Raw genomic sequence first — 288358 nt, 5'->3', positions numbered from 1 at the left:
AATGCTTCACAGGAATGTAGGATGAGGTAACGCAATCTATATACAGAATGGGAAGGGAGGGAGATTGATTAAACTCGCTGCAAGAAAAGAAACAGATTTTTCATTCTAGATGGAGTGACTTTAGGGGGCTCACTTGTCAGGTCGGGGGCGACGTTGTCGATGGTGACATCAAGGTTTCCGAGGATTACCGGCAACTTGGCCATCTTCTCTGGTCTGGGGGTATTAAAAGAAACTCCAGCTTATCTTTTGGTTCACCAAAACCAGACGGGCTGCTTAAAATGATGAAATTATTGGTATGAAATCTTATTTATGGAACATAATCAACATTTACTTTTAATTTGAAACCAGTGTTTTCTAAACCAAAACCTGCGGCTGCATATTTTTCATAGCCGTGGTTTGAAATTCCAAGACAGAAAGGGTTCAAAATAAATGGATTGCTCTGTGTTACTTGAATCTACAGCACATAAAATACCGCAATCCTTACATACAGAATTTATTTAATCCATATACAGACTTGGTGAGGCCATTGCACCAATGCAAACCAGTTTGGTTACACATTTAAAGTTTTTTTGACATTTAAAATGCAATGCTACTGACTTTCTAAAATCAGCCAGCAGTTTCAGCATGTCGTCATTGGAAAGCTTATTGTTGTCCTGTCGGTACAAAGGGGAAAAACGAGCGCTTTTGTCGAGCGTCCCTGAAGCATCTTTAAACAATGTCCTGCAAGAGAGAAAAGTCAGAATCAATTGCCATACTGTTCATAAGAAGCAAAATAACTCGGAATGACATCCGAGGGATACACCACATACATCTTTTCTACTTGTATTAGAAAATGCATCAAAAATATAAGTGTGTGCCTGAGACTTACCGTGCTGCCCAGGCAAAGGGCATCCTGTACTGACCCAACCGACTGCATGCCTGCTTGGCATTTTTCAGGACCTTCTGCGCCACCTAGTTGAAAACAAGGTAGTGTTGGATAAGGAAAAATATTCAGCACGCTGCTAAGTGTGAGGCGATTACACATAGAAGATGCTGACGGACAAACACAAAATGAAACACAAATGCATTCCCTGCCTGCCGTGATCCCATTCAATAATCAATAATGTGAACAATCCGGTGAAAGTACCTTGGTGGAGTCAGAGCTCTTCATATATGGTTCGGCACAGTGGTTGATCCCCCCCTGGAGCACCTTCTCGATGCGAGCAACCAAGAAGATGTCTGGATGGGGGCATGTTACTGAGAACACTCCCTGTGGAGATATTATACAATTTTATTCTTTAAAAAATCTTCACCCTATTTTCAGTTGCATTAGCTCTGAAGGATAATTGTGGCATGCTGTCGACTAACACTATTTTACACAATTAAAAGACACCATGTAAAATATAAGACAAATAATGTGTACTTGAAATCATAATGAATAAAGAAATATATATCAGGGATATTCAATTAAAATTCAGAAGGTCCAGTGACAACCTTCAGCAAAGGGCTGAAACATGGAAATACGCTTTTTTTTTAAAATTGAATATAACATACACCACATTGCAATAGTATTTATGTCAACAAATTGCTGTCATAATAAGCTGGAAAATTAAAATGCAATCCTAAAATGAGGATATAAATTGTTCTCATTAATGATAGGAAATAAAAATATTGCCGTGAGTAGCATGTGCGGTATTTTTCTTAATCTTTACTAAATCTTTACTTTACTTTTTTTTATTTTTTTTTATTTATTTTAGATGAATCAAATGTTATTTTCACCAGTCTGGGATACTGCATAGCTGTTTCTGGTACTCCGTGCACCAACTGTTGCACCTCGGGGTGGCCGTCCCCTCCCCCATTGATATAGTGCGTGCTGTTTGCGGGCCACGGGTTCATGGCTCTGACGGACGGGTGATTCAGGTCTACGTGGAAGTCGGAAGAGATTTTTCTACCATTCTGGATGTCGAACAGCGACAGTGTCACATAAAATGGCTCCACCTATACAAAACAAAAAAAAAAAAAAAAAAAAGAATGCTTATGGTTGATTAGGACATGGTTATAATAAATTCTGTCCGCCAGTCTGATGAATCTGATGAACTATAATAGCTGTGCGGTAACTCGACACATATTTAGTACTGCAGTGAGATTTCATGGGAGGTTGTTGGATGAACACTGGATGTTCTCGGGAGACACTTTCTGCTGGGAGGGACAGCGGGACATCAGACTCCATTACACAGATTGTTTGCCATTACTAAGCCCGGAGCCTCGTTGCTATGCCAACAGGAGTCCTTCACAGCTAAAATAATGAGGGGAGGCCATCCGACTGCAAGAACAACCCATCTCAGCTGTACTTAGTCATGCAGATAATTATATTTCTGTGATTAATAGGCGCTTGTGGTCAGAAAATATCCGCCTTACATTCGTCGTTGGCCCCTCTTCGTTTTCGGCCACACAGCTTTGCAGATTAAACGCAAGGTCGTTGCAGTTCACAAGGACGCGCTTGCCAAACTTCTCCTCGAACTGCTTCACATCCGGTTCTATTCCTGAGAAATCAAGCTTCTAAAGAAAGTACAGGAGACGCACTTATATATGATTCACATCCGATCCAATGGATGTTATTACCATGTGGGAAGGTGAACTTTACGGCGTATTGTGTTTAACTACCTGTGTGTCAGGATCCAGGGTGAAGAGCTTCAATCTGGTTTCGCTCCTTATTCTAGATTCTATATCCCTTGTGCTCTGAGGAGGAAAAAAACATTTTAAGTCATTTAAGATTTTCAGCGGTCTGACGTGCATATGGTGGGAGTCAGGTGGCACAATTTTTTTTTTTTCCACCAGCTCCCATGAAGAAATGGCTTAACTGATGGCTAACAGTAGTGAAGTCTTAACTACTGCCAGCAGTTAGCATCATGAGCATGATGGGTTTTATTAGAAAACAACAAAAATCCAGCTAGATAAAAAAAAAATATACCATGTAAGTAATTGGTCTACATGTCATGTCAGAACACAGATGTTTTAATCCCTAGAAATCCACAACATTCTTCCAATGTTATGTGGATATAATTCTGTATAATAAAGGGGTCTATTGAACTAAACATTAAGGTTTAAGGGAACGTGAGTTATAATTTGCAATGAAGACAAACAGCCCATAAATCCCATTCATGATGGAAAAGTCCACCACCATAAACGATCCTGAGATGCTAATCTCATGATACCAGGTTCAGTTTAAATTGTCTGAGTGGAGACAAAAGCTGCTAAATAATGAAAAACAATCATCATCTTTAGAAGGATGGGGAACACAGTTGTGGTTTGATCAAAAACAGTTCCTCTTGTTCACTCCATCGTCTGTTATTCACCTTGAGCAACAAGCCACAATATATATATATATATGTATATGTATATATATATATTACATTCTAGATATATATAAATATACATGTATATATGTATACATGTATACATATACACATACATGCACATACACATACACACACATATCTATACACACACACACACACACACACACACACACACACACACACACACACACACACATATTTTCCAGTGTACTACTTTTGCTAGTGCAACTCAGTGTGATGATGTGACAGTAAGAATATTTTCCAAAGAAAGTACAATCTACCTGAAAGCTATCCATACTGCCAGAGGAGCTGTCTGACTTTCCAAGATCATCATCTGGGAAAGAAAATAAAACAATACAAACTTAAAACGAAAAAAAAAAAAAAAGCACAAGAAATCACAGGATGCAGAATAACAATGCAAAGGAATAATATCTTCCAGTGCCATTGTGATGATAAACTTCCTTAACACCATGTTGAGTTTGGATGGGAGACATACACTTGAATGGGTCAGGATTAAGATGGAAATATTGCAAGTCTCGACGGCATATTTAAAGGAAAGCTGAGCAATCTCTGGCCGAATATTCGTTTCCCTTACAGATGGCATGATTAATACAAGCTGAGGACTTAGGAAGATTAGTGGAGCGTTGTGTGCAGAAGCATTCACCGTCTTTCCTCCATAACTAAGCCTCCAGTGAGACAGGAGGTGAGTATTAAAAGTCTGGGTGGTCCTGTATCACACCGCCACAGAATACACGCATAATAGTGAGCCGGGAAGAAGTGGCGACTGGTGGGTGGTGCTGTGAATAAATAAAGTCTTACCTAAAAACACATATACATGTCACTGCAAATAAACTCAAAATAATGAATTGATATACCTGATCCTCAGGAGCAGATAATTATTATTATTATGTATACAATATCTGAAGGTGATTAATCTACACTAGGCATACTGAAGACTGAAAATACCTTAACCTATTAAAAAAAAGAAAATGTTGCACCATCATGAGTGTCTCCATTCCTCTTCTCCTGCATGGCGATCTCAAAGCTGCTGTGCAGGATCTTGTTGAGTGTGTTGATCCACTCCTCCATCTCCAGTTCGCTGTCGGCGGCCAGCAGGTAGGTGCTCTTATCCTGCATTTTCAGCTCGAAAGCAAACCTTCGAACCTTGTTGTTCTGGGATAAAGAGATGGAAATGATGAAAACAGGTTTTATGTTTTTTAAAACGTTGCGGTTTTAATGAGGAATCTTAAAATTTCACTACTAAGTACTAAAAAGTGGACATTATGCGCATTGTGGATCAGTTTTCAGGACTTTTCCCAGGAACATTTCAACAATTCAAACAGTCAAACTGGTTTTACAGACCACGATGTTGGTCCAACACTAATATGATTCTGAGAGAGGAAGGAATTATTTTCGAATCTGTTGCACTATTCATTTGATAAATTAATGAGGAAAAATAAGTCATTTATTTAAAAAACAGGAAAATAATTCTCATAGATGAAACAGTATAGAATAATGGAATGATGTTTTCATAATTTTCCAGCACAACACAGGATTTTCCAGGGCACCTTTTCTTCCCCTTCAATTTCCATGTGTTTTTTTTTTAAGTGGAAAACTGTTAAACTGTTTTCCAGATTTTCCAGAATATGTGAGAGCCCTGCCTACCGGCTAAGCAGAGGAAGATGACTGCAGGTTTATATATTTACATTTAAAAAAATAAAAAATAAAAAATACATCAATAAATCCAGCCCCTAAATAAAAACAAAATCTCTGTTGCTAAATTGGTTTCTTGAACTTACTACACCCCATATATCAATATTAGATTTCCCATGACTAATCAGTGGATTATCTTGAGAATACAGGCCATGATTCCAGATGCAGAAGCATCTAGAGTTTTACATGGGAAATAAGACTAAAATTATTAAGATGGATATATTTCACTATGCAAGAAAAACATACAGACACACACACACACACATACATATCACATATATATGTATGTCTAAATATGTGTTTTGTTACACTTTTCCTTTAATTCTAACTCCATGTTCAAGCGAACTTATTTTTGTTCTGATAATAAGCTCCGTACAATAGCGTGTGATAAACGATCAAATTACATTATTTCACAACAAAAAAAAAAATCATAAAGTGGGAGTCACTGATTTTCAATGTAGGGGGTCGGCTAATCCAGAAATAAAGTGACTGTCACAGAAAGCAGATGGACAGTCTGCTGTTTAGGGACGTAGTATTCCCACGTGTGTGACAAAAAAGTGACACAATGCAGTTAAGTGGTTCACCAGAGTGAAAGTATAACCTCACAACAGCCATAAAGAGTGATGTCACTGCCTCACTCGGGATTTTGCATCACCGGCTTCACCGCTTATTCTAAATAAGCTATACTGTACGTGCTTATTCAGCTGTAGCTCCTCCACAAAACAGAGCTGCCATTGTGACCGTGCCTGGGATTGTCACATAAACAGCTCCATGAAAATACACAAGCTTTTTTTTTTTTTTCTATAAAATTATGTCTTTATTCGAAATTGAGCTGGCTGCTATGTTGGCTTCACCGTAGCTTTCCTAACACAGTACAGCAACATAGTGGGAGTGACTGCAAGGACAGAAGTTATCTTCATGGTAACGCTGAGTAAACACACGCCGGGAGATGTTTAGGGCAGGAATGAAACCGGTCTTGACTTAATCAGTTGATAGGTAGCAGAACTTGAAGGCGCAGCATTACTCAGTCTCTCATTAAAACCAGGTTCAAAGTAATAACAGTATTGTACATTAAAATCGTATGCTGATATGTGAGAAATTCTTGGTCGGTCAGAAATATATGTTGGCATCTTAACAAAGTGCAACGGCAACTTGAGGCCCAGTATGACGTCACTCCAGATGCCTTTGCAGCTACATAGTTAAACATCTGCAGTTGCGCACACAGACTGCTGGTTGAATTATAAGCCATATTATCTTTGTAAGCTGAGTAGAAAACACACAACTATATATGGTACACAAAGGACCAATGACCTGTGGTCTATTTAGCAACAAATCATGAGATGTGTATAATTAAGCACATCCGAACATAATTCGAGATATCTAATTTGTCTGATGTATTTCTAGTTCATGTAGAATGGCAGCATCAGAAATAAACTATGATATCCAAGATATACCAAGAAAAGCGGTATTATTGCATGTCTGAGTGGAAATGAAATCTACTCGTGCTCATCTAAAACACGGGGTTTCTCTCTATAAAACTGTCCAATTGCAGTTAAGGGCGTTAAAATTATGGCCAAAGGACGAAATTAAATGCTCATGCGTTAAAAAAAAAAAAAAAAAAAAAAAATTAAAATACTGATCCGTATAGAAGATGACAAATAAATCATTTTTTGTAAAGCTGGTTTCCAAAGAAAAGTTCAGTTGATTTTATCCGATAAACAGAAATTAAGTTCTTTTCAAGCCAGCTTCAAAATTTTTGACTTTAGGACAACTCCGTTGAGCCAAAATAGTAGTATATAGGGCATTTTATATTTTATTTCTTATTTTCCCCACTCCAATCCAACTTTCCCTCCACCTAAAATGCAACCAAATCCTGCTCCTCTTTCCTCGATAAATATTAAGACTGAAACTAGCAGGGTGCCTCACCCGTGAAAATATCTGCTGAGATGATAAAAACATGATATTGCCCCTTGGGGTTCCTGCTCGCATTCAGATGCCAACAGGTCGCATCAATTGTGAATCCGTGTATAGAAGCGAAACCTCGGCATTCACCTTGTTCATGCCGACACAAAGTCAGCAGTAAAACATGACCTTGGGGGAAAGCTCCTGTTTCAGGGAGATGGGCAAGGCAGCTTTCAGCAGCTCCATCATTGTTAGAGCAATAACGTATTGGCTGCTTTATTTTAAGGTATACCAAGCAAGATTGAAAATACATCCGAACCGTAGAAAGGAACTTACGCTGGATGTATTCTCAGGTTATTTCTGGTAAATGTCATATTAATGTTCAGTGGGGACCTGGTTGCATCCTTTAATACCACAGTGCCAGGAGAGACATCCTGTTTGGCAAAGCACCTGCAGCACACGGAGTTCCTGCACTTTCATAATCACCGCCTTTTGTGCCAGAAGTGAGAAGTTGAATACCTGCACAACGCCCATACAGGAGTCCAAAAATATGGTCCCTTTGGGCTCTTTGGAGATCTTTTCATCTTTGTAGAAGTTTAAATTGTAGGAGCCGTCCCCCAGCTGGGTGAGGTGAAAATATCGTCTCTTAAATGACTGCAAAATTAGAACACATAACAATTTTAGATGCGGGTCAAGAAAATGTTAAATTATGATGACTTTACCTAAACTATGAACAAAAATATTTCTTCCGAGATAAAAAAATATTCAATTTTAATCTGGATAATGCATAACTTGATCACTATGTAACAAAACTTTACAACATCTAATAACATTTCATTTACATTGTAACTCACTTTTCTTTAATAATCTGTGTTACTACTTTTGCATGTAATTCCATCCAATGTAATTGCATGAAAGCTGTAGTAGGATTTTATATATTTGATTACATAAAGTGAATGTCTTTTCATAACAAAGAGAAATTGTGCAACATTTGGCAAATTTTCATGCAAATGCACAGTTTAATCCTTTTTTCTAACCCCCTTTTTTTTTTCTAAAAGATTTTTCGAAGCAATTGGGAATTTTCTGTCAGCTCATCACGACCACCATGAAAGATTGCATTTAAGCGAAGCTGCAAAGACACAAATTGCAGCTAGTATACATCGAAAGGTTTTGGTAGCGTGTCGTATTAAGTGTATCCCACCCTCATTGTAACGCTGATGGCACTGTTCATGTTGCCTTTATAAAGCCAACCGTGTTTGGTGATGCCATCTTTCTGGGATCCCAGGGAGGCTGTATCCTGCAGAAGACAAAGAAGCAGAATGGGGACATTTGTACCCTTTGCAAATAAAATTTGTGATAAATCATAACACTGGCAATTTGTTGCTAAAACGTCATGTTCAACCCAGGTAAAAGGCGGAAAATGTTCATCATTTATCAAATGACAACTGTTGAAAGAGGAGTAAAATATAGAGGAAAAAAAATCCAATCATTTTGGTCGAAGAAACATGCTTTTCTCATAAGAGGAAAAAAAAATACTTTCAATCATGTCACAATTTTATAACATCGAGGCTCTGACACGCCTTCTGAAAGAATTGTCTCACTGTGTACGAAATGCCTGATCTTGACACGAGTCCAACCTGATGTAGGTCTATCTCAGTGAAAACAAGCAGAAAGAAGAACATTCAACAAACTACGACTGTGAACCCAAATAAATATCAAGATCTGTGCGGGAGATCCGAAACACATGCACCTGATCATCTCACACTTCGGCGGTGGGTCGCACGAGGTCATGTCCTTCACTGAGAGAGATCGTGCGTGACAAAACAAAGCAACCGAGATCAACCCGATGCGAAGATCTTTCCAAATAAACCAATTTCAGGAGGATTGAAAGGGTAGAGGAGACGGGTACGGTCCAGACGGCTCTTCCCGGGTTCCCATCATCCTTGCACGGAAAACCCGATACCTTCCATGCCTTAATGTGGAAAGGTAGCGGTGAAGATCTGTACACCTGACTCTCACACACTCGAAAGACCGAACGGCCGTTCAAGATGTCTTCATCCATGTCTTGTAGCACCTCTGCTTTTTCCTTTCTCGATCTCATAAAGGAAAAAAAAAAAAAAACGTTTTTTTTTTTTTAAATCCTGGCAGGAATTTGAATATTTTAAAGTTCCTTGTGGAGAGATCTGAAAAGCATCTGGAAAGGTTCAGTGCCTGCTTCTCCAAGCTAATGTCTAGACAACATTTAGAAGTCTCTCTCTAGAGAGCAACAAATCACTGGGTTCATTCAGTCTGACCTCCAGTTTACTTGAGAAGATTCAAAGACAAATGAAGACAGCAAAATATATATCAATAAATAAACACTACTCACTCAAGGAAGATGAATAATCTAACTGACGTGTTGTCCTGAAATGTTTTTTGATTAAAACCAAATTCATTAGGGGAACAAAAACAAATGGTCCTCTGCTTTTGTTTAATCTACCCAAGCAACCTCTCTAACAAACACAAATCTTGGCACAACTGTTGAGAAGCAAGAGACAGAGCAGCCACGAGGCTTATTTTTTTGGAGCTTGTCATCCAGATGAGGCTGAGCAGGACGTGCTGCGACCCTGACCCATGTAAACCCAAAGCGCGCGGCTCACCCATCTGCAAGAATCAACACAGGATGAAAAGAAACATCAACGATTCCTAGTTCCATAACTCGACAAATTGCGAGTATATTTTCCTGCCTTGTTGAGACGTACTTCGACGTGAGATGTCAAAAACATCCAACATTAGGTGAAGACCCCTTCGTGTGACGAATAACTGGGTCTCAGTCACAGTTGTGCCAACCTGAACTAGTCAAATGAATCCAAATATTTGCTTTGAAAACAAAAGATCTCTTTTCTATAGGTAGAAAAACAAAAATACTTTGTACTTTGTATTACTATGTAATGCAATGTCATATTTCAGCCATGTGCTGTGCAATGTAATCCACAATGTAAATGTCACGGCCAATAATCTTTGAAGATTATCAAATGTAATTATCTCTATTTGCTTAGACAGAAAGTGGATTTGTTAGCCAAACTCAATGACAGTAATGATACACGTTAAATTTAGCACAGGTTTTCCAGACAGTGGAAACATTCAACGGCCAATACAACTCACACGCTTTTCTGGTAAATCGTACCAGGGATGTCGGTAAAAGGGTCCGTATACTGTAAATGACTAATAAGGATGGAAAGACAGGAACTCACCTCGTCTTTATCAACATCCTCGTCCACTTCATACACATGGGCCGCCAGTTTGTCAGGCCTGGACACTTTACTGTCAAGTGTAATATCAACATTCGTTAACAAGGAGATAAGACAAACATTGCATAGATAAATAACGAAATATCAAAACGCTCTGAGTGACTGAAATCTCTCTCCTCTGTATTTATATGATAAATAAATTACACGTAACTGATACACTTAGTTTATATGATGTCAAACAATTGCATTTATCACAATTGCCGTCCATATTTACCTGCTATCTCAAGTTGAACGATGTCACCAAATGGCTTATGTTACTTTTGCATGTAATTTCTAAAGAGTTATAAAATGCTGCTCTTGATTACTTTTCATTTTAATAATATGCACCGTACTCAAAATAGCCAAAAAGGCAAACCGTTCTGGGGACGATATTGCAGGAGGGTTTAAAACACACACAGGGCAGTATTTTGTCTGCTACAGACCGATGGTAAGACTTTGAAAAGAAGGTTTTGATCAGTTGATGCACGTCATGACGCATTGTTTTCACTTCCCCCAGATTCTGTGAAGTGGCAAAGTGTTTGGCAGCAGTGACAATGTCAAGGTCAGCATCAGCCCATATTCTGACGTACCGACAGCAAAAGTAATATTCTTCAGGGAAGGGGCAGGACATGATGACCATCCCCTGATTTTTTTTTTTTTTTTCCGCTCAAGGGAAAAATGACTTCTCAAAAACACAGTCACAGCTGCGGGAAAATTACAAAAGTGCACCGGCTAAACTGACAGCCCTAAAAAACACCATGTGAATGAGTGCTTTTGTTTAAAATCTCAGGTATTCATGTAATATTCAGAGTAACTGCTCTTACTTGCCCATCTCAAGAATGTCTTGGCATATTTCCACATTGCCTCTGTGAGAATAGCAAGGTGAAGAGTTGGGGTTTGTGACTAACCACTTACTTTGGTAGCTGTCGAAAATCTCCGGAATAGTCCTCGTATTTGTAGTTGACAACATGCCAGTCGGTCTTGTAGGTCTTGATGCACTAAACACAAAGAATGAAAACACCAAAATATGGCAAACAATGTTTTTTTTTTTTTTTTTTTATGATGATGAAATACAGCTTGCCACTTTATGGCTACAGTTGTTGTTAAAAGTGGAAGCATTTAAATGTGGGGTTAAGTCGCCACCGGTAATGGGGATGGATGAGATGCGGCGGTTCCATATGGAAATAATGGTGTTGATTGAGTTTCACTTAATAATGAATGAAAAAAAGTGATCAAAATAGTTCTGTGGGGTTTTTATAATTGAACCTGTGGGATAATGGCATGACCCTATTAACTTTTTTCTCCCCACACCCTCTCCATTTGCTGCACCAAAATCAGTCTAAGTCCAAGAAACGCCGAAATAATTGGCTCGCATACCCATCATTTCTCAATATTAAGAGCCTCCTAACTCCGGCAGCAACTCCGCCTTGATTCGACAGACAAGAGTTGAGCATTAACATTCCGCCTCGTTTTAAAATACACCAACACCACCTCAGAGGGAGTGTATCTTCTACTCCCTTTCTTGGAAAAGGCATTATCATGGGATGGGACAGGGCCCACAGCAGCAGGCCACTTGTACTGCTACATAAATTCTCCAGTGCTGCCCCACCAAGCCCACAAAATGCAACCTGATCAGATACAAGGAGACTCTTGCTGGGTTGGGATTTGCAGCTGTGCTGGTAATGTCTCACAACACTCCACCAGGTATTTTTTTTGTCTTACAGACATTAAACAAAGGGGTTGAGGGAACTTTGACTTGGGAGGATAAAGCTTGGCGTGTGGTAGGTTTTGGCTTTTAAGACAAAAACAAAGTGAAAGCCCAAAATTTCACATTGTAAACCAAATCAGGGTCATTCTTGGCAATGAACAGTTGTTTTATCAGCACCAACTGGAAATAATTAGCGACTAAATTTGGGCTTACTTTCACACAGTGGAAAATAAGAGGACCTTACGAAACAAGTTACAATGGCCACAAGGTAGTGCAGGTACATTTGTTATGATTGTTCCCTTTTACAATTGTTCAAAAATTGTATAATTGTTTTTCATTATTTTCTTTTTTCTTTTGGGGTGTCATTTTGGCTGATTATCAATAAGACACCCCCTTGCCAATAAAGAAAACAGTCCGTCATTATGTCGACCAACTTCAGCGTTTATTGAATTTGACGATAACATTAAGCCGTGGGTTGGACAAGACCCAAACAACTTCCATAAATTTGTAAATACTTGGCGAAAGGAAAGATCAAGAAAACCCTGTGGCGGAATTAAAGGAAATTCTATGCTCAAGAATGTCTTTTTTTTTTTTTAGGAAAATACAAATTAACCTGGAAAACATATCATCATCAATCTTACTTAGACTACTACAGCCGAGCCGAATCTACCGGAGGCATTACATTTCATCTACAGTCCAGATCTTAACAATCTTGACCCGAAGCAGCTCTCGCACATCAGTTGAACCTCAAACACCTGGGTGATGACATGTGTGAAGACATTCGGAGGCGTGTTTTAACCTGCAGGCGAGTGAGCAACAGCTGAGGCAGACCGTTACTCACGAGAAGGTGAGTACGGGTACGCGTCATTCCTGATTTTGAATCCTTTACATTTGATTCACACTGACTAATTGTGATGGAATCCCCAGACCGAGGGTTTTACGTTCCCTAAAGGCTGCCACAGATTTGACTTTTTTTTTTACAAATAATAAAATCACTCTTTTGGAACAGGAGCAAATGGATTGAATGGGTGGTCGATTGAACGGGTGGGCGATCACCTGAAAACTGCAGAGCTTGCTAAGCAGGATAAAAATTTGAATACAGAAGTTTTAAACATTTCCGGTGCACGTGTAAGAATCACGTATGATCACAGTTGCATTGCGACACTACAAAAATACTAGTATCACCTCTGAGATTTTTCTATGATTCCACTTGATTAAGTATTAGAGCTATTTGACAGAGCCACCAAAGTAAAGCAGGAACACAATTAATGTCATCTTGCAGACGAGTGTTTCCCCTGCAAGGACGTGTCAAGATCATCTGCTGGGGGAAAAAGGCCCATCATCTAATGCCAAAACATGGTTTCCATTTGGATTTTACCGCAGGCGTCGGTGGTATGAAGACCAATTGAAAATGACCAGACGTGTGATAAATATGAAAATAACTTCTCTTTGTAATGATTTCCCTGGCTTAAATATACAGCGCTGAGGTTATACCACACCCTTCTGAGGAACGATCAGTTCACACCATTTAAAGTTTTATGGCGGCTCAGTACAAGAAGAGACCTGTAAAACAAGTGAAGCACTACTTACATCAGCTCTACGTAACAAATATGGTAATTACACTAATAATTTTGCACGGATGTGTTTGTGTAGTGCATTAAAGTGATCCATACCAACTATTTGACCTCTTGTGCTAGACTTTCCACGATCTGTCACTATCAGTCACTCTCACATTACGAGGCATTTTCTTTATCTGGCAGTGCCTTTTAAAGTGCTGATAAAGATGTTACAATAATTTTGGATTGTGTTTTCAGTAACTGTACAGACTTACCTCCTGGACGAAAAGACTCTGGGCCTCCCTTTCTGCATTTTCAGGCACTGTGGGATACAGACTCCTCCCTTGCCGCCTCAAAGTTAAAATCTGTGAGATAGTGCAGGACTGTGATTAGGACAGATACAGTACAAACACGATCAAAGTAATTACTGTGTTAAGGAAATCCAGTCAGCCGGACACTTTTCCAAGTTGTCCGAGTGTGATAGATACTGTATTCCCCGCGATATTTACTGCTATGGAAAGGTCTAACATCCATGTGAGGTTAAAAACTACAACTCTAAATAAGGCTGGCATCCTGAGAAATGCGCTGGATCTGGCTCATTTTCAGCTTTGTACAGATGGTCGATGAGTAATCAACCTTCTTTACATCTCTAATACCTCCTTAAAATCTTCAATCACGACCAAAAGGTTTGCTCTGTCCTGGAACTCAGGAACCAAACTCAATCCCTCCTCTAATATTTACCAGGTAAAATCTGGCATTGTCATTTATTCATAGGACACACTCACACACAGAAACTCTTTTTAAAGAATTGTCTTTGCACAAAAACAAATATTAAGTTCCCTCTGGTATTCTTCCACTGTATCATAATAAAACTTATCAGAACATTGCCTATTCAGATATAATAATATGCCTCGATGAGACACCGGATATGAAAAAAAAAAGAGACAAAACAAACTCAAACACCACAAGGCGAACACAACCGAAATTGTTTGCTATGACTGTGTGTTATACAAATAATAACCATATTAGATAAATTTAGACTTCAATTCATGGCAGAGGTATTATTCGCTAAATTATTCTATTTTCATAGCTCAAAGCCACAATATTGCCTTTGGCAGAGAGTATGAACATCATATTACGAAGACTACTCAGACAAATTCTATTTGGATGTGGAAAGGCTTCGGCCATCTATTAATCCACTCCTACGTTTATCTATTGAAAAACAAACAGCCAACTGCTGACTGAAAACAACGATTGGCAAAATATCCTATGATGTGACATTTAAACACAAATTAAAGGGACTCAGAAGATGAAGAAAACAAAAACAAATATGGGAAGCAAAAACAAGTAGCAAGTCCGTTAATGATCTCCCTGTTCTTTTGAATGACTTTTGGACTTAATGTCTTACGGTGTTAGTCCAGGCATTAGTCTGTTATGACAAATTCCATACTGGGCTTGTATCTAAGAACCCCTAGTTCTCTCTTCCTCTCTGCAGGCAGGTTTCCTGCAGGGGAGATGGTAATCTTCAAAATCCGTGCGGCAAAAAATAAAGAGGCGTAGAGGTGAGCCTGGAAGTGGGCAACAGGAAGCATTTAATTGGGCGACGAGTTGTCAAAGAAAGGCACGTTATTCTTTGGGGAAATAAAAGCAAAACTAGCAGGGAATGCTCCGGTGCGCAGCAGGATGCCACAAATATTTCTTTTGTTAAACCTTCCCTTATCAGAAGTCCAATTCAGCAGAGTGAAGCTTCAGCACTTTTCGGAACAATCCTGGTTGGAGCTTCACATGACAATGGAGGACAGACAGCAAAAACACCCACTAGGGCACTTTAATCGGAGAAGCTGTGAAATATCCCACCTGCTTTTGATGGATGGTCTTGAGCATGCCTTACAAAGAATAAGTGAGACTCGCAAAGACAAAATTCCCCAGAAATCTCCCATAGAGGGCACAGACTTGCAGAAAAAATACACCCTTCCAACAACTTCCTGATGAAAACCAGATGGAGATGATATAAACAATTTGTCTTACAGACAAAAAAAAAAAAAAAATACCAACACAACTGGACTTCTCAGCAGGAATAAGATAGTGTCAAGGATTGATAAAGGTTCCTACTCAGGAAGAGGAGTCCAAAATTGGATTCATGCTAAAAAAACAAAACAAAAACTGACTGCGAAGGACTTCTTACTGCTTCTTTTGGCTTGGATTTGTCCTCGCCTAGCACTGGATATTTGGCCCGGTCTCTTTGGTGATCCAGACCTCCCTAACAATACACACTCACCGTGCCTCCTTTCAACCAACCACCGATTCGTCCTTGACACAGAGGCTGACCAAAAACCTGACTGAAAGAGGCTCGGAGGCCCGTACAGATGTTACACTCAATCATTGTGCCTCTGGTGTTTCAACCCCCCGAATCCGAATCACCTGTCAGCCCCTCACAATGCACTGCTTGTATGTAAGTCTCTGTTCTGTTCTTAGCAGGAGGCTTGAAGAGCATGACACAGGAGAAGAAAGTCAAGGCTGCCTTGTGTCACTGTACACCCGGCTGCCAGCCCTCGGCAAACCTTTTCACCTTGAGTCTATTCGATACGCTCCTGCCGCGTCGAGATTTTTCGCAGCGCAATGAGTGGTGACTGGAAATAAACCGGACTTTGCACTACGATACTCCACACAATATCTCACATCAATGTCTTTCTCAGATTATTTCAGATCTCTCGGGAACAGTGCCAACATCGACAAACCCTCCGATGGATAATTTTCCTGAAGGAACTACCGAGTGTAACAGAGTGCACGATGTTGCACTTTCAGTCAGTAGATGACATGATATTTATCTTATTCTTACAGAAGCAGAGAAAAAAAAAAAACGTATTTCTTTGAAACTAAAGACTCACTGTTGTCTCCGTTCACTATTTAGAGTGAAAAAAACAGATGATTAAATACTAAAATTCCTGTTGGACCTTGCTGTCCCTCTGTATCGGCAAGTCCTCTTATCAAACCCACAAGAATATGAGCATAAAGAAATATGATCCGGTTACGGTTATTTTGTGTGGTTAATATGCAATGATACGGAAAAAAGCTGAAAACTAGAAAAACAAAGAAGACAAAATAAAATAAAAACGAACAGAGTCATAAAAGGCATAAAAGCCCATTTGCTGCCTTCGAGGGGTATCATGTTTTGTAATAGAGCTGTTATGACGCTCCAAAAAAACAGAATGATACAAACCCGTAGTACTTCAGATTGAACTTGATCCTACAAATCAGGTGCTGGAGCTTTCAAACAGTACAAGTAAGTCCTGATTCTCTGACTGCTTTCGAAGAATTTCTCTCATGCAAAACGTTCACTCATCTTTGAAAACTTCTTGTATGTGCAGCGTCCTATGAAGAATCTCTCTTTTATAGGGACAGAACAGTTTGGATCTATGACAACTATGACAAAAAAATGCAGCTCTATAAAAATGCTGCTCAATAATACTATAAGAGACAGGTTGCACGGTCAATTTTCAGGTAATGTGATATATTGTTATGGTTGTTGAGAGACTTCTTTTAATGAAAAAATTCCTTTGGTGATGCCATCAGTGTCGCCGGGTGCCATTGGGCCACTTTTCCATTTTAAATGTTTCCAACCTGGATGTGGAAAGTGTGAGGGGAAAATACGTCCTGTAGAATGTGGCTGGAGATAACACTTACTCTGTCACAACATTGCAGCCAGAATGAGCCAATTAAACAGATGGCCCCTGACCCCTCTCTTGCTATAGCATGGAAGGATGTAAACAAAGGAAACCCGCTGTGAATGACCGCACCCAGCACTCACAACACTGGAAACTTCTGGACCAAAGGAAAAGACTGCAAAGCCAAACAAATAAAACAAAAGAAAACACGCAAGAGGGAGGCTGGCCCATGATGGTGGTCAGATAATACAAAATAGTGTAACCTTGTATGATCTTAGATCAGATTCTCAAAACACAATTATGTTTAAGTAGAACCCTGAAAGACATTATTCAAATCGCTTTCTATCCGGACTGAAAGTATTGTTCACAGCAGTCACACGAGAAGCCAAAGTGCAAATCCAAACCTGCCAGTGTTGTTACTTTTCCCTTGGCTACACACAATTGCATGACAGACTTAACAGCCACTATACATCCTACAAATACCACTGACCTACAGAGCATATAACTGTCATTCTTGAGTGCTTTGGCTGTTCGTCACTGCAGAATGATGCATTCAGTCCAAAAAAAAAAAACAAAAAAACTCCTCAGTTGAAAAGGGACAAAACTTACCTCAAAGTCCTCCAGCGGGAACTGCAGCATGTCTCGGAGGACATCGCTGAGGATCTGGGTCTTCCTTTGCACCAGCACATTTTCATAATCCAACGGCTCGATCACTTTGGGTTTCACCTGGACAAAAACACACAGATCAATGTGTTACAGAGGTTTTATCTTGAAGTTCCTTGGGTGCTGTGTCATGCATTCAAGGAATAAAACGCTCAACCCAAACACAAACTATAAAGGCCATTGGGTCACCATTATATAGAAGACTGACATAGAAAATAGAAATTATCTTTAAATCAGTGAAGACAAGAACACTCAACAGTGCGGTTATGTCATCATCTGCACAATACAAGTCAAATACACACTAGACATATCACTTTTGCAGTTACGGGCAGAGTGCTGGGGAAGAGAATAATTGTAGTCTTGGACCAAGAATGCACAGTTGAGTATTTAAATCCAAGAATCACTTAAGTATTTATTTGAACATGGATGGTCTGTCTGCACTGAGCCTGATTTATCTACTGTAGCTGCATGGACTGTACCAGTGCGTGCTATCTGTGAGATACACAACGATAAGTCTATCAGGGCTCCATCTGCCGAGAAAATGCATCCACCTCGGTAATGGGAAGGTCTTCATGAGATTATCCCTGCCTGAGTCATGAGTGCTTGACAAGTAAAGTATCACATTCCACATACAAGACAATAATAATGAGACGGCATAAAACCGATATCCAATGCCGTCCGGTGCTCTGTTGGATTTCTACCAAGCGCTGAAGAGCAGATGTGGCCTTCTTACGGGAGGGATTAATGAGCCATAGTGACAAAATGTGTGCCTAATCTATAGATAAACTGTCCGAATGAGCTGCAGAGGCAAAGTAGACGTGAGATAGAGGGTAAGCTTTCAAAAGTTGATTAAACTATGTTTAAACCCTAAAGGGAAGATGATGATACACAGCGGGTACAAAGGAAAAGATATGCTCTTATACAGCCTCTACATGTGACATTTATGGTAACACAAAATATGACAAGTCGTAAAACGAGCACTTTGGAACAGAAACCTGAGGTATTAACATAAAACACGAAACAATCATAGCTAAGGTACAGGATATATCTATAATATATTTTGAATTTCTTTGAATAGGTGCAATAGGTGCAATAATTCTATCCATGCTTTTCCCCCTTCTTTTTATTTCTTAAATTATTAATCTTAATTAATAATGTTATGTATATGATGCGTCGTGCTTTTGCTTCTGGCTGATGGGATGGGACCAGCAGAGGACAATTTACCATTATGAGTGTATTCTTCTATGAAAAGCCCTGACCGCTGCTCGGTTAGGTTGCTATCAGTGGAAACGGAAAGCACTTTTCGCTAAATATTCTGTAGACAGGTGAGGACAAAGCGGATGACAGGGAGATGGCTGTTTCTGTCAAGCAGTTTTAGGCTCCATGTGGCATCAGTTCTGCTTCAGCAGAAATAAATATTACCATATAATCAATAATCACATTCTTAGCAGTGGCTGGAATACCAACATGAACGCATCATTAGTTACATGTGACTTTATCTGGCTTGGTGTATAATCCATTGCTAATCTAGTCTAACTGGACATTCTGCTCTTTTACAGTTTGCAGCATTATTTAAATAAAAAGAAAATCGACAATTTTCAGTTATTAAACTCAATGTTAATGCCAGCCACACACGCTGAAGATGTGAAGCACATAACCTTGAGAGCACTTTTAAGGATGAGGAGGCGGGTTAGACGAACCGAGATGGTGCCACCATGTCTGCAAGCTTCAGCAGAGCAGAGACAAAATCAGTCATTCGCAATCAGCATTTATATCTTAAAAGAAGACTAAGGTCGACTGTAGCAAATTTTTAGGAATTAGGTAATAGTTTGGTCTATTTATAACAGTTACATGAATTGAAGTGTGTGCGTGTATCAAATAACCTGGTGCTTGAGACCAAAGAGACCAGAAAAAGTATTGTAAACACATCTATATTTTCTGCAACTAATGTACAAAATGGCAAAATCACCCTCTACACCCTCTACATTGGACTTACTGGATGGTTTGTGACGGTTATGAAATGAGCAACTTTAGAATGTTAAAAGGAATTGTGCTATCTGGCTCTTTGCTACAGAGATAAAAAAAAACAAAACAAAACCCTGATTAAATTCAAACTGGAAAACGGTCAATTCAGATGATCGACTGACCCCATGATGGGGACGGAGCATTTCCTCTCAGCAGCAATGATTCCTCACTTTCGCTCTTGCTGACTACAGCCGGTATTAAGATGCAGGGTGGCATCGTTTGCTTTTGCTTTCCTAGGACAGGAATGACTGTACAGGAATGTGTGCGGTCAGGAGGTTTTCTATAAAAACAATGTGCATGCAACTTCAAACAGCAGAATCTGCATGCGATTCAACTGCTGCCACTTGCCGCTCTGGTGTCGCAGAGTGCAATTTTAAATAGATTCATTGAAATGTACAGTCATTGGTGTTACAAACAGATGCCTGTAAAATTTTCTTCTCATAAGTATCCACAAAAAAGGACATTGTGTTTTGATAACATCACATGAAGTACAAGTTCCAACAAGGCCTTACACTGGCATAATTTTTTTTTATTTAACCTTAATTTAACCAGGAAAGTCCCATTGAGATTAAAAACCTCTTTTTCAATGGAGCAAAAGAATACTGTTACATTTAAAATGAAAATAAAATTGCATACAAATCATATAAAACAAAACTATAAACGTGAAGTAAGTTCAAAAGAAACTCACAAAGGAGTCATGTAGGTTTGATAAAGCATTGCTGCAACGGCACCTTTTGTCTTTAATAATACTTCTTCATATACATTTAATGACTATTTTGTTTGTTTTGGAACTAAATATCTGGCCGCTGTTTCTTAAAATTGTTGAAATAAAACCCAATAAAACTTAAAAAGGGTTAAAAAAAATAAGAAAAAAAAATACGGAACCAGAATCACTCAGCAGTGCCAGAATCATAACGGGTAAAATCAAACAATAACCGACCCTTGCTGACTATTGTCTCTTTGCGTTCCACTCTGGACTTCCCACACTGCAGGCTCAGTGGGTCAAGGTGGTCAGCCACGCAGTACAAATAGTTCCATGTAAGAAAATGAACAGTCAAGCGAGAGCAGTCATCTCCTCAGCCCACAGCGCTGACCATCAATCCACCGAAATCCCAACTCAACAAATGAAACATTTCAGCATTAAAAAAAAAAAACAGACCACATCATGAGTGTCTACAATGGGCTACAATAAATAAACCACATCTGAGAAGAGCATGAAACCGAAATATATAAAGCCATCCCTTCCGTTCCCCTCTCAGCAGCTGTTTCACCGCAGCTCCCCCTCATCCCATCACTGCACCCACTGACAGCCCCAGACAATGGGGCTGTGTAATGCCTCCTCTCACTGATACACTGAATCTTTTGCTACTGACAGGTTGGGAGGAGGTCAAACCACTGGACATCTTCACATTTAAGAGCAAGGAATTATAACTGTATAACTATCTCTTGCTGCGTAAAGTGTCGGAGAAGCTGATACTGGTACATAAAATCATAAAATTAGCATTGCAGGATTTCAGATAGTGTCCAATGTTCAGTTTTCTAGCTGCGAACATTGCATTTTTTATACGCACGTCAGTGCTGTCGAGGGGGGATGGCATGAGTCAACGGATTCAGATGCTCATGTGACACCTGCTCTGAATCTTTATGACTGAGGTTAAACTTTACAATGCTTGTCACGGAAAGATGAAAAGATTCTGACCGGAGAACTTTTTGAAAATGAGCCCGAATGTTTTTTTTTCTTGAGATTTTTGAAGGACTTACCGCTACCTGTGGCACTGAGTCTACTTCGGTTTCTGCAGTAGACAGGGACCTATACCGCTGAGGACTCTCAATGACAATCTCCTTCTTGAGAACTTTGCTCCCCCTTCCTTGCATGGTCAGTGACTATGGTGAAATATCTCCGAGTATTGAGGCTGTGACAAAACAGCTAGCATATCCGAGGAAAAAAATCCTTGCTCTGGAAAAAAAAAAAAGGAATCTAAGTTTATATTTCTTCCTCACACCCTGCCTTCTCAAAGTGCTCTGTCTGAGAGCCCGGGACTCACACCCAGACAGAGGAGGCCCCTCCTACACTCAGCTGTGCTGCCTGGGGGAGTAAAACACCCACTCATCCACACACACACTCATCCACACACACACATACACACACACACAAATGCTATCTGACCCTGTACCATCCACCTGCACAATTACACAGACGCCAAACAATAGGCAGGCATTCTTCAAGTTGAACTGTCTGCTCGAGGACTGTCCACTCTTTAAGTGAGACAGCGTGTGTGTGTGTGTGCGTGCGTGTGTGTGTGTGTGAAATAAGAGCCGCTTGAATTTCATCAAGAGGAGCCGAGAGAGAGTGATGCAAAAAGCAGAGCAATCCCACCAAATTTCAGCAGCAGATATCGGAAGACAGCAGCCGAGCATCTGCAGACGCGCCGCGTTTAGGAGCAAATCGTCCACAGTGATTTTTCCGCACGGATAACGGGGATACATTGCCAAGTTGAGATCATCAGCTTGAGAAAAAAAAAAATGGACATAACTTCTTAAACTCAAGGTTGATATATAGGGAGCGAACTGTATACTTCCTCATCTGTCGGTGGAGAGGGGTATCGAATTGGTTGGAAATGTTGGAACATTAGTCACCTTGGTTTTTAAAATCGCTGGTCTGGTTCCACTGTATGACTTTAGCTAAGATAGCGACTGTTTGTAATCAAACATTTGAGATCAAGCCCAGCTTCTGTCTTACTGTTTGTTGACGCAACTGCTTGAGGGGCATTCCTACATGATTTAGCCATGGTCGACCCACCTTAGTGTAGGCCAGACCTTACAGATTCCTCAGTGGGCCACAGCAGGGGAGGGTGTTATCTTTTCAAGCCTGTGTCAGTTTAAAACAAGGAGTGATGCCAGGTCAGCTGTCACATGCTCCTGTGGGCCCCACACAGGGATCCTTAAGGTGGTAAAAATCTACAATATCAACCAAATCTTGCCAGTTTGAATAGGCAAATCATAAACAGAAAGAAGGTCTGGCGATACAAAAGAACAACATGTCAATTTTGCGATCATCACAAAGCAATTCCTCTTAAAATCTATCTGTTATCATAGTGAGTTTGAGTTGAGTCACGTTTAAAACAAGATAAACCGCCCCGCTTGCTTTACAAATCAAGGTTTCACGATCCATTTCATGTAGCCTGTAATTCTTTATCTGTTAGCCTGTGAATATACAAGTTACATCCAAATAATTGAAGAGTCTTACTGGTTAAACAACATTGGAATGTATACAATTCGTAAGTAATTCAGTTGTGTTTTCATTAAATGTGATGAATTTGGGCATTTTAAAAGGCAGTCTTGGGCCACATTTACGCATTTCATTCAAAATTAAAGATCACTGGGGCAAAGTAGACGAACAGATACTTCCACCTCTGACCCCGAGACAGACATCGTCACATTGTTCTATCACCATCTCCGTCAAAGGGAGACAACACAATGGTGGAACGTTACATTTCAAAGAAAGACCCTAAAATGGCTATAACTGTATTGTGGGACACTGGATGATCTCACACCTGGCCGACAGTACGCATGTGTAAACAATTGCACAATGTTGACATCGGTGTCCCAGTGTTTTGGCGGAATATGTTTATTGTGGTGATGAGAGTTTGTGTGTCTGAAACCGTTTCCAAAATATAAAGTAAGAACGAACAAATAAAGTGCTGTGTGTTTTCATTTTAAGACGCGCTTACATTACAGTTAAGCAAGCTCAAACAAGTTTGCCTCTAACTTTTTACTTTGCTTAAAATGTTCAGCTATGAGAGCAGTGTTAGTGCAAGGCATCAGTATTAACGATTGGGGAATAACATTTATACCAAGCGGCTGTACAAGGAAGTTTTATTGTTTATTTTACTTTTGAAAAATAAAAATGGCTGCAATGCCTCAGAAGTGCACTCTCCCTATAGGCCAGCGGGGGTGACTTTGCATATTGCAGACACCAACCCATGGAAAGGAGAGTTAGGAAAGTTACCATCATGGTTGAATTATTCTTGTTATTCTTGTTATTCTGTGTTAAAAATATGAAAACAATTTAGGAATGATTGTGATCATTTCATATATGTTAAAAGAAAGCTTTTGGACAGGTCTCTAGCAGGTAGTGTCACCATGATTTAACCCCATACCATCTTCGATTCTGATGTGTGTGGTATTTTTCCCAAATTTTCAATAACAGTTTCACCATGTGCATTATTGCTCTTTGGATTAAATAGGATTTTTCCCAAAAATAATTACTTTAGTTAAGGATTGGGGTGTAAAGACATTGGCGCTGTTTGAAAATAGAAAAGCAGAGGTAAATCAAAGGGTCATTGCAGACTATTCACAGAATATTTAATGTGCATCAACTTTTGCTCCTGCTATTTCTATTGAATTATTATTGGTATTGTAATGTTTAAATGGCTCATTCACATTTGTGACGCAAATAACTCACCTTTTCTCTCAGTCTGTCTCTGAAACAATGTAGCTGTCAGGACCATGCAACGTCACCCAGAGCTATCATACTGTAACTCTCATTCTGAATAGAACTACAGCTGCACTCGATTACGTAACAAGGACCTGATGCAAACGCCAGACCTTCCCAATACGAATCATAGCAAAACAGGGTGTAACCTGGAATGTAACAAAACACAGCCCACCCCGAACCGCCCCTCAGCAATCCCCAACCCATCAGGCTGTTTTCAAGTTTTCCAAAAATGAGTTTTTACTATGCACGCGACAATGACAACATGTCACGTCCTACTGTGTTAACAGAATCACTTGGGACGTAGAGACACAATGGCCACTAAAAATAACAGGATGTCACTGATTGCAAGATCTGCTTGTACTCAATTAGTACTATAAGTGGCAAATATTTACAGCAATAGCTCAAAGAAGACTTAAATGCACCCTCAGGGCGGCACGGGCCGGTGTCTCCTCGAGCCGGTCCCAAGCCCGGATAAATGCAGAGGGTTGGGTCAGGAAAGGCAAAAAGAAGAAGAAGCTCAAGAAAGACTTAATCAGATGAATATACATATTAAAGTATGTTAAGAGAAATTATTGATCCAAACTGGGTTTAAATGCACCAGCAAACGCAAATAATAAAACACTGCTGTTGCCAGATTGTCTTTTAATTATAGGAGTGCGGGAGATAATTGTCCTGTGTATTAGTTTGCAAGTGGATGCATGCACAGGCGCACACACACAGCCTTGATTTGAACTTAAGAGTAACTCCAGGATGGCTACAAACTCTCAAAAAAGTATCTAGCCGATCACAAGGCAGGGTTGACTGTAAATCTCGAATACTCCACACTGTGTGGATGGAAATGCACTGGTTGTCTGTGTGCCGGTAATCCCAATATGTGTGTAATGTTTGATAACTATGAACTACATCTATACATCTATGTGTACTCAATTTTTTTACCACGTTGCCATTTTTATTGTTATTTTGTTTCTAAATCTGTATTTTGTGTATATGTTTATGTCTGTATGGTGTCCTTGAGTGTCAAGTAAGGCTCCTTAAATGAAATGTATTATCATCATCATCATTATATTCGGTATGTCGGTCACAAACCTCAGCCTCTGCTGAAATGAATATGCACTTGTGAAAGTGTGACAGATCCACATTAACCATACTGATGCTGCTGACAAACAGGTCGCATTTTAAAAGTTACATTTAGTCTGACGTCTTAAACACTGAAATCGAGATCTTGCTCCCTCTCCTCCTCCTCAGACTTGGTATTACTGATATTTTATCTTTCACTATGATAAGGCCCAGGCGAAAAAAAAAATTGTGAAAATTATAATCTCAACAGCAATGACATGGTAAAATGCCAAACAAAACACAGGATGATTATCTTTTTTTATAGGCAGCTATTCTACCCTGGTGGCTGGGCTGGATGGTGGTGGTGTAGAAAATGAAAAAGCAGGAAAATCAATCTCACTTGAAAGTAAGGTTCAGCTATTTCATAGACAATGAGAGAGAAATAATTGGTGAAATAGGTCATTAAATTCTTTTAAGACATGAGATAAAGAGTAGTGTAAGAATTAACCAAAGATTTATAGAGCTCAAGATATAAATAAGCTACCAATACATGTGATTGTTTTGAATATTAATCAAATGAAATGTACAGTCCTGAGATAATTGAATACAAAAAGCTTTACCCGTTTTAAACATGGATGAAGAAAAAGCATTTTTTAGATTACTGAATGTAAAATGGATTTAATCTGTGCCTAATTTCTGGCTGATAACGCTCAGAGCTTTGCAGATATTTCATCCACTCCCTGACACGAAGAGCATAATCGATTAATTAGAAATGGTTCATTGGGACCAATGGAGGAGGAAATCATTCCTCCCAAAACACCAGATGAAAGCTGCTTTTATCTGCAATCAAGACGACGTCAACGCTTTCTTTCCCAGCGACAACATTCCTTGGACAGAACTAGCAGCGGCCCCAGTCTTTTCTTTTCAGTATTATTGTTTCTGGCCTTTCACTGAACTTCGGGAAGGAAGTTGATGGCCCACAAATGCTATCCATCATCTTGAAACGTTTTTGAATTACAACAGCATACTTTTTAGTATGCAAATCAGATCATTTTGGAAAGCGTGTCCGAGGGAGAACAAAACTCCACAAAGAGATGCAAGGGCAATCTGTTGTAAAATAGTGCAATAATATTAGCAAAGCATGCCTTATAGTTTCCGGAGATGATGTAAGATCAGCCTCCCACCAGACAACTCTGTATGTAAACTGTTTGAGTACTTTCTTTGTGTGTGTGTGTGTGTGTCTATGTGTACAAGCATGTGTGTCTTTTCAACACACCATTTCTGTTTTCCAGTTCCATGAATAATATTCCACTGCAATCAGAGGGAATTAAAGGGCAGGCCTAATGGTGTGCAGCTTCTTATAATCAAGACTAATGGATTGTAAAGGTGTAGAGTGATGAATATGAACGAAAAGCACATTATCCCCCGTACGGGAAGTGCAGATGCATTATGTGGCAGTCACACAGCCCAGTGATGAGACAATGCAAAAAAAAAAAAAAAAAAAAAAGTTACATCCCACTCACTTCCAACTATTGATTATTGAGACAGCCAAATGCTGACAGAGGATTAATTGACCCCATCCGGATAAGACCATCCCGTAGCTCAGAGACACCACTGTGCCCTTGACCTAATTCCTTGCTCTTAGCCACGGCCACAGTCACTCAGCTTTCTGCAGTGAATGTGATGAACCATCAAGGGAAAGGAGCACACAGAAAGGCGCGTGTGTGCGTGTAAGTGTGTGCACGCACACAAACACACACACACACACACGCACTAGTGAGTAAACAGAAACACTAAGGGCGAGACAAGCTGGTACGGAGCAGCAGAAGCACTGCCAAGCCCTCTGGTTCGCAGCTCAAGAGTGGTGATTGATTTCCAGCAGACACAGAGCTCACTGTCGTCCCCCACCACCACCATCACCCTCCTCGCCCACCCCCACACCATCCTCACAGTCATCCAGCCTACAGAGGCTCTAACCATGCAGTGCTTAGTGAGAGTAAAGATCCCAGCCCTTCTACTGCCCTACATTTTATGCACTCATGGATAAATATTAACATGGTGTTGTGGCTGCGTTTGCAAATTAGTTAGCACGTAGCAGTTATAATGAAGTTGAATTACAGCAGTACATGTAGTTTTGTGGCGTTAGTATTTCCTGTGTAAATCGTTGCACTCGGCAGATCTGCATGCACCCACGCTCGTGTTACTACAACCTAAATCATTCATCGTCTTCGTGCTCCGCATTTCCCGTTTCTTCACAGAAGAAATCGAGGATAGAATGCAGCATTGATGATTTGCATTGCAAATCCAATTAAGCAGCCCACTCTGATGCTACGAGGTTTAAAGACAAGCACACAAACATACTCGAGCCATAACTTTGGAATTAATAGCATGTTAATGAAGGGCTATCAATGGAATACATATATTTATCCCATTTTATTGGATTAAGCTTGATTTCTGGTGAGTTTTTTTTCTCTTGCATGGGAGAAATGGACAAATACTCGTTTGGACAAGATATATAAGGTTGCTTGAAATACATGCAGGTTTAAAAGGACATTTTGACAGTAAAGGTAATCTTCAAAAAATAATAATAATAAAAGTTTTCAGTGCGTAGAAAAGTATCACTTGAATGATAAACAATTGCTGTTCCTGCTGTAATGCTCTGTATGAGCACGTATGAAGTTCATGTTAAATTGTGGCACAATATGTAAACACACTGCATGCAAACATGTACACACAAATACAGAAACACACACACCTTAAGTACTCTCTGTGCTGGTAACACGCGGGACTCTCTCAAACTGAGTGCTCGCTCAATCTCAGACGGCCCAATAGGCTCAGCTGCTCCCTTACAGATGTAGCCACTACAGTTCCTCTCTAAGACAGTCCGCAGCCCGTCGTACACAACTGTGCTGGTGGTGCACCCCATTCCTCCAGGTCCAAACAGGCATCAAGTCAGGAGAGCCTGGAAGTGACCCACTTTGTTCGACCGTCTTCCTCTTTCTTTTCGGTCCATGATTTGACCCAAAAAAAAAATCCACCGCCTCTGACTTGAAGAGAGTGAGCGCTGTTGTCCTCGGAACTAGATCCAGAAAGGACAGCCAAAGCGGACAAGCGGCGCAAGACTTGAGCAGACAAAACGAGTCCCGGTGTAATGCCAAGCTGCCTCCGTCAGTGTACGCAGGAATGCCTCAGTCAGCAGACGAGATGCAGGGACTGAGCAACGTAGAGTGGAGAACCAGGGATGGGAGGGATGGAGGATGCTGTGCGAGCTCTGCTGCAGCTTCAACCAATACTAGGCTTTTGTGCAAATGTGCATCTGTCTCTCTTACTTAGTCACTTTTCATTCTGCCCTGTAGCAGCTCTCCGTATTTCTACTGATATTTTTTTTTTTTTTTTTTTGTAATTCCACATTTTCTTCTAATCTAACTGCTTTACACTATCAAAAGGGATTTCTCTTTAAGCCACATGACAAAATATGAAATAAATGGGTCAGAGAGAGAATTTGCTTCCATGAACAGCAATATGGCTGAATGCTTATTTAGTTCAGTGGAAAAACCAGAGCCAACAGCAGAACTGAATTGGAATCTCATTGAAGAGATACTATATATAAAACAGGAGTCACCAGTCCAAGTTTACTAATCCAGTATGAGCATGAATTAAATTTCAATCATAGAGTGAACAATCCACAGTTTAGATAAGAATTAACAAAATAATGTTGGGATTATTAAACATCCAACTCTCGTGGGAACCACATGACTTGCGTTAAAAAAAAATTGTTTATAAAACATACCAAAGACATGGGAGGGTTTTTATCTTTTCTGCCAAGACATCAAATAGGGAGTTTTCTTCTTACAAAAGATTAGCTGCTGCTTGATCACACAGCGGCCGTCCTGCCAAGTACACAGATATATCGAGAGGAACACAATTTGATCATACACAAGCTTTTGAAATGCCAGGGAATTATTCAGCGACCAGCATGACCTTTGATTAAAATGTCCCTGTGCAGTGCAGAGAGACAGAAATCAAAGCAGGGAAGTGGTAAATTTTTACAAAATTACAAAAAAAAAAAAAAAAAAAAGAAAATGAAATGTGAAACAGCTGGAAAAATCAATTCTCCTCCCTAAACAGGCTTTCATTGTTCTTATATGCTAGGTTTAAATTTGCAAAAAAACACCCACATTCAGGGTTGTGCTTATAATAACATACTACTTGAGGGTAAAAATACTGTTTCACATCCTGATTGTGAGGAAAGTGTTTGAGGGCAGTTTTCGTCGATGTTTATCTATCTCTGTGCCGTCCTGCCGTTCAGTGGCAAAACACACAGAACCAGAATAGGGAAAAAAAACAACAACAAATAACTGCTAAAAACAAAAAAGTAAACAGTCAATATGGAAATCAGGACGTCAGGTCTGATTAATCGATCATTAATTAACCGCTAACCAGTCCCATTGTCAAGTTGAATAACATGTGATAGCTGCTTTCCTTGCAGTCTGAGTCTGATGACGGGAGCCGATTGCCTTTGGGTGACAAAGATAAATAACAAGTCTAGCAGCCGCTCAGCGTCTGACTGCTTACGCCGATGGCTATTGGAGGGTTTGAATCCCAATGATAATTATTTATCTGGACTTATTTCAGTTTTTTCCTAAATGAATGAAAAATTTTTAAAAAAAGGCAAAATCAGCTGGTTATATTTAGACAACTCTCAGTCTGATTTGATTGGTGTAATGCAGCCGGTTATCTCACCTCTTAATTTTGCACACTCATGTAGAGCCATCTGAAGAGGTTGAAGTCCAACCTCACATCCGAACGGTGCATCAAGTCACCAATGCTTGTGCACATTTCTGCCTGCTGCTGAGTTAATATTTCAGTGGTGCTTGACACACTGAACTACATTCGACTGAACATCAACATAAGCTGCCTGGAGCGAAAGCAGCTGAGCCAGTAGACGAGCGGATCCTTTGAGAAAGATAGAGGGACTGGCGGAGGAAACCAACACTGTTTGTAAAAGTGATAGAAGTGTGTCTGTCTCTTTAGACAAGTGTCCACTTCCTCACTATGGCTCAGTTTGGATCGGATTTAAGAATGTGTAGTTGCTGATCTGATTAAGTGGCACACGAAAAAACAGAGGTGTGAACAGTAACTGAATTAACGCGACATAAAGTGTGAATACAAGATATGAATAGGGACAGCGGCATGGTACAATTGAACTTTGCACAAAACAATCGATACCTTTCTATACAGCAATAACAGCCTTGTTTTAAGAAGCATATTTCTCAGAAAATAATTTCAATGTTGTGCAAGTCTGATTGAAAATTCTCTTAAGACAAACAGTTCTCATATCTACTCCTACTGTAATACGTATTGTGCAAGTACAAGTTGAAGTTAGTGTGACACAACCGGACAATAGAACAGGCTTTACGCACACAGTGTTGACGTGTCACATGTGATGATTGAAAATCATTTGCCCCAAGGACACAGATGGTTCTTGTGCTGTAACAACATTTGTGCAACAATGTACTGTACTGAGGCAGTAACACAACACCACTGAGAGCACTGTAAAAAATAACCTAGTCCTTTTATATCACAATACTTACTATTAATACTACGAGCTGAGTTTTTAACTGGCTATACTGCTTGTAAAAGACCCCATTAGGATTTCTTGTAAGTTATATATAACGTGATGTGTTCATTATAATCAAAGCACCACAGACAATAAACATGGATGCAGTATGCGAAGCCTGCACTCACTCACTGGCCAGAGGGAGGTGATACCAACTGACACTACAACATAGACGCAAAACATATTTAAAAATAAAACCCTCTTGACACTAGTTGGAAATTTCACCATTTCCGTTTCTTTTTAGAGAAATAATATCAGTCTCAGATGAACACATGCTTTAAAATGTGGTGACTTTGTGACTTGCTACAAGGCACGATTGAATTATGGATGGAGGCACGGATACATCTGGTCTTAGAACGCCAATATGACACTTCTAAATGGAAAGATTAAAAATGGTTTGCATAACAATTGGGCAATATCTTGTGCCTATGCCTGCATTTTTGTAAAGTGTATCATAGTAATTGCTACTACTGCTGTGTCCCCGCCAAATCTTCTGTTCTTGTACACGGTTACACATCCCAACATCCTCTTAAGTGGATATATTATTAATGCCAGGACAGGAGACTGCTGATTCATTATGACTGACATGGTTCCTTTCAACAGCCTGCAGCCTCTTCTGAAGTAGTGATTGAAAGCGAGCTTTTTCTGTCCAAACCGTACTTTTCTACTCAATTGACCAATTACTACCATGCGGTTTCCGCCTGAAAAACATAACAAAGCACAGCAAAGCCCGAGGTGGTAAATGCTACACGTGTGTAGCCAACAAATGGAGTACTACGGTAGCCACTAGCAGGACATACTTGGACTGAGTCAGCCATTCTAAATCTAAAGCTTAAGCCCTTGGCAAAGCAAGAGCGAAGAATAGGTGAATTGGAGTGTGTTAAGACCCAGCACGGTGCTATCTGTGGACACTCCGGTGTGAACGTCTTCTGTGGGAAGCGTGAGCTGTGACTGTCCATATGGCACCGCTGTGCTCAAATGTGCAGCGGCTGTTGCAGAGATAAGGGCCGCGCTAAAATGCCGATGGCCGAATGGCGCTGGAACGGATTACTGCAACAAGGTTTATCCACTCAGTTTGCTCTGATAGGAGAAGAAACGTGGCTATTGAACCCACACATTTGAGGCTTTACGAGATGATATTTGGTATTTTGGCAAAGTATATCATTGTCTGGTAACAGGCGATTAATTGCTTTGGTTCAAATCTTATTTTATAAACCTCAGTCCATCTCTGAAAATTTATGATATGAGTTATCAGATAGGCATTTATCTTTTATAATTTTATATTTCAGTAAAAACATGCCACTATTGGATGACAGTGTGGTTTCCCATTGGTTAAGAATGTTTTGTTAGGGTTTGCCTATATTCTACTGGCCTATAAATAAGGGCTTAGTCAGGGGAAATAGCATGCGAAGGCGCCCCACCGTCGCTGCAGCATGAAAAACAGAAACATAAACAGGAAATTGAAACTGAAACTTCTGCATGAAAATAAACTATTACTTTTGAGAAAGTGTTATCGTACCAAAAGCAGTTGTGTCAAAATGCAGTAGGAACTGCGACAACAGTCTGAAGTCATGGAATAGACGACACAAATGGCGGCTGCTCTTGACCTGATTAGTGCCGAGTCTGTCGTATGTTTGCAATTGCTGAGCACTTCTGCACGTAAGAAATTGAAATGAAACAGTGGGACTTGAGAATCTTGTCAACGGGAAAGCTGTTTTTCCTCACCATATTCGGCTCTGGCTTCGAAAAAGACGATATTGGTTGGTGGTAACAGACACACTGTTCCACTAATCACCATTAAAAGAGTTGGATTTGTGGCTGACATTTTATGTAATTCTTACTTTAACTGTTTAACCTCCATACCTGTGACTTCAGGTACATATTTGAATGTATTGAATAAATGAGTAAGCAGGACGACAGCTGAGACTGATGGTTTAGAAAACAGTACGTTCTCATCTAAGTCTGCAATAATGTTAATCTCAGATACCTTTTTGTTGGCTAAACAGACACATTTCTCTCCCCGGATTTGACCACAGGCACGACATCTGCTTCACACAGTCTGGACAGCTGTAACCCCCTAAATAACATCTCTAGGTAGTCATACAGCAATTTCTGGCTGTTGCCGGCAAGTGAAGGGTGGAGCAGAAATTAATCATTAAATAGTCAGCCTTTGTAGAAAAGGGAATCCCCCCCCACACACACAGACACTCCTTCTGAAAACTTAGAGAGAGGAGAGGTCAAGAGGAGCTGGCATCTCATCTGATGATCCTCTCGGTTGAAGGTGGTCAGCCGCTGACTTTTTCTTTGCCAGGCTATCTGCTGGGAGATGTGTGTGTGTATGTGTGTGTGCATATGTGTCATGACAGAGGCCACAAAATGGAGGACCACAAAGGGCATCACCCACATTACCAACCGAACGGTGCAGATAAACCAGAGTGGCTCAAAGCTCAAACTCTCCGAGAACTCCAGAAAGGAAGTGGCTGTTTCCTGCTGATGTGTGCATGTGTGTGTGAGTGTGTGTATGTGTGCGTGTAAACCCTGTCATAACAAAGCGGCCTCTCTCTGCCCACTGTCCTTCAAACTTAGATGAAGGCTCGTGGACACTGAAGAGCTGTCGAGATATTATGTAATGCTGACTGCCAGTTCTCAATAACACATAAGGAAGGAAATACTATTTTATTGGAGCAAATCCAGGGGAGCAATTAACTCTCGAGAGGTATCGCAAAATGTGAAGGTTGTAAAATGTTTCTATAGGCAGGCACTTTCCTGCAAGTCCACCTGTGGGTGGCAAACAAAGATAGGCTTGGCCATATTTAGGCCAGCCATATTTAAGGAACGTGAAATTCCCAAGATGTTTTGACAGGACTTAGATTATTGAACCGGCGTGAGCATGCATTCTGATGGATAATCAGAAAACCTTTTTTCATGTCAGGCTATCTTGCCTCTTTAAAGTGGTGCAAAGCAAATGCAAGAAGCCTACATCCTCTTCCTTAAATGTGGTATTTTGGGACTGTTTATTTATTCCAGGAGAAGAAAATGACCCATTTTCCTGAGGGGTACTGTGCTTCCGTGACTTTGGAGGGGAGCCACCAAATGCAGAGTAAGTATATGTTTCGCAAAGACACGTGCACAAATTAAAAGCCTGTACAAAGACACAGACACACACGCAGACCATGCCTTCCTCAGTTCAATGCGGCTTCATGTTGCCTGAAATGGGTTCACGAGAAACAACATAAGGACAGATTAACATCTTGGCGATTCAAGAAATCTATTTATCAAACACTTAGGATGGGAGAGAACTTTATTGATCCTTTGGGAGACTCTCTCAGGGAGATCCCTTTGGGAACTCACTAAATATTTGAAATATTAAATTGAATTTTAAGACAGTTTTGATGATTGCTGCCCTTTTTTTTTTTTGAAACACATGAAGTATAAAATTCTGTAAAAGATGAGGAAACCTAGGGAGTGTTTTACTGCCACCTACAGGCACATTATTGTACTACATATCTCCACAAAACTATTTCTTTGCTATTAAAAAACAGACTAATCCCTGATTTTAAATGAAAGAAATAATAGGTTATTGTGTCAAAATTATGAGTCATGATTCTCTCTGAATTGGGTTTGCTTTTGGTTCAATAAAATCATTGTGTTAAACAAGAATGGGATTTCCTAGAAATCAGGATCAAAACAATAATTCACAATACACTAGAGACTATCTAGGACGGAAAGGACAGCACAGCACGAGGAAGCAACAGCAACAAGAGCCTTGCTGATGATATTATTTCAAAAACTTCAAAAACTAATTCATATTCCATGCAGAACATGAGGCTACAAATGACAACATCAACATAATAACACTGTAACAGCCAGAGTGATGAATACAACAAGGCAAATAAAGAAAATGTCCAGCCAATGGTGTTATGTTATATGTTGTGGTGTTCATCAGAGACACATAAACTCTTGATGACAAGTTGTTATCACTAACTCTGGCAATGCTGCGTTCAGAGGGCTGGTTGTTTTGGAGGACATGCCTCTTATCCAGATCAGGCTCTTACTTGCAGCAAACGGGGCTGAGAGCTGAGACATCCTGAAACAAGTCCATGCTGGCCTGCTGCCGAATTCTGTTACTCAACAATGACACACTGACTTAAAGGCATCTCCTCACTCAATGGTTGTCTGAATAGTAATACAAGTAAAAAAAAAAAAAAAAAAAAAACACTTCCTGTGTTGAGGTTGAAAATATTAGAGTTTAAGAAAAAAAAGTAAAAAAAGTATTCTGAAGCAATTTATTACTCATGACATTATTGTAATTAAGCACTGGATGAGTAAATAATTAGATTTCTCAATACAATGACTTTGTGTTACTCAGCAGCATTTGACGTGTACGGTCACAGCATTTTAAAAAAAGAGCAGCTTTGTGGTAAATTTCCAAATAAAAATGTAAAGACATGCACGCATTTTCATTAGTTAAGGGAAACATGCTTCCAGACTGTAAACACGACAATAAACACTTCAAGTCTTCAATTTTTTAACACACATTCCAATGAAGATGAGAAAAACACATGATATCCTCTTTGATTAAATCAGATAAAAAAATTAAAAAAATCTGACAGTAAAGTAAATATAAAAACTGACGGAGCTCACTTTGTTAGACATATAATCTTCAGAATCAAGGCGCTTTGATGGCCTCAGTTCAAAATGATGTCTATATGAAAATAAATGATTTATAAATGAGTGAATAAGATCCTTTTAGAGTGAATGGAATTGCACATATAATGAGTTCCCCTTGCTCATTACACGGGTTGTAACGAAGGTACGATAGGATTGTTTCAGTAATGTGCCACTACATTATAGCTGAACACTTCAACTCACAGCTCATTTTCAACAGCAGCTTAATGATTTATGTTATCTATTTATCTCCCATTTTAATGGAAGACAGAAACAGTTCAACATGAACTCCCAGGTTCTCTCTGGAGTAGAAGATGATTGATGATATCCTTACACAGACCCAGGAAGAATTGATGTACCTCTAAGTTTAACTCTAAAGAAATTTAAAAAAAGCATAGGTTTTACGTAAAAGCATTATCTTCCTATAGACATTTAAGGTGATGTAAGATGATATAGCTCGGAACAGCAGGAGGGAGGTTTAAACAGTCCAAGATAAAGTGGAAAAGGGCACTAATCTGTTTATCCATTGAACTTAAAGTAGCATGGGCCAGGAATTGATGTGAAAGTGGGAGGACAGATAAGAGAAGGAAGACCACACCAAAGAAATTTAAAATATAAAAATTAAAAAAATGAATATGAACTGATTTTGTTTTTGTTTGAGAGATAGTGACATTAAAAAAAAAACACAGGGGAGGGATGATGGGGAAGCTGGGGGGACGGTTGGACGTTCGGGAATCTTTAAAAGATCAGCTAATCTCAGATGGCTCTTTGTTTATAATCAGTGGAAATCCCCTTGAGCCTGATTCACTGGGCACTCCTGACAATCACGGGAAACAAAAGATGGAGAAGGAGACGAAGCCACGTCCGTACACCTGCGGCACTGAACCAACGCAGATAAGCGGTTGATTCATAAACGGGCACGACGTTAAATGAATACCGAGATGCATGATAGAATCACAAATAGGATGGGTACATTTCTCAGTAGTGTTGTGTTGTGTATTGTGTTTTGAAAAAATGTATTTGGAACACGGAAACATTGGTCTGCATGTGCACTCATGTGCTGCGAAGGCCTAGGATTAGCTTTGTTGCCCCCTTCCTGTCGTAGCTACAGTTTGTAAGCGACAACTGAGCAAACCAAGCAGTGCCCAAACAAACCTTTCCAGAGGCTCCCACCCTTCCTGACAGAGGAAACACATGTTATGGGATACATCCCTGTTTAAGAATGGGTTGACTGAGACAGTTAGCTCTGACCACATGTTTAGTCTCCAGGTCACTCCTGAATACATCCCATTTGTTGCAAGGAACAGCACAGATCCTCCAGGTGACATCTCTGTGCACAAATAAATAAATCATCTTATTTACTGCTGATCTGATCTCTGTTGCTGGCATTGAGTGAACGAGCCTCATGGATCAGGTTAATTTTCCTGGCTGCTATGGCAACAAAGACGGATTAGAATTTTTTTGCAAGCCTCAAAGGACTCGCATAAAGAGAGCAGGTCAAGAAAGAGAAAAAAAAAAAAAAAAAAAAGCCATCAGAGCTAAATCATCAAGACGCAACGTTAAGGGGTTTGTAAAGCACACTGCTTTTGGGAGGGTCTGGGCGGAAATATTGGCCCTGTGGAGTCTAACAGCAAATTAAGAAGAGTTGGGGAATCTGAGCTATTTTCTATGCAGCAGTGAAGATGACTAATGTAATTGGTCAAGTTAACAACGGTAAACACGAGCCGCTCTCTGTTTAAGGAGCATCCTAACAAGCAACACGTGCACAGATGTCAACAGTCACTTTCCACCACAAATAAGTGTGAGATAAAAAGCCGTACTGGAGACACACTGTGTGTCCTCCATAAACACAGCAGAGCTCACGTTATGTATCCACCCCAGAAGGGGACACGTTCTGCACACTCTGTACAACCCCGCTTCCTAATGCTGAGTCTCTGAAAAATAAACAACAGGCAAACAAAAACAGATCCTCATGAAGTGCCCTGTCTTTGCTTTATGCATGGCTTTAACTGAATAACTAAACAGATTACCGGAGCGCTAAGCACGCCAGACTTTCATTTCTGCCCTCAGGCTATTGTGCCATTTTCTTCCCTCCCGGTTTTCTGAATGTCAGCTATCTAAAGAGTGGAAGAAGGAATTTTATAAGCAAAACCTCCACATCTCTGTGAATCTTTAAACAAAACTCATCTGTGTACTGTGGGCAGCATTCACAATGGGCTCGCCTCAGCGTTCAAAGCAAAAAAAGAGGGGCTCAGTGTTTTATGCAAATTTGTGAAATGTTGAATGGGCAGCAACCGTGACTCATCAAAATTCATTCTGATAGAAAGCTTTTATTGCTTGTCCAAATTCTTGTCCTATTTGATTCAAAATGACAGATTGGTATTTGTTGGACAGTCAGATCAAGAAAAATACATTAATGAAATATTCCAAGATAATAAACACAGATATAACCCGTAAAAGAATCGGGGAAGCTCAGGATAATCGAACTGACCCAAAATGTATCAAGAGCGACATTTTGAAACTCTTAACATTTTAATCTTGCTAATACTGTGTTATGCCCTCCAGCACTCAAACTCCAAGTAAAGGAAAAGCTGTGAGGGCAAATTTCTCTAAATCCAGTACTTGTATTTCACATCTGACACTTTTAACATTATTTCAACAACATAGCATATAAAATGTTCGAATAAAAGCTTTGTTTACACATGTCACAGGACAACTCAAAATTGACCAACTCACAGATATGAAACATTTTAAAATTTTGAGCAAATTATAAAAGGTATTGGCTTGTATTCTGATGAAACTATAACTCGTGTTTTGTAATATGAACGTTATTATAAGGTTCCTGCTGACACGCAGTGTTGTTTCCAGTGTCAGTCTGTTTTCACTTAAACTAAGGCTGGTAGCAATAAAGTGCTGACAAATAAGCCCCAAATGAGCATGTTATACTGAAGAGGAATGTTTTGGTTGAAAAAAAAAGGGATATACACACAAAAAAAGAAAAATACAATATAAATCAATTGAACAGAAGACCTCGATAATAACTTATTCTCCATAATCACAATAAAGACTTGGAATTATTGATACTGAGTTGAAGGCATATTGCTCCAGCTCCTCTAAAACCGAATAGATAAAGCCCCGATAGGAGATGATATATAAACATCTGCTTTCTTACCAAATGATTTAAAAGCTACAGAAAATCTTGCATTGGGCGTTTATGAAGAAAGGAGGCAGACATCTTTAGGATGCATCGCAGAGGAATATGGATATTCTCTTCTTTGGACTTCCGGGTCTTTTGTGTTAGGCAAGATTATTAAAAAGACTTTTAGCCTGTTTTTGGACTTTGAATTGTCATGATTCCACAAAAACAGCCACTGCTGAGCTGATAACTGCTATTCATGAATTAAAGGCAATATCTAGCCTTGGTGTTATTCGCATGAATGTTAAAAATAGCTTCTCCAAATGGAGTCAGGCTTAAATATACATGAAATATAAATTTCAACATCCAACATTCCTGATCTAAATTTCCAAAGTATGTGCACAGTATTTATAAGCCCATCATCTTGTTGATAATACTGGTTAACTTTCTGTTCAGTAACTAAGAAATTAGAAATTAGAAATTGAACCTCTCACACAATATTTGTATTTTTGTTGGAATGTTTGTTTTGTTTCTTTTTAATCCGATCAAGGTGAAGATGTACTTTGTCTTTGGAAAAAAATCTTGCTTTTCATTCAATAGGAAATATGTCGCATCATTATCTTGTTTGTATTTGTTAGACGTGCTGTTTAGTAAATCCTATGGCTTCTCGCATTAGACCTTGTCACGGTGCGTGCCGTTTGTTATTTGTTCAGTTTCAATATCAGCACGCCATGATATCATGCATCGTGCTCCTGTGATAATTTCCTTTTTTTTTATCTTTTGTTTTCTATGCTGTCTTTACTGCCTCTTTTACCAATTGTTATCAACTGACTTGGACTGTACAAAAGAAACATAATAATAAAAATAAACTGGCGAACTCGGATCTCGAGCTGTGCGGTCACAGAGAACGCTTCCACCCCACACTCTAAAGGTGAGCTACAAATCCTGGCCCTGCCTTTTCCCCGCCCCCTGCAGGTTGCAGCCCCACCGCTTCCTTCACTCACTGACCTACATTGGAATGCCAGTTATGCAGCCGGCCTGGTGAAAAGTCATTAGAGTTGATCCCCTCTGGCTGCAGCAGGTCCCATCCACACGCGGCTCAGGTTCGAAACAGTTTAATTAAACTAACAGCATGCGATGTGGGAACAGGGGAATATCAAAGAGGGGCCTCTGACTTTTATCCAATTATCTAAATAATGATGCATTTTTCCGCCCCTGTTTAGTGCCGTGGGTTAATTCAAATTGGCACATAAAGGTGCAAAACAGTCATGGAAATCCCTGATGAGCGATAAAAACAAGTACTAACTTTCACTTTCATCTCTGCACTGTGACTGCAGTCGGTAGCCCAGAGCAGGAACGACGAGCAGTTCCCCAAACTCTTTACATCAACAAAGAACAAACACCATTACAATCATTTCCACACATCCTTCAACACATCAAACACTCGCCTCTCCGTAACCACCAGCGTAAATCTTAAAAGAGGAGTCAGTAATCTCTGTTTACACAACATTCATACATTTGAAGCTTGCCTCTAAAAATAAATGAAAGGCACTGGCGTCTGAATCGTCTGATTGTTTTGCGATCCATCCCGCTCTACGCCACTTCCCACAGCAGCTGATGCCGGAGTGAATGGAAGTGGAAGGCCAGTGAATGGGAGGGTCGGATCACCAAATGGGGCTGACAAGTTATGAGTTAAAAACGGCAAAACCTCCTATCTGAAGGCAGGGCACATCCTGTAACTAGCAGTTACTCAAAAACGGAGAAAATGCCATCTGTCAGGTGGGAAAATAATGACAAGGATAAGATACTTGGCTAACAGCCTACCCTTCAATCTCCTCTGTCACGGTAAGACAGTGATGCCCACAATTACAAGTTCATGGTGAGCTTCGGTGAAGGATGGAAGGGAAACATTACTTACAGGGAGTGAGTACAACCAAAAGGGAAATACGCAAGGCCTTAAAAGTAAAATGTGTTAACCGTTAGTCGTCTCTTTCGAGACATTGCTTCAGCCAACTATGAGGAGGTGCTGTTCAGTCTTAAGTCATGTTGTGGTCCCTCTCAGGGCTCTAATCCGATGAGCTTAATCTGCAACTAAGTGCACGTGAATAGCAGAACCATTTTGCCTCACAGAGCTTGACCAGTTTCACCTCTTGGATAAATGCCTGGTCTCCAGTAATTCTAATGAGGTCTAGATAGCAGATTGAAATTTACATCAGTTCATCGGCAAATGTGACGTAAAATCACGAGTCCAATTAAAATAACTGGAAACCGTTCACACAATGTGCAAATATGTTCGAAGAGACTTCCCACAGAATCCTTCTCGAGCAGTTCTTGGAAGGACAGGTTCGTGTAAAAAAAAAACGTTTTTGTTGTGATACTACTGATGTAACGTGTCAACATTCTAGGTCGAATGGAAAACTTGGTCACAGCTCTAACCAGATCTGATACAGATGTGAAAGGCTTCCACTGACATACATTGGCCGGTCAATAAACTCAGAAATCACTCTTTCATGGCGGTGTTAAGACATCTGGATGAACCGCCACTGAGTGGTTGAGCATTTCTATTATCCCAATATTTGTTTTTGTCTGTAAACTTAATAGCAAACATGATCTTAATGCTGTGTAAAATACTGGTTAGTAACGAAATTAGTTACTAAATAATTATCAAAGAAGGTTTTGGACCGTGAACTGTCGATGGGCTATAATCCCATTTGAATGGATGGGATTATTGGTCTTTTTCCTGCCAGCACTGATCCTCTGTGAATACAACACTACAGAACAACTGTTTGGCTTGTACACTCGGCACAATGTGCTTAACCACCGGGAAGGAGCTTCATTCCTTCCACAAGAAAACACAGTTGGGGTGTCGCTTAAACCATTTTTTCATGTTATCATGCATTGTTTGTAGATCTATTTTATTTTTTTAACGGGAAAAGCAACTTGCACATGTGCACAGCTCTGAGTAATCAAGAGCGAGTGGCACCACAAGGTGTGGCACTTCCTATGTCGATGCTGAGAAGTCGATTAAAAGTATGTTGCATGCTCTTTTTTTCAAAAAGTAACACAGCACAATATTGTTTTACACCAGGGGTGGGCAAACTTTTCGGCTCAGGGGCCGCATTGACTTAAAATCTGACAGACGGGCTAGGTCAACACAAGATACGATACATATATAAAAAAAATAAATTTGTTAACAGCGAATATCAGACTCGTCTGACATTTGCTTTGAAAAATAAAACCAGTTTGGTTTTGAAGGCTTTGATAGTTGCTTGCATTTCATGCACAAACCGGTTTTTCCCTTGTAGCCTCACATCTAGCTCATTCATGTGTGTCGGTATGTCCACAGTAAAGGCTAAATCACAAAGTCTATCTGTGTCATTCAGCTCAGGAAAATTCTCAAGTAGCTCAAAAAATGAATAATCTCCTATTCTAGCTTCCACATTCATTGATACAATCGTTCAGTCATTCACATCAAGTATGAATACTGTACCAATCTTTGGCTTAAAAAGACCAATGGGCCGGATGCGGCCCGCGGGCCGTAGTTTCGCCCACACCTGTTTTACAAAAACAATGCAGGGACCACAATATTGTTTGGATGACACCTGCTGCCCATCTGGTAGGTTTTTGTGATATCTCGCTGGCCTCTCAGTAAGAGGTGCTGTGTACATTTACAATTGTAACTTCTTTTAATGTTTGAAGCATAGCAGTTTTATTTATTTCTTCATTGCAGCAACCAGTTTGAGCTTCCATTGCTTTTCTTTTTTCGTGCTGGTAATTTCTCACACACAGTAATGCTTTATGAACAATTATATGAATTTGAACTGTTATCAATAAGGACATGACACCCTCTTTTTGTAGCATCATTGAGCATGCATGATAAGAAGAGCCTAAAATACCTTATATCTCAAAAGCTGTTGATGTTTGTTTGGCTGAACACACTTATGCTAAGACGTTCACTTTTGATGAGCAGCATTGTCTTTCCTTTATTAAATTGTAATTGTTTATTAGATCACTGACAAGGATGCCAGACGTGATTATCAAGTCACTGCAAACTGGATCACCGGTAAACACAAGAAGGATGAGAAGGCGAGGTTGTGACTCAAGTATTCCACAGCTGCACTTAGGGGTGTGTTCAATGAACTCAAAAATAGCAACCTTAATGGTATGGAGAACAGCAAAGCTTTCTCCGCTTGATTGCTGTAGCAGGAGATAACATGCAACAATTATGGCTCCAAAGCAGGATGTATGTTTACTGTGAAAGGAACTTGTCTCTCTTAATGTATTGAATGCGCACATGAACATGAAATGCAAGCACTTTTGCCTCTCTGACTCACAGACTGTAATTTCATTGTCTTGCTCAAGGACGTTCACACTTTTTAAAACCGGAATTGAACACTTAACCCCGAATTTAGTGGAAGGTCTCTACTCCCTGAACCTCAGCCAAATTCACAGAACATTAATACTCGGACAAAGTTAAGATGAATGTTTCCAAGCAACCAATGACAACTGTGTGTTCAAACTAAACAAACAGTAACACTCACATCGGGAGCATTCCAGCCTCCAATAAAACAACCCTCTTTAGTGTCGGTTAGCACATATTGGATTGTTTAAATAGAAACACCTTCTTTGTTCTCTGGTTGTTGTCTGGAAAGGTTATAGGTGGAGGCGAGTAAGGGGTTCATGCTTTATGATTATGATGTGAAATGAGCCCCAGAGTGGTTGCTAACAGGAAAACGCTGCTCAGGTACTTTTCGAAGGCCCCCTTTGTTATTGTGACCTCTGTACTCCAGAAACAACTGTTCTGCCAGGCGACACTGCGACAAGGCGGTATAACAGTGCGTAAAACTTCAGCCCAAACAAAACCATAGGAAGCTTGCACTATCTACAAGAAGACAAGCCACTATTCTGCCCACCAGAAGATGGAAGACAGGAAACCATGGTCTTTCCTTGTCTGACAGGATGGAAAGATTCTGGAGACTTAGCTTGTGGTGGCCCTGACATGTAGACTGTTACCTAAGCAACCATGTAATGGAAATGTAAATTCTAAAATTAGACAATTACGTAACAACTCCCTTCATTAGAACATACTGTATGCAGCCATAGTAATCATTCTATAATGTAGTCCTAAGGATTATTTGGGGGGCGTGACCAAATATTTTTTCTTCCTGCTCACTCTGGAGTTGTGGTGAAATTGCATAATGTGCAAAAGAAGTTTGGCAAAAAGAAGCAGAGTTTAAGAAAGTGACTATAGGTCAGGTTTCACGGATTAAGATGCTGGATTTGTTTCATTTGAACTGCTGTATGTCTGTCTATGTACAGGGTCAGTCTACACGATACGACAACACTTTGAATTTTTGAGATATTCAATGAACAGGAGGAATTGTCAGGCTTTCTTCTGATCATTGGTCCAACTGGTAAATCTGGTTAATCATGGTAATTACCACAATCATCAGGGCCCGTGGCCAATTCTCAGGCAGACATCTCACAGGTATTTTCTTTATCACATTCCTTGAAGCCCTTTATTTTTGTTTATTTATTTTCTTCTTGTCATTGCTATTGTGACTCTATTCATATTGGCGTTTAGTTCTGGTTGTGTTTTTCACCCTTTCTGTTCCTTTATGTTATCCATTAATATCCCTAATGGTGTTGTTGTTGCTGCTGTCTATTTATTTCGTGGAAGTCTTGCTATCTTCTGTCTCTATTTATATTTACAGTTATTTTTTGTTGACATTATAACTGTTAAGCTGCTGTGACAAAGGACAAACATTTTCTTAAGTCACTTGCATTGTCTATTGTTGACATTATAACTGTTAAGCTGCTGTGACAAAGGACAAATGTTTTGTTAAGTCACTTTAGCATTGTCAATTGATTTCCCCGCAAATACTTTACGGCTTACAGTATGATATAGGGCAACAGAGCTTGAGGCACTTAAAAGTGACATACTTAACAGGTGTACTGGTTATTAGATCAGTCTCATTCATTATTGACCTGAGAAGAGAACTCATCTGCTCTACCATCCTTAACTCCCTGGTTTCGTTCACCCAGAATACCATTCAGCATCAGGGTAACAGAAACACCTCGTGCAGCCTCTCAGTCCATGTGCTGACATCAACAGGCCTTCTGGTGAGACAGATAGAAATACAAAGGGAGGTCAAGCTGCTTAGGCCTCGCAAAACACTCACGGCCCTGTAATCTTCACACAGGCAACATATGTGGCAGGTGTCTACTGTATCTACGCAAGACCTGACAAAGTGACAAAGCGGTTACTTTCCTTCACATACGTTTGATTAGGACAGGTGTGCCCAATATGTCGATCACGATCGGCCCGTCGATCGCAAAGGTAGTGTGGGTAGATCGGATGGCATTAAAAGATAGACGTCCGCCTATCATTCTCACTGTGAAATTTGTCCATCCAAGCCGGCCTTTTCTGACACAGGTGTCACTGCGCATGTGCACATAATGGCGTGTTCTAGCAAGCTAGCGAGTTAGCCTCCAATTTATGTCTTCTAAACTTATGGGTATAAAAACGAATCGGGGAGCTGGAACAAGTAAAAAGACTAAATGTATCACTTCCATATGGAATCGGAGGTGGACTTTTTTTTACATGTCATATTCAAAGTGCGTTCGCCTCATCTGCCGGTCTGCCATTGCTATACCGAAAAAGAGAAATGTGGAGCGGCGTTTTCAGACCGTTCATAAAAACGACGACACCGACTTCCCTCCGAAAAGTGAGCTGAGAAGGAGAAAGGTGAGGCAACTAAAATCCCAGCTGTCAGGACAGCAGGCATTTTTCTCACAGCTAACTTCAACTAAGCTGCTGACTCCATTCAAGTCATCAGAATAAGGTATTTACCAAAAAAGTACTTTGTTGCAGTGTGCCATAAGGGTGATCCACAAACATTTATTGTGTTAAGTATACTCAGTAGGTATATTAATACATATATAATCAGCATTTTTAGTAGAGGTAGATCATTTTCACATGGTCATTTGAAAAGTCGCTCACAAGGCGACAAAGTGTGGGCACCCCTGGTTTAAGACATCTGTCACGCCTGAAAATTGCGTTCAACACACCGAGTCTCAAAGTTGTTCTCCGAATTTATGAGGGACATAACCGATAAATGGTTTGACCAACATATCTATCTTCTCGTTGCGATAATATATGGATTCACTCTGTGTAACTGATCACAGAAAAACAACTTCTGTCACGCTATGTGGTGGACAAAATGTGCCCGAATGTACTTTATGAGCTTGAAAAACACATACCTGCTGGAGGTATTTCCAGTATTTCAACACCTTTGGACAAATTCCAAAGACATAAAGAGAGTTAAACATCACAAACCTGAAGTGGCCGAAAGCAGAGCTTATTGACTTTGGGCATGTAAAAATGTCACGGCGGTAGTTTGGGAGTTGACATTAGCAGCACATATTCCTCTGCGGTAAAGGCTCATTATTGGATCTACTAACCTTGAGCATACAGCATAAAGTGCAGGCTGGTATATGGTGGGACGGCAAACAGAAATACGAACGCTATACTGAAATACTGACGTAGAAGGGTTACAATGCAGTAAATATGTGAGTCAGTTCAAAACAAGTTGAAAGGCTGGCATTTGATATAGTCACAATATATTGACCACAAAATATTTTTTTTTTAATTCAGTAATTTAATACCGTAATTCCCGGACTTAAAGCTGTTATTTTATCACATGCTTTGAACACTGAGGCTTAAACAACGATGCGGCTAATTTATGGATTTTTTTGGGGGGCTAACGAGCCTCATGCCGCCAAAACATTTGATGAAATTACCGTGAAATTCTGAGGCCGTTCAATTCCAACACCAAAGAAGACGACTTTCATGGTTTTAGTGCGCAGGAGAAAGATCAAGATAGTGATCAGCCAGAGTAGGACAAAGCGGGGACAGAAAAAGGATGGATGGATAGACTTTTCCTTGTGTTATTAATTATTAATCTTTGTCATCAGCCATGTTACAGACACTGTGCGGAAAAAAAGCATTTCCAGTACGTAATTGTGTATGTTTTTAATTAAAAGTATAAAAAAATGTTTATGTGTAAATATCTCATGTTGCAACGTGGACACCTGCAGCTTATAGAAAAGTGTGGCCTATATATGTACACATATATTTACAATAACAAGAAACAAGAAAGAAGCTACAATATCCACAAGCAATATGTATATCATGACATCTGTGTAGGTATGGAAATAACAAAATGCCAGATATACAACTCTAATCAATACTGCTACTACTAATAATTAATGTATTTCTCTTTTATTGAAATCCTTACGAAAGACCTTTTACAAGTAATAACATTATAAAGCACATTCAATCATAGTGGCATACATACTGTATGAGAAAGGTCATGAGTAGGATACAAAGGAACAAAGTATTCCTTTACAATAAATGTAGAACAGCAAGAATGTTACAATTGAATATGGAATTTTCAGTAACAAAAAAAAATCTATTTTTCAGAACCTTGTCAGGAATGCTAACAAATGAATTAATCTACTGATGTTAAAGTTCATATCTAATTACAACGGCAAAGTTTTTGCATAGAAGTAAAATTACATCTAGTTTTTGTCTTTTACTGCACAGCCAGCTGGATCAGTTAGACATGCGGATTAATTGACTTTGCATTGTGAGTAACTTTAAGCTTCCTAATGCACATTGTCAGAATAGCGAATAGTTTATCAGGCCAGAGAACAGTATCACACCTCTGATTTGAAATAGTCACCACGAGATCCGGTGAGGTGTATGAAATCTTTCAGAGGGTGTTGCTAAACAAATGGGCAGCAGTGCAGTATGCATGTGTTTGCTAGTGTTTCCACTTTCCCTTTTAGTAGCAACAGCGTGCATGTGCATGTGAGAGAGAGTGCCATAGGCAGCTAATGGCATCACTACTCGGAAATGACACCCATCTGGTGTACACCTCCCTCGGGTCAGACACGCTGGGATTCGGAGTATTTTTCATTTTGTGGCAGGCAGTTAGGACTATTGATTACAATTACACAACTGCCTCCCCCGATGTTCAATAAACTGTACACACTAATTAAAGATTTCATCCGCAATTCATTCCTTGTATGCACACACAGCCAACAGGTGATATATTTCATGACAGAAGCATGAGTGTGAGCAGTTAAAAAAACAAAAAAGCTACCCCTTGGTGTAAGTAATACCAACCCTTTTAGTAAAGCTGTTAGGTCCTGTGTATTTCCAAATGCATGAAATTTCAACTGATGACAGCCCCGGTGCAGCTAATAGCGATCTCAGCATGCAAAAAGTGTGAAAAAGCAGAGGGGACGGCTCAGCTGAGGGCTCTGGCCTATTACAAGTGTGCAGGCTCTCCCTTACAACAATAAACAAAGAGGTCTGCTCGGAGTGTGTCTTTCTGAAAATGCACAGATTGTTGGGAAACAGAACAACCGGCAAACTGCACTTGACTCCGAATGTTTGCGGTGACATTGGTCCAAGACAGGCGTACATGTGTGCGCGACAGTGTCCTCTATCAATCAAATTAGATAAACGTGTTCGAGAGCTTTCCGATAGGTCAGAGGGGACGAGGACGAACGCAGCATCACGGTGGGAATCAGGACGGGTGACGATCGGTCACAATCTCCCCATTATGTCAGTGAAACGGATCCCTGTGTTCCAGCGGTATTTACATGTTTCACGGAGGAATTAATTACAAGTTGCGTGGACGGCAGTCGTGTGCTTGGCTGCATTCTTGGCCCACTGAGAAACTGCGGCAAACACAGCCATACGTTCACTTCCGCGGCTTTCGCCGCCGTTCGCATGTTTATCAGCAAATGGCTCACCGGATTCCTGCTGATGGTAACACAAAACAACTCTCCACGCAGTTTCAACAAAGTTGGTTCAGTCCTTCCCAGCGCACTGATTTCCCAACATGCATACTTGTATCCGTTTTGCTCTTCTCTCGCAGGCGCCTCAGGCTCAGCGAGAATGAATAAATAATATGAAGGTGTGGTTGGATCTCTGGGATCCTGACTCAGGATTCCATTTCTCTGAGAGAGCCTGGAGGGTGTCCATTTCAGTTACCTAGCAACTTTCTTAAAGGAAAGATGGAGCACCAAACATAGATGCAACAAAGGGTATGACCCCCCTCCCCGTTCTCCCTTGGGAATATGATAACCTTGTGGACTTTGAGCTCCCGCCGGGCACACAAATGTATCCAAAGTGGATGACCACGCTGGGCATTATGTCACTGTCACCGGACACTTTCAAAGTATCCAAAGTACGAAATGGAAGACCGACGCTTTCCCTGATCTCCGCTTCTTATGTCATGTGCACGAAACCCGATGCAACTCATTGACAAGAAGTACAAAATACCTCACCAGGCACTGATTCCACATGGTCACAGTGTGATCAGTGTGTGTGTGTGTGTGTGTGTAGAGCAAGTGAGGCAAAATCTGAATTCTCAAGTCATTGAAGAAACTGATCCACAAAGCTCGTATTGCGATCAATTCAAACAGAGAACATGAAACTTCTCCATTCATTTCCCTCAGATGACGTTCTCCGGTAGTTTGGAGCTTCAAACCCTCTCACAACATGTGCTTCCAGCCCAGCTGGTCTGGGGTCAGCTGACAGTGCGCTGGAAGGTTAACCCAGGTAAGGCGGTGGTGACTTCAGTTGCACGGTAGATGGATTTAGGGATAGATCTTTTAGTTGTGTGTACTTACAACCAGCACGGATGTCCGGACCACCTCGGAGACACTTTGCCTGAGTTCGGCGGCCGTGCCCGGTTTACCCAGACCCCGCGTAAACCTCCGGGTCTCCGGGTGCGCAGGAGTCGCCATCGCCGCGCCGGGGCCGTCTGTAAAATCCACAAGTTGTATCAGCGAAGTTTAAAAATAATTCATCTCTAAATCTAATCCGATTCTCCGATCGCCGCCGCGGACTACGACTTTACGTCCGGCTCATGCGGCTGCGCGTCCGAACCCTCACTCACTCCCACTTTTCACTAATCTTTCATTTTCTCTCTTGTCGATCATCACTCCCCCGCCTCCCCCTTTATTGGCGTTATTCCGTCTCTTTTGGTTTTATTCTTGTCATGGTGAAGTGTCCCCGAGAGAATTGCCTCATTGGCCGAGCAGCCAGCGTCAGACAGGAGGTGTATAATCCCGTTTGTGTCGGCGTCGCACTCCGCCCCTCACCGGTGGAGAGGCCGGAGAGGCCGGGGAGTCCGGCCCCCCTGGCGGCCGCTGCGCCTGGACTTTGGACGGAAGGATCCCTCCTAATGGCACAGAAATGACAAATATGAAAGGGACAAAAGCATAATTAAAAAAAAAAAAAAAACAACAAAAAGAAAACAAAAAAAACAAACAAACTCGTGCTCTCGATTGGGGCTTTCCAATGACAATCCACACATTCAATAAACTGAAACATACTCTATTTTATATTTATTTTTTACACTAAAAATATTTGTCATAAATTAAAAAAAGAAAATGAAGAAATCACCCAGTTTTATGCTTATTAATAAATATCTAAAAATTAATTTAAGTTCATTTTGATGGCTTTCGTCATCACAGCAAAGCGCTGCGATATTGTAATGTGATGCTCTGTGTAGATGGTTTTTGTTTTGTAACCGGCATGGATTTTTACAATATTTCAAATAAACAAGATTAATGTAAAGAGACATCAATTTAGTCTCAAACTTTGAAAATAACGTCACTGCAGACAGAGATGAACCGATGTTAAGGTCAACGACGCCATCTAGAGATCGTGGCTGCATTTACACTAAGGGGCTGATAAGATGTTTCTGCTGAAGAAAAAAAAAAAAAGACCCAAACACAAATTTAAGTTTGAATAAGTCTTTTTTTATTGCTTTCATTTCCAAAGACCACTCGGTTGTCAGGGGAAAAAAAAAACCACTGTGTTTTGAAGTGAAACAGGTTTTTTTTTTTCCATCTCATACACTTAAACTGCAAAACCCTATCAAATGCATATTTCCATTCATTTGGACCCATAAAAAGATCTGTGGGAGGGAGGCAGCCGAGTCCAGTGAGGGGCAACACCGCTTGGAACTGAAAGTTTCAATTCAACTTCACACATAATCTTTAAAGCTCTCAAAAACACGTATGTTCGTAATGCGAGGTTTACGAACTAGTCTCACATTTTCCTCTTACAGAGTTCATTTCAAAATAAGCAAAACCGAGATGTGTTCATACAAGAAGTTCAGCAAATAGAATACATACTTTACTTGAAATGATGTTAGTGTTGATGGCCGCTATCCTGACCACTTAGTAATCAAGCCTAGGTTTTTCAAAAGTACAAGATGATTTTGTTTTCTTCACCACACTTGTTTTTTTTTAATAAGAACAGGTTGTGCAGGGCCAGGTGTGAGCAGAGCAATGTGTTTTAAAGGGTGGCTTGTTTTTAAATGTGATTTTAGACTTCATGGCATACAGTACAGAAGACACTCTTCATCCCGAATATAACAAAATAGCATCTAAAAGTCCAGGACGTTGATACAAATCATTTTGGCACTGGAATTGCGTTACGTTTTGAAAGCAGCCGTTTTCGATAAAATGAGCGAGTAGACAAAAATGTTATGACAAATGATAGTTGAACCGTATAAGAAAGAACGCTGAATTATCCGTGTCAGCATGCTCCTTCTTGGAAAATAACGAAAATGACAAAATGTAAAACCAGACAGATAGGAAGTGGTTCAGATCATTAGAAAACAGTATAAAATGACATCCTTAAAAAGAGGTTTCAGAGTTGAGTAAAAATGCCAAAAAATGCAGTCTTTGATGCAGTCTAAACCAGCGGACATGTCACCATTAAAGCATTAAAAAGCACCAAATGTGCATGGACGTGTGGACAAATGTCCGAGATATGTGTAGAAAGAAAAGCAAAGAGTCCAAGAACCGGAAGGGCAGATGCCGCCCGAAGCGAGACCACGTGTGGAAACAAGGTGAGTCGAGTCAGTGAGCGTGGGGCTCCTTGTTGTTCGAGACCCGAGAGCGACTGGACGGGACCGTGGCGCTGCGGATCACCTCCATCCACCTGCGAACAGAAAGGCCTACCGTCAGTCTTCTGACAGAGACGATGCAACCAACGGCTGTTTGGAATAAGGCGAAACTGACCGACTCCTTTACCTTTCAAAGGTGTATTCGCTCTCTGACCGGAAGTAGTAGACGTGAGACTTGAAATGGAGTTTGAAGACATAGTCCTTGTGGATGTTCTCAGACTCAGAGGGAACGGTGACCGAGTAGCCCAGCAGAGGAAGGCTGGCCAGGGGATAATCATCCTGAAACAAACATTCAAACTTTTTCTTCAATCGACGCGTGACATTTGCAATGACGACATATAAAGCCATATTCCGATACATGGTTACATTAGTAACCCGCACTGACACAGGACATGGCTGACTATCCCAGATAATGATAGCATTAGTCTTACTTTAACATGTTTTATGATATTAATTTTCATTCATTATCTAGACAGCTTATCCTGCACTAAGTGTCATGGGAAGAGGCGGCTGATCACAGAGATATCCAAACATTTCATTCTCTCATTCACACACCTGGGTCATTTTGAGTAACCAATGAACCTCCTGCATGTTTTTGGACTGTGGGAGGAAGCCGGAGAACCCGAACAATGCAGACAAGGGGAGAACATGGGCGCACGCACACACACACACGCACACACGCACACACACAGGCAACCCTTTTGGAATTGAACCAGGGACCTTCATGCTGCGTGATAGTCGTGTCGCTCAATATTGACTAATTCAATTTATATCAATCAATATTAAATCATTTTAATTACAAAGACTGTATATTCACTTGCTTTCAGCCTTGACTGTTTCATTTCCAAGTAGGAGACTTCCAATAGTTTCTTGTTTTTGACTCTTTACATAAGTATTGTTTGTGTTTTCTTATGCTTAGGCTGTGTGCTTTAGAGAATTTAATTTGCGCTGTGGATGCTGGCAATTCAGTATTAAAATGGGTTTCTTTCAATTTTGATTGCTGGAAAAAAAAAAAAAATCAACTTGGAGAAAAGCAAAACTCGCAGCCAGCAAACAAAAAACAAAACAAAAAAACAAAAAAAAAACGCATGGGAAACTGCTTTCACTTCTTATGTAACACATGGACTTGAATTTCTGCACGGAGGTGTGATCCTCTCACCGCAGAGACGAGTAAACACCGGCTCCATTAGGAAGGAAATGAGCGTGACGCTGTGGGGTGTGGATGGTGAATGTGCATCACCTGATGAGACTTGTAGAAAAACAGGCTGAAGTTGGTGAACACAACCCAGAGCTTCTGCCAGCCATTGCTGTTCTTGAACTTCCTCAGTAAGTTGCCCGACAGCTGGTTCTGAAAATATGAGACAGCGTGTTTCAAAATTGAAGACTCTGCATATTTGGTAATAACAAAAAAATGTATGTCTGAGAACATGGACGCTGGGTTTAAGAAATCTGAACAGAGGCCTAGTGGTATTCTACTACGTAATATAAAGTGCTTTTTTTTTTTAAGCAAAAAATACTATAACAAAGCAACATTTCTGTTGGATTCACTTGTATAAACACTTCAGTGCTGCAATGACTGCATGTATTTCCATTAGGACAGTTTATTTGGAGGGCCAAATAAACTGACACTATTATGCAGTTCTATTAACTATTAATCTATTAACACTGCACTGTTCCTAGAAATAATCTCAAAAACATGACATACATATGAACAGACATTACTTCCAAATACATTATAAACTCCGGTTTCTTAATAAATGATGGCAATTAAGCAATCTACGCTTATGTGTCACTTTTGATTAAATCAAGTGGTTTGCACACTATGAGGCACTTAGCAACTTTATTATTCCAATTTTTTTTTTATTTCTGTAAAGTTCTCTGGTGCCGTTCAAATCAACCCACAGGGCCTCTCCTGTCTGCCTGGCTCCTTTACCTCTAGGCTCCTGCAGGCTTCACTAAAGGAGAGGCTCTGAACACGGTACCAGCAGATTACACACAGAGGCACTGGTCCCTGGCCACTGGGGGGACCCACCTGGGGGGTCTTATTCTCACTGACTGGACTAGGTTCCTCTACCGCGGAGGAACACACAGATGCACAGGGAAAGGAGAGACAGGGAGGGAGGGAGGGAGGGAGAGAGAAAGGAAAAAAAACAGACAGAGAGGAAAGGACAGAAACACAGAGACTAAGTCGGTGAAGCACAAGCATGCAGGGATAAACATGGAGGCCAATGGCGTGTCCAGGCAAAGCTGTGAAGAGGATTTTGTTACGGCCAGAGAGGAAGAGCAGAACTAGATCGGGCGCAGCCGGGCTGTTGGGATGCTGCGTCCTGAGACAGGATCAGTTCTGGTGGCATTAAATGAGAAAGTTTAGCAAAGTGCTGCTCTCACTTTCTCTCTCTCTCTCTTTCTTTCTTTCTCTATTGGTGATTTCAAGTGGTGAGAGGAAGGGGGGAAAAAAGGGATAGAACAACACAGGAAGGCACAGTCGTGAGCAAAGATAAAGACATCGGGGCGGCTCGGGCCGGCCAGGAGTGGGAGAGGTGGGAACAGTATCCTCACAGTTTGCGATATCAATAAGAAATGCTGATAATCACTTAAATGGATTGCAAAGTTCATTTTAAAAGAACAAGATGCATGGAATCCATTTATTCAGTTAAGCGTGTTGATGTACTACCCATTTCAGCCACAAGGGTTCACTTTTTTGTCAAAAAGAAAAACACTATGCTTGAGCTTTGACGGAAATAGTAAAGGTGGCGGTACTGCGGAGCAGGATACTGTCCCGTCTGAAAAAGTCATCACAGTGATTTAACATCCAGCAAACACTTAGAAACAGAGAGGTGGTACGGCACAGGTGGGGAGGGGTATTTCCGAGGCTGAGGTTTGGCTGGTACCTCCACGGCTATGCTAAAGTCCACCATGGACACGCTGGTGTTCCTGTGCCAGCACACGTGCACCATGGTGTTACCGCGGTGAGCGGCGGGCTTCTCCAGAGAGGTGTGCGACGCGTTCAGGTCGTCCTCGGACTCCGCCTCCACCGAGGACTCCTCAGGCAATTCTGGGAAAGTCAGGAGGTTGTTACGACCGCACAATGAGTCGGGAAATGAGGGGAGAAAGGGCACTAAAAAAAGACACACATGTGAGATCATTCACACCCGAGTCTCGCAGCAGAAACTGTAAAATTAATCAGGGCGAGAAGAAGAAGCACTGCTTTCTTAAGACTGTCCGTATTATGTGGTTGTCATTTTCCTGTTGTGACTTTTTGTGACTCAAATTCGTCCGAAACCGAGGTCAGAGGATATCGGAATCGGGGGAAAATGTGCAAATTCATGGAGCTTCTCATTGGCCTGCCCGGGAGTTTCCGTCAACTCCACCGTTAACTTCCGATCTAGATCTGTCAAGCTTTCAGAGCACGTTGTTCAAAGCATGCGGCGCATCATATGTTCGGGTGCGATGGAGATGTCGGTGTGGAAGACCGGAATTGCTTGATGGTAATCCTCTTAGCGATCTCGGCCCTCTGTTATTCTGGATTACATTAATTGTCATGAAGTGAGCAGCCCATGCTGAGCTCTCCATCCATAGAATTCGCAGACAGGTTACGTCATGGATGAAAAGCGATTTCTGGTGCTGTCGTCATTTTCGGTCTCATTCCGTTTGATTATTCTGCTTTTATGGACGCGCATTGCAAGAGCTTGACAGACATAGCAACGGTAACCGAGGGGGGAAGGTACGAGGTTGTGGAGTGAATGTAAATGATGGTGGAGATCCTGTCTGGATCAAATCTGCCATCCTCGCTGTGTCGTAAATATCGTCGCTGTTTTATGCGGCAACTTACTGCCGTCAGTCAGACTGCCGGTCAGCAGGTCAGAGGAAGGCCCGTTGCTGGTTTTTGCCATCTCGATTGTTGTCTTTATGTCCTCTATCCACTTCCGCATCTCTGCCAAAGAACTGAAGGGAAGAAAAAAAAGAGAGGAAATAAATAGAATAGAACACCTTATGAATCAGACATGAGTCACCTGGTGGTTAGAAGCTATCTATTATCACATGTCTGATCAGTATTCGTCCAGGTGTCCTGCCAAAATACATTAAGAGGCCATCTGTTTGTTCATTTCAACTAGATCAGCAAATGCTTTTTCTTTGTGGATTTGGAAGATGAGGTCATATTTTAAGCACAGTGCAATTTTTGGGGTAGTTTGTGATAACAGTGTACCGTAATTTCCGGACTATTGAGCGCACCTCAATATAAGCCGCACTGGCTAGCCCAGGGGTCGGCAACCCGCGGCTCTTTCATCTTTAAACTGCGGCTCCGAGGGGCTTGGGAAAATAAATTATAAATATTTATTTGAAGTGTACTTCATCTGTGTTCATTCCTTTTTTTAACTTTTAGTTCTAAGTTGGAAGATTATTGTGATCTTAAAATATTAAATAAAATTACATTTATCATTTTTCGCCGCTCAAAATAACGTCACACTCGCGGAAGCCGGTATACCCGCCAGCCGGTAAAGTCCCGATTTGCAGATGCTGTGCGCAGAAGTTCAGGAGGAGAAGTCCCATAAACCAGGTAAAATAAATATTTATGAAGATATTTTGCAAATATTTATTTTTTATTGTTTACTGACACAGTGATTTTTTCCCGATTTATTTTTAAAATTCAGGTCAAGGCTCCGCTACGCGCTCTGAAAGCCCAAAGCTCAAAATGAGTTCATTACATAAATAAAATTTAATTTTCTCCGTAATACTTTGTGAATTTCAGAAGCAACACACTACACACTTGTTTATACAAAGTGTAAGGGTAATAAAAAGCTATATATACAGTGGTACCTTTCTTTTAGACATCAAAAAGTAATTGCGGCTCCCAGTGTTTTCTTTTCCGAGGAAACCGGGTTCAAATGGATCTTTTGGTGTTACGGGTTGCCGACCCCTGGGCGAGCCGATCGCTATCTTGGGCTTCCTCCCGCGCACTGAAACCGTCAAAGTCGTCTACTTCGGTGTCGGAGTTGAACGGACTCAGAATTTCCCGGTCATTGAACGGCATCAAGATTGTTAGCCCCCCTCCCCGAAAAAAAAAATCCATACATTAACCACATCGTTGTTTAAGTGACAAAAAGTCATGGCTTTTCGTCCGGAAAGTACGGAATATAGGACACCGCTTTTCCGATGCAGAATACATCAAGTCTTGACACATTTCTTGACACTCGGGACACTCAAACCAAACTCAGTTACCATCAGTTGATACAAGCTTCTGGTACAAGGTGTTTGAGAGCTGAAAAGCCCTATTTTTACCTCGCCGCCACCACCACTGACTGCCGCTGTCCAACCAGTGTGAAGGCATGAGGTACCCCCCACTCATCTTCACTCTCTCTGATCTGGAGGAAGAACACGGAGACACGGGGAAACATTAGAGAGCGGCTGTATCTAGGACAGCAAGGACTAAAATAGACAAAAAGGGAGAGAAGGAGGGAGGGAGGATTAAATGTGTAGTTGTCCTGGAAGCCTGCTTGTGTGTGGGTCGGGGGCAGATGTTGAAAGACTTATCGCAACTTCTCTACTTTGATGACAAATTGGTGACAGTCATTGGAGACACTTACTGTCATGCCATGGAGCTGCAGCTGCCCGTGCACTTTGAACTGGTTGGTTGGCGTCATCCCTCGACTTGTGTACAAAATTACATCGCTGAACTATTTCCAGAAAGGTGGCGAGCGGCGATCGGGAGAGGGAAACCAAAAAAATTGGTTACAAATCTTATACTGAATTTAATTTCCATGGATCCACGCAGTTCTGTCTGTATACAAACAATACAGAGCCTCATACGACATAAATAACTTAAAATGAACATTAAAAATAAGGACTACCTCTCAGCTGTCAATCACTGGGGCATTTTACTAATCTCATTTCTATTAGTAGCTTTGCAATTGTTCACATTGCACTTGTGTGCACTTTCTTCCTTCATGATAACTTCTAAATAATTCAGGCATAAAATAATACAATATTAATTCCCTGCTTGGATTCATTTCGCAAAGCTAGATCATTATTCACTCTACCGCACATATACTTACTCGTGTATCGTACAAGGGATGGACAAAAAAGTCAAATCATGAACAAAAACATGAATACATACTTGCTTATATCTTTTAATGTATATTGGCATTTGATAATAATATCAAAAGCAAAAGTAGATCCTCTAAGTTTTTCGGTATTCTAGACATGTAGGATGTTTTGGAACATTACGTTGCACTCCCCTCTTCGAAATGATCTGTGTGAAGATCATTTTAAATACTTCATATGTTGTTCTGAATTGCTATCCAGTCAGAGTAAACTCTCTTAATGGGAACAGACAAAAAAAGCCATTTTTACCTTTACAACAAGGCACTTTTCTGCTGATTCGGCTTGGCTTTTAAAAGGTTACTATTGAAAAAGCAAAGTCCACTTCCATCTTACAGGTAATCGCAAAGATTTAAAGTCAGCTCATCTGAAAAAAATATGGTTTGTGCTGGAAAGAGGAGCTTGGAAAAGCATGTTCTAAAAAGAAACTCGTAACTGCGGCGGTCAGACAAATGCGGAGGACTACAAACGGTAATTTCTTGCATTTGTGCTCATATTTGGCTACAACTACCTGATTCTTTTAACCTAAAAATGCTGGGAATGTTTCCACTATGAGGGGAATGAACACCTGGCTCCGGTGAGTGCTGGCATACATTTTGGCAATGTTTTTAGTTCACCATTCAGCCCGATCAGAGTAATGTAAACCTGTGGATCATGCAAGTGTACACATATTTCAAAAGATAGAGACTGGCTTAGTTGAAGATTCAGATAATTGATTTAACTTAATCCCAGAAAGTGAGACGTTACCAAGAAAAACATTCTTTGCTGTAGGCCTTTTCCTGACAGTTTGCTAAGGCAGCCAAACCTGATGAACTCCTAGGAAAACAGAAAACACGAATCGGGCATTAGACATATAATCCCCGGGAACAAAACATGATATCAAACCAATGTTAAAATAGACAATGTAACTAAATCGCAATCTTTAACGGCCTTCTTTCTCACGGGGGGTTAACTTACCCGACCAGGAACAACGAGATTGTCTACGCCAATCAAATCTTTCTTCAGCTCTAAGAGCTTCTGGAAGTTCTCAATCTTGAATATATTCCCCTGGAGCTGCTCCACCACCTCCGACACGTCCGCCAGGGCAGCTGTAGAGAAATGATTATATCACCTAATTGAAAACGCAGGAAACACTATTTTACCGTTATCATATATTCACCATAATTTAGCTGTCAACTACCTCTAATTTAGTCATTATCAAACACTTATAACGGCATTAGTTGTTATTAACAGCTGCCAGTAGAGGTAGATTTCCCTCAATAACCTCCTTACCAGTGTATATTTATGATTCAGAAGGAAGTTGTTGTCCATGAAGTGTGAATTAAAATGCTTTTCAAGTATGAGCCTTTTTTTCTCCCTAAAACTTAAGCGGTCATTGTTATCTATTGATGCTGTGGGTCACGAGATGAAAACATGAGATACACAGATTTAATTCTGACACTTGCACGTGAGGAAATAGACCCCTAGATAGAAATGCCGTAATTTCCCTCAAGAATCCTATTTCACGCACTATCTTTATTTTTGAGACTCGTTAAATAGAAGGTCAAACTGTAGCTTCCTGTCGACTAGCTTTAATATTTACGACATTATAATGTATTTCAAGTTTCTTTTACCGTGCGGCGTTAAAATTCCTACTATATTAGTGTTCAATAGAATGAAGTCATGCTGAGACACAATAGAAAAACAATTATAATTTTAATAGAGAAAAAAATATGAGAGAAGTACCTCTGCAGTCCCTGAAGTCCACATGAGTGGCCTGGTAGTGTTTGCACAGACGCTCTAGGATCTGCTTGTAGTGAATGAGTCGGTGGAGGGGCCGCAGAACAAACACATTGAGGGGGATGTAACAGACCTTTTGAAGCTCAAAGTCCCTGCAGAGTCCCTCCAGTCTGCGTGACGCCCTACATGCTTTCTCCAACTCCACCAGAACCTCAGACTGCTTATGCAGATTTGCAGTCAGTGGCTGGGAACACGTTTGATTGAGAGAATATCACGTCAGCATCGCCGTCATTATCGACGCGTAAGAGAATTCGACAGCAAGAACGATGCTCACTTTCAAGCTTTGGAGATTTTTCAGCAAGACATCTCCAATACGCTGGTAGTCTCCCTTGATGTGAGCGTTGGAACGACCTTCCCTAAAACAGATGAACGTCACGGTCATTCTAATATGTAGTGCAATTCCAGCATCATTGTGTTTTTTTAATTCGTTGACAAAAAAAGCATTTAAAGCTTGTTGATTGTTCTTCAACAAAGCATCTTGCACACAAAAAAAAACAGTAAACTTATGAAATCTCACTAAACTTTTTGCAGCGTATCTGCCAGCAGGTGTCACACTTGAGCACGACCGTCTGCATCCAGGGTGTAACAGTAATCACTGCTGGAGTCATCCAGAGCATTTTATGATTTGGCACAATATTCCTACGATCACTTAAAGAAACCTCTCTCATTATGTCTCCTTGTGTGTCGGAGACAGGCACCTTACTAATTACGGTCACGACAACAATGGCTTCAATTTAGCGATGGCGATGACTATTATGGTGTTCAATATGAAAAATCAAACAGAAAAAAAAAAAAAAACGTGCTATTGCATTATGTATTTGTAAGGTTATTAACACAGCGGAGACAGGAATAGCATGCTCAGCTCAAATTTGGAATCCATCTCAATATAAACCAGTGTAGTCTTTGTAATAGAAATAATATACGGCTGCAGTCAATGGCCGTAAATTCTGACAGGCTCACAGGGATTATGCGTCACTGTCTGCATGTCTGTATGTGTCTACATGAGTTAGTGTGTGTTATACACCACAACATTATTAAGGAGTTCAGACGGAAGAGACCCACAGGCAAGCAAGGCCTGCCTTGGTGCAGCATGACGGTTGCCATGGAGATGATAGCTCCTGAGGTCATCTGAAGGGACTGGGATTTACCAATAAAATTCATTAAAAAATAGAGAAGGGGTTCTTTTTTGAAAGATGGAAAAAAACGCCAAGTATCAGTGATTATAATTTACACCTGCATGGGTGTCTAGTGTGGATGTCAACTGAGCAGGGCTCTTACCACAGAGCCAGTCTCTGCTCCACCTCCTTCAGGAAACCCGTGTGGAACTTGTGCAGAGGCTCAAAAGTGGAGAACAGGGAATTCTTCAGAGATTCTGGAGTCTCGTCTTCCTGCCCTACAGCACTCTGGAAAGACTGGGATTACAACCGCAATATAGTGAGCACCTCCGAAATCTACAAAAGGTGCAAAAAGTATTGCATCGATTACGGCGGGGTGTTAAAAAGTTTAGCATTTTGTGCGCGGACTGAGCAGACAGAAAATAACTGTATCAAGAGTAAGTAAAAGGGAAGTGGCTTTTAAAGAAAAAAAGTGGCTGTTACTAAAAAAGGGCTTAAGAAGAAGGCCGCCGGGTGAACAGCTGTTCTTCAGATGACTTCACCAGCAGCAGCCTGCATATGGGAAGATGGGGAGTTACACAGTCAGCACACACAGCTGAAATAAGTATATTGGAATAAGCCAATCCAAATATTGGTGCGATGTGTGAAAGCCTTCCACAAAAATTAAAGATGAAAACACAGCAGCTCTTAAAAACCATCAGAGAACAGAGATGATGTTTTTCTCCACAGCGTGGTTTTGTAAGATCCTTCATCCATTGCAGCTGAAGTGTTACTGTTTTCGGCTGCATTTTCTTGGAGATAATATGAAAGGAACTGCATGGGGTTGGTGGGGAGCCTCTGTAAATCCATCAATCGCTTTAGAATGACACATAGTGTATTATTCAAAGCCCTGAGTGAGACGGATACATTTCAGAGCAAAATTGTGGTGAATGAAAACAAAATTTAATCGCATCTGCCAAAATAGCCCCCGTGTCACTGTCTGTCTCTGTGTTTTGGCGGGCGCTCTGGAATGGAGCAGCTAACTGGAATAATCAATGTTTTCTCCCCAGAGGACAGCGGAGGAGAAAACAAACAGTGGGGCCACATGTAAGCGGACCGACTCTACCCATCTTACCACGGTCACCACCTCTAGGTCCTTCACATACGTCCTCTCTGTGGTCAGCAGCTCCTTGGCAATGAAATAGGCTCGATCGGTTGGGAATCTCTACGTAGACGTGAAAAAAGAAACCGTCATTGGGGCTTCCATCGCAATAAACCCCAAATTTCACCCAATGAGGAAGATTCCTCATGAAAGCACAAACCTTCCTCCGAACCTCGTCTTCGTCATCGGTGCGAACGCTGCAGGCATCATTGAGCAGCGGACTGGTGAGGGGGGAAGGTTGCCGGCCATCGGGACTGTGACTGCCGAGATCCAGAGACTTCTGGCCGTTCACCATGCCATGAGGCCGACCCGGTGAGGCAGCCAGGTAAGGACTCTGAGATGCCGCTCCTGTCCGGGGGGAGGGAGATTTAGAAAATGAAGTTAGAAAAATTCACGCGATCCTGAACGAAGACATAATAAAATGTGGATGGATTATCTTGACAATCACGCAGCATTTTATACAGATCCTAACACGGCGCTCATCGGACGAAAAGACCGTTCACGGATACCATCTGACCGGAGACACGACACTATGACGACTAGCTAACCGTCTGCCTTCAGAAAGAGAAACGTCTGGATAACTTTGGCACTTCTGACCTGCGTGCGGTGTTGATCAATACAGAATCTCACACAAGTATCGTAAGGCTGAATGACCGAAAGAGATTCAGATTTGCGTTGTTTTGTATGAGCTTACTTACAATTGTTTAGGAGGAACTCGCCCGCATCGTTCTGCTGTAGTCTGGTGCATCAGCACAAACGCAATCACGATTACATGCACAAGGACAAAATACAAACACTCAGAGCTCAGTAGGGAATCTACTCTTATGGGAGGGAGAGGAGTGGAGGATACAAAGTCATTACAGAAATCTAAGGGGAAGACTAAAGAGTAACACTGGATGAGACAAAGAGAAAATTCTGAAATCATATCTAATAAAAGTACTTTTATTGTCTCTTTTGTGACATATTTACACTGATAAATATACATAGTATTAACATGAAATAATAGAATCATCTTTAATGTTTTTGGAGCAAGTAGGGAAAATTAGAGTAGATTCGATCTTTCGGTCTCTAAAACTAATTCAGGTTTTAGAAGTAAAAAGAAGAAAATGAGATTTCAATTTTTTTCAGCTTTATTTTTACTGGCTTTTAGGATGGTAAAATTATGTTTCACTTATAATGATATAATATATTTCTTATTCTGAAATAAATGGCTAGTGCGGCTGATTATTATGGATTATTTAAAACTATTAAGTGCTGTATCTCGCCATAGTATGACAGAATTTAAATGTACACCTCAAATACAAGCCAAATTAATATTATTAAAAAATATTACTTTTTTTAACCTTCAAATATAAGTATTGGTATCAGCGGGTCTATGGGAGACCGTCTACACCAGAGAGGGTTCCCTTAAACTGCAGCCATCCTGTAACTCCCATCCTTCTGATATGGCTGAAATAGTTTGACACTGATTTTGCGAAACATAACTTATTATGTTTATACTTAAAAAAGGGGTCAAAAACAACTAGCACAAAAAGGGATTGTTTATATGTAAAAATGAAAGAGTAGTCGATTTTTCTGACTCCGCTAATATTAACTCGGGGTTCTGAAAAAAGGTTTTTATGATGATTTCTGGAATCGATGTACAACCTGTCAGCTGTGATGGATGAGCCAAGTGACTCTTTGCTTTGAGAGGTTGCCCTTAAACTGCCGTTAACAGATTCAGATCAGACCCAAATACTGAAATCCCCCTCTATTTTTAGTCTTACCGAACTTGTATAACCCCTTTGTGCTTTCATTTAGATGAACTAACTGTTAGATGGATCTCTGCAGAGGTGGGAATCCAGTTGCTGGGGGATCTTGCTTTCCCAAACACAGATTGTGAGTGACAGATCATGTCTACATGCAGTCACAGCTTGGAAGAAAACAGAAGACAAACAACGGTTTCATGTCGACAGACAAGTGCAGACAAAGAAAAAGAAAGGAAAACAAACCAACAGAGATGTGAAATAAAGATTATAACTTTCTCAAACAGGTGAAAGAAAACACAAACAGGAGAACAAAAGTGCAAAGAACAGAAAAGACAGAGTAAAAGTGCGATGGCATTTTATAGGATAGATTGTAAAGCAAAAGAAAAAAAAACAATTTAGTCGATAAATAAATGCAGCAGTGCGACTCTTAAAGGGCTTTGCTTTGAGACATGCATGAGCCAAGCACAGAGAGAAGTCATCAAGAACAATGCTTAGTATTTTAGTTGTTGTGCCTGTTGAATATAAAATAAACTGAATAAATAAATATTTGATTCATATTAAGTGCTGTAGTTTTTGCAAATCATGTTTGTGAATCAAACAGAATGGGTTAAGAGTAGATGTTACTATTTCAAGGTACGAATCAGGGTACCATTGACAAACAATACTGAGTACAAATAAAAATAAATTGATATTTGCTTCCGAATAAACGTATTCTATTAAACACTTTGGACATGACTTATGCCTCAACAGCACTGCCTACACCAAAATCACTTGTCTAATCGAACATCATAGTTTCGAATGACCTAATCTAATTGTTTCCAAATCCTTGACTGCCACGATAATCCACAAAATTTACGGGACACCCGGTAAAAACCAAACCAACACTGTCAAATTGACAAAACAGAAACCGGAATCAGACAATTGTACATGTTCACGCTCCCGCTGAACATCATAAGGCATCTTAGATAAATACGACAAAGCGGTCAGTGACTGGGGAAGCACTGATGTTGTTGAATTCATCACGAAGTTGAAACCCAGGAAGCACAAGGTTGTGAGCAAAAAGTGCAACTTGAAAATAAAGTCGAACCCTGTCCGTCAAGCATAAAACTCACAAACGGAGCCACCAATTGCTAGGGATACTAGTTTAAATCACTATTGGCTATTTACAAGCTGACGACCTGCAGGTTAACAAGTGATGGTCAGTTATATAGCATTGAGGGTAATAGTGACATATGTAGAGTTCCCTGGTTAAGATTTACTTAACATCTAACTTTAAATTCTTACATGGCACCCGTGTTTTTCTTTTCCCAGGGAATCGAAATGCTAAAGAGGTTAACAGATAAAATGTTTGACAAGCAAGGAAACCTCCAACGGACTGAAAAGGCTACAAGGGAAGTGAGTAGTCCCTCGACAAAAATAGTTGTCGCCCAAATGGGCCAGGATTACACCGACTGCCATAAAGCTCTCTTTTTTTATTAACAGTTAAAAATCTGACCGCTATCCTCATCGCTGAAAGTATGTCCTTCGTCCTCAGTGGCATCCTCGTCCAACTGCAGGCTGCCAAAGGAAAACTTGTTCCTTGGAATGGGCGAAGAGGAGTTGGCCTCCATTGGATCGCCCAAAATGGGGTTACTGCTGCTGAAGTCCTCCCTAGTACGCTCCCCCTCGGACTCACTGGTTTCGGAACCACTCGTGGTTGAGCCATCGGTCATCTGAACACATCCCATATGTGTGGCCCCGGCCTGCCCCAGCCGTCTCATTCCCTTACCGGCCCTGGGCCTCCCAGGGGCCGAGAGGCCGTTCGCCATCATGCGGCGTTCAAGAGCAGCCATTCGTTCCGCCCGAGACAGAACGGGACGGGGTTCCGGTTCCTGTTCCCGAGAGGACGCGCCCTGGTTTTGGTCTGCGTTGGGGCGGTGTTGCGCTTTGTGGCGCTTCTGAAAGCGATGCGAGCGGCTGGGGACCGGGGAGAACCTACCCTCGTCAAAATGATGGGGGACGGTGCCGTAGCCGTTTTGCTCGGCGCGACTCGGGAAGCCCGCCGGTGGGAGGGTGCTCACCGTCGGAACGCTGGGGACATTCTGTGTATGCGGGACTGTAACAGGGCTACTGCAATGTGTCTCTCTGCCCTGAGCGCTGACCTCAACCACAATGTTACTGACAAGACTTGGCTTAGACCGATGAAATGACTGCTGGGCAGACTTGTCAAAATCATGAGGCGTGTTAAGTGGTTTAGTGGAATAAGAGGAGTCTTTTAGCCGCATCCTACCCAAAAAGTGCTCCTGCTGGGCCTGCGCGGCCTCGCTTTCAGAGACAGCTGGCTGCCGAAACAAAGCCTGGTCCCTGTAGCTCTGAATCGTCCAACTTCCGAGGTCCCTAACCGTGTTACATTCACTGCTTTTACCCCTGCAGTCAACGTATGGGATGACAGGACTGCCCCCCTTAGCTGCCCAGGATGGGAAACCTGTAGTCTGATGTTCGGCCTGGGTCGGTGGCGTGGAGCCTCTTGTCACGTCGCTCCTGGAAACAGAGCCGCTTCTCTCCTCGTGGCCGTTTCTGGCGGGTGATGGACTGGCCCTCCCTGACCGCGGCGTTGAGCGGTCTTCTGCACTCACCAGCGCCGACTCCTTCCAGCGAAGCACCGGAGAGTCAACTCTGTCCCCGTGAACGCCACTCTGAGGGAGGCCGGAGGAATAATTTCGGCTTGAAATCATTACAAACTTTATCTTCAAGCACTAAACTTTTTGTCATAATTACATTTATCTGACACAAGTGTACCCAGTTAAACCTTAACTGCCTGTGGAGCTAACAGTAACTATTTCGATAATGTGCTTTGTGTCTCATGTTTTTAAAATGTGCAATATGTAGTATCAAGAGTAACAGAATCTGACTGTAGGTTCATCTCAAAGCCGTGTGGAGACTCAACATGCATAATTTTCTTTCAGCATGCTGTTATACTATTGCAATAATATTATTTTCAAAGAAATGTGAAGTGGCGTAAAATAATTTTTGGTAAATGCAGGGCAATTGAAATTACCATAGTAATTATCATAAGGGGGGGGGCTGATCACAACTAGTGATATATCAATTGAAGTTACTCTGACAGACAAGAGCACTCACCACTGTTGGCACTTCATGGTGGCGTGGAGAAGGCAAAGGCGACAGGCGACTATTGTGTTGGACCCGACTGTGTTTCCTGCACAGACAGGATGTTAAAGGCCAACAGTATAAACTTGGCGCACTGTAACCTGGATCTCATCTGTTTGATAGAATGGAGTCCTTACCTTTCAAATGGGATCTTTTTAAACTCAGACTCTCTCACATAATCCATCACCTGCTTCTGTGTGCGACCGCTACAGAGAACAATAACCAGACACATAATATAAGCCACTTACGCAGCGCAATAGAAGTCAGTTTCTTGATGAGGCTTCATATGACACGCTCTCTACCTGAATCTGAAAGAGGAACCACGCGTGAACAGCACGGGCTTGGGTTTGGGTTTGGGTTCCTCAAAGAGACGGAAGAAGGCATGGTATTCGACGCAGATTTTCCAGAATACTTTACAGCAGTCCCTGCTGGCCATTAGAAACTCCAGAGTGTCTTGATATGAACTCTAGGTGACATACAGAGACAGCTTACAACACGTGCCTTCTTTATGTATGAAGTGGGCCATGGATGTCACACAGAACGTTTCGCTGAAGTAACTTACGTTTAAGTCCGGCCTCAGCTTAATGAGGAAACGCTTTCTCTTGAAGCTCAGCTTACGTACTTTTGACCAGTTAAAGGCGTTTATCCTTGTGTGTCCCTGCAGCAATAAGAAACAGAGTTCAGTCGAATGAATAAAAAAAGACGACGACAACACGGGGATACAGTGAGTCGTCGTGAAAATGAACATCACATCAAGTTCTGAGTGACAAAGCAGTTGAACTTGCCTGAAAGACCAGGACACCTGTGTGCGCCACAGCCAGGCTGAGCCTCGTTCCTTCGCGGTCCTTGGCGGGGTGCAGTCGGATGCCGTACATTTCCAGCCTGCGCGCCACTTCTAGTAACTGATAGTCTGATTCTGCTGGTGTTTGACCACTAAAGAACAGTAACAAGTCAAGTGATGAGTCGTGCGCTCTTTGTCCGTCCAATGAAGAAAAACATTAAAACCCTACAAATTTGTTTGTCGACAAATCGCGACACGGTTAATTTTTACCGCGCCTCAATTGAGCGAAAAGAACATTACTTAAAATGAGAAATATGTATTCTAAATTATATGAGCTATGTCTTATTCTTATTCTAGAACAAATATGCATTAACCCACAGTTTAGAATTAAAAACTCACAAAAAAAGCACTGCAATTTCCTTTTGGAACTATTTTCCAAAAACTACAGCGCTAGGTTGTTTCTGGGAAATTACTAAGCCTATTTAAAAGTGTCATATTTTTATGGGATGTCTTCGAGGGGACCTAATTCTTTCGGAGCCATGAACAAAGGAGGGACGTTGGAAGGTCTTGAGAGAAAAAAGATAATAAATAGGTGTGTTGGTGTTTTCATTGGATTCGCAGACAATAAGAAAAAAAGTACAACACCGACTTTGCTCTTAAATTCCTGTATGGACAACAAAGAGCCTTCCTCACTAGAGTGTATAATAATCTCATACACAGATGAGCAATTCATTACATAAACATAAACAAAAACCAATGAGGATGGTGGATGGGGAGGGGATTTGAGTGGCCTTCAGTAATCCGCTTTAAATAACATACAGCTCTAGAAATAAATATTTACGAACAAATACTTCAAAAAATGTTCACCTCCCGCACCTGTTTATGAGACACCTATGAATTGTTCCCGTGTCCTTTCTGAGGGTAAGTAAAGCTCTATATTTTGAGTTGCAAAAACCCATATCTACTACTGGAATGAACCCATTAAACAGCGCACAAAGACTTACACGTCCTTTCTGAGATATGATAAAGTACCAAACACGGCACTTTGAGTAGCTCATTTATTTAATGGCTGCTTTCCTGTATGTGTCACCAGAATAATAAAACTGTCCCAATGGGACAGGCACAAGGTCCTAAACAACTTTTCCTGTTCACGGGTGAAGAGCACAATTTGTGTTTGCGTCAAGGCTTCGGTAACCTCACGAACGGAGCCAAAACAATACCACCAGAGTATGCCAAGAATATCCTTCATTTTAAGATTAACACAGCATGCAGTATGGAATCTAGGGACTCCAGTGACTCACATATTTTTGGAGTGAAACTCCATGATCTTGTCAATCAGGGGCATTTGATCTGGGATGTAGTTATTATTGAGGAGGTGTGACCGGCACTGGCTCTCCTCAAAGTCCCCAATCTCAGCTGAAACAAGAGAAAGGAGCACATTATTGTAATAAAAGGACCGTATACCGTTTATCTAATAAAGACAGATAGGAAAAAAAAAATAGAACAAATTTCTTTGTAAATCTCAACGGCCTTTCATGACCATTGAGATGGCTACCATGGCAACTAACCCGAGCTCAGAAATGTTACGCTTGGGAAATGCTTAGTATTTCCTGGGAAAGTACCACGGTGTGTGTGTGTGTGTGTGTGTGTGTGTGTGTGTGGTTATTTGAAAGCGTGTACATGCCTCTGCCTGGATGGTAACCTTAGTTGTACCAAGGTAATCAATTTTCAATTCTGTATCATTTTACCATCATTGATGACCAGTTACTGGAAAAGCTTTGTACATCTCTTAAAAGAAATTTTGGGCAGCAAAGGGAGGAAGTGTGTGTGTCCCAACCCCCGGGAGACTTACACTGCATAATGTGAGAGACCATCAGTGCTGCGCTGCTGTCATTGCAGGTCAGTCGTCCACCTGAAAGATCCTGTTTGACCTGGAGGGCAAACAAGTACCTGGATACAAACACAGATTTTTTTTTTCACACAGTCAGAAACTGAGGTTGAAGGTGAGCTGTTGCTTTTGTCCTCTGGATTAAAGAGGAACAATGAAAACAAAATACAGTCTTAATAAAGAGATATAATATCTGAAAATGTGATATATTTAGCTTCCTAGTGCTAAATAATTAATATTGATATTGTATAAAAAATATGTATAGATTTACTATTAGTATTTTCATGTGTTTTATTTATCTATTAGATAATACATTAATGATTGTTATTCTTTACATCTGATATATAAAGGTATGCATACTACTGAGGACATTTGAGAAGATAGTGCAATCCTGTGCTTTATCCCAACCTGAGCCCAAAACCCAAATCTAACTGAAATGAAGTCTAAACCTTCAGACCCCCTATGAACAACGTGAAATTGGTTTTCACTTGCATAGCTGTGTGTACACACACACACACACATACACACACACACACACACCTCTGGGGAGCTAAATCAGAAACATGGCAGCCATGACATGTGAATTGCACAGCTGAGGAGGGGAAAAATCGTTATGGAAGTGGATGGTATGTTCTGCCCCCCCCCCCCGTCATTTCCAGTCACGGCTAAAGCTATTTCCATACACATTTTTATAAATACAGTAAATGTTAACTACAAAACATGCATCATGTAGAGATTTGGTTGTTGACTGAAGTGGAATAGGAGCTCACCTAGTCAGCTCCTCCAGAAGCTGAGCGTGGTCTGGAGGAAAGAATTTCACAGCAAACCTCAGGATTGTGTGCTTCGGCCCTGTGCGCGACGGAGGAATTTTGTGAGCACACACAATAAATTTACCGTACAAAAATGTTGCTTGGTTATAAAACACATTGCATGTTTTCTCTGAAGTTCAGTTCACTTGCAGCATATATTTTCCCCTGACTGATTATTCTTTTTTTTTCTCCAGGATAGAGAGTAAAACACAACAGACAGAGGCTTGGAAAAGAAAAAAAAGAAAACACTTACGTCTGAGTTGCTTAATAATAGGCTTGATATGATCTAGCCAAACCTGTACAAAAAGTCAAATAAACAAATCATGTATATAATATCAAGAAACAATTCTGGGATTTATTAGCTGGATCTTTGTGCTTCGCTTTCATCTTATTCCTCACCATCATCTTCTGATGGTTCTGAAACTCCAAGCCGAAGTAGTCACCCTCGATGAGATTCATGTGAGAGCACACCAGGTCAAACAGCACTTTCCCCGAGGCTCTTTGCTGTGAGTAAAAGAAAAGGAAAAGAAAACAATTCTGGTTATTCCCCCTCGGATTTTTCCAATTATGTGCGGTAACTATTAATATTTACAAAGCGAACACTTGTTCGGAGAACGTCAGTTCTACGGGACATTCTCCAGCTCTCTTTTTCGGAACAGTCTGTATAAACGTTCTTTTTATTTCAAATATTGGTAAACCAATCTAGAAGCTGTGTTTTTACCCGTAGTCCATCACACTCAACGCCACCAATCCAGCGGCAACAAATGTGCCATAAAATAGGGTTAGCAAGCAGTAGAAGCAGCACAGGAGCTGGGAGAGTTACACTTACAGTGGTTCACATTTGCAACCACTCTTACAACAACAACTTAACCATCTTACCAAAAATGGTAAACAAAGCCAGCAGAGATTCTGGATTTACCTTCTTCCTGCTATCCTGTCCAATGATCTACCCCGCATTTAACCAAGGTACATACAGTATGTAAAGAAACAGCGAACGGCCAGTAGATAAAGAGCAACAGTGGGAGGAACTCCAAAACTAAGGACCAAAGAAGTACATGTGACAACTGCTCTCAACGTCCTTGATATCAGAATGCACGGTCGCAGCAATGTATTACAATATGAAAATAAGAACAAGTGCCAAAAAATCTAGAGGGAAAATCTAAAATAATTGTATTGATAGGTGAAATGGGCAACGCCAATCTGACTGGCTTGTATTGTGAGCGAATCGAACCACAAGCATCATACCACTATCAAACCTAGTGAGTGAATGAATAGATACACCTCCATGAAGGACGATGAAAAACCATCGGTTACAAACAAGACGTTAGGGGTAATGACTGTTTTGATGATATTTCTTTTAATTAATTGAAAGGCGTTATTTTAGGGCACAGAAGCACATCAATGACAAGACACTTTGCAAGAACAGGCCAAAAAGATAAGTCAACTCCCCCAGGGAGAGAAGAAGCAGCCAGATAAATGGCACTCCAAATCCCCCACCCTCTCGCTTCTATTACGGACCACAAAAGCTCCACTGACTACTACACTTGATCACATTTTGAGCCGTGCTTTATGTTCAGTTTTGTCTTGGGAGTTGGACAGGTCGTCCTTGTGGCGGGGACAGCGTCCGCATGGCACGAGTCTCCTTGACCGCTTCTGTCCTCGATCAACCCACATAATGGATGTCCTGATGAAACGTCCGTTTTAACCCTTCCCCGCTCAGAATCATATGTGCCGTGATGACACACAACGTCATTTGGTAAACACAAAAATTTCCACCGAGGAGGTCAAGTAAAAGTCAAAGATTTCCACAGTAACGTTTCTTCAGCTATGGACGCCCTGAGGAGACACAGAGCTCTATTGGGTACACAACGGGAGAGTTTCTGCCTGACTGCTTCCTCGTGACTGGTTTGCACAAGTGTTTATAGTAGTGGTTCCCCCTGACTTCAGTAATGTTCCAGGCTTGTGTCTGAGATTGATTGGAGGAAACCAAATTTTCCTCTACTTTGACACAAAAGGACAGTGGGTTGCCAGGGTGGAATAAACCGGCAGAATCCTCCCCCTCTTACAGCTGAACTTAGTTAACATCATCGTTTAATCAGGAAAGGCAGGGGTGTACTTGCCTGTATCCAATATCTCTTTCTATTAAGGATTACAGAATTAAAACTGGAGCTCGAAAAGCTTAGCGAGAGGGTTTACACGTTCACTCCCGATTTCATGATCTGTCTCAAATGTGCCAATCCCCCCACTGCCAGTGTGTCTTCCCTTCCTGTGTGAAGTACCGCAGTCTCTCTCCAGGCTGCTTCTCGTACGGCACACAGAAGGCACCAGGACCAGCTGTTTCCATATGATCATGGAGGAAATCACTTAGCGGGCTCGACGGAGCCAAAAGCACTACCAAACCGGCGTATGGCTTCGGAAAACTGATGGCTCAAAGGCCCCTTAAAACAAATTGGCGCATCCTCAATAAACTATCACAAAAACAGGGACCAGTTAAAAAAAAAAAAAAAAAAAAAGGGTCTCTCCTTGCTGGGGCGCTCTGCTATCCAGCCTTTTTCAACCTGCTGTCACTGTAAAATAACCCCCGCTCCGAGCTGAGATGGGCAAGGCAGAGGCTGATTGGAGTTGGGCAGAGCATGATTAAGTGCAGCTGTTACAGATGGGTGTTATTTGACACTGCTGCAGCCGGCACAATGAGAACGCTGTCCTTAATGGGGCTCAGGATTGACCGCCGTCATGCAATATGCAACGCGGAATTCATTCAGTCCAATTGCGGCTATGTAGCCGAACGAGAAGAGCCCAGACGAGGTCTATTTAATTTGAGGAATTAATGAAAATGTCAGGAGATAGGACATTTTTTTTTTGTTTGTTTTTTTTACATTAAAATCCTTGAGATGCAGTACCGTTAACTGATCCAGCCAAAGCCATTCCTCAGCCACTGAGTCTTATCAGGACGTATATGTGATTGGCACCATAAATATGTTATGACATTTATATCGCAAAAAGGTAGAGCGCAGCCAAAATAGTGGTCATCTGATTTTGTCAGCCGATATCAGATAAGCATCAGGTGAGCGCTGAGGTGTGAACATAAGCAATTCAATCACCAAGAAAACTTTAAATAATGTAGGTTTTGCACGTGGCGACCAATATTCGAGGTAGGTCTGCGAATGGTATGTTGCGTTCTTTACCGAGAAATATCCTTGTTCTTCCTTTCTAAGCCACCAGAAATGTTGACAAAATATCTGCATAATCTCTTAAGAAGGTATTATGTTGTTAACGTGTTGGGTGAAGACAGTACAGTCAAAAGACCCAGAGGAAAAATGAAAATACCACCTAACTATTGCTGTTCATCTTCTGGAATGACATTAAAATCAAATACCAGGCAGTGCCTGGAAGCTTTATCTCAAGAAGGCAAAGAGTTAACTCTCCCTGTTATTATTCTACGGCGGTGGACCATTTATTTTAATCATTAGATGAGTGTCTTTGGTGCCAGCCCCGTTCAACCCATAACCAGATTTATATTTAGCCAAAACAATGCAAAACCCATGTTTGAAAAATATGAACCAAGCCTCCAATGGACCTGCCACTATTGCAAATTGCCTTCTTCAGAGAGAAGAAAGGTTACAGTCTTCAAGAAAACATCAAGCTCAGAGGCTAACATTTATTTAGCCATGCACAATGCCAAGAAAATGTCACCATTCTCCTATTTTTATGACTTCTATCCATAAAAACACTGGAGCTAGTTTAAATAAGAGCATGCAATCCCAGAATGAGACAATCTCCTCCTTCCATCCCCCCCGATTCAGCGGCCTCGGTTATATGCTGGATGCACAGGGAGGGTCTGTCTGGGCTCATTACGCATGAAGATAAGCTCACTGGATGCTGCTACTGTTTACATGTGTATCAAGTATGTTCTCATCGCTACGCTGACCTCCCACACCGCCCAGGATAACAGAGGAGGGCTAAATAAAGATGACAGCAATGTCTGTACACATGTCCACTCGGGTTCCCACTTCAGGATGAACCAAAGAACCCCGCCCCCCGAGCCCCCGACCTCTCAGTGGTAAATAAATAAAAGGAAGAAATGCAAAAGGTCAGGTTTGGACCGTAGTCTCTCTACTGATTCCCTCCAGGAGATGCTGGCAACCTGGAGGTTCCCTCACAATGAGCCAGACCAAAACCATGCTTGCCAAACCTCTCCTAGAGGCTGGAAGGGGGCAGGGGGGGGTTAAGGGTGGTGAACAGACTGCCAGAGCCTGTAGGCTTCAGCTATGCTGGGAGAACAAAGAGAATCCTGCCTGGTTGCATACAAGTCTTAGTCACGGAGCAATGGAGGAGTTAATGGCGGCATTCAGGCAAACTGCTCAGCCAATGTTGGACTAGATATCAGCAGGGATTTAAAGGTTTAACTATTTGATTAGATTATGTGTTTTCATGTGTCTTAGGTTCGGTGGCCTCTCTGGCTCGGTCCCCCCTTCATAAAAAATGGAGAAGTCACCTCACGTTGGGCGCCTTTCACCTGCGATGCTCAGCAACGTCACTGCAAGGTGACAGAGGTCAAATTTGAAAGTGGAGTCTTTTACAGACAGAAATATGCAAGCGGAGGAAAAATGTCGATTGCGGAGATTCACTTCATAGAGCGGCTTGATAGGCTCGCTGAAATATGTAACTGTTAAAATCTCAAATGTTGTAAAATAGTAAAAAGGAAATCCATTATTTAATGCCCGTTAGGACAGATGCCGCTAGACAAATGCAAAAAAAAAAAAAAAGCTGACTGAAGTGCAAACTAGGCATCTCTCTTCTAAGGGGTTCTACATTTCATTTTTTAGGCTGTATTAAAACAGAAAGAAACCCGCTTGAACCGTGCAAATGTGACGTCGCGGCGTAGGAGTGGAAAACACCGGGGAGTTCACAAAACCTGTGATATAACCTTGGCTTTACCCAAAAGGGCCACTCCGGGTCTGGCTAAGATTACAGAACTGCTTACAGTAGCAGGCAGTATATGTCCCCACTCAGTATTCTCCTGGTGCTCTTATTGAAAACATATGTGATAACTGCACCGACCGCCGGTCGTATAGTCCTTTGAGTCCAGTGGTTTGTGTTACAATAAAACACTATTACAGTAAAGCTATTTAAAGTACCCTACAGAACATGTACAAGGACAGGTCATGAGCGTACATGGGCAGGTATATGCACCGTAATGGAAGGGTAGGACAGAGAGGTCAGCGGCAGCTAAACCTCATTGAGATTCAGGTCATGTGCAGCAGAGGTTCCCTGGGTGGCTCGACTACAGCGGGAGGCTGACAAAGAAGGAACAGTGGAGGGAGGCGAACCAGCTGATAATCCAGACAAATTACCTGCGTACTCTCACGACACATACGGGTGCGTGATCACACATGTGTTTGAAGTATTGTGCACCCATTGGCAGGACAGCTTAACTGTCATTATACCCAAATGAAAACAAAATGAAGCGAGTGAAAGAGCATCTGAAGGTTAGGTTGCTGTTATGGGACACGGGCTGATAAAATCAGTAAGGTATCAAGACTTCTGCTTTCTGATGTGTTTTTTTTCCCCCCTCCCCAACTGCAGATGAAAGCGCTGCACAAAAATGAAAGCAATACTGATGATTTGGCTGCCACAGCTGTCAGAGTCATTCTGTCACAGCAGTCCAGCCTCAAGGCCCAACAGGACAACCATGAAAATAATGTCCCAAGATTCAATAAGAGCTTAGATGGAGGTAGTTACCCTGAAGAGCCACTATCAACGCTACCCTCTCCTCCTGCCTTTGACATTTTCTTTTCAGGACGCGGCTGCTGCAAGAAACATATTGATTTTGCATAAAGAAGAATTAGGTTTCCTCTGGTAACCATCATGCCGCTGAATAAATCACGGTCCACGGTTGGTGCAGTGACACCCACACGTCAGTCAAAACCCAAACACAGATTTAACAGTTGTGGGTTTTTTTTGCAGATTTGATGATGACGACAAACAAACAGTCTGCGACGGCAGAGATTCCGCTTCAAATGCTCACGTGCGCTGTGATGCCACACAAAGTCCTGGCATTATGTTTAACATATGCTGACGAGAGACACCGCTAAATGCTATCATCCGGGAGCTTTCCTTGGAGAATCATTAGAATAAGCGGAGGTTAGGAGGAGGCTTTAAGGCAGCAGGAATTACCAAAAAGATTGGCCTCTTCTTCCTTCATCTGCCTTGAATTCTTTTCAGAGGACTTCAAACTCGGGACCCCATGCTGGTTAGTCTCCAAAACCAGCACCTTCCTTAGGCAGAGATTAATGCCACTCATGGGGAGGAGGCATCACTTTGCATTTGGAGAGATTTCCACGTTACGTTATGCTAGATAAAAGCACACAGAGAAACTGAATAATACATGTTTGACTTCTGTACCATTACAACGATGTTCAAAAGTGGAGTGGAATTTTTTCTGAAATACTTGTGACCTATGTTGAATGAATTTTAAGTTGATTTTGAAGTAAGAGATAACAGCTTCAGGCGAAATGGAAAACTATATTTTTTTATCGGTCGGCATTTGTAACAGACAGGCGGCAATAAATGCTAAAAGAAAGAGGGAGAAAAAGCGATGTGTTTCATGAAGCCGAAACACAACAACTGGGAACGTGACGTCTATCAGTAACTTCATTAAGAAATAACCACGTTAACCTTAAACACACTACCAGAGGATCTAAATTGACATTGCACAGTGACGTACGTGGTTTATTTGAATTAACCGCTTGACACTCAGATACTGCAGTTGAGTTTTGCTGTTGGAAAAGAGTGGGCAGTGATGCCAGCTTGTGCAACAATCCCACCCCTTTTTTGTCCTCCTATTGGCTTTACAACCGGGAGCAACGTCCACATTCTGACCGGAATATAATTCATAAGAGCTTAATGCATTTTGTTTACTAGCATCGACGCTTACATTATTGGAGTGTCACCAACTGAGCAGACACTCTCACGCGTTGTGTTTGCCTCAGACCTGACGGCAGCTTCGGGCCGCAGCCCCGGTGAAGTGATAACCGGTTTTCCATCCTACCGCCTCGGATGTGGAAGATAAATAGACTTTTTGGGGAAACGGGAAAGCAAAATGTCTCATAGTGACAGGGGACAGGACATTACTGTGACTGGAGACAGCTACTTTGGACTTTGGAGGGGAAAAGTCCTCTGCCTCCAGAAAGAGGAAAAAATCAAAAAAAAAAAAGGAAAGTCAGTCACATCATAGCACTTAAATCCTCATACATATAAGCACCCCGTTTTTTTGTCACAGAACATTTTGTCTTAGACATAGAGGCTTTAGTTTCTTAAGATTAATTAGGTGCAATTCAGAGAAAACACACACAAAGTCAGACCAAGCAAGAATTTGGATGTATCTGATTGTCATGTTGCCAACGATGTATGAATTGGTTTGATTCAAGTGTCATTTGGCTAAAACCTGTCGAAATTTATCAGAGTGTGCAAAAAAAACCCCAAACACGACAGTTTAATGTGAATTTAACTCACATTTCTTGGCACTGTGCAACTGGAAAATAGGGAATGAGGAAAAAAAAAAAAAAGAGGCGTCCATAATGGCACACTCTCCTCATCAGTCTAGTGCTAAACTATAAACTTGAAACGCTACACGGTGCACATCTGTCGCGATTCACCAGAGCCAAAAACAAAAGGCACACAAACTTGAAGCTCCAGGCAGCACTTCACATTAAACAGAACCAGAACGGAACTTTGATGAATAGTGGGACGCGCAGCCAAAATGTATGAAAAGTAAGTTTAAATAATTACTAAAAACGGTATACAGTTTCACTGTAAACTGATATGTATTCAAACGGGCTCCACTCCAAGACGGTGTCTGATGTTTCCAGCAAAGATTAAGGATTAGTGAAGTGGCTGTTGGCTTAGATATCAGAAGTGATCTCTCTAAGCCAATGCTATTTTAACGAAAACAAGGCACTGTTCCCCTGATATTTAACATTCAGTCGATAAATTCCACCTAAATAACAATATACACTTACCAAATTAGTGAATGCACCTATGGTGCTACTGCAGATACACTATGACATATTCAATACATCCTCTGCAGTACACGTTCAAGAAGCACCGCTTATTATGACCCTCGGGGAGTATTTATCCCGGGCCTCTTGTATTATACTGCATGAGTTTCCCTAATTAAATGACACAATGGGCTAAAATTATTGGAAAAAATAAAAGCGAGCCCATCCGCTGCCATTTACGACACCGGGAGTCATATTCTACATCCTGGAAGCTACAAGCGAAACAACTTCACATGGGACGGAAACAATTAAAATAGCCAGAAGTTAATTTACTGCTGATCGACTAATGGATTAATCAACTACTTGGTTTGGCTCAAAAGCCCCAAGTAGCATGTAGATTCATCTATATCACACACTTCTAATCAGGGCTGCTCATTTTCATAATGCAATCATCATTTCTTAATTTCTATTGAGTTATTAGAATAATCACAGTCTGGTGCCAATTAAGAAATCTTTTTAGTGCAATACAGTCCTCGGCATTTCACGGGGCACGGAAGCCTTTTAGTGAATGGCAACATCGCTCCGCTCATGATTTAACACTGTGGCCGGCGAATACAATCTGGAGACTTCTGCACAGCCTGGATCAAAGGGTGAGCGAGCAGCTTTCAGCCTTGCCATCTTTCCTCGGACCGCCACCTGCTTTGCAGGAAGAAGATGAGTCCTCAAGTAAATACAGATTGCCTCTGTGACGGCAGCAGGACGGCCTCTTTAAGAATGTATTTGTTGTTGGGTGCCGCTGCGCCGCATGTTCCTTCTTTCTCCCCCGGTAATAAATAATGACAGCTGCACATGCTACTTCGCTGGTGAGGCCAATCAATTGGCTTCCTTCAGATTAGTCTTAAACTACTTAGCCCGCGGTGCAGCAAATCCACAGGCTCTACGTCCTGTGATGTAGAGTGATTTGCTGTAATGATTATAGCTGTTGTGACTCGACATCAAAAAAAAAAAAAAAACTAATCCAACAAATCCAACATTGGTGAATTGCTTTGCTCACACAAAGACCCGGCTACAGCTAATTGGGTGATACATATGTATATATACAGGATATACACACACACACCTATATACGTACATATAGTTATATGTATATGTGTGTGTGTGTGCGTGTGTGTTTTTTTCAAAACGGACATGACATACCAGAAGTGTAATTAGTAACATAATTAGGCTATTAATCATTAAGTCAGCATCAATAAGTCATTCCTATTTTAAGTATTTTATTCTATTTACCATCAGCTTTTATCACTTGGCCAGTGTAAAGGAGTGTCTGGGATTTCCTGATTAAAGTGGACTTTGACCAGAGGAAAAAAAAAAAAAGTGTGTTATGAAGAAACAAATTAGGCTCAAATGGCAAACCTGAAAGAACAGCCGAAGGCGTGCACAGCAAGATGTCCACTGCATTTACAGTCGATTAAAAATACGTTTAAAATTGTTGAGGTCTCTGAGAAAACTTTGATGGGGAAGAGTTATGTTGGAGCTGCATGTAAAACATGTTGGTTGAAGCCAGATTCTTATTCTAAAGGAGCGACATGTTCCCTTCAAATACAGTGTTAATAAAACTTGATCAAATGAAGACGTGTTTTTTTTTTTAAGAAACACAACTGTTGCTACTTTTATTTGAGAAGAAGTTGAGCTACCCGCAGCAGAGATGCACCTCGGCTGATTCCATTTTGACGCAATTTTGATTTGATTTTTCAAGTGGTACATATGACCGCACATACAACCATCTTTTAAAGCTCTGTAACTACAAAGTTTCCTGCTTCTCAAAACCTTGCTGATATTATCAGCCATTATTGGCCTATAAAATGCCAGTCAATGTTGAATCATATGAAGAGCTACACACTTGCCAATATCTGCCAACAAGGATTTTTTTTTTTTTTTTATTGACCATAACCATATAACGACGGCCATTATGCTTTAGGCGATTGACAAATGGTGCGATCACATTGTTTGTGACCAGTTTCTGGATAACATTAAATGAGACATCATTTTGAACTACATTGTTACCTCATGAGCGATGCTTCCTGTTTTTTTTTCTTGTTCCTGTCACTGGATGAAATAGATTGCACTGTTCTTGTGCTTTATAGAATTTTCAATATTATTATACAAATAATTAATCTAAAACAGCATAATATCGAATACAATGCACCTTTATTGGTCCCACAGAAGGGAAATAGTATGGCGTACTCATTTACAAAATCTCGAGACAAGCTATTGAAAGTATGCCTCTCCCATTATATAAACTGACACGTTTTTGATCGTTTTACAAATAAACTAAAGATGACAACCAGTATTTGTAACCCACTTTTTGTCATTGGACCAGAGCAGCAGCCGGCACCGGCTCCACTTGCTTGGCGGCTGATTCGGTATGTGGAAACTTAAGTGGAAAAGCTGGAAATTTTGAAATATCACAAATGGTTTACACCACTTGGCACATACGGATGAAGAAGTAGATATGATTAAGTGCAGTGGAAATGGAATCTTGCAAGTAACTGGTGATGTGCAGAGATCGTGTAACTTCAATTTACCGGCGACAACACAGGAGATAGCAATAGACAAAGAAGAGACTGCAACATTTCTTGAATAATTTAAGAAAACAAAAAGAAATGCTGTATGGGATAGGCAGCGATGAGATGGAACTCTCCTCTTCAGTGGAAGCAATGGCAACCACTGGAACACCAGAATTAGTGCCAACTACTGCTTATCTCGGTAAATGCAATCAAACTGTTGTATAGCGGATTCGCCACAGACTTTCCTTTTTGCAAAAAACCCCAAAGAGTCTGTCAAATCTAGTTAAAGCACCTGATTTCCGGCAAGACTTTGACACTTTCCTGGGGTGAAATTATTTGGGGTTGGAGCTGGAGAGCACAGGCGTGAAAGCGCAGCCTCCGTATCTGCAGGTCACCAGGCCTAGCGGTGATTTGGACCTCTGTGACAACAATTTTTCCTCAAGTGAAAGAGGAGGCAGTACCGGTAACCGTAACCATGGTGACATATAAAGTGTAATCCTAAATTCGTAAGAGGACAAGATAAAGTGGAATAATTGAGGGCAAGAGGAAAGCATGTGGTTAAGGCTAAAAAGTAAGTAATTATCTTCACATAAAATGAAGCCATTTTCGTTATTTAATGTGTGCTCTCCTTTTAGTACTCCTGTGTTTGGTACTCCTCCTTCATGTATAATTATGAGACCAAATCATGTTTTCTGAAAGATAACTATATAGGACGCTAACACCCCACCCTTTTCAAGGTTTCTCGGGCAGAAGCAAAATCACTGGCTGTGAGGTTCGAACCACTTAAACATAATGGTAAGAAGGTTACTACCCCACACACACACACACACACACACACACACACACACACACAGAAATCTGGCTTTGGAAACGGGTACGTTTGACTCACGCTTCACTGTGCCACAGTTTAAGGTTTCTCAGAGTGTAACAACCCACTAACTAATTCACAACACATGAACAATAGATGAGAATAAGAGTGGTTCTCCTACCAGGAGGATTACAGAAGCATACCTTTAAATGTTTTGGGTATGAATACAAGTCTTAGAGACTCGGTGTTGAGAGAGCAAGACAGGCTTTTAGAGCACATTTGCATTTGATGTTGAAATGTTATCTGTTCCGTCCTGATAATAAGCAATAAAGTCTTGCCTTTGGAAGGTGGGTTATGTTTAATGTATTTCTTATAATTGAGAATGGCTCTCTGTCATCCAGATCAAAACATCATAAGTGTGAGTCTCAATGTGTCCAAATCCCACCCGTAAGATTACAAAAGATGCTATTACTGCAATGCTTGAATTCAACCGTGTTATTTTTCGTCTTTTCTCTTCAGAAGCAAAAATAACAGATTGTCCCAGTAATGACATTTGCAGCCTCTGTAAATGGTACAATATCACTGTGGCTGAGAGAGTGGAGTAATGACTGGTGGGAACGTGCGGTGATGGCAAACTTCAGAATGGGCCAAAAAATGCCTGGATGCATTTGTGAGCACGTACATGCTGTGCTGTCAAGGAGAAGTATTCAGCTGTGGTTTTCTATGGAGAAAGGAGGAACACATGATAGTAGCAGCTGGGCTGACTTGACTGTTCATTCATTTCTTTTTACATACAGCGTGTTGTATGGATCGCGAGCATCGTCCGACAGCCCCCCCGCAATTTGTTGAAGCATAACATTCCCATGCATTTACACCTTACTTCAACATCTGCTTTTTCTTATGTGTGTGGACATAAGGATCCAACGTGGGTTTCAGTCTAACTCCACTGCCTTACTGCGATTGCCATGGTAACCTATAGAATGTGGTGTGGTTACCAAGCTCGCAAAAGAGGTCGAGTGGATTGGATCAAATATGTATGAGGGGTAGGCTTCTGACCGATCACCGCTATGGAATTGTGTGTCTTGGGTTCTGGCTTGGATACACAAATAATTGCAACGTTAAACCACTGACTAGCACTTGAAACATTGACATGCGAAAGCAAATGAAAATGCAATAGGGGAATGTCAAATTTCTATTGCTATTTGACATTCATTCTTTAAAAAAAATGTTTATTAATAATCACCTCTGACCTATGTTGAAAATATAAGTGCAAACAGGTATGCATTTTTCTTGTTTTGATTACCTATTAGGACAAATACATTTTCTCTTGGGACCAAGTTTTTTGTATTGTTAACCTTTGGTATAATCAACATTTGTAAAACTCATAAAAAAAACAATAAATAAAAAGGACATTACCTGCTAGACTGGAAGGACAGCGACGTTCCTTGCCAAAGCAAACAACTCACTACTTGAAAATACACAAATCAAAAACCACACCATCATAAAACCAAAAGAATATCCCATTTTCTAATATTAAAGAAAGCAAAAAAAATAGTAAAAATTCCTGTCTGTCTATGTATGTATGTCTATGTCAAACAGTTGATTGCTTCCTCTTTATCTCTGCACCATCCATCTACCGGGCCTAATGAAAATAAACCAGGTTGTTTTCGCAAACCCTGCCGACAAACAAAAACAACTAATTATAAGCGACAACAACTTAACCTCCTAGGTAGATGTAATAATCCAATTGAAAGCGCATGATTCTCATTAGGCGGTGGAGCGCAATCAATGCACTTACATCACCGCCATTCAAGTGTAATTCAACTAACTTCAAACATCTGAATTTAATCAAATGTTTCCAAGACATCACCGCTTGCTGAAAGAAGGTCACTTGGGCTGAATGACCACATTACAATGCATCAGATCAAATCAAATAAAGCAAGTGAGCGACAATAAAACCGCAGACCAGTGTCTCAAACAGAAACATCAAATTAGTACAATTAGAATAAATTTATAATTCAACTACGTAAACAGAGACCAAATATCTGCAGGGTAAAACACTACACTAAAGCAATATTCACTGCAAACGTGGCAACTGTTAAACTTCAGTGCCTCACAAAGACCATTTGTAATGTTAAAAAAAATAAAATAAATAAATTATGTTTCAGTTTGGACTACGTTGGTCATTTTAGGCTGAGAGGTAGAGGCTGGTTCTGGATTTTCTCTCATGACCGTGAAGAAGATAGCTACAAAAAGTTGGCGCTCCGTTACAAACAAGGCAGAGGTAGAAAACTAGACAATGGAAAACAATTTGAAACGCAAATCAGCCTCCATTTCATTGCTTAACACAGAAAGTGTAACTCCCGACGGGGCAGCCATTTCCAAAAATGCTCAACTGAACTTCATCTTAATGGGGGCAAGCAGTGGGACAACATCAGTGTTTGTGAATGCAGCGACATCTGAGGAACTGAAAGAAAATATCTATGCTAACATTCACTCGTAGTCCATAATACTCATCCTGTGCTCGTGAGGGCCGGGGTACACTCAATCAGATGACTAATGCAGATATGCAACCATTGACTCTCGTTCACAAATATGGACCTCTTCGGTTACCTTACAGCATGTTTACAGACCGTTGGAGGAAAATGACAATAACACATGCAGCAAATGGGAGAAAATGGAAACTGCACATAAAAAGGTCCCAGTTGGAATTGAACCAGGAACCTTTATGTTATGAGGCTCCATTGAAGTGACAGCTCTAGACATTTCTAAAGATGAGATAAAAAAAGACGGGAAATTCATTGTGACAATGTACGACATTAATACGATGGAAAAAAATATATATAACAACATTCATAACCAGAACACTGGTTACATAATGTCTGACTTCCCTTGTCCAGCTGTTCTTTCAATGACACAAACACCGGACCAGGGATTTTGCTGCCTTTTGAGAGACTCCAGGGAACTGAAATGACCAGGACAGGCCACTCCCCGATGTTTTTGTGAGGGCAGACAGACATCCCCAGGGACACGTCCACTGATGTCTATTACGGGGCATTCCAACACTTGGCCCATCATTGACAGCTTTGAATCTTGAAGTACCATACGTCCTTGTAAGACTTATTACCGGAAAACAGCTCAACAGTTGGATGCCTGGCCTGAATCCTGAAAGGAGGACAAAAATGTTTTGGCAGTTTTGTTGGGGAAAAAAAAAATACAGAGAGAACCTGCCATGTGAGCTTGGCTGTGCCGTTGCCCCAGGACAGATCCGTCTTTTTCGCAATTCTCGGAGGTAGATTATGCAACAGTTCCCCCTTCAATACAAGAGGCAATTCTTTTTTTTTTTTTTTCTTTCACACATAAAAGCCTTATATTCCAGTACCTGCCCGTATCTCAATCTCTGCTTCACTCATCCTCGCTCTCCCATCCGTAAGTCTCCTCAGTCTGCCCAGGAGACCAAAAATTCAATTACCTCAAGGCAGGAATGGGAAGCATAGGTACAGCTCAAGGAATTTCTGATACACAACAGGCCCAACTAAGTTATTGCGAGAACAGCTTCAAAGCAGGCACAAGTAACACCACTCACCTAAAAATTCATTTCTTTTAATCGGAGATGACACTAGGCGTAAAATAACATATTAGGTGCCCGGACAAGTGAGGACATTTCAGAGATGAGAGCAGGAAAATCAGTGCCCCTCGGTAGTACTGGCTCTGCAGGAGAAGGATAATCCCATGATAACACACTGCAAGTCAGCTTTGACATATTAATTAGCCCCCTGAATCTCAATGGGAAATTCATAATTCATTGAAGACAGGCATTGATGGTGTGATGTTTTGTGGTTATGGCTCATTCCCAAGGGAGTGCCATTATTTGACAGTGGGAGAACGTCAGAACTGAGCGCTGGCTTGCAAGAAACACTAGGTCGCTCGTGCACCGGGACATTATTCAGTCAAGTCAATAGGAAAGCGCGTCGTAGTTCAAGAGCTTAATGAACGGATCAAAATGCTGTCATCAAAGACAAACATTCAATGGAATAATTCATGTGCTCGGGCACAAGAGGGGAAAGTCAGGGGATCCACCTTCGCGCATCTGTCACAAAAGCCACCAAAGAGATCAGAGATCACGTCCGCGCACACATCTCGTCCTTTTTTTTTGTATGAACTGACACACGGGTAGATGGAGTCGACTGGTGGTTCACAGCTGTCTGTGCCAAACAAACGGTAGAATCCTCGACAAAGGTGCATCCATCTTGGTTACCATAGGAACAGGGACGACTTAGCATAAAGGAGCTGCTTTTCCCAAAGCAGTCAGGCACAGTATAGAAAGTGATGCATCACAATGCTGTCAGCCATAACCTGGCAATATCCGTAAAATCTTTATCAGGGTATTCTTTCAGTATTTCCTCCCGGTGACTGGGGAATGATTTTCTACAAGCAGTGCCAAAATACAGGTGAGACACACTCGATGCTTTGCTTATATCTTTCCATTGCGACCGTGCCCGAATCTTGGAAATTAATGGCTGTTGACAAACAGCCATTAGTTAACCCTGCTGAGACATGCCGACCGCTTGATGGTGACTTCTCTCTACACAAAAAGAAAAGGTGGGGTTACTTAAAACTCATGCAAAACCCTGGATAACTGACATAGTAAACATACAACACACCCACATGCAGAGGCCCCTGGAGTAGCTCTATATATTATATACTCCTGGGGTCTATGCATGTGTGTCTGTGCTTAAAAATTAATCCAGGTAATTTATTCAGCTTCACCTGTTTCTAAAGTGTGACACCTTGGAATCCCTGTCAATTTCACTACAATAACCAGTGTTACCTGCTAAATGTTTGGGGAAAACTGACATCCAAGGCCCATTGAAGCAAACCCATGGCTTAGTACACAATTGCTTTGCTTATAACGGCTTCTCATCTGCAATGCATACCTAGGATTCTCAGGATCAGATAAGAAAGGCGTTGGAATAATGTTTATGTCTGTCTTAAGGTAGCTTGAATTGGTGGGAACACCTTTACTGGACTATATAAGTTCCAATTTTGTCAGCAAAATATTGACTGTATTATTTCTTCATCCTGAATTTATCACTGTTTTAAATCACTCCAATTTCAGATGTGCTGTGAAATAGCTCAGTCATTTTCCACCCTCTCTCTTACAGCGGGAACCAAGGCATGGCAAAATTAGAAGGTTGGGAGTTGTTATGATTAAAATTGAATTTTTTTTTCCATTTTCATTGAAAACAAAAATAACTAAATGCACTACATGAATCTATCTAAAATTTTGATACCTATTTTGGTAATTAGATTAACTGCTTTTACATTTTCCATTTGCCTACATACTTATATCCTGGTTTTGAAAGACTGATGTGGTGTTTCAAAAATTTATTTTGATGAAAATACTGTACTGTTATATTAATGGCTCACACCTGACTGCAATTTCCAGCATTCCGATGCATTATAGTATTTTTCGCTTTTGGCCACCGTTTAATTCCCACAGTCGCTATCGCCCTGTGGTTCTCATCGTCCCTGGCCCAATTACATTTCAGGATGTGAGGGCGGGAAGATGACAGCACGTGGGAAAACAACCCCTCCGCCCCCCGACCCCTTCATCCCCGCACAGGATTTCAATTTCATGCCATGAGAGGAAGGCAACCGAGGGTTCAGAGTTCATGTGAAAAAAGAACGAGTGCATTTTCAAAACAGATAACGGACAGTTAGAGCAAGACAAATCAAGATACCTGAGAGCTACGTTCTCAACTTGGACTTTTCTTTTTTACATTACAAACTTTAATCAATGGAGTATCAATCAATGGAGTAACATTAAAAAACCTTTTTTACATGTGTCAGGTTATCACACGCCCAAAACAGATATGCGTTTATCCTCTAATGGTAACAAAAGGTATTTAACCCCCTCAAAGCTAAATCCATTGTTATCCCAGTTTCAATGGAATTTCTGAGGAATGCGGGGTCAGTTTGCAGCAATGAGGAGAAACAGGGGGGGTCGGAGCTATTAAGTCAAGTCAAATTTAACTTTTGAAGGGGGGAGGGGAAAAAAAATCAATGTCACAGTGATGCAAAATCAAACTGTAAAACAAATGTAATTCAATATATATCCTCCTGTTTGAAATGGGCCTTATAACACGTTAATTCTCCCAAACAGTGCACTATATTGGATCCGAAATACCAGAGCCATGGACTGTTCAGTTCAACTGATACATTCAGTAATATTAAAAAAACATTTATGCATCCTTTTCCTGTTTCACTAAGCATATACCAAACCGTGACCTTAAAAGCAGGACAAATGCCAAACCCAAATTTTTGTCTTCAGCTGCACCTCAAACCTACACTAAGAATAAAACCCTTATTTATCTTTTATTGGTTTGTTACAAGTGCCCCTCTGCTTAAAGCAACACAATTTAGCTCCTGCCTCTAAAAGGCCTTTTCCAGGAAAACAAACACCTCGAATAACTCTCACAGTTTTCAATAGCGGTGCTGAGATGTTAAAACAGCGTGTCCCTGCAATTCCCCGGCACGCTGTTGGTGATGAACTGAATTCAGACTAGAAAGTTGATATGAACACTGAAAATCAGATGTTCATGTCGATCTAAGGATATTTCTTTTACTTATTTGAGACTTGGGACACATTTTATGTGAATAAACTGAAATATATTTCCTATAGTTGACATCATGAGCGGTGTAAGGGTTCCCCTTTAAGTTACGTGTACTGGGGAGGGGGCGTCAATTTTGTCATGACATCATCGCTGACTTGAAAGCAGAGACTGCGATGAAAGGGATTCCTTATAGAGAGAATATGTCAGCTATAATTGGTGTGCAGCAGCGTATCCCCGTGCTAGTGCAGCGCCCTCACATTAATGCTCTGCATGGAGAACCCACCTCCATCCTCCACCCTCCACCCCTCCCTGGCATATCAGTGGAAGACAGAACTCTGCAGCACAGCAACCAGCTAAGACGCTCCTCACCCACCTCTGTGTAGCCATGGCAACCCCCACATAGGCTTGCATGATTGCATGTGGCCTTTTAAAGATGAGCTTGTATATGAAAACCACAGTGTTGTATATTCATCTCAGGTTTTGGGGGACTGATGCTTTCAATGTGACCATGTAAAGTTGGCTGCATTTTTTTTTTTTTTTTTAAATCAAAAAACAAAAGAAAAGGTTGGACTTTCTCAGGGCAAAACTATTTGGACTATTGTCTCAAGGGACAGAAACAAAAAAGGATTCTATAGACTCCCCAAAGTGAACAAATGTTATATGCAAGCAGAACAGGCAGTAATGACAAACATCACTTGCCAGAATGAATGTAATTCCAAGCCGCTCTGCTGCTATCAAGGCCTCTCTCTGACTGTCTCCCCAGTCAAGCTGCAAACACTTTCTCGGGTGACATGGGAGATAAAAATCAGAGAGGCACCATTTATCTTCACATTGTCGTTGACAATCCTTTCCCCACAACTCCCTGTAAAACAAGTTTTCTCCAGTAGTGGTGGGGGGCGTGGGGCCGGACAGGGTTTGCTGAAGTAGCCTTTCACTTGAAGATCATACTATTTGTTCCGACACCTTGATAAATTTAGCCTTTCGATTTTATTCACCGCAACTGTCACAAAAAGCTAAAACTGACCATCTATTAAGGGAACGCAACCCTTGAAGGACTTAATCTAAGCAGATCATACTGTTTTTAGTGGAAGACCAGTTAGAGAATGGAAAGTGACACTAAGGGGTTTAGAAACCTCACTGACATGGTGTAAAAGGTGGTTGGATTTGAGGCTACCATGTTGCTCAGCTACCACATTCTCACAAAACAGGCAGTAACAGCCAATCAAATCCATCTTGTATTCATATTTAACCAAAGAAAATGAAAAAAAATATTAGTCCTAAATCATATCCCCTGTGCTCGAATCACTCAACCACCAATTCTGCCAGTTCTCCCCCGGGCGCTGTAAGGGTGGGGAAGCAGACTGTGTCTCCAGTACGGCTCCTGAGTTTAACAGGATTTAGCACACCGCTTCAAAACTCGTCCCCCTCCCTCTGCCTTCCTTCCTTCACATGATGTGAGCTTGGCATGCATATCTATGATGACCGTAAAGCTTATCGTAATGCTTATTACGAGATGAATACGAGCTAATAACAAGGAAAATGCAGCAAGGCAAATGCGCGCAACCCCAAAGTTATTTTTTCACTCAGTCTTACATCTTGTGGCACATTTACTGCTTGTAAACAATTTATTTTTACATGTACCACATGTATGTACTGTGGTATTTAAGTGCCTTATATTTTATTTTTATATATTTACCTTTATTCATTTCTGTACTTTTAATGTTCCTATTGTGACAAAGAAGCGTTTTCACTACACACAGTCATACATACATATTATTTATATAATACCCACATATAGAAACAATGGTGGTATCTACACTCAAATCAGTGAAGCTAACTGAATATTGACAGGCGGATTTTTCTAATCGTCATCTTCAGGGCAAGAAAAACAGAAGCAGTAGGTCCAAAATCTCAGCGGTCCAGGATCAACTCAATTACTTGATGGTATCAGTGAGGTTCGAAAACTCCCTGCCCTCCTGATATATATTAAAAGGTTCAACTTCAAAAGAAATTCTTTCCTATAGGAGAAAAGTCAACGATGCACCAAATGCCAGTTAGTAGTGAAATAACAAAATCCGTTCACCCATTTCATTATGAAATTGCCAACCGAACTGGCAGTAAAAAATAATATCACTGCACCTCTACTTGCAGGCTCTGTGATGCATCTGGGTTTTGATTGACAGATGTGAACGGTGCAGCAAAAACATCTCGGTATCGCCAGTCATTGTGTTACCGGACGACCATACTGGAGCTGGCGGGCTGAAAGAGGCCCTTGATGATGTTTCTGCTCATTAAGTTCAGACCTCATTGCCATTCTGCTGACAACAAGGCACGCTGGAGCTGCTGTAATTGCTTCCCATCACTATGAATGGGTGACAGCATGGCAGGATGATAGTAAACGCTCTGGGTTGTCGTGAGGTTCTTCGTTTTGTAGTGAAATCCATAACCATAGAGTGGTCCCCATTTTCCGGACTTCTCTGCAAGGTGACTGTTTTTGCGATCACAGATGCCGGTCAATCGCCATGATTGGTGACTGTTCTCACGGTTTGATTGATTAACCTTGGAAATGGTAATGATAAACAACATGTTTTGAAATATTGGATTCAATTCAGGGACGGCACACTCTCAGACTGGGTGGAATTACAACTGGTTCATTTAAAGTCAGTATGTAATTGAATTAGGAGTCAACAGGTTGACCTACAACACGGTGCGCGGCAGGTAAGGGTGAGGGATTGACGCTAATTCTGTATGCTAGACGCTCCTTATTGAATAATGAGCATGGCAGTGTTTTTGAGCATCTGTTGACAGATCACAATGTCATCTTATAATGACGGATTATAAGATAACATAAACTGAATACAAACAAAAGCTGGGGAGGACAAGCAAGAACATCGTGATCCCATGATTTGTAATCTGAATTTACTGATCAAAAGCTTTGGTGCACACACACACACACACACACACACACACAACTTGCATTATTGTGTTCACAAATTATTATTAATAACAGTCCTTTGCTCAATGAGCTGTTGTGGATTCTCAGATTCTGTCATTTTTTTAATGAATGCTAAAAAAAATAAATAAAAAATTGATTGGGCTTTAAATTGCTGTTGACTTTATTGATAATTAGGAGAGAAAATGTAATGTTATGTCTAATGAGACTATGCTGGGGGAAAAGAAAAAAAATTCTTCACATCTCTTATGGAAAGCAAATGAAAATGCCAAGAGATGAAGGGGAGCGTAATTAAAGAGTTTTTTTTTTCTTTTTTTCTTTTCTGCATAGAAGTGTTTTATTTAGCCGTACAGAGGCTATAATGAACAAAGCACTTCCAGGGAGGCGAAAACTAACTGCTGTTCTCAATAGTTCATCACGGTTAGAGAGGAAGAACAGAAATGTTGTAACGCTGAGAGCCTGTCCTGTTAATGTCAGAGCTACACGAGTACTGGGACACCCCATGTTAAGTTGTATTCAACCAGTAACTAGTAAAGCTTAGCTAATGGAGCCTGACTGCTTTCATCTTTCACAGGAATGAGTACGACTCTGCCCCGCCTTCCCGGTCCCATCCCCCATCCCCTAAATCCTTGCCACTATCTACAGTCTCAACAGGCAACTTCTCCGGCGCTTCTATCAGCCATCAGCGAACATAAGCATTACAACACCAGCGCAGACAATGTCAGCCTGTGTTAGTTCGGGGAGGGGAGGCTGACATCTGGATTTTCCTGCTCGCTGAATTCAGCTTGATGAAGACTGACGACTGCCATTTTACAATCTTCAAATATTAATCCACAGAGATGAATAAAATGAAGTTCTGCATTTTTTAAATTTTTTTTTTTGGGTTGGGGGGGTTAAATTTGATCACGCTGGTCCAGGTCATTGCAGCCAAATGTTCATGAGCGTTTACAGGAGCGTGCTCACAGCCAGCCCGCTAAGGAGGCCACCTTATGGTATGTGACCCACGAGATGCCTACATGGCCCCTTTTTGTTTCTCGACCATCTGATACTCTGCCCAATGAGTTGGAAACTTTGAGCCAAATCAACCGGAACTGAAGCTTTCCGTATTATTCATGGGGGAAGTTGTTATTTTTGTGTTTTTTGTTTTTTTTTTGCTTCAAGAATTAACTAATTTAAAAAAAAAAAAATTTAAAAAGAAACACTGGGTTGTCTTATTTGATACAAAAGAACAGAATTACTTCGTAATTATGCTTTCGTGGCCCGGCATTTAAATCCGTTCAAAGCTGCGAGAGGAAAAGTCATAAAAAACTGCATCTGTGCGGTCAAGTCGGTGAATGTTTTTGTAGGTGACTGAAACAAATCATCTGAAAAGCTTCAGTTAAACCTGATTTATTATATTTACTAGACACTGCAATAAAAACAAATTAAAATACAAAAAAATTTTTGACTTTCCACAAGATACGATGACACACACTTTCCACCACGGATGAAAATGTACTTACGGGTCCAGACATAACAATGTCATGTGCCCTGTTTTTTTTTGGTTTTGTTTTTCTTCTTTTTATGAAACGGTGGATCCGATGTGTGTTAAATTTAGTGAATAATGTGATCTGTTGCGATGCATCATCTGTGACAAAAGCGTTATCCAGGTCATCAGCTACAGCTACACCATAACGGCCCTACTAATATAGCGGCCCGTGCAACATTTATTGGATTCCAACATATCCAACGTGTTTCTCGGTTTCCTTTGAAAATGTAGCGGTCTTAACCGGCATGTATATACAATCTGGCAGGAAGGTTACAGGGACAAAGCTGCTGTATACACCATTCTCCTGTGTTTTAAATAACAAAAGAAACCACCCTGTATATTCTTAGCAGGGAATAGCATCTTAAAAGTATAAAACAGACTTGAAAGCTACTACATGTAAACAGATTGCCGAGATTGGCATCTCCTCAGAGATAAGAGCTTTACTGCAACGGTCTATAAAATATGAGTTCCACATCGGGCTGGAAAGGATTCCAGCTTCACATGTTCTACTTTGGTATCTATTTTTCGAAAGTATTAGATTTGCAGAGGCCAGCCCTGGTCGGCTGATTTTTTTTTTTTTCCTTTTTTTTCTTTTTTTTTTCCTTCGGACCTGGGGAAAAGACAAGACGAAGTGGGATATGATACAGGATCCTGCTATTTTTATTTGATTCTAACAAGTAGTGTATTAACACCCCGGCGAACCCAAAGCAAATACCCAAAGAAGGGGTTATATTCGTGTGGTGCCCAGTGGCCAGCACTTGCGGTTTGATTGGCTGCTTGCATGGAAAGAAACAACAGGGAATTTGCTTTTACAACTTGTCAAAATGATTAAAAAATAACAATAGGGCACAGTTGGACTTTTAATCCACTACTCCCAACATGTTTTGGGCAAAGCAAAGCAAATCACGCCCTCCTAATACTGCCCCGCCAGGTGAGCATGAAGTAAGCGACTCTCGCTGATCTTGCCAATCTGGTTACAAGCTTTAAAAAAAGAAAAAAGAAAGAGAAAACAAATTTTAAAAAAAAATTGTTTTTTTTTTTTTTTTTGATACAGGTAGTCTCACTGTGAGAGTGTGGTGCAAGTTAAGTATTTTGCACTACGTGGTAGGACTGCAAAGATTAGCTGTCATGCACAGGCAGCTTAGCACGCTGGCAGCTTTAAGAACAACACTCACCCATATGCCCGGGGAAAAAGCCGGAGGGACACATCGCCACGCTGAACACTCCACGACTGTCAGCAAAGCTTCACGACACAAACCCAATTCATGCACATTAAACGCTACCCCTGTGCCCATGAATGTCTCTATTACTGTTTTCCTCTGCTTATCTATTCTTTGTCGTGGTCTGCTCAAGACAGGAAGAATTGCAGTCACATAGTCATGCCTCTTTTATCAGAAGACAAACCGAGCACTTAGTCAACGTGACGGCTTTTCCCATTGAACCTGAGGACGCCATCGCCAAAGGAACAAAAAAGTTGTGAAAGGAGAATGCCACATAAATCTCCACAGTTTGCCATCTGTTCTAACAGCTCAACTGTAAGTGTATATTTTTAGCCCGAACAATGTCGACGCCACTTCTGCATCACACTGCATCATTAGCTTTCTTTACATTTTGTTTTCCGGGACCAATATTAAACCGCAGTTTCGTCTGAAAATGGTGCAAAAAGGGCAAAAAGGATGGCAACGATGTTCCTTCTCTGGTCTGGCAGTGGAAGTGCTCGAACAAGAGAAACACCTAGATCGGCAGAACTGACGTTGTTGAGCTTGCAAGTCTGAAACATCGGGGCACTGAAATAAAACTTCCATGCTGCGCATACAAAGATTTAGTTTAGCAGGGTGACTTTGAGAGTGGAAAAGAAAATCGACGTACAAAAAGTAGGATTTTGGAAAAGTGCAAAAGAGTTGGCTACAACATTAACTTTGCGGTGTGTAGCTGGCAGCACCGACTGACATAAGTAGTGGTCGAAAGGTCATCAGCTTACGTCCTAACAATGAAGCCAATATCAAATATTTTTGGAAGAATTTCACTTCTACAGGGAACCCTTCAATCAATTTGGTCAAACACTGCAAACTATATTTAAGGAGGCTGTTCCTTTTTTTCCAGACGTTCATTTCACAAGGATTGGTTTGATAATTTTGTATCCCATCAACAACAGAAAATCTTATTAACAACAAAATGGTGTCAATAGATGCATTTGACTTAAGCGCCCTCTCTGTGGCTGCTCGGTCCCCCTCGGCCTCACACTTCACGATAAAGCAATCTGGGTCACACACAGTGTTCATATTATCTCAAATAAGCTCAGTAATTTCATTCAGCAGCTGGAGACTACAGTTGACAGGACTCTGGCATGGAGACTATTTTCAGCTTGATAAAAAAACAAGTCATATATATATATACACACACATACATACATATATATATATATATATATATATATATATATATATATATATATATATATATATACACACAACAAGTGGGGTTTGAGTAAAATAATGGAGGTCAGTTGCACAGATGACTGTGCTCTAAAAGGGAGTTCACAAGTAGTTTTGGTCTACTTGGAGAAACACGGGGATCTGTTATATGCCAGCCACAGGCAAAAACACCAGTGCAGCTTCTTTATGACAGGTAAACTGAATTATAACTGCAAATTCTGAGCAAACCGTTTATTTACTATGGAGGAGTACACAAAAAAAAAACAAAAGACAAACCTAGTTGCTAGATTTGGCAATAACCTAGAAGACTAAGAGCCTTCACAGACATGAGAAAGTAAAGCTTTATGGGAAAATTGTATGTAAATTTATAATAACACACATATCTATAAGCCATAGATTATTTATCTACATTGACAAGAAAAAGGACCGACAGTGATGTCCCATGTCAGGTATCTGGTATGTGTCCACCACTATTCACACATTAGGATCTCGCCCACCGCCAACACCACAGGAGACCAATGGCAAATCATCATGCCGTCCCTGATTTCAAAAGAATTTGAGCCACGTTGCCAGCAGGTCTTAGAGGTATTCAAACTGTGTTGTCATAGCAAACTGCAATGAAACATCTTTGAGGTGAGATGGAAGGACAGAACACTGGGGGGGGGGGGGGGGGGGGACGACCAAACTAAACATAAAAAAACTGATCAAATCTCTGTCAATGTCACATGAATTCAGCGATTAATACCATGCGGTTGCCATGCCAACCATTTATCAGACCGCTGTTGCGGTGATGACTCTTGGCCAGAGCGTAAATTCCCGCATCACTATTCCCGTCAAGAAAAGCTACTGGGCAAGGAGCCATTGAAAGACTTACCGAGACGTCAAAGAGCTCTTCTGTGTCGTCCAACATACGGACCCTGATGGTGACATGCCTTCCAGGCGGCATGGGAGGGGGTCTGTGCCCGGGGTCCAATGTACTGATGCCAACAGTCTCCGGGGCTCCCAGACGCTGTCCGGCTCTAGAGACTACTGGCTCGGGGTCCGATTGTTCAGCCATGTTGCGCTGAACCGCTCACTGCGAACCCTGCACACAAGCAAAGTCAGAGCAGTCAGGAAGACGGGCGTTTTTTCGGGTTACACTCTCATTCATACGGCAACATCTGCGTCTAATCCCTGTCTATTTATCATATTGAGCTGCTCTGAGTGTTCTAAAATTCTTCCTCCGTCCGTCACAAGTCCTCGTGTCAATGATGGTGATAGTAAAAAAAGAGCTTATCTTAAAGGAGTGGAAATCAGTTTCTTATCCTCGCTTTTTCAGCTGCATGATAACTCGCAGCAATTTGATATACCCTATCAAATGCTTATCCTAAACTTATTGATATCAGGGCGCCTTTAGCAATCATGTAAAGAAAAACTAACAAAATGGAGCAGAGCCAACAACTGGTGATTAAAGCGAAACTGGAAAAAAACGACTGGTTCTTCTGGCATCACGAGGGTCACAATCTGAGCCCATTTGTCACCTTCACATTTTACAGTGCCGTATTTTTGAGTTATGATACATCCTGGCAATTTCTAACAACCTAAAATGGTGCACTGCTTTTACATTTATGTTCTTTCATTCATCGGAATTTCATTTTTCCCAGCCTTGGGCTTCCCTCAGGAAGGTCGCTGGGTCATGTGGCGCGGCCTATACAGGTAAACTTGCGTGAAAATAAGATTCTTTAGGCAGTGCCTGGCTTGCAAAGTAATGCCACACAAATGTGAAAAAAAAACCAGATCCAAGACTCATTAAAACCACCTCTAGTTCAGAATTAGTGGGAATGACGGTCAGCAATGAATGAACTGAGCCCAGAGGATGCTACAAATACACATCGGGTTGCTGTGACTTTTTAACGGGAATTCCAAATGCAGTATTTGAACTTCCCGTTAATGGTTGATAATTATTACCGTAGGAGGACCAATTACTTAGAAAAAAAATAAAAGTCACCAGTGTTCTCCATTTCAAAGTACGACTCGGGAAGCTTTTACAGGATTTGACCACTGGATCACAAGAGAGGAGGGGGAGACGGGGGCTCAGTGCCATGAAGAAACCGCAGCTGCAAATACATTACAGAATCTATCCGGATCCAGCTGGTGCTGCAAAAAAATAACAAACCAGACTCGCATAGAATTATAAACCGTAATCCAAGGGGACGGGCGATGCATTCATACGCGGTTAAATTTTCCTTTAATTAATGACACAATTTTCTATATGTTAGCTCAAAAAGCTTACACATTACGAACGCTCAATTCTGCAATATGTGCAATTTCAGTGTAATTTCTCTGAGTTTTTTTTTCAGTTTATTTCATGCAAAAATGTATACTTGATTGCGGTTTCTCTTTGCATTGTTGTTGATTTCTACAAACTCTTGGTCATTTTTCAATCACTTTAGGGGAAGGCAGATTTTCAAGAAAATGCGGACATATACGGCTATTGAAAAAGGGCTTATTTGTATCCACAAGCTACTAGAATGAGCTGGAAAAACACAGTATGGAATCATGTGTGGACAGACTATGTCTATGTTTGTCCCAGGTGAATGACTGACTGTTTAGGCCAAATTGTGGACTCATGTTTCGACCCATGCTTCCACAGCCAGTCCCCCCCCCCCCCCCCAAGGCCCGGCTGCAGTGTCCTGTGTAATTCTCACTTCATTGCAAATTCCAGCCGGCTGATGTCATCGCAAGATCTCAGCAAGTGGTTCATCAGGGTGTTGAGGCAAGCGGGCAGTTGCTCGGGCGCCAGAGGTAAGTGACTGTTGCCAAGTTTGAAGTGCGAGCTGAATAAGGCATTTTTAAAAGAGGGTGGATAATGTGATCCATCAAAGTGCATCAACTGAACGAGGACCGGGGATACTCTAGCCGAGCCGGTCTGCTCCAAGGGATCGGCACGCAAGACTTCCAACGACACATTGAGATGATAAATAATCGGCAAAATTGTAATAATGTATCTGCTAGCTGGATTTCCAATTATTTGCTTAGTTTTGAGAAACCTGTAAGAATGCAACTGCAAATCCCCAGAAGCCTGACGTTAAATTACAACGCGGTTCATCTATTCGGATGTCCGTGTTTTCATGAACTTTAAATGACCAAATTAGAAAAAAAAAAAGGGGGGGGGGGACAGAGTCTGTTCAAGGTTGAAAAGTTTGGCGGTATTTTATTTTGATAGATTGAAATAGACACCGGTGCAGATGAGATGATACATCTCAAGAGATTCATCCCCTTAAATACATTTCCGGTTCTGGTTTGAAAACCTCCAAATTCATTAAGTTCAGACGACCTTATCTTCACTCGCGCCTTTTTATCAGAAATTCAAGCTTTGCCATTTAAAAAGGGTCCAGTGTGTAGGCCTTAGATTGGATTACAGCCGGGAATGGGATGTTATCGCTCAGCGTTTTCACTGGCATATAATCACCTGAAACTAAGAATCACTCTGTCCTTTGGGCGACAGTGAATCCAACGTGTTCCATCTGCATTCTCACAAAACAGACAAATCAGCACCTTTGACTTTTCAGCGCAATACTTTGCTGCAGCACATTTTCTTGTTACCTCTGTCACACTTGGAACTCAAATCTTCCATTTAGCTGCATTCCCTGACTATAAGAAAATGGGTATTACCAAAGAACCACTCATTCAATCGGCCATATTTATTGACGAAGGCCTTCATGCAGCAATGGAATTAATCGACCAAGTGCGGCGAACATCCCAACGGACAGACGCAGGTGAAAATACAAGCCTGAGGACAAATCGCCGTTTCTCCAAACATGAGCATTTCACCTGTCTATGCAGTGGCAACAACAGAGCGGTGCGCTTGAGATGTTGGCTTTTTCCATTGTCAGTGCAGGCAAACTGTCTTCTCGGCTCACAGAAAACAGACCTGATGCATACTTCAAACGAAACCCGTAGAAACATTTGATCCTTCCGCTGTCATCGCGCAGAAGGCCATGCCTCGATTATTAGCAAGCATCTGGAACTGGGTCTGTAAATGCGTGGCATTTATGACCTGCACATGCGTGCGCGTAATCGGACACTCTTCAAACAAAACACCGGAGAAACAAGAGGCCGGGCGAAAGCAACATGTACCCTCCCGGCAACAGGAACCATGAATCACCCGGTCAGGGTCCGGGCCTTTCCACACCTCTAAAAAAGGTAACACACATGTGGTCAAACACACGAAACAGTCACCAGTTATAGAGACTTGACCCCCAGACCTGGGTTTGACATGGTCTCAAAGTATACAAGCCATTAGGACATTTTCAGACCCCGGGGTGTTACCCTCGGGGTAAATTACACTGCCTTTGAATGTGTTTGCTTGAAATTCCTCACAAATGTGTAAAATGGAGGTGTAAAAAAAAAAAAAAAAGCTGGCATAGAGAGTCTACAGGTCTCTAACAGTAGTCCCTCTGTGTGCAGGGGCGCACAAGGGCCCCTCAGTGCGCTCCAGCACTGCACAGGCGGAATCCTTTAGTGACAGCTGAATGGCCAGAGGCTGGGGCCGACGCAACCAGCTGTCTACCTGTGCCAAACTGAGAGACACCATCAGAAGAGCTCAATTTCCTCCATGCAGGGCTACAAACCACTTCCAGACACGGATACCTGGGTGTGGCTGTCAATGCATGAGAAGTCCCAACTGTATCATTGGCCGATGCAACATCTGCTCATTGTGACAAGAATGTCAAGTAAGCACTGGAGGCATGAGTGGGTGTTGTAACCATACCTGGCTGCCATTTGAGCCTCTGCGAAAAAAAAAAAAAGGAATAAGGAAACTGGTGCAGAAAATGGTGTAAAGTGGCCTCCCGTGGGTCTGGCAGTTTACAACGTTACAGTAATGTAGGTTAATAGAGCACGCTGTTGTAATCCTCAGGACATTAGCGGCTCCTGCTTGCAAGAGCGTCCTAGACTCACCTGGCCGGCCCCTGCAGGCTTTGCCAGGTAGACACACACACACACACGCACACACATATCCATTCCCCCCATTCCCTTCATGCATTTGCAAGCACGGAGCATTGCAGCTAAAGGGCCATCGGCGACTGCAGGGGTCCCGAGCACGGAGGAACCACCGTCCACGCAGGACCGCGGGAATGAACGGGCTTCACCGGAAGGATTTCTCCCCACGAAGAGACCGCGGTGTCCCGCAAGGATCACACGACTAGTGGGGGCAGAAGCACTCGCAGGATTTAAACCCTGTTCTCCTCAAACAAGTTGAATCACTTCCCCGAAGCTCTCTCTCACACGCACACGCACGCATACACACGCACGTTTGCTGCACGTTTCTTACCCCCCTTGTAAAAAAAAAAAAAAAAAAAAAATAGCTCCAAAAGCGCGTCTATCCACACCTCCGTGTCTCCCAGCTGGAAATAAAACCTCACATCCACGTCCAGTCGAAGAGCTGGGAGGAGGGGAAAATTAAAAAAAAATGAAATAAAAAAAAAAGCACACCGGATGAGTTTCAGATGCCGCCACTACCGGAGAGGAGACTTTCTGCGGTCGCCATGGCGGTCGACTGACTGAGTGTGCCGGCGAGAAACGGGATTAAAGTGAACCGATCGGCGGATTCACTCCCGGTGCCTCCAGTCACACAATGAAGGAAGTGGAGCGCCTCCAATCCTCGGGCGCGGACGAGGAGCTGCAGCGCCATCTAGTGGACAAAGATGGTAATCGAGTGGAAAGACGTGTAAAAATAAATAGTCCAGTCATTTCGACTGTGACTGCATGTCTTATGTGTAAATGATCGGTTTTTATATGTCTTTGTAGACACAGGAAAAAAGTATATCAACATTTTTTGAAATGTATAGAATGGAGGGAAAAAAAAAGTCGGTGTAATAGCTGGCTCCTGAGGTAATTCCATTGCTGACCCTTTTTTTTTTCTGGAAATTTAGTGATCATGCATGCTCTTATTTGACGTTACAGCTACTAGTTATCATAGTTTTAGATAGCATTTCTAAATACTAACTAAATACTACTAATATAAATACTAATACTAAATACAAAACTAATATCAATACAATACTAATATAAATACTACTAAATACTAACTACTAAATACTACAAACTAACTCAGGGGTGAGCTAACTCATTTTGGCTGGCAGGCCAAATTTCTTGTTTAATTTTTCTGCGTGGGCCAACTAAGTATAATGAAATTGAACAAAATGAATATTGCAATTTAAATATTTTAATTTTTTGGCATTTTATTTCAACTGTAAAATCATTAATGATCATATAAATGTACCAACATTATTTTGTATGTCATCATCCATACAAAATTAAACGAAAGGAAAAATAAGGATTTTTTAAATTCAATATTGATTGAAAATACCTAAAAATTTAATTTAATTTAATTAAAATATTCAAAGAAAATAGTTTGGAGGGCTGGATAAAAAAGCAAAATGGGACAGATGTGGCCCACGGGCCGTAAAATGCCCAGGTCTGGACTGACTAATACGAGCAAGTAATACTAAATACTACTAATTAACTAAAGATTAATACAAATATCCTTTTCAACCGCCTGACAAAAGTTAAAAAAAAGGTTTTGCCAGGATGAGACCATTTTTTAGTTTCCCTGATCTCCTCTCTGTGGTAACAGAACTCCTGGTGGTCATAGTCTGTGGTCATGAGAGAATACTTTGGTTTTCTACAAGGAGTGAATTGGAAAATAAAGCTCCACTTGCCTGTAATAGCTTTCAAAAAACACGAAACTTGGGCACATGGCATAGTTTCCTTTTTTCAATCTCTTCCAATCATTGATTTAGGTTTCGTACAAGCTGTCCTAATTACTTTCGTCATGTTGGTCTCTGGTACTCGGGGTAAGAGTTGGGCAATAGCAGGAATTGTGTCACTTTGTTGAAGAATTCATTCAAATAAATCTGTATTAAAGAGCACGCTTACATGTCAATTACTAAAATGTCTTTCGGTTCAAATGCAATAACCACCCCAAAATTAAAAAGATTGATTTAATAACGAGAATAGCCACCAATAGCCTTGTAAACATTACACTTCCTCTTATACATGCAATCAATCAATTTTCTAATAAATTCTAGTGGCAAATTTTTCCACAATGACAAGATTTTCTCTTTTAAGTCTGCGATTATTTTTGAGTTTACTTTCATCAATTCTTTTTAGTAATGATTTTTAATATTAATTCATCATGTATTTTTTCAGTGAAACAGTTCATTACGTATAAAGATTTTTATAATTTACCTGTTTACCTCCGTTACACTAAAACAAAGGAAGAATTTGGACTTAGTGTTACTTCTAGGTAATGATTTTACTGGTCCGGCCCCCTTGACATCAAGTTAGGCCGTATGTGGCCCCCGGACCGAAATGAGTTTGACAGGCCTGCTTTAAATTATGTCATTTCCAATGTAGTCTTCAAACCTTGATTATTATTACAAATAATTTTCCTGCTTGGATTCTTTCATTGAATCCATGTGGTCACAACTGGACATGTTCCACGTAATGTTTCTCTATTCTCTATGTCTACAGATCTTTTCATTTTTTCAAAAATGAGTACAAGGTCCAGTGTTTTTGATAAAAAGTGATTTTAGAAATCTATGTTCAATCACACGTATACAAAATAAACAAGCGGTAACAGCGGCATGGTGATACAGCACATAAACAGTAGCATCAGCTCTGCAACCCTGATCCTGCCTGGTGAGAGACAAAGCACTGCTAACCTGTTGATAAATGTTTAGTGTTTTCAAACAAGCGTAGAATACGGCGAGCACAGACAAAGCCCGTTCTTTGTAATTTCCTTTGAAAATCCACCTGGCATGTAAATGTATCCTCTGCGATTCAAGAAGCGAACTGTGTGTGATGTTTTGTGGAAGAATGTGACATAGTGTGAATGGAAACAAATTTTCCTGTGACTGGGAGAGGGAAAAAAAAACACTTGTCATATTTCTAGGTCTGTGTAATATGTATAACAAAGGATCTGATGCAAAATGACACGTTTAACATTTCTGATGAAAAGGCCTCATGAAAAACAGCATAGATCAGAAATGACCGAGTATGAAATGAATAAAATCAAGAGGTTGTCAAAGTGACTGATCATTTTTCACACTTTCGGCGGGATTCAAGTCTCTTAGCAGAGACCGCGTGCTAACACATACTTTCCATTTCTTTGCTTGGCAGAAGCAAGCGTGTCAGTCATGAAGCTAAATATTTCTCACAAACAAATAAACTTTACAGTCTGTGAACATAACGCACACGCTCGATTTTGCAGAGGCCTCATTGAGAACCCGCCAGAGACGGAAAAATAGAAACACCTGCAGAAGCTGATACCTTCCTATAAAAGGCACCAGCCTGAATACATGGAAGCCAGTTAGAAAAAAAAAAAAAAATTGACGACAAATAAAGTGATACTGACCCATGGAAGCCAAATCAAATGCACAATGTCATCCTCTGGAGGCTGATTTTGCTCAATGACACCTCCGCACTCATTAGCAAGAACCTTCTGCACTGTGTAGCTGCGAAAGCAGGATAAATGTAATGTTGAAAGCAAATATGTTTCAGCAGTCAGAGCTACAATGAGTGGGATTATTTCTAATTGCTTTCAAGTCACTGAAGAGATGAAATGTTTATCATCTAAGGCGTGTCAGGCTCAAAATAATGTGCCAGGGGGGCTTTTGGAAGGCATATGGAACTGGTGTAAACAAGGCCCGAGTGAAAGGCAGTGGGATAACACAGGCAGCCTCTGTAACCTGTTTAAAAAACGTTTATGGTCTTTATCTGCTCTGAAAATACATTTTGTATTAGTTGCCTTTCAAGGCGGATTTTCCGTCCCAAGAATGGGGCCCGTGCAAAAAAAACATTAAGGCTTTTTCGTGTTGAGCATAAAAGATTTCTGCACTGTATTTAAATCAGTGCTGAAAGCATCCATCCATCCATTCCATCCATTCAAAGGCTACAAACTGAAGGAACCAGATAAATGCCTCGTCTTTAGACCAGTGGTTCTTAACCTGGTTGGAGGTACCGAACCCCACCAGTTCCATATGCGCATCAACCGAACCCTTTTCATTGGAAAAATATATATATATATTTTTTTTCAAATTCAAGAGAAAGGTCTGTGCTTTTGCTGGTGCACAAAATGAACCGTGCATCAATGTCACTGTGCTCAAAGAATAAAACCAGCAAAATATGATTTTCACACAAAAACAAAAATATAATAATGGGTAGGAAGAACTAAGGAAGTTTTCCCTTAGTTTTGCCGGTGCCAGACTAGAATTGCTCAACTCAGTATGGCATATCATGCAGTTAGGACGCCGACTCCATCACTTTCTGTTATACATGTGAATCCAAATTTTGCATATTCGTCTGATCACTTTCTGTTTTTGCTCGACATGATTAGTATGAAGGGATTTAAATTTTAAGAAAGAAATCACACGACGTACCATCACGACAGTCACAAGTTGACGGCTGAGCGCACCACAATCCCTGCAGGACAAGCTATGAAGCGACTGACTCACCAAAACCCTGGGGTTCGATTGAACCCAGGTTAAGAACCGTTGTTTTAGACACTCAAATATCAAAACAATCATCAAAAGTCCTTGGATACCAGAGGATAGAGTTAATGAAGAAATATCGGAGTCTTCATGGCCAACAAAGCTCTTAAATGGGATGCGGCGAAATTGTGGATGTTGCAAATCCCAAATGGTGGATCCCATCAGAGATGTTTCAGGATTGCAGGCAAATGATCCTGTTGGATTTTCTGTGCCAAATCCTCAAGCTGGTGACAAACATTGTTTTGATCATGCCTTGTTTTCCTGTAAAAATAAACAAATAAATAGATAAATACACTTCTATTCCGATCTTCATGTAAGGACTCCGTCACAACTCATGTTTCAGCTGACCAATAGTAGGCTTGCCTCACCCCGATGGTCTATATCCATCCGTCATCCGGCACTTATTCTGCGCTCAGGGTCGCAGGGGATGCTGGAGCCTTTCCTTGCTGTCATCGGGCGAGAGGCAGGGTACACCCTGGACAGGTCGCCAGCCAATCCCTGGGCCCAATGACCTATAGTTTATCTTTTAAATATTTATCCAATCAAGAGAGATCAAGAAACCTTTCCCAGCCGACAAAAAAAACATTTTTGCAATTGACAATAGGGAGGAGACAAGCAAAACGGCTCAAAGTATAAAACAACTCAAAAAGCATCATGCTGTTTGAGAGGAGTGCACAGTTTTAGGTTGAGGAGGTGGAGGATAATATGCACTTTGTCATATTCATCTAATTTAGACCTGGGCATTTTGCGGCCCGCGGGCCACATCCTGCCCATTTTCCTTTTTTTATCCAGGCTGCCAAACTATTTTCTTTGAATACTTTAATTTTATTTTATTTTATCTTGTTTTATTTTATTTTATTTTATTTTATTTTATTTTATTTTATTTTAGTCAATTTTATTTAATTTAATTTTAAAGTATTTTCAATCAATATTGAATTTAAAAGCTCCTTATTTTTTCCTTTTGTTTACTTTTGTATTGATGATGACATACAAAGTAATGGCAGTACATTTATATGATCATTAATGATTTTAAAGTTGAAATAAAATGCCAAAAAATCAAAATATTTTAACTGCAATTTTCATTTTGTTCAATTTACATAATACTTAGTTGGCCCGCGCATAAACGTTGAATAAGAAATGTGGCCCACCAGCCAAAATAATCGACCACCCCTGATCTAAATCATAGTCAGAGAGTGATGACTACAGTTCTCGCCTGAATTATCATATCCTATTTCTTACATCAAATATGATATCAAGTATCATATGTCACATGTCAGATATTACATATTGTGTCATATTTCATATATATCTATCGTTGCAGGCAAGTGCTTCACTGGTTTCCTCCTGTTTATGGCTGCCTGTCCAGGGCTTTGACTGGGACGAGTGTTTCTGCACCACCTACTCCTCCAAGGTGCTCCATGCAGGGACTGCTGATGGAACAGTGTTGCAATTTTTTTTCTCCCCCCCTCCCCCTTCTTTATTTCATTATTTTATGTCTTCTGCTCCTCGCCCACCTTCTCACTGGCAGGAAGAGATGTCTTCCCACGCCTGGCTGTGTGGGACTTCAATGTAAAAATCACACTTTGTGTCTTGGCAGCCTCAGAGGCCCTGTGAGATACTGACTTGGAACTGAGGCAAAGATGAGCATTTTAGCAAGAGCGTGAAAAGCATTGGGAGCTGGGAGATAAACAGGCAGGAGACAATGCTGTTTAGGATTAGTTATGTAAGCCGTCAAGATTTGGTGTATGTTCTTTGTGATTCCCTTTGCGGTTATGTAATAAGGAATGAAATCATCAGTAAACCTCAAACTGATCAACCGGGGGCAACGCAATTAACACTTTTAGTCCAGCTGTAACACTGAACAGCGTTTAAAAAAAAAAAATGTCATGCCATTTGTGATAAACTGACTTCCATGTGTAGAGTCGCAACAATCCTCACAACCCATCAGTCGGTCATATCCCGAACCCAATTCTTTAATGATAGAGCTTGGAGTTGTCATGGAGATGGATGAATCAGCCGTAGTGAATTATTTCATATTATATTCCATAACTTAATTATGGTTCCTAGGAATTTAAATGTTAAAATTAATGTATTTTTCTAACCACCAGTTTCAATTATTCCATGACAGATCTCAGTGGGAGTGTTTTAACATCCAGACAGGCGAGACAAAATTAAAACAAATTAAAAGTGTAGTTCTGACACTGCATCATAGATATAAAATATGTATCAGTGTGCTTTCTTGTGAAGCGAAGCACTCCCAGAGGACAGTTGGAAATATATAATCACAACAAACCTCTTCCCTCATTAAACCCATTAAACCGCTGTGGGAATGCCTTACACTAATTACAAGCAGAGAAAAACAAATGTATACTTTATGATTGAATATCTTAAACAACTCCATTGCAGGAACGCCCGGTAAGTGAACTTGTATTATGAGGAAATAATAAATTTGTGTTTTTTTTTTTTGTTCGTTTTCTGTCATAAGAAATCCTGATACTTTGATGATTTTATGCTTTTCTCATAACTTCATAAATTGTCCCTGTTATTATCATTATTGTTGTTTTTGTTGTTATCAAAGTAGCAGTAATATTGACCACTGTAACATAAAATAAAATAATATTTGCATGTTCAATTATTATTATTATTATTATGGTTGTTTTAAAAATAATAATAATAATGATCATAATAATAATCGTCATCATCATATTAATAATAATAACAATAATAATAATAATAATTATTATTATTATTATTATTAGTAGTAGTAGTAGTATTGTTGTTGTCTTTATCAGCAGTAGTAGTACTACTTGCTGTTGTCAGATTTGTTTTTAGTTCATCATACACCGTTGTATTTGTAACTTTAAATAATACAATTTCCAAACACTTGTTTGAATGAAATGAGGCTTAAGGCTGTTTCTGGTCTGTTTTTGTCTCTTGTCGTATTTCTTCTGATGAAATATAGGATTGTCTCTCACACGTCCCCATGTCGGTATTTTCTATATTTTTCTCAAATACCCGTAAGTTTACCCTAATCACCAATTCCGATGACAAAAATGACATGGCAGGAATGAGACTGACATGGTCTGTTTAATGTTTATCCATCCCTGAGAGTGTGATGAGAAATCAGCTGAATCTCCTGTCCTGTCACAATGGTCCACCATTATTGTATATCAAGTCATTTGAACTGGAATTATAATTTTCTCCACCACCCACTCCTGGGTGGCGTTTGGCCTCGCACGCCTCCGGCTGTCTACGCCACGCACTCGACACAGTTAACTGACTTTGCCGGTTCACTTGAAATCACTCACCTGCTCAATTTGTACGTGCTCAACAAGTAAAAACAAGAGTTTCTGACGGCTGGATCATACAGTAATTAGCTAGATTTACACATCATCACAACAGGAATCTAACAAAGGAAGTAATACTTGCACACTTCATCCGTGGATCTCGTCTAATTAGAATTTAATCAGAACTATTTGATCTCTGCCCTCGCGGCTCCCATTAGTCTATTGTTCAGTGTTTACAAAACAAGAGTGGAATAATGAGTTTGAAAACTTTGAGGGAAACCGCACTGCAAATCATATCATAGTGCTCTGAATAAACATGAATAATCCGCAGAAAGCAAGACATTTAAAAGGAATTACTCTTGGAGAGTGGGAAAATGATAGGATGTCCGATATGGAGTGAGATAAATTCAGCATCTTTCACGATAAAAAATATATTTTTACAACTTCAGGCAGCCAAGTTGAAATATTCCTGAATGTGAGCAAGTAGTCATATCGGGGCAGGAAGCCGTACAGCTCGGGTATCTGTTTTGTGCAAAAACCCCGGGTTTCGACACGGTGTCTCCCACTGAGCTCTCAACCTCCGCAAGTAAAGGGTATCAGCGGGAGGTGCCTCATCACATGCTCTGTTAGATAAACATCAAATGAAGAAAAAGATTAGAAAGATTAGAAAACAATCATTTGAACTGTATAGGCTGATTTTAATCTCATACTTGGCTGATTTTCCAGGTTTTTTGGGGGGGGGGGATTTCTTCTGCTGCCACATTTGGAAAACGAGCATTAATAACATGTGATGTTCAGAGACAAGACATGATCTGTGAAGCTGACACATAAGGGTTTGGAACTAACCTTTTTGTCATTTAAAGCTTTTTTTTTTTTTTTTGAATTGCCGAGCAATAAAGAAGTTATGACAGATGTTTTCCCATTGGCAATAACTCACTTATGATGTGAGTTTCTAATCACAGCAACTCTACTGGACATTTAGATCCATGTCCAGTGGAGGAGCTTTTTCATTGCAGTCTGGATTAACACCTCTGTCATCTGGACGGGCTGCAAATTGCACTGGCAAACAGACAACTGATGTGTTGCTACTATCTGGTTGCCATGACACCAAGTTATTAAGCCCACCTTGGGTTATTGTGTCTCATTTTTATTTTTCTTCCGGCACATCAACCATCTTTATGATATAAGAAGCCATGATACACAAACACGTGTGGTGTTGGGCTGAGGATGTGGGTGGATGAGAGTGAAGTGTCCTTGAGACAGGCGCTGTGGGAAAACATTACCAAATATTAAAGAAAAAAGGGAATATTTACAGACAAACAGTGTTTGAATCTTAGCTGTGGTTTAATATCCCCTTCATTTTGGTGAGAAGCTGGACGTCCAGAATTATTGGTCAGTCATCTATTTGATACAGTTGGAGTGGATGCAGTCAAAATTTTGAACACTTCTAAAGTTGTACATTTTCTTTTTTCAAGTTATGACTGATAGATACTTGAATTATTGTCAACCATTCTTTTTGCGGCTTTAACACAAAGTTGCGATTCTGTGTACTCAAAATAGTTATCGCTATGTTCTTAATCTTGATGCCACTCTTTCAATTTTACAGGATCCGTCCAAGACAAAGCTGTAAGATAGTTTTCATGTAAAATGTTTTTTTCTGTGTGTAACATTCAATGTGTATCAGAGCCGACGCATTGTGAAAAAAGCCTTACCAAAGAGGAAAAAAAAAAAAGAAAGGATATCCAAAAATGAAAAAAAAAACAAAATCTGTTTCTCTTCCATTCTCCATGGTCTAGTTACTACAAGTTTTCTACATGAAACTGCTCACAATAAATGCTGTGAACCGGATTATTCTCCGGTATTACCAGTGCTGCTCTGCCTCACCCAAAAAGAATGGTCTGGCTTTACATATTGGCTTTCTTACAGCCCTCCTTATTCAGGTTTTTTTTTCTTTTAATAATTCCTCGAGGCTGTACACCCACAAAAGGCCAATTTCCACACATTTCAGTCTGTCTGGACCACTTTGAGATTTGAATGCCCCAGCGATCAGTGAGAGGATTAAACCGATTTTAAGCCTTGAATTTTTTTTTTTTCATAACTCTACCTTTGAATTTCTTTTTACCTGCAAACCTGCCGTCCCTTTATTCCAACCGAACTCATCTGAACGGGGTTTCAGAGCCTACAGCTGATGGGACACTGCGGTGTGGGTCCAGAACGGTGACTCACACTGCGCTTCCCTTTCATCGTGACATTTGACATACCGATGCAGGGGGGCTCTCGGCTGGAGCGGACGTGACACGCTGTGTCACAGATGCAATTTAGGTTCCTCTGAGCCTCTGGATTACAGAGCTGAGAGCAGGTAACAATGAGTCAGCTCCTCTCCAATTCATACACCTACACTCTGACACCTTGGGGTTGTTTTGGAGACGATTTTATTCCTCTCTGCAAGTCTTTGCAACCCCCCTTGGGAGATAATTGTCTCACGATGCAGCACAGCGTTCCTTGAAAGTCATTCTAGCTTCAACACTGTGGGAACTTGAACAGAAGTGAGCGGCGGTGTTTTCGTACACGAGCTAGAAAGACAAACATCAGCGACTTTGCTGACTCCTGAATTCACTCTGTCATTTATTCTCATTAAACCTCTTCCAGAAGCTAACAAGGACAGCTTACCCTATTTTACTATGTATAACTGGAAACACAAATGTCGCTAGTAAAGATTGAACAATGCCAAACAGGGTTCCGGTCCCTAATGAACCCCGTCGGGACCTCACCTCCAGCTTCTTCGGCCCGCTGAAATGTCTCTAAACAAGCAAGACGGCACAATCAGACCACACAGGGGGTCAGGACTCTCCTTTACAACATCCCATAGAGGAAAGCCACTATCAGCAATGTTATGTTGCTGATGATGGATGTCAAAAAGCATCTCGGGGGAGCCGCTTCAAGTATGCGTTCCTGATTCGAAACAAGACCAAATGACAGAGGAGAGCTGATGCATTGAGGGGACGGTCTTTTTAATGGCTTTGAAATATCTTTAATTTCAATTTTTGGTTCCTTGTTATCTTTGACAGGAGGTATCAACATGCATGAGCATGTGTTCCCTCTCAAGGTTAAGCGAGTTGGACACCTTTAAAGGGCTCAAACAACTAATCAATATCAAACCCATTTAGATCCTTCCTATAACTCACATCGCCTGTGCTAGGACACTATCCCCCTCAATAATTACATGCTCTGTAAAAACTGGAGATGAATCACAATTAATTCCAACTCGCTTGCGGCCCGCGTTCAACTCCGTGGTGTCAAGGGAAAAACACTTTCTGAATACTTCCGTGCGCGGACTCAAAAAGACAACATTCGGGATCTCTAAAAGCGTTAAAGGTTTTGTAGTTCAAAATGCTGTGTGGCAAATGGACTGCCTGTCTTCTAATATTAACACTGGTGATATTTCATATCTTATGAACTGATTCTGAAAACTGACATCTCATCAAAATCACAGAGTGTATCTTATTATTTAAAATGCCATTGTCTAATTCATGTCGCTGAAGAAGCAGTTCTCAAGACTATATTCCACACTGCGCTGCAGTCTAGGTATATTCAATACTTATTTGCCATGACGAGTGATATATTTTTCCAAAAAAATCAATACGCTTTTCCATAAAGTTTTTTTTCAGGGGATGTGGGGTGTCATTACAACTCTCAAAGGTGCGTTTGCCCAAGACAATCACATTAGTGTGAATTACAACACTGTTATACTTCCAGTGTCCTACAACAAAAGCCTTTGGGAAATGTAAATGAGGATGTGTGTTAAAAATAATAAAGCACATAACACATATACAGAAACCAGTATCCCACAGTTTTTGATCATAAAATAGAGCAGAATGTCATTACAACAGAGAAGCCATCTGTTATTTTGCATCTCCCTTGAGTGTTTCGCAAGAGCGTTTTCCATGGGAGCTGGAGCCAGTGAATGTGGAAAAACAGTTGTTTTATATTTACTTGATGTCTCTGACAGGGCCTTACCCACTGAGATGCAAACAAAAATGAGATTTGAAGAAAATGTGGAACCCCGGTCTCCTCCAGATGTCTTCTTTCAAAGTAAGAAAATAAATAAAAATCAAATAAATGTAATATTTACATTTAGATAAGGACCATATCATTAATCAAAATAGTCACAGGATGACTACGTGACACAAATTTTACTGTATCAGTCAGTGAAACTGCACTGTTTGAAAAGTAAGGGTCTTGATTGATATGAATCCTGCGATAATGCTGTTAATTCCATGTTCTTTTATGACTTTTCTATTAAGCAGAATAAGACTATTATAACTGTGGATACAACATTTTCATGCGCATCACAAAACATCAGTAATAACAAAACAGCAGGGATAATATTACACTGGTAGACGATGTGGAATCTTCTCATTCCTTCCCATTGACTTCTCTGGGTACTCTGTTATTACAAAGAATCATAATCCAAAATGTAGGTGCTTTTTGGCTGTTTTTCCATCAGAAGTGCATTCTGTTTTTTTTTTTAATTGCTCCAGTGCAGCAGTGCAGTCATTTTCTTCTTGCCATATAACATCTGTATTTATGCTCATACATATCTTTGGATTGTTGACAAAAAACTCTCAACATGGGTGCATATTTGAGTTTCTTTACCTCCAGTGTAAGAATTATTACTTCATCTACTTCCTTCTATTTTCTTGAATCTCCTTGGCACTGCTGAAATCTCCCCTGCAATTGTGTTTTGGAGTATTAAAAATGTTTGATTTGGCTATTTTTATCAGCATATTGCATCATGGAAAACCGAGTGAACATGTCCAATTAATTCTGAGCCTCTGTTAAATGAGGGTCATATACAGTATAGAGACAAGAGCAAAGTTTAAATACTTGAATAATTGTGATTTGTTTTAAATTCATTGACCTGCAAACACCTATATAAATCATTGTATTTAAATTTGAAATGAACTACATTGCATTGAGAGCTGTCGCAGAAGATACTTCGCAGGTATGAGTGTTTTCTCATGGAGCCGGTAAATCATCATAGCAATCCTCTTCACAGGATGTTTCCCACCAGACAGGAAACAGTGGGCAACAGCCTCCAGTCATGTCTACCCAGAGACTGTGGCAGCAGCTTGATAAGCTCCCCAAGCAGATGGAACAAACCGAATGGGAAGAAGCCACCTGTAAGATTCAAAGCAAAGGAGGGCATTGCTGCTGTACATGTGGAGCCACCCCCTCTGCATAAATTCCATCTATCCATCTATCTATCCGTCTATCTATCCGTCTATCCATCCATCTATCTATCTATCTATCTATCTATCTATCTATCTATGCAACAAAATGCGTTTTGCTGCAATGACCTACTGAATTGTAAAAAAAAACATATTTCAATGGTATCACAAAATGCTGTAGATTTTTCATCGTGGATGATGTAGTTCTTTTTAAGTGTAACTAAGTGTTATTCAAGTAGTGAAATTAAATGGCAAATTATTTTATAATCCTTTCATGATGGAAAACGCTGCAGCTGTGAGAATTTAATGGAACAATAATACTGCAAAATATAGTACTGCTGTTTGATGTGGCCACTAAGCTGACTAATATAAGGTAAATGGTAATAGTATTATCATTACACATTTTTAGTCCTGTGTGTAGGATATATTCTACACATATATATTTTGATATAAATATATAAATTATTACCTGCCATACTATACTTCAAAGCAGTATAGTATGGCAACGATAATGCTTTTACAAAAAGCCTAGTTCCAACGTTAACATTTTCATAAGACAGTGCCAGTAGTAGAAAAGGCGCATAAGACACACTCACAAACACACACACATTGAACCTGAATGTGTTATGTTGCGGCAATCCGATCAATCACGTTCACACCAGCTCAGTAGCCGTAGAGGAGTGTTGAACGCACTTTTATTGTTTCGGTGTCAAATGTAACAGTGTCACCATCCAGAGAGGGAATAAAGAGTAAATGGTCACATAAAAAAATATAAAATCAACAATGAAAATGGCCACACGGGAAAATTCTGTTTCCCGTGGCAGAAAAGATGTACAGTTGAGACAGTGTCCAGATCCAGACCGGTATGTTTGCTTTGCACATTTCCACAGCCTATATTAATCTCAAACAATAGAAGTCCTTTTTTGTTCACTAGCCATGCAGTTGACAGTTACACGTGTTGAGTCAGTATCTCTGTAGGAGCTGGCACTTTCAATACAAAATATATACACCACCATTACTTGTTCTTATCATCACCGCCGTCATTATTTCTAATTGTTACTATGACTTTGAGCACAAAGAATGGGATCAGGATGGCGAAACTCTCAAGTATCCCATTTCATATCAATACCAGAGGATTAAAAAAAAAAATAATGGCATATGTTGGCATCTTCACTTATAAATGTCATCCATTCCAAAAAAAAGAACAGTTTTAAGGGAGATTGTCTGTAGTTATTCAAATGCTGAGAGATGAACTCGGTCCCATCAGAATCAGTTATTTTACTCGGTGAACTGCTATCAGTCTCCCAGAGTTGAAAACAAAACAATGCGCGATATGTGGAAGACTCTGTTGTATTCAGTATTTCAGAGTGGAAAAAATAGGAGAGCGATGATAACAATGGCACCGAATGTTTAAAAGACACAGACCTAACCATTTTCTCTCCATTTCCTGAACTGACTAAAAAAAATAAATGCAAAAATGGAGGTGTACTCAGATCACCTCTTTGGTTCAGCCCTGTGATGAGTAGAAAACTACCAAAACACCACTACACAAAATAAGTGGAGAGAGAAAAATAAAATGTACATATATCAAATCATTGTCAATGTCTGATACAACTAAATCCCAAGAAACTGCAGGTGGTTCTTTTTGTATCGTAGCTACTTGTGACTGAGACGCAGCAAGTTTAAAATGCCTCTTGATGCTTTGTGTGAAACCTGTTATTCAAACAAAACAGACAGAAATCATTTTTAAGGTTATCGAGTAAAAAGCAAAGATCCTGATCTGTAAAATTCCGTGCTGATGGCAACTCGAGACTTTTCCTCATGACCGAAAAAGACCGAAACAAACCCACACTGGCAAAAGGGGGTAACATAAGGCGAAGGCATGTTCTTTTTTTGTCATTTGTCAAATTCTCTTGCGGCAAAATTCCCGGCATTTTTCCATTAAAAATGCATTAATGACTCAGATGTCGTACTCAATTATGTCACTGCTGATTTAATGCTGCACAGAATTTAATTCATCGCGTTCAATCATCAATTAATTTTCCTTTGTTTTGGCGTGTGCATGTCCGTGTTTGTGTGTGTGTGTGTGTGTGTGCGTGAGTGTGTGTTTCTAAGTGTGTCTCTCTGAGGGCAAGTCAAAACAACCTCCGCTATGTAGACTTTTTGCTTGGCCTTTTCCTAGAGGCCGTGGGGCTATTGTATATTGCACGAAGAGCAGCAGGGGTCGTCCTTGTCTGGCTGGGCGGCGTAGTCCATCTGCCGAACAATCTCAGCGAACAGTTCGTCTACCATAGTTTTGCTCTTGGCCGAGGTCTCCATGAAAGGGCAGCCCCACTCCTCGGCCAACGCCTGGCCCTCGCTGGACGACACCTCTCTCTCGCTCTCCAGGTCCACCTTGTTTCCTACCAGGATCACGGGAACCTTCTCGTACCTGAGAGCAAAAACACAGATTTCAGACTGTCAGAGGAATAAAATGGGACTCTTTAAGCAGCTTAAAGAGGCAACTGGAGAAGTGTGGTCAAAAAGGGGGAAAAAAGCACACACGAACAATCAGCAAAACTAGTCACTTTTACATAAATGTTTTGATATTTTAATCATGCATGTTAGTCCAAATATTTTAACCTTGAAAGGTTTATAATTTGTTAATCACACCCTCTAGAGCTTAGTTTTTTTTTTTTACACTGCTGTCAAACATTAAAAAACTCAGACGACAGAAAGGTTCCTGTGTATTGTGGGTGAAAAGTCAAAAAGACAGTAAAAAAAAAATAGCTGCACATGATTTTGACTTGAGGAGAGGAGTCAGAATTTTATTTTTGGTTTGTTTTGTTTTGGGGCGGTTTTTAGGCAAAGAAGCTGGCCAGGACTCGCTGCTCTGAGGCGCTAACCAAGAGAACCTCAGCGCATAAACGTCAAATCTAATGTCTGAACCAGTAGAGATAAGGAAATAGGGAATAACGCCTCAACTCTGGAGGGGAGGAAATGGCCATAATCCTTTCAGCTATCAACTCCCTGTCATGTTGCTGAGAAACAACATGCCACTGTGGAACTGGACTAGTTAGTGGGCAGCCAGAGGAAAAGGTCGGTTACATTAAATGGGCTGTTGGACTATAATGAAAAGGAATGGTTCTGACCATTTCACCGGCTTAAGCCCCTCATTCTGTTTTTTTTTTATATATTTGCCCTTTTTATATAGGGTCTTCGAGGCATTTTGTACACATCAGACCAGAAACTTCACGGACAGAAGCTTATGTATATCCAACTGCACTGGTAAACAACAGGTGATCACTCTCATCCTTGTCTCTGAGTGATGCTGCAGGCGTTCCCCTTTCCTCCTGTTGAATCCATTGCAGCGACTGAGGCTAAATGTCTGCACCCTCATGCCACGTGAAGCAAAGCCATGGTGTCTCACTCTCATTAGCAGGTGCAAACATGTTCGATTAAATATACATGCTCTTAAATCTTTCACCCCTCCCCTGAAAAAATAATTAAGTGGGTAATACAAGGACACCGTACATGAGAGACAGACGGAATGCAAACGCCGCAGTTGTAATTCTTCTCAGTCGATCAGCCCGAGAATTTCTGGGAGGCTCGCGGAAACGGAGGAGGGGGGGCTGGTTTCAGCCTTAAAAAGCTCCAATTTGCTCACAGTGAGCAAACTTTGATCTGCTCATGAATACATTACCCATAGTTCAACTGTAATCACAACTTCCCCGTCCCAAAGATGAGAGGACGGAGCGCGGTGCGGGAGACGAGCACGCGTGGGGTGTGAGCTCCTCAAGCTCAAAGGGCGACTTTGCATGACAACCCACGGCTCACGCTCTCAAAATACAAAATTTTGTGCTTTGGTGTCCGGGATTGAAATTTTTAAACACCAAATCTAAAATTCACTTCATGCAGTCTTGTTGATGGGAGGCAAGAGAGATAAAACCTTTTCTTTCACAGCGCACAGACTAAAAGCCACAGGGGGGCCCCACTGTTTTGTCTGGTAATGGTGCGATTTGGGCGTTTTCCTTTTTCCGCCCCAGGCAGAGGTTTGGCCTCAAATCTCCAGTGTAGAAGTCCCCAGAGGCAGGCTATGGAGAGCAAAACCGCCTGGGTTACATCTAATGAACCATCAACAGCTGTGTGAGACTTTAGGCAGGTTATTACCTGAATAGTACACTGCTAATAAAAGAAGAAAGGATGTAAAAGCTAATTAATACTGCTACTATTAATAATATTATGCATTGATAACAACTTTTTTAGTTGTCAAATGGCTCTTATGTGTTCCATGACATTTGACAAAAGATCAGTGAAAGTCCCTGGATTTACAGTCGAAGCTGTTTTCCTTTTCAACACAAAAACATATATGAAGAGGAAAGCACATATAATCATAACGATAACATTGAGAATTTCTCTGAAGAGTTTTTTTTTTATGACACGAATGCTATTTTTGCGATTGTTCTGGTTCTTGTAAGCCCCGAGTGTGGTATCTGTTTATGTAAATATCTAAAGCAGCAATGTTACAAATAAAAGATGTTTCAAACTATGTTTCCCTCCTTCCTGTTTTGTTTGTCAGTGGAGCGAGAAAATTCTACACGGCCAATATGACAGAGCACGATACTTGAAGACAACTACACCAGACGCAAGCAAGAGAAGAAGACACTTAAGAGACGCTTGCAGCAAAAACAGGACAGATTAAAGAATGAACTAAAAACATATGTTGTCAAAGATTCTCTTAGTGGTACAACTGGGTCTTTTAGGAAACTGAGTGTTGGTGTGGTTTTCCAGATGAAGGAAACAGGGTATGGAGAGGGCATGAGGGTGGGACAGAAATTGTGGTGAATAAATAATTAAATGACCAAATGTTTAATACGCTTGAAGGGCAGCTGTGGTTGGACAAAAAGGACGGGTGTGGACAACTAGCGCAAGGGATCATCTTTTTGTTTGTTGCATATTTTATCCTGTACAAACACTTCTAGCTCCCCACCCGTAGTCGGCATTTCTGTTTTTACATCCAAAAAAAAAAAACATGACAAAGAGATTGACATTGACTGTTTTACCATCTGTACAGATGCCAGGTCAGAGCAATGTCTCCGGCACTTGGTCAGGAGCAGAACTTTCTTCAGAAAGGGGAGCACAAAAAAAAAAGCCCAGACGAGGGTTTCTTCTCATGTCTTCTGGCCGAAGTTATTCTGTTGAAAATGTTTTCCTTGTTGATGAGAGGATGAGCACAGCTGCTCACAACAACTCACAACCTCAGCCTGTCTTTGTCCCCTAAAGGGAGTCTACAAACTAAAAACTACTGCCAAGTGTGACAAGTCATTTGTTAACTCAGTTTTCTTGTGTCTTCCAGTTAGATACAAATTCTCCAGCTCCGTACTCCACTTGAGCAGCTCTCCGTAACACTTACGCATGCTTACACTCTTGCCTTCCTGTAACGATTCACCTCCCACAAGACGTGTCCACAGACATGGTTGACGCACACCTATCTCTGTGGAGATCTGTTCTGTGATGTTGCCAGACGTGAATAATAACAATCTGAGCCTGTCTGCTGTGAAAAAAGCACTCTGAGTGGACATACTTTGATACAGGCAAATGCACCCAGGGGACCTTGCATCCATTTCGTGGTCGGTGGTTTTAACGTTCAATATTGTACTGATTGCAGTGACATTTTCCCAATCATTTCGACTGAACCAGAGAGGAAAATAGGGGTTTGGGCTAAAATTCTCTTTTTTAAAGTCATATCAAACAGCTTAGTGTTCCTTCTTTTAACCATAATTGAGCAGCTTGGTCAGGCATATGCAAGTTGTGTTGCTCATTACTGGGACATGGCACAAAAAAACATCTGGTACAACAGGAGAGAGTCTATATATAGTCATAATAACAGGAGGAAACTCCTGAGCCAGGGAGGTGTGAAACATCGCTTATGATAGATACTGAAGTTCCCTGACTTCCAGTCAAAAATTGATGTGGGCCATGCTGTTTCTGGACCAGGCAACAGTTGATGCGAGGGAGCTGAACTTGACCATAACAATTAAAAAGTATGCAGTTTTGATGTTTTGGGGAAATAGCAAAGGTTGACTGCGCTCGTGCCGTGAGGAAAACGGCACAAACACCGTGTCATGCTTTAGCCTTCAGCTCCTGAGCCTGAAGGCGTCTGCGCTGGAGCACTCCGACTGCAAATACCCATTCCCAGACTCATATCATCTATAATGCATGATGCATCAGCTTGGCCTTGCTGACAGAGGGCGGAACCTGGTGGTGAAGACACTTGAATTTTGGCTCGAACCAACGTAGTCAAGACAAGGAGAAAGACGGGTGCATACGGGGAGTCCTTCAAATAGCAATTCAGCCTCAGAGAACAGTGATAAGCTTCTCTCTTTTGGCACAACATTAATCACAGATAAAGATCCCTTGATTGTCTTGTGTAAACACCCCATAACGAGCATTGCGGTGCATTCTGATTTTCAAAAGAATGCAAGGATTACAAAATCAAAACTATCCTGGGATAACACTTCACACAGTAACGGAGTCTCGAAGATTCTTCCAAGGATTTGAAAACCACAAGCATTCTCTCTTCCTTCAAAGTCTGCAGCTCAATATGAGAGAGAGTTTGGCCAAGAAATGGGTGAAATAGGCGAGCACTGTTCTTGACAGACAGTGTTGTCCTCTGATCTATTACACCAATGATAAGGCAAACGGCCTGCCTCCTGGGGATAATTATGCCATCTGAGACAAATTCCAGAGGAAAGGACTGACTGCAAAGAACCACTGCATTTTGTGTGTTTGAACAGGGAGCTTTTCTACAGTGTAGCCATTTGAAACAACAGATTAATTGGTACAAAGACTAATATGTATGTTCAGTAACCTTAATGCCTCGCTGAGACAGACAGCTTCTCCTTCCTGGTTCTTTCCTGCTGTGATTCTTTGTAAAAAAAAAAAAAAAAAACTCTTTCAATATAGGGATACTGATAAAGTCAGTCACAGCATGGAATTTCTTATACTCAGCATGATTTTAATAAAGAAAGAGATGTACGAATTTTGTATTAATTTAAAGGTAGATTGAAAGGCATTTATTATCCTTTTCTTTATTCTGCAAATTACATTCCAGGGCACAGAACTAAATAAGATATTTTAGTTACTTCCCTTTGCTGTATTTAAAAATTTGATCTTTTTTTCACCCTATTTGATGCACAAGCATGGACACAATTGGATCAATTCTCTGCTAATAGCTGTTCAGGTTCACAATCAATGTTGTTAACATCCCTGATATTCCAATGAGATGGTCAATGATGGTGCCTTGCAAATGCGTGTGATCCTTTAGATCCTGTTATTCTATAATTACCCATGCAGCAAATGATTCAAACGGCAAAGACAACATTAAAAAAAACAGACAAATATGTGTGTGTGTCTATATAACATGTATGAAAATATATTTACAAATATATATGTCCACACACACGCATGTACGCACACACAAACACACACACATACATACATACATACATACATATATTTATATACACGCATCCCCAACAATCAAAACCAAAAAGTACTTTTATGTTTTTTTTCTTGCTATATCCTGTCTTGTGCCTTTCTGTTTATATCTATACTCATATTTATATTCATATTTATTTCTTTTTTTTCTGACATAACTGTCACGCTGCTGTGAGAACGGAATTTCCCCTATGTGGGTCAATAAAGTTTATCCTATCTTATCTGTTAAAGTGTGAGCGCTAGTTTAACTTGTAAAAATAGCAAATGGAAAGCTCTCAAGATTATAATGCTTTTCAACCTATACCGCTTTATTTATGTACTTTACGTTGCATTGCTAGATAAGAATATGTACAACTCAATTTCTTGTTACATAATTGTAGAACTGTTATTCAAAACAATGCATGGATGTATATATCTTATATTTGATGCATAATTCAAACATAATTAACTACAAGAAAACCATTGTGGAAGCATCACTCTTCTGGAAGAACCAAAGATTATCACTCAGTTCACACTCACATAGCTTAGAACAACTTTACTGCAGGTTTGTTTTTAATCTCCAGCCTTGATTCTGCTTTGGTTCACAGCCACTGCTTTCTATTCACACCCTGACAGAAGCATCACTAATTGGCAGTATTCAAGTAGATCATTCTAATCGTCAACTATGAATAAAACACAATAGGGTACATCAGTAATATTCAGTTGTATTTCCTTTAATATTATCACATAAATCAATAAAAGAGTGGATCAAGGGTGTCCTTGGGTTACAGTACCTTGCATAGCATCAAAAACAGCGATCAATTTTGGTCAAGGTTTTGACCAGAGTGGTATGCATGTATCTTAGCCTTTTCTTTAGAATAATAATGAATATTATTTCTATTTCTATATTATTATTATGAATTATTTCTAGTGTTGCCGGTGGATGAGTAGTAAGTACCATTTAACATTCTGGCCTTTCTTTTGCATTCATGGGCCAAAGGCTAAGACATTGTCTTTGTATACCCGCATTCCTTGCTAATAAATAGATCCTAAATTACAGCGTTGCAAAATCTTGTGAGAAATGCTGGCATGCATAAAAAAAGTCATGGTGCGCCAAAGAGGACAATGTAGACATGCTTCTTTTGCATACTGTATCTATTTGTGCTGGACTGTAATCATAATTTTCATTTTGTCTGACTTTGCAGGGAAAGTGACCTTTAAAAAGACTTTTAAAAGCACTGTTTAGAAATGATCTAATGGCCGATGGACCCATGTGGGTATCTGGGTCACAGAGTAGCAGTTTTACATGTAAGGTATAACAGCTAAGCGTTTCCTTTGCTCAGTCTGTACTGAGGACAACGGCAGACATGATAGAGGAGACTTTAGCGGGAACAAGAACCCTGATTTCTGTCTCACCTCAGGACAGCAACACGATCAAGTCCTGCAAATACTGTACAATACTAAGAAATTACTGACTTTCTTGTGATTTTCATGTAAGTATCTATTGAATTCATATATCTAACATTTAGGTTTTCTTTTCTTATAGATTTATCATGAATACATAAGTGCTAAGTTGTTAAGTCTTCAATTAATTTTAGCAATGTTTTTGTCAATTGTTAAGTTTGTCAAATTTGATGTGGCCATTTCCCTGGATTTTGACAACTCAGGGGAAATTAAAACTATGCGTCTTAATTTTGGTTAATAAATATTTTGTAAGCCAAAGTTTGATGTAAATTAAATTATCAGCAGGTCCCAGGTCTGAAACCCTAAAACAAATAAAAAATTCTTAATGAGAATAGAATATGAAAGAGCAGAGCAAACGTTTATCATCCTTTCTTCATTCTCCTCTGATCATGGTAGCGCTATCTAAATACACGTTACAACAGGAATCACTGTCCCTCCCTGGGGTGAGAAGTGATGAGGTCCCTGATGTGCACAAACGAAGCGGGGAGTAATCATGTGCACCCATGGCCTCTGTACTACACCCTGCCTCTGCCAATAACAGCAGGCGCTGATAGATGTTGACAGGGTTCAGAGGGAGAGCGACACACAGCAGCGCCCCTGACCTGTGCCAATGCAGATAGGGGGTTGATGTGTTACCGATTTTCGGCAGCAAAGAGGGACGAAGACAACGAATACGATCCAGGAATAATCACCTGCGAGGTAACGTCTACCTGCTACTGAACCTGTCAGGCATTTTTTTCTATTTTTCCGCTTTATATTTCATTTACTGACATTTTATTTTTGACTAGTTTGTTTCACTATCTCAGCCTGAAAATAAACTGTTTTTTTTTTTTTTTTTTTTAATTTCCCATACTTTCTCTGAATGAAGGATATATGAGCTGTGCTGCTTCACCCTTCATTAGCTTCAGTTTCTTCAGCGAGTTGATGGGAAGCGTGCGATTAAGCCCGCAGTTCTGTTGTTCTTTTGTATGTCTTTTCCTCCTTGGCACACTTTACAGTTTAAATCCCCTCAGACTCAAGTCATGCTAGCTTTTGAAAATGTCTGTTTGTTGCTGTTACTGACTGAATAGTAAAGTAGTTCCTACTTTGAATGCTTAAAGAAAGAAGATTAATTTTGTTTTTTAACAACTTAAACAAAACTCTTTAAGTAATAGCCGGACGTGTATTTTTTTTTTATCACCTGACATCACATTTACCGGCACACTCAGTAATTAGCATCTGATGAACACAATTTTAAACTTTAGCTGAAAATGTACATGCTTTTTTTTTTTTCGAGAACAACAGATAGTTTTCTGTAATAAATAATTTATCCTTCAATAAACGAATTATCCCCGTGGGGAAATTCGTTCTCTGCAATGAACCCATCATGGATGAACCATGAGCACTAGGCATGCTGTCGACCAGCGCCAGGGGAGCAGTTAGGGGTTCAGTGTCTTGCTCAACAACACTTCGACACACTAGGAGGAGCTGAGAATCGAACCAAGAAAGTTCGGTTCCACGGACGACTGTTCTGCGCCATGCCGCCCCCGTTTGTGATATCATTCGTGATATCTGTATTGCGGTGAATTTAAGTGAGAAGATTTATCTTCGGTTGAAATTAAGTGATTTTAATTTGACGGATAAAATGGCAGTTTCAATTTCTGCCTTTAGAAACAAAGTAAAACATCAGCCAGGTAATTCAGAGATAGAAATCGTGCAGGAAAAAAACACACTCGAGTCTGCAAATTTGACAGAAATAGAGAAATACACTTAATAACAGACCCAACAACTGGTTACTTGTCCTAGTTGGCCTCTGTTAAGTAATACTGATTGCAATTGTGGAATGTGTTTTTTTCATGACAGTACATGGGGACCAAGGGCCGAATAACTTTAACAGACTAAAGATTAAAACATTTCTTCAAACAGATTTAATTTGTTAGGCCTCACCTACAACACCCAGTTGAGAGAAAAAAGCCTTCCCTGATTTTCAACATAATACTTCTCAATAATGTTTTTCCTTGTTATTTATAATTGAAGCTTACTTGAAATGATGTTAGTGCAAGGAAATGCTGAGGTCTTCAAACACTCAAATCGCCAAGATAAATATAAATGGAATGCATTCATATTGCACTCTCATCCAACCTGCTCTACACTTTTTTTGGCTCTTATTCACACAAACAAACCCAGCAGTAGGAAACCCACAGTCAGAATGTGGGTCACCGAGTGTCTCCTTCCAACCTCATATTTTAAAAGAAAAGCCATGGCTTCAGACATGATCTCAAGTTTTATGTTTCAAGTGAAAATGAAAAATGGACTTAGCTATCGTGTGGGATGAGCCAATCGAGAGCAGTGTTTTGTTTAGTTTTTTTAGGGGGAAAAAAAATCTGCACCGAAAACACCAGAATGTAAAGTGTGAAGTTACTTCACAGCAATTCAGCATTTGGTGTACGAGCACATAAGCACATATAAGGTAAATGGCCTCCGCTTATATAGACGCTTTCATGAGCCTGCGGTTTCAAAGTGCTTTACACTAGATTACATTCACCCATTCACTCACACACACACACACACACACACACACACACACACACACACACACACACACACACACACACACACACACACACACACTCATACAGTGACAGAGGCAGATCTGCCATGCAAGGTGCTAACCAGGCCATCAGGAACGACAGGGGGTTTGGTGTCTTGCCCAAGGACACTTCGGCATGCAGACAGGAGGAACTGGGGATCAAATTGCCAATCTTTTGACTGGTGGGACACGAGCTCTACGAACTGAGCAATAGCCCCCCACACACAGTAACTCTGCCATTCTCAGCTGGTTGACCTCATTGTTTCATCCTGATTTATAGGTGTGTGTGTGTGTGTGTGTGTGTGTGTGTGTGTGTGTGTGTGTGTGTGTGTGTGTGTGTGTGTGAGGAAATTACAAAAAAGGTCTAAATCAAATTAGGTTCTGAACAATTAAGAAAGAAACCCAGTTGAAGATGTAACTGTAAGAGTTGCACGGTTTCCTCACGGTTCTCCGGTTTCCTCCCACAATCCAAAAACCTGCAGGAGGATAATTGGAATGAATTGGAAAAATTGAATGGTTGTCTGTCTCTATATGTGACCCTTGGGCGACCGGTGTACCCCACCTCTTGCCCAATGACTGCAGGGATGGGCTCCAGCAGCCCCGTGACCCTAAGTGCAGGACGGACGGTTGGATGTAGCAGAGCATCTTAATTCAAATCAACTGGCTACAGAACCTGCAGGCTGTGCTTCCTCAAAAATGCTTCATCATTGGACATCCTTGTCTCTCTGTAGCGTATTGGACTCCCAACATTGATTGTAACACGTCCACTGACGCCCACAGTGACTGATGAACCAACACAGGCGCAGACCAGTGTCAGCCGCCTGAACACTGTAACACAGAAACTGAGCCAACATTTATGGAACAACCAACAATGATTGAACTGACAGCATCTGTGATAATGTTTTTTTAAGCTGGTGGAACATATATGAAAGCGGCCAGGTGTATACACATTACACTCTCTCAAGTAAGCTTTTGAAGCCAAGAAAACTCTTGAGTCTGAAAGAGAAGAGATCGTGATAAATTGGCTGATACTTTTAGTTGCATTTAACAGTTGCCACTTCCACTGTCGTTTACCGTTGAATGGTTTCTAATGTGACTTGACAATTTAATGTCAGAGACGTTGTTTTGATAACGGATATTTCAATCCGACATCAGACAGGCCTTGCTTTTTAAGAGGAAATGAAAAGTGGTGGACATTAAATACAACCTTAAGCTGAGAACCAACAAAATTTGGTTGGTTTGAATGTTTGAAACTCAACACAATAACATTCTACTGTTTCTAAAAATATAGATACAACAAACAGATCGGACTCTTTCCATAGAAAATGGTAGCCAAACATGGATACATAAACACACATCTATCTATCTATAAATAAATAAATATATATATATATGTATATATATGCATACACACACACACAAACATATATAACTGACATAATAATCTTCACAATAAGCCCGTCTGGCCTTGCTGTGTAGTTCACTGGCTTTGAGCAGAAAAACAACAAAGCAGACCTCAGCTAACCTCTGCTCTTTCAGGAGCTCGCGCTGCTGACCTCATATCATCTTTGTTCTGGATATACACAGATGTTGAGCGACACTTGAATGTGCTGTTTTGTAATTGAAAAAAAATGAAAAAAATTGAAAAAAATAAAAAACAAACCAAAAAAAAAAAAAAGAAACCCTCCATTGCACTCTGCCCACAATAGTGCGCCTCCCCAACACCTCCTGCTTTTAAAGCTTTGCAGAGCCTTAATTGCACAGAGTGCTGGGCATCCCCGGCTTAGTGTTTTCACCGGGGGTCACAGCATTAACCACAGTGCACGAGAAAACAAGAGGTGGAACACGTCTGCCGTGTTATGAACTGGAGTGCGTTACAATGCTGTCGTTGGGTATCGCTGCCCTGTTTATTACCCTTCAGCAGGTGTGCGCGCCAATATTATAAAGTATGCAGGAAGACTTTAGACGACTGCAGTGGAAGATGCAAGGCGAAAGAGGAGGAGGAGACCCGCTCCTCGGAGACACATTGGTACACGGATACAGTAGTCTGCCCTGGAGATGCTCGGCATCCCGGTCGGTTCTCTGACCAGGCCTGAGCACACCCTGACATTACAGGGCCTGTCAGACCGGCCCGGTGTGTGGACAAGCACCAACATTCTCTCTCTGTCACACACACACACCAACTCACTTTCCTGAGCATCATTTCACCAACCTTTTCACTCTTATGATCTGATCTCTCATGGGCTTTATGTCCTGGAAGCTTTGCTGGTTGACAAGGCTGTAGACCAAGATGAATCCTTGGCCGTTTTTGATGTAAAGGTCCCGCATGGAGGCGAACTGCTCGGTGCCAGCGGTGTCAAGGATCTCCAGAACCGAAGGGGACGAGTCCACCTCGATCTCCTTGCGATAGAAATCCTCTATGGTGGGATCGTACTTCTCAATGAACGTCCCGGTGACAAACTGCACGGTGAGGGCGGATTTCCCGACCCCGCCGCTGCCCAGGACCACCACTTTATACTCGCGCATCGTGGATTAAAATCGTGGGGTCGTGAAGGTCTCAATCTCGGCGCGTCATTGAAATACACTCGAAATATCCCGCTCGAATCGCATTCACGATTTTCGTCCCATTTTCGGACCGGAAGAGGGGGTCGATTTCACAGTCCCGCTCGCCGCCGCTCAGCTATGACAGAGCACAAAGACTCGGTGCCCCGAGACGGGTTTCATTGTAGAAATTCCCCCCGTGAAGGCCAGACACTGGCAGCTAGACGAGCCCCCCGACGGCTGCAGTTATCCGAGACGACCAGAGGGAGGAGGAAAAATATCGGCCGACGTCGTGAACCGCTCGGCGTTTTCATCTGCCTGGCTCACCCCTCTCTGTGCAGCAGAAAAAAACAAACTTGCTCCATCGAGGACACTGGAAAACGCTGGACTCGCCTCAAGAATGAATTGCGAGCGCGGGTTCAAAAGTCGGACACCGCGTCGGGAGAAACAGCAAAAACTACACTGTTCGGACGCTTACTGGACCAACTTGAGTCTCTTTGTTTCTTTTTTCACCATCTCTGGCTCGTCTCCGTGTCCCCGTGTCCGCTCTCCGGTGCGACCACAGCCGCCATACTCTCGGGTGGAGACCCACGGCCGCTGCGTAACCATTCGGTCCCCACTCGGCTGCCGTACCGAGGCGAACCGTGTACGGGCCCGCCCCCAAGTGATTGACGTGCGAGCTAGCCAATAGCGGCCTCCGCTCTCGGCCAACCTCGAGTGCTCTTGAATGGGTGCCGCGCGCAGGGAGCCAGTGAAACTCGGCGGCTTCATTTCCGTTCATGTGTTAAAATTCCCATCATTCGGTTGCCCCGGTGACATCCGAAGACGGCTCGTCCAATCACGGAAGCGGCTCAAAGATGTGTAACTAAGAGGAGGAGATTGCGCCGGATGCTGTTGCCGTGGTAACGCTGCATTTTGTTGCTGTCCAAAAGTGACGACGCCGTTATTTATCGATCTGTACCAAACTATCACATGTACATACTATTACACGGATTATTCAATGGGAGTTGTCCCTGGAGATCACAAAGGCTGATGTGCGTTTGACTTTACACAAAATGATTTGAGAAAAACTGGTACGATGTGAAGTTAAATAACACAATGCCAGAAGATAATGTCATCGAGGAAAATCGTTTTTTCCCTTTTCCCCATCGCAATTGAAAAAACCAAACAGGCTTCGAGTAGAATCGAATTATAGACCGTGTTGAGAAATGATAAAAAATAAAAAAATAAAACACACACACAATGCAAGTAATAACTGAAATCAAAGGATGGTATTTATGTGACAGTATTTATTAAGAATATTACATTTTACAGAGATTTCAATATACAAGGTCATATCTATTCACATGAAATATATAATCAGACAGTCAAATCATTTCCACTAATGGTATTGATGAAATGTTTATACTTAGGCCCACTTAATAACGCTGGCGAGATCTCTTCATCAGAGCAGTGATCAGATCCAATTTAGCCATTTATATTAGCAAGATTGCCAGTAGGATACTTGCTTAGCATCAATTTATGGTTTCTCTGACTTAGTTGGCGACACTTAGGTCTCAGTCTCTAATCAACTTAGCAGTATCCTCACAGAATAATGTGTTTTATTTTCCTTTACTTTCAAAACAAAACTGAGTCATCTTGACAATGCAAATGCAGGGGTACATCCAGGATAAGGCAAAGTTCACAAACAGCATATCTTCTTGGTTGCCCAACAGATGAGAAAGTGCTCAAGAGAAATGTTTCCATCAGCTGGTTAAAAATTCTTAACCACCATGCCATTGTGATCAGAATGTAAATCAACCCCCCCAGTGCAGGTGTATCCACGACATTCACTGTTTGTTACAAGGTGACACAGACATTTCAAAATCTTTTTTGATTGCAGGAAAAAATAAATAAGAGTGATTTTAAATCCGATCCTCGTAATGTAAAGTGAAAAAGCAAGTGCTCAAAAGCCTGGATTCTATGAGTGTTGATTACAGCTGCATATTAAGATGCAAAACAAACCAAAAACAAAACAAAACATTAAAATACTAAATTGTATGCATTTTATTGTGTTTCACCAGAACATAATAGGATAGAGAACTTCAGAGTACAAGCCAATGTTTTAATGATAGAAGAAAAACAAAAATCCTCACAAACTTTTTTTTATTCACTGCAACTTCAGACTTCCTGAGTAACAAATGAAAAAAAACTATACACTGTTAGGAGTCATATAAATTTTGGACTTTTGTAGTTAAACAATTCTATGGCCTTGCTCATTCAGAAGTTGGTTGCAACGACAAGGAGGCAATGTTTCAAACTTGTCTTTGCGCCAACATTCAATCCCTGAACACAGATGACTTTTAATAGGCTAAATGAAGGCCCTTTGAGGAACCTCACCCGAGTTTAAGACTAGTTCAAGCAATTACATTCATATCATAAGTAAATATACTTTAAATGTATAATTAGCTAATGGTAACCTAGTACAATCTGCAAACGTATACCTTATATTACATGTAATTACATAAAAATTATTCACAATAAAATAACACAGAACATAAGGGGAAGTAATTGTCTTCTTGAGAGACAGACTGAATTGATCAAAAAGTCATTTCTAACAAGACATTAGAAACATTCAAAGGAAATGCTGATATTCGATTAGCACAATGCACTAAGTTATATTAAAGAGAAAATTACATATTAAAGAAACTAATTTCAACATGGATTTGTTTTCCAAACAAACACGAGTAACTGCATAAAGTGATACCAACTAAGTTTTTACTTTCTGTGCGTTAAACTACTTGATCATCTTAAAATGACGAAAGATAAAATGATGCCGTATAATGAGTCTTAAAAAGAGTACATACTCACAAAGATCAGGAATTGAAAGCCTAACTCTAAACAAAACGCCTCTTAAATATCACAACTCTTTAGGCACTTGTAACATTCAAAGAACATGGTGCGGACAATCAACTGTAGCAGTAACATTAACAGTTCACACTCCAGTCAGTCCTCTAAGGATCACACTGTATACACAGCTCGCCAGTGGGAATTCCACAAGCTCTTTACAAAGATATTGTCGTGGCTGTGGAAACTTTTCTCCGAAACCTTTCTGACATTTAATAAATCACTTTGTGGCACTGACATGCCATCATCATGAACCATCTATGTAAATCGCTTTTGTAAGGACAAAGAAAGGGAAATTTAAAAACTGTTAATGGTTGCTTCACTACCCTCAAGAGAGTGAATCCCTTGCAGCGACTTGACACTGGATTATACATTAGTTTCTATCAGTAGACACATTGTAAATGCAATGCAAAGGCACACCAGTGGGTGGAGAACTGTTCCAAGGGGATACTAAGGTTAACAACACCACGTCTAAACTTAGGGACATTTCGAACGAATGTCCATACATCTGCTGCGGTATTACATTTCTCAAATGTAGAGATTACGTTGAAACAAGTGCTTTTTATAAGTTAGCTTAAAATAATCAAATCTGGCACAACATAAACAATCACTTTAGGTTAGTTTATAAGATGCATTCAGGAGCTGAAAAAGCCTCTCGGGCTCCTCGTATTGAAAGCAAACTTTTTACAACATAACATGTCTACACATGCATGAATAAATCATATACAAAATTGAAAAGGTAAGTCAGCAAGATATCTGTTTGTACGTACCCACACCAGAAACTATTTGATCTTTATTAGGTACACTCTCTATTTTTGTTTTTGAGTTTTTGAGTCTGATATTTGAGTTGCAAATATCAGGCTCATTGTGGATTAGAGACACTGAACTCCTGTTCTTTATCCTACGATTTATACGTTGATGCACCTCTGACTTTTGCAGAGCTGCTTATAGGAATAAATATCCATTTAACAATGCACATTTCTTGGACAGCATGTTAAAACAGGTGCAAAGGCATGTGTGTATAGATGCAATAATTTGCTGGTATGTCACATCCCCTTTTAGTGATGTTGTCAGCATGCAGCTTGTTGCAAGTTGAGTGTGCAGTTAACATGGTATGTACAGAGAGGTGGTTTAGAACCTTTCGCAGTAGACACACAGCACTGACTTTGTTTTCTGGCCGTTACTTGAGGATGATCTGTTTCAGGAGCAAAAGACAAATGTTATTTTGTTACAAGTCACAGATCAGTAAGAGCAAGTCAACAATCGTAGTTGTGGTCCAAACAAATCTGCTTGAATGAAATGGCATGAATGATGCTGTTCAATTGTCAAATCGATCTCAATTGCCTGCTTTTTAAGTTCTTTATTTTAAAAAACACCATCTTCAATTACTTTTCCTTTTGGGGGGGGGGGGGGTATTCTGATAGTTCATTAATCAGAATCAGACATACGTCCATACTTCTGAGTACCTAAAAAAAAGTGCAGTTCCAGGAACATGGTTATCCACATTGGATGTGCTGTGATATTGCCTTATTTTGAATTTCAAACACATCTTTTTGACACCACCCAAAAATAACATTTATTTACTTTTGTTTTTTTTTTTCTTTTTCAGACCATATATGCCTGACAGAAAACTAAATTGCATACATTTCTTAGCAGTCATTAAGTCCCATCAAATAGGGTTAGGTGACGAAGACGAAGGCGTGTTTACATTAAGAATCCAGTTTATAAAGGGAATGAGAAAGTGAAATGATATTATTGTGCACATGCACCACAGCCTCTATTTGCATAACGTACTTCATTTGAAAATGTGCTGGGTTGACAATGTGTTCAATGTAATTTCATCACCCACTAACAGTACGAGTGATCAGCATTGAAGGAAAAGTATCACGCTGATCTACCACTGTGACCAGCTAGGTTTATGATCCAATGGTAAAGCTTACAGGTCAACGACAAAACTGGCACAAAATACACACAACACAGAACACAGGGCCACCGTGAGAAATTCTGATCGATGAAATCCTGTTGCAATTGCTACAATGGGGTTAGGCAAATATGATGTGAAGGACAGAATGGGCAACAGAGTGATAAGCAATAGCGTGTTGCTGTTTGGGTTTTTGTTGTTCCCTTCTTTGCAGGTCCGTTTTTAAAAATGAAAATTTTAAAACGAGTGTTAGTTATATATTAAAACTGATACTGAAGAGATTTACCTGAAGAGATTGACATAGTCTATAAAATAATGTATTATTTTGAAACAGAATCACAAAACAACTGACGGGCCAAAAGTGAGAGTGAAGAAATAAATGCTTCTTGACGAAGACCAATTTTGGCTGGAGAAACAGTCGATAAATATATTTATGGGATTGCGAGCCCCTTTTCCATGACCTGGGCTTCTGTATTCTATGGTTGGTTTCAGCAATAAATCAAAGCAAAGCTAATCTGAAGCCCTAAAACAAACCCATTGGTGTGTCTTAAATGTTTGTTTGGAGCCCTCATAGTAAAATATACATGAGTAAATAGGGGTGCACGATAATTTCAGAATTTGCTATGTATAAGTCATGAAGAAGACAATATTACACATAATAAAAATGTCTGTGGAGATTCTCAGTCATCCAGGTCATGGTGAATTTTTGCTGAAATCTTCTTATCGTGGCAACTGAAGAAGCTTCTCGGATGAGGGTAGAAACATCTTCAAGAGAAGAAGATATTCATGTCCAGTTGCCACGACAAGAACAATTTGGCAAGAATACGTGATAAAAATGTACTTAAGTTATATTCCAGGGGTTGTACTATTTCACACTTCAATGTTGTAATGGTTGTTGGCAGATGTCTGGCTCTGTGATTCCTGTTTATCACCTCATCAAGTGGCCTTTTCACAAGCCATTAACAAGTGTAATTATTCTTTTTTCCAACGCTTTTTTCCACCTACAGTAACAGCCTCTCCACCTACTACTCTCCTAACTTGAGTAAGATATATGTGCCAGAAACAGACAAATAGGCAGTTAAAATGAACAATACTTTGCCTGATAGGATTATTGTTAAATGTTGTTATGCATATTACATAGTCTCATATGTATTTTCATTGCATTTTTTTTGGCAAATCTAATAAAGATATGTAAATGTGGTGGTGTGACATTCCGAATAGTCCTATAATTAGTCACAGTAAATTGTGACACAATAACAAACAACATATTAAATGATCACCATTCCAATTATAAATAGACAACAACATAAAGTAAACGCTACAGCGGAACAGTGTATTTTCACTGATAATATGCATAAAAATAATTAGAAATAACTTGTAAAGTGAAGCTGAGCAAAGACGGTGTTTTAATTATGTACTCCTCACATTAGGGAGATTTATAAACTATAATTAAGGGGTGGAAAAGACAGAAAAAGAGGCAAAAAGTCATGCAAATCTAAAAAAAAAAGTGCACACAACTATTTATAGGTGGAAGACATCTTGAGAAATGCCGTCTGTCCCAAAGGAAATAGTTGAGAGGCGGTTTTGTAGTTCTACGGCCCTACATGTGTGAAGCTTAATGACAGGCGATGCAAGCAGGGCAACAAAGCAGCTCCTCTGGTATAAAGATGAAGCAACTTTTAAGAGCTCACAAATTTACGACAGAAACCTTCAAAAAAGAGCAAACCTGATTAGCTGGTGCTGTTGCTGCGTAGGGAACACTTGTGACGGGAGAAGTTGCTGCAGAGACACTAGCAGGCGTAGCACTGTACATCATGGGGACTTGTTCAGGAAGGGGACCATGAAAGCAATGAAAAGGTAGGTGGAGCATTATGGTAACCATAGCAATGCTTTTCTCTCTCTTGCCAAGCAAATACAAAATGACATTAGCAGCAAGCCTTCATTGGGTTAGACCTGCGGATGGCATGTGATTACGTTGCAAAGCAAGACAGCAGGGAAAATGTAAAAGGAGGGACGATATAATATTAAATTAGGAAATCTGTCCAGAAATTGACATCCCATGTGAGGAAGACACAGAGCAATGTCACCAGATGTGATCAAAATGTCTTTTTTATGAGCAGTGCAATTACTTATAATTCTTTTTCATTGATCACAAGTCCAATCATAGTTAGCCGTGCAAGATTACAATTTAAAAGATCTCTGGGATGCTGATCAAATTTCCTAATTATGACACATGGCAAATCTACAAACAGAGTACAACAAAATGCTTTGACTTGTATTTCTGGCATAATCGCTGAGCAAAAGCAAACAGATGTTGCAACGTAATTGCTATATTTCATAAAGCCAGGAGGGAAAACTCAACCAAAACATTTTCAGAAGCCCTGGCTCTGACTGTGGTGAGTGGATGAAAAGTAGTGCTTCAAAAGTTGAATTACTGCTGTATTAAGATAAAAGCTGCATCTATTGATTAAGAGAATAGTTAACAAAAAGAAGAAAACAAATTAAGAGACTCACCGACACTGCTACCAGGAGTCATACACAAAACAGAACCTGTATGGTTATGTAGCGGAAGAAAGAGAAGGTACAGTGGCACAAATCAGTAATATGAAAATCACTGTAAGTTGAAACATAAAATCTTACATCTTTTGAACATTTTTTTTTTCCAGGCGTAGCAGGTTATAAACATCAAAATAACAGACGTGCATGAAAAAAACCCACAAAAGGAAAAAAAAAAGCTTAGAGCAGACCACAATAATTGGGGAAAAGAAGGAAAATGAGTGAGGGAAACGAGTTTCTTTTGTCCTTTTTTCAACTACAGTTCTTCTATGACTTAAACGTCATAACTTACACATCTTTTCCAATTATTTCCGATACCCAGAGTTTTTTAAAGCTACATTGGCTCTGTGATGTCAGTGCATGTCATTTTCAGATGTAGATATATAATTTAGCAGAGTAAGGCGGGGAGACACAAGTCTATATTTAAGGCTGCATTCATATGGCTTTTTCTTGAAAGCAACAAAAACTCCAGATTGAACTGAAACATTTGGGCAGAGCAAACATCTTCAAACTGAGGTATAAATGCAATCTATAATTATAATTGTAATTCCATTGGACAACTTTTCTTCCAGGAGGTGGGATGACTCAAACATAACCTCACTGTTGATAGGTCACTTTTCACGGCCATACTGTGATTTATTCCAGATGCAATTACCCCCGATACCTAAGAATTAAGCAGTGGACTAACTGATTTTAGGAAACAGGCGAAGCAAAACTTGTTAGATCGACGTTATAAAACCAGGAACAAATCGGATATTGGATGGCTTTTTAAAACCTTGGACTGAAGTTTTGTTTGACTCTGAATCTGGAGCAAGCTGTTAGTAGGCCATGTATTCATGCATTGGCTGATATGTGGCCAATATTTGCATTGCTGAGTGACATTGACCCATTAACAGAGTCCAGTAATATCAGAGACTAAAATGAAGGTTGAAAGACTCAATTTTTCTCAAGAAAAAACAGATTAAAATGCAATTAATGTGCGTATTTGGATTTTTAATGACAAGATGAAATGTAAATCACCATCTTGGCTGGAACGGCTCTGTTACAGCCCATTTTGGCTTTCGTTTACAGATGTCTGCTATAGCACAGATTTTGGTTCATAGAATGTGGTTCTCTAATGGCATTTATATTTATCTGTCATGTTTGTTTTTTCAATTTTGTTAATTCTGCTTTCCTCATGTCACGCATTGTTTACCACCTGTCAGATAATGTTCAGGCCTCACAATTAATTAGTTCACATCTGCCTGCCTGTCTGTGATCGGTCAGCCCTACCAACTCCACGCCTAGCCTCATGTTTGCATTGTCTTGTGTTGTTTAATTAGTTGAGTTTGCATTTTAGTTCTGTCCTCTGTTTCTGTTTATGCTACAGATTAAGCTTGTTTCTGGTTTGCCTTCCAGTTACAATTATGATTTTGCCAGATTAAAGACAAAATAAAGTGCTGTAAGATGCATTTTGGTACAAACATTATTTGTCCCTTTTTTACTTTTAGTGGTGATAAGTTTGGTTCATGTATTTTTGTACTGGTCAAACTAGTTGTTAATCTAGCTGTTGCTTTCTTCTTTGGCTGGGTAAGTGTCTTTTACCATCTTGTACTATTGAAATAAACATTTCCAGATGTATAGCAAATCCACAATTGATTAATGTTAACAGAGTGTCTGTTATTCAGTTTAGATATAAGTCAAATTTAACAAAATAGATAAAGTTGTTGAGCAGCTGAAAACAGTAGTCACTACTGATCCTGAAGACTTTTTCCATAGAAGAAAAAGAGAAATATGCAACAACAAAACATAAAACACCTTATTGACTTTGCCAGGGCAGGGAATTTCATCATCACTGCATCCCCAGTCATGTGGTGAGTGTTTACCTGTGGGACAGAAGGCAGTGGCGGGCTGCTGTAGCTGTGTGCTGGCCAGAGCCTGTTGGTATGGCAAAAAGCTGGGACTGAGAAGTGAACTGGCCCAGTTACTCTTCTCCAGGACTTGTCTTTTTGGGAGAGGCTGAAGGACACTGTGGGGAAAAGCCTGCACAAGGGACAAGAGGAGAAGTGATGTTCTGAAAAAAATAAATCTTCAGCATATTCACTTAAAGTTACAGTTACTATACAATAAAAGCAAATGTTAATCAAATAGCATGCAATCATGGATTTACGATACAAATATGAATGGAATAATGTTTCAACCCAATGAATTTTACGAAAACTGTCAAAAATAATTTGTTAAAGATTCTGATGTGACTGACTGTACACAAAGGCTAAATGAGACTAGAAGCTCACATTGACAACAATGAATTAATAATTACTGTCTACATGCAAAGCAAAAGGTGGAAATACCAGGTCTATAGTTGCCTCGAGGGGTCGCTTCATTGCTTTGGCAGTCGACTGAGTCTTTTAAAAGCAGGCAGCGAACACATGATGGCAGTGGGCCAATGGGATTCAAGCGTATTAACATACAGGTAACAGCAAGCAGAGGTGCATCATGGGGGACAGCATTGTGGATAGATGAGAAGGGGAAAACAAAAAATAATCTGAATGTAGTATACCACATAAAACACAGTATGCATGCACAGTAACCAAAATACCTGAGCAAAGGAAACACTAACTAAAGATTTACCACTGAATTAGTAGGTTGATATGGACTTTATCTATAGCTTTGGCGACACACAACAGTCATGCTGAGGTACAATTCTGGGTACTGTTCTCATGGGACACTGAGCATTGTATTAGTGGATAGGGATTTTGTAATAAGAATCAGAACACTACCATGAGTACATTGGTACCGTGAACATCAATCATTCATTGTTAAATACATTACTAAGACATATGACAAAGGTCCAAATGTAATTTCACACATGAGGAGCAGAGATTACTATGAATCTAAATCATAAGGCAAAAAAGAACATGGAGCACAGTTACTGAGAGCCACATTAAGACTTGAGAGGGAATGGCAGATGTCTCCGCTAACTGTAATGAACACAAAAGTGTACAATACAGGAACCATAAATGGATAATTCATATGAAAAAAATGAAGGAGGTATAAATGCATTATAATGAGGCAGCTCATCTAACAGAAGCAGCATGGCTTCATTCTCTCGTCAGAGAAAAGTTACATTTGGTAATATTTCAAGTGACGTAAGAATTGTATAATGTTGAAATTATCTTGTACAATCTGTGAGAGCAAGAAATCATTCTAAAAGCGAAAAGCTAAAGTAATTGATGGAAATACTTTGAGTAATACTAAAAATCTTATATTCACCCAATTCTTGTAAAATCAGGTGCATATAGTTGAGTTTTAATGTTGTCTTGAGGTCTAATATCATATGTGTCATAAAAAAAGATATCTTGGCATGGACCTAGTGACTAACAGCTTATTACAATTTTCAAATACAACCAATTCATATAAGCACTGCAATGTTTTTTTTAATTTTGTTGCAGAACTGACATGAGCTCACCAGCTGAGAACTCATATCATGATTGACTAGATTCAACCAAAAACCCAATCCTTATCAACCCAGTGTGCACAGCAGAAGGTCCACTGTCACACACTGCCAGTCAAATACATACAGTTCAATATAATGATGATAATGATGAAATAAAAGTGTTTTATCACCAATCCTCATTCCTCACACAATAGTTCCCCTTTCTTAGTACGATCAATCTAATTTACCGTCTAGTTGCTTATTTTGCTTCAAAATATGCTGTAATCTAAAATTATCTTGTCACTGTGACTGTTCAAGACTCAGATGATGAAAAAGCACAATGACACAGCATAACGAGGGATGCTGTGGCTAACAGTGTACACTGACAGGAACAGGGGGCTTTTAAGAACAAGAAACAGCTTGTCTCTGATTGACAGTGAAATAAGAATCTGCATAAAAAGACAGTATTAGAAATTACTCATTTCTCAAATGTCTCCGGATAAATGTCATGTGTGGTTCTCTACGTACAATGACATTACTGCTAAAACAACCTTTTTTTTTTGTATTTCCAAACACCAACAACTCCTAAAAAATATACTTTATCAAAAACTCTCCCATTCACTAGAAGTCACAGAATTAAGGCTCTTGCTTACCAGGGCAGCAGCTGTGGCCTGGGCTGCTTGGCTGACATGCTGACTGGATTTGAGTTTGGCCTGCAAGTGTGCAGGTGGGTGAAAATACTTGCACTTGTCCCTGGTGCAGCGACTCTTGATGTAGTCCATGCAAACCGTGACAGTGTTATCCATGGCGTCTATCATTGGACTGTCACTTGGGTGAGCGAAGCGGCAATCTGTTTCGCCTCTCGCACAGTTTCCGCGCTGAAACTCACGGCACACCTGAGAGGAGGCATTGTTAAGACATGATCACATTCCCGCAATACTAACACCTTTTAACCTTGTAAAATCACACACAATAACACTGTAATACCTCTAGTTTGTCAGTCCGCTGGAGCTTCTGTGAAGGGGAAGAAGAGGAAGGTGAACTCTGGACCGTGACCGGCGGACTGCCTGGGACCAGCACCGGGCTGCAGGGAAGGATGTCTGTGGGGACGAGGCTCATTCCATGACTCAAGGGTGTGATGTATGAACTGTATCCGAGACCAGCATTTGCACCAAGGCCCTGTATCATGAAAAGTTTCTCAAGAGGTGTCGAGACAGAAACACAACATTTCACCCACTAGGATGAGGCTTACCACCGACTGTAAGCTGGGCGCAGGGATCATCAGCTGCATCTGTTGGGCGAGCATGGCAGCAGCTGTCTTCTGCTGGATCAGGTTGTTGCGTCCGTTTATCTCCAACTGGGTTTTCAAGTGGGAAGGTGGATGAAGGTACTTACAGTTTTCTCTTGAGCACCGGCCCTGCATTCAGAGAACATTGAACATAAAGTTAGGTTGAAAATTCATCTTTGAACAGGGGAATGCAACCTTCCATCAAAACCAGTGATAAGCAATATGAATATTGTCACATTTTAAGCCCATCATCATATTAACCTTTGCTCATCAAACTCCTCTTACATCTCAAACTCCTCTCACATCTTCTGGATTGGGGATAAGAACATTATTATTAGCTCTCAAACTTTTAGAGTTTCAACACTGCAATTACTGAGCACAATGTTTGTTTTGAACCCAATTTCTACTAGCGACAAGTGGAAATTGGGTTAAATATGACAGTTACAATCGTGTCATCACTAGACTAATGAGACTGAAGTGATTAAACCAAAAAATATCCAAGTAAACCTGTGCAAATGACTGAGGTTGCAAGCTTCATCCAATGTTGCTATTAGCAATCTTTTAATGAGTCTGTCTCCATAATATAGTCCATATTCTATTCCCTTAATCCTTCTTAATCCCTCTTTATATCCTTCAACCAGATTCACTGCAGTCACCTAATTTATCACTGGATGTGTATATCACATTACAAATTAATTATTTTTAGTGGATATGGATAACTTCCATTGACATTGGTGATGGAGCTCGTAATTTGTTATCATCTCTTTATTGTTCTTGTCTCTTGTAGTATATTCTTTGGAGTAGCCTGTTGGAGAAGCAGCCTGTCCGCAGCTGATGGAAAGCGACTAAACAGACTACTGAAAGAAGGACAGTTCTGTCCTGGGGGGGACAGCGGACTCAGTGCAGGTGGTTGGAGAGGAGAGAATGATAGCAACGACAATGTCTCCAACCCCATGCAGAACATCACTGCAACAGTGAGCAGCTCCTTCAGTGACAGACTCTTCCAACCCAAGTGTGTGAAGGAGAGATTTAACAGGCCCTTCCTGCAAGCTGCTGTTTGGCTGTTTAACACCCAGCTCTGCTCTCGAAAGAATTCTGTTCACTCACTCACTCACTCACTCACTCACTCACTCACTCACTCACTCACTCACTCACTCACTCACTCACTCACTCACTCACTCACTCACTCACTCACTCACTCACTCACTCACTCACTCACTGGCGTTGGTACTGTAAGCATTGCTGTACGCTGTTAGTTACCACTTTTCCACATTTTCACTGATCATATTGTTTATACTCTTTATTTTATGTCTTGTTTATTCTGATTGTGTATTTTTTTCTGATAGTTCTGTATCTTACTGATTGTACAATATTAAGTACCTTTTACTGAAAAATCCACTTTCTGCTGTGTTTGCATTGAAATTCCCCCGCTGTGGGATGATGAAAGGAATATTTCATTCTATTCTGTTCTCATTGCTTTTAAATCTACATGTTATGCACTTTGAATAGCTTCTGAGCCTTCTGACCTTGTTGCTTGGCGCCCTATATGAATCCCAGTCGTGATCATACTGATAAATTCTCCCAGTGCTGAGCTTAAAACCCCCAGAATAAGCCTCTATAAATTTAACCTGTAATTGAAAATAACTTTGACCCGAATCATCATATGGAAATACACAGAGAAAGTCACTCATATCAACAAATTGATATCAGTCTTGATAATCTCTATAAACTTTGCATTTTAAGAATAATAAGCAGATGTAGGAGTCTTGGCACCTAAGGCAGTTTACATGAAGCTGTGTAGATGAAGGAAAATGTGATAATCATCATGTTTAACTGACTCATTTTAAGTACGGTGAGCATTACTTGTAGAAAAAAGACAAATACTTAAACACTAATAGACAATGTTAAAGTGTGGTAAACTATTTATGAAACTAAGTGTACAAGTGCTAAGTAGGAGGATGTTGGTGGAAAGTTTTTGATTGTTGGTTGGTTAGTAATTGTGAGGAGTGAGAGGAGAAAGATATATAGTAGAGATAAGGCATGAGCTTAACAGATTAATAAGGCCCCTGTAATTAAATTAAAACAAAGAAACATACTTTACCTTCAGTGAATCAAAGCAGGCAATGACTCTTCCGTTTTCGACTTGGCAGCTCTTAGCGGGATGAGCAAATTTGCATTCTTCATCACTTCTTGAACAGTTTCCCCGTTGAAACTGTCGACAAACTTCCAGGGTTAACCACTTTGTGTCTCTGACTGCGGAAATGTTCAACGCCATGTTGGAAAGTTTAAAGACAACTCTTTTGTCTTAAACAAATCAAAAAAAGTAGGTTGATTAGAGCATTTGGCAGTGCGTGGAAGGTCGTCTTTCAAAATGATGTCACCATTCCTCCATCAGCTGCAGCAGAAAGATCAGATGGCTGTTTGGTCACTTAGAATTCATCCATCAGCTAAAAAAACTGAAACAATGAGTTTGTTTCTGTTTCACTGTTGCCACCCAGACCTACAGCTTCAGTGGGAACTTCTCAGGTCTTGATTTGACTCCACACAATGGCCTTCGTTGGCTTTATGCTTGGTAAAATTGTGCAAACCAATGACCTTTCACCAGTATATCTGTCTTAGAAGGGAGTACAGACTGGCCATTAACTCGGAATATCTTCGCAAAGGCACTTTATGTTAGTGATCTGAAAGAAAAGCATGAAAAAAAAGGATGTGTTACATGTTTATGGGACTCCAAAGAATTATATACGGTTCCATCTATATTATTGCTAGTCTAATATAATGTGAATTATATGATTCTCAAACAATTCTGTCAAAAAAATAACATGAAATATGTAATTTATTAGCCAGAAGAGCTCATGAAGAAACCCAGTAAAATCTGTACACCTGAAACACTTGAGTGTTTTTGAATTGACTTGTGATTTATGATTTTATGAGCATTATTTCTCATCTAAATCCTAAGTCTGCCTCCCTGTCTTAGAGAGAAGAAGTAGCTGTCATTGCAATTGTAAACAATGTCACAAAAACAAATGCACAAGTATCAGCTAGGATTTAACAAACAGCCTGATCGGAAATCTATCTACTAGTTTGTTGATGTAACCATTACCCCTGTTCTTTGACTAATCACTGTGTTTGTATGGTTAATAACCATTAGATTTGAGACAATGTTCTTCCTCTTCTATAAGTAAAGTCTGTTGTTCAGTTTAATTGTCTGATGTGCCTCACAAAGTTAAAAACACATTAGTTTGAATAACTGTAGCACAAAATACTATGCGAGCAGATGTCAAAGACAATTAAAAGTATTTCGTCCGCGAAAATACTAACATATGTTAAGCAGCGGCAGAGCTGTTTGGCGTGTGTATTTGGATGGTTTCAAGCTAATTATCTAAATAGATTACATCGAAAAACATGACCAAACTTTAAAACCTCCCAAAACACAGGACATACATGGCGGTATTTGTGATAAATATGATTGAAAACCATTTTAGCCTTAATCAACTTTGCAGGTGATTCTAGTGAGTGCAAAGTGAGGAAAGACAAAGCTTTATCACATGAAACACACTACAAGATAAACAGACCTGTACAGGATGTTGATGAGTAGGCCAAAAAGATGGCTAATCCATGTGCTGAACATGTAGTATGAGCAAAAGGGCTACTAAGAGGGTGTAAATATGTTAAAGGTCTCTAAAGGCACAGATTCAGAATTCATCCTACTTTTGTTAAACCAGGTCTTTTACTGCCAGAGCCTATTATCAGCCTCGCTGCGTGCTATCCCACAGCATACTGCAGAAAATTCCTTTAGGCGCAAGACAGGAAACCGAGCAAAGCGACCTACCTCTCTCACTTCATGCAGCAGTTATGAACTTCTGTTCCTGACACTGAAAACAATCGAATGCTAAAACTTTTAAGAAGCTAACTTATGAATACAGTTCCTTCGAGCTCAGCTCTTAGCCCTGCTCTGTCCCGAGGATTCAGAGACCGCAGATTTCCTCTTCAACAGTGAAAACAAAACGTCTGACTTACTCTGGCTGAAACATTATCAGCCACCCCCTTCCTGCCTGGGTGCCGGCCTCCGGGAAGACCCTCCCAGTCTGACATTAGCCAATGGAAAACCAGAATCTAATGTACTGTGTAAAAGCTGGCTGAACAGCTTGGAGCAAAGACTGCTGGCAGCTGACCATTTATCTATGAATAAAATGTGCTTTCTTTGAGAGGGCACTTGAAAAGAATATCTCTATCAGAAACACTGTAGTAATGAGAAAGGGAGACAGTTAGCGACAAAGTCATTTTAACGCACAATCCTTACAGTCAACTGTGACTATATGAAACTAAATTGACTATACGGACTCCTTAGACGTTATTACAGAGGTCTTCAAAGTGTAAGACAAGCCTGGCCAGCAGCACTACAGTTTCTTCGGAGGCTTATTGATGTATCTCTGGGATCAAATGATGTGACGATACAGAAGCCATTTTACGACTAGGACAGAAACAACAACCAACTTGAGAGCATATTATTCAATCTTTGATCCCTACACATCAAGTTATAACATACATTTTCATGTTTTAAAACAAGTTTAAGCTGTGTATATTAAAGTGCTGTGGGAAACATAGATTGCAATTTTCCTTACCAGGCGATGATTACTTTAAATGTCTTGTTTTCTCCACATGCCAAGATAATTTAGATAACTATCACAGAGAACTTGAGTAACCTCATAAGACATTTAGGCAAATTAAACAGGATAGACTGAAGTTATTTACAGCAATATTTAGATAACATCATCTTCTCAACACTTTTCTGGCATGTACACTGCTGAAAACAACCCACCCATCCACCCACACGCAGATACACACACATAGACACAGAAGCACACACTTTCGCCTCTGTGGCAAAAAAATACAGTATAACATACGAAACGTGTTTTTGTCCATACACGCCATGACATGTTGCTCCTGATGTTTGTTCTTCCACAAACAGGCATCACACGCATGGTGACCAAAAAGATGGGACAAGATAAACTCTCCTCTGATCCCGAGGATAAACAGGAAGAACATCAGTTATTGCTCCACTGCTCAGCCAGACGCGTTAATGTAAAGCTCAACACTGGTCTCCAGAGAATAATTGATCTTAAGTGGAAAAATAAAGAGAGTCGATTTTATTTTTCATTCGAATAGCCAACACAAAATCTGCTGCTATATTCAGCACACGGGGGTAGAGCGTGCAGAATCAATAGGTTTGTATTTATTAATTTATTTAGTGCCCTTTTTTTTTTAGTTTTAGGACGGTTGTTTTCTTTGAGATAAACGGGTGTACTGCTATAAGTTTGTTGTTGTCGATTATGAATATAGCTGCCTGTGTCGGTGAGCAGAAGTATTGATTCAGAGGAAAACATAATCCGATGACAAACAGACGCACAGTAGTTAAATAACCTAACATGATTCAGCATCACGGTGCCCCCTCCCCCTTGAATAGTACTTTTACAAGGGTTGCACGGTTTGACAACACGGCGCAGTCCACATGCACACCCTGTTTTCCTGTTAGCTTACGAACCGTTGACAATGACAGCGGTACAGACAGATAGCGCTGCCGCGGAGGTAGCCGTAACGTTTATTAGCACAGGTTAGCTTCAGTTAGCGGAAAGTGCACCTGCTTACCTCATCACCGCGGATGAACCGCTTCCCAGATACAGCAATCACGCACAGGCTCGGGCGAACGACGCGGCAGGCGGCACAAGTGACGAAAACAAGACGCGAAGTATTCCGGGAAAACGTCCGCTCGATAATCCACGTTATCCTTCGCGTATATGCCGAAATGTTGCTCGCTCTTTCGCCCACGGAGTCGGGCTAATTTCTTTTTTACTTTCTAGCACTGCACAGATTTCGAGCAACAAGCTTTTGACAGCTTACTGTACTGTCGTCAATTGCGTGTCACGGAGGGATGTTCAGGGGTACGCTCTGAAGCTCAATAATGGTCAGAAATTCAATACACTCCGTTTAAAATGACGCACACCGTTCAGACATTAATAATTTCACATAAAATCCAAGAAATTCGATTATATACAAGCAAATAAAACGTTCATATTTATCTGTTGTATGCACCAACACCCCCACCTAAAGATTCATAGTGGTTCAATCCACTCGAATGCCAAGAGGCGAAGAGGGCAAGGGTTTTCTTGTTACTAAGGGAACAGCAATAAAATCATGTAATTTTATTTCCCTTTTCTCTTTTCTTTTGTTGAAACGTGCTCTACTACACATGTTGATCTCTGATTAACCAGACACCTCTCTATCTGTTTGACCCTAACAGATAGATATCACTTTTTTGCACGCTAAATTAAACCAATCCTGCATGTTATTTGTGCAAGAAATAAAGCCAATGCATGACTTTTAGGAGTATCAATAAAAAAAAGCCATTTATTTGGCATGGTCAAGAGAAAAAAGCTAATGCGCACAATAGATTGGTGTCATGGCCTGCTCAAGGTCAAATTAGACAGATGCTAACCTAGATTAGAGCTGACACAAAAGGTGGATGGTGAGCTTTGTGAATGTTGATTAGATATATTGTTTTGTTGCAAAAATATGGGATGGATTGATTGCTTGTTCCATTTCATAACACAGAAGCATATTGATAACTAACAAGTATTATGTGGCTTATTTGATAAATTCAGAGAGCAGTGTGAATTTCAAAATGACATGTATTTTCACATTGGCGTGTCATACCTTTGTCTAAAACTGCTACTACATTATCATTGCAGTCATTTATAAGCTCAGTAATTGGGTGACCTTTTTATGGCTACTAATCCATCAACTAGCATCATTTAAAATGTGGTTAACACGATGCTTAGAAATCGATTGGAGATCAGATGTGTCATGTAATACATTGCTTTTTCTAACATTCTTTAGAACAAAATAGATGCACGGATAATTTAGTGACGCGTTCTTTATGTTTCAAGTTTCTCGAGACATGACATGTGAGATGTGTTTGATCTGTCAGACTGACACTGCTCTTCAGCAAAATAGACATCCGTTGCCTTATGCAAAGGTCAACATATTGCTCCCTCTGAGGAAAATGTCACTGTCACAGTGAGTCAGGCATCAGAACAAAGACAAAACAGCAGTCCCTTCATTCTTTTGACCCCGACCCCTCTTGTTATTCACCTACGTGCCATATAAAGTCCATCCAATCTACCTTTTTCATCTCATTCCAACATTGTTGTGTCTGGAATTTTCTATTTTGTTTCTATTTCATCGTCAAAGGAAATCTGTGTCTGTATATCTAGACTCGAACTGAACACTTGGTCATCTACCAAGCGTACCCTGCCGTGGTCAATTCGTATGACTATTAAAACAGTTTTCTAAAATGACTTCCTGGGGAAAAGAGGTTTGACCTGGGTAAGTCACAGTTTATATATGTGTTATGCGTTATGCATTTAGAAGGCTACCCGCCCCCTTGTTTTATTGTACAAAATACTCTACAAGTAAACAAGTGTCTGTTCACTTTGTATATGAAGGAAGTCAAAATATTTCCTCATCACCCCTGCTTGGACTCAATGTCTGTTCAATTAACAGAATTGATATATAGAATTATTGAGTTTTTGCCATTTTTTCCCCCCTTATCTGTGTTTTCCTCGTTGTTAATCAACATTATTTTGTCTTTTAACCATTGTATATAACACATTCATTTGTCCAATATTTCTTTTTAAAAATGTTCCTTTTATGTAAAACGTCACAACAGACAATGGGAAGGGCGAGAGCCTGGCGAGCGACGTGTAAAAGGTGCAACTTTGAGTATTTGTCACTAGATGTCAGTGTTCTCTAATACACTTTTGTAAAGCCACAGCCTCGATGAGAGTAAACGGTTGAACCGAGATGAAGATTTCAGCCCGGAATCTCAATAGAAAATACATTTAAAAAACAGTAAAAGCATCCAATGGTAATTCAGGATTATTTAAGAATACCACCGAACAAATACGTTATAGTTGCAGGATGAATGGATGAGGTTAAACAGGAGCAATTTTAATGTGTTTTATTTAATACCCATCTTTATGAATTCAATGTGCTCTGGCTTACCAGAGTTATAAACAGAGCAACTCTTTGAAAGTCTCCTTGTGCACTGATATTGTAAGATCAGAGCAAGGAATCTTAAAAAAAAAACACTTATTATTTACTAAAACTTTTGTGTTTTTTTTTTCCTTTGTGTTTTGCATTTCTTTTTTGGAAGACGAGCTGATAAATGCAAGATATGCGAGAAGAGAAATAGGGGTAATTATACATCATATGATCCTGTATGAGTCCTTCTCTGTGTTGTGGTGATTACCATCTGAATATGCAGCGGCCAGCATAAGTATTTGGTATCAAGCACCAGATTTTGTACTGACTGTAAAAGCAAAGAAAGAGGAACGCAGTCTTTCTTATACAGCTGTTTTCTTTTTCGAGTCATTAAGCATTTTCAATGGTTAGACAAAAGAGATAATACAAACATACCATCTGTAGGGAAATGACGCGCTATAGGGGACTACAGAAAGAGCTGGCAAATGAAACAGCATGACCCAAGGGGAAGCAGACGGATCTCTGTGTTGGTAATGTAATGAGGTACAAGTGTAACAGACTCAACTAAGTCCAGCAAGTCATTCCCTTATGCTGTTGGAATTTAAAATGTCTTTTTTTGTTTGTTAAATTTAATGTTGCCTTAATTTTTTGGAGTTTTTTAAATCTCATGAGTTTAAAAAATGCGTCGATCACTCTATGGTGTATGAATGTCGTATTCCACAAAACGCACCTACTATGCACCATTCGAAGGTTCTTCCAGAAGGAAATATGCCACTTTATTTGCAGATATTATATTAATTCTATGACTTTCATTTGGCTCAAATACATGCTGACACAGTTTTTAAACAAATCAATAGAAGTAGAAATTATGATTAATAAAAATTATGAAGAGAAACACTCATAGTTTCACTTCTAATTAGGAACTTTCAAAGCACCCAACACTCATTTACTTTATCAGGTAACCCCCCCCCCCCCCCCCCCACAACAAATTAAATATTTAAAATATGTTGAATAGTGAGCATTCCCATTAACCGTTAATAAGAATATGCTGCAACTTTTGCCTTTTTGCCTTCAGTCATTTTTTTTCTTTAATGTTGCTAATACATTATTGCCAAATGCTGCATACATTAATGGAAATATTCACCCAGAATTGCAGAAACCCTCTAACTCACACACACACACGCATGCATGTGCGCACGCACACACATACTGTACCACTAATATATAGACAGAATGCATGTTTTATAGAGCAAACAACACACAGAGTGACAATACAAAACAACGCACATCTGTCAGGACCATTCAATGCATTTATTTCTAACATATTAGGCGGAGGTCACTCTTTTTTTTTTAGGTCTGACAAGAGAAATGGCTGATTATATATTTCACGCCAAATGGCTTCATCACACAACTTTTAACATGTACATAGAAATTTTTACACCGAGAAAGCTCCCCTCCGGTCTCACCAAGATGTTGCTACAACATTTTCCATCAGACAAAAGCCATACTTTAGCAACAGTTTGAATTAACAAAAAGCACAAATAGTTTAAGTACAGGTACATTGTCTTTTTTTAAAGATGTGCTGTCATGGAGTTGCTGTAAAAGTTGACCAAACGCTCCCTTGACAAGTGCTATGTCATACATAACTGAGAATGGCAGTATGATTAAAAGTCATGGAGAAGTGAGTATCCCTTTTCACCTATTTACACCACACTGCAAAAACATTCAGCTATACAGCCTCACTTGACTTAATGGGATTTTTTTTTTTTTAAGTTAAATTAAAGAGAGCAAATCACATGTTTGCTACAATGTTGAAGAGTTCAAGGAGGGAAAGCAGATGTGTAAGTGATGTTGTTTGAGACAGTTCTGTTGTGAGCAGTGTCCTAATTAGTTAGTGTAGCATGAATATGGAAAATAATCATAATATCAGGATATTTATACATACTGAAAAATTTACTCATGGTATTTGAGCAAACATTTGAAATTAAATCCAGTTATTTATCTCACTTCTTAGTATTCCTAGTAAATCCACATGTGTTGTGGCAGCTTATCTGTATATTTCATACAATGATATATTGTCCAGTTCCGGACTTCACCAATTAAAAATTCTCACATCCGTGCTTACTATTACTGTAATACTTCAAAATGTCTTGGGTTCAATTTTTTCTCGTGCGAAAGGAGTATCTTGACTATTTTTCATCTCGTAAAGGTCTTTGTTAGGTGACATTCTATATCAATGGATGATCGTGCACGATTCTTTATCAGTGTTGCATGGTTGCAAGGCAGTCACACCTACACATGTATGGGGATGGATTTTAATCACAATGTTCACTACAATGCTTTTTAAAAATGAATTTCTTTTCTGAAACAAACTGATTAACTCAGTTGTTTAGTTTTGAATTATGCGCAATGCGATTCCGTATCGAGAACTGCAGCGGAAACATTAGAAACACTTGATCAAGAGTTATCAGCGTGCAGCACATCTGGCTTTGTCTTTCATCATATTCACTCAACTCAAATGGACATGGAGGCGTCCATTTACCTCTGAAGAGCTAAAACAACTGAAACTGTATCCGTCAAGCAAATTTGCCATTTAAACGAGATAAAACACTGATCATCATTGAATAAAAAAAAAAGATACTGAGGTATTTGATAGTTAACTGCAAGAGGAAATATGGTTTCTGTTAAAACATTAAAACAACAGCAGCAATTTAACTCCAGTTAGCGAAAATTTTAATTAGATAAGCAGTGATTTTGAGGGAAACGCGATAAGAGGCATAAAAGCGTCACAACCACTGCAGCCTATTTAACCAGATAAAAACGTCCCCCTTTCATCTTCATGTAATGTTGCACTGATTGGATTTGGAGGACTGGAAACTATCCGGCAGAACAAATGACAGATATTTTTTGTTTGTTTGTTTGTCAGCTTTATGGGGCGGTGTTTGGAGGCTGGCACTCCGCTGCTATCAGCCCTCTCCACCACCCAGCGTGCCATCAGCTCGACAAACATGTAAAAGCAGCCGGTGTGATGCGGAGAAGCATGAGAACTGAATGCCAATCATCTCATTCACATTCAAGCCACACCCGAGCCTCACTGACACATTTCATCACCTGTTCTATTTACCAACTTTTATTTAATTTCTACCACCCCTGGCTTTAAGAATAAGTCACTAAGAAAATATGGATTTTTTTTAAGCGCACAATATTTGAGTGCTTGATTACATAAGAGAAGGTTTATTTTATTAAGCGGGATTTTCGTAGCCTTGACTTGTTTATGTGTACATACTGTGCTGTCTTTGGGAGCAGGTTTTACAGTCTGCAAGGTATTGCACTTGTGATAAGTCATTTGTGATGCACTGTAAACTAAAGAAATAAAAAGATTAGCAGTAAAGCAACAGTCCTCTATTATTTGTTTTAGTTTCCGCATGCATATACTATGGTACTTAGAGAAAAGTTCATTATCATGGCATTAAAAATAAAATCCCCCCGCTAAGTCTCCTTTATTCCCTTTGGCTTACGCAACATCTTTTGGATATCACTCTCTCCAATTATAAGTACAGAGTGGACATGTGGCATGCAACCATAAGCTCTCCTAAAAGCACACATTTCAAGTGGAGTATGGTTTTAACAGCTGCAACATAGACAATGAGTTCAACTGCACTCACTAGTTTCTCAGTGAATGTTGAAAATGAATTCTAAAAAACATTAGAAGTAGTAAAATTACCACAGCTTCTTTGATTGATTCCCCCGACCACGCTCAGTTGCTTATTCAACGCACGGTAAATAACCAAGGCAGACATTAAATGGCAAAACAACAAATGAGCAGCATTTAAAGATTTAAGACACCAAAGGGCACCTCAAGGCAGAGCTGCTGTGAGAACACAGACTTTTATGTTTTTCATGAAGAAACAGCAGAGCACTCGAAACGCACTGAAAGCTAAGAAACAGATGCTGAAGTTTAGTTTGCGGGGACAAATAGAGAGAGAGAAAACAGAGAGAGGGAGAGGGAGAGAAAGGATGGGCAACGGTCAGAGTAAATGTTCAGAATGTTAGGGCCTCTGTAAGTTGCTCTCTCCTGTCCTCGCTCTTCATCACAGGGACCAGAGTCTCACCAGCGGGCCACCTGGCTCGTGTAGTCCTCAGTGGTGGTGGGGAAGTCACTGTCTGCCCCCTTCTCAGACCCTCCTTGCCCTCTCCCACTTTTTTTAACCGCCGCTCTGTGTTTGGGCAACCAGGGCCTGCCCTGCTCTCTTTGCTCTCGCAGCCAGCGGCGCTCCTCTCGCCTCTTCAAGCGCACCTCCTGGTGCTCCCTCTGGCGGGTGAACTGGAACCGCTGCAGGAACAGGTCCTTGGCGTACTCGTACAACTGCACGTCCAAGAAGTTGAGCTCCTCAATGCGTCTGCGCACTGGCTCGCTCAGGTCCACATTGGCAGCGCGCGTGCTGTTGATCTGCGTGAAGGCGGAAATGAAGCGCAAGCTGAATGTCCGCTCAAACAGGTACTGGGTTTTCCGCTGAAACTCAGTCAGGCCATAGAAAGCCATGTTCTTTAGGTTGCTCATGGCGCTGCTTAGGAGGATGTGGTTGCGCTGGCTCTCGTTCATAGAGGACAGGTTGTAGCAGCCCACCAGGCTCAGGTCAGACAGCATGCGGACCTGCCGGTTGTTGGCCAGGTTAGACGGGCAGTTCATGAACTCTTTCAGGGTCACGCCGGACCAGTCGTCCCCGCTGTAACAGGTTGGCAGTTCGTCCTGGGTGGGGGAGCGTCCATCACACATGTGGAGGGCAGTCTTCCACGTGGCCCCGCGCTGGACGTGCTTCCACTCGCTCAGGTAGCGGGAGACTGGGTCACGCAGCATGGTGATGTAGTAGAAGTTTCTGCAGTCAAAACAAACACATTTATCGTCATTTCCAAAAACTTACACCGCGTTTTGCTGAAACTTTAGGACTTTTGTACGTGTATTATTGAGACAAAAGACTCATTGCAAAATCCAGAATCCTGGGTTCACTGTTTATCACATTAAGATAATTATTCTAGGATCTGACTGATATGAGATATACAGTGGGGCAAAAAAGTATCAGTTGTCCACCAATTGTGAAGGTTCTTCTACTTAGAGAGGCCTGTAATTTTCATCATCGGTACATTTCAACTATGAGACAGAATGAGGAAAAAAAATCCAGAAAATCCCAATTGGCTGATTTTTAAAGAATTTATTTGCAAATTATTGTGGAAAATAAGTATTTGTTCAACAACAAAAGTTCATCACAATACTTTGTTATATACCCTTTGTTGGCAGTGACAAAGATCAAATGTTTTCTGTAAGTTTTCACAAGATTTCCACACACTGTTGCTGGTATTTTGGCCCATTCCTCTATGCAGATCTCCTCTAGAGCAGTGATGTTTTGGGGCTGTCGCCGGGCAACACAGACTTTCAACTCCCTCCAAAGATTTTCTATGGGGTTGAGATCTGGAGACTGGCTAGGCCTCTCCAGGACCTTGAAATGCATCTTACGAAGCCACTCTTTCATTTCCCGTGGCGGTGTGTTTGGGATCATTGTCACGCTGAAAGACCCGGACACGAATCATCTTCAATACCCTTGCTGATAGAAGGAGGTTTTCACTCAAAATCTCATGATACACGGCTCGATTCATTCTTTCCTTTACACGGATCAGTCGTCCCGGTCCCTTTGCAGAAAAACAGCCCCGAAGCATGATGTTTCCAACCCAATGCTTCAAGGAAGGTATGGTGTTATTTGAACGCAACTCAGTATTGTTCCTCCTCCAAACACAAGTTGAGTTTCTACCAAAAAGTTGTATTATGGTTTCATTGGAGATAAGGAAATTCCCCCAGTCCGCTTCTGGATCATCCAAATGCACTCTAGCAAACTTCAGACGGGCCTGGACATGGACTGGCGTAAGCAGGGGGAGACGTCTGGCACTGCAGGATTTGAGTCCCTGGCGGCGCAGTGTGTTTCTGATGGTAGCCTTTGTTACTTTGGTCCCAGCTCTCTGCAGGTCATTCACTCGATCCCCCCGTGTGCTTCTGGGATTTTTTACCCACCGTTCTTGTGATTATTTTAACCCCATGAGGTGAGATCTTGCGTGGAGGCCCAAATCGAGAGAGATTATCAGTGGTTTTGTGTGTCTTCCATTTTCTAATAATCGCTCCCACAGTTGATTTCTTCACACCAACCTGGTTACCTACTGCTGATTCAGTCTTCCCAGCCTGGTGCAGGTCTACAGTTTTGTTTCTGGTGTCCTTTGACAGCTCTTTGGTTTTGGTCATAGTGGAGTTTGATGTGTGACTGTTTGAGGTTGTAAACAGCTGTCTTTTATAATGATAACCAGTTCAAAAAGGTGCCATTAATTCATGTACCGTGTGGAGGACAGAGACAGAGACGCCTCTGGGTTACAGATCTGTGAGTGAAATCGTGCTAGTTTGTAGGTGACAAATACTTATTTTACAAGGAATTTACCAATTAATTCATGAACAACCCCGACAATCTGATTTCCTGATTGGTGGCTGATTAAATCCTTTTTTCTGCCTGTAGATAGATAGATAGATAGATAGATGGATGGATGGATGGATGGATGGATGGATGGATGGATGGATGGATGGATGGATGGATGGATGGATGGATGGATGGATGGATGATAGATAGATAGATAGATAGATAGATAGATAGATAGATAGATAGATAGATAGATAGATAGATAGATGATTTAATTGGTATTCCATCAGCATTCATACATCTTTAAGGGCATTTCAACAAACGATGGTGAATATTCTGTAATAGCAAGCTGCACTGAATGTTACTTAAACCTTCATAAAACTTCATTTTTTTATGTCTGATAAATATTAAAATCCACATCAGGCAAGTGTAACTTCATATTCTGAAAATATTTTGAACATTGGCCAATTTGATTTACTCTTTGGAAGTTTGCAAGATATTAGATTTTGATTTGTGAGCAACAAATTGCTCTGTTGCCAATGTCATTCATCTCCAGAACTCTAAATCAAATGGTTGAAGTTCAACATTGTGACAAAAAATGATCAAACTGCAAACAAAATGTGTCAGACATGGTGTTTGGTGGAAGTTTCGATACAGCATCTGAACTTTGTTACAGACATTATACGCTAATCCTTTATGTGTGTGGAATGTGGATGCTGGCTGATTGAGCCAGCTGAGTAATATATCAGTTGGCTTCTGACTGAAACTTTGCACCAGAGTAAAGTTCTTGTGGCTGTCAAGTAAAGTTAGAAAAATAATATCGGTTGAATGCAACTTCAAGATCATAATCCATCAATATCTTGCATTTAATATGCTGACTCTATCATCTGTCATTCAATCACAGCGTGTCATTTGACAGGGGGAAACTTGTTTGGGTTGGTATTTTGCTGGCAAAGAACTGGAAAATAGGCAATTGTTCTCTTTCTCCTTTTTGTTTTACACTTCATTGGCTCCCCTTAACAGAGCAAGTATGTTGTCAGTCATCACAAAAGGACATGGAAGATAAATGGCGGAGCTTAAATTTGATTAATCAGTTTTCTTCTGTGTCAACAAGATGTTCGTAAAGGAGAGACCGATGAGGATCGTTGCGTGATGAAGTCAAGCAGTAAGTCTTTAAACTAAGTTTTATGGCCCCAATTACCGCTTATGTATCAAAAAACCCGTCGACTCACACGGGGACACGCAGTTCAAATCTTGATAGTGGAACCGATATTTCACTTTGGGGGTGACACCCTGTGTTTATGTATCATTTGCCCTTTATGCTGATGTTGAAGAACTAGTGTGAATAATAGCTTTGCTAATGTACAAAACAAAGGAAAAACAAGTGATGGGTGGTGCTGAGATTTCAAACCCTTGCAAATCGAAATAAGCCATCATTGCTTCCCCTACTTGGTCTTAAGGGTTTGTTCATACTGTAACATCACTGAGGTAGTTTTCACATTGTGATACATGTTTTGAAAAATATTGTTATCAAAAATGTTTGACATCACCACAGCATATATAAAAATAATAGGACCCAAAACCATTAATTGTAAGACAAACCCATATCTTGTGATTAATCATTTAACATTTTGGGCTTTTAATGGTATTCACCATATTTAGTTAGAAAAATGGTTTGCATTTTTTTTTTATATTATGAAAAATAAATGTACAAAAAAAAAATCTATTTTTAAATGGCATGATTGTGACAGTTGTACAGAAAACATTATTTTTCTGCAGTCATGTGAACATGTGTATAACCGTGTGTTTGAGAATTTACCGGCCTATGTGTCAGTTGAATATGGCTCAATAAACCATAATAATTGGAAGTAATTCTGTACGAAAATTAAACATGCTATAATAACTCATACAATGCAACAGGGTGAAATTTCACATAATTTCAAAGTTAAAGAGACTAATATGTTATTTTAAATGTGACAAATTGCCGAGATATGAGTATGATAATGTGTGGTATAATGCAAAAGTATAATATGTGTGCAATCCCTGGGTTTCATTTTTATGCCTGTTATTAACTCATTTATTCGAACCATACATTTACTGTCTCTCTTTTACACAAAATGTAAGACCGAACACCACATTACGTTGTTCTTTAGATTCTGCAGATGAGAAAACATTAAAGAACCTTTCAAACATGCAAATGAAACCTTTGCACCCAAAAACTTTCCCTCAATACCAGCTTTGTATTGATTGGTGATTAAAAGAAAGTTTTGATTGGCGCCAAATGGCAGCAGCTACATCCTGGTATACACTCCAGGCTGCAAAAACATAGTTATTGGGCTGTCTCTGGGACATAAACCCGTGCCACAAGTGTTGTTTGAGTGCACTCAACAGCCCAAAGGTCAGATGTGTGCACCATCGGTGTCAAAATGCATCAGGCTCAGTTGGTTGGTGGATCTGTCCAAGTTAGGCGTTTCCCGAGTGATACAGACGGCTGGCGAGGGATGAAGGGGAATGTTATCGGGGGTATTACACACAGTCATTATACTGGCTAATATGGAGAAATTAATTTTATAATCGTAAATGCCCCAATGTTATACTGAAATAAATCACAGTATTTTCCAAGTTCAAAGTTTCCAAGTCCTAAGCGATGAATAAATAAATAAAGAAAAATCAAAGATTTGCACAATGCATTGGCAATCAAGGGCACATACCACTATATTACAGAATAGATTGACTCATTAATTTTCATTTACATAGCTATTTTCTTACTTGTTCTTCGTAGATCTATCATTACAGGCGTTTTCTTGTTCACCATCTCAGAAATGTGTCCCATGACTTGAAGACAACCAAATAATATTACAATAGAGAAAGATGTCAACTGTTGATTGGTCAACACACTGGTAAAAATTAAAAAAATATTCTACCCCTTTTTTTGACACAATTTTCATTCTGAAAGAAAATCACCAATATGAAATCACATATAACAATATTCAATTTATATGGATATATTTTCCCATCCTGCTTGTAACCACAAAGTGTTGGAATATGAGTGCATGCCAGATATAGCATTTAAGTCACTAGAAGTTCAAAATGAAAATATGCAATCTTTTATCAAAATGCTACAAAAGAGCATACCCCTTCTGCAAAATTCTCGGCCATTTTTAATGAGTTGAAGTTGAAATAACAGCTGAACTCAAATTAATCACAGATCAATAATGTATGAGAGACATATTGCAACTCATTGTGTCCCGGAATAACGGAGGCCGATTCTAAAGGAGTGCAAACTGAATAAGGGCTATTTAAAAGAAAATGGAAGATGAATTTAAAAGTAAGTATGAAAATAGGATAAGTATGAAAATAGGATCCTTAATCTAGGAATAATGAGGGAGCGATGAAAAAAAAAGAGGATAGCGTAGGAAGGAACGGTAATATAATAGCAAAATACATGAAATTGATTTTATTTAGCCCCAATATTGCTGTTGATGTAGTGAGCATGAAATAGATCGAAATAGCAATATGGCATGGGATGATGATGTAGCTATATTGAGAAATCTAGATCATGTTTCACCAGTAAAAATGTCAAACTGGCAACAGACAGTAAAACATCACATATTTTTCTGAAACCAACAAAATATGCATGACTGTATGAATGAATGTTGCATTTATCCCACCAGGAGTCACTCAGATACATAAATTCACCACAACATAAACATTCCCGCAGCAACTACATAAATCTGAAATTAATCCACGCTTACACAATCGTATTTGTATATTCATCAACTGACATGCTGCAAACACGCAGCTTCTGAACACATCACACGGAACACATACATCTCCATCCATTAAAATTCAACTTTTGATTTAGTGCACAGAAGGATAGTCAACATCCCTAATCGCAACAAAGCCTTTGCAATTTATGAGCTATTTACTACCTGTCTCCTCCTAATTCATTCAATAAAAAAATACTCAGATGGGGGAAAAATGGAAAAGTAGAGCTTTAAGTTCACTACAAGTTAGCATCTCATTGAAACAACAAAAATTGTGACTTGTAAAAGTTTGTGAGAATAAATTTGTTATTTATTCATTTTTTCAGCATGTGAGAATACTAGCATGTTTTCATCAGAATCTAAGGGCCTGAGCTTGTCTAATGTGGAAAATGATCAGTCACAAAACTTGTGTCCTCCATCCCAAATAACTACAGATCTCTGTTCAACCATCAGATACAACACAAGCACATTTCCAACATGAGCCAGAGGCATATTTTCGGTAGCGAGCCCATAAGCTATCCTGAGGTGATAATTTTCTATCCTGCACATTATATCTATCTAGTGAGAACGAGGTTGCATTTACAATCTATGCTAATTTGTCACAGGAGAACCGTCTTCATAATTTCTTTCAAGAGGACATGAGTATGGAAGTCAAACATAATTTGCATTTTTTATTCCAGAGGAAACACACAATTTGAATTCAAAAGACATCACAGTTTCTTCCATGGTGTATGATACTCATCCCATATGTTAAGCTATACGCAGTGAATTAATGTCATATTTTAACAACGTTTGTACAGAGAGAAATATGTTGAATTTGAGATCATTGGCTTGACTTCTTGTTAATTTAGGCATAACAGAAGAGGAACAGAGTGAGTGAAAGTTGTCTTAAAGCAAAGTGTACATTGTACAAATTGTAATTGTACAAAGAAAGGAAACCAGGTCACAATTTCTTCACTGGTGGTTGATGCTTTTTTTAACCGTAATGAATCGGTCAGCTTTGTTTATATGTAATTTCAACTTCTATAAACCAGCGCGCCTATGTAGATGATTTGTCCATGTGTCCTTGGGTATTAAATTCTCCAGCTTCATACTGTAGTAGCTCCTCGAAAGGAGATCTGGGCTTTGGCCTGTAGCTGCAGAATAGAAGCTCCAGGAACACTGAACATCTCCTGAGTATGAACCTGACAGCTGGAAAATAGGAAATTTGATCCAAATAGGCAGAATAATAACCTACATGTACATAGGTATGTAAGAAGAGCACATAGCTCAGTCTAAGCCGGATTTAGAGCGCGCCTGTTACATAGAATTACTCCTTGCATGGTGACAATATAACCATTCTGTTAATCTGTTAAACCTGCAAAGAAAAACACGATGGAATGGATGATACACCAAATTTCTTCCCCACCCAGTGTCAGTGCAACAGTGACCATGAGACAACTAGCTATTAATTCCCCTTAATTAGTCCATAATGACACGATTTCAGCTTCTCAATGATTGTGGGCTGCTGCTTAAAAAAAAAAAAGGCACATTAAGCCTGCGCACGCTGGATGCTTGAAGTGCATTCACTCATCGAGACATCTGTGTGTGGGAGATGGATAATGTTGTACTTATAGGAATGAACAGAGAAACCCAAAGAAGCAGCAGGGCAGAGTTCAGACCAAAGGCTAACTCAGTGAGCAGTATGTACAACTCTTCTATCTGACTCATGCCATTGAGATGTAGTGTGACAGACACAGCCTTTGTATGCGTGCGTGCATGTGTGTGTGCATGTGTGTGTGATTGTGAGTGGCAAGGATGGGGTCTTTTGAACTGTGTGATATGTCCACCTATATACACCGACTGACCTCGCTGATAAATCCTCTCTGCGAAACATCTTTGATCTCTCCATTATGGCTCTGCGATTCACCATCAAGAGTCAAAACCCTCTTACAGTTGGTCTTTGGGAACCCTTTCCTGACATGAAAAAAAAAGCTGTTGCCGTTACAAAATGTATTTACAGGCATGTGAAAATAGTCAATAATAATTTACAATATTTACAATAAATAGTAAATAATGTTGAACACAAGAACACGATCCCCATTTGAACCCTTTTCTTTCTTGCTTTCAATCTTGTCTTTTGAAATAACATATGACCCTCTGAAATTCAGATTTTTTTCCACAATTAAATTGCTTTTGATTCATTTGATCATGACATTCTTTGAAGCCTGCTCTGCAAACGAAGAGAAATATATGCATGATTATATACATATATATATATATATATATATTTATAGTATATGTGTGTGTGTGTGTGTGTGTGTGTGTGTGTGTGTGTGTGTGTGTGTGTGTGTGTGCGTGTGTGTGTATACTTAAGTAAAATAAACGCACCATGAAGAAATCAGGAAAAAGCAAAATAGCAAAAATTGTATTGAATGTGAGCTTTGAATATTAGTCTTGGAGTATTTTTCTTATCCTCTTACTCTTTAGCTTTTTTCTGGTTTCATTTGTGATTTTATGTTGTTACCCTGCTTTCCTCAGGTGCATTTCAGCGAAAGAGAATTTGACTCGCTCTTTACTTTTCCTCCTAGATGGGTTACGTAGCCTTCTAATGTAATTGACTTTTTTATACTGACCATCCCTAAACTGCTTCTACTGTTCAGAGCTGCAGGAGGCATCTGAGAATCCCCATCGCCTTCCCAAGCTTTATTCAAACACTCCAAGCAAGGATTTTTTTGCTACCATTTCAGTACAACTCCAAAGCATTCTTGCAGAACTAAACTTACCATCATTTTGAAATTGCCTAACTGCTCATTGGTACTGTTTCAAAGTATCAGATCAGATTTATTTCAAACATTTGTGAGGAATTTGCCTGCCTTACTATATATAAATGACTTGCTCCATATCTCCATCCTCTCTCAGCTCCCTGCTTGTTCCCATACTGTGCTGTCTCTCACACAGTCAAAACTTTAGTTTTTTATATCAGTACGGGCACAAGTCTCGCACTTTTTCAGACCATTACTTCACTTGATGCGTCTGGCATGTTAGCTCACTGTTTGTTTTCAGTTAAATTAATAAATGTTAGGGTCTTGATACCTGTCAGCATACAGCAATTGCATAAACCTGCATTTTACTTAGTGTTATGGAACTATTCTATTCTATTCTATTCTATTCTATTCTATTCTATTCTATTCTTATTCTTCCACCAAATGTGCACAATGTCTTGCGCCTGGTTGGTTGAAGTTTTCTGCATCCCATTTTTCTTTTGTGTTGGCCCCTAGGTGTCTTCCTCTCTTTTTCTTCTGTTCTTGCATTGAAGGTTTTCAGCAGAGACACATTGTTAGAAGGATGAGCCACACCTGGGCAGGGTGCACTTTCCAATTATTGCTTACAGTCCCCAAATACACACAAAGACACACAAATACACACAAACATATGTGAACACATTCTCTTTCTTGCTGTCTCTTATTTCTGCATAATGACTTCAAACAGTTTATTTTCAAATTTGCGAAATTCTTGTTCACACCCAAGGGTACACAAAACCCTCCCTTAGGAAATGGGTATAGATAATTGCGTTTGGTAAATTACCATCCTTTTCTATTGATACTCTATCTATATCTATTAGTTTTGCCACTACAAACGTAAATATCGTTTTCACATAATAACACATGATGTACGTCATGTTATTAATTACACAACAATTTTGTAATAGTGAGGTGAGTTAATAATTACATACTTCCAGACATGATAACATGTTATTATGGGTTTGTGCAGTTGTAAATAATGACTTTTATGTAACCCCATTTGCATTGCAAACATGCAATTATAGAAAACCCTTAATACAGCAAAATACCCTTCATAATCAATCAGAGCTGTGTAATGACAACAAGTTACTGATATATTTGGCCCTTACGTGCACCCATTTCCTCTGAAGACTGAGTTCACGGAACGCTATACCATGAAAGAGAGGTATTCCTGTAATTTTGCACTTCACTTGACTCCTGCCCTTTCCTCTATTCTGCTTCTCCTCCATGTCCTACAGACATTAGTGTTCCCTCTGGATCCATAACCTTTTCTTAAAGGTTGTCACATTAATCATGCCGTTGAGTTCACTTGTCAATCTCTTGGAGTCTCCTGCATTTATCTCTATACGGTGCATCATCTCTTTATTACCCTCCACTTGAGGCACTGCACTACCCTAATAGTTGGCATGAGGGGTGAAGGAGAGACTCGGTGATGGTCTGATGTTATCCGAGCAGTTGAAGCAAGCTTTTTAAGACCTGAGAGGGACAAACTGGAGGAAATCGCTTTTTCATAACCACGGTGTCCATGAATCATAGCATGCGTTACAGACAGCTTATAGCCCTTTGTGCTACTTCATTTCATGTCAGATACACACATCCAAGAGCCAAAAGGGTGGAGCTTGGGTTCGCACATCCCAGCACAAAGACATGAGCACAACTGATTAGAAACAATACAAAAGCAGTTGGTGGGGGCAGAGGGGCTTCCAGATGCGGTCTCCTCGGGACAACTACCTCAATCCACTGTGCAACAACTTCAATCTTGCAGTGATGAATGTGTGAGTTGAAGTCATATTAAAAATAAATAGTCCATATTGACATTTTCCACATGATTTTGAAAGTTGAATTTAAATGTAACTCATAAAATAGGCAACGGACTTTGAAAAATTAAAAAGGCGAGATATAAATATAAATATTACATTTAATGGATTCAGTCAGATGAAGCTGTGTTTATACATTTGAAAAGAAATAGACCTCTCTGATTTGGAAAAAATGAGACTTGCATTTAGATTATGTTTCAATAATCAATTTATATGATGCTTTTAAAGTGAATGTTTATATAACATGTTAAGAATCCACTGAGGCCAAAGGAAGGGACGGCATCACATCCCTCGTATGACATTTTGAGATACAGCCTTCTGATGATGAATGAAACATCAGCAAGAAAATGCGCTTCCAATGATAACCTGAAATCTTTTGCTGACTGTCAATGGTCAATGCACAGCCACGACAAGGACAAATAAATAATACAGCTACTATTTTGATCTAAAACTAACGAGGTCACATAGAGCAATACATTTTCAAAACTTTACAATACCATGCCTATCCTACTATTGTTTGGCCAGTATCTTGTCCAAGGACTCGTGAGAGAACTTTGACAGAGTGAAAAAAAATGTCTGAAATGGTTTTTAAGTATATTGAAAATGCCTAAATAAACTCCAGCTTATAATATTTCTCCAACAACAGTGATTTTTATCTCTGTGGAAAATAGAGAAGAGCTGTTTTCTCCTCTGAGGCTGGAACTCATGAAACAGAAAGGTTGGGCTTAATCTGCATGATGATAATCGGAGTATTGTACCCAGACTTACCCTACAACTCACCGCCACACCTGTGTTGCGAGGTAGGTGACAGCTTATATCACGGCCAACGTAACAAGATAGATCCAAATCATATTGCCACTGAAACCCCAGTGGAGCTGCTGTGCTTAAATGGACTGTATACATTGTCAGAGCCATCGTAAAACCTATTAAACTGAATCAGTGAGATGCAGTCGGCTGGAACCCCACTGGAGTCAGAAAACAATCATAGGCAGCGCAGCCATAAGGTGTTTACCAGAAGTGAAACATAATAAATACAAGATAGCATTTAATTAAATTTGATCAAATATAGCCTTAACAAGCAAGATATAAAATATAGCTTGTGTATACCATATTTGTTGGAGAAAAATATAATTACAATTTCAAGTAAATCTAAATTTTGGACGTGCCATGGTTGTCTAATTAATCTGTCTGTGACCAATGTTTAGAATTACACTGAGGGGTTGTGATATATCATATTATTTGGATCCCTTAAACTTCAGTGGGTCCCATGCCACAAGAGGATATGTGTGTTTTTGTTACTCAGGCACGAAGAAAATTTGGTATTAAAAATGCTTTCTTCCCAAACTATTACCTTATTAAGCCATAGTCTTTAAAAGTCCCAAACTCATAAGTCCCTGATATTAGATCTTCTTTTTCACATGAATGCAGAATAATTGCAGAATCAAAGCAATCGCACAGCCATCCGAGGGTTTTAGGCCTACTAAATTACATCACATTTCTCCCTTTCTCCCTTTCTTATTCGTATTGGGTTATGCTAATGTAACAGATGCAGGTAGGGCATTAAAGAGGACAACACAAGGGGCATTTACTTGCTCCTGCATAAAACAATATTAAACCATCAATTGCCCTCTAGACTGTCTGCACCTCTGCTTCTTCAGTCATGCAAAATAGCCCTTGGAGATTGATTTTTTCCTCTCAAAAACCACAGACGCATAACTTTGATTTCAATATGTGTTCATCTCAGTGTACATATAACAAGCAAATTGCTATTTAAACTGATGGGGAAATATATTACCTTGCACAGGATGTCTACTCAAAAGCACATGGAGCAATGCAGAGTTTGATGGCTAAAGAGAGACACAAAAAATCTCTGCACTTCTAAATCTAAATGACAATTTACTCAAGTAAATGGAGGCTAGAATTAATGTGAGACTATGTTGTCTGGTCAAGTTGACATTATTTGCATAGTCCATTTCTTACACGCTCCAAACTCCTAACTGTAATGCAGAAAACAATTAAAAGAAAATGGAAAAAGCAGAATATAAAAAGTGCACACAGACACACCCAAACTCACACACACAGCAAAAAGTGTGTGAGATAAGCAATGTTTTATTATTGCTTTTAAAGAAGACACAGGAAATCTCAATTCATCAGGAAGTTCATCCCAGCCAATATCACTTGTGACTAAATGCCCTTTCACCTGATTTAGATTTCATTCTGGAGACACTCAACAGACTCAAGCCTGATGATCAGAGGGATCTAACTGAGTTATAGCCAGAGAAAAGGGCAGAGTGAACATCAAACATTTATTTTTGCAGCCATTTACTTTTTGTTCGAGTTCTACATATATATTTCCTGCGGGCCTTTTTTCTGTTTTTGTACAGTATACACATAGCAAACGGGCATTTTTTCCATGGCAAAATTAAGTATTGCTTGTGCATTAACAGAGATTTTGATCAAAAGTCATTATCACTACATAAGTGTTCCATATGTTTCATTTGGCCAAATGCCGCGGTGTTGTTACTTTCATTAAGCCTTTTAAAAAGTTGGTTCCAGCGGCTTGGCTCCATAGCCCGTCAACCGCTTGCCGTCTCTACATCGCTAGAATACTACGGTTCAGGATCAGAATACTCATCTGCCTAATCTGCATGACCGTCAGATAGCCGGTGAAGTGCAATGTTTAACCCCCGACACAGACACGCACACATACACAGAGAAAGATTGATGGATTAATGAGAGAGAGAGAGATAAGAGAAAAAGAAGTTTCATTAACAACCAATGATAGAACAGAATTATATGTAAGTCATAATTGCACAGAACTGACCTATAATCTTCTTTGTCCCACAGTCCAACATGGCACTATGTTAAGGTAAATTCAACTTGGTTTCCTTGAGTCTGTTCACAAATATTCTTCACATCTGCTTAGCACCCACAAAAGGGAACACAGTTAACAAAGCTTTAAATTATGTGGAATTAGGAATTATATAAACCTGCAAAGACAGAAACAACACTGGTGTAATCAATACAACAGCAAACCACCTTCATCTGAGAAGAGGTCAAAGATTACTGAGCTGAAGTCACAGGTTGACTACAAACTTCCTCTTCTTCTTATGCTACATCCATAAATCTCTTTGGTTTTCCTCTCCACCTCCTGCCTGGTAGTTCCAACAGGAGCTTTCTTCAATGCCAATATTCAGCATCCCTCCATTAAATATTTCTTTACTGGATCCAGCTTCAGCTTCTTAAAGTACAAGACACTGCTCATAATTGAGTCAAACTTGAGTATATTATCTAAATCCTCCCCTTCTTAAAACAATCACCTAATACAGTATTTTTTTTCTAGTTTTTCGTAAAACTAAAAAGCTGAGCATATGTTGATTAGGGTGCTGATTTAGGCAAAAAAAAAGTCATTGTAGTCAAAAATGACTTTTAATGGCATTGGTTTCAAGAAAGTGATGAAATCATAAGATATGAAAATGAATTTGCTCACAGATGTCTCTTAGAGAGAAAAGTTGTTCCGCATCAAAACAAGCTATTCAAAACATTTAGAACAGTTTGAACTATCAGATCAAATAGATGTTTCCAGTACTATTAGTGATGTCGACCCACAAGACCTAAAGAAAGAGACAAAACATCAAAAAAAAAACAACAAAAAAACAAAAATTAAAAATAAAATGGTTTAGCATCTATCAAATTGCAAATACCAACGTGTTTCTTTTTTTTTTTTTATCAAAGGGCTACTGTAATATAATTAAACAAACACTGGGAAAAATATAGCATTCATGAGATGTGGATTTTTGATATACCTTAAACAACATTGTTTTGCTTGTGTAAGTCTGCTTTTTTTCATTGTATTTTTAATGACAGACAAAAGCTGCTAAAGAGCAGCTTTGCTTCATCATGCGGTCGTGAGTATGAATCCTAATGCTACAGCCCATGACCGCCAATGTGCCAAGGAACATTTAGTTGTCTACTTGACATTCATAGGCTACAAGGCTTTCATTTGCACAAAAATCACTGCATATGAAGGCAATTTAGTTCTCTCATTAAAAAGACATAAATGCCTCAGAACTTAATGGCATTTCACAGTGAAAGATTGAGCCTTTGGAGTTTTGAGATTACATCTTAAGACTGTCCCTCGCATAAAATCAGAGAAGCCAGTATTGGCTCGGTGTTCAATTTCGTCACAGTTTGAATAGTATTTGCCAAAGTATTCATCTTCAAAGTTCAGCAGTACAAGATGATATGACAGGTATCTGGCCAATTTCCACAATCTCAACAATTACTTTTGATAGGTGCAGGTCTGAAGTGTCTTGCTTTGACACTGGATACCTAAATATGTGACAGTGAACCACCTTCTGCCGTTAATGAATATACAAATCAGTGAGATACCAAACCTGTATCAGTGATTCTTGTCTTAATGAAGCCCAGGGAAGAAGCTTTCATTTGTTTTCTGCATCTCTCATTTAAAACTCATCACAGAGACTCATTTAGACTGGTCTCTTAAAGCAGTATCAACAAATGCACAGTAATGCAATGTATTTTGATCAGTGCATCTTTTACACCTTTAACTGTTTAAGAATGTATTTTGTGCTTATGCAAGTAAACAATTATTGAGACAGATGTTTTGGATGTTGGAGGCGGCGTGGTGCGAGGAGGTAGCGCAATCGTCTTTGAAACCGAACATTTTTGGTTTGTTTTTGGCTCCTCCGAGTGTGTTGAAGTGTTTTTGAGCAAGACCCTGAACCACTAACTGCTCCCTTACTGCTGGTCGACAGCAGCCGACTGCTCATGGTTCATCCATGATGGGTTAATTGCAGAAAACGCATTTCCCCATGGGGATTAATAAAGGATAAATTATTATTTCGGACAAAAATACTGAAAGAAAAGACTTCATTGATCTGTTCATTTGTCTTTATTTCTCAGTAGTAAATATGTTACATTGGGGTGGGTTTCATTAGCATCTTTACTCATCTTATAATATCTCATATGTATCATATTAAGTTGTATAACTTGAGCTTGTTGGTCAAAATGAAAATCCATGTCTGGTCTTTTAGATACCAGACTGGCTATCTTGTAGTTCTGGCAAGCAAGGCTGAAAGGACCCACTGCCTGAACAACAGGGACACGCAGTGTGCAAAAATACTGTGAGAAAACAAAACGGAGAGCCAAACACTGGACACAGTGGGTTCACATAATGGCGACTGTAAATCAGGCAAAGGGGTTGCAGCCGGTATCACATTCTCCAACAATTCTGCGAGAGGATTCATTTAACGTTGAAAAGTCAAGTATAAACAGAACAAATTAAGCACATACAATGATAGCAGTTGGGTGAATAATCATTATCATTAATGTGTGCGTGTGTGGGACACACTGCATACTGAAATGGGCTTTTTTCATTATGACCGATATGAGCTTAGACGTAAGGTTTATTAAGAGTAAAATAAGGGTGCTTCCTCCGGGCTCTTCACTTTCCTCCCACAGTAGAAAACATGGAGACGCTTAACGGGAAAAATTTTGAAAATTGCCCTAATGTGTGAATGAGAGGGTGAATAGTTGTTTTTTTTCTCTATGTGGCCCTGTGATTGACAGGCAGTTGGGATTGTCTAATGACATCTGGGAAAGGCTCCAGCATCCACCGCAACCCAAAGTGTACGATAAGTGGTGTATGATGGATGGGTAATGGATGGAAATAAATAATGGTACAGTTGCACTTGAAATCTTTCAAAATGTGCAGTCCAGTCTTTGAATGATCCCCATTTAAGAGCTGCATTTATAACAAAAAAAAACATCTTAATCAGTTTAAATCAGACGATAAACATTTTCAACAAGTTAATCATTCCTTGACAACAGTCTGTGTTAGCCAATGTGCCCCAGTCAAAGATTTGACCATTCCTGCAGATGGTGATAATGCTGCTCTAGCAAGAGAAATATAATTCTTATGATCAGCTTGAACAAGCGTGAACTTGACCTCTGTACAAGTTATTCAAATTTCTAGCATATGAAGAAAATGGAGTTGCTTTTTTGTCTCAACTGTTGGGGGAAAAATGACTTGAACTGATCCTCGCTCACTGACTTACAAAGAAAACCTGGAACTGTGAAACTATGGCTATTTCTTTTATTCAGGGCAAAAGTCCACCAAATGAACTAAATATGTCTTAACATTTAATTAATTTAGACCAATAACTTAGCTGCACGATTAATTATATTAGCATCATTGAAGTAGCCAGCGCATAAACTGGACATAAGCATTGGAAGTTATTGTGTTCTTTTAAAAAAAGTTTGTTGATATTTTCCATGACACATATCTTAAGTAGAATACCTAATTTACCATTCTTCTTCTTTTACTGTCCGCTTATCCCTTCAGGGATTGCCACAGCGAATCCACCTCCACTATCTAACCCAAGGGTGGGCAATCAGGTTTTACACAGGGCCATATGATAAACCTGAATGGTGTTGGGGGGTCAAACCAAAAATAACAGAAAAGCAACACACTTATATAACATGAACAGAATAAATGTTTTCCATTCATGTTCTGACTGACCTCACGTGGGCCGGTGAGGGACGCCCAACGGGCCACAATTGGCCCCTGGGCCATGAAATGACCAGGTCTGATCTAATCCGATTCTAGGTATCCTCTTCTCTCACACCAACTAACTTCATGTCCTCTTCTTGTCAAAATCTTGTTGTGGCAACTGGAGTTGAATTTCTTCACTTGAAGAAACTTCACCCCTCATCTACGAGGGTTCTCAAGTTCTAGAAGAAATGCCATTATTGTCACTTACATTTATACATAGAGCACAACATCAGTGAAATTTGACCACTGCATTTATTCCATCATAAATGAACTCCCCACAGGCCATTAGAACTGAAGAATCCTCTCGGATGAGGGGTGAAATGTCTTCAAGTGAAGAATTTCAAGTCCAGTTTCCAAGACAAGAAGATTTTGATAAGAATTCACCATGACCTGGATGACTAAGAACCTCCACATTCATGTCCTCTTTCACTACATCCATAAATCTCCTCTATGGTCTTCCTGTGACCTCCTGCCAGGCAGTTTGAACCCCAGCATCCCTCTATGAATATATTCACTATCCCTCCTCTGTACATGATCTAACCATCTCAGTAGGGCTTCTCTGACCTTCTCTTGAAACATCTAACATGTGCTGTCCCTCTTTCCTGATCCTATCCATATTCTCCACTCTTAAAGAGAATATCAACATTTTCACCCCTGCTTCCTGTCTTCAATGACATTGTCGCCAAAGCATACAGCATCACGGACTTTACAACTATCTTGTACACCTTTCCTTTCATTCTGGCTGATATCCTTCTATTACATATTACCTCTGATACTTTTCTCCATCCATTCCAACCTGTCTGAATCCCTTTCTTCACCCCTTTTTCACATTCAACATTGCTCTGGACTGTTAACCCTAAGTACTTAAAATCCTCCATCTTCTTTTGCTCCACTCTAGTCTCATCGTTTAACTTGGAACACATATATTCACACATATATATATTCTGTCTTGCGGCGACTAACCTTCATTCCCCTTCTCTCCAGAGCACACCTCTTACTCTACATTTCCCTCCACCTGCTCCCCAACTCTCACTACAGAACGCAATGCCATCTTCAAACATCATGGTCCATGGAGATTCCTATCTAACCCCATTTTTCAGCCGGTCCCTCACCCCTACGAACAAACAAGAAGAGGCTCAGAGTGATCCCTGATGGAGACCTACATCCATCCTTGAACTTCTCTGTTACACCCAGAACATCACTCACCACTGTCTCACAGCTTGCATACATGTCCTGCACCAGTCTACCATTCTATGTTGTCTGGCTACACTCTAACCTACCACAATTTTGACACTGATGTCCTTTAGAATAAATTGCCTATACAAGAATTACTCTACCTGCATGCTCCTGCATACTCCTAACTCCGCCCTTGAAAGTTACCCCATGTTCCTGCCTTTTTTGGAAAAAAAAGTGTACAGTACAGCCATTTCATCCTTTTTGCAAAGTCTACCACCATTTGCCCAATTGTGTTCCTATCCTGGATACAAAACCTGCACATCACGTTTTCATCACCTCTATTGCCTGCACCAACCAGGTATGTCCACTGAGGTCTGCACCAATTACCACTCTCTCACCTCTGGGGACATCTTGTATCAATTCATCTCACTCATTCCAGAACATCTCCTTGTCTATCTCACATCCCACCTATGGGACATAGCCACTGACAACACTGAACATCACACATTTAATTTCCAGTTTCAGTCTCATAAGTCTATCTGACACGTTTCACTTCTTGAACACTCCTAACAAAGATCTCCTTCAAGGTAACCCCTAATCACTTTCTCTTCCTGTCATTTATATAACAGTACAACTCAAAACCTGCCCCTAAGCTTCTAGCCTTGCTGCCTTTCTACCTAGTCTCATGGACACACAGTACACACACATTCCTTCTCTGCATCATTTAAACCCACTATCTAGCTTTTCTTCACATTGTCCCAATCCTCAAAGTCCCTGCTCTCAGTCCCAGACTCTTGCCTTTTCTCTTCTCTCTCTGCTTCTAAGCATGCTTTCCTCCTCTCTTTCCCCAACCCAGAGTAGCACAATGTCCACTGGTGGCCTGCAGGTTAGGTACGCCGTTGGTGTAGCTATTGCTTTGACCGATCCCTGACCAAATCGTTTACTTTGACTGATCCTTGACCGATCCAGTTCAAGATGCATAGGTTCGATTTATTTGATTTGGGCGCAAGTGTTAAGCCGGATGCCCATCCTGATGCAACTCTGCATTTATCCGGGAGACGCTGGCTTGCGCCCCCTGAGAATACCTAATTTACTATAAAAAGTTTAAAAAATGCAAAAAAGTTAACCACATTAGCATGAGTCAAATAGTTATGATCAGTTAGTCCAGTGCAGTGCAGCCCCACCACCAATAGCATAAAGGTATCTAGTTTTGCCTGGTACCTGCAAGAGTTATATGGTATGTTAGTACTACCTAATGTAGTATACACATTAACACAGTGAATTTAGGGAGTACTGAGGCTGATATCTGGGGCAGATATTTCTTCTGATTTATTCCACTGAATTTTCCACTTGACTGGCAATTCTTGAGAAAAACTGTCCCTGATGAGCAGCAGAGGGCCCATCTAAGCTAGGCCACACAAACCACTGCTATTTGTTTTTCTATTTTCTTCTGGATATATGAAAGATCATTTTATTCATGCTTGGGATGTGGAAAATGTGCCATTGTTTCTTATGCTACCTGATATTTTTTTCTTTGCCTCATCTTTTGACATTGTTTGTCCGTGACGTGCTACGATTTCTTTGGAGTGGGAAGAAAATATCTTGATATCCATATCCAGTTATTCTAGATAACTAAATATAGATGCTATATTTGTGATTTGTATTATCATAGACTTGACATTTGTCATTGCAGTTTTTCATGAAAATTGTCATTGTGCCACCATTGGATTATCATGTATGGCCATGTATAGATTCGTTAGTTGCCTCATCAGCAGCGAATGTACCGGAAGTTTGTAAATATTGTCCTATTGTGTGGTTTCCAACTAGAAAGTTATTTCTAGTTCAATTCAGGAGGATTTCAGTCCCCCTGAGAAATCAAAGCAAATGGTATCAACATGAAGCCCTGAAGTATTTGGTACTGTAAAAGCTACTTGGTACTCTTATTACTTGGGCTGGGAGCAGGGAGCTCGACTTATACTGTATTTTATGCCATATGCATCACAAGATCAAATAATCATGTATAATAGAGAACTTGAGGATATCAATGAAAACTTGAAACAGTAATTGTTTCTGTTTGTGATCCCTTGTTAGTCAGACACTCATTTTCATTTTATATCATTTATTTTTTTCTTGATCATGATATATTCTTCCTTATTTTCAGAGAATGTTCCCTAATGGGAACCCCTACAGGCAACAGGATGGTGCAAACACCAAACGTCAAATGTGTTCCTCCCTGGTGTATTTTAGGGAGATGAGAATGACCGTAGAGACATACACAAGGGACTTCAGGTTCTCTGATGGCCTAGATGAAGCAGAAAATAATCTTTTAATGGAAGCATTCCCACTTACAATGTATTCATACGTAGAATGAAGTGTTATAATTTGTTGGACACAGGAATTTTCATGCATACAAGGTATCTCTACCCTGCCTCAGCTAATTTGTAAGAGACATAATGACATATGCAATTTTTTATTATGTTTATTTTTTTCTTTCAATTTTTAAGCTCATGTGCCGCTTTATAGAATTTCATATTTAGTTAACTACTCTTTGTTGGGGATGGAACTAGAAAGCTATAAAATTCATGGGTACATGTTTTGTATGGAAAGAAAGATGTGTTTATCATGATATGGGTAAATAATTTAAAGGGACTAATGAGAATGCCAGAAATTAGTCACTTTAGAGATGACAAATATCACTTGGCAAATGCTGATATTATTTAAGAAATACAGGAAATGGGAGGATTGAACCCAAATTCTATTTTGGGTTCAGTGGTAAAGTAGACTGGTTTTACCCGCAAGGAGGAGCAGATGAACTTTGTAAATGAAAGAAAGAACAGAAAAGAAAGAACTGATAAACTGATAAACAATGGAGTTAATATAGTTTAGTTTAAGGCTGTAAGGGACTTAAATAGATTATTCTAGTCTATTCTGACTGTGTTAGGTCTTATATACGACGTGTGAAGGATAAGCGGCGGACGATGGATGGATGGGTGATATAATGTAATATAGACGGTGCCAGAGTGGTTAGCGCTTTGGTCTCACAGAATGAAGGACCCTGGTTCGATTCCGACAACGGACCTTTCTGTGTGGAGTTTGCAAGTTCTCCCCGTGGCTGCTTGGGTTTATTCAGGGTTCTCTGGTTTCCTTCCACAGCCCAAAAACCAGCGACCCCACCTCTCGCCTGATGTCAGCTGGGACAGGCTCCAGCGTCCCCCTGCTACCCTGAGTAGGATAAGTGGCAGACAATGGTTGGATAATATAAACTCCATGGTGGAACAGCGGTTAGTGCTCATGCCCTCCCAGAGCAAGAAGGTTAAATTCAAACAGGGGGACTTTTCTGTGTGGTTTCATGTTCTCTCCCATGTATGCGTGTGTTTCCTCATGGTTTCCTCCCACAGTCCAAAGTCATGCATAAGTTTGATTGGACTGAATGTTTTTTGTCTCTATATGTACTACGCCGCTTGCCCAACTCACTCCATTCCTGCAACCATGCGTGCAGGATAAGTGGTATGGATAATGAATGAATGAATGAATGAATAATAAAATATAATTATTTTAGTTACTTGACCAACCAAAGTGACATGTGACATTGTGCAACCAAAGTAGAACGGTAAAGGCAAGTATGATATGCCTGGTTGGATCGTGTAGCCCGCTCATGTTTCTTTATATTTCTGTTAGCTGTTTCCACAGTTGTTCCTTTATCAGGATTATGTAGCAAACTCTCATTTGAATCCTCTTTGCAACATCTCTCTGGTGAGGAGATGTCCTTGGCTTGTGAGAGCGAGGGCGTTATTCAGCATGCATGGTCTCTGTGGTGCATCCACATCTCCGTGCTGTCCCGCTTCTCCCCGACAAGATGAGAATGAGACTAGAGACATGCATTATTCGTAACCGATACATCCCTTAATGGTGTCTGCGCTCCCCCTGGTAGCCCATAATGGGCCGTTTTTGAGGTTCTCTGCATCTTGTACAGCTTTTTGATGGTGACGGAATGGGGACAGCGGGTGTCACCTGGGAAGAAACATGAAGAACGAGGGGACCTTTCATTTACTTGTCAAGAAGCTGGCGTTGCTAGCACTTCACATGATGTGCAAACAGTGAGTGCTTGTACAAGAAGTGGCAAATAACAGCAAGAGTGAAAATTGTCCTTCAAAGGAGAGACATTTCATTTCATCCTTTACACTGTCTTCAGCTACAAGAATAAATGGCCTATTCATTAAATAATGGTAAGCAATACTGACTGTAATAATCATATAGGATGGTACTTCAAAACCTTTTCTTTCGACTTTATGAGGCAGAGATAACTACAAACAGCGATTTTCCCGAGGTAAGACATGAGAAACCACTTCGTAAGTGGGAAGTAAGACCGTGTTCCGTGTGTTTGAGGTAGCCAATTGCTTTTGTAGAAAAAAAAAGAGAGCTGTTAAAAGTGAAATATGCTGCAAGCCAGGCCCTCACAAGCGTCCTGCATTTGTGGCCTTTATGATTTTCATGTACCCTGCGGTGTGACACAAAGGTGCCTGATTCCAGAACTCGAAATGTAACCTTGCATGCCACAATGAGCAGCAGCATAATAGAGCAGAGAAAATGCCTTAACGGGGGCTAAACCTAAATTAGCAGGTATATGTCAAGGATAAATGCACCTCTAGAGGAAACAGCTAGGCGTGTAGTCTATGGATGGTCACATCTCTCCACTCTCATTTGAGAATTTCTGTGTCTATCTTGCAATTTCAGCGACTGTTTTATATGCATTGTCACAGATCGGGGAACAACGTTGAATGGGGGTACAAGGCAACGCTCACAAACTACACATGGCTGTTTATTCCAATATGTTGTCCATGCTAATAGACACGTGTTTGACACATGTTGAGTACATACAGTTCATAGGGGTTGAGGTCGTAGGTTTGGTCCGTGTTTTGTAGCAGAAACTGGAAACAAAAATCGCTATCTTTTTTTGACTGTACATTTGTTAATTTGAGGATGGTTTATGTAAGTTACTTTGATTAATATGGTTCTTTTCAGAAAAATAAAAATGCTCTGAGTCCATTTAAAACATCCATTAATATGGGACGTAAAGTCTTGTTTTTTTTTTTTTTAATTCTGTTCTGTTTTGCAGGGTTCAGCTTGTTATTTTTACAGATCTAAAATTTAAATGAAACATAAAACATATCTATTTTAGGATTATGTGCAAGGGTTCATGTCTCATATTTCATCTCAAGTTTGTGAGAATAAGTCAGATAGTGATTCCAACACATAGACACGAATATCTAAAAAGTACGCCCTGGTATAAAGTCCAGACGAAAGGAATAGAAGTTATAAAAAAATAATAATAATGATGAAATATAAAAGAAAGAGAGCTAGACCATGATCTAAAATAAAGAGTTTAACAATTAAACAAACATTTGAAATGTCTTTTTCTCAAAATGCTTTATTCTATTTATCATAGAGAATATATATAAAAACTATTCTTTATAGAATACAGAGGATTGTAAAAATGAATAGAATTGAGGCACTTATATTCAGTGGAAAATTGATATTGTCATGATGGGTCACTTTAAATGATACGTAAGTCAGTCCTTAAAGTTTGATACAAGTATCTCAAAAAGAAGATATTAAGATCAAAAACCTATTTAAAAAATATAGGTTGTACAGGAGTTTTGATTTGCCTTTATGTTGGCATGCTACTTTTGTCTAATTTGAGACCAATTAGACATTGTAATATGTCAGTATAGCTTCATTTAGCATGATAGCACAAACCCTCCTCTCTAATTATGCTCGCCTTTTAATCTTTCTCTTTCAAAGATCTCTCACAGAGACAGGCGAGGAGGAGACAAGGCGTGTACTCGCATAGTCTCTGAATTAATAATACAGCCGGAGGAGAGACACAAGTACACAGGCTGGCAGTGGAAATCACAGTACATCAACATCAGAATCACATCACATAACACATAACTGAAGACATTGAGAGCTTTGCATGCTGCCATGAGACCGTTCCTTCCCTTTCGAGTCTTTCACACAGACAACTTCAATTTTTCATCCTCAAAGACCATCAGCGAACACATTTAAAGTCCCCCAAATGCTATTCAAGCTCACAGATGGAGGTGACTGTTGCTCGCACTAGACTTTCATTGTTATCGTGGCCATGACCATCAACATGATCATCTTTTTTTACTTTGGTGCCACAGGAAAAGGTTCCCTTACGTTAGAAATTGAGGGACAGTAGGAAAACGACATTTACCCTCCTGCAAGCACAGGCATGTAAAAACTTTTTATGTAATAGCAATCGTTGACAGGTAACTCCCACGTAACCGGTCTGCTTTTTTGGCGCTGTATCTGTGAAAATGAACTATAAAAGTGAATTTAGACTTTCTGTATATTAGAAACAATAAAAGACCAAAATGGAGTATAGAGCACTGATTGGATATCTTCAATTGTTAATAAGGAAAGTAATAGCTTTTAATCTTGCAGCTATGAATGGAAGAAATCAGAATATGTTGGATATCCTTTAATCATAAAGGCAATGACAAGCAGACCGAATCCTGCAAATAAATAAAGCATCAACAATGAGTCAACTAGACCATTGCAAACTCACGGATGGTATGTTTGCTTTTTTTAATTCACGATGCGGATGGTCTCTAGATAATTCATACAATAACTTCTCCAGTTTTTGTTCCTGAGTATTGAGCCAGACGACATTATAATGAATACATTTAATCAAGAACAATGGAGCTGGCATTGATTTTATGACCATGCAATTTTACCCTAAGAGATTGGGTGGGCTGCAGCACTCTTGTTTGAAAGTCCACAAGCCAGGAGCTTATTACTGTGGGAGAGACACTGCAGTGCTGTTAATACATATTTTCTTGTTAGTTTTATGATTGCTGTCGTTCTACAATTAATAGAACTTGATTTTTTCAATAATAGCTGTTTTGTAACCGCTTCAAATTGTATATGAGTTGCACTGAAGATACATAATACATTTTAGTATCCCTCAATGCAAATGTTTTAACGGGATGACTCATCCAGCTGTTCGTTGTGAGCCATGAAGGGTAAATTCAAGTGAAAACATTTCCTGGTAATAAAACACCCCGTTCTGAAGTGGCTCTTACTTCAATTTCCAGTAATGCAGATTTATATATTACACAAGGCGCAACTTTAGTTTTGACCTTATTGTCTTCAAGATAATGTGCAAACATCCACTCATACTGGACTTGGAAGTTGTTCGGGGTAATAAAGTGAGTGCCTCTTCAGTACCATAGTCTTGACAAAGAGAGAGTCGTGTAGATGAGGTCGATTATCTTGAACCCTCTGAAGCTCATTTTAGTTTCTGCTTTGCACAGAGCTCAAGCCAGAAGCACTGGAAAGGTTTTAACCATGATGATTATAATCCCTTCCCTGCTGCGAGTTGGTGGCATTAAAGTCCCATGTTTGTGTGTGTTTGTGTGCATGTGTGATATGTTTACAGACGCTTCTCCCAGGTCAGTTGAAGAAATCAATATACAAATGCAGTACTTCAAAACATCCTACTATATGTGGTTTGTTAATGTGTGTGTGTTTTTTTATACTTGCAAATAATACACACAGGTGCAAATTGGAAAGTTTGGCTGGACGTTTTGTGATCAGGGATGAATGAATAGCTTTAAATCGTGCAAGCCATTGTTGACAGATGTGTGCACACGCCATTAACGGTCAATCTCAGGTGAGCCCACATTAAGGGAAATGCAATAACACAGAGTGGTCCTCTTCTTTCTTTACTGAGCATTTGTCACCGTTTTAAAGGGAAAAGTAAAAAAAAATTATCGTGCATTTACAGAGAGCACATACTGCTATTGAGGGGCCATAACAATAGAATATTCAAACAAGAAGTAGCTCAGCAACGAAAAATAAGATGTGACTTTCAATATGTGTTGCACTATTTTAATGTTAGGTTGAAATACTGACAGAGCATGTAGGGACTCAATCAGGTGTTTCTGAACACATTTTGTGGTTTGATGTGAGCTTTGTGTCGAGTCGTCATATATTTGTGGTTGTTTGATCATTTAACTTGAATGAAATTGATTGAAAACTATTTTCTATCTTGTCAGCTGAAAAATACTACTTCCTTGGAAATTTGATATGATTTTCATATTTTGCATAACTTGGTAAAGACCACTCAGATCAGCAGTGGACGAACACTTTGAAAAAGATGAAGGTTGTGTGGCTGAGGAAGACAAGAATGGAAAGGGAGGGGCAGAACGTCCAAAATGACCATGGTCTTACAAAGACAAACTAGATTGCTGGGTGCATGCAGTTTAATGTCAACGTCACACATGGAGGCATACAAGAAATGCAGTCAAGGCAAAACAGCTGATAAAAACATAATAAACTTAATAAAATGACCTTGAAACCTTTTCAACCAGGCCAATTAGTCAGGACTAAGTAGCTTGCTTATAAGTGCTGACGCTCTCACCAAATTTCTACAAATGGGAAAAACCTTCGTGGATTTCACTTTTTGTACTGACAAAGCTGCCTGAGCAAAGGATGTTTTGCAAGATGGAACTTAAAGATGTCAACCTGAAGCATTTCTGGTGCATCAGCTGCAGCTCTGTTTGATATCTCTAGATGTATTTGCAGAATGGCTAGGGGGGGACTTCGATCAAACATTTAAGGAAGCATCTCGGGCTGCTGCGCCTAGTTATCATGTTGGGTGCCAGTTGTCTGCCCGCTGAACATTCAGAGACCGTGATAATATTACCTGTCAGTAAACCCCACTGGAATTTAAAAAGTCGTCTATTTTTTTTTTTAACTGACGGATCTAAGCTGACAAACGCAGAGAGGTGTGGTGAAATCTTTGGTTGTCAGTCTTCTGCCACGACCTGTGCCTCCTAACCAGCCAAACAGAAACAAATGAAACTAAAATGCATGGCTGATGTGACGTTTGAAAGTAACATTTGAAAACAAAATTCATCAGACAAACCCATGATCACTCCTACATCACTGACGGATACAGAACGACGTCAGTTTGACTTTGTCACATTATCAGATGACAAGAAAGAGGGATGGATGACTCAACGTAATGGCAATTTTATAATCTGTGAAATTCTACATGACTTCTGAAATGCCTCAAACTGATATCATTCAGTCTTAGACAGACTAAACCCTTGACTTTTTCTATAGAATAAGAATAAGAATAAGAATAAGAATAAGAATAAGAATAAGAATAAGAATAAGAATAAGAATAAGAATAAGAATAAGAATAAGAATAAGAATAAGAATAAGAATAAGAATAAGAATAAGAATAAGAACAACTTTATTTATCCCGTAGGAAATTGTTGTGCCAGAGTTTCAAGTAAAACATACCAATAATAAATAATAGTAGGAACAGTATAAAAAAAGGGGGGAGAATAAGAAATACAAATAAAACTATAAAGTGTCTAAGTAACAAGTCAAGTGTTATAGTGTGCCTGATATTAGGATTATCTTTGTTTTCATTGATTTTTTGCTATCAATAATTTGCTTTTGATGACACGTCTTTTCAGAAATGGGCTGCCAATAATCCATTGTTGCCCAGCATTAAATGACTGAACCTACATCTCATTTCTACACGCTTTTTTTCAAACCATGCATGATCAAATACCTTTCAGCATCCGGTGCATAACTGCTTAATCCCAGTTCAAACTCCTCCAACCGCTGCCCAGTCAGAATCAACATCTCGCAGAAATTGAAATAGCTTTGTTTCACTGATACAGTGATAGTGAAAGGTGAAAAATTGAGGCAAACAAAAGATCTGAAAGTGTGGTTCATGGCTCCATGCCCAACTGCCCTCTAATTCCTTTTTGGCAGAGGGATGCAGGATGTGCAAACTGAGATGCCTATTCTGTGCCAAGTAGCACCCTGAGGCCTGTATTTACAGGCACCAAACAGAAGTCTTCACCAGTCCTTCAGATCAGCAGGTTAATCAAACAACAGACAGTCATTTGGATCTGTGATATTGAGGAATGAATTATTAACACTAGTGACAGACTTCCAGAAGAGGGCTGGCATTACTTGGGATTATGTGTGTGTGTGTGTGTGTGTGTGTGTGTGTAGTAAAAGGAACTGCTTTGGTTCATATGAATTACATTCTAGTTTGTATCGCGCACATGCAGATCTGTCTCCGAAAATTTGATTATTGTGATAAAGTTCTTTATCTTCTGTAATGCAATTAAACAAACAAAAATTACTTTTCCATGATATTATAATATTTTGAGATAGGATTTTTTGAGTTTTCTTAAGGTTTAAGCCAATTTCAGCAATATTAAAATAATAAAAGGCTTGCAATATTTCAGTTGATTTGTAATGAATCCAGAATGTATGACATTTTTGTTTTTGTAATTGCATTACAAAAGATAAAGAACTTTATCACAATATTCTAATTTTCTGAGACAGTCCTGTATATGAACTACTTCTCTACTACTTCTATTATTTTGAAGGAAAGTCAGAGAGAAGGCTACCAATTAATTAATGATTATGGTTTTAGTGACATTGTTTAAATCTCGATTGAATTGTTAAATTAGTTCACTATGTATTTGTATCCTTACTTCTGAGAGAGAAAAAAAAGACATGATTTGACGAAGCTGTTACCTCAGAAGTAAAGTAGAATATGTTTTTGTACAACATATGTATGTAATTTTTTTTTATCATGTGGCACGTCTCAAAAACACGATCAGGGAAACGGGTTCTTGGACTTCCAAGGACACAATGTCCTTTGTGAGTTTAGCACATTTGATGCTTTTTGCTAACACAAAGTGGATTATAGATAAGCAGCTATAGTAGACGCTTTTTTGTATTTCTATTTTTTTCTGAAGCCATTATGTAAATGGGGTCTTTCAAAGTAAACATCACACATCATGAGCTCTGGGCACTTTAATCACATTTGATGAGCAGAATAATGTTATTTTTTTCTCTCTCACTAATATATTTATTTATTCTTCACTATTCATTTAATTTGTATTGGAAGCTGAGCAAGTTCTGTTTTCCTTTACGTTCCTTTAAAAACAGTAATATTACCTTCTGTCAACAAATACAGACTTTGGCCCCCTGACTTTCCAGACAGCTTTACTGACTTACAACAGAAAAAGGCTATTAAAATTGAAGACCGTTACACCTCTATTTTGAAGTGGTGCTGGTGAAAGCAGAAGACAATGATCGTGAATGAAAGACGGGTTCTGCCACATTAGGCAATTTCAAGCTTTGATATGTGCTGTCAGACTGATGGATGAGAAGACTTACAGCTCTTCTTACTCCACTGCCTCCAGCATCCAAAAACCAGTGAGCTTCAAGTGCAGTGCCAAATGTCCTACCAGTCCTTGACAGCTACCAAGTGGGATACTTTCCTGATATCGAGTCCAAAAGACTCACAGATGAAATGAAAACCGTTATTCTGGGAGTCAGTGTAAAAGTTCAACAACTTTACACTGACACAAAAACATCTGTAAACATGGAAAACTGAAGAACAACCCTGGTGCCAGATGCAACGAAACTCTATGCAGATTCATGACCAAACAGAAACGTGGATCCTTTTCATGATGTTTGTAAAGGTGCTCAATCATAACATCCCTCTGTTTTACATTTACACTTTATCTGCTTTTCAGCTATTTCAGTTAGCTTCCAAGGAGGATTCTGTAACCTTTGGCTGGGTTTTTTTGGGAAATTGCCTCTTAAGTAAAATAATGCTGTTTATAGACACACCAAAGTGCCCTCAATTGGCCTCCTAAATGTCTCATTGTAATGCTTTTATTGTCTGTGGCCTGTATTTGATTATAAAAACATGGCACTTGAAGATAATACACATTTTGAATCTTGGGTAATTAAATCCATTAGTCCAAAAATACCCATTCTTTGCGTTCTCACTGTTGCCTCAATCACATTGGTGTTTATGTCATTGATCACAATCATCTCGATTTCTAAGTTCCTCATCCCTTCGGGTGTTGGTTGCCTTTGTTTAACCCTCTGAAAATCATGGCACGGATCAGCACAAATATACTGACATGCTATGACAAGGCTAAGGAAAGCACCTAGTTTAAAGAAATATTCATCCTTGTGAGGACAAGTCAGCTGATTGGAGACTAATCTAACTGAAAGACAGCATTTTCTTAAAGGTCGTTTTTCAAGACAAACAATTTTATGATTATTATATTATCTATATCGGGTTGGGCAAACTAAGGCCCGCGGGCCACATCCGGCCCGTCGGTCTTTTTAATTCGGCCTACTGAAGATTGGTACAGAATTCATACTTAATGTGAATGATTGAATGATCGGATCAATGAATGTGGGAGCCCAAAAACAGGAGATTACTTCATTTTTGGAGCTGCTTGAGAATTTTCCTGAGCTGAATGACACAGATTGGCTTTGTGATTTAGTCTTTCCTGTGGCCGCATTGACACACATGAATGAGATGGACGTGAAGCTACAAGGGAAAAACCGGTTTGTGCATGAAATGCAAGCAAACTCAGACAATGTTCAGACAAATGTCAGAAGAGTCTGATATGTACTGTTAACAATTGCAGTTTTTTTATATGTATTGTATCTTGTGCTGACCTGGTTGCTGTCAAATTTTAAAAGTCATAGCGGCCCCTAAGCCAAAAAGTTTGCCCACCCCTGATATATATGCAATGACTGCACCAAGTGATCTTGCACATAAGGTAGTTTTGTATTAGCCATTATTTCAGTTTTGGCTAATGTGGTAATGTGGTAACAACATATTCACAAGATAATTTTTTTGTGCAAGAATGAGTTTATGATTACATTTGGCACTTGCATTCATACCATTGTGCTTCTCCATGAACAAACATCAAGGAATAAAGTTTATTTGCTTTATTTTGGAATTTTTATTTCTTATGATATTGTCTGACTCAAAGCTACTATCATGACACACATACACGCAAACACCGAAACAAGGATCTGCTTCTGGACTCCACTGTCATTCACCATTAATGGCATGTCCGGTGAGCGTGTAGAGATTTTGAGGGGGCTTCAAAACAATATCACTTTCCAGGCAAGCTTAATCAAAAAGAGAATGTACAAACACTGGAAATTCATTTTTGACAGGGTTACTCTTTGACCGACTATTTTCAATATATCCTCTCCCTTGCAGCAATTTTCCGCGAGCTGTCAAATCAGGTTTCAGATTCTAAATTTGAGCCCCCACTAGAACATCTACCATTGTTGCTAACTTTGAACGCATCAGAAAATCCCAAATATATCTTACATACTTTTACCAATCGATGAGCTTTATAATTAAGTGAGTCTGATGAGTGGATCCGGATGGTTGATTTGTGCCACATGATGTAATGTGATGATGTCATTCAAACACAAGAGTGTGCAGTGAGAATGTCTGATGTTTTTATGCATATGCCAAAAGGGGAGATTTTAGACTCCTTAAAATACATTTAAATGCCAGGAATTTCACAAAAGGGATCCTAACCATAAACTTGAATTCAGTGACGTTGGCTGGCACCTGAAGATGACTTGATCATGGTTAAATTAAGTGTATCTCTTATCTCATAGTTTGTGAATTAGATAATATTGATTGTAGCAAAAGTGTAGCGGAGTTGGCAATGCCTTTTCTGTATTTATCAAGACTTAGAAGAGGCAAGCTTTTTCCAACACTGCGATTCTGAAAGGAAGTGTGTAAAATCAACAGATGCCAATAATTAAAATAATTATCATCCATATCCTGTTGAGTATGGCGAAAATGCTTTTACTAATAATACAGGAATAGCATACCATCTCAGTATTCAGACAAACAATTACTAAACAAGACCAAAGCCAACTGACAGAAAAAAATGAATGCTTGACTTTATTATTTCTAATAAGCAGAAAATATATGCCATATTTTCATTTCAAGCAATGCACTGATATAATAATGATAGGTTGGATCATTTTACATTCAACTTCAAATTGAGTACTCAATAAATTCAGTAATATCTTGAAAAAAGGAGTGTGATATCAGGCCAGTATTGACTTTTTCTTTAAGCAGAAGGAAGTTATGAATCATATTAAATCTATAACATTTATTAGTGCTGTGACATGAAAATATTTAAGATCTGCACTATCGAGGGTCGATAGTCAAATACCTACAAATGTATACAATTGAAATGGAGCCAGATGACAAAGCCTTAAAAAAAGATGATCGTAATTTCTAGTAGATGTTATTCAAGCACAAACCTTCGTATTGTTCAGGGGAGAGAGAAAAAGTGTGCAGGTTACAGATTGTGTGATCATGACTCGAAAAGGCTTATTTAGATACAAGAAAAAGGAAATTAAATTGGACAAGACCAGATTTATTTCCAAAAAGAGGTGAGGAAGAGTAGCCTAATGGTTGAACATCTTTTTAATCACAATCTACATGAGAGATTTCCTTGATACTTTGTTGATCCTATTTATTACAACTTGGTTTGACATTGGATAAGAAACACATCACTGTAACTAACAGGTTGAAAAGCCCCACATATTAGAGCAGTGGAGATTAGAAATAATTACACTGCAGTGGTTTATCTAGATGCACCTAGTAAATTGTTTGGATTTAAACAGAATTGGTAAAACTTCAAGGGATGGACTAGACAAGATATAAAAAGGGCAGAGACAAAATCTAATGGTTGCAAAGACGTGTAATGAAATCAAAACGTTAATCCAGGTTACGCAATTTTCTGTACTTTAATGACCCTTGTAAATAAAATCGGCTCCTGTTAAGGTTATGACCAATGACATAATGCATTTTCTCTGTTGCATCTTTACTTTAAGGACTTGAATGCATGTGAGTATCCATGCACAAAATCAAAGTTGGAAGATCACCTTCCCAGTCTGAGTCACAAGACCATCTTAAAGCACTATAACATTGGATTTAATTCAAAATCTGAATACAGGTTTTGAAAAAATATTTTATTTTGCTGGTTTCTTCACTACGTTTTCCCCAAGATGTCAATGATACCTTCCCCTCTAATTTTGAAATTGTCTAATTTATAGACAGCAAACTGGACTGGACTAAAAACAGAGATGCAGAGAAAGCCGTCTATTATTTTTTCTCAGGTTTTTCAGTGTCTGCAGAACCTTGCAGTGGATGCTCCATCGCACGTCTGTGTCCGGCACCCGTCAACCTCTGAACTGTGGTGTTCTGAGGCAGTAAGCTGAAAGCAGCTGATGCTAACACTCAATAAGCTCATCAGTAAGGCTGGTTCCATCCTGGGAATAGGAGTCGTTAGCGGAGGTGTCTGAGAGGAGGATGCTGAGGAAGTTGCTCAGTATCATGGACAACACCTCACACCCTTTGCATGCTATACTGGAGTCCTAACAGAGCACTTTCAGCCATAGGCTGAGAACACCGAGGAGCACCACAAAACACTACAGATCTGTCTTGACAGTGGCCTTCAAACGATATAACGCCTCTCCTTTCTGCAGAAAGGAGACCTGATACTACAATACTATCAGTATCATGTTCAGGAGTGACTGTAATGCAATTTTGGAGCCTTGTTTCAAAAAATTTCCCTCGGGATTAATAAAGTCCTATTCGATTCTAAATTCTATAATTCATGCTGAACCATAACTTTGAATAGAATAGAATAGAATAGAATAGAATAGAATAGAATAGAATTATTAGTAAATAATGTCAATTTCACACATTGCAGAAAGAGCAGTGGAGGTAGTTAATAGTAATGTGTAGCAGAAAGATATATAAATAGCAGAAGAGATCTAAAAATATACAATAAAATTAAAAAAAAAAGACAAAGAATATAAACAATATATAATCAGTATAAACATCTGCAAAAAATGGCAGCTAGCAGCGCCCAACAATGCTGCAGCAACACATGGGTGAATGGATATTTTTGTGAGTGAATGAATGAATGAATGAAAGAATTGGTGAATAAAAGAATGAATGAAAAGAAGTCTATTAAGAGCAGAGCTCGGTACAGTTAAATACACACATTTAACTGCTGAACGCCAGAGGTCACCTTCTCCACTGCTTTGTCCATTCCCTGTGTCTCATATCTGCGGAATATACCCTGCTCATAGAGCGCTTTCTTTGAAATCACATTTTCAATGACCTTACAGAGAGTAAAAAAATAAAAAGAAACATTTTGATAAATGAATGTGAAAACATTCCAGTGTCTGACTTATTCTCCAGAGATATGTTCAAATATTCGACTGAATTGGAAAAAGAAGAAAAACTAATTTCTCACTTGAGGAGGACTTGCAGATACAACATGAGAATTAGAGAGCAAGAACTTGAAAGGGCAATAGTAGCATAGCAGAGGAGAGATGAAGCTATGAAGATTGACTCTATCAGATGTGAGTAATACGGAGCAATAATTGCTGATTGATGGAAACAGAATATCAGCCTATAGCTGGCAACCAGGGGTTTTATGATGATGTGCAACTGACAACTGAAATAGAAAAACGATTATTCTCCCCAAATATGACCAAATTATATACTTTATTGTATCAAAAACTGACATATTAAATCTCAAAATGCAAAAATGTAGTAGCAGACTTCTCCTAGAACACAACCAGTGGAATCAGTTCCCCCCTCACAGGCTGAGGGTTTGTGTTTGTTGTTTTGTTTCATTTATTTTGGCCGTTCTATTGTTTTGACCAGGCAAATGTGAATTGAACAGAATAATGAGCAGCGATGATTAATTAAACCAACTGGGATGGAATGTTGCATTGACTTGAAGCTTTTGTATATAGCGATTTTGGCGAGTTGGTGTGTTTACCTGTAAATCACTGGAAAGTGTAATTATCCATCAAGAGACATGTCGAGGTGTGATATTCTTGGCATATTGTGCTTGCATGTTCTACTAGGACAAGAGAGAAGTGAACAGAGAAGTGGAGTGGTGCAGCAGACAAATGAGACACCAAAATAACTGCTACAGAGGTGAAGAAGAGAGTATGACAGAAAAGACACAGAGTTAGCAATTTGTCACATTTCAAATTAGGAACTTGTCTCACAATCGGAGCAGAAGCTACGAAATCAGGGTCAAATTGCAATGCATGGGTAACATCTAGCCCACAAAACTGCTTCATCAATGTCAAAGCACTTTTTTTTTCTCTTGTTCCCTCTTGCTCTCACGGCTGAAAACAAAACTAATAAAGGAGATTCAAAAATCAGATTGCTGTCATTTTGTTGTGATGGGTATCATGCGGTAAAAAATTACCTATGAATTGAACCCTTTTATAGAGCACAAGTCCTGCATTTATTTAATTTTACTCTGGAATAAAGGTTTCTGGTCTGAGCCAAGTCCCCAATGTTTTTAGAAACAAATGGCACAGTGAGGGGTATTAAAAGTTATGCAATCCATGACATGACAAGGTTTGAAGAGCTGCAGCTCTGAATGGTCACAAAGCATCACTATAACCAAAGTTGTCATTAAACTGCAGAAGGAGCCACTAAAATTCAATTTATGGCAAATGTTGTGAGTTTTTCGGATCTCTCTTCCTCGCATTTCCATCTCTTGGTTTTAGTTCAGTCTGCGGGTGACCCATCTATCCTGCCCATTTAATAAAGAGCATAGCTGCTGTTTTATCATGCAACTAAACTACAATATGTGACCATCCAAAAAGTAAATATCCAATTAGCATAAACATTATAAGCAATATCATGATGGTTGAGGTGAAGATTGCTTTTTGGTGTGAAATGCATACTCTTTTATTCTCACTTCTATTCAAGAAAAAAACACATAGCCTAGTAACTTTTTCGAAAAATTTCAACAATTACAAAACAATGAAAATGAGATGGTGACCTTGTGTCGTGCAAGATGTTTTACTGCTAAGCAATATCCGAGTGAACAGGTGTAATATGCCTTTTGAAAACTTGCCTTTATCAGTTTTATTGATGTTTAAATAGAGCGACGCTGTGTTGTTGCTTGAGAGATATGCGACCTGTCTGTCAAAGTATATTTCTCTAAGATGAAATGAGAAGTTAGAGAAGTAGCCCACTGTTTAGATTATGTAGACTCAGCCAGGTGAAATGTAGATTGTTTTGTCTTTATTTCACTGATGTGTCAAGAGTTCATGGACAAATTGGTTGTTTAATATCTATATATTGCATATTGTATTATAGCCTTGAACTTTCTCAGTAGTTTTAACAGTCTATAAAACAAAATGTTTTAGATTGGTGAAGGGCCGAAAAACAGGGGGGCTGAAGGACATAATAAAAAGCGATATAAAGGTCAATATATATTAACAAGGATGACAAGGGAATGGGAATGGTTAAGAGAAGAAAAATTGTGCGTTGGATGATATAGATAAATCAATCTGTCTGTGTCTGTTGCGAAGGGAATAACAGATTAATTCCACTTGAATACTACATTCAGGAGCATTTCAAAAGGAATTAAATAACAGAAATCGTTAATGGTATTACTGGTCATACATTTTTATTGAAATTTAAGAAGTATTTTTTTACGTCTTTTTCAGGCACTCTCTTTCTCATTTTCTGAGATAGCTTATGAATATCTTGTATTACTGCAGACAACTATATTTCTTCAAGTCACTTTACTGCTCTTCAGTGTTTTGGTTAATGTCTCGCAAAAGCATTGGCGCAACTCCTCGGGTGTTGCTGACTACATTCTAATTTTCTTATCAGAAAACACTTAGGCTTTTTTCAGATTAGATTTTAAACAGTCACATAAATGCCATTTGGGCTGAGCTCATCCAAGGAAAAAAACACAAAGGAACAAATATAAAATATCAATATGAAAAAGAAGATATAAAATATATATAATATAGAAATAATATATAATATAATATAATATAATATAATATAATATAATATAATATAATATAATATAATATAATATAATATAATATAGTATAATATAATATAATATAATATAATATAATATAATATAATATAATATAATAGAAAAAGAGTTTATCAATTCTAAATATATATGGATATACTGCATTTAAAGTAATTTCCCCAAGTTTTCAATGAAGAGTATGAGACTTTCTTTAAAGCTGCATATGAAGCTGTCATTTCGGAGTAGTAAACAAGGCACAGAATGCACCAGATGAGCTGCCCTTCAGGTGAGCCTTTACCCTGATGTCATGGCCTTCTAATTGCATTATTCACTTGAAGAAAGTACAGAGTGACATTTTCTTTAAGGTTAAAACGCCAAAATAAGCAACAAGTGTTTATGCTACGATGATGGAATGGCAGCATGAAATCTTCCAAGTTATTTTCACACGAGTAATCTGTGTGCATTTCAAATGCAGCCAACAATATCATGCATCAGCTTGTGCACTTTTCACTTTGATAAAATAAATTTACAAAACTTGATGTGTCATCACATTTGAAGACTCTTCAGGTTGCTTGAAGATGTGTATTTTAAGCAAAAATACTGTGCATTTGAATACTAGCTGAAATTCCCCCCGCAATACCAATCTCCTTTAAATGTAGCAGTGACTCAGTGCATCTGTTGGCCTTTCAGCCAATTGGCCTACAAACATTTTCTTGCACATCAGGGCAGTTTGTTCACAAAATACTGACAGTTTACAGAAGATACAGGAATGCTAAATGGGAAATACATCTCTACCAATATAAAAAAAAATAAAATAAAAATAAACATCTCATTAAGCATAAAAAGAGGCGTTACTATGAGCATTCCAGTCGCTATGAGCATGTACTTATTGGCAGGGAATGAAAACAAGAAAGAAGAAAAAATAAGAACCCCTGTATTCTGCCATGAAATTGTATTTGAGTTTTGTTTAAAATTCCAACTTTTCATCAGGCAAACTGTTAATTGTCTGTTTATTCAATGCACATTTTCTGTTGTGTCTCAGTATTGTTTTGCTCTATATTGTACTTTTGCAGTTTCTCAAGTTCTGATCTGAATGAATTCAATTAACCTCCAAAATGATTTTTTTTTGGACTGTGGTAGGAAACTGTATAACCTGATGGAAACCAACACAGATACAGAGAGAACATGCAAACCCTGCACCAGGACCCTTGTTGCTCTCAAGTGCACAGATTTGCTGCCTATCCTCCACATACCCAAACAATAAATATAAAACATAGTGGGGGATCACATATGTCTAAGCTAGGGTTGGGCTATCATTTTTATGTGCGGGCCAATTAAATATCATGTACATTGAACAAAATGAAAATTGCAATTTAAATCCTTACATTTTTCGGTATGCTATTTCAACTTTAAAATCATTAATGATCATATAAATGTAAATTTGCACGTAATCATCCATACAAAATTAAACAAAAGGAAAAAATAAGGAGTTTCTAAATTCAATATTGATTGAAAATACTAATTTAGATATTCAAGAAAATACTTTTAAAAAAGCAAAACGGGCCGGATGTAGCCCACGGGCCATAATGACCAGGTCTGGTCTAAGCAATATAATGACAAAATGCTAGGTTTAGGTCTAGCCTATACAATATCAGAAATACTACTGATTGACAAGATTAGGATTTAGGAAGTCAAATCCTTCTGCAAAAGGACTGAAAAATGAATGACAAAGGAAAAAAAAAATTAAACCACTTCCACATTTGTCAGACTTTTCCATCAGGACTCTTCAGCTGCTCACTACTTGTACTATGAACCACTACAGATGCAAGGATCCTGCCAGCCAAGGCTCAGTTCTCCAGTGACAAGGCTTTCTTGATCGTGAATCAGCTAATCCATCTCCTCCTTGCCCCTCAGACTACTTGGTGCTGAAGGAGGCAAAAGCTCAATTGGCGATGTAAAACTAGACAAAGTCAAAAGAGTCCTTTAGTGATGTATTTGCTCCACACTCACTACATCTATCTCACCACAGCTTTCTAAGAGGGAGGATTCATGAGAATGCATGAAATTTCCATCACTCTTGAATATTCCACTTTTCAACTTCAGATGCCAGTCTCTTAAAATTTGTATATAAAGCAGAACAGGATCCACAAAAAGGTTTGGAATGAAAGATGAAGCCAGTATGTATTGCACACTTCTATTGTGTGGCATAATCTATGAAGAGAGATCATATGAATGGATCAAACAGGTAAAAAGTAAGATAGTTAAGCTCTTTTTTATGCGAGGGCAATGAGGCCATGTGTGGAGATGATGTTGAGTGCCGATTTGCACACTCCTGAACTAAAGCAGTGATACAGCCCTCCATCGCTAATAATGACATTGACGACATACAGCAGCTTTTGACACTTCACTCTGAAATGTTTAGAGCTCTTACCACATTCCCTGAAATGTTTAATAGATAAAAAAGGCTTCATTAATACCTTGGAAAAACAGACTTGAGAAAAATGCAGTACTTAAAAATGGTTTCATATTGATGTTGGTTAAAGATTCAGACTTCTATCTATCTATCTATCTATCTATCTATCTATCTATCTATCTATCTATCTATCTATCTATCTATCTATCTATCTATCTATCTATCTATCTATCTATCTACCTACCTACCTGCCTACCTACCTACCTACCTACCTACCTACCTACCTACCTATCTATCTATCTATCTATCTATCTATCTATCTATCTATAATAACCATAGTTGAAAACTTGACTGAACAGTGGAGTTTGTTCATGTCCTAGCAATCACTTAGATTTTGAAATGTTTGACAACTTTATATTTTTCAAAAGAATGGCAATTTTATATAGGAAAACAGGGACACCCAACAAATACTACATTATCAATGTACAACTGAAAGAAATACCGTTTATATATTTTTGATGCTGCTGTTCATCAAGTTGACAAGGTTTAGCCAGACGGCCACAGCAAAATACAAGGTGGTAGGCATGTATAATGCTTTTCACACTCTCCTTACAAGAAAAAAGAAATGCTGGGGACTGGCACTACTTTGGATTTCAGCCTCTCTTGGTAGCATGTCAACCTCCCACATAGTAGTTCAAGTTCACTTCTTTGTTCTCAAGACAAGTTTCATTTTCTGTGGTCATCATGTTGTGAGTTTGCTTTGTAAATGGCTGAATGATGCATCATTTTTAAAGCGGAAGCACCAAAGGAGTGGGGTGACGCGCAAGATAGCCTTTCCTTCAATAAAATTCTGCTGTATCCTCTGCAAAAGAAGATTACAACCCTTATTATAGTTACCAGTGTGATACCTGGACGATGTTTCTGTCAGTTCATCTTTTAAGAACCATGGCACTTCATTTATAAGCACTTGATCCTGACAAAAAATAATAGAACCAGCAGCATTGAGTGGCCAGTGGATAAAATGTCTCCTCTTCAGTTTCACATGTACATGAAAAGGTCTGATAATGGCCACAGTCATTTTTAACCATTAAACCGAACAGTGCCAAAGGGGTTTGTTTCTATAGAGCTGTCAGTGGTGGATACTTCTAACAAGACATTAACCCTAACATCAGAATCCAAATATCTTTCATCAACCAAAGTACAATGTACACCGGAAAAGTTGACAATAACAGCTCTTTAAAGTAGGAAATTTAATATGACTGTTTCAATATGACATTGAAGAAACAATGACTAAAAAAATGATAATCAATGGAAACAATAACTAATAAGAATAGTAGTAATCATACTAACGTATGATTACCATATATTTATATGTATATGTATATGTATATGATAATAATAAAGATGAAAGCATGGAATTTAATTTCCAGCAATGTCTCAGTGAAGACCACTGTGAAAGAAAGCAGAAAAAAGTCAGGAGCGCTGAAATACCGAGGCTGCCCAGATGAACATCAGGCGGCAATCACTATGATTAACATAAAAACTTTAACTGACCGTGCCAGACCAAAACCCTTCTCATGTCAAGTCTTAAGTCCTTAATATCAAAATTACACATTTAAATTTTCCTTAATTAATTAGTTCAGATAAATCTCTGGGAAAAATCAGGAGTCCTCATGTGATCGATATTAAGAAGAGTCATGAGACTAGAAATTAAGAACTACCACGGCGATGTCTGCAAAGTATCATTGATGTGAATTTGATGAGAAAGACAGCTCGGTCGGGATCAAAGAGACCGCTCCGATAACCAGGCATTTCATTGTCAGCCCTGGATGTTCGTGCTAGAATTGCTGAACGAAAAACAAACAATCCCTTACCTACAAGGCAACAATGTTTCCCACATGGAAATGATCAGAACTGACTAGGGGAACGACACCGTGCGTCAACAGCATACTGTAATGAAGGTCTTGATCACGTAATGGACACTGGCTGCTTGCAGGATATAGTTGATCTTTTTCTTTTGATACACAAAAACCTGCATCAACAAGCCAAACTGCGTATCTTGGGAATCCCATTTACTGTATTAAGTGTGTATGGTAATACTTTTTTTTACATTTGATACCATCCATTCAGTATCCTGGCACTCCACCCCTGCAGAGAGGCGGGTTACACCCTGGATTGGTCGCCAGTCAATCGCACAGCCACATTATACAGTATAGGTAAACAACCATTCACTCTCTCTTTCATACATCTAGGCAGTTTAGGGTCTCCAATTGACCCAGTGAGTGTTTTTCGGACTGTGGGAGGAAACCGGAGAACTGTGAGGCAACCCACAGAGGGTCTTATTCCACAAAGTAAGGAATCGACAAGGGAGCTTCTTGCTGTGAGGCGGAAGCACTAACGTTACCGTATAGGGCATATGACACCAAAATGAAACCAAAATAATAGCACTTTCAAATCTTATCTGTATCGGTTACATAGAACGCCTACAACTCCGAACAATTGCTCTATAAAGAGGGACAAACAAGTGGAAGTGTAAAATTACTTTGCTTGGATGCACAGCTTAAGCTCCAGACCACAATGGGATAAATGGCGCAGCAGGCTGGATATCTCTGATTCAGTCTCTCTGTGTGTTTGTATCCTACTCCATCCAAGCTGAACCTATACAGCTTTCCTAAAGCTCCACTTTGCTACGAATTAAGCCTTAATGCGACTCTTCTGTCTATTGATTTGGTACCCATGCATTTCCTGTCCTGCTTTGATGTCATTGTGGTGTCAGTGTATGGAAGATTCCAGATAAAATTATAGAGGGTTTTAGCTTTTAAGCTTGTTATTTCAGCGGATTATTCAGCCGCAGCTGAATTAAAATTTTATTCTTTTTTGGCCACAAACTGGATTATGTGGCTGTGCTCTGCAGAGGCGATATCAAATGCCCATCACTGATATGCGACTGCCATGAATCCCGTCCACTGTGGAGGGACCAGTGCTGATTGGTTTTGTGGAGAGAATCTTCTGTGTAGAGGATTTCACCAGATTGGCCAGCAAGCTCTGCAGCAGAGTACAGTAAAAAGTGGGCCTCTGAGATCTATGCAAAATAAAACAGTCACCAAATTTAGAACAAAGAGATAATTATGTATTATAACAAAATACTCAGTGATGCTGCAATTCAGCTACTCTACGTGTTCAGAATTCTAAAGCAACAACGTTATTTTAGCTTCTCTATGAAATAACCCTGAACGGCCTGGTGCATCGTGCTGTCTTTCTTTTAAACCATATTTAAACCGTATATATCCCATCACAGCTTACTTAGAGGGAACTGAATGGTAAAAAACTAACTTCTGTGTTCAATGGCCTTGATACAGACCAGCACTCCCCTCGCAGAGTTCAGAGCTCTGTATGGAAACAAGTGTACACCCCAATGCACAGCACAAAAGTGCATTAAAGAAACAGGCCAAAAGAATCACAAGAGCAAGTTTTGCAAATTGAGTTTGTACTTTCTGACACAACAATTTCTGACCAGATTGAACTATTCCGAAAACCTCAGACACTGAGGTGGGCAGAAGTGCCTCGCTTTTGCACAGTATGTTGCAGCGGCGACAATATAAGTTGTCTGATGAACTATTAGGTGCCAAATGATCGGCAATAACATGAAACATTTTTTACTTTTAATATTTCCTTACTTCAAAAATGACATTTACCATCTCAATATTTTATAATTTTGAGTAACACAATAAACTTGCACTATTTTTGATACATTTTTGAAGAGAGGAAAAACCATTAGACACCTACTAGTAGCCCTACTGTACCGTATTATAAAAACATTCTCTTTGGCTTCATTAGCACCATTTCAAAAAGCTGAAATGAAATAAAAGCATATTCTTGTTTTGCCGGTCAATGTGACATGATGTAACACCTATATAACAGCTCACTGTAAAGCCTATTTACAATCGTATCAACACATTTTCCCTCATTCGCTCCATTGTTATAACAAAATATATTCATTATCTCATGCCGATGTCATGAGCAGAAAATAGTTTATATTCTGCATAGAAACTGATGTATAGAAGGGGGTCAGCTGGAAGGCAGTGATAAGAGTTGTTGGCTATGATGCTGCTTATTAATCAGATCAAATGCAGCCTGGGTCCTTCTGAGCTCACATTCCCATTCAGTTAATTAGAGATGTTCTGTCAAGGCTGCATTTTTTCTTTTTCTCTGTGCTGTGAAACGCCCATGCTGAAAAGATCCTAAAGATGTGATCTCATATCAGGATCAGCAAACAATGGCATGAGCTCTGGAGTTTTTATCCCAACATAAATTGACCATTATTTCTAATGTGAGAGGCCATGACTAGGATGATTTTCCATTTACGACCTCTGACGGCATGATTATGCATATAAAACCTCTCATGCTGAAACTGGTGAAGTAACGGGCGACTGAGATACTCAATTATGAAAAGTATGATCATACAATGACTGCTGAGATCATTTGTGATAAAATTGCAATTGAGAACACTTACAGTGGTGCATTAGACTTAATTGTAAGTTCATTTTAATTATCTACCATTCTTTGGCGCTTTAATAATTAATTTTTGAGTAAATCAAAGGCTCCACATGCGTCAAGTGATATTTTGCAGACTCTTATGAGTCGCCTATTTAGACAAGCTTATTCAAACTTGACTTGACTCAAATTAGGATGGCCTTTATGTAAGTGAATCCATCACTTATATGTTACCAGAATATTTCAGCTTTCTTTTGTTGAGTTGGCTATGGGCTAAAAGGCCTAATTATTTATACATTTTTTCTTCTGATCTAATCTATGCAATTCATTTTTACTATGAGTAATTGAATAAGAAGACAGAAAAATTAGAGAAATTAAATAAAGGAAATAAATTATCATCTTGGGATTGAAGTCAATCAGTTTATTCAGTAAGCATTTTTCTTACATATTTGGGCCAAGTGGCAATGACTTACTGAATCCACTATCAAAGTCCTAGTTGACCTACAGGGCGAGTAAACAAACACTATTCCTTTCAATACGACATAAAACCCATGGTAAAATTTCCTAAATTTGCATTTTTTAATTCAAATTATATGCACGTTCCAGACAAACTCAAGAGATATTAAAAGACTGCTTAAATATAAAATCAACCAAAGTTTGTGCAAAGCAGTCGAGCAGTGTTTTCATAGTAATGCTTCGAGAGAAACAGACAAACAAACAAATGAAACCCAAAAACTTGGGGGAAGGAGATATTAACTAAATGTCAACTTTAATATCCAGGTTTTGTTGGCCCATATACTTTGGAATGACTTCAATCCTCCCAATGGTAGTCATGACCCAAGCACTGACTGTTGTGCATTGCTGTTTGCATCAATTCATCTGAACATTGTGGTCAGACTTTGTTGATTAATCACAGATGTGTAGTGATGGCACCAATTCAGAGCATGATAACATCTAATCTAGTGCCAAGATGCCATTCGTGGATAATTCCGCAGATGCCAAAAATGTTCATGATATAATCAAACATTCTGTGAATGGTCATATTTTCGGTAAAGGTGAAGACACTAAGAACATATTCTAGCCCGTTGCTTAATCATTGCTGCGGTTGTGCCTTTTAATGAAAAGTATAATTCAATTACCCAACCTCTTTTTCAAGAATGGGTGCATTGGTATCTACTGCTTATGTATCCTGTTTTTAATTTGGTTTCAAACTCTTACATGCTTACTGCCTTCATGTATGTTTACCATACATTATGTAAATGTCTGGTATTATTATCATTTATCACTTAGGTTGCAAATATTGGAAGTTTGTCTCAGGGTCAAGACTCATCCCAAAACTATAATATGATAAAATGAAAATATGTCTATGAAAACATTGGTGTGTGTCTGGCAGCTTCTTACAGTTGTCTGGTTCCTGTCCACTTAGTCCTTCACCTCTCAGAAAAAAAAGGAATGTAAGCAGCACAGTCAAACATGTCAAAGTTGAACTCGTTCACACTTTTAAACCATAGAAAATCGACTTGACAGTAAATAAAATCATACTTATTCAGTTGTATCTAGTACAATTTCCAATATTTTCCAAAATATGAACAGGTTTCATAAGGTTTATTATGAGGACATTCATCAGAGAAACACTTAATCCTTTCGTTTATCTTGAAATTAAATATTGCCAATTTTAGACTATCATGTAATAAGGTCCAAGATTTGAGTTAATAAGGCTGATAAGATGTCGATTTTTATACTCCTACACAGTTTTTAACAACACAAACTATTTGTCACAAGAATGCTGTACATTTATCATCAAAAATTGGCTTAAATGTATCTGAAATTAAAGGCTCACTTCTGAACATTTAACTTGGAACAGCATCGATGACCTTTGCTGCCTGAAGTGGTAATAGATCATTGTCTGTTCAAATTTTGGCAATGACAAACCCCAGTATTCTGATGCTATTTGAATAGCACAATGACATCATACCAGACTCTGCAAGAATATGTTACCCCAGGCCACAAGACCAATCTGATTTCAATCGTATAGCATAAGAATGTATTATTTGTGGCATAATGGAGTACTGAAAGTACTGAAATACCCTGAAAAACAGCAGTTATGGAAATTTTTCATCTTGCAGCTCATTGGCTCGACTTTGTTTGTTTACTGACAATTCCACTACACATGACTTCCATAAGCATTGCCGAAAAAGCTTGTCGTCACAATTGTGCTGTCTTGAATATTTTGGGATTAGAATTCAAAATGATCTCGGTATAAACTATTGAATAACATTTCGAGGTTAAACAAACACATATATAAACAAAAACACATGTATATATATATACATATATATGGGGAATGAACAAGCCGGTATGACTTCTTGTCTAATTCAACGTTTCAACTATCATGTGTTAAAATTAAAAGAAATGTTGCAGATTCTGTGACACACAAGCTGGCAGTGTATACTCTTTTTGAAGCACAAAAAGGCATGAATATTCACTTGCCTGGTGTTGATCATTTGTATTGCTTGTTATCACACAGCTGTGGTTGACTGCACTGGTACGTATTACAAAGAAAATAAAATGGCTCCTTTATGTGTATAAATCTCGACTTTTTCCTCACGAAATCACGTTGCCCTCAGTTTACGCTCTCCCTATGAAGAGGAAAAATGTCATTATACCTTATACCCTTGCTGTGACCCAGCTTGTGCGCTGTACTGTGTGAGGGGCAGGAAATACAAGCCAGTCCAAATGACCTTTCCACGGAACTCACGGGGACAGCTCTAATTGGCACATTTTATTGTTATAAACTGAGGTAAAATATTCTCCTGTGCAATGTTTTTTTTTACCAATTTGAAATACAAATTTAAAAAGGCACCGTGAGATGTCTTGTTGAGGCTGAAAAATAATATTGCAAGTCGCTTTTTATCGATCTGGCTAATGTCTCCCAGATAAAAATCTTAACACTGGTTTATTTCACCATAAGATCGATACCAAAGGAAAATAAACTGGGTGCTTTATGAATATAATATGTATCTATAATCAATCTCATCATGCAACTCAATATGAGAGGTTGTACATCACAAACAGCATGGCTTCTCCTCAACCAGTCAATCAATACTGACATATTATCCACAGTAGAATACAGAGGCACGGGGCTTGACAGTGCTGCAAGTTGGCCAGACACTTCCTTTCAGCGGACCAGTCCAGGCAGTCGTCACACACACACACACACACACACACACACACACACACACACACACACACACACACATGCGTATACACACACTGCGTCCTGCATAAATGAGTATCCTGATACTGTAGGTCACATTCAAAGATAGACACTCGTCCCTCTGATTTCCCACCAGCTAATTTCTAGTTTTCTTTCCCCCAAACACATATAAAAATAATGGGAAGGGGTTAAAACGATTTACAATTAAGTGTACTTAAGCAAGTTTGACAAGTTCATTCATTTCAGCATTCAAGCTACAGTTTTCTTTGAGAGTTCCCTCTTTGCTATGATGAAATGATTCTGGTTTGCATCTAACTTGATGTTGTTTGATTTTACAATGCGCTTAGCTCTTTCATTTCATTACAGGCAATGTAATGTGCATTATCTTAATTTCGGGTTACATGTACTCAATTAGATCACTGCTCTTAGTGTTTCTTTCCATCCCCATAACACCAGATGGACCCACAGATGGACACGGGGATGTTCTTTCAGCTCAGTCAGCAGCCAGCAGGCCATAGTCTATCAGAGCTCTCGATCCAAGTCCTCAAATTAGATTTTTATTCGTCTGTAAATCAGATTCGCATCGTCTTACATATGACAAACAGTACAGCTGGAAGAGGGAATGGGTATGTGACACCCGGCAGATGGCTCACACCACCAGGATGATACACAACAGCCACCAATGGATCCTATTTTGTATTAAGGGCAATCCTTCAGATGCTTGTTAGTGTTGTAGAGCTGTAGAGTATGTCAGGGGCCCTGACAGGGTCAGGCAAACCTCTCTCTTACACAGCTCATACACTTTGGAGTGGTGTCATATTCCCCTCTTTATTCCTGGCTGCCATAGAGATTTGGCTTTCACTGAGAGTGACAAAAAAGATAGGAGTCTCTGACCATCATTACCAGACAAATGTAGCCGGGGTGCAGTCTTCCATTGCATTGTCTGATAGCTGCCTTTGCTTATAACGCTCGAGTTTGCTGTATCTCATATGAGCAGAGCTGTTCAACCTCCCTGATCGCATAGACAGAAAAGGAGATCCAGTGTGGCCATGGATCTTAACCTGATAACATCCATGATTTATCTTCCTTATATTGTGCTGCTATAATACTGTCCTTTGGGAGCCTGCAGCAAAGAATAGAGCTGACAGACCAACAGTTTCAATGCCTAGTGGAGCAGGCTCATAAGCTCTGACTACAGAAGCTTACTAAACGTTGCACATTCATAAACAAGCATTCATTGCTAGGAAAAAAATTTGATTATTCTCTAGTCTCCACTCTAGATAGGAGGTTGCTAATCAGTGTAAGATGAATGAACTGAAAATTTGTGTCAAAATCTATGGCAACAACCACAGGATTTGCGGGTCAGTACTTGAACTCCCAGGAATAGAACGCTAATGCTCAAACATGTTCAAAATGCAGCATATTCTCAGAGAATAATGTTATATGAAAGGCAATGTCCTGATATTCATGGCAAATCAAAATGACAAAAATCATATCTTAGGGAAGCATTTAAAACATACTATGCCTAATGTGCTGCGGCGCAGAGATGACTTGCTCCAGGGATAAAAAGAAATGGACCCCCCCCCCCCCCCCCCCACTGGTTAAGATATGACATAAATATATGAGGATGACATAAAGCATTGACCTCTTACTGCATAAAAACAGCGATGGTGGTCCCATGAGCACAAGTTCCAGGTGTAAAATTTTGTGGATCTGTCTTTGAAACTCGCTTGAAATGCTTTTTGGATGAATGCATTAGAACGGCTCCATTCTGAGATCCATTATCCATATCCATTGTCAAACTGACAAAAGGCTGATATAATGTATTTCCCCAGATATGTAAGTATGATACAGCATACTTGCACTGTATGGTGTCTGGCTAAATGCCAGTAAATGTTAGGTTTGCCACCTTATTGATGGTGGCTGTTTAAAACCAAATACAAAACAGAAGAGCTGCAGTCTGGCAGAATAAAAACACAGTTTTGTGCCACAACATTTCAATATTGAGTCTCAGATAACTGTTTGACACGCTCCGGAGGAGTATGTACAAAGTAACTGGAGGAAGAAAAAAAAAAAATCAAAACCTTTCAATCTACTTGTTACAGATAATTACCACCTCAATGTAAAAGTTATTCTATCAGACTGTCAGTCAGACTTGTTAGATGTACCGTCTGTCACGGCCAGTATTGCTATCTCGTGTTCAACCCAGGGAGTAGAAATTAAACTTACTTGAGTGTATTATCACAGTGAACAAAATAACTAATCAAAATTCTGCTTTTCCACAAAATTCTGTACCAGTAATTATACTTTGGCAGCCCTAGGTTTGGTTCAATTTTAATCATGATAATGTACCTGTGGCAAAAATCCCATACACTAGCATGCTGTTGATAGGGGGATAGCTGAATGACTTTGAAATTGGCACATGCTGGTGTGATCACATCTCCAATTTTGTTTGACAGCAAGCGAAATTACAGTTTTACTTTGTTTACTTTGGTATAAAAATCAAAATATTTTTCATTAGATGGTAATATTATTGGAGATAGTTGTGTTATTATTGAGAATTGTTGTGCCAGTAGGCTCATATATTTACTGTGCATCTGTTACATGAGTAGACCACTACACGCCTTCCATGGTTACAAAGTAAACACGTGCCTTTTAACCTTTAAACAAGGTGCTTTCATGTTAATACATAAACATGACATGTTCCATTACAATTAGATAAATATTAGCTCATCTGCCAGTACAATACAGAAACAGTTCCTCTAAATAGTTTAGAATTCTGCAGATGATGTAAAGGCTCGCCAGCAGCTTTGCTATTAGGCTATCAGTTGACTGAGTGAAACTGCTGTATCTGACACATGAGTGGGACTTTGTGCTTTGGCTGGCTCGCAGACACAAAGTTTCATTGACAATCTGAACAGAACGACTTGCTCAAAGAGCAGGGGCTTCGGCAGTGCTGACAAGCAGATCACGGGGCTGCACTGAGAAGAAAGAGACGGCGGAGAAACAAAGAGAAGGGAGTGGGAGAGAGAATAAAGACTGACATGCCTGCATAATATCTTTGTTGCTGGCTTGCCTCTGATGATGAAACATCAGCATCCTCATCACAATTAATGCAAAACTTGCCGTCATCAGAGCAACAGTTCAGCAAAGATTCTGGTTATATCTATTCTCCACAGGGAAAACCTTCCTCACCGTGCATCAGATTGCTGTCTCAAAGCCATCACACTCACCTCCGCTAACCTCTCATTCAGTCTTGAGAAGCACAAAAGTCTGATCTGTGCTGAGCTACAACAGAGAGCTGAACAAACAGCCAGGCTGGCAGAAATAATACTGTGGAGGGGGCATAAAATAATGTTTGTTGCTGTTCTCATGACAATACATTGCGCAGAATTGACTCAGCATTTGAGTTCCTTTGAGACATAAGTCATGAGCCCCATCCTCATATACCTCCTTTGTTTATATTTCCTACAGAGACATCTCTTTTCTGTTGTTAAAGGTTGGTTTTATTTTAACTTCCTTCCAAAGTCAAGCTGTGAAATGCAATCAAACTCCTTGACTATGGCTGCACCCTTTTTTTAAATCCCATGGAAGACAGCAAACCTGTTTGGCAGCTCAGCAGAATTCACACAACCTGCACTTTACTGCTTGACCGTATACCTTAAATCTGCAGGCAGAGCTGTATCAGCAAATGTCAGAGTATTTTGTAGACGGCAGAAATATGCATGAAATCCAATAATAATATCAAAAATTTCATAGGGTGGTTTTATTAGCATCAAAGCTAAAACTTCAATCAATGTCTAGAAACCTGAAGATGTTATATTGTTTTTTAACAAACCAAGTTAGCATTGTGTTAAATTGTTACGTTTTCAAATTGAACCAAAAGATAAACAGAAAGATTTAGATATCATAAGTATTGAAAACAACAAAAAAAAACAATTGGGGGTATTCATAAAAGTAAATAAAGTACACAGTGGTCCTAAATACATTAATTAAACAGCTACAGCACAACATTCATCGCAGCCCATTGTGAACCACCGGTGCATTCTCCTTTTCAATTCAGTGCGGATACCTATAAAGAATGATTTTTGCAACAAAACACAGTGTTTACTGCAAAACTTAGAAGCACACCCTCCAATGTAAAGGAAAAGTATGTGATTTGTGAATTCTGTGAGGTCAGTAGATATTGTGGCAAACAAATACTTGGCCAGGGATACAGAAAGAAGGCGCAATAAACAAAACCTCAAATGCTATGAGTGCCTGTCTTCACAAGTGTTCATATTCAAACCAGTAATGCCACATCTTGACTGTGTCAGACAAAGAAAAAATGCTGAATGTTCTGACACCCCATAAGTGAGTATCCTCCACCAATCATTTCTCAAACAATAAGTCATGGCAAACTAGAAGTGTGACCAATCTGAGCCGGTTGTATAATGTAATTTTTAGCCCCTTTATTTGTGTTTATGTATTTGTTTTTCCTGGCACCTGTATATAGACAGATTTCAATTTGTATTCTTGCAGACTCCAGACAATTGTTTCTTTTTGTTGTTGTTGGTGTTTTTTTTTAATCGATGTTCATTAACATGGACTGGCCTTATCAGATAATGAAATATACAGAAAAACAAAACATTGCGTATTTGTAGTCAAATTAGAACCAGTTGGGCCCCCTGTTCGTTTTTGGTTGTTGTTTTTCATGAGAGATATCCAGCTCCCTTTTATTTATCCCCTTGTGCTGTCTCACTGACTGTTGTGGATCAGGGTCAGGCTTGGATCATCGTGCCATTGCTGGTGCTGCCGTGCTGCCTCCACACAAGCTCTACCACAACCTCTTTTTTTTTTTGAAGAACATTTGCCTCAACACTGATCTTGACTTGCTGTGGCAAATGTTAAGGTGGACAAAGTAGTCTAAAATTTTTATTCAGTAGCAGTGCTGATAAATTTATGAGGCTTTTAAAAGTAGAAAAGTAAACAGTAACTGTAGCTGTAAACGTCATGAATTATGAAATCTAAAGTGGTATAAATTGTAACTTTCTAAGACAGTACAAATTCCTCAAATTTGCACTTATGTTCAATACTTAAGTGATGTTCATCTATCTCTAAGTGTATCCGATACATTCAGGCTCTATTAAGATCCAAACAGCACCACCCACATTCACTTTTTCTTGTTAAATGTATAACACAACCTTTTCTGAAAACCCAAAACTTGTGCTTGACATGCTTTGCACGGTAAATCCAGCTAATTTATTTCACTGTTATTGAACCACGGCAAACTGCAGCTACAAACCTACAGTACTCTTATCAAAGGTATTTGTTAGCAAAACTAGTCTGGGTCAGATAAGGGAGAAACAGTGAAAGAATAATGGTATAAAAATAAAACAAATAATTCTATGGTAGCTGCGCCAGAATACCAAGTCCTTGCTGCAGGCACAATATGCCACAAGGAAGGAGAGTCAAACTGTTTGTCTAAATTGTTTTCAATGAAAAATCAGAGGCTAAGAATAAAAGGGCTCTTTTACTTCTGTTTAACAAAGTACCAAGGTTATGCCAAGTAATTGGCCTTGGCACATGAGGATTTGAAGACAATGATTTTAAACTTTCTACCCGCTGGCATTTCACATAAAACACATTTCCAAACACATTGATCTTCCCTCACAGGGGGAGACTTTACGGTACCTGCTTCCCAATTACTCGCATAGGCTTATTCCTCTGACACAGTCTCAGGGAAAACACACTGGATTGGCTGCTATTCATGACAGAAAAGCTTAGTGGAGGTAAATTTGTGGGCAGAGCGGAAGAGCTGCCAGCGCCGGCACCATGACTGCGCTGCACTCTGAGAGGCAGATTTACTTCTACAGGCCCCTCTCTGTTTGTCCTGTCTGGCTTGTTAAACAACACAGTCAGAGATAACTCAGCCAGGCATGAAATTGATTTTGTATTAACAAACAAGGGGATCTGCTTCTCCCTTACTGTTAATCAAATCATTTCAGAGAACCAGTAGAAGATGAGAGTAAAATCATTGACTTCCAGCAGTAAATCAGGTTCACTGCCAACCTGTTGTCCCATTAACCCTGAAACCTGTTCAATAGCTAATTAAGGCAATTACTTCAGGCATGACACGCCATTTAATCATGAATGACTGGCCCATTTATAGTTGTGGCTTCATTAACATTGGCAGTACTCAGTGTTGGTCCTTCTCAATCTGCACTCACACACGCAACAAAAAACACATGGACAAACATGACAAATGTGATGCGACTGACTCCCCAATTGCAGGCCATTATTGGGATGTGCGCAGGCATCAAAAAGTATTCAAGACGAGCGCATTCCTCCAGCATGTAATGCATTATCTAGTTTGAGTAAATCCTAGACCTAAATAAAGCCCTCCGGAAAGAATGAAAATCTATTTTCTATTCCACCTTCTGAACTTGTGATGCAAAGCAGACCAAGTTGATCGGTGCCTTGTTTGATTAGGTGATTGTAATTGAAAATAATTTATCACGGCTGTAGTTTTAAAAAAAAAGTTTTTTAAAGTAGCCATGTGTATTCACATGTGACAAGATGCCATTTACAAATGATGTGGTGTCTGTTCCAGGGATGAGTAAACAGTTAGATCATGTATAAACATGAAAAGCGGCAGATTAGCAATACTTTCCCCTGGTCTCCTTCTGTGGAGCTGTTGGTGGTGCTGAACAAGATTTCTGTCACTCTCTTACAGTGTGATCTGCGTTGTCTGACACCCACCTTGTCAGCAGTTTCCATTTCAGCCCACTTGAGGGTCTGTGACAGACAGCGGTGCTGAGGGAGGCCCAGGCAAAGTGTCCAGCGATCTTTGTTTTTCCTCACTTGGCTATAGCAAGGTGGCGGAGGGCTAAAATAACCCAAAAATGTCTTTGTCTGATTCCTACGTCCCGTGAAATAGCTAATTCACCCCCCTTCCCCCTTTTAAGGCCAGGTATATTATCTTGCATAAGTGCCAAGGTGTCTGTTACTGAGTATTCAAAGCTGCTCATGCTCACGTTGTTAAATGTCACTCTCTACCCTCCAGCGCGCATCAGCAGCTGACAGTGACATTGCAGGAAACCCCTCTTGGGTACTTCATTTCCATTCACTGCCATTAATATGCATTTCTGGATGCGCTTCTGGTTGCTTGTCAAGATGAACAGAAATTTATCATGCGACTGTTTTACAAATCTAAATCCACCCAAACTTTTGGTGACATTAAAAGGGAAAACCGTATCCCCCTCAAGCTCTCAGGTTCAAGCAAATAAATAAAATAGAGCTCACCTTAAATGCGTGCTATCGGGAGAGCTTTGACTTTGATGCACTTTCACAAGACAGCACCGCAGACAAGTTTATTGCTGTGATTGCAAGTGTGGCGCATTAATTAAAAACAGCGGTGGTTACCCTTGCCTACACGCTGTTTGTCTTTTTAACGTGACAAAACACAGCCACTCATCAAAGCTGTGGATAAACAGGCTTTTGTTTGCTCAAACTTATCAAGCGTCAGTGCAGAAGTCCTAAGGGAGAGCGGCCCCTTGCTACTGCTTTTAAACAATTACACCGGTAGGTAGACATGTAAAACTCACTGGGGTAGATTTTCCAATTCAATGTAAATGTCAGACAGCTGCATCTTTGGCTAAGACTCTACGGACAATCGATTGTCGCTCATGTTTAGTCGTAGATAAAACAGGTGCACATTTGTGGTATTTGACAGACTATGGGGAGGGAAAAAAAACGTCCTGCTTGATGAAGAGAAATGATATTGACTTATTAAGCAAATATGGTGCCCACTGCTAAACAAAGAACAGAGCATCCATCCAAGAAAAACCATAAAAACTGAGCAACTAAAAGCCCAACAAATATTCATGATGTTGACTGAAACAAACAATTAGAAAAGCGTTACTTAGAATGACAATATTTAACAGTTTCTGATCACAATCCTCTATCCTACTTTGAAAACCATTATCAGAGTTAATTGTAGAAGTCTAAATTTGGGCCGTGCAATCCAGGGAGGTGACTGATCAGAAAAACTGTTATGTGAAGCTGTGAGGAGAGTTATGAAAACTGCGAAGTGCGGGAATAAACCTAGCCGACTCGTTTATAGCAGTCCATCATCACTATGACTATGAAGGAATAACACAGAAAGAATTTAAACAAAAGATGAATGGGGAACATTTTGGATGCCTTTGTTGAGATTAAAAGCATATTTATTTGAACTGGTGTGGATTCTGCACTTTACATGCAGCACAGCCAGTGCTGCACTCATCTGCACATGGAACTACTGTCCATTTAAAATGCACTCATCCTTGAACCTGCACGTTGTGAGTTGCACACCAAGTTGCACGCAAATGTTTTATCTGCACTATCAAAACTGTTCGTATTTATAATGTTTACACTACCATTATTTATTATTTATACATATCTAAATGCACAGCGGACAGCAAAGTAAGAATTTCATTGTACATGGAAACACGTTTCCACACTGCACACATGACAATAAACACTTTTAATCTTTTCATATTGAATCTTGAATCTTGACTCTTCACTTTTTCATCAACAGGAAAATCTCTGAGACAAACCATCTGGCCCGGCTGTTCAAATCTTGTTCAAGAGTTTTAGTCTTTTTTTTAATATTCCTTTTTTATGTGAGCAACTTGAGTACCGCTGCTTACTGAATTATAGTTACAATGCTTTATAACCGTTGTTCCATTTCCCGTGGGTGTAAGATTTTGAACAGCAGCATCCTTTACTCATTAAGGCAGGCTTAATTTAAAAAAAATGGTTGGGGTTTTTAACAAGCAGTAACACCAACAGGTCACTGGGTTTGATTCCCCCTGCAGCTGCAGACACCCTGTCAACAGTGAGGATGGAACAGTGAAGAGGAACAGTGAGTCAAGAAAAAGGAGAAGAAGAATTATCCAACAACCAAGACACCAGAATGAACACCAGGTGTTTTAAGCCATTTTGACATAGTGACCCAACTGCATAATTACACCATTTGAGTATCCACTCTTGCCCAGCGAAAATGTTAAAAGATTATTAAACTTCTTGATTTTTAAGATGCATAACTCTTTTGCCGTCTTGCACCGCTACGCAGTGAATGTGGTCCTCTCTGGGACTACATCCTGTTTTTCCACGGCTTCAGTGGACAATGTCATTCTGAAAATAGCTTCATTAACAAATTGTACAAGATCAGTCCCTAGTACATTACTTTGTAAATATGAACACTATTTGTTCCTGGCAATCAAATAGCCAATGTAGAAAATTATTATCACTGTAATAATGTTCCAAATTGCCATTTAGTTGCCTACCTGGAGCCTGAAATAAGAATGGCTGGCAATATAATGGTTTAAATTGATGCAATACAGTTTTTCAGCTCTGAAAACACTGGAGTAAATTGAAATGGCTGGACTCCCCGCTGTCACAGCCACACCAGGCTTTGACATCAGTCGGTGTAAAAATAGAACTTCTCTCTTAAACGCATCCTTTCGTTTTTTATCATTACCTTATACTTTTTCTTTGGAACTGCTGCCTCTCACAGAGTAAATTGATGTGGTCGCACTCAACAATGCTGCTTTTCTTAGACTTGGATGGATTGCATGTAAGCGATGAGATTGGTTCCAGTGTTCCCCACAGGCTGAAACCCATGGTGTTTGGTGATAAATGCCTCCTGTGTGGTAATACAGTGTGATTAACGGACACAGCCCAAAGCCTGATCCCTCCTTTCCCTCCTTACTGCACCTGAATCAATCATCAACATGGAAAGGCCACAGTCTCATGTTGGAAAAGCTGTTCATAGCTCAGCCCTCTCCTTGCTCACTCGAGGAGAACAGAAATGGCTATGGGACTCACTTTGGAATACAATAAGTACTAATAGATCAAGCAGAGACAAGCATTGCCTGCGGAGCCTGTTTACTAACACTTAGACCTTTGTACAGAAATGCATTATGAGAAACATTATGACAGATAAATATGAGTATGCTCAGGTAAATATGGATTCTACTTTGAGAATGAAATTACTTAAGTCTCATCTGACCATTCAGAATTGCCGACATTTAAATGTGATACATTGTTTTATTGTCCACATTGGGTAAGATGCAGGCCATTGCATTAAATGATGGATAGGGTACAATGACTTGTTTTAATTTTTCCTCCTAATTTTGCTTCATGATATCTAAATGGCATGAAAAATGTCATAGATACATTACCTTTAAAGTTTATTCAAAATGTCCAAAAGCGTAAGCATGAAAAGTAACCACAACTATTATAACAAGAAAGAAATTAGTGATCGGATTTGTCACAAAATACCCCTTCCAAAAGAAAGAAAGAAAGAAAGAAAGAAAAAAAGAAGCTACTTTAAAATCAGCAAAAACTTAAAATGAAGCAATGAATTATTGAAGACTAGAGAAGAGAAATAAGAGAAAATGTGCTTGGATAAAAAGCACAAACACAAACAAAGTAATGTCATGTACTCTTTGTGAGTTACCTATAATTCAACAGGAATTATTGAAATATCAGAAAAACAGAAAGCAATTCGGTGAAGAATTCATTCATTCACCCTCAATACCACTTATACTGAGCTCAGGGTTGCAGTGGGGCTGGAGACCATCCTCATGGTCATTGGGAAGCGGCTGGGTTCACCCATCAGTAGATCACTAGGGCTGCATATAGACATAAAAACATTCACTCCCTAAATCACACGTCTGGACAATTTAATCTCCAATTAATTGACTGCCTGTTTTTGGAGGAAACCGTGGTAGAAAACCCACACAGGCATGGGAAGAAAATGCAAACTTCACACAGAAAGGCGCCCTGTTGCCATCAAACACGGGACCTTCTTGTCCTGAGGTGAAAGGGCCGACTCATGTGCCACTGTGCCTTGTTAGGAGTAGACTTATTCCAAACCATGAAACCATTGAATGTACATTTCAAGAAAAAGCGTCCACAGATTTCCCTCATTTCATTGAAAAACAGCAGTCCTTCAGACTGATGGAGTCCTTGAAGAACTAACATTTGCTGATAAATTAATTCATATTAGCCATTTCGGTTGAGATCACAGCTTTTTCTGTGCATTTCTATTGCAGTTGCCCATTGAAGTTTGAATTTAAATAATAACACATTTACCATTGAGTAGCTTATATGACTAAATTTAACAATGGGAGTCTGCAGTTAAAACTGCAGCAGTTTTACCAACAGCAATGAAACCATATCATTGGTGCAGAGATTAAGGCAGCGGCATAAGAAGTCAAATCAATCCTTGAGTATTTTTGTGTGCAAGTCGATAAAGAATGCAGGTTTAGCCCATTAGTCATGTTGGCACCCCACATTGCATTTCCAAGCAACGTCTAACTGGTGTTTGCAATGTACCGTTTTTTATAGGCGTGTGAAAATGTGAATCAATGGTAATTTATGTCACATGGCATTAATATGTATAAGTGCATTCTCCATCTTGAAATATTTAACAAAGGTGTAATCTGGTTCTTAATGACATCCAGGGCAGGAAGCCATTTGCTGCAAATTCTTATACAGTCTGAAAAAGAAACAGTCAAGGACATTTTGTATAGTTTCTTTCTTTCTCTAACTTTTTATGATACACAGACATGCCTTGAATTACAAGAGAAGTAAATGCCTCTAGTGTCAAGACATTCTCCTCTCACCATCCTTGCAGAGAAAGTAAACAAACTTATTTCTGATTCTAAATGTGAGGGGGAGGGGGCACATATAGAATGATGAATGAAGTCCACAATCCATTTCAAAATTTGGGCTGGTGAGACCCGGAACTGATCCCTGGATTTGTGTGGGGGATTTAAAGCTCTATTCTGCAGCCTGTAAACTGGCACTTCAAGAGGATCAACGAGCGCTGAGGGACGTGCGGTTCTTAGAATGAAACTGATGTTCAGTGCAAGCAGATTGTACTGATTATTAAATTCTAAAGTGATTACCTTATGGCTTGGGACACAAATTATTTTGTGGTTTTATCCGTGTGATTGTTAGAAAGTTGATCGACATAGGTAGACCAGCAAACATCGCATATCGTATAATATAACACATATCTGACCATTTCGGTCGACAACAATAGAAAACATGAATAATAAAGATTCTTGCCTGTTTTTGCCATTAAATGGTCATTCAAAGTCTAAGAAATATTGCACTTTCAAAATTTATGAAAACGTTCCTCAATGGTTAGTTACATAGATCAAGTACCATTGACAGAATTGCATCCACTCGTAAAAGCAGGACTTAGAGAGGCTGCAGAAATATTAATATCTTTCAAACAATGTGTTGGATGTCGATCCATTAGGAATGTGCCGAGGGCAGCAATATTTTTATTGAGTGAACAAGGATGGCATTTCATGATACATGCAGAAGACTGCTGCAGGAGTGTGTTAAAAGCACTCTGTGACACACCTTTTAACTTATTGGGCGACATCGTCGACCTGCGGAACCCAAAATATCAAAACCCAGAGAGCCCTTATCCTGTCAAAAGACATTTGGGTAGAATTCATGCTGTGTGAAGGTGACTCTACCTTTGCTTACACTTAAAGTGTGCCAGGTGCTCAGTCAAGCACCGAATCCAAATTGGGGGACAGCGTGAGGCAGGCAGCCTCAGCTTGCTTCTCCACAGTACCTGTCACCAGCTCGCCCCAGATAAGGACAGATGACCCTTCTCCAGGTTGTTATAATAAATCAGCTCCTGAGTCAGGCTTTCGCCAGGCCTCACAGGTATGAAGTGTAAGAAAAAAAAAAAGACTTACAGGCACATCTTTAATACGTCAATGTGTCAAAACGCGCATTTTTCTGCAGTTATTTTCTGTGAAAAAAAAAAAAAAAATCAAAGTAGTCTCCTGGGAGTATGAGTTAAGCAACACATTATGTGGTTAGAATGTATTTTGTATTTAAAATATGGAAGATTTTTTTTTTAAACTAGTAAGAGGGCAAACTCTCAAGGCAAAGCATTTTGCAAAGCGGGCACAAAAATCTGTAGTGGCTGTACAAAGTCAATAACCAATGCCTTCAAAGCAATATTCATGAACTTGCTGATGAAGCAGCTCCTGTTTAGCAACAGTTAAGAGTTTATGATGAAAAAAAAATGGTGTTTTGCCCAATTACATTTTTATAGAGTATTTATAGCATAGAACTTTTTTGTCTCAATTAGAGGGAAAACAGATTCAAAGTTAATTGCCCCCCTGTTAATTGGAGCATTTCAACAGCTCAGCCACCACAGGAGCCTCTTGGGGACAATAAACATGGAATCTCTGAATCTCTGCACCAGCTGACTCATTCTCATCACACTGATGACTACATATAACTACATCAGTGAGAGGTGCTTTGCATCCTCTTCTTTATATCAGTCTTGGGGGTAATTTCAACCTGATCAAACGCTGGCTGGGACACAGGAGTTCAGCTGTCAGATCTAGGATCTGAAAGTTTGCGTTGGCAATCACGTCAGAATTAGAAGAAAGTGCTCATTATTAATAAGGACGTGTCAAAAAGGGAAAAAGAGGCATAAATATATTGATTTGCGTACTGGGACACAAAACAGACAGGACAAATTTTAAATCAGAAGTATTTAATTTTACACTTACAGAAACTTTTTCTTTAGTTCTTTATTTGTTTTAGACTTTAAACCCTTATTTCTACATTGATTAGGTTTTACTTTTTTTAGCTTTTTTCTTTTTTACTAACCTAATTTTGTTTGTGAGCTTAGTAGACAGAAGGCGTAAAAATTGTTATTATTAATGTGTCAATGAATTATTTGTTTGTTCCATAACGCTACTCAGACAGTTCATTCATTTCAATATTGCAATATTTCAAAATTATAACTTGATTAAAAAACTGGTCACCAAGTGGAGTTTGCTTGTTTTATTGATACCCATAACTTTGTCGACACAAAAGACTGTAAGATAAAATAATCTTCGTTGGGCTCACAGGGCGGAGAAATCGGCATTCTAATGCAGTAAAAGTAGACAGCCATAATATCTGGTTCATTTGGTGGTTCAATCGTTAGTGACGGTTATTGTTCAATTGTTCCACAAAAACAACTTGTTTTGTTGAGTTTTTCAAATTGCAAAATATTACATAAAATGGCTAAATCTTGACATTGTTGGTAAGGAAAGTGAAAAATTCATCCGCGTCCACACAATTGAGAGTAAAGCTTGGGATGACTAGCTAGGCACTAGACCAAATGCCACCCTTTAATAACACTATAAGAGCTGAATCAGACAATTGGAGATTCATATTTGCCTGGCCAGCAAGTATTTGACAGCAGCATCAGAGAAGCGGCAAGCTTGATCTGGCAAGCTGCTCGGCTTTCATTACCTAGAGTGGCTTTTAGAGAAAACAGTAAGCTCCATCCATACTACATCTCAAACAGATTCTGGCCAAATGGAAAATGACAACTATCCATAACAACTCATACACATGCAAAGCTTTTCATTTTTCATCAATACTGATATAGTGATGGGTCTTGGCTATTCCGCTAATGTGTTCTAACCAACAGTGTATTGAGACACCCGGGTATCCCTGTTCTACCCTGGTGTGTCATGTATTGAGCACCAGAACTGGGACACTAATCCCCATATCCAATAGAGGAGACATCAAATGGCCCAAAAAAAATAATCTTCCTCAAAGTGATTAAAAAACTTCTAAAAAAGGAAGGCTGCGCACTTGCACTAAGTTATACTCATCTTCAATAAGATAAGAATTATGTGATAAAAGAGGTATTGCGGAATAGACCCCAGAGGTTCTGCCAAACGCTTTAAAATCCTAAACTTTCAAAGCTGTTCCCAAAATATATGATGAAAACATTATTCCAACACATGTCAGATTACTTATTTGCTGTTATTTTCTTTACAGAACTGTACAACCAACAGATGTAAAATCTCTAGATAAACAATAATCCTGTTTTCATTTCAAACTTCCTGTCTTTTTTGTTCCCACAAAACAATATGTTTAAGAGCAATATGGTAAGAGAAAAGAAGAGTTGTCATGCTCTGGTATCACCAGGCATTGGATAGGTGATTTTTTTTTTTTTTTTTAATTAGACCTTTGAATCCAAACGATGCAGTCCGGAGAACCAGAAAATTGAACCAAAAAGTGGAGATCCATTGTATTCAGAGGGAAGTACAGGGTTGGGTGACATACTGAATGTCCCGATGTTCCAGTGAAAACAAAGCATCCAGGAAATTATATGTAGAAGCTACAGAGTAGAGAAGAACAATAATAATAATAATACTGATGATTGTAAATGATTGTGCTTGTTTACACTGTCATACATTGTGGATAAGAAAGTCTAAAATTGTTCTCATAGTGCAGTGGGTATATAATATGGCATTAAAAGGTAATGCTGAAATACCTCAAAATTGTACTTCAGAACATTGCTTGGCTAAATGCACTTAATTACTTTTCATCAACAACCTTTATAAAGAGACTGTCAATTCATGTTATAACAATAACATCATTAATTAAAGCAGTGTTTTTTAAAATTGTTAGCTACAAAACATGGCTATATTATCTCTTTAAAAATGAGAAATTGAACAGAATGTTCCAACGTAGAAAAAGCAAAAGCAATCAGCAGCCACTCTCACCTGCAGTGGTTTTAGGGAGTCCGTTTAATTGCTCTTCCCCTCAGACTCCATCAGTTTTATTAATACCAGTCGTCTTATTAAGCATTAATGTCTGAGCCCCATCCAATATTAAGTCAAGTACTCTGTGTCTACTTCATAGTGTCAGGACTGCACATATGAAATATCATTAAATTAAAAAAAGAAAAAGTGAAAGCAAAAATGACATATCAGTAAAAAGGAATGCTGGTATATCAGTGCATGTGTGAATTGAAATGTACTCTACGTTTGGTGTGAACTTATATGACAAGGTATCAAGTTCATTTTTAGAGTCTGTGTTTCATATTATTACATTGGTCCAACTAAGATATAGACTTTAAGAATGGAAAAAGGACCCAAAAAATATACAGCTCTTATGCAAATTCTAATGTAACCTGCAATTCATCCCTTTCTCAAGTGTTTCATTTTCTTCATCATGACAGTGAACAATTGTGGGACAGATGCCACTGCACTCTCTGCAGAGGTAACAATTAATTATCAAACTCACTGGATTAACACTCAGGCCTGCTAGCAATGACGACTTGAATTAATGGCACATGAAAAGTAATCTCCGCTCCCTGGAAGTCCAAGGACTGCAAGGGCACTGATTCCCACACATAATAAACATCCTATCATCGTGATGCACTGTTTGCCTCCTTAATCTAAAGACAGTATTGAAACTGTAAATCTGTTCAGAAGTCTTCCTTCAGTTTCATCCGCGTGCAGGGGTTGTTCAACGGTTTCCTACATTACTTTAATGTTCCTCCATGCGATTCGGGCATAATTCTATTTTTCAGTGGAAGCAAGAGCGCAGGGACAACAGTATAAAAGTTGATTATATGTTATGCACAACTTTAAAAGACATATTTGAATGTGTATACATATACATATACATATACATATACATATACAGGACTGTTTCAGAAAATCTGAATATTGTGATAAAGTTCTTTATCTTCTGTAATGCAATTACAAAAACAAAAATGTCATACATTCTGGATTCATTAAAAATCAAATGAAATATTCAAGACTTTTATTATTTTAATATTGCTGATTATGGCTTACATCTTAAGATAACTCAAAAATCCTATCTCAAAATATTAGAATATCATAAAAAAGTAATTTTGTTTTTTTTAATTGCATTACAGAAGATAAGAACTTTATCACAATATTCAAATTTTCTGAGACTGTCCTCTATATACATACGGACTAAAACATATATTTTTTATTTATATACAAATATATTCTGGAGGAGGCATGGTGGCGAAATAGCTAGCACTTCGGCGTCACAGGTTTCCTCCGGGTTCTCTGGTTTCCTCCAACAGTCCAAAAACATGCAGCAGGTCAATTGGAAACAAAATGGGAAAAATTGCCCAAAATGAATGAGTGAATGGTTGTCAGTCTATATATGTGGCCCTGCGATTGACTGGCAACCAGTCCAGGGTGTACCCCGCCTCTCGCCCCATGACCCTGAGTGCAGAATAAGCGTCAGACGATTGATGGATGGATATACCCAGGAGGAAAATAACAGTTTAAGGTCAAACTGAGAAAATGAAAAAGAGATACTTAGTATTTCCCAAGGGAATAATGTGTACAAGTAAACATGTAATGTAAAATACAACCAGTGCAATTGAGATCAAATTCTATTCAGGTTGGCTCTCAAGTTTCTATTTAGAGATGAACAGGAGGGAGATGTCACGGTCAGGTAGTGGATAGAAACGTTCAAGGTTCAAAAATCAGAGCTGAAAGTTGAAACTACAAGGCAGCGATTGCACCCCCCGCCCATTCCCCCGCATCAATTATTATGAATAAATTATTTTGTGGGACGTTATTTAGCCAGTAATGTAGGGCATGTCATTTCTACCCCATGTGGTGCAAGTACCATTCCAACAGTTTGTTATTGCTCCTGTAGAATTGGGCAGAAGCAAATTTCATGTATCTAAAAAGAGTGTTCACGGTATTACAGCTACAAAAGTATTGCACTCATAGAAAAAGCATCGCTACTAGTGATCTTAAGAATAAAGTATATTGTTCACTCTCATTATGGTGCCATTTCATTGAGAAAGACACTTACTGATCACGCAGCACTTTATCTTGAATAATGGTCTTTAACAGACAGACAAACAAACAGTGATGTAATTAGGAAAAAAGTAGACTGAAACACAAATCTAAAACATCCAACTGGCATTAACCATAACCAGTAATTGTATCGTTGTAGCTGTTAACATTTCAAGTATATTCTGCTGATATTCATTTTCTCACCACGGGTACTTTTGTGAACATGTAACATAAAAATGTTAATATCCTCAAGCACAGCACATATCTTGGTCTCTGTTTCTTTTCAAGAGAGCATAGAGCGTGACCATATTGTAACTGGGTTTGGTCTCTTTGTGCTCCTGAACTAAACATTCATTATGTATAAGCAACAAGAAGGCTGCTAATGAAGATTTTATAATTGATAAAAAATGGTGACATCAGCACATCCATGAATTGAAATGAGGCCACGGCTGAGAGCTACGGAGCTAGCGTTGAATTAAACTATGAAAGGGTTGTAAATACAAAAAAGGGGCACAGCTTTTCAAATGTATATTTACAGACACATTATGTAGATTTGCTATTTTAATCATCTATAATGCACACTACCCGTCATTGCGAGAGAAACAGCTCAAGTAAAGGGAGGGCTGCTGAGTTGATGTAAAATTACTTTTTTTGAGTTTTTAAACAGCACACACATAGCCAACATGGCATGGAATGAAAGCGTAGCAGCAAGGCTTAGAAGTTAAGACCTTTTTTTTATTTGTTATTCTTTTGCTTTTATGGCATTATACTGTTGCTGCCGATGCTTGTGATTAGGCAGGCACTAGAGTCAGTTTGTTAAAACCGTGCAGATCACGGGTTCCCTGCAGTGCTGGAGAATGTTTTGTATTATTTCAGTGGTATCTTGGTCCGTCCTAAGCATGCAGGAAGTGTGCGCTAGTGTATGGTGAAGATCGTCAACCTCTGAGCAATCGACACATGGAAGCGGTGACACTAGAAGCTGTAGTAAAGCTTTATGTTAAGTATAGAATTTCTACAACTTATAATAATAATAAAGATAACTATATTAATTGTAGTATCTGTATGAAAACAATACTGAGTATCCACAATCACGTCAATAATATTATTCAATTTAATGGTCTTTAACTGGTGTAAATGAATGGAATTTGGTAACACATTAGCCAAAGCATTTTTTATCCAATGAAGAAAAACACATTTTCCCAGGATGACACTGTGTGTAACGGTTCACCTACTTGATGTAATGCTGTATAATAACTGTATTAATTGGAAACAATTTTTTTTACTGACTTCCGTAGTGTCAAGGGATCCTCGAATGGATTAATCGGTGTCCATAAGCCCCACGCACGATACTGTACCTGCTGAGTTTATCTGAAGCCATACCAAAGGGCTTTCCTTTCTTGGCAAAAGGCCAAATATGACATTTAATTTCACTGTGATTTGTTCCGCACTATTTAAAAGATCATCTCTATTAACCAACAGAAAAAACAATCACACTGACACAAAAAAGAGAATATTGTATATCGAATGTGACGCCGCAATGTTGGAACAGATGTTCCAGCTGTGATCTGAAAAAGAACTCCAATAACTTTGATCTGCGATCTACATGGTGCTGGGCAACAGGAGAAACGTATCCAATATACAGAAGCCTATTTTGGCACATATCACATCACCTTGTATTGGGGGAAAATTCAAATCATTTTATTGCAGCTCTACTGATGGCCATAAATGTACTCAGGTTTGTAACTTACTAATTTCAAGGTATTTTTGCAAAATTGTTGGCTGGTTTCTTCTAAAAGATTGAGCGATTTTTTTATGATTTTCAGATAGTTTGACGCTCGTTCTTCTTTTTAATTCTTGGCTGTACTGTAAGGTTGTTTTTCAATTTGTTGCCAATTTATTAGTGGCAATTTCTGACAAATTTGAACAAAAAAATACAACTAGACAGTTTGCTGTGAAGAAAAGAGATTAGCAAATTAATTAAGTATTGGAAAATGAAAATAAATCAAGGCTTTATTTGACAATTATTCATGTTTGGATGTTGACGCATTTAAAAAAAACGCAGGGTACAATACCAGCCATAAATGATATTCATGATATTAAATTTATGATATTAAATTACACTAAACATCGTAAATGATAAGATGAAATATTGTAAGGCTCCAGTGTTGCATTCATGTTTGACCTTTGTTGCTTCTAACAAGCCTTGCGTCTCCTCCCTCATCTTGCTGCGATGCAAAAAACTGTCACGTTATTTACTACAGCCTCACTAAATTTACAAATCTACCGAACTCGTGAAAAGTAATTATCTTGTACTCATGTTTTTTATCTTTTTTTGTTTAGTGACTGTGTACTTGAAAATTTGCTACTCATTTTATCTAATGTGAAAAAGAAAGTCTCATAAAGATCTTTTCTTGTCATCACGCATTTGCAAAAAAAAACTTAAAGGTTTTTGTAATCCTAAAAATCAAGAGAGATGACTTTATCTTATCAGATAAAGAAATTATCTTATCAGATGTTGTATTCATTAAAATTATCTTATTAGAATTTGTATGACCTGGTATTTGAACATTTAGAAATGTACCAAGTATAGGTAATGCGTCTGGCAATGCTTGAACCATAAACATGGATAACTGTGAAATCTGTGGCCTATACTGTATGTATTCTGGATGCTTTTCTGAAAGCACTTCAGGCTATATGTTTAACAATGCAATCTCCTCACCTCCAAACCACAGCCATAAAAATAAAGCAATGTTGATGTTTTATCTCAGATGCCCTGACTGCCTTGGGATGGAAATAGACAACAAAACATGGCAATGAAAAAGCTGAAAACAGTAAGCCCACTATTTCTCATACAAGATCAAATAATGTTCTGCACAGACCTACAAGATTATATTAAAATGCGAACAAGAAGGACTTCTGTTACTGTGATTCATTCACAAATTAATCTTTCATTAAATTTAAAAACAAGTCTCTATAACACTGTGACCAATGCCAAGTTCAGTATCTCTCACACAAAGAAAACATCCCACCCATAAACATTTTAAAATCATATTTCTAATAGCTCCTCTCAGTATGAGCCTCTGATGTCACAAAAGAGCAAAACAACTTGCAGAACAAATCATATTCGTCCAAAAAACCAGACAAGACTGTCGCTCTTCACAAAGCGACTTAAAAAGGACAGCACTTACAGGAAGAGGTACGTTTCCCCATAAAGCCCCTGAAGGGAGTACGCCTGGCTGCTCCACCTCCTCTCTGATGGACAGCACACTCCCAAGGAGCCGCGGGACACGCACACTGATCCATTGTGACACGCATGACCTTAGCAGGGTAGCATGACTGGTTCAACAGCGTGCACCATGCCCTGCCTGGCGGAAAAGGCCATACAGTGTGCAGGCAGACCCAGGCTACTTTGACCCCCTACCCCCACCTCCATCTGAGGAGCAAGAAAGGTGAATCCCTGATCCCAGAAAGACAATCACTCTATCTGAAAGGCTCTCAGCCACAAAACGGGATGTGCAGACTCAGTCTGGCAGTAATGTTCAATTGTTATTCTGATTGTAAATTGTATTTGAAACAAATGAAGTGCTATGACAATGGCTCTTTGTTTATTTCCTTTGAGTTTCATATGTAATATATTTCAATAAATGCATTTTTAAGACACAAATCTATGACGTCAGTGAAATCTGGATTATACCATTAGTCATCTCACTGAATACATGTGCCATATGGAGAGAGTGGTTGGTGAGGGGGTCTCACCAAACTGTCTGGCAACAGTCCTGGTGAAGGCCGAAACAAAATTATCTCAGAATAGGTGCAGTGGGAGATCACTGAAAAAAACAAGCGCTGAGAGGACCCTAAGTGCAGAATAACCACTAGATGCTGCAGCTGTGAAATGAAGGGCTGTCGTGTCCTGTGAGCACTTTTCTAAGTAAAGGAAACACTTGGCACAGCAGAAATAAATCATGCGCTCATGTTCTCCTGCTTAATATTATAAGTGTAGTTTTCAGAGCAGTGATGGAAGTTCTTAGCTCCAAACTTCAACTTGTGTAAAAAAGAGACTTTTTCTCAATGCTGGCCTAGTTTGATAGGCATACATGTATCTATGAAGAATATACATCTCAGTGATATGGCTTGAGTGGAGTTTGATAAATAACCAGCTGTGACTAATTTCTCTGTGTGTGCCATTTTAAATGACATGCAGACGTCACACTGCAATCACAAGTGATGGACACCTTACCCTAGTGTTTGTTTGTGGTGTCTGTGAGTTTGTGGGTGTGTGTTAGCTGTTGAACTGCACAAAGATGCAATTGAATCGAGGGACAATAAATCTCTGCAGGGTGCAAGAACATCACTCTTGTGAGCAACATCATTGGATGGGTCCTTAGCACAATTGGTTAATGGCTCAGATAAAGAGGGTAACATTAGTTGCACAGCTGGGCAGCAAGTGGCTGACTGTGAGCGTTTGACAGTGAGTGTATAGGGGATGAGGGGCAGCACTTGACTGCTTGGATTATGCAAAAGTTTTTTTTTTTAAATTGAAATGATTATGACCTTGCACGCACACAGATTGTGACCCGGGTGATTTGGGGGATCACAAGGGGATGCTTTGGCGCGATACACACTGACAGACAGACACACAAAGTTTACCTCCTATTCCTCTGAGTCTCCTTCTTATCCATAATGACAGGTACGCAGTTTGTCAGCTCGGTCCAGTCTGCGTGCAGCCCGCAGCTCCATCCGGTCGAGAAGCGGGAAAAGAGCCAAGACTCTTCCTTCCCCGGTCGGTGACAGGTGCATTTCTTTTGCCCGGCCTTGCAGTCGCACGGTTGCTCCAAGCGGATATTCCTCACCAAGTGCCTTCCGAAAGTGGTTCCCCCGGTTTTTTGGATGTGCAAAAACACAATCACGTCGTCCCCTTTAATGTTGAACTCCACGTGTCTGTCCAAGTCCCTCTCGGAGAAGTTGAATTTGGATTGTAGTTTGGCGGGGCCGTCGTCTTCCAGGTCCTGGTCCCGGTAAAAATCATCGCTGTCCTGATACGGGGTGGAAGAAAGTAGACTTACTCCCCTCACTGTTTCCTCGCGTTTTATGTGGCACGAATTGCTGCCGGCGGGACATATATACTGGTATCCTATCATAACAAAAAGGATAGCCAAAATAGGAACCAAGATGAGCTTGCTGGATTTATCATCCATCCTATCAAGATTGTCTCGTCATTCCATTACCGTGAATTACAGCCGGCACCCATTGTGATCCCAAGCAGGCGAGGTGCCTATTATTTGTGCCACATGTTGATCAGACACAACACACCCTCCGTAGAAACATGTGGACCTTTTTTTGGCTTGCCCGAAATACTATTAAGGGAGCGCGATCGCCTCGCATCGAGTCTGAGTCAAAGTCCTGGCGTTCAAAATGTGTGTCCGCTCAACTTAACAGAGCCGCATCCGCGACAGCGTCTCCCCATTGCTCGGATTGTTGCAAGTTAAGAAGCAAGCAGAGTTTGTAGTTTCGCTCTTTCTCAATTCTGGAGTGGACCCCGGTCTCGCCGGTTTCCACTTATTTCAGCGGAAGCGTCGCCAATGCTCGGACTGTTGCGCTGGATCCCCCCGCCCCCCTCCACCCCCTCCCCGCGGCAGCATCCTTCAGCATCGCCGGCAGGATGAGGCGGTCCGCCTGGCTGTGCTACTGGAGCGGTGCTTCTGAGAGGATGCTGCTGCATCCCAGCCCGACGAATGGGCGTTCTCTGTTCTCGTCGGGCTAGTGTGTGTGTGTGTCTGTGTGTGTGTCTGTGTGTGGGTGGAGGGTTACTTTCCATCCCATCCCCGTCAGTCCCCTAATCTTGTTTAACGCAGCGCAAGACCACGCGGAGGTTTAACCCCCCAGATAAATCCGCAACAATTTTTTGATGCAAATCCGAGTGAGACCTTTGACTGAGGGAATCAAAAAAAAGACAGAAATGTCCATCTGTACAGTAATAGACTAATTTAAGAAAAAAAAAACACTCAAATAATCCACCCATGCGCCTGCATGTATTATGCATTATATAAAATGACGGCCTGAAATAGCAAACTCCATGTGCTTACAATCTGAGAAAATCTTGAACAACCCAGTGCTTGTTTTTATCCCCTCAATCATTTCCCCTTTTTTATATGAATGAAGTAGGGAAACGGTTAAGTTATGAAATGATTCAGCAGTTTTGATTAGAGCCCGGAGCTTGCTATCCAATTGCCCTGCGGGCCAGAGATGCTAACATGCTGGTCAGTCCATTAAATTTTGATGAATGATATGCATTGGAGTTCGGCTGAGGCTATTTCACTTTATGGCTCTTAACTTTGCTCGTTATACACGTCTTCTTGCAAAGTTTTATGATGCTGATTTTTAATGTTTTTCTTTGGCGACTCAATCCAGAAGCTGCAAGATTTCCAATGAAGTTTTAAGCCCCCCGCCCCGGCGGAGGGGCACTCCGGACGCTCTCTGCTTGTTCGGTGGAAAAAAATTTTGGAGCTGCGGCTTCGTTTTTCTTTAGCTGCCTGCCACGGTGCCAGAATAAATCCACACCCCACGAATTATTAAGGGGTTCTCGAGTACCCTCGCGGGCTCTTTCAAATTGTGAAAGACCGAAATTAAAATAAAAATCACAACACTTTGTCTTATTTGTGTATTTGCCATAGACTTACCGGCCAAACCAGGCGCCCCCCTCCGGCATGTTGCTAGCCGCACCGGGTTGCTAGCAATCCCTGACGCGTCTACTGTCGTTAGCTGCCCAAAATACCCACTGGAAGCCCTTTGCTTTGTATGGACGCGGTCAGCATCAATAACGGGTGAGGGATGTATTATTGGAAACAAAAAAAATGATAAACTGCAAAAAGTCGTCACTAAGAACGAACGTCTTTTGCTCATGTCAACCTTTTGTATCACATTATATCGACTCTCTTTGACGTACCGTCTCACTTATGTCACGTTGGACTGATATGCTACTTTTAACACACGTTAAAAGTAGCCAGTGACTAGTTTTCATTTTGGGCGCGTTGGATTTTACTGACAGCCCGACGAGACTTTTAGGTGTTTTAATTACATTTGTTCTGAATATGTCCCGTTTCTCTGTACGCTGTTTGTCGCAGTTGAGACAGAAACTTCAGAATCACTACGTGGCACTGGCTCGTTGGGGGCACTGTAACCGCCGCAGTGTTTTGCTCCCCGCCCGCCGTGGGTTCATGTTAACGGTACGTCTCGCCGGAGATGATGAGGATCGTCGTCCTGCTGTCGGTGCTGCTGCAGCTGCTGCTGCTGAACTCGCCGCCCGTTAGGTCTGCTCCCAAAGGTGTCACCGCCAGTCTCAAAGCTAAATGGCACATGACCCCTTTCCTTCTGGAGACCAGGTATAATCGCTCATCTGACATGTACAGCCCCCCATCCAACCTGGTCCCTCTCAACTTACCTCTTTAGACACTTGACATCCAACATTACCTCTTCATTTGCCAGGGACTTGTACAAGAAGTCATTAAATTGCCCTCCTTGGCTTATTATACTATCAGCATTTCAACGATTTTATTATCTAATGATTATTTCTTTAAGTTGATGCACCTTAGAAGGCATGAGGCATGGGTGCTTGATTGTGAAGTGATGATATCAGGGTTTTGTTTTTTATTAGTCTCGGCTCCATCCATCCATCCATCCATCCATCATCTGCCGCTTATCCTGTAGGATGCTGGAGCCTATCCCAGCTGTCATCGGGCTAGAGGCGGGGTACACCTTGGACTGGTTGCCAGTCAATCGCAGGGCCACATATATAAACGGGCAACCAAAATTCGGGCAATTTTTTTCCCTTTTTTTTTCAATTATCCGGATGCATGTGTTTGGACTGTGTGAGGAGCCCGGGGACACAGGGAGACCATGCAAACGCCTCACAGAAAGGCCCCCCTTGTAATTGTCGTGCTTTAAGGCCAACGTGCAAACCACCATGCCACCCTGGTCTCATCTCGTAGGTGTAAATTACATACAGCGTTTTGAAATTAATTGCCGTGAAAACAATTTATTTTGTGCCTCTTTGCCTAAGTTTTAAAAATCAGAACTACACATCATGTTAATTAATTAGAATGCTTCACGTGTATGTTTTTATGTGATTCATTCTCTGCTCTTGCTTTGGGAACAATAACACTGGAGAATTTATTACCTCTTGTCTGAGAATGTTGGCAGTGTCACCTCACAGCATGTGGTTTGACTTGTGATAGAAAAATCACAGGCAGTACCAATAAATTAATGACTGCACTGTCACAGCGAGCATGCACAGTCTCTGGATCCTGAAACTGAATTAGAAAAACATATATAGCCATATATTTTTATTTTAAACCAATTACACCTGTGCTTTTCATTCCATGAAATGTCTATTTTAACTCATCACCTGCCATCATCTGCTGATGTTGACTGCTTTTTATAGACACCAGTTTGGGGACAAAATCTTGGACTAATTACATAGTCAATCAGAAAACGTATTTCATGAGTATTACTGAAGAACGTGGCATAATGTCTTTTGGTGTACACTTGTGTTTTAATTTGATTTTTCTGTCTAGTGAGTTTGTTGGAGAAGATGGGAATGAAAAATTTTGGCAGTTCATCGACACTGTGAAAGAGCTCACTGTATATAAACAGGGAGGTGTGTGATTTTCAAAAGTTATGAATCTATTAAAATAATCAAGCTGCATGTCTGTTGTGCCTCACCTCTAAGATGCCTAATTTCAAAAATTTTGTTTTTCACAGAGTCTGTCCGATCCTATTACAACTTAATCCTAAAGAAGGCTGGCCAGTTCCTCACCGATCTACAAGTTAACCTCCTAAAATTTGCTCTTGCCCTTCGGTTCTACTCACCAGCTGTTCATGCATTCCAGCAGGTCTGTTGTAATCAAAAGAGTGTTCTCAGAAAGCCTGGAAATAGTGCATGTCACTGGAGATCTACATTTATACTCACTCAAGTATTTTGCAATTTTCATGTGTGATTCAATTCCCCTCTAATGCATTCACTACTCTACGTATGATTGTAACTTCTTAGTGTAGTGCAGTTTCACCCAACAGTAAGTTTACATACCACAAATGTGACCCATTGCAACTGCAGCTACTTGTATAAGACAGCGATTGTATCTTTGCCATGTGTTGTATTATTTATTTTTCGAATAACTGAAGTCATTATAGACAAAAAAAAAACTGTTCGCACTGTTTATTCAACAAGACAAATGTTTGACAGGAAAAAAACAGCACTACCTTGAAAATAGGAAGTGATTTTGAATTCAGTCATTTTATTTAAACCTTTGGTTATTCAGCAGTCCACCCACGTTTTTCCTCAAGTGCTTATGTGTCATCCAGACATTTTTCTGTTCATTATGCAAAATACTCTGTGTCAATTAGTATTTTGTCATACAGCTATAATTTCTCACTTAACTGAAATATACTAGTAACAGAGTTGAGTGACAGAGATGGAGTTTTTTGATCAAATGTGTTAAATTATTATTTTTATGATGTGATTTGACAATGCAAAATCCTAAGCTCTCTCATAATCTAATAGACAGACTGTAAATGTTTGGTTAATGTATTGAAAACTGACCATCATCCGTCATTATGTACACAGTCGCGTGTCATCAATAGTGTGACATTAAATGTGCCAGAATAATATAACACAGAGCAGGCAAATATTGAGCGGATCACTGTGGCAGAGAAACAGAAGCAACAGTGTATAATGGTTTGATAAGGAAAAGGTGAACCGAAAGGACGGAGAAGCAACATTGATGCCCCACTTTAGAACACAAGAGGAGAAGCAAATACATTTTCACCTACAATGAGTGAATTGGGGATGTTGTGTGCTTTGAGGTATGCAGTTAGGGTGGGGATAAGGTTGGAAAGAGTGCATATATGGCTGTACTAACTGCATACCTCTTACAGCAAGGGGTTCATTATACTGGTTTTTTTTTTTTTTTGGGATATCCAATATGCTGATGCATTAAACTCATTTAGCTCGTAACCACTACTGATATCAGTATGTTTATGTGTTTCCACACTATTACAGAGAACATCAAGTCTGTCCTCTAGTATAATTAACATTATAAATCCTCCTCTTACCAAGAAAGGCCAATAACAATTTTATTACTACTCAAAAATGTACACATTTGTACACAGTTGAAGTCCATAAAACATAAATTGTTAATTTTGTCCATGTTAAAAACTTTTTAGGCTTTTGTACTATTGACCTTCCTTGTTTTTGTACTTCTTAAATCTGTATGTATTTCTCTCATTTCATTGCCATTGCCCTAATACAAAGTAGAAATAACATAGATTGAGGTCGTGTTGGTAATTTTATGATTAGTGTCCCCTAAAACAAAGGGGTCCTTCCTCTTTTAACAGATTGCCAATGACGAACCACCGCCCGAGGCTTGCCCTGCCTTTGTCTCCATCCACGGTCAGCTTAGCTGCCGTACTAAAGACATCAAGAAGCTCCTGAAGGCAGCTGCAGGCAGGTATAGCACCATCTTCCATTGTAGATAAGCTACAACAGTGTATAAAGTGAATGAAATATGTATATATGTAGAATGTATGACGAAAACCCAAGCTAATTGAAGAAAATGGAACATCATTTCTAAATTTGTTGAGGTCATTACTGCAATTGTCAGACTAGTTTAATAAAAAGAGCAGATAATAAAATTAAAAATAGCATTGCAGAATTATTTCATCTCATAGGTATTTTATTTGTCTCTCAAATATTGGCAATCTTTACTGTCATGAGTATGTCATGGCTTTTTTTTGTTAAAATGTACTTTTATGATGATGATGACTGTCTGGCATGTCTTAAGTGTGATCTTACATATTGAAGCACTTTAAATATGAAGGACTTTTTCCCCAGCTCTGCCTTGTCATGCCAGTTTAAGATGTTTTTAAACAATATTTCTAATGCTTCCAGGCCAAAACCTTATCTATACAAGAATGATCACACATATCCAGGGGTTAACAATACAGATGTGCCAACTGTCATTCTGTATGCTGAGATTGGAACAAAAAAGTTTGGCTCTTTTCATAAGGCGCTATCAGAGAAAGCTGACAAGGGCATTCTTACATATGTGCTGCGACATTTTGTAGCGGTAAGTACTTGAGATTTACATTTTTTTTCTTTTTAATATTATGTTTCATTGCATAAACACTAGTTAGATATTAATTTGTTTTGAGGTTCTTCTCTAATGCATTTTTAATTGTAGAGAAGCAATACCAACATATGCGTTTAATAAGTATTGCTTATGCAGTCGCAGCTTCACTTAATGTACTCCTTACATGAGTAAACCACACTGTTGCAGGAAGTGACATACCGTCATTAAGCTGACTAGGACCTTTATTTCTCAATATTGTGTCTGAAAAGAATTTAACACTTCTGTGTTAAATTGATTTTACAATATATCCTTAAACTCAGTGCACAGAAATAATGTTTTCATTTATTAAGAGAAACACATTATCATCACAGGATATGAGTGCAGTGGCCATGCAAATATAAGAACCACGTTTTATACATATGTGTCAGAGGTGGGGTTTTTTTGGCCCAAATTATGTTGTCTTCTTCTCCTTTTGGCTTTTCCCTTCGGGGTCGCCACAGTGAATCAACCACCTCCATCTAACCCTATTCTATGTATCCACCTCTCTCACCAACTAACTTTGTATCCACTCTGTGAGCATGTAGCTCAGTGGTACAGCGCACGCTTCGCATGAACAGTATGAGGTCCTGGGTTGTCACTGTAAGTTGCTTTGCAAAAAAACATCTGCCAAATGGCTGTGTTCTGTATTCCACTCTGACTACGTCCATGGATTTTCTCTTTGGTCATCCTCTAGACCTCCTGCCTAGCAGCTCCCAATTCCAGCATCCGTTTACCAATATATTCAGCCATCTCAGTCTGGCTTCTCTGACTTTCTCTCCAAAACATCTAGCATGTGCTGTCCCTCTGACTGACTCATTCCTGATCAAATCCATCCTCTATTCAAGAGTACCTCAACATCTTCATCTCTGCGACCTCCAGCTCTGCCTCCTGTCTTTTCATCATTGTCACTGTTTCTAAACCATACAGCATCGCTGGTCTCACCACTGTCTTGTACACCTTTCCTTTCATTCTGGTCGATAGTCTTCTATTGCATAGTACCCCTGACACTTTTCTCCACCCATTTCAACCTGCTTAAGCCTGTTTCTTTACCGCTTTTCCTCACTCTCCGTTGCTCTGGACTGTTGACCCTAAGTACTTGAAATCCTCCAACTTTCTTGATCTCCACTCCCTGTAGCCTCACCGTTCCACACGGGTTCCTCTCATTCACACACATACAATATATTCTGTCTTACTGCGACTGACCTTCATTCCTCTCCTTTCCAGAACCTACCTCTACTTAAGATTTTCCTCAACCTATTTCCTTCTCTCGCTACAGATCATAATGTCATCAGCAAACATCATGGTCCATGGAGATTCTTGTCTAACATCATCTGTCAGTCTGTCTATCACAACTGCAAACAAGAAGGGGTTCAGAGCTGATCCCTAAAGGAGTCCCACCTCCATCTTGGCCTTCTCTGTTACACCTACAGCACACCTCACCACTGTCCCACAGCTAGCATACATGTCCTGCACCAGTCCAACATACTTCTCTGCCACTGCAGACTTCCTCGTACAATTCCAGAGTTCCTCTCTTGGCACCCTGTCATATGCTTTTTCTAGGTCTACAAAATGCTCTGTACTTCTCTATTAGCATTCTCAAAACAAATACTACATCTGTAGTACTCTTTCTAGGCATGAGGCAATACTGCTGTTCACAAATGCTGACTTCTGCTCTCAGTCTAGTTTCCATTACTTTTTTTCCCATAACTTAATTGAATGGCTCATCAACTTTATCCCCCATAGTTGCCGCAATTCTGCACACTCCCTCTTTTCTTAAAAATGGCCACCATCACACTTCTCCATTTCTCTGGCATCTTCTCGCTCTCTAAGATCATGTTGAATAATCTAGCCAGAAACCCTACTGCTGCCTCTCCTTGACACTTCCATACCTGCACAGGTATATCATCTGAACCAACTGCCTTTCCACCTCTTCATCCTCTTCAATGTCCTTCTCACTTTTACTAATCTCTGCTACTTTGTGACTTTGTGATTGTCCTTGTCACCTACAGTCATCCTACAAACCACCATCTTATGCTGTCTGGCTACACTCTCACCTGATACTACTTTGCAATCACTGATCACCTTCGGATTACCTTGTCTATACAAGATGTAGTTAACTGCATGCTCTGACCTCCACTCTTATAACTGACTATGTTTTTCTGGAAAAAAGAATACACTACAGCCTTTTCCATCCCTTTCTGCAAAGTCTACCACCCTCTGTCCCTCTGTGCTCCGATCCTGGATACCAAACCTGCCCAACACTTCTTCATCACCTCTATTGCTGTCATCAACATGTCCATTGAAGTCTGCACCAATTACCACTCTCTCACCCCGTGGATATTCTGCATCACTTTATCTCCAGAACTTTTCCTTCTCCTCTGACTCACATCCCACCCATGCGGCATAACCTTCAATTTCAAGTTTTGGACTCATACAAGTCTGACATTCTTTTCACCTCCAGAAGATTCCTAACAAACTACTCCTTCAAGATTACTCCTACTCCAATTCTCTTTCTCTCAGTACCATGATAGTACAACTTAAACCTTTTCCTAAGGTTGTAGTCTTACTACCTTTCCACGTGGTATCCTGGACACACAGTATATCCACCTTCCTTATCTGCATCATGTCGACCAAATCTCTACCTTTTTGTGTTATCATCCCAATATTCAAAGTCCCTACTCTCAGACTCTTGCCTTTCCTCTTCTCTCTCTGCTTCTGAACACGCCTTCCTCCTGTCCTTCTTTGACCCACAGTAGCCCAATTTCTATTGGTACCCTGGAGGTTATCAGTACAAATGGCTGTCGTTTTTAACCCGAGCCGTGACTGATCCGGTATGAGATTCTTAGGTTTGATTCGCATATTTGGTTTTACACCAGATGTCCTTCCTGATGCAACCCTCTGTATATATCAGGACTTGGAACTGGCATATAAACACTGACCCGTGCCTCCCTGAGGCTGGCTCAGGTAGACACAGGCCCATGCCCCCCTGAGGCTGCATTGGCCCAAATCATAGACCTACCGGTACTACAAAATTTATAAGAGAATGTTGCTCACAACAAAGAACCTCAAGAGTCTGTTCAGGAAGATCAGTCTGATCTGTCCCTTCCTGAAGAGGGCTTCAGTGTTGTGAGTACGATTTCGATTTTTTTTCTTTGATTGAATTTGTCGGAATCCACCTTGTTCACCTCTTTTTCCTGAATAACAACAACAGGCGCCCTCCTGTTTCTATGGTCATCTACAAGCTCATCGGCTTAACTGATATTGAGCTTTCGATTATTTGTAACTGATGAAAACCCCCATCAGTGCTCTGCACTTGCCTGTAATTATTGTCTTTAGAGAAGACAGCATATTTTTCAACTATATGACATATGTGAAATTAACATTACCAAAAAAAAAGTACGATTAAATGAATGTATGTATGTATATGGTTCTGAGATGGCTATTTGATTGAGTCGTCACTTTTGACTTCCGACTACTGGTACTTTGGATCTTCGGTGACAGAATTGCACTTTTGTAAGTCGCTTTGGATAAAAGCGTCTGCCAAATGACTGTAATATAACATTGTTTTCCTTCCAATCAAAGATTTTCCACTTTTTTTTTTTCCCACTTTTTTTCCACTTCCACTTTCCGCAAAAAACGACCATCAAAGACAGAGCTTCTATATAGCATGATTGTATACCTTTATTCATTTAAGTTTAAGGGTTAATAACAAGTAGTCATTAGGTAGATTTAGCTTGTATCACACAACCCCCATTCTAATTTGCAAAAAAAGCAATTTAGAAAATAGAAGAAAAAGAAATAGAATAAAAGAAACCTAAAAACATTTTTGTCATTTACGGTCTGCACTGGCAGCAGTACATTATATAAGTCTGAAAAAGCATGAATCCAAATTGCAACAGGACTCTGGTAGGAATAAACTAACTGTTGGTAATTGCAGTTTTATGACTTAACAATAAGTCCAGAGGGAATCTGTACCAACTCTGAATACTTCTCATATGACTGATAGCAAGTGATGATTTGGAAAAAGGTTTTACTTATTACTGCTTTTCTGGTATTCTTATATTTATATTCTGTTATTTTTTTCCTCACTGGATAAATGTGCCTTAGGGCTGTGATAACACTGAAAAGGCCTTGCCATTAGACTATAAACAGGAAACCTTTGAAATAAAAACACATGAAATAAGTCATTTACTCTGGATAATAGTCATGGCCAAAATCTAAGAATTAAACCTGGCATAAAATATTGATAGTACCATGGGCCATTGAAACCACAGGCTTTAAACACTGAATACCTCATCTTGGTCATCATTAAAATTATTAATATTAACAATAAAGTTGGTTGAGAATCTTGAATGTCAATCCTCACTGATAATTACACTCTTGCAGGATTGTTTAGCTGATCCTTGGATAAACAACAGTTGTAAAATATATTTTATTTTGTTACATTTTTTTTTATATGTATAATTGTGACCACTAAAATTGCCCAACAGTGACAGTACACAAAAATTGTTACAGGTGGATCTGTCCAACTTATCGTGTGCATAAATCAAAAGGTTGTAGGTTGTAGCTTTATCTACCCACACATAACTTACACTTAACAGTAGGCTTTTTGTATTGCGCCTTGTGCTGCAACACTGGCAGCATTCTCTTTCCTTCTGCCAAACACGCACTATCTGATCCCCTCACCAAATGCTGTGACAAAGTTAATTGTTTCATAGTTCCTGCTGCTCCAGAGTCCAGTAATGTGTTTTACACTAATTCTGTCAGTGTTTTATGTGAGGTTCATGTTGCTTTACCCATTTTCTGTCTTGGCTCTTAACATTACAAACAAACCATTATTAACAAGACTTGATCTACAGAATTGTGGGAAAGGTTTGATTGGCAGATTCACTTTATATATATTGCACTGCAGCATCTCTGGCAGGTCATATGCCTGACAAATAAATCTCTGAAAGAGAGCGCCATGGTAGGCACACTCTAATTTACGCAAATCGCCAATGGCAATCAACAGTTGAATAATAAGGTAAAAGTAGGTTCCAATTAAGTATACACACTTTTATGTATGAAGAGCAATCTGCATGATATATTGTATGTCCATAAGAATTAAAAAAAAAATTGAACACTTAGAATAATGCTAAAGTACATGAATTTTGTTTTTGTAAATCAATCACAATTCTGTTTTTGTACCAATTCAGGATCCAAAGCCACGAAAGATGCTTTTATCTGGGTATGGTGTTGAGTTAGCTATCAAAAGCACAGAATACAAAGCAGTGGATGACACAGAAATAAAAGGTTGGTTTTGGAATCCTCAAATGTCATACACTCAATCTTGCTGAAAGTAAAGAAATAAAACCTTAACTTAACCCTTGTTTTTTTAGATTCAAAGATAGATATAAATGCTGAGGAGGATGATAATGATGACGTCCAAGGATTCTATTTTGCTACCTTAAAGTAAGTAACAAAAATATATCAACCAAGGCTACACCATATATTTTAATTTTGTGTACTTGCTGTTGCTGCTAGGCATCCAGGTCTGTATATGATGTGGTGAAAAGGAAGTAGAGATTTGTGTAATTCTTTTACCACTCTTCAGAAAATCTCACCCTGAACTCCAGGAGCAACTTGTTGAGCTTCGCAAGCATCTTGTGGAAAGTACAAATGACATGGCCCCTCTTAAAGTGTGGGAGCTGCAAGGTATTTATTTTACTTTTCAAAGTTGAAGTGTACAGTAATGCTGTGAAAAATAAAATAAAATAACATACCTTTTTTGTTACACTTCAGACTGTTGTTCCTGACTGCTAACTTTTATTTTGGGCAGTAAAGTGGATTTCTTTATACAAAAGTACTGCCTGAGAAAAAACAAGAAGCTTTGCTGGAGTTATTAAATGCACCATCATTTTCAATTATACTTACCTTTATTAAAAGCTTTTTAATTTTTTTTGCCTTGTTCCTGTGTACATTGTTAACCCATCTGCCTCTCACCAGCAATAAGGGTAGACACTTTTTAGTACTTATGTTTATACAGAAGCTGAGCAATTTTTATCATCATTCTGTGAGGAGCAGTGTTAGGCATTTGGCATCAATAGTGACTAAGAGTGCCATAATAGGAGCAATCTGTTAACTTGCTGAGAAGTAGAAGTTGTAGTTTATTGTAAGCAGCTCATCATCTTGCAGCCTCCTCTTGTTCTGACCTATTTCCGATGAACCATAGCACTATCTTCTATTATTATTTCAATTAATTTCAGGATCTTCATCACTGAGAGTCCTGTAGTTGTATTGTGGCTTCAAAAGTTGCATTGCTTAACATGTTTAATTTGCACTGTATGCACTTTTTCGAGTGTTAAAATATATGATAAAGCAAATCCAGGCTGGAAATTTAGCAGGCCGAAACCAGCAAACAACACACGCATCTGTTTTTATATCCGAATGCTGATAGGCCCTTTACAGTTACAGATATTAACATTCCGTAACACATATTTATTAAACTGCAAGAGTACCAGATGCAGGGAATGTAAACTGATTAGATTTCGACCTTGAGTGAACAAATTTAAGTTGACTATTCTAGTCTTTCAATGAAAAAATATTGTTGATATAACATTTTTATCTCTGCAGATCTAAGTTTTCAAGCAGCTGCAAGGATCATGTCCTCTCCAAAGTTTGATGCTTTGAAGCTAATGCGAGAACTCAGTCAAAACTTTCCAAGCAAAGCCAGGTAAGATAAACTCTCATCTTATATAACTCTAATCTTATTTTGTCTCGAACAAAACAGCATTCCAGAATTAGGTTTTCCTATATATGGAGGCTCTGCAACATAGTATTTAAAGAATCTCTAGTGTTACAGTGGGAGCACAAAAAAAAAAAAATATTTGAGTGGCTTATTCTTTTTTACAAACACCTTTGTTTGAGCATTTTTGCTTTCCCCAGTGACTCGTACTGGCTCCAAATTAAACTTTAATGTACAGTGTATTTCCAGTTATCTTTTTGATGTTAGCTTGCTTTTGCCCCAGCAACTTGTAATAACAGCTAAAAGAGCTGAGTAAGTGCTGGGTGTTTATAGGGAATTGACTGCAAACATACCATCTTCAGGGCCCAAAGGTTTTGGAGATTAAAATTGGAATTTTACTGCTGGCTTGGGGTGTTGGAAAAGCTGATGGCAACTGTACATGTTTTACTGTTCCCACAGATCACTGACAAGAGTGGCCGTAGAGCAGGAAATGAGAAAAGAAATTGAGGAGAACCAAAAGGTGTGATATCATTAGCAGTGTCCCAAATAAGCATGGCGATATGTTGTGCAGATAGTATACGTAAGACTGCATTTCATGAATTTTTATTTACAGAATTGTTTTCTAATCTGTACATAACAAACTATCCAAAGTAACATTCGCAAGACAGTACCTTAATTTTTTTTTTCATTTTGCTTACTGCTATCATTTTGGTGTGCATAATTACATTTTGAAAAATATAAATATCTGGGATCACTTATGTTAGACCTGCCTTTCGACTAAGATGGAGCTTTTTCTTTTCAGCATCTCAGTGACTCTGTTGGTGTTCACCCAGGGGATGGTGCGCTCTTCATCAACGGACTGCACATTGATCTGGACATTCACAACCCTTTTAGGTAGGGGCACAGCAGCAAGAGGGAGCAGTAGCAGACTCTCACCATGAAGTGTCAGTCCAAGGAACTGACAGGGTGATCTTGTGACAAGAACATAGTTTGCTGCTAAAGGCACTCCCACACAATTAATGCCTCTAAAATACTGATTTTTTTTTTTTCCTTTTGTATTTATAGCATTTTAGAGATCCTCAGAGGAGAGGCCAGAATATTGGAGGGGCTTCATACACTGGGTTTAAAGGGTGAAGATCAGGGCAGGTTTCTGCGATTACCTGTGAATCAAGTGGCTGAGAGCTATGCTCTAGACATCAGACATCCAGCTATAATGGTGAGTACTGTTGAAGAGCATTATTCCTGTGGCCTGGATAAGCTCTGGAAATGTTTTTTTTTGAGTGTACAGTACTCACACCAGAGTGTGAAAGAGATCAGTCATCTGGCTATACTAGCAGTCTGTAAACGGCTAAAAGCCTCAGTTATTAAAAGGGAATGTAGCCAAGGAAAATATCAAATTAAGAATCATTGTGAGAATCATTTTGGCTCACCTAGCCATTATAATATTCCAAATCAAATGCAGAATAATTGAAGATATAAAGGCTGCTACGACTCCAAAGAATTATCTGCCATTTTTGTGGAGGTTCTCAGTCATCCAGGTCATGGTGAATTCTTATCAAAATCATCTTGTCTTGGGAACTGGAGTTGAATTTCTTCACTTGAAGACGTTTCACCCAACATCTGAGAGGCCTCTTTAGGTCTAATGACCTATGGGGAGTTTCTGAATATAAGTGTCAGGTTTTTGGGCGGGTCCATGTTATGGTGGCTTGTTGTATAAATAGAAGAGTTGATATGCTAATTAGAGTGTGGTTTGTTGGAACAAAGGAGCAAAAGAAGCCATCTTTTTCAAAACAGAAAAACCATCTCTGAACAGAGGAGGGGTCTCAGACACAACCTTTCACAAATGTAAAACGCCCTACTGGGATCAATACCAAGACGGATTTGCCCACAAGGAACAGGTCCGTCTGCACCCTTACAACCAGGAAAGACCCACACCAGAACCAGCCCCCAGTAACGTCCACATGAGCCTCAGTTCATGTGATCTAACACGTTTCACTCCTTTGTTTAGCTTTACCATTTCACATTCAAATCCAGGTAATCTCACAAAGTTGCTTTTTTGTTCCAACAAATGACAGCCATTAGCATAACAACCTAGTTTCTGCAGATCAACTCTTCCATTTATAAAACCAGCCACCATAACCTAGACCCGCCCAAAAACCTGGCAGTTATATTTTGAAACAATTTCCCATAGGTCATTAGAACTGAAAAAGGCTCTCAGATGTGGGGTGAAATGTCTTTAAGTGAAGAAATTCAAGTCCTGTTGCCAGGACAGGAAGATTTCAGCAAGAACTCTGCCATCTCATTCAGAAGTTTTTAATAATAAACCAAGTTAGAAGTTCCAGACAGTTGATAGTTGTGCAATTTTCATTCAAGATTGCTTTTGTTTACAGCTCTCTCAAAAACTCTTGTTAAATTTTGTCCAGCATCAATCATATTTCACAGGCTCTCAGGTGCAGCTTTCAATGTGCTTCACCAGTAATATAGGAGAGGGCACCTACCTAGATTTCCTAGTCTTAAAAGAAGAATTGACATGAATGGAGCAGAAGGCTTCTGCCCATCAAAAACTGTTGTAGGTAAAGAAGTTAACAGTTCAGCCAGAAACTGTTCTGGTGATATTTCTTAAGACTATATATGGGTCACAAGGAGATCACTTGTCTGTAGAGACAAGTTGCTGACAGAGGAGAGGGGGATCAGCCTCGGGCAGCAGATGCTCTGAGGTTGGTAGCTCTCCTCCAGGGATGTTAGTTGTTCTGTCTGCTAGAATGTTTCATGTTACTTTCCATTCTAGCAAAACAAGGGCTGGGACACAATTTTGTTCCTGCAATATACTGTGATACTTCCTCTTGACAACATTAGTGCCAAATATGGATATTTCTTAAACCCAAAGCCACTAACAGAAGACCCACTGCAATTCTCTCTTAACAATTTGGTGTAATCTCTGTTGGATATTTGTTTATATTACAGATTCAAAGCCAAAGACATCTACTTGGTTGTGTCTTGTTATCAATTGCGAGACATTGTGATGTCGGTGTAAGAAAAGCAATGACCCTAAAATATTAAGAAATTCTTAATGACCATAAGTATTAGGTGTGCAGGGTTGGGAGGCACCTACATATAATTTTCTTCCAAGTTTATTTTTTTCCTGTAATTTCCAGTGGATGAATGACATTGAGAAAGACCATATGTATAGCAGCTGGCCAGTCAGTGTACAGGAACTCCTGAGAGCAACTTTTCCTGGTGCCATCCGGCAAATACGGCGCAATTTCTTTAACCTGGTGAGTTCCAACATTGATAGATATAAAGTGTAAAAGAAAAGCATGTGATTTTTTTATCTTAACGTGTTGATCCAGTTTCAATTAGTCTAAAACTTGAATAATTAACTTGACCTTGATTTACTTCAAGGTGTGCGGCCATACAATAATGATGACCTTGTATTTAGGTGCTGTTTCTTGATCCCGTGAACCAGAAAAGTTTTGAAATGGTAAAACTAGCAGAGCTATTCTACACTCATAAGATCCCCCTAAGGTTGGTGCTATGTTTGTATAACACATCTACCATGATGATTGAATGTATGGTTTTTCAGAATTTATAATCTTTACCTGCTTTTGATTCTCATTTTACCTGCAAAATGAATACTTGTTTTGCCCACTGTCCATAGAATTGGATTTGTGTTCGTTGTCAACCATGAAGATGAGATTGATGGCTACTCCGATGCAGGTGTGGCGTTTTACCGGCTGCTGAATTACATTGCAGACGAGTATGATTTATCCCAAGCTCTGATATCCATGGTCTCTGTAAGTATGACACATTTTTGAATGGAAACTGAGGTGCTTTATTTTCTATCTCATGTTTCTCAATCCCTTAAAGGGCTGTTTTTTTATTGCACTTTGTGTTATCCCATGGATTTACACATTATCGGATGAGTTTGGTTTTTGTTCGGGGTCGGGGCTCTTTCAAACAGAATTTAAATTTATTGACAGCCACTTGGTCATGGAAGTGTGACTGTCAGTGACTTGAACTATGGCAATGTGTTATCTGACTTATCACTCTCTTCTGCAGTTGTACAAGAAAGTGGATGAAGGGAAAACACTATCTGTCGACAATATATTGTCTTTTATGAAGAAAAAATTCCCGAAAACCTCTGCTGAAAGGATTTTAGGTTTAGAATCAGAGTATGATGACAATAGAAAGGTAAGGAGATAAAGTAGTCTCATTTCTGTGTAAATTCCAAGAAACTACTGCTTTCCAACACCAAAGGATATTCTTGTATGCTCTAGGACGGCAGTATCTTCTACAACAAGAGTGGCTTGGGTGCTCTACCGCTTGGTTTATTCAATGGAGTTCCTCTCAGTCCTGATGAAATGGATCCAGATGAGCTGGAAAGCATCATCCTCCAGTACATAATGGACACCACCACTTCCTTTCAGCGAGCTGTTTATACGGTGTGACAGAGCTCTCTACCCACCCACCCCAGATGAAGTTTCTAGTTTTGTGCATTCAGATAAAACATTTCCATTTAATGTTCATGAGTCAAAAGATGGAGTCAAGCAAAGGCGCATGCTTTAGCAGTTAAATGCTTTTGGTCACAGCAAACAAAAAAAAAGACTAATTTACACTTTCTATTTGGTAGATAACAGTTACTGGTTGATACGTCTTTGAGAGGATTTAGAAACATTTCAGCAACATTGCCTGTCTACTGACGGCAGAATTTATCAAGTGAGGATGTGACTTTGATGATAAAATCTTTTTGCTTTACTGCACATTGAGGCCTGTTCAGGTAATTCCCTGTTTCCCTAATTGATTGGCGATCTCAATTAAAGAAGTCTTGTCCTTCTTGTTCCATGCCTGTAGGGTCAGTTGACTGAGGGAACAGATGTGGTTGATTATCTAATGGATCAAGCCAATGTGGTTCCAAGGATGAATCCTCGTATTCTAGACAAAGACCGCAAGTACCTTGACTTCACTGCCACTCCAGGTGACATATGCAACTCATCGTAATATGGTCATAATGGATGCATTTGCTTGATTTAAGTAAGTTTGTAAATGTTTCCTGTCTTTTTCCATCAGTTATGGATGATTGGGAGGACACAAATATGTTTTCTTTCTTGGATTCCAGAGACAAGACAGCTGTGCTGGCTAAGAGAATGAAATATTTTAATAATAATGGTAAGATTCATACTTCACTTACCTGTAGGATTTTCAAAATTCTCCTAATTCTTTCATTTCATCTTCTCATTTCTAATTATCATAATGGTTTGAACTCACAGGACTACTAGCATAGTCACCTATGCTAGCATTTAGCTTTTTGTCATCTTGAATATCATGACTGTTCTTGTTTTAGAATGTGTCACGAGCAATATACAATATCTTGACTTATATTTATCATATAGTGTCCTGATGACTGGTAAAATCTAAAATTGACTGCGGATGAATTCAGACACTGCACATTGCAGGTCTGCTGGCAGGCTTTAGAGCAACAATCTAGAAGATGATGATAAAAGCTATGATTTCACTGATAAGGCCTGTAAGTGGTTCAGTCAAACCAAATGTCTGCTTGCTTTTCTGAGTAGCCAATTGATTGACTGACTAGCTGATCTGGTGGGGTTTGTAATCATGGCAAATTGAACAAATGTCAACTAATGTACACTCCTCTCCCTTCGATCAGTTTCAGTCCTTGCCCTTTTCTCAAAGGTAAATGAAAAATCATTGAAATAGCCATAGCTAATTTTCCCCTTTTCTTTTTATTGTAACATTGTCAACCAGCATGAAACACTCTTTAAGAAATAGCAGCTCTCTTGAAAAGTGGTTTCAGCTGATTGTGTTCAATGAATTGCGGTAACAAAAAAATGTCACCCTTATAACCCAATTCAGTTCAGTAGTGCCATACAATCCAGCCATCAAATAAAGAAACAAAATACTGAGGAGAAATTCCTTTATTCTAGATAAGGATGGGATGAGTGCTGTGACTTTGTGGATCATTGGAGACTTTGAGAAAGTCTCAGGAAGAAAATTGTTGCTGAGTGGTCTAAAACATTTGGTGAGTATAATTTAAATTGTTGAAAGCCATTCCGCGTCTCTTTATAAATCTATATAAGTAGTATAAGTATATTGTAGATTATTGAATGCTAGAAACCAATTATTTTGATTATCTTGATAAATCCTAAATATATAAACAACAACCCTCACCCGCTGTTATTTCGATACCCCTTGCCTCAATGGATAAATCATGCTCCCTTTCAGGGAGAAGAATGTAACTCTTGCCGATCAAAAATATTACACACTAGAGGTTTTACATTGGTGCTTAAAAGGAAGTTTTCCCTCCTGATACACCACATACGAATTTGGAGAAATAAACAGGGCTTTTTCCATTTGTCAAGGAAAGAAGAGGGAAATAAAAACTTTACTGTTACTTTCAACCAATCAACACTATCCTCCTGGTGTACTTCTTCAATGACACCTGCGGCCTGTGGATAAAATAGAATCTGTGATATCTATGTGAGTTATGTTGTGTTTGTGTGTGTGCAAGCAGAGGGCCAGCCCTGGAGTGCGTGTGGGAGTGATAGATAATCCCAGTGGAAAGCCGAGAGAAGATAACACAGTACTGTACAGGGCGATTTGGGCCTCTCTCCTCACCCAGAAGAATAAGGCTGCTGCTGAGTTTGTGCAAAAGCTACTGAAAGAGCAGAGCATCCAGCTCCTTCAGCAGGGGACCAAGATGAAGAATTTACTGATGCAGGTAAAGGAGGGATGGACGGACATTTAATTTGATTCGCTTTTAATCCATACGTCATACAAAATGAACACTTTAGACCATATATTTGTTGTATTTTTGCAATTAAGCCCGGAAGTTCAAAGTTAAGGAAGTAGATTTCTGATAATTAAGCTGTTGTTTACACAAAAAATATACTACAGGTCCTTATAACCATATGGAGTGTGGTGTAACACATTATGGACTTTTTGTACGAATAAATATTGTTGATGATTTCATTCAAGCAAATATTTAGTGCTGTCTGGAATATACCTAAAACTAAAAAGTTTTCTTAAAAATGTCTTAATATTCATGATCTGTTTTTGTTAACATAAATTAACAAAGTTTCTTCACTCAGCAATTACCAATTAACTTTTTAAAACTCTGCAAGCAAAGACTGTATGACATCTATTTTAGTGCTTAATTCTATTCACTAGTTATATTATGGATGCGAATGGCGAGCAGCTACAGTCACGAGGGCAAAAACCACAGCATTTATGTCGTCACGAAATAAAGCACAGGGGATAAACAACATCAATTTAGACGGGTGTTTGGTTGCATTATTAACTCAAGGTGACAGTCATATTGGATTATTGAGGCCTTTTAATATCTCTTAAAAACCCTAATAACATTGCTTCATATTGTAGTTCATGGTTTAACAAGATTGAGCACTTTAATTTTTGTGACATGCACCAATGGAGTTTAAGCACAGGGGCATGTCGTGGGAAACTGGCTGCATCTGCTTTGTTTTTCTGAATGCCACTGATGTCATATGATACATTCCAATATTTATCAGTGTACCTCATGTATTTTCCCTAACTAAATATTCTTTGATTGATTACTTTGAATGTGTGTACTTTAGAAAACTGAATCTCTGCGAATTTTGTCTTTGTGACCTGGAAAGAAGGTGAGTCTATGGATATAATTGATTACATTTGGACAGAATTGATGAGAACAACAGTAGAAAAAAGAAACCGTGCAACAAAGGTTGGATATAGCCTCTTGCTGAGATTTGTCTGCCACTGCTCTGTTGATTTAAGTGCACTGTCTGGCAAAATGGTGATTGATGAGCCCATCTTCTCATTCCTCTTCTGAACATTGGGTAACAGAATACATTTAGAGCACACATGATGCTCCACAGCCTCTGGATGTCTAGGCGAACAGCCTACTAACTGTCAGTTCCACTTGATATGTCACACCAGCAGAAGGCAGGCTCCACACTATCTTTAAATTTGTTGGTGGATACCTGGTGCTCAGGACTGCACGAGTAGACGTTCACCTTTGTTCACGCTTATATGATCCACGTGTGCAAAACTATGCCTGGAAATCACCGAGCTGCTTTAAGACTTCAGCCTTTTTTCCCACTCTTTGTGTTCAGTATTGAACCACACAGCATACCAAAATCAATTCTCAAGCACCAGTCAGCATGTCAGAAGGTTAGAGAGTTTCTATCTTTCCTATCACGAAGACGTCATGCAGCATGTGCAATTGGGACCAGCCATAAGAAACTCTCCTTCAATTTTACCCATCCTAAACTTTGGGGAGAGAATGGGTTGCAAACAGGAGGGGAAAGATTTTTTTGTTCAGACCCAAAGGGACACAGTGTTTATTGTTGGCTGCCACACAGATTTGCTGACTGGATTGTGCTGACATTATTGGTATTTCACCTGTTCTCCTGAGAAGTGAAACATAGAAACTAATAACCTGACTCCACAAACCCCTCACACTCCCACACCTAATTTGTTATAGACGAAAATGGCTGAGGCTTAATTAAAAGTTTGTTGTATTAATCACACATTAATTGATTTTATTTTCACACATGTGAATTCTGACAGCTTTTTTCCTGTGGCTGATACACTATGTTTGAAAACTGTATAGACTTTGATGATGGAAGTCATCAGTGTTATTGGGAATAACAAATTAATATTTGCCTCGTTATCAATTCAACGCTGATTAATTCAAAAGCTATTGGATCTCAAAGGACGTCACCGATCACTCAGCAAGGACATCACCGATCACTCAGCAAGGTCCAGCAATTGAACGTTGTGTTTTTTCATTTGCTTTCTTTTTTTTCTCTGCTCCAGGGCATGGATGAAGATGGCTTTGAGAAAAAATTCAACACGTTGGAAGTGGATTTTATCCGCAGCCAGCAGCTCTTCTGTCAAGAGATCTTGAAACTGAGTCCTGGACAGCCGGCCGTTATTAGCAACGGCAGAGTGAGTAGAGCCCTGCGCCAACAAAAAATTAGCATGTTCTATGGCAGTTTCTTCATAATAACCACCAGATGTTGTTATAGAGAATTCATTTCAACCTTTTTTTTAACATGTAGAATTAAAGTTACTAGAGATTACACTTTTTGAAGAAGGTAAATATGTTGCAACATTTTAACATGAATGAAGTAGTGTTGTGACACAGATCCCTCAGTCAAGAAATCGTCATTTCTTATAAAGTCCACATTACAATTTATGTGTCGCCAGAGGGTTCTTCTAAGCTGAAGTTGTTTTCTCAGCAGCCATCTTGAAATGAAATATGTAGTTAATAGTGGCATTAATGAAGGTTCTGTCTTGTTTTAAACAAAAGCTGAATTTCTCAAGTTTATGTCTGATGATATGATATGATTTGAAAATATGAGGACAAATATCACAGGATAAATGGTATGGACAATGAATGAATGAAAATATGATATGGACTGAAAATTGGCTGTTTTCAAGCAATAAAGTAAATGCTGTCTTAATAACATGAATGATGAATGCAGTCTATTTTGCTGTCGTAAGCGCAAAACTTCTCATAAAGTAAAATGATTGTAAAGTAAATAGGAATGTTTTTAGCCTGTCTTTCTTCAATAAGTTAAAATGTCAAATCTACATGAACTAAATAATCAGACTTTGCCTTTGCATTCATAACTGGTATTTCTTCCAGTAATCTCCCTCCTTCCACCAGGGAAAAAAAAGTTGTTGGCTAGGTGTCAACATCGAAGGTGTGAGATTGCCAGAGTTGCTATTACTGTACTGGCTGATGTTCTTGACATTTTTCTGCGAGAAGGAGTGATTCAGTTGGCAGCTATTGCATTTGCGATCAAAGCACATTCTACGACAGTGAACCAGTCTCTTTGGGAACGGGCATGGGGAATGAAGTGATGAATGGAGGCAACATATTCTCATAGGATCTTTCGCTGAAATTGGCTGCATGGTAAATGTCAGAACGAGCCCAAATTTGTTTGGCTACGTTGGCAAGAAGTTGCAGCTTACGATGTCATGGAGAGAAAGTCATTGTCTTTCGGGAAATGATTATAGATTGTATTTTACCACCGCTGTATGCCAGGTCAGAGAAGGAATGATGACATTGCATAGGGAGGAATGCCAGTGCATCAGACAGAATGCACTGGCCTTCGTTACGCCTTTATGAGATCTGAACAGAATGTGAGGCAGACTGTCTCCAGGTGTGGTCGAGCTGTTTCGAGTACAGACCAGTCACAAAGGATTCATCTTGTATCAGTTGATTTCCTTCTGTGCGTTTGATTTGGACATTTTAATTTGAGGCATTTAAAATGCAAGTGTAAAAGGCTGTCACAAGAAAGGTTTACGACCATAATTGTGCTTGTTGGCAAAGTGTTTCCTGTTGTCATATTGGTGTCTTTTTCAAAGGTCACACACAACATTTGTTATACCTTTGTGCAACTGCGTTTGTCAGGTGTGTCTGCGTGTGCGTGTGTGTGTGTGTTCGGGAGGTAATGTAAATATCCACTGCAGCAATGGTGGCTGTTTCAGATGAAGAGGAATCCTTTTAAAGGTGCTGCAACAATTAATAATGCTGAATAAGGTCGATTAACTGTGACTTTAAGTGGATAAAACACTTTAACAATCCCCACCATGACATGTTATTCAATAATGTTCATCTACTGTCAGGTCCAGTTGCTCTTGAATCAGCTATCAGTATATGCATAGTTATATATGACTGGACTAATGTATTAAATATTGTTTCCTCATGTCATCTTTTTCCATATTAGATACTTGGACCATTTGAGGAGAAGGAGGAATTAAGTGTGGAGGATTTCCAGCTACTGGAGAAGATTACGTTGAGCAGCTCTGCAGAGAAAGTCAAAGCCAATGTCAAACAGATGGGAGTCAAGCCGAGGCAGTATGTGTTTTTTTTCTCCTGCTCTTGTAATGTCACAAAACGTCTATTTAACTGTCACTATAATGCCTGACTTTACATTGTTGCCGTGCATGGTAGGTCAGAAATTAAATTATTTTTTGTCAGGTAATAGTCATTTTTGATTCTTTTAATATTTTAGACTCCATTGTAATAGAATATCACCTTAAGATGTATTATCAATGAATGAAGAGCTTACATCGCTCCATCTTATTTGCCTCAGGGCCAGTGACTTAGTCATGAAAGTTGATGCCCTCCTAATGGCAGCCCCCAAAGGAGAGGTCAGGAGGGATGTCCAGTTTATCAAAGACAGCCACAGGTAGGAATCCCTTTTTCTTTGCCTTATGCTGTAGAATGATACTGAGTGGTTGCAGTCCATTGGTCATTCTATATCTGAAACAGTCCAATTTTAATTTGACCTCCACCGGAAGCCACAATATGTGTATTGCTGAATTGTGTCTACCTCAGTGTACTTCAACTCTCTCCACGGGAAAATGAGGTGTTCTATGATGTGGTAGCCATTGTGGACCCCCTGACAAGGGAGGCACAGAAGTTGTCCTCTCTGCTGATGGTAAGTGTTTTTTTCTGATATTCCTTTAACCCCCATTGAAAACTTGAGAATGTCACAAGGTTTATTCTTCACAGCTTTGTAAGGAGGCTCTGATCCAAGATTCATGACAATATCCATATATAAACATTGTGTATTCTGAAGAACACTTGTCATTTCTCACCTTATCATTTGCTGTGGTTTTATAAAATGTATTGAGTAGAAAAAAAATAAGTGTTGCATGCACTCTTTGTTGACGCAATTGTAATTACAACCCACTAATTATCTTGTTGCATGTTTTTAGACACTTATGCTGATGACTTAAGTGAATAAGAAAATATGATTTCCCCAATCCTTTCAGAGTAACTCTTCAGCCAAACTAAGAAGTCGTGGCTAACAGGGCCTTTTCCTTTTGTATAATATTTACAGTAGAAATAATGATCCCAGATATTCATCCAAGCCTGTTGTGAGTGAGGCCTCTCATTGCCCACACCCACAACTGCTTTTTTCATGGTTTAACATTTTGTCTTAAAAAACAAAAACCCACAAAAATATTGTTACAGTATAAAGGCTGTCATGCAATGAAATCTTTAGAATTTAAAATGTTCCAAATACTTTCAGTATTTTAGAGCTGGTTTGTATGTATCCTGAACTCGGGCCTGTGTGCTGGTCTTGTTTTCCCATACCTCTTTTCTTCTGTGACTCCCGTAGGTGCTAAATCAAGTGGTCAATGTAAGACTGCAGGTGTTTATGAATTGCAGATCCAAGTTGTCTGAGATGCCCCTCAAGAGGTATGCTCTTTTTCCCGTAGTTATTCAATTTTCCTATTTGGCTTGTTTGTGTTTTGTGCGACCATTGACAGAGCATGGCCGCCTGACTTCTCAAGAAGGCTGTGTAAGATTATACTGCACAGATACAATCTGCTTAATAATACTACCTTATTGCTCTGGGCCTCCCAAGGGCCTCCTCTTGCATCTCGAGGTAAATTGCTTTCAGTTTTCTCGGCTGCAATTCAAAACATACAGTAAAAAAAGCAAAATGACAACAAAAATGACCAAAAAAGTTGTCCATTAATATTCAGAGCATGCATGAATGCGAGCCGTGTGTGCATGTGTGTAATTCTTTGTCATTTAGGATGTTTACTTTCCTTTCTTCAGTACTAAATTTAGTAAAATGTTTGGACCATATACTGACATAGCTATTTTTCATGGTGTTTTATGGCATATCTACGAACCTGGAAGGCGCTACTTACAGTGTGATTATTGTTGACCTTTCTAGGAGACTATTTTAGAGCAATATCTGATCATGCCTGTTGTCCTCCGTAGTGACACATTCATATATATATATATATATATATATATATATATATATATATATATATATATATATATATATATATATATACATATATATATTCATTTTCAAATTTAACCTCAGTTCATCAAGTCACAACATTGATAACCTATTCTTATTCACAATTGTATAATAATATTATTACATTATAGCGCGACTCATGAGACTTATCGCTGGAACAGAAATTTTGCTAATCTTACATTTATTTGGCTTCATTTAAGTTCTTACGAAGCGCAAAGCTGGTAATGCTGGTAGAAGTAGTCTATATTCCCTAGATATAGTCAGTTTGAAGCTAAAAATAAGAACCCTAGCTTTTTGAAAATATAATTGCATTACCCCTCATCAAGATGACAATGTTATACCTCCTTTGCTTAGAATTCCTCATATCTGCTATCCAACAGGCCAGCTCTGAAGAAATTGCTGACAGAAATAAAATCTTTATTGCATCAGTGGTTTCATTTAGCATAAGAAGACATTCTAAATAAATAAGAATTCACACCATGATCATTGATCATTTTCTTTGTTCTCTACAGATCTGTCCTTTTTGTCACAGGGAACATATGTAATAAGTAGTTAACATACAGATGAGACTTCAACTACTAATGAAATGTTTCTGCTGCAGAGTATTGCACCAATTTCTATCATTGGCTGAATACTGGTTGTTATAGTATTGCAGTCCTCACTTTGAAGCTTTTTATATTTGGCCAGCTGTCAAAGCACAGTATATCTTGTGTTCCAGATATGTGACTATTGCACAACATGTCATCATTTTAATGCTTTTGAAAAAGGATTGATGTGTTATTTGGATGGGATTGTTGAGTCAGTCAGTTGTGCTCAGTCTAAGAGTGTCCAAGAATGAGAATTATAATTATTTTCAGCTCTAATATTTTCACCCGCAGAAATAAATAAATGAATGAATGAAAACAGATTTATTTACAAAATGGTTTGTTTAATTGATCTTGATTTAATTAGTAAGGGCTTAATGTAAAGAAGTTATTGAAAAACAAATAAGAGAAACTGATTTATCTGAAGGTAAGCAACATGGAAGCAAGAAACCAAAGCAAACAAAGAATACAATCCTTCATCTTTAACTACCATAAACAGGAGACCTTAAGCTTTTGAAACGATTGAAAAATATATCAAACATAAATATACGTTTATACGAGGTCCCTTGAGGAAGTAGAGAGATAGAAGTTGCCCCTTGCCCAGTAAAGGCGCTATCTTGAGTCTCATCTACAGCAGACTTGCTCTTGAACTCTTAGGTTACCAATTGACTGGCTATGTTTACTGAAACAGCTCCAAGTGAAGTCTGTGAAAAATAACACATTTAATTACATTAAAGTCCGAGGAAGATTGTAATCACATTACAATTAGATGGTCAAGTGCTTACATTTCAATCTGCTTGTATCCCCTTGCAGTTTTTACTCATTTGTCTTGGAGTCAGATGTGATGTTCCTGGCCAATGACACAGTGTCTCCGGGACCAGTTGCACGCTTTATGGATGTCCCTGAATCTCCACTTCTCACCCTTAATATGATCACACCGGAAGGCTGGATGGTGGAGGCTCTAAGCAGCCCCTATGATCTGGATAACATTCACCTCCAAGAGGTATCCTCTGTTGCTATGGTTTATATTTGGTACCCAATCCCACTTTTCTCAACTAAAGTTAAGGACAGAGTTCTTAAAGACTTGAAACCAAGACAGTGCTAGGCATCTTAAACTAGAAAAGAAATATAGCCTTGGTCTCCCTTAATTCTTTCCCCACAGGAAAACTTTCCCACTGTGATGAATGTCTTAAAGTATTTGAAAAACTGCATAATTGTTCCTGTGTCTTTGGACAGATGGTAATAAAAGTAAAAATGAATTTCTATATTGTGAACCTACAATTTGATTGTAGATATATTGTTATCCTACACTTGATCATCATTCTAGATTCTTAATGGTTGTCAGAAGTGCAACAAGAGCAATAATGACAGCTATGCACATGTATATAAATCAAAAAGTCTAAATACAATTTTTTCCTGTCAACTATAGCAATATTATTAAACACTGAAATTCTCCCATTCCTTTATTTATATAGCGTGTTTGGTTAATGTACAGTAAAGAAGAACAAAGATGCCTTTTGACAGTGAGTTAAAGCTAATTTGAGTTTGTTAAATGTTTTACATGGACTTGATTTCAGGTGAACAGGCTTGTCACAGCAGAATACGAGCTGGAACACCTCTTGCTGGAAGGCCATTGTTTTGACCTGTCAACTGGCCAGCCTCCGCGCGGACTGCAGTTTACTCTGGGCATGCATCGGGACCCGCTCATGTATGACACCATTGTCATGGCTAACCTGGTCAGCAGCCCAACCTACTTCATAGAGATACCGAGACAGTTTCATGCTCAGTGGTAGAGTTGATAAATAAAATGCAATTGTAGCCAAACATTAATAGTGGATTTTCTGCAATGAGGCAATGATGGTGAGTGATTTAATTCTTGCAGAGGATGTTAATCCCTTTTGAATCCACAATAGGGGTATTTCCAACTGAAAGCCAATCCCGGGGCCTGGATTCTGAGATTACGTAAGGGAAGATCAGAAGATATATATCAGATTCTCACGTGAGTGTGCCCTAGTATTTTATCTTTTAATCCTACACTCTTTTCCATTTCTTCTGTATTTTAAATACAGTATACAAGCATTTAAATATATAAATATGTGAACACATATATGTGTGTGTGTGTGTACACACACATTTTAAAGTACTATGTTGCCTTTCATTGTGTATCATTGACGCCATGATAAATCGCATACGTACTTGTGCATTTTATCGATTACGTTTTTGAATTTTTGTGGGTTTTTTTTTTTTCAACTTTTTCTTTTTCTGGACATGGAATGCTATTGCAGCAGTGAAGAGTAAAAGGCATGTTATACACAGCCAACAGTGATGCAGAGAGAGATGATCCCAATGTCTTTCATGTCAAATTTTTGTCCTCAACAGCTTCCAAATGGAGGTTTAGATAGAAACATAGATGATCTACAGTGATGAGCTGCCTTTCCACCAAAGCAATAAAAATCTCAAGTACAGTACCATCTTAACACAAACAAGCCTTTGCTGATTTTACTAGAATCAAGCCTTGCTCCTCAACGGACACTGGTACAGTGCAGGGAGAGCAGATCTTTCCACAAAGAGGCAGCTCAACTAACTAATGCAATCACTGCTGAAGTCTGGGCTCACCAGTTTCTTCACAGCATTATTAGTGTTCTTGTTTTATCTCTGTCCAGAACAAATGATGGATGAATCACAGCCGATTATTGTCAGTGCCCTAGATATTTTCTTGATCAATTGACAGCAAAGCGTCAAGTGTGCATGTGTGTGTATGTCTAGGTGGCTTAATCAGAGGCTCAGGATCAAAGTTGTTTTCGGCTTCCTCTGTTTCATACTGGTAGCTATGAAACCCGTCACTATGGTAACATGGAGAGCTGCTGACACTGTAGCAGCCCAAGGTTTTGATAAGTGCAGGGAGTTGTGCTGTACACCGAGGGGAAAGAGACAGGTAGGTGGGAAGGGGTGCTATTAAAAAGAAGACAGATTGAAGAGATGATTCAGCTGGTCACCTGCCATGCCATCCACCTCAGACTGCAGTACATCAGCAGCAGAATGTGTTTTAGTTTGGAAAGCGTAGGTGTCAGAACTCTATATACTAGACTTGTGCGTTGGTGTCATCTAATTTTTCCAGACAAATAGAAACTGTAATGTGCTTTGGTTGGTTTTATGCATTTTAACAAAATTCTTCCGCTTTTTTTTTTTTTTAAATCTGACCTTTTTGCATCCAAGAATTTGGGGGCTTATTTTGTCACTTCCAACCACAGCATGTCACAACATGCCACAGGACCCTGATCCCTCTTTGTCACTGACTACACTGACAACAGCTTAAATCCTACTCATGTATACATGTCTTTCTGCGCTTTCTGTGTCTTAATGCACAAGTGTTAATGTTCTTACAATCACAGATACTTTCCTCTCTGGCCCTCCTCACATAAGATTTAGGACACATCCAGCCCTTGGTTCCTCTGGAATCATATCAGACAACTCAAGATTTATTCCCCAATCCTCCAGGTGAAGCTAAGGGGTGATGTCATTTTTCACCTTGGCAGTGTCATTATTCTTGTGGTTAGCGGCTCTCTGCTCTGGTTAGGTGGCTGATCAGAGCCAAGTGGGAAGAATCTGTGCACTCCAATCCCGGAGCCTCCGTTTTTCCTTTCCCGCTGCGTGCCACAGACGCACATTGCCCTGACAGCAATGATTGAGATGACCAGCTTTGCTCTCCTCAGAGAATGGATATAGATTGATCCCTGGTGCTTTTCAACACAAACCCTAAAGGCGAAGTTGTACTGGTGACAGCTGAGGGGCCAAAACACTAGCTGCACTTGAGCTTAGAGGGGAAAATGCAGTTTGTGTTCCATGCATAGTGGACATTTATCATCGTGATCAGGTTAGATTTTTTTTTTTTTGTCTTTCACAAAAAATGGGGTCATAATGAGTTGCTGTGCATCACAGCCAATTGTTTATGTTTGAAGTTTACTCTGTTGTTTTACATTCAAGCCACATAGATCACAACTGGTTAAGTACATTCTAAACAGGTCAGAACAGTCCTTAAACAATTGTATTTGCTGGCCAGTGTTATGTAATCAATACAGCCTAGGCTTTCTTATTAAACCTACCAATATATACAGTTTGCTGGGAAGAAGTAATGGATTAAATAATGGGACAGTGATACCAAACAATAACGCTAGGTAATGAATAAGGTTGGAGTACAAACCCAGCAGCTATGCTTGTGGCCACATTTTAGTATGCATACACACAAGTCTGTCCGAAGGTCACCTTTCAAAAAGATAAAAAAGATTAAAAAACTCTGTACTATTCACCTGATATTTTAACTTTGAACAATTGTGTGATATCAAGCCTAAACACAAACATGTCAGTCGTCACTTAAACAAGAAGGCTGCATAAATCTGCACTGTGAGCAGGTAGGCGGTGGTTATTGTTGATACAGTGCTGTAAATGGCTGCCGCAGATAAACCAATGTACAAAACAGTCCCCCCACCTCAAGCTGGTTTCAGTTGGTGTTTTTTTTTTTGTTTCATTTAAGCTCTTCAGAACATTCAAAAATGGTTACATTGACTGATTTCCTCATGAGTGCTGTTGTAGAATTTTATTTTAATGGATCATACGTGAAGCTATTGTTGAAATGTGAACGATGGTTCCAACTAATTCTGCCATTTGCATCTGTATTGTTCAGTGAAGCACAGTGTTCACAGTGATCTTGACATGAAATTTAATTTAAAAAAACACTTGTTTTATTCAAAGGAATTTCAATTAATTTTACCTTTATATTTGCCAGTCAGCATGAAAATCTGACACTATACAATTGTATATAAAAGAAAATGAGACAACACCCAGTCACTTAGCATACTTCCATACTTGTTGACTTCCATGTTCTCTCTCTTCTTCCATTTTTAGGCATGATGGAACTGATTCCCCAACAGATGAAGGAAATGTCGTTGTTTTGCTTAACAGTTTTCATAGTAAGATCATCAAAGTCAGGGTAAGTGTGTTTTTTTAAGTATTTTACTTACAACATATCTCTCTCTCTATATATTTATACGTGTCAGTGTGTATTAATCCAATTAATCTTTGATCATTAATCAACCTATATTGAAAGGATTTTTTTACGGTAGTTTATCATGGACAGTATTTCACACATCAAGACTTGAGGTAACTGAAACTAAATTGCATAGATCATAATGACACAAGTATATAATTTTAATTTCTTTCTTAATCGCAGGTCCAGAAAAAGGCAGAGAAGATGAATGAAGAGCTTTTAAATGAAAATAGTGAAAGCAAAGGCCTCTGGGACTCCATAGCAAGGTTTGTGCATTATACTTGACCAATGCAACTACCTGTGTTTTGATTTTAGTTGATTCAAAACACAACTTGAACTTGTCGGCTGCAAACCTGTGGATAAATGATGTGGGAATGTGCTGATGTGTCTTCTGTGGTCAATTATACATTGTGATTTCAGGAGATCTCATTCTTCCCCTGGATCTAGACTGCAATATTATGCTGTAAGATCTAGTCTTGCAAAAAATATGTGCTTCTGTAGGTATGTGTAAGTGTGTATTGCTGTTTTTCCCAGCTATTCTAACAGTGTGATCCTGTCTCCTTACTTAATGCTTGCTGTTTGAAGTGTTTGGAGCACTTTAGAGAAAAGGTAGGCTGTGGGGTTGCAACTTATTTAACACCATTTGTCAAATCTGTTAGCATACAGTGTTCATTATTTGATTTCAGTTGCTTTGCTAATCACCTAAATTATGTTGTGAATTATATTTTCCATTACTGTTTTTTTTCTTTTTGTCTAAATAAGATATACCAATGGTGTAAACCAATCTCATTCATCTTTTATTTATCCATTTATTTCCTCACCATTTTGGATATCCAAAACTGCTTGTGCAAGCACCCCTCATTATTTCACAACATATCACGTCCTAAAGCTAAGCACTGGAGGTAGAAGTCTTAAACGTTTTAGCTGGTATTAAGCTTTCAAGTTTGGTCACGTGCATTACATTAAAAAGTGTGTACATCACATTGCTCAGATAATTAAACTTGGTTATTGGTAGTTATTGGCAGTATTCTGTTTAGGTGCAAGGTCCATTTTGATGATCATGACTGAGAACTAGCTAACCTAATGAATTATGACGAAAGTATATTTTTGAAGCTTTTTGGCGATCACTATCTTGTAGCTTTGGGCTCAGAAGTAATGGGTTGATCAGCCAAATACCCTCAAATCAAAGAACCTTGTGACACTTGACAAATAAATTAATTTTTAACATTTATTTAACTGTAAATGGTACTAAAATCATGCTGCAAATAGGCTGGACATTAATAATTGAGCGTTGTTTACAGATACTACTAACCATATCAGGAAGTTTGTCATGTTTTCTATCGCTATATAATCTGTTTTTCATCCTTGGAGTTTCTGTCTGTAAGACATCAGAAAGAATTCCTGTTTTAGGCACTACCACTTGAGCTTCATTTTCCATACCCAAATTTTTATAGTCTTGCATAGAATATTTCAGTAAAATAATGGATAACTTAGCTTTTGTAATGAATTAATCCTTAAGTCTCTCAAATTATATGGGAAAGGAGGTCACTAACATTCTGTCAAAGTTCAGTGTTTTCTGTCACGCAGGAGCATATTGATGTTGGTGTCTACCAGACATTATGTATATATTGTATAGTTCCACACACATAAAATTGGCTGAAAAATGATTTTCTTCAGAGAATAATTTAGAAACAAAGGAGAGAGCACTACATTCCTGTCCTGCCCTCTGAATATGCAGACCCTGAATTTCTCTACTGCACAGCAAAATACTCACTTACCCTTTTCTAGACATCATGTTACTTATGCCTTTTAGTCTCTCCATTGCATGTAGAGCATTTATTTCCATGCCTGACATTGGAGTCTGTCCATGTGTCCACATCATGAGAGAGTACTTTTCCTTCTCACTTTGAAAGGGGAAATAAAAGCATCTATTATTTCTGTAAGCAAAAACCAAATGCATTTCTATTTTTATCCACTGTTTTCTCTCTGCAAGTGTTCAATCTGCATGCGAGGTAAAATCTTCATAGGTGTGCAAATGTGGAGTTCATCTGAGTACAGGATTTTAGGTTGTGTTTAGCTGAATTGCCATTTTTTTCCAGCAATAACGTTTTTTTTCTTATCAAAGGATTATGAGTGATCTTGCTGGATTATTCACCTAAAATAATGGCAGGTAGAGACAATCAGATCCACCCTGGTGCTCAAAAGAAATGAAGAGTAACACTTTGTTGTGGTAAACTTATTAAAGTCAGAATACAAATATAACATTTTAACTATAATTGAAACTGAAATTGAAAATGAAGTGCTCATGAACTGAGGGCCTAGAGTTATTCACATAAACAAGGCCTGCAGTCTTAAAGTACTGTTTGCTGTTTATCAGTTAAGAAAGACAAGTTTATAACTGCTAAAGGATCTTGAATGTTTCAGTGTGCACTTGGACCATCTATCATACATAAATTTGGTGGGCCCTGCAAATCAAGATGTGTTTATGCCCCAGACTTCATTTGTAATCTCTGAGTATATTGAGGGATTTATTGTAAAGGGTGGGACAGAAAGCCATTTATTGATCCAACACCAAGAATTAGTGAGGCAAACCCATGCATCAGTAGGCCTCTGAGTCTTGTGTGACAGGGATTTAAAAATTGTCCCATCTTTAAAGGAGACTTTATCTCTGTAGAGCAGCAATGAGCATAAGAAAACGCTTTCTGTTTCTCTGTTTTGCTTTCTTCTTTGTAGTTGGCTGGAAAGTAGATAAGCAAAAGCTACCGTCTGTTAATATTTTGATCCTGAAAAACTTTGAGGGTTTAAATCCTTTATGCTTCCGATAAGGATCTCTTGCATTAGAAGCCCACAAGGTTAGAGAAGGCATGTTACCTTTGTGTGGAATTCAGATTTTGAATAGATGCTGCTATAGGGGTCCCGCATTTCTCATGTGGTAGCAGGAGATTTATTTGAATGTTTGACATAAGGCACATTTTCTTTAGTTGGTTTTGGATTGAAGTTGATTATTTTTCTCTGCCACAACTGAATCTTATTGCCTATTTGCTATGTGTTTTCTTTATGAGATCTAGAAGATTACAATTGCTTTGTCTGTTGCATGTTCTTCCTGGGGTTTAGTGTGGGCTGAGGGAAAATAAGTGATATTCTTGCTAAATTGACCACATGGCCCTGGGCACAACCAAAATGCAGTTGGGATGTTTTTTTGGTGGCGAGTTAAGGTGAATGTTGTGGATCATAAATGGGATTTTGCTCAAAGGAATTCCATTTTTATATGAAATACTTCACTATGTCGTTAATGGAGTGCCACACAATACTGTGTATAGCATGAAAAACATAGGATGTTGAAAGTCTGGAGTGCATTCACAAGTAAAGGTGATATGTGCCTGCCAAGCATATGTAACAGAACCGGAGTTGTGTCTGGTTGATGCTTTTCATGCCTCAGGATTTAACCAAAGCTTTGCAGATCCTTCCAGATGTGCGGATTATCATAAGCAAGTAAGTCAGATGTGATGTAGGCATTCCACTTACTGTTTTTTTTTCCGTTTCTGTTATATGCGTGTCAGTGAGTTACATAAAAAGACAAGAAGAGAAAAGCAGTGCTATACACCTCCATCTTCCTCACTAACATCGCCCTGGAGACTAGGGTATGATTTTACTGAATATAAGACATGGTCCTCTTCCGTCATCAGCAGCCTTTAGAGACAAGGACGCAGTTCACGCAGTTCAAATACTGACATCTACGCTCAAGCAGACAACCTGAAATGTGTCCATTGAATGATCCTTGTATCACGACCCATGCTATAGCCATTGATCGAGGCTGGTTATATGTTGAATCATTCAGATGCCCTGAATTAATGATTATTTAACTAACATACTAAAATGACCTTTGGTTTGATCCCTATCAGAAATCTGTAATGTTTTCTTGTAGCAAATCTGGTGTCACAGTGTTACAGAGGCTATATGTGGGAGTTTATTTCATGTTACACTGTGACAGCAGAGGTGTGGTCAGAAAACACTACAGTTGTATTGTTTGGAAGGTTATTTTGTCTAGGCCAGAACCTACATTTTATGTTGAGATATTCCATTTAAGAGGGCATCTGAATGCATTGACAAACGACCAGTCTCTATCAATTGGCAGTGGGTCATGCCCTAAGTCGACATCTAAATATTGAAAACTACTGGATCTGTTGTAGCTCTTTTATTAGCTAGTAGGTTAACTGCTGGGATGTCAACATGAGATAGACCACAATGGCTGTAAGAGATTTCCAATGGGTTGAATGTGTTTGCAGTGATGGTTTGTGTTATTTCAAGCATTTCAATTTGCTCAGTTCACCATTGTATGAGGTTTATTTATACAAATTGTACTTTTACAAGCACCAGCTTACAGTGTAAACTTGATAGTCAAGTTCAACTTTGAGCTTTATTCACTGTGTTAAGATTCATGAGGAATAAAAACTGATTCCAACCGGCAGCTTTCATTTCTTTTTTCCAAGCTGTATCATTCAATTTCCACTGCCGAGGTCAGGGCTCCTCTAAGGAGGAGTGATTCTTTTTATATGTATGTATATGTGTGTCCCAGCTGAGTTAAAAAGGCTGGGATACAACTCCATCAGACTAATGGCAGCAAGAAATAGCAAATAAGTGTAGTTACAGAGTCAAATGTGGATAGAATTATTTTTAGGCACAACTTGGGACGTAGACCTGGGGTCACAAAATGAACCCGATTGGTGATGAAAATTTGCACTGTAATTTCAGTATAAGATGCCTTTTCTGTCTGCTTTCTAATGGAAATTAAAGCTTTTTCTTGAAGAGTAGCCACGAGATGTCAATGTAATGGCTTGCAAGAGCATTGCTATTCCCTTTATTACATTGAAAATAACCCTCAGTTTCCTGCACAACAGTGCAGTGTTAGTTTGAAAGAGGGTTTTTTTTTCATCCGCTGATTAAAGCTTTATTATTCCTGGTTTACTAACTTTTGCGTGCTGCTAGCTTAGTTGTAATTCACTGTCAAGTTTTGAAAAGCATCAGGTAATCAAAACTCAACAGACTTGTGGGCTGTGTTTTAATAGCATCACAGGTGGTGGCTCCAAAAAGGACGAGGGAGGGAAGAAAGAAGACGATGTCTTGAATATCTTTTCTGTGGCTTCAGGTCATCTTTATGAGAGATTTTTGAGGTGGGACACTTCCTCGTTTTTTGATTCTGCAAGTTACTTTACTCTTATTCCCAATCCAGGCTCTTACCATTCACTCTTTCTGTCTCTGTTCCAGGATAATGATGCTGTCTGTCCTTCGGCACACCAAAACACCCATTAAGTTCTGGTTTCTTAAAAATTACCTCTCTCCTTCATTCAAGGTACTTTCTTTGCTCTATAACTCCCATTGATGCCCCCCACACCTTTTACAAGAACTTGCAGAGCAAACATTTACATAAGTAAATATAATGACTAATTGCCTAAAATTCTCTAATTCTTGAGTTTAAGTGAAACATTTTGGTCAGGAATGGTTTTGCTTTTTTGGTGTTTTTGTTTTTTCTAAAAAAAACATTCTAATATGTAAATGTATCTACATTGTGTACTTTAATTATCCTTTTGTCCAGACTTAATGTCAAAACAACAGCATCAACAACAAACAGCATTAGTGTAGAATGTGAAAACAAGATTTCAAAAAGACAATTTCAACTCACTTACATGGTACTTTCTTTAGAGAATGCCTAGTAAACTTCGTTTATTGGATGAAATATGAAGGTTTACCTCACCTTCAAAAAGCTTCGGCATAACAGTTTGAAACTGAACAAGTCTTTTTTTTTTGGAAGAATCAGTTTTAAGCTATTAACAGTCATTATTCAAATCCTAATAAAGGAAAGGACATAACAGTGATACAGTACATTCACCTTCTGAAATTTTGAATGGTCATTATTTATTTTGAAAACTTAGCAACTCAACAAAATAAAACTAATGCCCATCCATTGAAACTGTTTTGCTTGCTGAAATAACTTTTCCTGCCGACAGTGGTCATTGATCAGCAAAACATTTTTGTCCAGCGGGTAAAGTTGTGTATATATATACTTGAGTAAGTCTAAATGTCAGGTGGTCAGCATATTTTATCACTGTTTGGTCCATCTTTGCATCAGTGTTTTACCAATTTAATGATTCTTGAAATTTATAGGCAAGCAAAACTAGCCCACAGTGCATCTCTGTTGAAAGTACATCTACATTTGCCTGTAAGGAACATCTAACATCCTCTACAATAGCCCTGAGGTCCTTCCTTTTGAGGAATATAATGTTCAGTTTGTTAAAGAGAGGGTCTGACTTGTTTCAAAGACTGTTTTTGGAGGCTGAAATACACAGAATTCTCACTAACATCAAACACATTACGTGGCTTTTGCATTATTCTGTTAGCTTTGTTTATGGGTATCCAAATAGATTTTCTCTTTCATGTTTAAAATAGTGTAGAACTCTCTGCAGCTCACCATTATTTTTATTAATTACCAGAGAATATTTTATAGGGTAATATGTGGTAGCTTTGTGTCATACCATTCTTAGACTTAGGTAACAATAACCAGCTTATTTTTGCCAATTTCAAGTTCTTTACTGTCTGTAAGCAATTGTGCTGTGACCAATTATATGATTATCTAAAAATACATGTAATCCATAGCCAAGAATTTAGACCGAGATCCAGGTCTGAATTTTGAGTGTGAAATTACAGTTCACTGTGTAGCACCAAACAATGTGATATATAAAAAAATTAAATAAAAAACATATCGGTTATTCAGTATACAGTAGCCAGTGTTTACATCTACTAACTGTCATTCTTTTAATAGTCTTATAATTTCATTGATTTAATCCTTGATGTAGTATTTTTTTTTTTTTTGCTGTCTGGGTAGGAGACCATCCCTCACATGGCAAAAAGGTATGACTTTCAGTATGAACTAGTCCAGTACAAATGGCCACGTTGGCTCCACCAGCAGACGGAAAAGCAGCGTATTATCTGGGGATACAAGATCCTATTTCTGGATGTTCTGTTTCCCTTGGCTGTTGACAAGATCATCTTTGTGGATGCCGACCAGGTGAGGATCAAATTGAACTGAAATGGAAAAGTTGCTGTGTGCAAATGTTGGAGGGAAATGGAGAGACTGCGTCCCAGTCGTAGTTTGGAGTTTTAACACAACTCAAATGTCATATGTCCCTCTCCCTTGTACATGCCAATATCCTTGCCCTCTCCCAGATAGTTCGGGCTGATCTGAAGGACTTGAGGGATTTGGACCTGGAGGGCGCTCCATATGGCTATACACCATTCTGTGATAGTCGCAGAGAGATGGAAGGCTACCGCTTCTGGAAGACCGGCTATTGGGCGTCACATTTAGGGCTCAGGAAATATCACATCAGGTACACTCCGATGGACTGCAGTGAGATGGTTTATGGCAAAAAAAAAATTCAAATCTTGACATGGAACTGATATTTACCTGTGTGTGTGTGTGTATATACATATTCTATATTTAATAATGCAATTGTATTGTAGTCCCTTTCCTTTTTCCTCCAATGCCTCTGTTCTCATTTTTTGTGGAAATGAATGTAACCTCCACCTTCAGAGACAGGATCCACAATAAATCCAAGCAGTCTAAAATATTAGCATTCGGAGCACTCTGTTCCGACTGCGACCATTCCCTGCCAGGCCATTCATAGCAGGTAGTCAGTTGGGGACATTTGGGACTTTTTTGTACTCTGCAAAACAGAATAAAGGAAGGCTGTGCTGTAAAACCTCTGAGGTGGAATATACGGGAAAATAATTTTGTCCTCTCAGTATCATCTACCCAGACATGGGTTTTTCTGGCAAAAAAAAATCATTGTTTCAGTAATTCCCTTTTTTTATTTTAACAAATGACTTGTTTTCTGAATGGAGGAGGATAGAGTATGCAAAATTATTGAATCACAGTTAAAACACAGAAAAAAAACCTCAAGTTTTATTTGAGTTTGTCAGAGATTTGGATATGCTCTATTCAGAGGCCTCTTGAGACATCTAAATGAGGGTTAAGAAAAAATTCACGATAATTACCATTTAGCGCACCTGAATATACGCCGCACCAGAAGAGCTTATCGTTTTCTTCGTTCACAGTAATTTCATTGGTCCAATGTGACGAGGCTAAATGTCTTGGCAACATGAAGCACGAGAGCCCTAAAAAAATCGATAAATTAGCTGCATTATTGTTAAGTCGCAGCATTCAAAGCGTATGAAAAAAGTAGCAGCTTATAGTCCGGAATTAACGGTAAATCAACTTTTCTTATAGAGATTTGACTGTGAAAAATTAAAATACAGCTATTGTATTTTCTTCCAGTTTCCATCATGACTGGACGTCCTAATACATTTTGATAGATGTTTTCAGAACCTATTGGATACTATACAAAAATATATAGAGATGTTTTATGGATTTCTTTTTATTTTACTTAATTTTCTTAGTCTTACTGCGCTGGTTAATCAACTGACAGCCAGTAGCTGAACAGCAAGCAGAACTTTCCACTGTCACCGGGTGATGTGGAGGGAAAGGAAAAGTCAGGGAACTACAGTGATTAGATCAGCTGTCAGTCTGCTACTTAGCTCTGCGGGGAAGGAGAAAAGCAGTGAGGGTGAACGAGGATCTGAATCAGTGAACAGTCTGACTTAAACCTGTTAAATCTACAAGGCATTTTAGGTGTGCTCACCTGGAGAAAAAAAAAAAGCTCCTTTTGTTATCTTTGCCGTCATTCTATTAAGTGATTTACCGTGGATGAGCTTATTTTCTTTCTCTCCTTCCTTCCAGTGCCCTGTACGTAGTAGATTTGAAGAAGTTCCGTAAAATTGCAGCAGGGGACCGATTACGAGGCCAGTACCAGGCCTTGAGCCAAGACCCTAACAGTCTGTCCAACCTGGATCAGGTAACGCAAACATAAGCCAGCTGCGTTTTATTCTGCAGAAGACATTCTCTTGGCTTCTTCTCAGGAAGTGTATTTGTTTTTACAGAGCACCTCAAGCTAGGTATTTTCTTTTTTCAAATTTCAGGACCTTCCAAACAACATGATCCACCAAGTGGCCATCAAGTCTCTTCCTCAAGATTGGCTGTGGTGTGAGACCTGGTGTGACGATGGGTCCAAAGTCACAGCCAAAACTATTGATCTGGTGCGTTTAGTTCTGACTTAAATAGTATAGGTGTTTGATCGTTTAACTGATTTCCATATTTATTGTCCTGGACCATGGTTGTATACCAACACTCCACTACTTTAGTTATCTTTGCTTTTCAAATAATGTCTGCTGCTTAAGATATGTTTAAAAGCAAACAGTATCTACTGTGACACAGTGAAGCAAGAGAATACTCCCAGCCCCTAATGTCCATGAGGTACTTGGCATTTAGGAGACAACAGAGAAGCAATTGTGTAGTCTCCTAATCTAATTTTAAGAATTACTGGACAGGCTCCAGTAGACTGGAATAGGATCCCACTTGGTAATTCAGACACAAGACATGAGCTAATGTCCTTTTAACAGAATTGGAAATCAGATTAGGTTCAAATGCCTGCCACAGACAGTGCTGGGAATGACAATCTGGGGAGGAAGTAGCACTGGTGGCGTGATTGATGTGTTGTCTTTTTTTTTTTTTTTTATTATTATTATTTATCTATTTTTTTAATGTATTTATTTTTGCTGCAGTGCAATAACCCGAAGACCAAAGAGCCAAAGTTAACTGCCGCCGCAAGGATTGTGCCTGAATGGGTTGACTATGACAATGAGATTAAACAGTTACTGAGACAGCTTCAGTCTGTGGAAGACCAAACTACACAAAGGCAGAATCCGTTGCCATCAAAACATAAAAAAGGTGAGTAAAAGCCAAAAAAGACACTTTGTATCTCCAGATGGCTGTCAGACTTTGCAAGTAGCCATTTGTATAATCACCGCACTTTCGGCAAAATCTTTCGTCCTTACCCTTGGGTTCATTTTCAATGATCTCTCTATTATTTTCCCTCCTGCACTGTAGACAACCGCCGTGATGAACTTTAGTGTCTGCCAGCACTGTTGCAGAGGAAGAAGGCAGCACCTTGTGTGCACAATTCAACTGTGAAGGTTGAAGACAGATGTCATCTTAACATAGCCAGAGTGTTACATCCCCAGGCAGCAAAGATGGGATATTTTCAGAGAAGCCATATCTGCCTCTGCAGTCAGTATGTATTACAAAATCACTGTGCAATGCAAGTGTTAACAGCCAACTGTGAACTCATATTGTGTTGTGAGATCTCCAGCTGGAGATTAATGCAGGAGGTAAGCATGAGAAAAAAAAAAAGATACGGGGAGGGGGGTGGTCAGACTCGCAAATTTTCCCATACATGGTATCAGCTCAACTTGTTTCTGCATGGGTTACTTATAGTACCAGAAATGTCAGTTTCAGCGTTGGTGGTTTTCACTGCGATGTCTCCTGACACGACTTTAAATTCACTTCACGCTTTCAATGTTTAACAAAAAAAATATGTCATTTGGTTTCTGAGTTATCACAATAAGGAGAAAAGAAAGACAACATTCCATTACCGCGTCTGTTTTTTTTTGCTAGAGATGAGGAGAGCAGTTTGAAGTCTTAAAAACATCACTCCTGAGATGATTTTCTCTCTGAGGTTTCAGTAATCAAATAGCACATTGGCCATGAGTTAAACCTCACGGTGAGAAGGTCCACACATTTGTCCTGCCAACCTCACTTCAGACACGACTTCTAAACACAACTGTTTGATGAACAGTATTCTCCCATTAGACAATCAGATGTTACTGCAGCCTGGGTCTCTGTAGCGTGTCGTCAGCTGTGGCCTCAGAAGTCAGGTAGTGAGGTCTGAATCCCATTGTGAAGCTGTCAGCCAACTCAAGTTTCCAGGATTCAGCTGTTTGCCTCCATTTGGCTGTAGTAGAATTTGGTGTGCAGCCATGAAGATGGTCAGCAGTTCTGTCACCAACCTGAGCTTTGAATACCGTTAAAAAGTAGCAACACAGCGTGCGTGTCGGGGAATTTGTCATGGATGTTCTCGCTGCAGGTTGAGCTGATACTATTTATGAGATCTGACTTATTAGTTTGCGCTGGAGAATACATCGTTGGTAAATATTGCACTAATGAAATATGCAGCAATTCAAAGGAAGGAGTTTGTCATAAATTCTTTTTATGTAAAACTTTTGATGTCTCAATATCCTTAATTTGACATTCTGAAGGCACTGAAATATCAAAACCAAAGTGGATATTGGATCTTTGCTGCTGTTTGAACAGCAATGAACGAAGATCAGTTTGAAAATCCTGCCCTAACAATGATTCTGAAATTACTGCTTAGCAAGACAGTATGTCAATGTTCTGTGCAGTAGACTCTGTACTACTGACGTTTGAGTAATCCAAAGATTTGAAGTTGGTTGTAAGGTTAAATTTATCTTTGAACTTTTAAGGCTTCCAAAAATATAAAATAAGTGAAGAGAAAAGACAACAATGACTTTGACATAAAAAAATATATAAGAGGTTGCCAGCTACTCCCTATATGTTTAATAATGAATTATCGTCAAACAAATATCACAATTGTAAAGAAATCGTCCCCAGTTGTGGGTGGGATTAAGTGTAAAAACATTCACATGTGTCTTTCTACAGTTGTGTAGCACTCAATTGTTTCTGGTCAAGTAACACAAGAGAATAATCCTTATTTGCACAGTAAAAGCCATGATTTGTGAGTTTTTTACAGGACGTGAAATAATAACAGTATTTTTATATGTTAAATACATTCAACTCAACTCAATTCAGCTATTTTGAGTTTCATTCTGCATCGAACCAACATTTTAATCTCAGGAACAACACAGGGGTTGCTGCTTGACTGAGGCTCAGAATCCAGTTAAGTACTTTTTGTCTGTCTCAAGTCAATGAAATGTGGGTGTTCCCAGCCTGCACTGTGCTATGTCAACTCTAAATGTTTAAGTTAATGTGGTGGATGAATAAATCTTTGTAACAAAAGTTATTACAAAAACTGTTTGTGGAATCAGTAATGTGGTCAGTAAATGTGATCCTTACTTTTCTCCTCATCTAAAACCATTTTTCATTTTTAGGGGAAAAAATTAGACGTAAAGCTATTATTTCAAAAGGCACCTCCATTCCTTTTCCCCCAGCCTTAAACAGCAACACTTTCCTCTTTAGGAATTAAATGTACATAAATAGCTCTTTATTTACAGTTGAAAAAAATTCCATTCATATAAAAATAACACTGTACCTATGTACAAATCAATTATTTCGAATGGATGTGTAATTTAGAGGATACAATACATGGGGGATGTAACAAATCACTTTGGAATCATGTCACTTTTAAAGTTCACATCTGCTACACAGACGGCAGTTACTTATTTGCATAGCAAAAGACCTTCCCCGAATGGAATTTAAAGTGGTGAAATTCAACACCTGAGAAAGGGCAAGTAGCCAAATCACCATTTAAGTCACAACTTTATGAGGCTCTTGGTAAGAACAGACATTTCTTATGCCAGTATTTTGCCCCGTTAACAGAAAGGAAAAAAAAAAAAAAAAAAAACTCCTCTCCTGCATGTGAGCGTCCTTAATTGAAGTTGAATTTAAAGTTAAAAGACCCAGAGCCAAACGGATCGAAACCTTGGAAGCCTCCACGGGAATAATGATGATGGTGACCCTGCTGACTCTCCGGGTCCATCGGGTCTTCCCCGTGATCAAACTTGGTTCTCATCTCTAGAAGACGGGACAGAAAGACACGTGAACACAGAACAACTCTAACACAATACATATTCATGTACACCCACTGAAATTGAAATGAAGCCCTCAAGCAAGTGTTTTATTACTTTTTAATGATTGCCCAGAAAAGACTGTTAATTCTGTTACAAATTCATTTTGCAAGGGCAAACAAGAGAAAAACTAATTCTAAACTCGTCACTAATAAGCTCCTCGTTTCCAATCGATGTTAGATATGATCTTTCAGGTCATAGATGGATCCCTGTCTGCAATGGTTCCCTGGAATTTGACGCAAAGCTGCATGGGACTAACTCTTTTAACAGTTTCTCAAACATTTGCACAGTTCTCGTGACGTGGTTGAGTCGTGACCTGGGAATCCATCCAAAGATATTGCAAATTTTAACTTAATTTTATAAAAAGAATATATTTAAAAATATCTGCGAAATACATTGAAACTTTTTTGGCAAGGTTTTTTCTAATCACAAACTCACATCATTGATATTTTAATAATTCCGCTAATCAAACAAAAAAAAAGAAAAGCAATGTATTCAGTTTTTGAACCACCCTGGGCTGCTAAGAAAGGTCCAATATTTGACAGCAGACTAAAATGAATTTCTTTCTTTGTTCGATAAAAAGGAATTCCGTGACTTTTCACGAAACCTGCAGGTGTGTACCTGGGTCTGTAAGAACCTCTTTGGCCTGAGCAATGTCAATGAATTTCTTCTCTGCCTTCTTTTTCTCCTCTGGATCCTGGAAGTTGTCCGGATGCCACTGTTGTGCCAGCTTCCTGTAGGCTTTGATTATCTCTTTTTTCTCGGCAGTTCTGTGATCATAAGGAATATAGATTCGAAACAACTGCAGGTATTAGCAGAATTATATATTCTATATTATATATATGATCTGTTATATCAACATAATATGGATTTAAATATGCAGATAAACTTCACTGGGAGCGACTCTTCTCCCTTTAGCTTGAACTATTTTAAATGGTCAGGAACGCCTCTGAACTCCAGACTCCAAACATGTTGATTAAACAGATTCTAGTACAATCCATTTGTGAAACACCAGCCAGAGAAGCGATTACATTGCCCTGTCTGAACTGCACCACCTGAAATCAATATATATGAAATTCTGTAACCAGTTCTTACCTCTTTACTCCCAAGATTTTATAATAATCCCGCTTCTGAGACTGCTTGAGTAGGCGCTTAGCTTTTTCCAGATTATCTTTGATTTCGCGGTCGTTCTCACTGTGTTTGGCAGCAGCCTCATAGTCCTTAACAGCTGTAAAACAAGGATGCGGGTGAAGGTAGTGAGATAAATCGGGAGTAGACGAAAGGCCTTCTTTCAGTGGAAGAAACACATGGTGAATTACAGCCAGAGGAATTACAAGAATCCTTGCGTGCTCAAAGTCATATTCACCCAGATGAGGAACAATACAGCAAAGGTTGGCTTTAAATTCTTTGGACAAGCAGGAGAGACTGTATTCGTTTTCAAAGTCCTTCCCGACTCTTTTCCGTTTCCCTACATTTTTAAATGTATCCTCAAACACAATTAATCATTAACCGCCGACATACAAAATTATTCAACAACTCTTTTCCTATCACAAATGTATGACTTTATGTGGACACACCTCAAAAGAAATCGAATATGACATTTTGTCACATTAATTTAAGGCCAAATTAACTCTCTCATTATTTTTTAATCTATTATTTCTCTCCTCTGACATTCAGGTGGCATAGATTAAAATGCACTTGAATGAAGGCTGTGAACCAAATATGGAAGTTCATCATGAATCGTTTCATCACGGGTTTCTTTCAGATCACTCCTCTAAACCAACGTTCTATGCAGTAAAATACTTTATTCGACCAGTACGCTCCGACACCTTAAGATCAGCTCCGGGCTGTTGGCAAGAGCACGTTTGAGTAGCTCGGATGGTTGTTTATGCTGTGAGGTGTTCGGAGGCGAATTAATACCCCCATGGGGTCTGATCGTTCAAAAGCTCACGGGGTCTGCTGTTCCCACATGTCGATGTGTTCATGCCACTTAATGACAATATACAGCTTCAGCCATCATCTCCTGCGGTTGCCAAGCGGATGGGATGCTCGCTGTTATTACACTGAGGCTGACATGCCTGGAGGGAGGCTGGTATTAATTGAGTTTAATTGGGCTTGTGTAATGTTTTTTCTTTTTCTCTATTTAAATAATCACATGTTGGGGACCTTTTTTCTATTCAGCTAGTGTCAGTGAAAAATCTAGATGGTGACATTAGGGACAAAATGAGAGCTTTTGTTGACTGTTAATGAAGCTGCTGCTATCAATCATGATACCAGCAGAAAACAGTAGGGAAGGGTAAATGAGCATAACATCATGGTTGTCCAGCATTAGAAAATGTGCACTGTGTATGAATTTATCAAAATGTTTTTAAATGAAGTGCATATTAGCTCTTCAGTCTTAAGACAGAAAACCAAAGAGTATAACGTAAAATCTAAATTACCGGTACATGGATTTTAATTGGTTACATTTTCTGAATCCCTGTCTATATTTTAGCGTCTCACACTGTCACTGGCTGTTAAGACGCATACATTAGAATCACTGTCTCAGGAAGCTCCCATGGATCTTAAAATATTAAAACCAGGAGTTTCTACAAACACCACATGCTTGCTTTTGAAGATTTGATAAATGCATGTATTATTTAAGCTCTTTCAAAATATATTCATGTGAGTTAAGACACTTCCGTTTGATGAACCCCATCAGAATATAAGGACATCTTGGTCAATGCTAGCTCAAACTGATGAGACATAACTGGATCTTTCTGCTCTCTTAAACGTCAGGCTGGTATCTCAGAATCATGCGTTTCTAGGTTATGCACTTCAGATCAATAAAACCGTAAGAGCCTAATAGATTGTAAACCGTCGACTGAAACTGAAGGTATTGGCTCGTCTGGGTTTTGGGTGCTTCACCTCAGGGATCCAGTACATCTTTGTTCTATAGCACCTTGTTTTCTTTCTTTGTACTTTCTAACAATAACAATGCAATAGTAGATTCTCTTTAAAGCTTTCATGTATGGCATTTGAACATAACTGACATGGAGACTGCAAAGATATTTTCCTACTATCCCGTGTTTCACAATTCCCTAATTTTTAATGATGATTTTGAGATTTCTAATCCTATGACTAATTTTCCATGTTTGTAGATATAAATATCTAACAGGGACAATGTATATTGAAAATACCTCAATACTGACAGAGAATGCAGTCGCTGGCAACTGTTAAATGGCTGTGACAGGCGCAGCATGGGGCAAGGGGTTAGAGCGGTCGTCCTTGGAACTAAACATTCCTGGTTTGATTCCTGGTTCCTCCTAGCCTGTTGAAGTGCTGTTGAGCAAGACACTGGACTCCTAACTGATCCCCTGGCGCTGTTCCTTAGCTGCCTTTTGTTCATGGTGCATCCATGATGGGTTTAATGCAGTGGTTAAATTTCGCTGATGTTGAGCTCTAAGTATAATTGCATTTGACAATCAAGGCATTTCTTCTTTTCTAAACTGATCATGTCAAAGAAAGAAGCAGTCGCTTTCGCTAATGACTGCCTCAGCTTAATATTCTTTAGTGTAATATTAAATAAATAAATGAAATTGTTAAGAAAAAAGAACCAGAAGCCTGTACCTCTGAGAAAATGCTGCAAAGAAGTTGGGCTTTATCTGGGCTACAGCTCTAAGTTGTCAAACTGGAGTTGTTCTGAGGACTGATCAGTGAAATACTCAGATAAAATCAAATACCAGACATGTTAGCAACAAGATCTGCCGAAAGTAACAAAGTAACAATAAAATAGACATTTTCAATCACAACAAAATGTCTCTCACCGCAAACCAGCAATACCATTTAAATTTCAACATAATCTGTGACATAACTTGCCGCTTTTAAGTATTATCTGGATTGGAGAGCTCTGACAGGGCAATGCATTTATGTAATTTGCCAAATATTTGCCAAGACCACTTGCTGTGTCTCTCATTTTCCATCTGTTTTCTATGACTTTTAGAGGGGTCACTTATTTTTCAGATTTCCAAGGATGTGTAGAAATCCTACATTCTATGCATAGTTATATTGGCATGCAGTATTGTGTTAATTTCACATTATCCAAATAAAGAAGAAAATAGCTAAATGTGTCTGTACTGCTAACAAAGTAGTAACTTGAAATGGGTAAAACTAGCTTTACTTTGATAGTTTTTGTCAGACAGGGGCAGGTGCCTGTTAGTTCACTTTTTGTGCATATATTGATCAAAATGTGAAAGGTATATATTGTCAATAATTGTTATTTCATGTCACAAACAGAGGGAACAACAGCTTTATATCTTCCACATATGTACGAACTATATACATGTACTGAACTCGCGTAACAGCACACGCGTTCTGTACACAAACGCATCAGTGGTTTACTTTAAATGTCAACCACTCTGAAGGAGAGTCATGAAGCAGAATGAGGAAATTTTCTAAATACATTCATCAGTTGTTTATGCCAGAGTAACCAAACAGCAGAGGACAGGGAGAATGATAGGTGGGGGAGAAATATTCCTGGGGATTTCACCATCTGCCATCATTAGAAGTTCTGCGCTTTTACAACAGATAGGAAAAGGCCTGCACTGCTGGCATTGGCTTTACTAAGATGGAGAGTGCTGTGTGTCCACATGTGTTTTGGCACTGCTGTGGAAAGAGGACTCTCTTTACAAGCTAATTATATAAAATTCTGCATTCTGCATGGTTCAATCATCAGTGAGGGACAACACTACTGCCTGATTTCACCAGACCTTGTTTATTTCTGTACGTATACCTCATTTGATTTTAGGAATGATACAAAATAAATACGAAGGTAAGTACACGCCTACTAGTAATTCTGATTTTGCTGTTATTGATGTAATGTGATGATTTGGTTGTTACAAAAAATGTGGTAACGAGGCTTGCATTCCGTAATCACACAATGTTATGTAACTCTCGCCCAATTACATTTATTTCAGTTTTCTTTAATAAAACAATCGAAAGAATTACATGATGCGTCTTTGATTAAAAAAAGTAAGTTTCCTTGTACATAGGTAGACTTTTAAGGACCCCTTGTGTCAGACTAGTGTTATGACAGCAATTAGTTGAGCCTTATGTGTTTAAAATATTGGCTTATAAAAACATACAAATGTGTCATGTATTTTTATTTCATTTAAGTGGTTTTCCTCAGATGTAAATGATCATAAAACAATGGGCAGAATATTGTCAAAAAATTGGGGAGGGTAATCCGGTAAATCTATTCTCGGGGCAAACATTTGATATCCATTACACCTCTATTTGTTCTAAAATGTCACTATTGATTGTCTAAATTGTATGATAAAGTCCCTACTGGAACAGGATGGATGGAAGATAAAAGCAAAATTATTTTGAAAATGAAAACAGAAAGAAAAACAAGCTTAAATGCTTTAAAAGTGCTCAGGCTTACCTTCCTCATACAGTTGTTCTTGGATGTAGGCCTCGGCCCTGCTCTTTAGCACATTCATGTTGTCTGGATCTGATTGAAGGACCTCACTACACACTGAGATGGCTCTGGTGGCTTGCTGGCTCTGCTCAAAATAAGAGTGCAAAAATGGCAATAGAATATACTGCCTTATACATCAGTTACTGCATCTTAAGCAGTGGGAGGGGTTGGGGGCCCTACCTGTGCCAACGCATAACAGATGCGCTCCTTGGCAAGTATAGAAAAATGGAGAACATTGGGCTCGGTCTTCATCACTGCCTCATATTTGCTGACTGCGTCTTCATACCTAAAGTGCAGATAGGTGTGTCAGCATTTGGTCACTCACAGCAGAAGGCGACGTGGCAGTCAAAAAAAAAAAAATCCAGGCAGTTCTGTTTTGTCTTTTAAAAGTGGTATTCCATGTGTCTCAAATATGTTATGACATCCATTTACATTAAGACAGAATTTAAGTGCCTCAATGTCATTATATATTTACAGGGACAGAAATGCAAGGGCAGACACACGCATACATACACACACATACACACACATACACACCTCTGCTCTTGGATGAGTCCCTCGGCAGTCTGGATCTGCTTATTGAGCTTCTTGACCTGCTTGTAATGGCTGTAGCACTGCTTGTGATCTGGATCCAGCTTCAGGCATTCACGCACTTCACTACAGATCAGAGGAGGAAGGCAAAAATTAAAGGCAGGTAGGTTTAAAACATGATTTAATGTTAGCCATATCACATGTTTGTGCCACATTCCTAACCTGTATCAAGTGTGTGTGTGGGGGTGGAAAAAATATATATAAAAATAAATAAATAAATCACAAGAACACCTTGCAGTAGTATACACTAGTATATAACAAATGCATATCATGCTTTCTGAAACCAAACTGACTTTTGGTCTTACTTGAGGGACATTTCATGGTCTCCGAGGTTATAATGAATGGTGCTGAGTTTGTAGAAAGCCTCAGTATTATCGTTCTTTAACTTTGAGCAAACTTTAAGGTCGTTGATGGCCTTCCTCATCTCTCCCATCTGAATTAAACACTCTGCTCTCATCTCACGTGAGGTCACATCCCAAACGCAGGTCTGTAACAAGCAAACAATACATGTTTAAAAGTAATTGGGAAAATGAGGCATGCTGACAAGGTGCCACTCTTACCTCAATGATAGAGTCAAGGTTGGCAGCAGCTGTCATGTAATCTTTGCTGTTGAAGCTACTGTGAGCCTGGGCCACTAGCCGCTGGATTTCATCAGACTTTATCAGCTGATTGTGGGCTTCATTCTCTTCTTTCTCATTGGGTCTGGAATTTAGCTGCAACAAAGCAGAAAGTATCAAGAAATCGTGGTCATATATTATTGCAACTGGAGGAGAAAGACTAATAAGAGGGAGGCTTGCATTGAGTATGATGAGGTCTGGAAAAAACTGAACCTGGGCCTTATATTTCAAAGATATTTGTACCCCCTTTGCTTCTTGAAACTGATGCATATCTCAGCAGGGCTTAGTATTTCCTTTACAAATGATGCTACGATTATTCTGATCATGGAAGTCACGCTATTCACAAGACCAGTCTGACCAAAAGGCACACCCACAACAAAGAGCTGGCTGCCCTTTACTGTTCGCTGCAAGCTCAGCTCAACGAGGGAAATGCATGAATATGATGAATTACATTTGGTCAGTATTCCGGTCCATTGAAGCAGCAGGTGCTGGACTTAAATTTCAATTCCAAAGGCCTGTGGCTTATTGTATCCATTCATTAGCCACCAGAGGTTGAACATTAAAGCATACTGCTGTTATTAATGCCTTGCAGGTGTATGCTTTTGCCAACCCTCATTACCCTGAGATCTGCCATTAAGTAACTGCCAGAATAGTGGTTTCCATAGCATTTCCTTGAGTTAAGCTGAACATTCTCAAGGGACTTGTACATAAACAATTCAAAATGACAACACTGTTTGGGACTCAGAGAGATAATGAACTTAAACAGGACTGATGTCCAACCTACATATGTAATACTATATTAAAATGCATTGGGTTGCAATGGCAAAGAAATACAGACCACAAGGTCTACAGACAAACCATATGTCTTTGACACAGAGTGGCACGCTCTGCCTTCAACCACCTGAGAGAAACGAAGGATATCCACAACAACACATTAAAGTGGAATTGAACAACTAAAACCAAAAAAACCTTAGCACATTCACACCCTCTGGTAGATTTGTAAAACCTTCCTATGAAATGGTGATTCTATTTTAAAAAGCACCTCAAAAGGATTTCTTGAAGGCACAATACAGTGTTCATTCAATGGCATTTATATTATCATCATCACATAACTTAAGGCCAGGTTCATCCTGTTCTAAAAGATCTTGAGTCGCACATCTGATTGCAACTGTCTTTGAATAGTTGAGCCTGGCCTTTAAAGTTACATATTGCAAAAGACTTCAGGGGTCACCACAGCCAATCAACTTCATCTGTCTAATCGTATTCTCTGTGCCAACTGTAAATTTGAAAGAAAGAAAGAAAGAAGTAATGGTGATGATTTGAAAACATTTCTCCAACCAGAAAATCAGCCACCAGGGTAATTTTCTTGCTTGAGATTGCTTAATATCAAGTGGAACTTACCACCTTCTTAAAGTCACTTTCAGCTTCATCAAGTCTCCCCTGCTTCAGGAGCACATTTCCCCTTTGCATACGTGCCTGTTGAAAGATAGCTAAAATTAAATGCATTTGATCCTGGGAGCCTGCATTATACATGTATTGCCAAATTATGCACTAAAAACCACTCACAGATGTGAAGTCAGGTTTGAGTTCAATAACCCGACTCAAATCTGGCAGTGCTGATTTTGATTTTCCCATTGCTAGATATACGGTAGCTCTCCTGTAGTAGGCCAAGTAATTCTTGGAATCACCATCTGATAAGACAGCAGGAAATGATGAATATAAATATACATTACAAAGCCCACTTACAATGAAGTAACCTCTTCCAAAAAGTGTATTTCTTACCCACAGCAGCATGGAAATGCGAGAGGGCATCAGCTAGCTGTCCAGCTGCCAGCAGTTTCTTGCCCATCTCCATATGATTGTCCACACTTCCTTCTTGGCCACATTTCACCCCTGAAACACACACATACACATGCTTTTAACCAGGTTCATAATAATACAACATATAACCTTGTTTCTTCTGCTTTCTCTTACTGTGCTGAACGACCAACAGGGACAATCACGGGTAAAATAATGCTTTTATCTTGATATAATTAAATGTACTTTGAAGATACCTACCCACAGCTTGGACTCACAAACTGCTAATGAGAAATTGGCTGGTGTATGCTAACAGAGTTATCAATAAGCTAACTGTAGCCTTGGGTAGATCCACAGATATCAGATAAATTACTGCTAACACACCACAGTAAGTTAAGTAAGGTAAAACTGGTGAAGTGAATGACCGGTTATTAGCATTCGTTTTCCTTCATGTAGTTTCTTACCTTCGTGTCGCATGTAAATCAAAACAAGAACATAGGGGACGTAAGTCAACACACTGTGAGCTATTTGGTCGATTGAAACCATGGCTGGTTTTACTTAAAACACGTCCTAAGTCGTTGCGCCCCTCTAAATATTAAATTTTAACTTATATGTCGCCTAATTCGAAGAGGTCCCATGTGTTGACAGCTAGTCAGCATTGCCTCCGAGCTCTCAGCAGGGACCACGGCCGAGCGGCGAACTCGAGCGCCGGTCGTGGGTAACGCTGATTGGATGGCTCGCTGGGAAGACCCCGCCCCCCGCCGCCGGATCAACAGCGAGGAGCCACGGCAGCACAAGGTTGGAGGCGTGCACGAGCACACGAGCACGCGGATTTACAGTCCCGCTGCCAGTTCCAATGGCAAGTCAACATTTTAAATACTTCGTTTTTAAAGATGTGTTCACATGTGTCATTTGTTTTTGGTTAGATTTGGTCAGACATGAATCAGCAATATTAATTTTTCTCAATTTCCCTCCTGTCAGGGACAAATATCTCCTGCTGTTGAATGTATGTTTGCAGAAATAAGAAGTGTGCACAATCTGGGAGTAAAATCAAGGTTTAAAAGATTGGTGACATCAGCTATATTTGAAGTCAAATTCTGATTTATTTACAACGAGAAAACACGGAGCAGAGCCTCATGTGCAAAAACACCAATAAGGGATCGCAACGTGAAGGGACGGGAGCTGCTATTTTTCTTGGGTTATGACAATTATTCAGAAAGGTGAAACCATCCATTGCCTTAAGATTTTATTCAGCAGCTGGTATTACAAATATATGAAAACAATGAGTAATGAGGGGTATTATGGTAATAGATTTGACTGCAAATGCTTGAGGACGTAGGGATGTCGGTTATGGTTGATTATGTTGTACTGAGCTTCTGTAAAAGTCAGTGCAAAAATATCCAAATATAGAACAAAACTTTTCAAGCATCGAGTGAATGCATGATTTAGTGTGCTTATGAATAAATATTGTTCTAATCATTAGATATAAAGAAGTAAATGCATTTTGAAATTTACACATTAATTCTACACAATGTATTTTGTTGGATATATAATTTAGTTTAAGGATCACTACCTTATTGTAAAAATGCTACAATTACATTTACCAAACAAAACCCCAAAGATTCTATCAAAAAAAGACATTGGAACATCAATTATTTAGAATCCTGCACTGCAAATCATGTGTGTCATTCTTGCAAGAACATAATGATTTTGTTGGTTCCACTGGGGATTGAACCCAGGACCTTCTGCGTGTAAAGCAGACGTGATGACCACTACACTATGGAACCACAAAGGTGCTATCTTTTGTTGATAAAAGGATCGAGAAGTATCAGAGAATATGGCCTGGCACACAAACACACACAAACAATGACAATCATTGTAATAATAATAATAAGAAGAAGAAGAATATGCAATTAATCTCTTTATTAAGGACGCAGTGGCATGTCTAACTAAGCTTCTACTGTGCCCTATTCCAAATTAATACAAAATTGCTTACAATGGAGTAAAAGTTGGTCTTCTAAACTACTTTCGTAAGGGTCCAGAGACACAAAAATACTGTTTTTGCGATTGCAGGTCATACATATGAATTTGTAGATGAAGAGGTGGTAGAGCTGGTAATCCCTGAGATAGTGCTGCTGCCGCTGTTACTCGAGTTCATCGACTTTCCATTCTCAGTTCTCGTCTGAGCCAGCGACACAAGGCTGTTCTTTGTTGGGACGACTGTATAGGCATCAGCAAATCGTTGAGCAGGGTAACTTTTTGAGCTGCGTGTTTGAAAATTAAAATACGTCTTTATTGTTTATTTCAAAAAAAGAGTGTGAAAATAGAGTACAAAATATCAAAAGATTAATCAAATATTACCTTGATTTAAACCCTTCCCTTCCTGCAAAGATACTGTAAATGAGACCTCCCACGACGAGTAAAGTCGAGCCCCCCCAGCCAATAAACACACCGACACCTATTTCAAACCTGGAAAGAACAAATAAACAGATTAATTCACAACTTTGCCCTCATTAACCCCCACGTGAATGTTGCTGTTCTTTTTTTTTTTTGCAAACTTGAAAGGTCACAAATGCTCTTACTTCTGTGCTTTGAAATTTGGGTCCTGAAATTCAGCTCTTATTTTGTTGCCATAATAGGAGAAAGCAACCATAGAACACATACCTGAAACCAAGTATACATATTTCTTTATGTTTACAATATGACCTCTTATGAATGGTAATTCACAGTCACTTCTTACTTTACCTCCAATAAGGTAGTTCATCCCCCCGGCAAAGGTCACTTTTGCATTAACAACCTCTGTTCCGCCGATCTTTGTGCACTTCATTCCCACTAGGACGAGAACTGAACCAAAGAATGCCAATATAATGGCAATGATGATGAGAGCACGACACATGTGAATGTCCCCTGTTACATAGAAGCAAAACAAAATTTAGTGACATGACATATACCTATTAGTTGTGTCTGTTATACTGTACATAGATTACTTACAATTAAGTGCGAGCATTGACGGTATTCCTTTGCAGTCAGAGACCCCAGTTGAATCCGATATACAGTCCTTCCACAAGTTGGAGAAGTAGTTAGATGTAGTTAAAACTATGCTGTCAACCTCAGACCAAGTCCAAATTTCTGTGGGCATTGTCGAACAGACCAGGATCCATCCGGACACGCAGATCACAAAGCAGCCGATCTCCATATACATCACCACGGTCCTGTAACTCATGCTTGTCTTGCACTTGATACAGCCAGACACAGAAAAAGGCAAATCCTGTCAGTGTTGAAGCTTGTGAACAGCAGTACACCTTTGTGGAACAGGGTAATTGAGGATCCACCAAGACACGTGTGCGCACACTGAAACACACTGAAATGCACACCAGTGATGTTTGTGTACATCTTCCAGTATTTTGCCTTGAACTGTTTCCTGTGTTTTGTGAAGGTCACCCCCCTCCCTCGTGTGTTTGTTGTTGGCATGATATGGTATCACATCATGGAGCCTCCTTCGGTTGTTTTAGTTCAGATTCGTTAACTTTTTCCCTCTTGCTGTTTAAAAAGGAAATACAAAGAGTGGTATTAAGAGGTTTTTGGTTTGTATGGTTTTTGAAACAAAAGTGCAGGTGGCCATGATAACAACATATCACTAAGCCCACCGACATAACACAAAAGAATACAATTTTCCATTAGAGCGTCATCCCCAAAGAATTGAAAATATGTAGACCATTAAAAAGCACAGAAAGAAGCAAGATAAAAAGCTGTATTGAAAAGAAATAAATATCAGCAGAAAGGTCGGGACAATTAACACAGCACAAATATGTTTTTGTAAAATCAACAATTTCACAGAGGGACTGCAGCCCATTGTGAATGGTGGCTATACAAACTAGCTCAGTATAAGATACATTAATTATCATCTATATGACATTACATTTTTACGATTATTTTTGCATTTTTAACTTCATGACATATTCAGAAATATTATCAGATTTAGAATCAGTTGCAGAGAGTGAAGTGTTCAGGTCTGTTTAAGGTCTGTCTAAGGTCTATAGACAATTTGATTGAAACAAAAATTGATAATTAGATGTTAAGGTATTGTTGTCCTCAAGGTGTGAAAATATTCAGTCTCAATCGAATTATTATTTGATCATTAATGTTACATCATTTGCTTTCACAGCTCTTGAGAGGTAAAATAAAACCGTATGAGCTTTCATCACAATTACAAACACACTTAGAAATAAGATCCAACACGACATTTTGGGGGGTTAAAAGTTGAGTAAATTAAGACATGAGGAAAATATATTAACCATAAGGATCCAGGTTATTCATTTGGCAGTGTCATAAACCGCAATATTCAGTTGCTTAAATTTTCTTGTTGATAAATTAAACCTATAACAGCAGTTTGAATTTCTGTCAACTCAAAGATTATCTAATTTAAATGATAGTTGTGTGTAATTTCTTCTTGGTTCATTATCATGTATTTCTTTGTATTGTCGTTGCTTCTATAATATGCATAAGGTTACTTAATCACAGTAAAAAAAAACCTTTCAAGTGAAGTCTGCACTGACATAAACACCAAGACGATCTCGTAAAGTAAAAGTATCACTGTTGAAAGGTAGGTTATCATGTGCCAAGAAGAGCGATAGAAACAATTTATTACTCTGGTAAATTAAAAATTTTATTATCCATTAAAATAATTTGAACATTTCCCAGTTGGTCACTTTTAATTTCACATATCATATATTCAACAAAAAAAGTTCACTAGATACAGGATATGGTCTGTTTTGGCCAAAACGATATTAACGCACAAAATAATACATCTCAGTTATACATATGCAAAGTGCAATACATAGAGAACCTACTTTTTAATTTTTTTTGCCTTTATTGTATTTATCTGCTGACTAGGGTTTATCTATTTGTCCTATAAGAAAAATATCTATATACACAGGTTTCAAGAAACTAGACAAATGCATCTCTATCTGACATTTTTTCTGGTGTTGTCTTGGAAATCTCTGACACTTTGGAGTTGCCGGACCTTCCTGAGCCACTGTAAGCACTGTACTGTCGGTAGGGTCGGTAGTATCCACTGTAGAGGGTTCTTTCTCTGGAGCGGGGAACCATGTATGTACCTGCTCCATATGAATATACCGCTGTACTGGAAATGAAACAACCTTAAATGAGTCATTTGGGTTGACAGCAGCGATAAAAGGACATGCGATGTAAATATCAGATAAATTTACAGTATATTTACCTTTGTGGAAAAATGACTTTCCAGACTGTGACAGTGTAAAATATAGCACCAAGAAGGATTAAAAAACATCCCACCAATCCGAGAAAAATGGGGGGTCCCAAGTCATACCTATACCAATTTAGAACAAAAGACATTATTCAGTCTGCTTTATATAAATAAATGGGAAATTTGAAAATAAAATAAAATGTCATTAATATACCAAATGAAAGTGGTTGCCACCATTAGCCCAAATATTATTGTCAAAATGTGAGAGTTAAGCTGGTAAACAAATTGGTTTTTAATGTTCAATCAATAAAATTTTGACATTAATATGAGGTGAGACGGTTTATATCTGTGAGAGACTAATATCAAGAAATGAAACGAGATAAGTTAAATATTAGTTGAGCTCTATTAATTAATGACACATTACCTTAAAACTCCTGGTGCTAAACTTTGTGCAAAGCTTGTTCTGGCAATCCTGTTGATGTATAAGCAGTAGCCAGAAATATCTGACACACCTGTGTGCAGAGGTTTCGTTGATACCACAGCAGAATGAGGGCAAAACATCTCTGTCATTTAAAGAGACGGACATGGAGTGTGCTGTTTACTCACCACCTGCGAAATGAAACACGGATCCAGCAAGAAGCATTTTGTCCTTGGTTTTCTCTCCTCCGCCAATGAAAGTGCACTCCATTCCAACAAAGCACAGTATTACAGCGATAAATCCCAACGTCAACCCGCACATGAGCAATCCACGGACTCCTTGGATGAAAGCTGCCAGACACAGAAACAATGAAAGAAAAAGAAAAAAATAATTAAATTAACTACTTTTAACTCGGTCTAATGTAAAGATTCAAGATCCAATATCTTAAAAGCACACCTTGTAGATTTGAAGAAAAATGTTTCTAGCACTCAACCGTCAGGTGTCCATTTTCTGGTCTTAATCATTTTTACATTTTACCAATCTTCTGACTCACCCAGAACATCTTTTCGCACATGAAGAGCGAACACACTCGAGGTGTCACTGCTAAGATAGGTGTGACGTTTCTACTGTCGATCACTTACGGGTGACGCTCCAGAGCACGGGGAAGTCTCGACAGTTTGTCACTGCTGTAGAATCAGTAAAACAGTCCTTCCACAGGTTTGACCAATACCAGGCCACCCTGATGATGAAGGATCCCCCTTGGCCTCCTAGTTGGGTGATTCTCCAAAAGTCCATTGCCATGGTGCATAGTATGAACAGCCAGCCCAGCGATGAGATCAAGAAGCCAATTATTTGAATCAGACGTTTCCTCATTTCTGGTAACAATAGATAAATGTGCCTGCGCTGCAGAGTTTGTGTAAGTCCAACAAGGTCTACTAACACTTTCTGACTGTGGTCCGAACAGTCGCCTTCATTTGTGGAAGTGGAGTCGGCAGGATGACAGTGTGTTTGCACTCTGTATCATTTGGGTTGATGAGGGTGTTGTGTCCATGTGCGAGAGGTTTACTGTAAACACGAGGGAGTGCGCCGACCATTTGAACTCATTTTCACCATATAGCTTATTTTTTGTCATGTGACAAATTTTGAATTATTTTCTGTGTCTTTTTTTTTTTTTTAGCATTTTCTCATTTCGGCATATTATCAGACGACCCGCAAAAAAGTTGAAGTGGGTATTTTCCTTCAGAGAAACAAGAGAAATTCAAATGGCAAAGTCTTGCCCACATCAGACCTGCTGGCGATTCACCTGTGACATCATCCAGAAACAAAAAAGGAAGATAGAATACACAATTCTTATTTGTTTTACTTCCATATATCTACTCTTTCCAAAAGGGGCCAGTTAATACATCATATTGTCTAGGACTCACAGAAACAATGATGCAGCCCATTTTACATCCTTTAAGTTTTTTTTTATTTTCCGAAACCGTAGTTAATGATTATGTTGTGGAAATCAAGAGCACTTGGGGTTTTACACTGTTTTTGATAGTTTTTATTACAGTCAAACACCATGAAGAATTTTGGTAAATGTGTGAAAGACCCTGCTTTAACCAACAAAGCGAATAAATAAGAAAACATTAAACTTTTTTTTAAATATAAATTTGATATATACAGCTTCAAAAAGTACAAAATAGTACATTTCAAAAACAAATGTTTTTGATGTTGCTGCTTCATAAAAACAGCTACATACAAGTTATCTTCTGAAAGGGAAATAGAAATCCCCAGGACCCACACGACTCTCGGATCATATATTTTTAAATCCATGCCCCTGGAAGAAACATGCCAAGATTTCAAACTTAATTCACACTAAGTCACAAATCAATATGAGCAAATCCCCTTGCTGTGAGACAGAAGCCCCATGTTTCACTCAGTGCGCTGCATCTTTTTAGTTACAGTATCTTGTGTGACACACCAGTGCCTTTTAATATTCACATCCTTTACACATATGCATTCTTATCAAAGTGTGGCATCCTGGAGGAGTTGCTGTAGTCTTGCGGCAGCCTCTGGTTTATAGACTTTGTCTGCCCCCTTGGGTAAGAGGAGATATGGGAATGTGAGGCAGCACCTTTGTAGATATTGCTTGCCTGACTGCGGCTACAAAGAGACAGAATACAGATTAATCATCAAAAATCACAGGTATCATCCAGCCAAACTGACAGATACAGTTGGTTGGTCAATTTACAACATGTACCTTCTGTATAATATAAACCCGGTACGTGTTAGTGATACAAACCTTTTCTTGGAACAGTCTGCGGTGGAGAAGCAGAGGGTTCCGCCTCCGAGAATACAAAGTACTGAACCTGCCCAGCCGATGAAGAGTGCGGCTCCGAGCTCATACCTGAAGACGAAGCGCAGCACTTAATGTCAATATGTTTAAGTATGTTTATCTGAGTTATATTAAGCTATGAATTCTACCCAGAGCTCACTTCTGTGCGATAAACATGGGGTCGAAAAACTCTGACGTTATGCGGTGTGCATAGAGGGAGCATGCCGACAGTGAGCAGAGGCCTACGGAGAACAAGAACAATTACAATAAATTAGTGCTAAAAAACACTTTTTTTTAATGCATAATGCTATTACGCCCCCATACTTACCACTGAGAATGAAATTCACCCCTGCAAAGCAAGCAATCCGAGCCTTGCTTTTGTCAGTTCCTCCAATTTTAGTGCATTTCATTCCAACAAGGGCAAATACAGTACCGAAAAAACCCAGGCAGACAGCAGCAATCATCAAACCCCTGCAGGCTTGGATGTAACCTGCAAAAATACAACTAGAGGTCATTTTAATGCAGTCAGGAATAGATCTCGCTCTCATCTGCGCTTTGCAAGGTCACTTAGTCCGCTAATTTACACATAAAGCCTGAAATGCGATTTGTCACAGAAAACGCTAATTGTTTTCGGTGTCCGCACAGTTGAGATTGACCGTTGTGGTATGAAATATGCCGCTCAGACGTGATGTCGAGGCAAATATTACCTTCAAAGTTAACCCGTGAAACTAGTCAGCGGTGGTAGAAATTGCCCGAGGCTCCAAGTAAATCTCCTTTATAGCTTTCAAACTTTGAGAACTGGGGCTAAACATTGACCTATTTGAAGGTAAATGAGTTGTTCCTGGGAGACTGGCATTAGGCTTTAGGATAACTATTAGTTCAAGAAATTGTCCTCAATAAATCAGCCAAATGAATTAAAACGTGTCGCCAAGAGACTACGGGTGAATCGATAGTTTAAAAAAAATGCAGTGATTAAATAACACCTATTTAAGTGAGAAGCAAAAACAGAGCAATCAGTCAACATGACTGAAATTAAAAAAAAAAAAAACTCAAGAAAGAGGTACAATCTAAAGGAAAAAAAAAAACCCTAAGGATCCATCAAGAGAGAAAGAGCTGACCATCCAGTGCCAGCATTGAGGGAAAGTCTTTGCAGTTGGAGACTCCTGTTGAATCAGTGACACAGGTTTTCCAGAGGTTTGACCACATTGTGGCCGTGGTGATGATCGTCCCGTCGAGTGAAGACACTTTCCAGTAGTCTGTCGGCAATGTTGAGGACACCAGCACCCATCCTGTGGTGGCTAAAATAAAAGCTAGGATCTCCTGAATCATGCTGCTCCCACTGTGCCGTGAACCCTCTGTGGTACGTAATTGAGTTGTTCAATGGATGGGCTGCGATTGATAGTTAATGTGTTGTGGACTGTTCTATTCCTTCGGGAGGAGTTAGCACCTTTACCCGTTGACCAATGGCTTTCCTGCGACCCACCTGCGGGGCTTCACGTCACTTTGACTCACAACCTAACATGATAAGAGACTTCAAACTTCTGGGCGGCGGACATTTGGCGATGGTGCTCATAATGATGTTCAAAATTAAAGGAGGAAACTGCATAATGTCCTGGTTGCTGTGACTTCACGTGGGCATATTACATAAGCATTCACTCACTACTCTGATTAATAGATAACTTGGTTACCGAAATGGGAAAATAACTGACTAAAATTGAGAAAAACAATGCTGATTACAGGGAATTAAGTTAAATATAAATTCCGCTCCACTTAATAAAGAAACCAAATAACGGCACTGATGAGTGGAAACTTGCTCATGCACTCATACACACGTTTGTTTATCTAACATTATATATACATATGTATATTTGTGTGTGTGTGTATATATTATATACAGTTTCTTGTCAATGTTTCATGTCTTTTTGGCATACCTGGATATTTGAGTATGTTATTCATGACCAGATGCAAGTGAATGTGTCACACTTTGTCTGATTAATATTCACCGCCAGCTCAGCCTCACAGGATTTATTGGCACTTTGTCCCCTGCAGCGATGTGTCAGCAACGATAGGAAACAAGATCTTGCAGAGAAACGCTGGATTGATTCTGAATTCTTGAAATTAGTGAGACAAGAAAACCCTAGATTGAACCCAAAGCAAAATCTTACTGAAGTTTAAAAATTGAAATCAGAGCTCCATCTTGTGGATTTGAATATTATGCAATTAATGAGTCATGATTTTTTTTTAAATAAGAAAATAAAAAAAAAATCCCAAGGCTTTACCAGTATTGTTGGTATTTTTTCAAAAGCTTTTTTTGAGCGATCATGTAATTCATTAAGAAATAATCAGTCAAACTTTACATAAGAACAGAAAGAAAAGAATGTTTATTAGAAATCAAAAAACCCTGTTTCTTCAATATCGAAGTTAAGCGATACATTCATGTGCCCTTTTCAAACTACAGTTACAATATACAGAGACAGAGACTTCTCGCTCTGACACACTATCTCTTTGCATTCTTGACTTTCTGTGAGACTTATTAATTATAGCTATAAAACAATTGATTTGTCCTGTGTTATAGCCGAAATGGCATCATTAATATTCCCGTAAAATATATAAATGACTTTTTTTTTTTCAAATACCCCACATAATTCACATTCTTGAATACAGTAAAATCTGTAACAGATGGATTAATATAACTGTTCAGTCTTAATTATATGCATGCATTTCTGATGGATTCTTCATGTCTATCAGCAAGGCCCATTAGAAGTTGATTCCTTTACTTTAGGAATTATTTCATTGCTATCCATTAGGGGCATTTTATATAAAAAAAAAAAATCACAATTTCTGAAATAAACCATAAATCAGTTGTGTATATCTTAACTACTAGATATACTGTTTCCCCATGAAAGAGATGAGCATTCGTAATTTTTTTGTGCTTTCGCAAGATGAATCCTCTTGTTGTCATTGTGGAATTGTTTTGTCTTTTGTGACAAAGGATCTTCCTAACAATTACCCTTTTTTGGCTGTTTATTGATCCCTTACTGTGTACGTAATTCACATTTATTCATTTATTCACACTCCTTTGTTATTTTAGCTGCCTACATTTTCTAGAATGCAACTCCAAACAAATCGAGGCTAAAACGAAGTTCAGGTGTTTGATTATCCTGATAGTGTCACAAGTTTCTTGAGGATGTAAAAAAACACTTACCTTCCAGTGCCAAGATTGTGTGATGTGGTCTGCAATGCAAAGCTCCAACAGCATTTCCAGCACAATTGTTCCACAAACCTTGTAGCACCCAGGTGGCCGTAATGACTGAGGATGCCCGGCTAGTTGCTCGCCACTCATTGGACACTGTGGCGCCAATCGTGGCCCCCAACCCGGTCAGGCCACTCAGAAAAGCCAGAATCTGCAATCCCGACATTTGGTTATTGAAGATGTATGGGCTGACTTTTAACAGATTTAAGAAGATGAGAAGAAATAAATCCTCCTAGGCTGTCAAATTACACTGTAGACATGTGTTTCACTGAGATCATTTACAGGAAGGACATTTTTCCAGCATCTTTCATGCGCAAGGATGGACGTAAGCGTCTAAAAGTGAAATAGTAATGGGGGTCTGAGCTGGCGATTAGTTATTACTTTTTAGCAACAGCCTTTGAGAAGCTTCCGTTGTTGTCATGATGTTTTTTGTCTAAAAATAAAGGCGGGTATCATATTAACATAAAGAATAATAAAGGAGTAATCGTTCAACCTTCACACAAGAGGCTGATGTGACAAAGTCCAGTCCCTGGTTCTTCATTTGTTCATATGGAAGCAACTGGCTGACTAATGATTGTCAGCTCATATTAGGACGCAATATGACATTTAAAAAAAAACAACAAAAGATGAAATAACAAAATAGATATTTCAGCACAAAATTTGGAGATATATGACAAATCCCCCCAATTTTCTCCACAAATATTATTATTTTTTTAAAAAAATTTTTTTAATTTACTGTCCAAGATTGTGGGTGGTACAGCCATGCAGAAGTTAGTGCTTCTGCCTCACAACAAGAAGCTCACTAGTTCGTTTCCGGGAGGGACGTCTTTCAGTGTGGCGTTTGCATGTTCTCCCCCATGTCTGCATGGGTTTCTTCCGGGCTCTCTGGTTTCATCACACAGTCCAAAAACAGGCAGTAACATGCCGAGATGTGTGAATGAGAGAGTGAATGGCTTTTTGTCTCTATATGTGATCGATTGGCGACCAATCCAGAGTGAACCCCAACTCTTGCCCAATGACAGCTGCGGTAGTTCCAATGCGACCCCCACTGCAGGACACGTGGTAGAGATAATGAATGAATGAATGTATGTGCAATATTAGCAGATACTTTATAATCCTCTAAGGTAGGTCATATTCAAAGAGAAACTTGCAAATTTGATTTGGGGGAGTGTCTCTTCCATGTTAGGTTGCTATTAGTGAAGAATGGCAAACATACAAGTTCACAGTGTTTGACTTCTATCCACAAAGTGGAATATGTTGAGCTCAATATGAGAACGTCCATAAAATGCAAATTTGACCATAATAAATTGATGGAAATGTATTTCACTGCTAGATCAGTCCTCAAGAATACACTTCACAATCTTGATTTAGTTTAATATTTTTCATTCAGGGATATTCATAGTTAGGGTAGAGGCTTGCCACACCAATCCATCCCACCCAAGCACAAGGTTCAATAAAGGAGGTTGTAAATAATAAATCTCATGTTATTCTTTCTTTGGAAAATAAACAGATCAGTATCACATTTGCTCATGTGCCTTGAATTCTGTTGAATATTAACCAAGCCCATTTAATGCATTACATTTCACAAAACCCAGCAGACGTACTTTCATGGTACTGTTACAGGGGACAGCTATGTAGCAATGACATTCACATGGGATACTCTTAAAGAAAAATTTGTACATGAAATTTAATTGAAAACAGGCAATAGTTGAGTTAAGGTAATTTGTCTTAAAGCCTTACATGAAATGCTTGAAACTCAGAGATTTATATTTATTGGTTGACCTCTACTTCGTTTACCTTAATAGATTTTTCAAATGTCTCAAAAACAAAAAAGAGTAGTAGAATTTTTTTCTTTACAAAACACATTCATGCATTTTAGAAAATTTCACTTCAAGAATCATTGGTTTTTATACTTTTTTCCCTGTCGTTCTTCTATTCACCACCAGATGGCCCCACCTTTCAGTAACACTTCTCTCCATAACTTTTTCTCAATCACATCATCCCTCTTTGAATTTGTTTGTATCATATTCAGATTCAGAAACAGTTATTTTAGTCCCCAAGAATCAATTGAAATGCAGTTGGGGTGGCATAAACATTTACATATCATCACACATCTATAAATAAACTGTACATCTGTGAAATAAACAGATGTACACAATAGTGTATTTTGTCAGTTGTTTCCACCTTCGAGGTGGAGTACAGTTTTAGCGGTATTTGGATTAAAGGGACGTTAAGTCACATTTACAACAACGACAGGAAAACCAAAGACGAAGTTAATAGATGAAGTGAAACAACATGTTTTTCATTGGTGTGAAAGAGGAGGATGCAGAAAAGAGAGCTGATGATGAGGGGCTGATGATTCACTGTGGCCCCTGAAGGCTGCAGCCAAAGGAAAAGAAGATAGTTACACCAACTGTTTCACTGAACCACAGCTGAGTCTGAAATACAAATTCAAATATTAATCATCATGTACACAGAAGAAGTCATCATTGCAGTGAGCACAAGGAAGCTTTCCATTGTTTGCAAATGACTTCAAGATTAAATCCCACACTACATGCACACACACACACACACACAAACACACACACACACACACACACCATTCAGCACATTGAAGTGAGACAAAAACAGCTTGCGACGCTGATTAATACTTTTTCTTCTCCTTTCGGCTTTTCCCTTCAGGGGTCGCCACAGCAAATCAACCTTCTCTATCTAACCCTATTCTCTGTATCCTCCTCTCTCACACCAACTACCTTCATATCCTCTCTCGCTACATCCATAAATCTTCTCTTTGGTTTTCCTTGAGAACTCCTGCCTGGCAGCTCCAATTCCAGCATCCGTCTACCAATATATTCACTATCCATCCTCTGTACATGACCCAACCATTTTAGTCTGGCTTCTCTGACCTTCTCTCCAAAACATCTTAAATGTGCTGCTCCTCCAATGGACTCATTCCTGATCAATACTAATTTTACATAATCCCAATTTCATAATGACATAGCATATATTAAATGTAAAGCATGTAGACTTAA

The 288358-nt window shown here is 39.4% G+C and overlaps 10 protein-coding genes and 1 non-coding gene across 30 annotated transcripts in view; 1 reads left to right on the top strand and 10 right to left on the bottom strand.

Moving 5' to 3' along the window:
- LOC147234953 (dedicator of cytokinesis protein 9-like) overlaps nucleotides 1-49979 on the bottom strand; it is a 72530-nt gene extending 22551 nt beyond the window's left edge. For 2 of the 5 annotated variants that reach the window (XM_086145669.1, XM_086145671.1), the window contains exons 1-17: nucleotides 28149-28417; nucleotides 17761-17877; nucleotides 13762-13851; nucleotides 11138-11220; nucleotides 10187-10256; nucleotides 8155-8250; nucleotides 7473-7607; nucleotides 4337-4511; nucleotides 3620-3672; nucleotides 2644-2718; nucleotides 2398-2538; nucleotides 1759-1977; nucleotides 1127-1249; nucleotides 869-951; nucleotides 598-720; nucleotides 134-213; nucleotides 1-36 (exon numbers count right to left, since the gene is read on the bottom strand). The exon at nucleotides 1-36 is cut by the window's left edge and continues 152 nt beyond it. In XM_086145669.1, coding sequence (XP_086001795.1) covers nucleotides 1-36; nucleotides 134-213; nucleotides 598-720; nucleotides 869-951; nucleotides 1127-1249; nucleotides 1759-1977; nucleotides 2398-2538; nucleotides 2644-2718; nucleotides 3620-3672; nucleotides 4337-4511; nucleotides 7473-7607; nucleotides 8155-8250; nucleotides 10187-10256; nucleotides 11138-11220; nucleotides 13762-13851; nucleotides 17761-17877; nucleotides 28149-28319 — 1870 coding nt within the window. In that variant the 5' untranslated portion in view covers nucleotides 28320-28417. Of the gene's footprint in view, nucleotides 37-133; nucleotides 214-597; nucleotides 721-868; nucleotides 952-1126; nucleotides 1250-1758; nucleotides 1978-2397; nucleotides 2539-2643; nucleotides 2719-3619; nucleotides 3673-4336; nucleotides 4512-7472; nucleotides 7608-8154; nucleotides 8251-10186; nucleotides 10257-11137; nucleotides 11221-13761; nucleotides 13852-17760; nucleotides 17878-21600; nucleotides 21858-28148; nucleotides 28419-49527 lie in introns of those variants that run through there. The other 3 variants (XM_086145673.1, XM_086145672.1, XM_086145670.1) reach the window with 3 other exon arrangements.
- Nucleotides 49980-50642: 663 nt separating this feature from the next.
- On the bottom strand, nucleotides 50643-100730 carry LOC147234952 (FERM, ARHGEF and pleckstrin domain-containing protein 1-like). Of its 8 annotated transcripts, XM_086145662.1 has the most exons (28): nucleotides 98688-98738; nucleotides 97924-98052; nucleotides 96111-96320; nucleotides 70728-70832; nucleotides 70582-70624; nucleotides 70290-70368; nucleotides 69484-69581; nucleotides 68933-69047; nucleotides 67636-67783; nucleotides 67413-67508; nucleotides 67153-67316; nucleotides 66988-67056; nucleotides 66824-66899; nucleotides 66168-66378; nucleotides 62116-62303; nucleotides 61929-62018; nucleotides 60978-61111; nucleotides 59974-60055; nucleotides 59646-59883; nucleotides 58878-59008; nucleotides 58668-58736; nucleotides 57407-57496; nucleotides 57102-57184; nucleotides 55654-55766; nucleotides 54713-54876; nucleotides 53062-53169; nucleotides 51949-52100; nucleotides 50643-51856 (listed from the first exon to the last, which is right to left on the bottom strand). In XM_086145662.1, the coding sequence occupies exons 3-28, from the start codon at nucleotides 96291-96293 to the stop codon at nucleotides 51775-51777; spliced, it is 3111 nt and encodes a 1036-aa protein (XP_086001788.1). In that variant the 5' UTR covers nucleotides 96294-96320; nucleotides 97924-98052; nucleotides 98688-98738; the 3' UTR covers nucleotides 50643-51774. The 8 variants fall into 8 exon arrangements, with proteins under 8 accessions (XP_086001788.1, XP_086001792.1, XP_086001789.1 ...); XM_086145666.1 differs by lacking the exons at nucleotides 97924-98052; nucleotides 98688-98738 and adding an exon at nucleotides 100712-100730; XM_086145663.1 differs by lacking the exons at nucleotides 97924-98052; nucleotides 98688-98738 and adding an exon at nucleotides 100609-100705.
- Nucleotides 100731-113955: 13225 nt separating this feature from the next.
- Nucleotides 113956-127949, bottom strand: rap2aa (RAP2A, member of RAS oncogene family a). Its single transcript, XM_086145653.1, has 2 exons — nucleotides 126994-127949; nucleotides 113956-115721 (listed from the first exon to the last, which is right to left on the bottom strand). Exons 1-2 carry the CDS (start codon nucleotides 127305-127307, stop codon nucleotides 115484-115486), a joined length of 552 nt encoding a protein of 183 aa, XP_086001779.1. The 5' UTR covers nucleotides 127308-127949; the 3' UTR covers nucleotides 113956-115483.
- Nucleotides 127950-128591: 642 nt separating this feature from the next.
- Nucleotides 128592-145309, bottom strand: LOC147234950 (muscleblind-like protein 2a). 4 transcript variants are annotated; one of them, XM_086145649.1, is made up of 10 exons: nucleotides 145038-145309; nucleotides 141490-142069; nucleotides 139353-139517; nucleotides 139088-139279; nucleotides 138754-138996; nucleotides 137016-137069; nucleotides 136551-136707; nucleotides 134644-134679; nucleotides 133856-133950; nucleotides 128592-131403 (listed from the first exon to the last, which is right to left on the bottom strand). In XM_086145649.1, exons 2-10 carry the CDS (start codon nucleotides 141661-141663, stop codon nucleotides 131389-131391), a joined length of 1131 nt encoding a protein of 376 aa, XP_086001775.1. In that variant the 5' UTR covers nucleotides 141664-142069; nucleotides 145038-145309; the 3' UTR covers nucleotides 128592-131388. The 4 variants fall into 4 exon arrangements, with proteins under 4 accessions (XP_086001775.1, XP_086001774.1, XP_086001778.1 ...); XM_086145648.1 differs by lacking the exon at nucleotides 133856-133950 and having other exon boundaries at nucleotides 145038-145305; XM_086145652.1 differs by lacking the exon at nucleotides 137016-137069 and having other exon boundaries at nucleotides 145038-145304.
- Nucleotides 145310-148727: 3418 nt separating this feature from the next.
- On the bottom strand, nucleotides 148728-222125 carry hs6st3b (heparan sulfate 6-O-sulfotransferase 3b). The gene is made up of 2 exons (XM_086145659.1): nucleotides 221190-222125; nucleotides 148728-152308 (listed from the first exon to the last, which is right to left on the bottom strand). The coding sequence occupies exons 1-2, from the start codon at nucleotides 221735-221737 to the stop codon at nucleotides 151540-151542; spliced, it is 1317 nt and encodes a 438-aa protein (XP_086001785.1). The 5' UTR covers nucleotides 221738-222125; the 3' UTR covers nucleotides 148728-151539.
- Nucleotides 222126-223340: 1215 nt separating this feature from the next.
- On the top strand, nucleotides 223341-265009 carry uggt2 (UDP-glucose glycoprotein glucosyltransferase 2). 4 transcript variants are annotated; one of them, XM_086145655.1, is made up of 41 exons: nucleotides 223341-223363; nucleotides 223664-223921; nucleotides 225113-225195; nucleotides 225300-225430; nucleotides 226932-227044; nucleotides 227485-227662; nucleotides 232900-232996; nucleotides 233083-233155; nucleotides 233298-233398; nucleotides 234317-234416; nucleotides 234888-234948; nucleotides 235231-235322; nucleotides 235494-235644; nucleotides 237584-237703; nucleotides 237868-237953; nucleotides 238087-238222; nucleotides 238488-238619; nucleotides 238706-238870; nucleotides 239280-239403; nucleotides 239496-239594; nucleotides 240371-240465; nucleotides 240958-241164; nucleotides 243261-243392; nucleotides 245183-245313; nucleotides 245552-245647; nucleotides 245797-245899; nucleotides 246587-246666; nucleotides 248647-248836; nucleotides 249411-249569; nucleotides 249747-249832; nucleotides 252736-252820; nucleotides 253061-253143; nucleotides 253463-253486; nucleotides 257944-258048; nucleotides 258143-258227; nucleotides 259758-259940; nucleotides 260099-260259; nucleotides 261669-261783; nucleotides 261908-262024; nucleotides 262550-262715; nucleotides 262875-265009. In XM_086145655.1, exons 2-41 carry the CDS (start codon nucleotides 223782-223784, stop codon nucleotides 262895-262897), a joined length of 4608 nt encoding a protein of 1535 aa, XP_086001781.1. In that variant the 5' UTR covers nucleotides 223341-223363; nucleotides 223664-223781; the 3' UTR covers nucleotides 262898-265009. The 4 variants fall into 4 exon arrangements, 3 of the variants coding, with proteins under 3 accessions (XP_086001781.1, XP_086001780.1, XP_086001782.1); XM_086145654.1 differs by lacking the exon at nucleotides 253463-253486 and adding an exon at nucleotides 253298-253378; XM_086145656.1 differs by lacking the exon at nucleotides 253463-253486.
- A 36-nt stretch (nucleotides 265010-265045) lies between these two features.
- dnajc3a (DnaJ (Hsp40) homolog, subfamily C, member 3a) lies at nucleotides 265046-274796 on the bottom strand. 2 transcript variants are annotated; one of them, XM_086145657.1, is made up of 12 exons: nucleotides 274576-274796; nucleotides 274097-274207; nucleotides 273881-274005; nucleotides 273716-273790; nucleotides 272258-272410; nucleotides 272003-272184; nucleotides 271644-271763; nucleotides 271287-271392; nucleotides 271071-271191; nucleotides 266744-266876; nucleotides 266270-266418; nucleotides 265046-265595 (listed from the first exon to the last, which is right to left on the bottom strand). In XM_086145657.1, the coding sequence occupies exons 1-12, from the start codon at nucleotides 274655-274657 to the stop codon at nucleotides 265450-265452; spliced, it is 1503 nt and encodes a 500-aa protein (XP_086001783.1). In that variant the 5' UTR covers nucleotides 274658-274796; the 3' UTR covers nucleotides 265046-265449. The 2 variants fall into 2 exon arrangements, with proteins under 2 accessions (XP_086001783.1, XP_086001784.1); XM_086145658.1 differs by having other exon boundaries at nucleotides 273719-273790.
- A 574-nt stretch (nucleotides 274797-275370) lies between these two features.
- Nucleotides 275371-277450, bottom strand: LOC147234945 (claudin-10-like). Of its 2 annotated transcripts, none has more exons than XM_086145645.1 (5): nucleotides 277103-277450; nucleotides 276857-277018; nucleotides 276694-276775; nucleotides 276473-276580; nucleotides 275371-276375 (listed from the first exon to the last, which is right to left on the bottom strand). In XM_086145645.1, the coding sequence occupies exons 1-5, from the start codon at nucleotides 277332-277334 to the stop codon at nucleotides 276186-276188; spliced, it is 774 nt and encodes a 257-aa protein (XP_086001771.1). In that variant the 5' UTR covers nucleotides 277335-277450; the 3' UTR covers nucleotides 275371-276185. The 2 variants fall into 2 exon arrangements, with proteins under 2 accessions (XP_086001771.1, XP_086001772.1); XM_086145646.1 differs by having other exon boundaries at nucleotides 276857-276955.
- Nucleotides 275826-275898, bottom strand: trnav-uac (transfer RNA valine (anticodon UAC)). Its single transcript has one exon. It is a non-coding gene; the product is annotated as a tRNA-Val (tRNA).
- A 1365-nt stretch (nucleotides 277451-278815) lies between the features above and the next one.
- Nucleotides 278816-280754, bottom strand: LOC147234944 (claudin-10-like). The gene is made up of 5 exons (XM_086144653.1): nucleotides 280395-280754; nucleotides 279942-280103; nucleotides 279760-279847; nucleotides 279351-279458; nucleotides 278816-279254 (listed from the first exon to the last, which is right to left on the bottom strand). Exons 1-5 carry the CDS (start codon nucleotides 280624-280626, stop codon nucleotides 279059-279061), a joined length of 786 nt encoding a protein of 261 aa, XP_086000779.1. The 5' UTR covers nucleotides 280627-280754; the 3' UTR covers nucleotides 278816-279058.
- An 894-nt stretch (nucleotides 280755-281648) lies between these two features.
- Nucleotides 281649-285492, bottom strand: LOC147234943 (claudin-10-like). Its single transcript, XM_086145647.1, has 5 exons — nucleotides 285279-285492; nucleotides 282402-282563; nucleotides 282234-282315; nucleotides 282041-282145; nucleotides 281649-281895 (listed from the first exon to the last, which is right to left on the bottom strand). The coding sequence occupies exons 1-5, from the start codon at nucleotides 285490-285492 to the stop codon at nucleotides 281745-281747; spliced, it is 714 nt and encodes a 237-aa protein (XP_086001773.1). The 3' UTR covers nucleotides 281649-281744.
- Between the last annotated feature and the right edge of the window lie 2866 nt (nucleotides 285493-288358).

The sequence above is a fragment of the Fistularia commersonii genome, chromosome 4, assembly GCF_037954325.1.
Source record: "Fistularia commersonii isolate RoL2024-O1a breed Wild chromosome 4, RoL_Fcom_v1.0, whole genome shotgun sequence".
NCBI classification, from domain to species: domain Eukaryota; kingdom Metazoa; phylum Chordata; class Actinopteri; order Syngnathiformes; family Fistulariidae; genus Fistularia; species Fistularia commersonii.
Note: the sequence above shows the minus strand (reverse complement) of the source record. Positions and strands in the feature narration are given on the sequence as shown.

Bases quoted from the DNA above. Each gene is read 5' to 3' on its own strand.
- LOC147234952 (XM_086145666.1), bottom strand. From the start codon at position 96,293: ATGGCTGAACAATCGGACCCCGAGCCAGTAGTCTCTAGAGCCGGACAG. The intron at 70,833-96,110 runs GTAAGTCTTTCA...TTTTACTCACAG, and splicing joins AAGAGCTCTTTGACGTCTCG to CAAAGAGCCTCGGGGAAAGT. The intron at 70,369-70,581 runs GTAAGTGTTTTC...CGTCGCGCACAG, and splicing joins TATTATTAAGCAACTCAGAC to GGCCGAAGCACACAATCCTG.
- rap2aa (XM_086145653.1), bottom strand. From the start codon at position 127,307: ATGCGCGAGTATAAAGTGGTGGTCCTGGGCAGCGGCGGGGTCGGGAAA. The intron at 115,722-126,993 runs GTTGGTGAAATG...TTTTGCTCTCAG, and splicing joins CAGATCATAAGAGTGAAAAG to GTACGAGAAGGTTCCCGTGA.
- LOC147234950 (XM_086145648.1), bottom strand. From the start codon at position 141,663: ATGGCGTTGAACATTTCCGCAGTCAGAGACACAAAGTGGTTAACCCTG. The intron at 138,997-139,087 runs GTATTACAGTGT...GCCTCCTCTCAG, and splicing joins AGCGGACTGACAAACTAGAG to GTGTGCCGTGAGTTTCAGCG. The intron at 137,070-138,753 runs GTAAGCAAGAGC...TGCTTTTAAAAG, and splicing joins AGGCCACAGCTGCTGCCCTG to ACTCAGTCGACTGCCAAAGC.
- hs6st3b (XM_086145659.1), bottom strand. From the start codon at position 221,737: ATGGATGATAAATCCAGCAAGCTCATCTTGGTTCCTATTTTGGCTATC. The intron at 152,309-221,189 runs GTAAACTTTGTG...TTTTGACTGCAG, and splicing joins GAGACTCAGAGGAATAGGAG to AAACTTCTACTACATCACCA.
- uggt2 (XM_086145654.1), top strand. From the start codon at position 223,782: ATGATGAGGATCGTCGTCCTGCTGTCGGTGCTGCTGCAGCTGCTGCTG. The intron at 225,196-225,299 runs GTGTGTGATTTT...TGTTTTTCACAG, and splicing joins CACTGTATATAAACAGGGAG to AGTCTGTCCGATCCTATTAC. The intron at 252,821-253,060 runs GTAAGTGTGTTT...TCTTAATCGCAG, and splicing joins GTAAGATCATCAAAGTCAGG to GTCCAGAAAAAGGCAGAGAA.
- dnajc3a (XM_086145657.1), bottom strand. From the start codon at position 274,657: ATGGTTTCAATCGACCAAATAGCTCACAGTGTGTTGACTTACGTCCCC. The intron at 271,192-271,286 runs GTAGGGCCCCCA...TATTTTGAGCAG, and splicing joins TCTGTTATGCGTTGGCACAG to AGCCAGCAAGCCACCAGAGC. The intron at 265,596-266,269 runs GTACACACCTGC...CCCGTCTTCTAG, and splicing joins AGAGGTTCTTACAGACCCAG to AGATGAGAACCAAGTTTGAT.
- LOC147234945 (XM_086145645.1), bottom strand. From the start codon at position 277,334: ATGAGTTACAGGACCGTGGTGATGTATATGGAGATCGGCTGCTTTGTG. The intron at 277,019-277,102 runs GTAAGTAATCTA...TCTATGTAACAG, and splicing joins GTCAATGCTCGCACTTAATT to GGGACATTCACATGTGTCGT. The intron at 276,581-276,693 runs GTAAGAGCATTT...TGTTCTTTCCAG, and splicing joins CCAAATTTCAAAGCACAGAA to GTTTGAAATAGGTGTCGGTG.
- LOC147234944 (XM_086144653.1), bottom strand. From the start codon at position 280,626: ATGAGGAAACGTCTGATTCAAATAATTGGCTTCTTGATCTCATCGCTG. The intron at 280,104-280,394 runs GTAAGTGATCGA...TGTGTCTGGCAG, and splicing joins CGTGCTCTGGAGCGTCACCC to CTTTCATCCAAGGAGTCCGT. The intron at 279,848-279,941 runs GTGAGTAAACAG...CTCTGCACACAG, and splicing joins CGTGTTTCATTTCGCAGGTG to GTGTGTCAGATATTTCTGGC.
- LOC147234943 (XM_086145647.1), bottom strand. From the start codon at position 285,492: ATGTCGGGATTGCAGATTCTGGCTTTTCTGAGTGGCCTGACCGGGTTG. The intron at 282,316-282,401 runs GTAAGTATGGGG...TGTTCTCCGTAG, and splicing joins GGTGAATTTCATTCTCAGTG to GCCTCTGCTCACTGTCGGCA. The intron at 281,896-282,040 runs GTTTGTATCACT...TTGTAGCCGCAG, and splicing joins GCAGACTGTTCCAAGAAAAG to TCAGGCAAGCAATATCTACA.